Here is a 279738-nt window from a genome sequence, read left to right as displayed (position 1 = left end):
GTGAAATATTTTTATTGTTTTTTTTTATGTCCATCAGTCAGAGATATTTAAAAAGTATTAAAATTGGCATAAATAATTTAAAGCAATAAAAGTAGGGATAATGAAAGCACACAAAGCAGTTATAATTCCAAGCATTGAACAAATGCAAAATAATTTATACAACTTGCTTCCCTTCTCCTTGTAATCCACAGGCCTAGGGGCTGGTATCCTGCACTAGACCTGACCCGGCACAGGACGCAAGTGCTATTTTTCCAGGAAGTCAGGGCCCCCTGGCAGTGGCGGAGTGGGTACAAATGCATTATCATTGGTGACTCAGCAGGCCCCTGACATCTGTACTTTAATGACCATGTGTGAAGTCTGGCACCTACTGTGGTTCAAAGGGCTGACCTCTGGGAGTTCAAACCAGGCAAAACTCAGTGCGATCCAGAACAAAGTCTTTGCAGAGCAGCTGTGAGAATCAAGTGGTTAGATGAGAACCTGAAAAATTGCACTAAACTAACCTAAATTTTAGACTAATTCAGCTCAAAAATCACATTCCAGAATTAATGCTGCAGTTATCAATCTCCGTCTGGAACTTCATGGTGTTAAAGGACCTCTGATCGTTGTTCAGTGCAAACCTAGAGGGCTTGCAAGACCTTCTGAAATCCCTGCAGTAATGTCAAAGAGTGAGGAATGAAATGTTACTGACATGCAGAGAATTAATTTAGTGTGTCATTGGGCGGGACACATGGTACAGGGAGAAGCCACAGGCTGATGAGACGAAAGCATGTGTAATTATTCTGAAAAAGACCTAAGAGATGTGTAAAAGGGGATTGTGGAGCCTGCCAGGGGGTGCACTGCAATAAATGTGGCATTGAATTGCTATTCTTTCAAAAGATTGTTTCTTTTTTTGATTTGTTCAAAAGACTTCTGCATTTAAAATTCTCTTGGTCAAGATTCATGGGATATTATATGAGAATTTTAAGTGGTGATGGGGTTCCAGGCAGTGGTGGACAGGGAGATCCCCGAGTGCACTCCTGGAGATCCAAGCAAAGTCTGAAGTAATCCCAGGATCCCCAGACAATACTGACACACATCTGGGAAACTGTCAAAATACCATGACACTCCGGAAGCCCTTGAAAAATGTCATACTCCAAAAGTCCCTGGAAATACAATCACCTTCTAGGGGTCCCTAAGGATACAGCCATACTCTGGGTGTCTGTGAGAATACAGTCACACTCCAGGGGTCCCTGAGAATGTCACATTCCAAGAGTTGCTGCAGATACAGTCATAATCTGGGAGTTGCTAAGAATACAGTTGTGCTCCAGGGGTCCCTGAGAATAATTAAACTGTGCTAACAATTCTGGACATATCAGGAAACCCTAAAAATACCAAATGACATTTTTGTGAATTGCTAAAAATATTAACACACACATCAATATATCTGCAACAATCACTGCCCTTTCCTAACTCCCCATAAAAAGAAGAAAAGTTATTTTAAGGGCCCATTGCAAAAAATGACTATTTTCAGGTGTTCTGAACAATTTAAACTGCCAACAATTTAAACTCATGTTTTGATTGAGAATAACAAATATTATACTGAAAATCAATAATGCAGATAACTGTAGAAATGTGATGTGAGACTGGTGAACAATGGATTACAGAGAGCTCCCAGGGCTGGAAATTCTATTGGGTAGCACACAATTTATGTGCATTTTGTGATTCATTGTCAAGTAAAAATTATTATTAAGGAAGATAGGAGTCTTGGTGTGATTTTATTTCTGAATTATTTGTGCATATGAATGTTGGGCTTTTAGAGAGGGCTGGACATGTGTGGGCCTTGGATTGTGTGGGTCTTGTTTATAGCCACTGAAATCTCTTTACATGCTGCTCCCTATTCACAACCCCACTTAGTTTTGTATCATCAGCAAAGGAAATAAGGCATTTGCTTCCCTCAGCCAAATCACTGAGATAGATCATAAATAGCCAGGGCCTAGGCACTGATCCCTGCGATATCCAGCTAGTCACACAATCTATGGTGATTTTATAGTTTATTTGTAAGGGATTGCTGCACTGCTGAAAGTGCTGTCTTGTTATGGGAAGTGCTACATCAAAGGCACAACTGTTTGTAAGGTAGTTTTTAAAATCCATAGTGTCACTTGAAAAACCTCACCCAATGCCATAGTTATTAGCATTTTTGGTTGTGTATGGATTGGTTGTTGTATCTACACATAATGTAAGTGCACTTCAAAAAGTACGTCATTAAAAAGATGGAATCAACGGCATTACAAATGTTAGAACTATCTTTCTTTCTTAGTGGTGTCCAAAACACTAAATCTTCCTCAGTTTGCAAATTTCAGAGTTGCTTACCAGCACCTCTACATTCTCCTGAACCTGCGACGCAGGAGTTCTCATAGTTTGGTTGGAAAAAGATTAAACTGTCTATTTGCACATTTCATACCAATTTTAAAAACCCAACCTTCCCTTTTGGGAGCTCACAGGCTCAAGCTTAATGTAATGTTTGCTTTCAAAAACCTTTTCTCCTTTTTCATTATTTTCAGTACTGATAACAAGGTAACAAATATTGATAATCACAAGACACTACAGCTTAAAGATACGTGAAAAATGACAACTTGGGCAGGCATGGTAGTGTAGCAGTTAGCGTAATGCTATTACAGCACCAGCGACCCGGGTTCAATTGCAGCCACTGTCTGTAAGGAGTTTGTACGTTCTCCCCGTGTCTACGTGGGTTTCCTCTGGATGCTCCGGTTTCCTCCCACATTCCAAAGACGTACGGGTTAGGAAGTTGTGGGCATGCTACGTTGGCGCCAGAAGCGTGGCGACACTTGCAGGCTGCCCCCAGAACACTCTACGCAAAAAGATACATTTCACTGAGTATTTTGATGTACATGTGACTAATAAAGATATCTTATGTTATCTTATCTTCACTCTTTCGATAGTGTTTCATTAGCACGGTTGACAGTTCATGCACATCTCTACTGGAGCTGTGAGTAAACATGTAACAGAACAAAGTAATTAAGGGTTGAGTTAAAAGTTTATCCCAGTTTTGTCATTGGTGTACTATGTACAGGTGACCCCGTATTACAACAGTTCAGGTAATGGAAATTCACCCTTGTGGAATTCACAAATCTCTACCAAAATATCTGAAATATGAAGTAAAAATTCACTCTGACCGAATTTATATGAAGAAAAAACTAATAAATAAACACAAATTGTATTTCTTTTTCTTGATGCATGCACAGATGATGTGGCTTAGCATTACAGAAAATCGCAATATGGATGGTTTTCTAGGAACGGAACATCCCCCGTAACAAGTGGGTGCCTGTGTTTTCAATCTGCTGCATGATCCTTGCTGTGTGTTAATAACCAGTAGAATGGCATTGTTGTATGCACTCTAGTGTAATATGACAGAACTGCAGTCAGCCATTCAGCCCCTCTAGTCTGTTCTGCCATTCAATGAAATTGTGATGGTTTGCAACTAATTCCAATTGCTCACCTTAGTTCTGCATCATTGGGAACACTTGGCTGACTCTAATTTATTGATGTCAGATTTTAAATGCTTACTTAATTCAGTACTGATTACTTCTTGTGGGAGAGTGGATGTTGTATGAAGAAATGTTTCTAGCTTCTCGGCTGAATTTAAGACATTTTTTGTCATAGAATCCAGCACCGGATGAAAATATTTCTTTCTATTGATTCCTAAATACCCTCCTATATTTCTAGCCTGGTTTGTGTAATCTTTCCTCATAATCAAACACTTGGAGACTTGCTGGTCATTCTGCTAAATCTCCCACTACTCCTGGCAAGGTCAATATCGCCTTCTTAGGAGCTTACCCAGAATTTTACACCTAATGCCCAGATGCAGTCTAACTGTACAGCTGTGACAAGACTCCTTCTCTTTATAATTCTTTACTTCCTACTGTACATGAATCCTAAATATCTTTGGATCTCCACTATTCTTAGCTTTTTACAATCCTGGGAAATATATGGATCTATCTCTTTTTTGTTTCAAAATGGCCTTACAGTTACCACCTATTTGGGTCTCTCAGTTTATGTATCAGTCTCTCTCTCTCTCTCTCTCTCTCTCTCTCTCTCTCTCTCTCTCTCTCTCTCTCTCTCTCTCTCTCTCTCTATCTCTCTATCTCTCTGTCTCTATCTGTCTCTCTGTCTCCCCACTTACAGTGGCCACAATGTTTGTGGAGTTCAGGAACTTGGCTTTATGGCTCTGCCAGTGCTTGACCAAGGAGAAGGTTCCCCTTGTCCTCACCTTCCATCCCATCACCCTCCACATTCAACAGATTGTCCTCCATAATATCTTTCACTTATAGAATTGATACCACCATCAGACACTGCTCCTTCCCCTTTCCTTTCATCATTCTAAATGGACCACTTCCTTCACAGCACCCTGCTTCACTCATACATTTCCACCAACAACCAGTCCTTTTCTCGTGGCACCTTCCCATGCAACCACAGGAGATGCAACACCTGCTCCTTTACCTCTTCTCTTGTCACCATCCAGGGACCCAAATAGTCTTTCCAGGTGAATCAATAATTTATTTGCAGTTTAGTCTGCTGCATTTGGTGCTCACGATGTGGTCTTCTCTACCTTGGGGAAAACCAAATGCAGAGTGGGTGATTGCTTTCCAGAAGACATTTGTTCAATTTATAAGTGTGACCACAAGCTTTCAGTTGCCTTTCTAATTTCTACTCTTACCCTTGGCCATGACACCGTTCCAAACAAAACCTAGCATGGTTTGATGAGCAGCACCTCATCTCCGTAACCTAGCTCATTATAGCCCTCAGGATGCAACATTCAAATTATTGATTTCAGATAACCAGCCTTACCAGTTTGTGTCAGAACTGACCTGTTTGAATGTAAAATCATCTACCTGCAACATTGATTCTATTTTTCTCACACCACAGATGTTGCCTCATCTTTACTTTTAGTATTTGTTTTATTTCATATTTCAAACTTCAGATTCAAAAAAATGTAGCTTAGATTATCAGAAGTAACTTATTGGTTTTAGCTGCTTGTATTTCTCTCAAGCTGGAGTAAAGACACATTAGTCCTTCAGTATGTTACTTCTCATCACAAAATCGCACAGAATTTGCTACTACTTAAACTGCAAAGCTATGCACTTCAGATAATTATTCATGCACGTAATTATGCAGAGAACCCAGTCCTGTCTGTGTGGAGTTTACACGTTGTCCCTGTGTATGCGTGGATTTCTTCCCACATCCCAGAGATGTGCTGGTAGGATAATTGCCCCTCATGTATAAGTGAGGGGTTAGATTCCATGGGTAATTGATGAGAATAAAAAGAGATTAGTTTAAGATTAGTGTAAATGATGGCTTAATGGCTGCTGTGGATTCAGTGGGCCGACAGACTTGTTTCCATACTATGGCTATGAACTTATGACTCTATAATTGGCGTTCAGATCAGTTTCAGAATCCTGTTTTTTAAAAAATTACCAGTCAATTTAAAAGCTGGCTTTGGTAAAGTTAACACGAAACTGTGGGATTGTCATGAAAATTCAGCTGGTTTAGTAACTACCTGTAATAAATGACACCTGATAGTCTTACCTCGTCTGTCTCGTATGTTCTTTTCAATCTCAGAATATTTGACTCTTGTATCTCCTTCCGAAATGTCAAGAAACTCAATTGTGTCAAAGCTCTGACAAAGACAAGTGGCTCGAGAAGATGACCTTCTCAAGTAACGGAATATGCAATAAGTACCAGCCTTTCCATCAACCCCCAACATCCCTGGAGCAAACAATAAAACATTACACTTAATTGCAGTGCTCCAGGTGTCAACCCATATAGTCAGCAAATCACCCAATTTCAAACTCCAATGAAAACTTGAATGCTACCTATCGTTGCAAAAAATATAAGGAATTTTTGTTCTATTCAGTGGTAAATTTCCACAGTTTTGGTGTTATCGGTGCACTCCATAACATGAAATACGATGATACAGAGAGCTGAAATTCCCTTTTAGTAAAACGAACAAAACTTTCTGAAAAGAGGATTAAGAAATGCTAATGATGTTGGTGGAGTGTGAAATGTTGAAAGGTATTGTTCCTGAGACACAGGATTTTATTTCTTTTAACAGCCAAAGGCACAGCAAATCATGACATAGTTTAATAAGTAGCTTAAATTAAATCAGAACTGTGGTCAATGCACATTAGCAGTCAAGGTGGGTGTTGCTCAGATCTACTCGCTTGAATGGCACTGAGAGGGAAGTAACAGTAGGTAAAATGGATCATAAAATTTAATACTCAGCTTTGTGTCCGACTTACATTGCAATATAGCACAGCAGATGCCGTTAATCATTTTTACTTTCCAAAGAAGAACAATTAAACCAGGAAATGTAACTCATTTTTTGATTAAGCTATCTGCTTGGTAGTCTTGAAGTGCAGTGAATTATTTATTCAGCTGCCTTACTGAGTCAAACAAAATCAATTAAAAGGAGTTTTTGATTAATTTCTGGCCTCCTACAATTGATCTAGATATTGAGGCAGCTAAAGCAGACTCCAGGGTCCAGGAGCACATACCAGTTTGAGGTGCTTCACCAAGGCAGGGAGAGGTGTAGACAGAGTCCATGGAGGGGAGGCTGGTTTTCGTGACGCGCTGGGCTGTGTCCACAACTCTCTGCAGTTTCTTACAGTCCTAGGCAAAGCAGTTGCCGTACCAAGCCGTGATGCATCCAGATAGGATGCTTTCTATGGTGCATCAATAAAAATTGGTGAGTGTCAAAGGGGACATGCCAAATTTCTTTAGCCTCCTGAGGAAGTAGAGGCACTGGTGAGCTTTCTTGGCCGTGGCATCTACGCACTTGGACCAGGACAGGCTATTGGTGATGTTCACTCCTAGGAACTTGAAGCTCTCAACCCTCTCGACCTCAGCACTGTTGAAGTAGACAGGTGCATGTACACCACCCCCTTTCCTGAAGTCAATAACTAGCTCTTTTGTTTTGCTGACATTGAGGGAAAGGTTGTTGTCGTGACACCATGTCACTAAGCTCTCTATCTCCTTCCTGTACTCCGACTCATAATTTTTTGGGAGACGGCCTACTACGGTGGTATCATCTACAAACTTATAGATGGAGTTAGAGCAGAATCTGGCCATGCAGTCATGAGTATATAGGGAGTAGAGTAGAGGGCTGAGGATGCAGCCTTGTGGGGTATCAGTGTTGAAAATAATCATGCTGGAGGTATTGCTGCCTATCCTCACTGATTGTGGTCTATTAGTCAGAATCAAGGATCCAGTTACAGAGGGAGGTGTTGAGTCTCAGGTCTTGGAGTTTGGTGATGAGTTTGCTTGGAATTATAGCATTGAAGGCAGAGCTGTAGTCAATAAGCAATAGTCTAACGTAGGTGTCTTTACTGTTCAGATGCTCCAGAGTTGAGTGTAGGGCCAGGAAGATGGCATCCGCTCTAAACCTGTTACGGCAGTAAGTGAATTGCAGTGGGTCGAGGTTGTCTGGGAGGCAGGAGTTGATGCATGCCATGACCAGCCTCTCAAAGCACTTCATGAATGTGGATGTTAGAGCCACTGGTCGATAGTCATTAAGGCATGTTACCTTGCTTTTCTTTAGTACTGGGGTGATAGTGGTCTTCTTAAAACAGGTGGGAACCTGAGATTGAAGCAGGGAGAGATGATGTATGTCTGCAAATACTCCCGCCTGCTGATCAGCACAAGATCTGAGCACTCGGCCAGGGACACCATCTGGGCCAGATGCTTTCCTTGGGTTCACTCTCCGGAAGACAGATCTTACATCCTCGATGGTGACCACGGGTTCAGTTGCATTGGAGGCTGTCAGGGTGGGTGGTGACAATCCACTTCTCTTGTTCAAAACGCGCATAGAATGCATTAAGCTCATCAGGAAGGGATGCGCTGTTGGTAACTATGCAGCCCGACTTCATTTTGTAGCCCGTTATAGCACGTAAGCCCTGCCATAAATGACGGCTGGTCTGAGACTCTATTTTGAATCCGTATGGTCTCTTGGCATTCTTGATAGCTTTCCGGAGGTCATATCTCGATTTCTTGTACAGGTCAGGATCACCAGATTTGTGTGCAGCAGTCCTCAACTTCAGTAGGGAGTAGATCTCCCAGTTCATCCATGATTTCCGGTTTGGGAACACCCAGATTGTCCTCTTTGGTACACAGTCCTCCACACACTTGCTGATAAAATTCATGATGGTGGTGACATACTCATCTAGGCTGGAGCTGAGTCTTTGAACATGGACCAGTCCACTGACTCAAAGCAGTCACGTGGAAGCTCATGTATTTCCTCAGACCAGCACTGCACGACTGTCTGTACTGGATCCTCCTGTTTCAGTTTCTGCATGTATGCAAAGAGGAGGAGCACAGCCTGGTGGTCTGATTTCCCAAAGTGAGGGCAAGGGGTGGCTCGGAAGGCATCTTTGATGCTTCTACTCTTTTCTACTGTTTTCTGGTTCTTATTTCAGATTTCCAGAACTCTGTTTTCCACGCTCCCTTGACAGTAATGACACTGATTTAAACAGCATTTCTAACATCTGCCTGGAAGATCTAGCCTGTCCCTTCACCTCAGAGAGGCCAGCATTGTTGTATTGTCTTTCTCTCTCCCTCTAAACTGCAATTCATATTTGCATAAGAGCTTCAGTTCCCAGCAGACAATTTCATCAGCAATATCCTCTCAGAAAATAAGGTTCAAATTTACTGATTAACTGGAGTGACCAATATATTTTAAAATGTAGAGTAGCTGACACCAGTTATGAAAATTAATACACTGAAATCCATTTCCGTCAGCATGCCAATATACATCAGAGTGAGCCAGCGAGAGTCCCCGCTGATGGACGTGAATAACCCCGAGAAACTGGATGTTTGACCTTTGAGAAAACGCAGGGACATCGAAAGCCATCTTGCAGAGGCAGCAAAGTAAGAACAAAGGTGGGCATTCAGCTTCCTGAACCCATTTTGCCATTCACTTACATCATGGTTGATCTATCAATCTCTTTTTTCTTACTCTCCCATTACCTGCTAGCTGCAGTTCCTTCATGTGGGAGAGAGTATTGGAGATTTCCAGCATCCTTTATATCAAGAAGGATGTTCTGAGGTGACTTTTGAATAACTTAGCTCCAGCTTTAAGATTATGGCCTGTTTCTTCTGGGAACTCCCACCAGATGGAAAAACAAACACCAGGGCACTAACTGAGGCAGAGTAGGGGAGCTACTAGTCCTGATGCCAGTGCTGATGATTGCTACAGATAGCAGGTCTGGATGGAGGGAGGTGATGTATCCCTTGGTGTGGTACAGACTAATAACCTGTACAATGTGGGGACAGATAAAACAACAGTGGGATCCTTGCTTATCTGAGTGATTCATGGCTGACAGCCCTACTCACCAAGCTTTCCCAGTAGCAGTGACTCTGGGAAGATAGGAGGAATCAGAATCAGAATCAAATTTATTATCACTGACATATGAAGTGAAATTTGTTGTTTTGCAGCAGCAGTACAGTGCAAAGACATTATAAATCACAAAAATAAATAAATAATGCAGAAAAGAAAGGAATAATGAGATAGTGTTCATGGACCATTCAGAAATCTGATGGCAGAGAGGAAGAAGCTGCTCCTGAAACATTGAGTGTGGGTCTTCAGGCCCCTGTACCTCCTCCCCAATGAACCTTTAAGGAGAATGTATTCCATGAGCAATAATAATCGGATCCTGGAGATGAGGTGACTTATTCCCCCCCCCCCATTAAAATTATTTGGCAGGGAGGTAAGTGGGAGGTAAATGATGGATACAGTAAGTAGCCAAAACAAAATTATTGCTGCTTCCAATGAAGTGTTAGCAAATTTTAAGACTATGGAATCCTCAGGAAAGTGGCAGCATGAGACTGAAAATGGCCAAAAGATAGTAATGGTGAACAATTGGTTTCTATATAGCGGAGCCCCTAGGTTTGATATTAAGACCACAACTCTTTCAATATATATAAGTGACCTGGATATAGGTGATTACACATAACTTGAAAATGGAATTAATGCTGTGGAGGATAGCAGCAGAATTGATGAGGACCTGGTGAAACAGGCTAATGTTCCAGGATAGGCCTGCTTCAAAGTGCCATGCCAGGAACCAAAGGATATAGTTCCAACCTGTTGTTACCACTTTCTTCCTTTTCTAGAACACCATCCTTCCAACATCCTGTCTCTATTGGCAATAACATTCCCAATAAAATTTGAAAATTCCGAGTGATGTAATTAATTGTCTTTACAAATGGCTGTATATTAAAAGCTTGGAAGGTAAACCCATTTAAAAAAAAAGGGTATTCCCCAGCTGTGAAATAAGGGCCATATTATTTAACTATTAAAAATTGCTCATTAATCTCATTGCTGTTTGTGGGACTTTGCTCTGCAAAAATTGAACGGCTGTTTATAGTACAGAATATGTCGTTTTGGTCCATTATGCTCCCATAAACATTTGTTCTTTATTTTATTTTCTATTTAAATTTATGGGATAAAGTGCATTGTAATGCTGCCTGCTGTTAGAAACTGATGTATATAACAAACTCTTTTGCTCATTCCATTCTTTCTTGAGCCTTCTTTAATGTTCTTTTTTCTTCCAAGATGCTTTTCTCAGAATGATCTCCTGATAAAGAAGGACAGACTTATGAATTACTAATGATTTAAGTTTGCCAATCTAATGTGAGGAGTCAAGCTTGACTTTTGAACTCGCATTGATATAGATATCTCATCTACTTGAACAGTTCACACCCACAAAACATGTTAGACACCAATAGGTATGAGGACTTCCACAAGGGCCTTGTATCACTGGCACAAAGCCAACGTCCTGAGGTTTGGAGAGTTTTTGTATCAATTGCAAGGGAATGAAGTGATGCTCAGGAACTTTGGGAGCCTGTTTACTGAAGTGAAGAAGGTAAAAAGATGGAGACACATGCATCCATTTCAATTCCTTTTCCCATTCCCACAGTGACCTGTCCATCCTCAGCTCTCTCCACTGCCACGGTGAGGCCCAATGCAAACTGGAGGAACAACTCCTCATATTCTGCCTGGGTAGTCTGCAACCCTATGGCATGAAGATTGACTTTTCCAATTTTGGGTAACCCTCCCTCTGGTGAGTTCTTTCTCCCCTTCTCCCCCATCTCTCTCTCCTTCTGATCTTCCTCTAGTCCTCCCATTTTTGTCCCCTTTCCCATAACCCCCTTCAAGCCCTATCACCCATCTTTGTTCCCCTCCCCCTCCTGGTTCTATTCACCCACTCCACACGCAGTTCACCCACGGCTTCCCCCCCCCTCCCCTATTTGGTTCTGGTTCCATCTGCCACTCACTTCTCCCCTAATGGTTCCCATTATCACCTCCTTTACTTACCAGATTCCAACACTGGTATCCCCTTGTGTTCCTGCTTATCTCCCTCCAGCAGTTGTCTCCAGTTTCACTCTCCCGGCCTCCCACCTTGCTCCATCTGCCCATGTACCTCTCACTTTTTTTTCTCTCTCTGTCTGTCTCTGTCTGTCATCCACCTGCCACTGTCTCCCAACTCCACCCCCACCCTGGCACAACCTGCCTGTCATCTTACACACCTCCTCAGTCCACCAATCACCTCAGGCTCCTGTCTCGCCGCTGCCCCCCTCCCAACTTTTCACACTGGCCATCTCCCCTCTCCACTCTCAGTCCTGATGCAGGGTTTCGACCCGAAACGTCAACAATTCCTTTCCTCCCACAAATGTGCTCGACCCGCTGAGTTCCTCCAGCAGATTGTTTGTTGCTGAAGGTAACGAAGATATTCATGTTTGATTTGTTGAGTCAGTTGGTCTGTTCTGTACTTAGAAGTGTTGGTGGTGGGAGGGGGGAAGGGGTCAGTAAGTTTTACTCCAGAGCCCCATTCTTACAATAATGGACTTATAGTTAACTCACATCAAGAGTGGAGTTGAGAACTCACTGAGGAAGCAGTTCACGTGGGTACTCTTGTCTGGTTTTCCAGTGAAGTCGACGTTGGAAACTTCTTCATTATTTTAGGCAGTTCCTTGAGGAAGAGGATGACCTGTTTCCACTCCGGTCTGTGGGTTCTTGGATAACCGATGAGGCCATTGTAGGAGCGCAGATGAGCCAGGAGCAGAGGTGAGAGTAAACCAGAATGGCTAGGAAAGTGTCCAATACAAATAACACAAATTGATTGTTTGGCAATGTTAGGAATACAACTGTCCCAATAAGAAATCTCAGTTATGTTTACCCCTGTGCTGGGTGGTGAATAGTTTTGAGACAGAGAGAGAGAGAGAGAGAGAGAGAGGGAGAGGGAGAGAGAGAGAGAGAGAGAGGGAGAGGGAGAGGGAGAGGGAGAGGGAGACGGAGAGGTTCAGAGGGACAAGAAAGGGGATGAGGTATAGAGAGAGGGACAGAGACAGGGAGAGAAAGACAGAGGGTGGGTGGGGGAAGAGGAGGAGAGAGAAAGATGGTGATAAAGAGAGACAGAGAGAAAGAGAGAGAGAGCAGGAAGGGGTGAGGGAGAAAGGGAGATGCATAGGAAAAGGGAGAGATGCTGCAAGGACCTGACCTCTCCTGGGCACTGAGTCCAGAGTTGGCTCCTTTAACTGAAAGCTAGAACTTGGGCTGATTCACCATTTGGTCCATGGCTACTGTCAACAGGAGCAGCAGACATGGTTTAATTTTAAGGTAAACATATTCATCCTTCACAAGCTGTCCCTAATCTCAGAGTTCTGCACCAGTGATAAACTAACCACTATTCAATTACGTGATTTAACTGGCTGTATTGAAGGTTGGTAATAAGCAGTCTGCATGGTGTGATATGGCAGCCCTGAGATTCTACATGAAACAATCCTCTGCTTGCATCTACAAGAGCAGGGACAAATTGATTATTTTCATAGGTTCGAGCAGAAAATGGTACATGATCCTTTGTGACATACAGAGTTTTACTTTCCGGTGTAAGATATTGAAAAGTCTTTATAGTGGTAAAAAGAAATGAAAAGGGCATTGAACGGCATGTTAGTATTCTGCTCACTGGAGTCTTGAGCAGTGCTGTGGATTGACATGAAACATTCGATTTTTATAAGCATTACTTGAAATTCTGCTCTGTATTCATTGGGGAAGAAATGGATTCAAATGCTACTTGATGTATTAAGGTAACATTTCGGATCTAACAGGGTAAGATCATAGACCATGTGAAATGTCAACTGACTCACAGATTGTTGAGGGTAGCTTGAAAGAACTTGTGAGTGCTCAACAATACAGAAAGCTACATAAGGCAAATTTTGTGTCTTCATAATGTTTGATGTTTATTTCTGAGTTCAAACAATTCATTAAAATGTAGGTGTAAGCCTGTTTTAAAAAGTAAGCTTAGTAAGCTTAGCTGGCCTGATTCAATTCATTCTAGCCGTCAATCCATGAGTGCAGAACCCGTGAAACTGGTGAGTCACACATAAGATTACTGTGGGGAAATACAGATTTTGCAGAAATAAGGAAGGGTCAGACACCACTGAGGTTTGCCTGAGTCACTTGATGGGCACAGTAGTTTGAGCTTCATCATCAGCCTCATCCAAGTATTATTTCCAGGGTATCCAACCTACAGTCCTATGTCCAAATATCCACCTCTAACCTAACAACTGAAAGCTGAGCCAACTCACTATTCAATTTGCAGTTATATTTCCTGTTCTTAGCTCTGTCCTGATTGAATTTTATGTGCTTGGGGCTTTGAAAGGACTCTTTATTTGGGTTGTTGCCTTGAGATCCTAAATCAGAATCCGTAGATCTGTTAGGACCAGCAACTTAATGGAAATCAATGGGAAAATGGATTGAAATTTTAGTTGTAGATTTTAAGGCCACACTTCAACTAGCTCCTAAATTGAAAAGTTAGAAACCTCTTTGTTAGTGAATAACAAAAATAATGTGCATATACATGGCGTCTTCACTGGTTAAACATCCCAACCATTATTAGATAAGTTGGGACTGTTCTAGAAAACCATAAAACAAGCTGTTGGAGGAACTCAGTGGGTCAGGAAACATCCGTGGAGGGAAATGGACAGTTGATGTGTCGGGTTGAGATCCTTCATCTGGACTGTATCTGGACTCCATCAAGGACCTCGACCTGAAATATTGACTGTCTATTTCTTTCCACCTGACCTGCTGAGTTCCTCTAGCAGCTCGTTTTTTTGATCCAGGTTGTAGTATCTGCTGTCCCTTGTGCCTACAGAAGGACATATTATGTGGCTACAGGCTACGTCTTAAGGAGCATCTAAAAGGAGGTGTATGTGAGTTACTTGAAATCTTTAGGATCTAGATACCGAAGCCATCCAATGGATCAAAGAAATGTGGATGTATAAGAGGCCTGAACTGGACTGTAAGATCAAAGAATGTGGTGGAGGATCAAGGCAGTGGACGAATTTGAACCCAAAGTTCAGAAGTTGAAATCTAGGGGTGCTGCCAAATCAGGAAAGGTGTGCAGCAAGGACAGATGAGACAGGCAAATGGGATGGTAGGAGTTGGAATATGGGCAGTAGTTTTGGATGAGTTTGGAAGTCTTTTCTGCTAACACTGAGGTTGGGGGTGGGGGGGGGGTGGAGTTCGCGGGTGGAACTGTGAATGAATTCTAATCCTACCAGTAACATTGCTGAAACAGAAAGCCTTCTGCGACCCCTTTCATTTCCCATGGCTAAACAAAAACTATTACTGACTAAGTAACATTGCTCTGCCCCCAGAGTTGTCCCCTATTCCAATAATAATTTGAGGACTTCTTTTAACTGGTAGAAGATAACAAATGACATAAAAGGACAGAAAAATAGGGGTTAGAAAACGTCATCTGAAACTTTTCTCTACCACTCCAAGTCTTCCTTTGAATCATATGGTTACACTTTAATGGTGCTAGTTTTTTTTTGGCATTATCTCTTCCAGCAGACTGTTCTAAGCAATTGTCAACTTCAGAATATGGAAATTTCTCTAATTAGCTGTTGTAAGATTATTTACTCATATTTTAACAATAAGTTCCCTGATCCAATGTTCCCAGGTCAATTCTCAATTTGCATTAAGTAGGTAAATGGTTGGCAGCAATTGACAAGTACTGTGTTACTGTTCACTTGTCGTCACTTATGGAAAGCTTGCTCAATTTGTTTGCAGTATTACTTTGGGGGAAAAGAAGATCAGGCAGGGTGCCCACACAACTTACATAAATGAGCAAAGCTGGGAAAATATTATTAGTTTTAAAATATCAAAACATGCATTCTAAATGTACAATCTTCTGACATGAAACAATAACTATGCATCTCCAAAGATGCTGCAAACCTAATGAGTATTTGCAGCATTTTCAGTTTTTATTTCAGATTTTCTGTAAGCAATGAGAGGTTATGGTTTCTTCTTTCCTGGAAGAAAGAAAGAAAAACTTAAAACTTCCATGTCTTTCACATCCTCAGAAGATGTTTTGCATTAATGCATCATCATTCCTATTATGGAGCCATTCTACATTAAAACATTCATCAAAACCAACAAACTTTTAATGTCAACTACAGTTAATTTAATTGCAAATAATATTTCTCATGAAACCTAATATGTAATTTGCTGGCAATGAAAAGAATGGGCATAATCTCATTGCTTGTGATTCTGCTAAGGAGTTGCACTCACGCAATGGTTGGCACTGGGGTGTAACATTATTGTGGAGCCAGGGAGAATGTTCCTTCTTTACTTATCGGTTGCTGGTCAATCCACTCAACAGCAAACAAAGTATAAATGGTGGGTGTTCCATGCATCAGCCTTTGGGAATTGTAATCAGGGACCCTAACCAAAAGCTTTAGATTACAGTATCTGCAGTCTCTTGTGTCTCTTTCTTAACTGATATGGCTGGGCTGAAGCACTTGCCTTAACTGGAAAGTGCACAACACTGTTTTCAGCTGCTAGTGCCACATTTACACTGGGTGGAAAACTTTAAATTCAGTCTGATGACTCAGGTGAAGGGCTGACAGAATTTTGACTTGTTTGCTGTCATCATGATGTTTTATACCCACTTTAAAATTAGTTAATATTGGACATTGAGCATGTAGCACAGGTACTTGTTAGGTGGAACTCAGGTACATGTGATACGGGAAGCAGATGTTTTAAAATGAATAGACAGAAAACGGTGGAAGATACACACTTGAGTCCATGATATCTTGTCTCAGGTATTCTGTGCCTTGATCATAAATTCTTTAATATTAAGCATTGTGGCAGTTTCATCTTCATTTATTGCATATCATTTTAAGCTGCTCAGTCCATCAATCATTGAGTATTAATAAAATAAATTGTATCAGGGAACTAAATTATTTGAGTATTTACCCTCCTTCTTCTTCAAGCCACCTTGGGCCAGGTCCCTTTAATTATTCAAGGTCCCCATCAATTTCATTTGCACCCTGTCCCAGAATAGCCGATTGAGATTTGCACTTTAAATTTAGTTTCCTTTCCTTCCTGTCTTCCTTTCTGTGAGAAGGTGCTTTCTGTATCCCACACTTGGCAGATGCAAACTGTCTGGCTTCCTCCATTGATGCCAAGGCTAAGATTGATTTATAGACAATTCCACATTTTCTACCACATTGGACCAGCAATACATTGTGTCATTGCGTTATTGAGTGGTTTTCCATGACTAGAAAGAGGCTAAATCAAATTTTGAAAAGCACTCATTTTAAACGCCTTTTGCTTGAAATACATCCCTGATAGACAGGGCTAAATAACAATATCAGTGTGCTGCTCTCTGCCTTTGAATTTCATTCCACATAGCATATTATTATTGTAGTGTTATCAACCCATTATCAATTTCTAGACACTTTGCAAAGAAAACACCATCAGTTCACTGATTTACTTGATTCCGAACTTAGCATTTGCTAGTCTTAACTATCTTCTACCAACTAAAAAACTGTTGCAGCTGAGGTTACCCTTAGGAGATATATCATCATCCTAACTTCCAGTTCTATTAATTAGTGTGCAAGGACCATTGGTAATTTCATGAATTAAACCTCTTCTTGTGAAGGAATTCAGATCTATGGCCCATAAGCTAATTGTTAGAAACAGTAGCTAGCGGAACACTGTAGATCTGTTCCCCTACGAACTGTTGACAATGCTTTCTTGAGAAGTTACAGATTACAGAACCAATGAGGGTAAATAGAGTTAAGATGCATGTTGGCCGCATGAATGGCAGAAGAGGTAAGAGGGGCTGAATGGACTGCTACTTTCCTCAGAGTCAAGTGGTATTAATGGTATAGGAGGGAACAAGGAAAGGCCCAACAAAGCTTTGCAATGAGTTCAGAATGTGGCTCACCATCACATGGAATTGTTCGCTCAGATGGTATGAATGCATTTTATGGGAAGTTAGAGGAGTACCTGAGAGAGGAAGGAACAGAGTGATAGGGTGAGATGAAACAAGGTAGAAGAAGACTCCTGTGGAACATAAGCACTGGAGTGGACCCAATGATTCAAGGGGCCTCTGTGTTGTAAAATTCTGTGTAGGAGTGCTGGAGGCAAAAACATCCTACAAATGGACAAGTATTAATACAGATCGGGCATTGCCAGGGAACCTACAGTACAATGAAGCAACACAAAACATCTTGATTCTAAACATATGAAAATACTGCTAGTTCAGAATAGTTTGCACCCTTGCTACTGTTGTACTGTTGATAAAAGCCTTCTTGCCTAGGGTTCAAGGGCAAAAAGTGCTGCAGGATAGTTGCAACACCACAACACATCTTACAAAATATACATGGCCTAACATCACTGTCCATAAAGCAGAGCACGTTCTCAGCTATGCCATGGTGCTTAATATGCCTATATATCCATTCATTCTGCCACTAAACACTGAGATCAAAGTACTGTTCAAATACAGCTACCACGATAACACAAAAGGAACACCGTCTGATGCCAACTTTTGATTAGCTATGTTCTATGTTAAGTGGACAAAGTGCAGCAGGCTGGGGGCTTGCAGGTTGTGGCACACCAGTTCCCTTACAGTCTGTTTGTCCAATTCTACCTAGGAATGGCAGACCCCAAAGAAAGAAGACTTCGAACATTACAGTACAGGGGCTCCTCGGGTTATGAATGACCTGACTTACGGAAATCTGACTTTACCTATACTCTCCCATGCATTTCTAAAGCATTTTTCAAGCTAGTAGTAATAATATGTTTCATGGTATCCCTTAATAACTGGATGCAGTATATACTCCATTAGTGTAATTATGCGTAGTGTTAGTGTAATTATTGAACGAAAGGAAAGAATAATAGCAAGTGTATGTAGAGCAATACAATACAGGTTACGTTAGCAAAGAGATGTTTCTGACTTAACAGAGAAATTGGCTTACAAAGAGTTCCCAGAAACAGAACCCTTACATAACCTGGGGACTGTCTGTACTTTGTTGGGATAGTACACAGAACATAGAACAGTGTGTTCTATGGAACAGGCCCTTCAGTCACAACGTCTATGTCAACCATGATGCCAGTTTAAACTGCACATCTGCCTGCACGTGGTCCATATCCTTCCATTCCCTGCCTATTCGTGTCTTGGTCGAAGTGCCTCTTAAAGGTTAAGTGTTATTGTCGCAAATCGCTGAGTGCCTGTATGTTGAAATTGAAATGCAGACAGTTCAATACTTGGACCCAGCAACATGCCACTGTCCTAACCTTTGGGGAGCCCCACCTTCTGCACCAGTTGGTCTTTTCCACTGTATTCCCGAAGAGTAGAGGGCTGACTGTTCTGAGGTTGTGTAATAGAAAACAGTTTTTCCTTTTGGCCAACATAATCCACCAACGCTATCGAAGAAAATATTCCCCACTTCTCCTTTTGAGATACTACTTAGTTTCAGGTGCTTTGGGCTTCTTTTCACTGTCATTTGGTGGCATGACATTTTAATTAAAAAATACAGTACTCCTCTCATTATAATGAAAACAGCTAAAAATTCTAAGGTAAACTCTCTTGGGTTAGAGTTCGGGTTAGGGTTTTCCACTGAAATATTTTCAATGTCAAAGTTGCTCCGACGAAAGCTATATTTGAATGTACTGATAGAGTGCATTTCCTCTGGGTAGATATTCACTTTAGCAATTATAACTTGCATGCTTCAAGAGATACATTCAAATAGGAGGATATCATACTTTCATGGGAGAGGTTCTTAATTTCTTGGTGACAGATCCTTGGTTAACAAGGAATGCAGACTATGTGTACCTGACTAATTATTAAAATTTTACATTTTTGTTGGAGATCTGTGGAACATAATTGACTGGTTTGGTTAAAATTCAGAATTAATTCTTGCAGCTCACTCATTTTAATTGAAAAGATAAATACTGCAGGCAGAGTAATAAGGATGTCATAATCAATGATGCAAAATTAATTTTAAGCTTTATCTTTAACTAACCCTCCTGGATTATCATGTTTTCACAGGGTTTTAAGAGCAAATAATGAAGATAATGTATTTGGAGTGTGTTGCTAGTGAGTTGCAAAGGAATGTGTTGGGAAACCCATATACACCAAAAATTACCACAAAGGGTTGAGTCAGTTGAGGAGATGCTAGCTGGTTGGAAATGGTCAGTGTAACACCAAAAGGAAGGGACAATACTGTTAATTGTTAAAAATGTTTAACACCCTTCCATGAATGTTTTTTGAAAAGTAATGCAAACAGCATTCTTTCAATTTGGGTCTGTTGATATTACAGGCATGATATACTTTTCATGGGAATGTGAGTTCACTTTGCCCAGTCTCACTCCTTGACCCAGTCTGTTTCTGCCATACTTTGTTGTTCTGGTTTCACACCGTCCTCATTGTGACCCACTACACTTTTAAACTGAATGATCCCCTGATTCAGGTGGCCACGTCTTCATTGCCATCCACAAAGGGATATTTTCATCGAGTGATTGATTGGTAAACTTGCCTAGTAGATCCTCTATTTGTATATCGAAATGAATTCTGTTGAGCTTGGATAATCCACTCCGTCAGTTAATTGCTCTAATGATGAAGGTGACAACTGCCCTCCTGGTTGTCAATATTTAATTACATATAGATTACTACCATCACATATATAATAGATGGACCATACAATCATCTATTTATTTTATCCTCTTATTTACAGGTATCTATCTTGGACCTAATAGTTCATTCATTTTTTCTATTGTCACTTTGTTCTAAATTATCGAAATTTACATGTTGTTTGAAGAGATCCAAAATGAAACAAAGCATTTACAAAGGATGCACTTTAGTAGTGGAGCATTTTAACATGTTCAGTTACGGTGCCATGAGCAAGACTGCATGATTTCCTACTTTCATTGAGCACCTGGAGCTCTCCAAGAATTTGAAGGATTTGAACAACGTGCTGTTTTGTTGAGATGGGGAAACATTTCAGAGTGTGGATGATCACGTGGTTGCCTGACATGCAACCATATTGGTTGCATCGACAAACCATCTGTTGGAAAAGAATTGTTGCTGTTTTAGGTCGAAATCCTGCATCATGACCTTCCCCCCCCCCCCCCCCCCCCCCCCCACAAATGCTGCTTTACCTGCTGCAGGTTATTTGTAGGTCCAGATTCCGGCATCTGCAGTCTGTGTCTCCATGATGGGTTGCATGATTGCCTGATAGTTACACAATCAACTACTGGGTGTGATTCAAGACAATGGTATTGATAGAGTATAGGTTGAAAATTTCATGGGCAAACATTCAAACAAAATTAAGGAATATGGAAAGAGAATGAGGATGGTTGAAAAGATAAATATTTCATTTGAAATGTCAGTTACAACCACTACTTTGGCTCAGACCATGGGTCTGGAGGATTCCAGATTTGTGTCCATGCTTTTGGCCTGAGCTGGAGCTCTGTAATCCTAGCTGGGAAACAGCAGGATATTTCCACCACCTGGATTGGATGGGTAAATATCAAGGGCGATTGATATCCATCACCATGCAGTGACTTTTGCTGGAGATGACATTTTATGGATGTTGGAAGTGGATTTGATGCTGGTCGTGGGGGATGAATGGATAGCTTCAGTCAAGAATGAGAAAGAAGCATTTCTGCCATTCCCAAATGGATGGATGACAAGCATTTGGACACAGCAACGGTCATGGAAACAAGAGTGTTGTTGCAGACATTTCTTCATCCAGTGAGTTTTGAATCTCCTCCACCCAAGAGGGTTTGGAGGCTCAGTGGCAAGACGGAGGGAGGGGGGTGGGGGGTGGACAGATTTTTGTTTATTTAGGGAATCAAAGGAAATGGGGTTAGTGTAAGAAAGTGGCACCAAGGTAAAAGATCAGCTATGATCCTTCTGAATGATGGAGCAAGTGTGATGGGCTGAATGGTCTACTCTTGCTTTGATTTCTTATGTTTTACTCTTCTTAATCTGGGAGAATGAATAGCTTTCATAAATTATGGCATGATGTATTGTTAAGAGAGCTGCCTGAACAGATGCAGCAAGTGTCAGAGGTTAGAATCCTGCTATATACCTAAAACCTCATTACACTCCATTCAAAGGCTCTAGACAGCTGATATTTCAATTCTTTATGTGAGTACTACTGTGAAGCTTTCAACAGAGCGGTAAGGAGGATATATTTTCTTTGCACACCAAGTGGCTATGCTCTGGAATGTACTGCCTGCAATTAATTAAATCAGATTCATTAATGTCTTTGAAAAATAGATTAAAAACTTGCTTGAAAGCGATTCTAAGTGACAAAGGAATTGGCACTAGATATCAAGGCAAGTGTTCAGGTTGCATGAGCTGAGTTCCTTAGAGACCAGTATATCACTCCACAGTATGAGTCGAATAGAATTTGAAACCTGGAAAGGTGACTTTCATTGATCGTTTGAAGATAAGTTCATATCCAATGTAACTTTCTTAAAGGTATTTGGTTCCAAAAATTGCTGTAGATTTATCAGCTATAGGATCTACAAAACAAAAACAGTAATAGAGGGTAATTTTTATGTCTTTATGTCTTGCACTGTACTGCTGCCCCAAAACAACAAATTTCACAATATGTGTCAGTGATAATAAACCTGATTCTGATTCTGATGTTGAAGTCTAAAATTCAAATTGATCCGGTTGATAATTACATTGTTCTGTGGATTAGAATTTGAGGAGCAAGTCTGATGGTTAAAATTACACCTGTTCTAAAATGCTTTTGAAGAATTGGTAGTATTGGGCATGAGAAGCTAAGTAGGGTAAAAGCTACCACCCTAGAAGTACATGTGTCTGAGGAAGGAGAGGAAGTTACCACCAAAGCCAGTGTCATTGCCTGCTCACAGACACTGAAACATCACTTATGGCTGGTTGCAAATTATTTTCGGTGGCATACGCTGCCCGAAAGGAATTCTTGCTGCAGATTCAGGTAGGTTTGGAGGGAGTGGGTTCTATTTCTTCCCACCTTTTCAATAAGGAAACTTTCACCAAGGAGATCAGAAAGGGGATCTACGCACATGTTATGATGGAGATGGAACAGGAGCAGAACACAAAGAAAGGAATGATACTGGTCTCTGGGGTTGGGGAGAGTTTAAGTCGACTGCGCCTATAATCTCAAGTTTAGTAGACTAAGAATTGGTCTCATATAAATGTTTTACATGGTGGATGCAGAGTTGATGCTTCCCCTCAGTAGAGCATCTAGAACCAGGGGGTATAGTCTCAATTAAGGGATCAGCCATTCAGAACTGATTTGAGAAGTTACTTCACCCAGAGGTGAATTTGTGGAGGGCTGTGGAGGCTCAGTCACTGAGTATATTCAAGGCAGAGATCAACAGATTCAATAGAGTTTTAGATATTAAGGGAATAAAGGGGCAGTGTGTTAGTGTAGGAAAGTGCCCCGAGGTAAAGGATCAACCGTAATCTTATTGAACAATGGAACAGGTGCAAAGGGCTGAAAGATCCTATCCTGCTTCTATTTCATCTGTCATGTTATGCCTTGTTAAGATATCAGTCATCAGTCAGGGCATTACGTATAGGAGTTGGAACGTTACATTTCAGTTGCACAGGACATTGGTGAGTCCGCACCTGGAGCATTGTGTATAGTTTTGGTCACCGGATTGTAGAATAGACGTCATTAAGCTGGAAAGAGTGCAGAGAAGGTTTATGAGGATGCTGCCAGGACTCGAGAGCCTGAGCTATAGGAAGAGGTTGGGCAGGCTAGGACTTTATTCATGGAGCATCAGAGACTGAGAGGTGATCTTATAGAGGCGTATAAGAGCATGAGGGGCAGAGAAAGGATGAATGCATGGAGTCTTTTTCCCCTGGAAAGGGAATCAAAAACTAGGGGGCATAGGTTTAAGGTGAGGGGGGGGGGGAAAGATTTAAAAGGGAACTGAGGGGCAACTTCCTCATGCAGAGAGTGGTGGGTATATGGAACGAGCTGCCAGAGGAAGTGACTGAGGCAGATGCAATAACAATATTGCAGGTACATGGATAGGAAATGTTGAGAGGGATATGGACCAAATGCAGGCAAATGGGACTAGCTTACATGGGCATCTTGGTTGACATGGATGAGTTGGGCCGAAGGGCCTGTTTCCATGCTGTATAACTCTATGACTCTATGAATAGTCACACAGGATAAGGACACACTGAAGGGCAGGATGATCAACCAGAGAGTCAGCTTCCGCCAGAGTGTACAGACCAATTCAGCCCCTCAGTGATGTCTCAGAAGAGGTTTGTTTAATATGGTCAATGTTCAATACAGAATGACTTTAGTCACTGATTCCAAATTGATCTACAAGCATTATCTTTAACACAATAATAAACAAAAATCAGATTATTATCATAAAGTGGTTTTATTATGGTATTAACCCCATTCCCCATGATACTTTTTATCTTAGACTTATTTTATCTCTTCAGTATTCACCAAGGAGAGGGGCCTTGATGACGCTTAGGACATTGTTGGTAAGGTTAATGTTCTAGAGCATGTAGATACCAAGAGAGAGGATATGTTGGAGCTGTTAGAAAATATGAGGACAGATAAGTCCCCGGGACCTGACGGAATATTCCCCAGGCTGCTTTGCGAGGCGAGGGAGGAGATTGCTGAACCGTTGGCTAGGATCTTTGAGTTCTCGGTGTCCACGGGAATGGTACTGGAGGATTGGAGGGTGGCAAATGTTGTCCCCTTATTCAAAAAAGGTAGTAGGGATAGTCCATGGAATTACAGACCAGTGAGCCTTACGTCCGTAGTGGGCAAACTGTTGGAAAGGATTCTAAGAGACAGGATCTATGAGCATTTAGAGAATCATGGACTGATTAGGGACAGCCAGCATGGCTTGGTGAAGGGAAGATCTTGCCTCACAAGTCTGATGGGGTTCTTTGAGGAGGTGACCAGGAAGATCGATGAGGGTAGTGCAGTAGATGTGGTCTACATGGATCTTAGTAAGGCGTTTGACAAGGTTCCACATGGTAGGCTTCTTCAGAAGGTCAGAGGCCAAGGGATCCAGGGAGGCTTGGCCATGTGGATTCAGAATTGGTTTGCCTGTAGAAAGCAGAGGGTTGTAGTGGAGGGAGTGCATTCAGATTGGAGGGCTGTGACTACAAGGATTGGTTCTGGGCCCTCTGCTTTTCGTGATATTTATTAACGACTTGGATGAGGGGGTGGAAGGGTGGGTTAGAAAGTTTGAAGATGACACAAAGGTTGGTGCTGCTGTGGATAGTGTGGAGGGCTGTCGAAGCTTGCAGAGGGATATTGATAGGATGCAGAGCTGGGCTGTGAAGTGGCAGATGGAGTTCAACCTGGAGAAGTGTGAGGTGGTAAACCTTGGAAGGACAAACTCCAAGGTGGAGTACAAGGTTAATGGCAGGATTCTGGGTAGTGTGGAGGAGCAGAGGGATCTGGGTGTTCATATCCACAGATCACTGAATGTTGCCTCACAGGTGGATAGGGTAGTTAAGAAAGCTTATGGGATGTTAGGTTTCATAAGTCATGGGATTGAGTTTAAGAGCTGCGAGGTAGCTCTGCAAAACTCTGGTTAGGTCACACTTAGAGTACTGTGTCCAGTTCTGGTCACCTCATTATAGGAAGGATGTGGAAGCATTGGAAAGGGTGCAGAGGAGATTTACCAGGATGCTGCCTGGATTGGAGAGTATGGATTATGAGGAGAGACTAAGGGAGCTGGGGCTTTACTCATTGGAGAGAAGGAGGATGAGGGGAGACATGATAGAAGTATACAAAGTATTAAGAGGAACAGATAGAGTGAACAGCCAGCACCTCTTTCCCAGGACACCAATGCTCAATACAAGAGGACATGGCTTTAAGGTAATGGGTAGGAAGTTCAAGGGAGATATCAGAGGAAAGCTTTTCACCCAGAGAGTGATTGGTGCATGGAATGCGCTGCCTGGGGTGGTGGTGGAGGCTGATACGTTGGTCAAGTTCAAGAGATTGTTAGATAAGCATATGGAGGAATTTAAAATAGAGGGATATGTGGGAGGAAGGGGTTAGCTAGTCTTAGGCGTGGTTTAAAGGTCGGCACAACATGGTGGGCCGAAGGGCCTGTATTGTGCTTATTGTTCTATGGTTCTATGGTTCTTATATCTGTCTTAGTGTTGGGGTCAGCTTATACCCGAGGGTCAGGAATGCCAGTGATCGTGTGCCAGAGTGTTTTATTTATCATAACTTCCAAAGTGATTAATTAATGGCTTGACAGGATGTTTCTATGAAGATTAACAGCTTGGTGAATGTAGCTTGCCATCACACTGCCATAATCTGACTTAATTTTGTTGAATGCTCTGTTTGATATTGATCATTGGACACAGTGCCAAACACAGTCTTTGCTTATGTTAAAGTCCTCATATAACGAAAGAATTTAGAACACTTGGCCTGAGTCCAGGATACCCAAAGCACTCTTCAACCACTGCACTGCTCTTGCACAGTTTTTATTGTAAAGTAGGGAAATAATACTTGATTGGCTTTGTCTAAATATACATAGAACTGTTGTACTCAAATTATTACAGAGCTCGCCTATGTATTACCACTACCTCTACTGCTTGTAAGAAAAATTATGACTGAACTATTAAACTTCCTGGATTTTCTTTCACTTATTCTTAATAGAATATGGGATAACATGATTAGCCTCTGAAATTTATTCTATTTTTGTCAACATTTCAAACCGAAATGTCAAAGATTCCTTTCCCCTCATGGATGTTACTCGACCTGCTGAGTTCCTCCAGCAGGTTATTTGTTGCTCCAGATTCCAGCATCTGCAGTCTCTTGTGTCTCCTTTTATCATATTTTTACTGTGTCTGTCTTCTCAATCCTTTTGCACTTGTTTGATCTGGCTGCTGTTTCCTTTCTCTTGCTGGTTTGGGCTCCTTTGCTTATAGTGTAATACCGTTTTACTCCTTTTGCCAGCCTTGTTTCATTTGTTTTGTTTTGTTTTACTCTATTTCCCTCCACCATTTTGCCTGCATTATTTCTTAGCTGTTACCTTACATGCTACCATTTTTTCTTATCCTTCCTGAGTGCACGGGTTCAAATCTTGATTAGATCCAGAGCACACCACTGGTATAACAAAAGTCAAAGGCATCATTCTGCAGGGAAGAAAGAAAATAATAAAAGTGTTAAATAAAATTTTAAAAATTGTAATTAGTCATACCGAGAGGACTAAAACAGCACAATTAAAATATTCTCAATGATTCTTCTTCTGTTTTAAGTTCATATTTTCTTATTAGTTCACATCATACTGAGGACCCCAGAATGAGGGAGCAGAGCCACAGGATAAGGGGTCTGCAATTGAGCTCTGAAATGAGAAGCATCATTACTTTGAGAATGGAAATCCTTGGAATTCACTAACTTACAAGGCTGTGGATAATCACTCAGTATTCAGTGATGAGATTTGGATCTGGGAATCAGGAGAATTTTGGGATTGAGTGGGATAGTGGATGAGTTACAGGATCACCCATGGTCTTATTGATTGGAAGAACAGGCTCAAGGGGCTGTATGGCCAACTTCTGTACACTATGTTCTTATATTCATTAATCTAGAAAGACCAGAAGATTTATTAAAGGAATGGCAGATGAGCTTTATAAGATCATGAAAATAAAATTTATAGCAGCACATGTTGAAGTAACATAAACGGGAGATGGCAAGAGAAACCTACGGTTGTTTTCAATCCTGGCATAGGACGGGTGTCCTTAAGTTGGCTGTGTTGTTGCTCAAGAGCTCAACATTCAGTGGGCCTTGTACAGCTCAAAGGTTGCAGTGCATTAATGGAAAACACCCCACCCTACACTCCTGTACAACCAATACAACACAGTTAGTTTGAAAACAAGGTTCTTGCCAAATTTTACTGTGAAAGTTTGATGAAAAGAAGAAGTTTTATGAAAGAAAAAGCCTTTGGGGGATCCGTTGGGAAGTGTTGGGTGTAAATAATGTTTTCAGTCTCAAAATCTATGCTTCCCATGGTAACAACGCTTGTGCTTTGGACTTAGAGTGCTGGAAAAGCTCAATGCCTGCTTTGCTTATTGGCCCACAGATAAAAGACAATGGGGGTATAACACTCCATAGTACAGCAGCATGTTTCTTTTAATTATAGAATATAGAATATCGAACATAGAACTGTACATCATAGGAGCAGGCCCTTTGGCCCACAATGTCTGTGCTGACCATGATGCCAATTTAACTCCAATCTGCCTGCACATGATTCACATCCCTCTATCCCCTGTCTGGACATGTGCCTGTCTAAATGCCTCTTGTATGTTGCAATCATATTTGCTGCCACCACCTCCATTCCAGGCATCTGCCACTCTGTGTGAAAAACTTGCCTCGCAAATCTCCTTTAAGCTTCCCCCTCTCACCTTAAAGCTGTGCCCTTTAATATTTGACATTTCCACCCTGGGACTCTGACTATTTTCCTTATCTCTGCCACTCGTAACTTTATATACTTCTATCAGGTCTCCCCTCAGCCTCCAATGCTCCAGAGAAAACAATCCAAGTTGGTCCAACCTCTCCTTATAAGCTAATACTCTCTAATCCAGGCAACATCCTGGTGAACTTCTTTTCTACCTTCTCAAAGCCTCTACACCTTTCCTGCAATGCGGCAACCAGAACTGCACACAATACCCCAAATGTGGCCTAAACAAAGTTTTATACAGCTGCAACATTGCTTGCCAACTTCTATACAATACCCAAACCAATAAAGGCAAGTATGCTGTATGCCTTCCTTACCACCCTATCCAGTTTTGTTGCTATTTTCAGGGACCTGTGGACTTGCACCCCAAGATCCCTCTGTACATCAATGCTCCTGAAAGTACTGCCATTCTATTTACTTCATACTTTCCTCTTACCTTTGACTTCCTAAAGTGTAACACCTGACACTTGTCCGGATTAAGCTCTATCTGCCATTTCTCCACCCATATTTCCAAGTGATTTATATCTTGCTATCTCAATTGACAACCTTTCTCACTGTGCACAACTCTGCCAATTTTTGTGTCATCTGTAAAGTTACTAATCAGCCCACCTACATTTTTCTTCCAAATCATTGATATATATCACAAACAACAGAGGTCTCAGCACTGATCTTTGTGGAACACCACTGTCACAGACCTCCAGTCAGAATAACACACCTCCCTTTGTCTTCTATGGTCAAGCCAAACTTGAGCCCAATCTACCAAGTCTCCTTGGATTCCATGTGCCGGGTCAGCCTACCAGGAGGACATTCTCGAATGCTTTACTGAAGTCCACTGCCCTGATTGAACCCAGTTCCCTGGAGATGTCAGGCAGCACTACTAAGTGCTATACCTCTGTGTGACCCACAGGTCCATTTAGAGTCATAGAGAGATACAGAAAAAGCACAGGCCCTATGTTCCCAGTGAGTTTGAGCTGACAATCAACTACCCATTTAAACTCATACTACATTAACCCCATTTTACTTTTCACTCCACTTTCTCATCAACTCCCTCCAAATTTCTAACACATCTGCACACTAGGGGCAAGTTACAGTGGCCAATTAACCCACCAACCTGCACATCTCTGGGATGTAGGAGGAAACCAGAGCACCCGGAGGAAACCCACACGGTCACAGGGAGAACGTGCAAACTCCACACAGACAGCACCAGAGGTCAGGAATGAACCTGGGTCATTGGAGCTGTGAGGCTGAAGCCCTACCAGCTGCACCACTGTGCCGCCTTTAATTAGATAATTTGGAGAAGTCAGTCACTATATTTGTTTCTGGGGGAAGATCAGCTACTGTTTTAAAACATTTAAATCATGCCATTAAATAACATCTGTGCAATATTTTACCTTATGAACTGCTGTTTTTTTTCCCCTCTGCACTGCAGTTCATTGCTCCAAATCAGGGACCTGATTGGTTTGGTTTGCAGGATCTGCTGCAGTAACAGGTGAGTCTGGGGTCTGGGATTGGGCAGGCAGACAGCAACCCCTGGGGGCAGCTGAGAAGGAGGCCAGAGACTCCAGTAGTGGGAAAAGGTTGGGTGATCTGGACCGTTGAGGTAGAGGCCTGATACTGTACAATCTGCAACTTCAGCTATATCGCAATTGAAATCAAGTTTTACCTCTACCCAGCAGAGTTACGGCAGGGGAAGAGAACTTGTTCCTGGTGGAGAGGAGGTAATTTTTTTTTTGTACTGTCAACTTGTCTTATTTCTGATGATTAGCATTTGAAACAAAAGTTGTGCTTGTCACTTTAGGTTCTTTTGCCAATTAACTTCATTCAGAGTCCTCTAGTTAACAAAACTTTAAATTTAAATATACTTAGCATTTCAGCAATCAGCTCAGGATTTCATGAAATTGGGTGAAAACTAATTGGCATATTATTATTCATAAAAGAATGAGTGTGTAACAGAGCCACAAATGCTGACGGACATTTTTTTCTTTGGAATAATAAAATATAACTTTTAAGAAATACAGCTTTTTGACTTTGTAAAATATAATTTTCAAAAGCAGACTTACAGCACTATGGAGGTACAAGAGACTGCAGATGCTGTAATATAGAGCAAAAAACAAACTGCTGGAGGAACTCAGCAGATCAGGCAGCATCTGTGTGGAGACTAAGGGATAGTCGGGATTTCAGGTCGACTGCCTTCACAGATGCTGCCTGACGCACTGAGTTCCACCAGCAGTTTGTTTTTTTGCTGTTATGGCACTATGTATTCAGAATTATGCCTACCTCTCAGCTTGGCTCAGGGATGGGAATCTTGCTTGGGAGTTGGAAGATTATGTGTTGAAGTTACACCACAGGACATGACCGCATATATCTTCTCTTCTTTAATGCAGTGCTGAGCAAATGCTACACATGCCTTTGATGAAATGATTGACAATTGGTTTATTATTGTCATATGTACCGAGGTACAGTGAAAAACTTTGTTTTGCATGCCATCCATACAGATCATTTCATCACATCAGTGCATTGAGGTAGTACAAGGGCAAACAATAACAGAAGGCAGAATGAAGTGTTACAAATGAAACATTATAGCAAGACTCTGCTTGTTTATTCAGGTACAAAAAACACATTATAGCAGCCAAACCATTGCAAGGTACTGCTGTTACTCTGTCTAGTGCTTTTTGCTCAAGCAACTCCACCATAAACAGTTTAACCCTTATTTAAATCTCCTTACTGTTTGCAGGATCTTGCAATACGCACTGTGGTGGCTGCAAATGTCTACTTAACAGTGACTACAGTTCAGTATCCTTTGGAAGATCTGCAGTTGTACGAGGTGTATATAAATCTAAATGCTTCCTCTGCATTTTGGAAATTAAAATATATTACCTCTCCATTGGACGGTGGGTGTTATTTTCTTAGTTCGTGCTTTCTGCTTGTGAACATCTTTTAGTTGATGTGAAGGAAGAAATGAATTCCCCTTCAAAACATGAAGTCAGAAAAGACAACATTTCAGTAATTTTTTGAAACAATATTACTTCAGTGTTCTTACACTGTTTCCCCTCGTATGAATCTATTCTGCTTTTCTCTATTATGAAGGGGGCGAGTTCTCCCAGGGGAAATCTTCATGAGCAGTTCTAGTGCTTTTGACTGAACTACCAGGAGTTTGAAGCTGCAAAATGTTATCTTCCTGGGTCAGCTTTTCCCTATTCCCACAGCTCTGTGAAGATTGACACATCTGCCTCTCACTGGAAGCGCAAGGTCACTCTAAGAGCTGTAAATCAGAGCACTTCTGCTGGGTTAAGGAGCCTATTGCTTCACAGACCTGGATAGTAGTGTGTGGTAATCTTCTTACATTGAGTTTATGGGACAACACAGCAATAAATCTCAGGCTGGATTAGCCAAGTGTCAACAGTGCTATTAACGGAGGCCTGTGCCATGCACCATTGCAGGCTGATAAATAATCTGCCTAATGCCATCCTGGCCTTTGCCAAGTGTAGCTGGGTGATCTCTTCAAAATTAAATCATGTTCCAAACACGATAAAACAAATCGAAATGCAACTAATCCTTGTCAGCGTGTAATGGCATCCTGCAGTGTGACTGTCAGAAAGATCGGGTAATCTTCTTTTGACTGTGCATATTTCATAAGGCAGCAATGACAGTCTCATTGTCTTTATTGGCGTATCAACCCAGCTAGAGAGGGAACCGTTCAAACATTTAGGTACCTGAAGCTAATTCATTGCAAGTCAAACAAGAACATGTTGTGCAGCCACCAGAGATGTGATTGAAGCATGTGGCACACAGTTGGTGGAGCTGAATGGTGCCTACGTTAGCTTCTGTTTCTGCTTTTGACAACATATGGCAGGACCAGAGACCATCAATTCGGGGAGTAGCAGTCAAATTTGAACCCATGGTTTATCCCTCTCGTTCACTGCAGTTTTCTCTGAGGGTGCTGAGTTGGGAGCAAGGAGATGAGTTATCCTTTCATGCAGGCGGAGGCAAATGAGCTTTCATTACTTGAAGTGTGCGGTCATATGTGAGAAAGTGTAAGGCAGCCCTCAAAATAGACATAGCCCTTTTAACACCATTATGAAAAGAGCTGAAACATGAGTTCAGTACCAACAGGAACTCACTACGCTACATCATAAAGTTGTTGCATGTTGCTGTATTCCCAACAGGACATCTGACTCTTGGGCTAGGTCTCTCCAGGGTTGATAACCTTCCAGGCACATGATAAAACAGATGTGGGGGAAGAACAGGAGTTAAGGCCAGTGCTCACAAGTCCCGATGTTAATGCCGGGATTGCTGCTCCAAGTATGTGGATACAACACATCTCACAGTCCAATGGAGATAAAGGAGACTGCAAATGCTGGAATCTGGAGCAAGAAACAATCTGCTGGAGGAACTCAGTGAATCGAGCAGCATCTCTGGAGGGAAAGGGATGGTCGACGTTTTGCCTCAGGACTGCAAAGTCCAATGACCTCTTACATGTTGTCATGTAACCCTGCTGCAGAGGGCTACAATGTGGGCTTTAGTGGCTGGTGGGAGTGTGCAAGGAAATGTTAGCTGTGTTTACCAGATAGAATGGGTGTGGAATGTCAAAGAAGGTGGGGCAGTCCAACTCCATCCCCGTAAAGGGCTTCGTGCAGAGCTTGGAAACCACAGTTTCCGACTCGTAAGCCCCGGCCAACTCTTCTTCAATCCGTGTGGACCTTTTGTCAAGCAGAACCTGATAGCCAAGGTCTCAGCTTCCACTGCAGCACAAGCTGAAGCCACCCAACTTTTGGTAATTGGTTTATTATTGTCACATGTACCAAGATGCAGTGAAAGGCTTTTGTTTGTGTGCCATCCAGACAGATCATTCCACACACAAGTACATTGAGGTAGTACAAAAAGAAAAAAAAAGAATGTAGAATATAGTGTTACATTTATAGAGAAAGTGCAGTGCAGGTAGACCAATAACATGCAAGGGCTGTGATGTGTGGAAGCTCCAACTGCTTTCATGCAAGCTTGGCCTTCTGCAACTGTGGCTGCAGTCACCTGTGTTCAAAGGAGCTCTGAGGGTTTATCAGCATTTCCAAATTCAGTCCTCCCAACAGATAACTCAGGACACCGTGTTACCAACACAGGGAAGTGACAGAAGCCTCACTGAGTTCAGACAACCTGTCCTCGCTTGAGATGCATAGACCAGAATGTGCTATCGCCATTGCCAATGCATTAGTGCCCTTACTGTTGTTTGCTAGTCAGACAGCCCAGGTTATTAACTCTCAAGATGGGATGGTAATGGCCCAAGCCAGGCTTTCCAGCCCCAGAGATGCAACTACTGGAAGGAGGGTGTGAACATTGTGTCAGATCACTTTATCAGGCAAAGGCATGTGGAAGATGGACAGGAATGGTATGCACAAGGGTGATCAGTTTCCACCCGAAATGTTGACAACTCCTTTGCTGCCACATATGCTGCCTGACCTGCTGAGTTCTTCCAGCAGATTGTTTATTGTTCCAGATTCCAGCATCTGCAACCTCTTGTGTCTCCTGATTAGTTGAATATATGCCTGGATGCACAAATCTGGATTGGATAGTTGATTCGATGTCGACATTTCCCAGTGTGGTAACGTGGACGCCGTGATGATTGGCCACAGAGGGAACACAAGTTGGGAACAACAGTTGAAGGGATACTTGGTTCTCTGGTCATTGAAATTGAAGTGTGATCAATTGACTGCACTTAGCCTGGTCAAAATGGGTCTCCTGACATTTCTACCACCTTCCTTCTCTCCTTCTGCTTCCTATTCATTGCATTGCCGATCTTGACAAGGTTGAACCTGCATGTGCAACACACACAGATGGCTCTGAGTTTGGAGATCCTCCTTTGCTCTACACTGCACGACTTCACCCAAGAGCTCAAAGACCTGTTTAAGCTGACTCCCTGTTCTCTGAAGTTGTAGGTGGCAGCACATCTCCAGCTGTTAGTGTATTCTATCCTTCTGTGTTGGTTTTGTACTGGAACCAACAGCTAGATGGTGAGATGACAGCCCTTATCTCCAAATGGCATTGATTTAACGCAGTCTCTAAAAGAAGTCTGTTTTATTCTGCAGAGTGGTGCAAGATAAATAAACACATTGTGACTGCTACCCAGATATAGAACGTAGAACAGTACAGCACAGGAACAGGCCCTTTGGCCCACAATGTCTGTGCCAAATGCATTGCCAAATTCAGCTAAATCTCTTCTGCCTCTACATGATCCACATCCCTCCATTCCCTGCATATTCATGTGTCTATCTAAAAGGCTCTTAAACACCGCTATGGTATCTCCTTCCACCGCTACCCCTGGCAGCCCATTCCAGGCACCCACCACTCTCTGTGTAAAACAAAACTTGCCCGTACATCTCAAGAAAAGATAAGATAAGATAAGATATCTTTATTAGTCACATGTACATTGAAACACACAGTGAAATGCATATTTTGCGTAGAGTGTTCTCGGGGCAGCCCGCAAGTGTCGCCATGCTTCCGGCGCCAACATAGCATGCCCACAACTTCCTAACCCGTATGTCTTTGGGAATGCGGGAGGAAACCGGAGCACCCAGAGGAAACCCACACAGGCGTGGGTAGAACATACAAAGTCCTTACAGACAGCAGCCAGAATTGAACCCAGGTCGCTGGCGCTGTAAAGCATTACACTAACCGCTACACTCCCTCTCAATTTAAATGCAGGTCCTCTAGTATATCCAGCAATAGCCATCATAATGCTCTGGGTATGGTCACAGACCAGCTGCTCGCTCAGGGAGGGGAACCCCCTGTTGCTATGGATCATCTCAGCAACAAAATAATGCTTCCTCAAAACCATGGGATTACAGTCAATGTCGCTGTACAGCATTGGGAGGCCAGTGGTCTTTCTGACTGGATGATATCTTGTTGCCTGCTGTTGTCTGCTGAAGGAAGAGGAGATGAATTCTGGGCACCCAGAGAAAAAAGCATCAATGACCATATGGCAGTGGTATACTATCTACAGTGAAATCCTGTAGAAACCCCCTGCATCTATCAGGAAAGATCCAGATGCATTGATATTGATGGCCACTGCCACTGTTACCCACTGACAATGGAGTTATGACCCTGCTCTGCTATGCAGTTGTGGCCACAGAATAGGGTATATCTGCCAGCACCTCAGATCTTGAACTCTCAGGAGGAGCCTGGCAGCAAACAGTAGAACAAGTTTTCAGATTCATGACCATCTGTTGTATGTTGCACACTGGCCAGTCATATAGGTTCAACCCTTATCAATGGGACACAATGCCTTCGGAGAATCAGCCTCACTGAAGAGTTGTTCTCTGAACATACTCGCTGTTGAGGACCCTCCCTTCCCTTCCTCTTCTGCAGACTAACCTGACCTGTGTGCCATCTCTTCAATCTTCCTACCCTGCTACAGATCTGTGTGAATTATTTGGGAACAACAGCATTCTGCTGAAGCACAACAGACTCACATTATTCTGCCAGAACAGTCGTGTAGAATTGCAGAAACTGCCACAAGGTCTAACCTGTGACTTATTCCAACTGGCACTCTGTAAAACAGTCAGCAACAAACCTGTAAGTACTTGCTGATCCCTTTAAATAGCACAGCTGGATCCTCATAGATTTGGACACAACGTCAGTTGTGTTATTGAGGATTGGTTGGACAATGAGGAATCAGATAAGCAGCATGCAATTATAGATGCACCAATCATCCTCCTCATTGTATCTGCAGCAGGTGGGGACCTTGCAGGTGCCGTTGATATTTGCATTATGCTACAAATACACACATACATCACGCACCAAGCTGGAAGTAAATTAGCATCCAAACATTGGGTGCTACTGAACTAAATTTCTTAGCCATTATGAGCAACTGATGGTAGTTTTGTTGTACATTGCAGCTTTTAATTTAGTATTATTATCTCTTTAAGTAGTTATTGAATCGAATACCACTTTCTTCCCAAGTCTAAACTATAGTGTGTCCCCCAGCACGTTTCAGGAATAGTGCATAAGCTGGGCTAATAGTGTGCTGCCATACATGCAATGGAAAGATGGTTTGTGTAGGTTAATAGTTCTGAGAAGTTATATCACTTGTGCAAATAAAGATATGGGGAAAAGCATAGGCATATTCTGTCCTGTAACTCTATATCTGAATCTCCCCAATCACAATTTTACCCTCACTACAACATTGCAAGTACAGCCACAAATGATATCTGCTTTCCTTTGACCATGAGACAATATCCCTCCTTATAACCCCCCTGCAACTTTAATGCAATCAACCACACCTACAGCAACACTTCTCCATTGTCCAGATCAGTGAGACTGCCCTTGCTGTGTTCCACCCTTACAAACTGTGGCTGTGCTTGCAGCAATGGCTTTTCTTCATAACATTACACTGTTAATGACAAAGTCTCCCAAGGTTCTATCCTTGCCTCCTCCACTAGCTCAACCAGATTTCCAAAGGCAGAGCTTTAAGGTTGAGATCTACACTGATGCCACACTGCTTAGCTCCAGCTTCCTATCTTGTCTACGTGACAAGACAGGAAGATTGCTTTTCTAGCATTCACCCTTGGACAAGATACGATTTCTGCAGTTAAACACCAGAAAATGGGACATTATCTGGCCAGACCTTCCACCAAGATCATCTGACAGATAAGCCTGTAACCAGGCTGGGATGGATACCTGCTCAATGCAATATAATTGGTACAACAATCTCATTCAAATGAATGGGAGACTGGTAAGCAAAGATTTATATTTGATTTAATTAATTAATTTAAAAGTTTTAAAGCATGTGCTTTTTAATCCTTTAATTTATTTCTTAATAGTTTTAATTTTCTTTCACGTTAGTTTTATTTTTTTTAAATAGATCTCAAGTAATTTCGGATGTTTGGGAAGTCACTTACAGTGACAGCTTTGATGACCAGTGAGCCAGAGGTGAAGAGTAAAAAAGATACACGGGTAGATATAGGACCAATTGAAAATGGTGTGGGAGAGATTATAATGGGTAACAAAGAGATGGCAGAGGAACTAAATGAGTATTTTGCATCAGTCTTCACTGTGGAAGACATCAGCAATATACCTGATAGTCAGTGGTCTCAGGGGATAGAACTGAGTTCAGTCATGATTACTAGAGAGGAGGTGCTCGGGAAGCTAAATGGACTAAGGACAGACAAGTCTCCCGGACTGGATGAAGTGTACCCTCGGGTTCTGAAGGAGGTGGCTATAGAGATTGTGGAGGCATTGGAGATAATTTTCCAGGCATCAATAGACTCTGGCATGATTCCGGAGGACTGGAAGGTTGGAAATGTTGTTCCGCTGTATAAGAAAGGAGGGAGGCAGCATAAGGGAAATTACAGACCGATTAGTCTGACATCGGTGGTTGGAAAGCTATTGGAGTCGATCCTCAAGGATGAGGTTATGGAATACCTAGAGGTGCATGACAAGATAGGTCCAAGCCAGCATTGTTTCATGAAGGAAAGATCCTGCCTGACCAACCTATTGGAGTTTTTTGAGGAAATCTCAAGTAGGGTGGATAAGGGAGAGGCTGTGGATGTTTTGTATTTGGATTTTGAAAAGGCCTTTAACAAGGTGCTGCACAAAAGGCTTCTTAATAAGATGAGAGCCCATGGAATTACAGGAAGGATAATAGAACGGGTGGAGCATTGGCTGATAGGCAGAAAGCAAAGGGTGGGAATAAAGGGATCCTGTTCTGGTTGGCTGCCGGTTACCAGTGGTATGCTGCAGGGGTCGGTGTTGGGGCCGCTTCTTTTTACACTGTATATCGATGATTTAGATTATGGAGTAAATGCTTTTGTGGCTAAGTTTGCAGATGACACCAAGGTAAGTGGAGGAGTAGGAAGTATTGAAGAAACAGAAAGGTTGCAGAGAGACTTAGACAATTTAGGAGCATGGGCAAAGAAATGGCAGATGAGATTCAATGTTGAGAAATGTGCAGTTATATACTTTGGAAGAAGAAATAAACTGGCAGATTATTATCTAGATGGGGAGAAAATTCAAAATACAGAAGTGCAAAGGGACTTGGGGGTCCTCGAGCAGGATACCCTAAAGGTTAACCACCAGCTTGGATCGGCAGTAAGAAAAGCAAATGCTATGTTGGCATTCATTTCGAGAGGTATAACATATAAAAGTAAGGATGTGTTGATGAGGCTCTATGGGGCACTGGTGAGACCTCATTTGGAGTACTGTGTTCAGTTTTGGGCCCCTTATCTTAGGAAGGATGTACTGATATTGGAGAGGGCTCAGAGAAGATTTACGTGGATGATTCCTGGAATGAAAGGGCTTACATACGATGAGTGATTGTTGGCACTTGGACTGTATTCATTGGAGTACAGAAGAATGAGAGGAGACCTTATAGAAACATTTCGAATGTTGAAAAGACTGGACAGAGTGGATGCGGCTAAGTTGTTTCCCTTGGTGGGTGAGTCCAGGACAAGAGGGCACAGTCTTAGAATTAGAGGGTACCTATTTAGAACAGAAATGAGGAGAAATTTCTTTAACCAGAGGGTCATGGATTTATGGAATTCGTTGCCACATACAGCTGTGGAGGCCCAATCATTGGGGGTGTTTAAGGAGGAGATTGATAGGTATCTAATTAGTAAAGGTATCAAGGGATATGGGGAAAAGGCCGGGAGTTGGGCCTAGATGGGAGAATAGTTTAGCTCATGGTGAGGTAGTGGAGCAGACTCGATGGGCCGAATGGCTTACTTCTGCTCCTTTGTCTTGTGATCTTGTGAGATGGGGCCATACTGGCTGTCAAAGCCATTTCCCCACTGCAGCTGGATAGTTACACCAGAGGAGGCCCTGATTTTAGCCAGTCTTCTTAATATATCTTTCTCTGGTTCAGCGTCTACTTTAGGTAAATTGTTACTCTTCTACATTCTGGGTGCTGCATCAATGCAAGTTGGTACTTATATTTCCATTGACTGTTTTTCTCTCCACAGATGCTGCCTGATCTGCTGAGTTTTTTCTATCATTTTCTGTTTTTATTTTAGATTTTCAGCATATTGCAGTTTTTAATTTTTTTTTGTTTTTATTGTTGGTACTTTGAACAAAAGTGCATTAAACGATGGCAGGATACTGTCTTCTCCATTTTACCCTGTCTTCTCACCACAGACACCATCTTCTTGTGAAATGACAGAATTTTCACCAATCAGGTAATTTCCTTTGAACAGCAGCCACTTACTAATTTACGGCCTAAATATTAATAGATTCCATCGTCTCTAGAGAACTGGAACATGAATACAGCTTCTTACCATCAAGAGAGCAGGTTTTCTTATAATTAAGCCTTTGCATAGTACATTCCACAGAAGCATCCCATTACAGGACTGAAAGAAACCTATACGTTTGATAGGCTTTTAACTTACAGGGAGAAAAGAAAGTACATCAGATAATGAGCAGGAATTAGTGCAAGAAAAAAAGATGTGATCTTGAAACTCACAATTAAAAAAAAAGTCATAGAATAATAAGATTCATGGCAGGGGCAATGAAAGAGAGAAAGCCCTGAGGTTCACCCTTCCAAATGTATTGTCCTGAAGTAATTAAAATTTCTGCAGGAGAGTCCGGTTGGACTTCAGGAAAAGATACAGATGACAACAATAATATACAATTCATAACAAGTGCAACTGCACAGGGGTAAATCTATTCTAATCACTTATCATAGGTGTGTGATCCTCATTATCAGTATTAGGGCATTTCTAGGCAGAAGACCATCCATTAATAAGACTTTCTAGTCATTACGTTCCACTGACGCTATCCTAATCTGCAGTGAATTTAGAGTGAACCACAATTCTAATTATACCTTCAGTCAGTGAATCATATCTTGTAGATGACATGCCAGTTTTTGCCAACACAATCCCTGGACATATCTTCTCCCACTGGCTGCAGAGGCTCACCAGGGGTTGTTGTACAGTGGTATACAGGTGAAAGGGAGTAGCCCTGGGAGTCATTGACTCCAGACCCCATGAAGACTCACAGCATCAGGTCAAACATGGGCAAGGAAACCTCCTGATCACCACCTACTGTCCCCCCTCGACTGATGAATCAGTGCTCCTCCATGTTGAACAATACCTGGAGGAATCACTTAAAGCAGCAAGGGCACAGAATGTAGTCTGGATGGGGATCTTCAATATCCATCATGAAGAATAGCTTGGTAGCATTCTCACTAACTGAGCCAGCCAAGTCCTGAAGGACAGAACCGCCTGACTGGGTCTGCGGCAGGTAGTGAGTGAACCTACATGAAGGATAAACGTACTTGACATTGTCCTCACCGATCTATCTCTTATATAGAACATAGAACACTACAGCACAGTACAGGCCCTTCAGCCTACAATGTTGTGCCGACATTTTATCCTGCTCTAAGATCTATTTAACCCTTCCCTCCCCTCCCACATAGCCCCCTATTTTTCTATCATTCATGTGTCTATCTAAGAGTCTGTTAAATGTCCCTAATGTATCTGACGCCACAAATTCTGCTGGCAGTGCATTCCACGCACCCACCACTCTCTGTGTAAAAAAGCTTACCCCTGACATCCCCCTTATGCCTTCCTCCAATCACCTTAAAATTATGTCCCCTCGTGTTAGCCATTGTCGCCCTGGGAAAAAGTCTTTGACTGTCCACTCGATCTATGCCTCTTATCATCTTGTACACCTCTATCAAGTCACCTCTCATCCTCCTTCTCTTCAAAGAGAAAAGCCCCAGCTCGCTCAACCTATCCTCATAAGACATGCTTGTAGATAATCTCTTGTAGATTATCAGTCCATGATAGCATTGGTAGAAATGACTACTGAATAGTTCCTTTTAAGACAAGATCCTGTCTTCACACTGAGAATACCCTCCTTCTTGGGCAGTACAAGGGTGCCAGACCAGACCTGGTAGTGTAAAACTGGACCAGCTGCAGAGCACCAGCAGCATCAGAATGTAGACCATCACACTGTGTAACCTCAGGGCCTGGTATACAACTCAATTTACATTTACTCTCAAGTCAGGGACCAACCCTGGTTCAATGAGGAAGGCAACCCCGGAGCAGCACCAAATGTATCTGGAAATGAGATGCAAACCTAGTGAGGTTGCAATGCAAGACCACATGTGTACTAAGATAGGCACATGAATATCCAGGAAATGGAGGGATACGGATCATGTACAGGCAGAAGGGATTAGTTTAATTTGGCATCATGTTTAGCAGGGACAATGTGGGCCAAAGGGCCTGTTTCTGTGTTATGTTCTAAACAGCAGAAACAACAGGAAATAGGTGGTGGTAAGTGATCTCATAACCAAGAGATCAGATAAAAGCACAACAGCCCCGCTGCTGTTAATTGCGATTGGTGCTTGACAATTAAACCACTCATGGGAGGAGGAGGCTACGGGAACATCCTCATCCTGTGTGATAGCGGAGCTCGGCATGTGGATGATCCATCTTGCCCTCTTCCTGAGATCTCCGGCATTACAGAAGCCAATTCAATTCAGCCCATGTGGTACCAAGAAATGGCTGAGAACACTGGATACAGCAAAGGCAACGACATCCCAGCAGTGGTACTGATCACCTGACCTCCAGAATTAGCTCCACCTCTAGCCAAGCTGTTCTGGTACAATTACAACACTGGCATCTACCTGACAATTACAACATAGAACATTACAGCACAGTACAGGCTCTTCGGCCCACAATGTTGTGCCGACATTTTATCCTGCTCTAAGATCTATCTAACCCTTCCCTCCCACATAGCCCCCCATTTCTCTATCACTCATGTGTCTATCTAAGAGTCTCTTAAATGTCCCTAATGTATCTGCAAATTACTTCTCAGTCAACAAATGATAAAAGGTATGATCGACAGTGCTCCCGGGCAGCACTTGCTCTCCAACAACCTGCTCACTGATGCCCAGTTGTGTTTCATCAGAACCACACAGCATGAGATCCTTTCACAGTCTTAATCCGAATTTGCACCAAAGAGCTCAATTACAGAGATGAAGTGAGAGTGACTACCCTTGACAGGAAGGAGGACAAGGACAGCAGGCACATGAAAATACCCAACCTGCTGGTTCCTTTCAAGCTACGCACACCCTGGTTTGGAAATGTATTGCTGTTCCTACATCATCACCAGGTCTAAATACTAAAATGCCCTACTCTATAGTAGTGTGGAATGCTTTCGCAAGATGAAGGCGGTGGCTCACTATCACCATCTCAAAAGCAATTAGGGATGGTCAATAAATACTGGCCTTGCCACTGATGCCTGGATCCTGAAAAATGAATAAAAATAAAGCTCTGAATTTGCATCTGTGCATCCGTAAGGAAATTAAGATGATTTATTTTGGTGGGAAGCATATAAGAACAGTTTTCAGAGGTGATTTGGATGTCCCAGCACATGAAGTACTGAGAGTTAACAGGCAGCAGTGAAGAAGTTAAATAGTAGTTTTGTCTCTATTGCAAAAGGATTGGAGAAAAGAGTAAATCTTGGTGTGATTATGTAGAAGCTGTTGAGACCACATTTGTGCAGGTATGGCTTCCATACATAATGAAGAAATACCAGGCTTAGAGGTTCACCATATTAATTCCAGGGATGAGGAGATTGTGCCCAGTGGAAAGATTAAGTAGAATGGAATTATGGTCTTCTGTGTTTAAAAATTTTCATCATTCATGATGGTAATTAGGTGAAGTGAGGGTGGGGTGAAAAAAATTAGCTGTATCTCACCTTATGATATGAAGGAAAGGCTGTCTGGTTATATTGCATCTTTTACTAAAACAAGGCATCCCAAAGTATTTTTCAATATAGCCACGGTTGTAATAAGGGGACACAGCAAGAGTGGTTAAACAGGAAAGTGGGCAATGATCCGCTTTTTAGTGAGGGTGAAAATCAAAACATTCAGCTGGTCAGGCAACACCTGTGGAAAGAAAGTTAACAGCTCTTCTTCAGAACTAGTCTGACAAATGTTCTTTGACCTGAAACATTAACTCTGTTTCTGTTTCATTTGCTGTTTTCACTTCTTACTGAGGTTGCTCATGAGATACAAATTGGCCAGGGCTCAGAGAAAATGTTCCTGTTCTTCAAAATATCCCCAGCTGAGAGAACATACAACATTTCCTTCTATGGGAGCCCGTTGGATGAACAAGATTTCCATCACTGGGAGACACTTCTCAACATAAAGTGTATTATTTTGTTGTCTGCTTTCTCACAACCCATTTACACCATTACAGCAACTGATCTGTTTAGCTGTTGACTCCAGTTTTCCCACTGTAAGATACCTCATTGAACACGCTATCCACTTTTGCTAAGCAATCTCGATTTCCAACTATAGAGTCATAGAGCACAGAGATACGCCCTTTGGCCCAACTGGTCCATGCCGACCAAGATTCCCATCTAAGCTAGTCCCAGTTGCCCATGTTTGGCCCATATCCCTCTCAACCTTTCCTATCCATGTACCTGTCCAAATACCTTTTAAATGTTGTTAATGTACCTGCCTCAACCACGTCCTCTGGCATCTCATTCCATGTACTGACCATTGTCTGGGTGAAAAAAGTTGACCCCCAGGTTCCGATTAAATCTCTCCCCTCTCACCCTAAACCTATGCTCTCTAGTTTTTGATTCCCCAACCCTGGGAAAAAGACTGTGCATATTCACCTTATCTATGCCCCTCATGATTTTATACACCTCTATAAGATCACCCCTCATTCTCCTATGCTCCAATGGAAGAAGTCCCAACCTGCTCAATCTCTCTCCATAACTCAGTCCCTCGAGTCCGGGCAACACCCTCGTAAATCTCCTCTGCAGACTTTCCAGCTAAATGGCATCTTTCCTATAGCAGGGTGACCAAAACTGAACACAATATTTCAAAAGCAATCTTGTATAGCTGCAACACAACATCCCAACTTCTATACTCAATGCAACCAAATATACTCTATACCAGAATATGGATGCAGTAGATATATTTATTTTCAAAAATGCTTTGACAATCTGTCTGACAGGTAGAGCTGCATGAAGCACTTGATATTTGTGCAAAGCACTTTGGAGATTTACCACTTTAAAGATCAGTTGTGCAAAGGTTTAGTTCTGTGTTCAATATTGGTAATGAAATAGAGAGCCATAACAGTTGGCATGGATACACAAAAGGGAGAACTGTTGATTTAGAGTAAAGCCACTTCCATCATTTGAGGTACCTGTGACGAGCTCATTAGCTCCATTTGAACCCTTGGGCTTGTTTGAGGTGGCCCTTTGACCTTTTGATCTATGGACCTAATCAGGCTCTGCAAGCAGTCATTGGTCACTTGAACTGCACCATGCTCATTGAAATGGCAGAAGAGGTGGTCCCATTTTAAAGGATTAGGACTTGATACCAGGATTAGTAATTGAACTGCGAAGGAGGTGAGGATGTGAATGCCAGCTCTGGTTTCACTGAGGAAAGAAAGTAGTTGGGGAGGTAAAGTAGCAATGAGGAGCAAGAGAGTACTGGGTAAAAACAATGGCTCAGTGATGATGCCTGCTTATTTCTGATGATTAATTGTATGGATTAGTTAACTAATTTATACATTTCCACTCTTGATCTGTGGAAGCATTTTGAAATTTTCCAATAATTGCATTTAAAAAAAAAATCTGTGGTTGCTGGAAATCTGAAATGAAAATGGAAAACGCTGAAAATTTCCAGCATTTTGCTTTGTATTTGTGAGTTTCAAGATTATAAGTGGAGAGACATGAGTGTCATTCAAGTTCATGAGTTATATCACGATTTTTTTTTCCTGTCTCTGGAAATGTCAATCTTGTGTGTGTAAACTTGCTGACTGTGACATATTTTTCTTTAGAAAATCAGGACCTATAGCCTTCTTTCACTGGTGAATGTTACATCAATTCCTTTCTCCTAAATGAGCACATCCACAAAACTTTTGGCTTAGTGGTATCTTTTACTCTTGAAGCTATGGTGCTATCTATTTCACTCACATTGTCATACGAGTGTTCTTTTCTGGTTGCAGTTTGAAACTTTAATGAGACTATATATCACTTCTACATTTTCTTATTTCTTCAATGAGATTGTTCAGAAGATTGCCTCAATCTCCATCCACTGTAAAAAGTGAAGGACAGTGCTTCAATCATCATCCCTGCCATACACAGCAGCCAGACATAACCACCTGTTGGTTTTTAATAGTTTTGCATTGCCATGGCATGGCTGGCTTCTCTTGGGGAAGGACTCTGCATTTAAAACATTGAGTGCTAGAAATTTGAAATGGGGGGTGGGGGGGGGGGGGAAATTTGAGATGCATAAATAAGTCTTCATCCAAAAGTCAAAAGTAGATTGGTTGTGATGGGTCTTGGAGGCAATTTCCTATTTAGACAATGTTAAGAGAGGGTGCCTACGTCTGGGAGACTATATTCCAACAATAAGAAAAGGGAAACTTGTGAAATTGGTCAAAATGAAGTTTGAAAGCGTGACTGGATGGTTTATACTGTGGAAAGCACGATAAAGTGGGATTTGCGTGTCTCCTGAGGGGAACAGCAGAGAACAATCATACTTGCCACATCTTTGAGCACTAGGAAGGTTGGCAGTCTTTAAAGGGCCTGTCCCCAGGACTGCCACAAATGGGCTGCACTAAAGGCAGAATGGAGGTGAGGGAAAATGTGATCTGGTTGGTACAGTGATTGCCGGTGTATGTGACCATTGTCCATGTGATCCACCACTCTGATGGGGTCTTGCCAAAGGGGGTGTTACTAAGTACTGACCATGTAGGGTGCCCAAACTTTTACTTCGGGCCCTTTTCCTTTTTTGTTATTTTGAAACTGTATAAAATGGAAATAAAAAAGTAATCTTGCTTAAAATATTAAAGAAATGTGTCATCTTTAACTTTATGCCTTTTGGAAATCAGGTCATCTTTTACTCGCTTAGCTATTCAGTTACAGAAATTTTGACCAGGGGTGCCCAAACTTTGGCATGCCACTGTAGATCACAGAAATTCTATGGGCTCTAACAGAGGCAAAGGAATTTCAGAAGATGGGTGAAATAGAGAGAAGCCTTGTAATGATTGCTAATAATGGGCATGTAAATGTTTGTGTGACAGTGTTCCTTCCACTGTTTTAGTGCAACAATTAATCTATTTTCAGTACATTAACCCTTCATTCAAATCAACAGTGAGAAGGTTATTGCGCAAACACATTAAATGAACATCTGCTGTTTATTGCTGACGGTTGTTTTTAGACTAAGGAATGTAATGAATTTAACAAACATGGGGCACATCCCATTAGCAGGAATTTCATATTATAAGGTTTCTCCAAGGTTTTATGCAATGTATCCTGAAAAGCAAGCTCTCTTAGATATTACTGATTTGTCTTTGATCTCTACTCTCTGCTTAGATCCAAAGTCTAATGGCTTATTTGTGGAGTGCTGATATGTCATACAGTGGTGTAGATACATTGAATGGCCCTATTATAATGATCTAAGACCTCTGCATCCCCATTTCATGGCTCTGTGCTGAAAACCCTTGAGCTCTTATTTAGAGCCTGTTCCAATGATCCAATAGCTTTTACAATCCATATTGACTGGAGCACTTTGTCCAATTACAGAGGAAATCCTGACAACAGTGCTAGGTCCATTTAAACCCTTTAGCTTCTGTGACAGAATAAAGAAATAGCCAAAGACTTTTCTATTGACTGCTCCAGGCGAGTGATAGTGTGACAATGGCTTCCTATTAAACCTTCTGGATTTGACAGAACTGAGATTTAAATTAGCACAGATTGTTCTCTCAACACTTGTCTAAATCCATTTCAGAATGAAAGCTTTTAAATGCCATGTTGGGACTTCTGTTTTTCCAGAGAACAGCTCTGTGATTACTATAGGAGGGGAGAAGTGCCATACATTAAAATCATTGCTTGATTTGCTGTATGTCTTGGCCTCTCTTTTTGTTCCCTCTTCCACAACATAGTCTGTTCTGTGTTTCAAAAGAATGCCCTGTTTCTCAAGGGCAGAAGCTTTCTGTTGAGTTGATGAATCAGAACAAAGCCCCATAGATTCTATGTCACCAGAATGACACCATAAAGAATGAAATGGTGTTCAGAATCTTAATAGAGCTGATATTTAACAAATCGAACCAATGCAGTGAAGTAAAAACTGTGGGTAACACTGTGGCTTTTGTGGTTTAAAGAGAGGTGATTTTGTGCTCTGGCCAGAACCCACCTTCAATAGTGTGTCCAGTTTTTGATTGTTGAAACTCGAGCATGGGAGCTAATGCTAAAAAGAGAAGTCAAATTTGGTTTGGAGAATGGCATCTGATTGCTGTGCACATTGTGAGTGACATAGGCAACTATATTGGTAAGGGATTTCAATGAGATATCAAGCAGTGACTGCAAGTACTGGATACAGCAAAGGTCACAGGACCAGTCAACATCCCAGCTTTAGTACTGCTCTCCAGAACCAGCTGTATCACTAGCCAAGCTGTCCCAGTACACTTACAACTCTGGCATGTAATGAACAAAGAGGGAAATTGCCTAGGTATATTCTGTTCACAAAAAGCAGGAGAAATCTAATATGGTTAATTACTACCCAATCGGTCTACTTTTAATCACCAGCAAAGTGACGGGAGCTATTGTTGACAGTGCTATCATACAGCACTTACTCGCCAATGTCCATTCTGGGTTTTTGTCAGGGCCAGTCAGTCCAAACCTTATCACAGACTTGCTCCAAACGTTCGCACTACTGCTGCTGGATTCCAGAGGTGAAGTGACAGCAAGGCAGCATTTTAACTGTGGCAGCAATGAGCCGTGCTAAAACTGAAGTCAAAAATGGTCATCAAAGGGAAAACTCTGTATGGTGACTGGAGTCTTACCTCACACAAAGGATGATGGTCAACCTTCTGTACCCCAGAACATCACTGTAGGAGATCCTCCGCATGGTGTCCTAAGCCCAAACATCTTCAGCTGCTTTGTCAGTGATCTTCCTTCCCTCAATAACTCCAAAGTAGGGATGATTGCAAAATGTTCACAGCAAATGAAATAGCCCATGCCTGCATTCAGCAAGATCCAGGCAATGTGGGCAGTTGAGTGGCAAGTAACCTTTGTGCTTTAAAGGGCCAGGTAATGACTATCTCCAACAAGAGAGAGCCCAAATGCCCACCTTTGATACTTAGTGGCTTTACTATCACTGAGTCCCTCCCCATCAATGTCCTTGGGGTCACCATTGACAAACTCACCTGGACCAGCCATGGATATTAGGTATCCTGCTGTGAGTGACTCCCTGCTTGATACCCCAAGGCCTTTCCATTTGCCTGGATGAGAGCAACTCTAAATGTTCTCAAAATTGGGCACATTCAGGACAAAGCAGACCATTTGATTAGCATCCACTGCTACCCTAAACATTTATTCCCTCTACCAGCAGCCCAGAATGGCTGCAGTGTGTATCATCTACAAGATGTACTGCAGTAACTTGCCCATGTTTACTCTGACAACACCCACAACCTCTCCTGCAGATAAAGACTAGGGTAGCAAGTGCTTGGGAACACCTCTACCTCCAGGTTTTTCTCCAAGTTGTACACCATCTAAACTTGGCAGTATATCACTAGTCCTACATCATCACTGGGTCTAAATCCTGCAACGCACCACTCTGTGGGAGAACCTTCACAGGAAGGACTGTAACTGTTCTAAACCATCTTGAGCAGAGAGAGTGATGGGCAATAAATACTGGTCACTTGGATCTCAAAAATGATTTTAAAATTACACATACAGGTAACGTGCTCCAGATCAATGCAGAACAGGCAGAAGTATAACACCAGTGTTTGTTTGTTATTGGTGCTGCCATGTTGCAGCTCAATGCTCCCTCACAAGCTCCCTTAAACTTGCACAAGGCAATATGTGCCCAGCTTGAAAGTCCTTTCCTTGCTGCTACCAAGGCTGTTTAACTGCATCATTAAATACTTGCAGGTTTAGCTGCTGATTAATATTTATTGACTGTTGTTACCATTCTTCAAGTGTTTGGAGCTTTCCTTAGTTCCCTGCCAAAGTCTGCAGGGAGTGGTGTGATGGTTGCTAAAGGAGTTTATGCTGACTTCAGAACCTCTGCAGAAACCTGTTGCTCACAGCCACAGATGCTTTGGCAGACATTCCTCTTAGAATATTAGCATGATTGGGACAATGAGCAGAGGACATGCAGAGCAGGATGAGCTTAACAAAGAGAAGAGAGGAGGAGGAAGAGGAGACGGCAAGGTTCATATTTAGCCAGGGTGACCATATTTACTCAGAAGAGATCATATTTGCTCAGGGTGTTCAGGGATAACCTGAACCCCAGTGAGCATTATTATGTGAGATATCTGTGATTCAGGGAGGACTTCATCAGTCTATCCTGCTCCAACACATCTAAAACCACAGAGCAGGGCACGAACCACATTAGGCCAAGATCAACTTGTCGTTCACAGCGAGAACCCTCGTGATTTGTCCATTTCTGCATGAAAGAGATCACTGAAGTTCTCTAATCGTAAAAAAAAGGCTACATTTTATTGTACCTCGTCAGAGAGCACGTTCTCTGAGGATTGCAGGCTTCCCCAGTGGTGCTGGTGGTCATGGGCTGCATGCACATTATGACACCCACAAAATAGAGTGATAGAGTAATAAAGCATAGAATCAGGCCCTTCGGTCTAACTTGTCCATGCTGACCAAGATGCCCATCTAAGCTAGTCCCATTTGCCTGTGTTTGACCCATATCCCTTGCCAATACTGTTATCCTGCAACCAAGAAGGATTCCACTCTCCTGACATCTAGCTGGTGTATGACCAGGGGCAACGCCTCCTGCTGGCAGCAGTCATTCTGCTCTGTCATCACAACACAACGTCTTGACTATCTGTGTACCAATTTTTCAGGGTGTTGTCCAATGACAATGTAGCTCAGGACTCCTCAGACAGAGAGGCAACATGCATACACTGCCACACATGATGTACTAGAACTGCAATGAATGTAACAGACCACCTGGACACTGACCTCCCCCCCTGCCCCCCTTGCAGTAATCAGCAGAGCAGGTTCAGCCCTTGGTGGTTTGATGCACACAGTGCAGCCATGCAGTTGTGAGGCCTCAGCCCTTGCTATCGGCAATATGGTCAGCATTTGCAGAGATGGCACAGGAAGAGGAGGAAGCAACCCAGGTAGCTGGTACTGTCTGTGAACAATTCTTCCAACCATGACACCATAAAAATAACCCCAGTTCTTCATTCACCAACAGCACCGCTTGCTTTACCTTCCTTCTGTCACTGACCAAGCACAGTATCTGCTTGGTTGCAAGGCAACATTAAAGGCCGATGCAGAATCCAGATTCCAAACCAAACTTGCAATCAAAGCATGACAAAATACATGGAAAGATTAGCCAATCAACTCCGAGCATCGCCTGCCTTCCCTGTGGCTTCAGCTGATCTTGGCCTGCTGTGCAGTGCCACCTCCTTGGCTGCAACATGACAAGTGGAAGGCACAGTGGATGAAACTGCAGATGAACCACAAGGACAGCCTTGAGAAACTCTGGGCCTGGAAGACCTGGCTTTGGATTGCACCATCTTAGCAAGAGTGGCAGCGGTCTAGGCCAGCCGTCTGACAACAGCGAGCATGCTGGTGGAGTGGAATGGTTGGATCACAAACACCATCATCCCCTAAGATGATACCTCTGCAATTCAAGTATTTGTTGGAGTACAAGTTGACAGACTGTCATGACGCCCTACAACTCAGGCATCAATGACCAGAAGCTCCACATCAAGCTTGGATTCACAAGAGTGCAGGTAGAGTTGCTGAACAATTAAAAGTTGGAAAAGATGCCCTGCATGGTTTCCATCAAGTCATTGTGAAGCAGCTATCAAACAATCAGTTTAGTGTTGATGAGTTTGCCAAATCAGCACGGTGCAAGTCAGAGAATGTTATGTTGAAACCAAGAAAAGTCCTGTCAATGCTGGAAATATGAAATAAATAGAATAGGAAATGCTGGAAAAACTCAGCAGGTCAGGCAGCATCTGTAGAAAGAGAAGCAGGGTTAATGTTTCAGGACGAAGACCTTCTGTCAGTCTTCACTCTGAGGAAGCTCTTTTAAATACATAGTAATAAACAAGATGCTGGAGGAACTCAGCAGGTCAGGCAGCATCTGTGGAGGGAAATGGACAGTTGTCCAGTATCTGCAGTCTCTTGTGTCGTTAAATAATACTCTGCTTTTTGTTAGAACCTCAAATTTATGCTCTTAGATATTACTGTCTGTGTCTTATGAGGAATGATTGAACAGAATCAGCCTAAATTCTCAGGAGCTTAAAAGAAGGAAGCATGGTCTCGTCTGGTGGGAGAATTTAGAATTCAGGGATAGCGCAAGGTTTATAGGCTGAAGATTTAAGACTGAGCTGAGAGGGATTTCTTTTTAACAGAGGGTTGTGAATCTTTGGAATTATCTATCATGGAAAGCTGGGGCTCTAAGAGAAAAAAACATGCTCAAGGCTGAGCTAGAAAGGTTAATTTTTAAAAATTTGGGGCAAAAAGTGGGATTTATGGAGACAAGAAGTTGGCTGAAGATTAGCCACGATCTCATCAAATGTTGGAGTGCTTTCTGTAGCCAGCATGTGTCAAAGCATGCTAGGAATTATACAGAGAGTTAAGCCATCATTTAAACCATCGTTGATTCAATATCACACAAGCAACGTTATCTGTCTGTGATAATAGCAGCTCCAGCAAAAAGGTTTGGCTGAGGAGTTCTAAATCATTCCAACTATTCACACTGCTCAGATAGGGTGTGCACAAAGGTCTAAACGCATTTATACTGAAACCCAGTTGTGATTTCTACTGTTTTTCTCCTGCCATCTGTGGTTCCTTCTGGTTGAAAACCCCTTGACAAGGAATTCAGCCTTCCTATGCAGGAGAAATTGAAAGTAAGTGCAGGAGACAGCTTCAGACATTTATAAAAATTAGTCCCAAGGGCAAGGGAAAACTATTGAGGGGTCATCAATCAGAAGCACTTACTGTTTCTCTCACCAATGATGCTGCCCAACCTGGCGAGTGTTTTCAACAGCTTTGGTTTTTATGATACATTTCTGGCATCTGCAGTGTGTTGCTTCTGGTTTAAGGTAGCTTAAAGTAAAGCTTCAGTCATACAAAAATTTCTTCTGGACACTAAGTGAACATGTTTCATCTCATTAAGTGCAAATAAAGAGCAGTCTTGTTTCAACAGAATTATGCTACAAAGTTCATGCTGAATGTAGAAAGTCATGGCAAGTTTCCTTAAATATAGAGGATAGTAAGCAACTGTAAAGTCAGTTAAGCATCAATTTCCACCTCGGTAAACTTTTCCTCTCCCATTGCATTACGACTCTGACCAAGACTGAAATGTCTTGTCTATTAACTTTCAAGATTCATTTGTACCCATAGGGACCAAAGTGTTTTGATCACACAATGAGAGTTCCCACCATTAAATATATTTTTTGATTACTAATTTGGTGGCTAATATGGATGTAATCTTGAAAATAATTACAGCTCCATCAGATGTACTGGATCTGCTAATAGCTCCAAGGTCTTGATCCTAATAATTGTAGATTGGGAAATGCAGTAGAGAGCTAGGCCTGAAGGCTAATAATTTCACTTGGATTATTTCTTGATATAGCTGTAATGTAAGTCATTGTAATTCAACTTAAATGCTTCAAAACAAATAAATGGTCAGAGATAGATATGTTTAACCCTGAGTGCTGAATGAGACAATGGAGGAAGTCTGCAAAACTGACAACTTATATAAATGAGATTGGACAAAAATTATAAAGAAGGCAAAGGTATCCACAGATCCACTAGTCTCACTTCCTCTCTATGTTAAATGGTGTAATCAAGTATCAGGAGTAAAATACAGATCTTTTGAGTGGCATGCACCAGTCAGAGCTAACTTCGTTGCTGAAAGCTTTTTCAGTGCATTCTGCCTGAACAATGAGGCGCAAGGCTTAACAAAAGATAGTCAGACATTTTTCTTTGGGTAATGACACTACATTAGAGTGAGGAGGCTTCAAGGTTTTCTTTGCTTTGCACTGGAAATCTTAGCAGAGGAGGTGAACAGGAGGACACGTGATTTGCCTGCAAGGACTGAACCCATCAGACAGACTTTCCAAAGGCAGTGAGAGCAGATGGTGTGGTGGTCAAAGCCCCCAGGACCTGGATGCATTGCTGTAAAATATTCAATTACCTCACACATGACCAAAGTCGGTTACTGCAGCGTATAAAAGACTAGGTTGTCCTTCCAGAACTGGGTGTACCACAGTATGACTTTTGATAGATTGCTGTACCAGTACTACCTCCAGTTGAGAGTTTGTTGCCTTTAACAAAGGATAATTAGTTGATAGCTCTACCTGTTATTTGTTTTTGCATGCAGCAATATCAAATGGCTTACAGCCACCTCAATGGCTGTGTTTTCATTTGCCATTTTCCACTAGTCTCATGCTCACAGCTGCAGAGAACAGTATCCTTCCCCTACCTATACTATGCTCTATTATCACAGTGTTCTTCACTTCATCAACCTGAATTTTATATAAAGATGGACAGCGACTTAGTTCAATTTGAAACCAAAATCTTAAATCTAAATTAAGCAGGCGTTACATTAAAAGTACTACATTAAAAGGTATTACAGCAAACAAGCAATGGCTAACATTTAAATAATTAATAAGCTATTTACAAGTAATATATGTCTCTTCGTGGGAAAAAAAAAGTAGGAAAAGTGAACCATGGCTATCAAGAGAAGTAAAAGGCAGTACCATGTTAAGGGACTTTGCCAAAAGGAAATGATAAGACTAAGTTTTGGGAAAATTTCAGAATTCAGTACGAGGACTGTGCCATTGGTATGGAAATGAAAAGTAGAATGAGAGGGTCCCAGCAGGGAACATAGAAACTTTCACAGATTGTCTTTATAGAAACGTTACATAGAAGAAATGAGCAAAAGTTAATGTGGGTCCCTTACAGTCTGAGATGGGAGAAATAGTATTGGGGAATAAGAAAATCTCCCAGAAATAGTGGAGGAGTACATTTCATACTAAATGAGGAGTCCAGAGGAATTAGCATTAGTAAAAAAAAATCTAGTATTCGAGAAGGTAATGGGATTGGACAGCAATAAATCCCCAGGATCTAATGACCTGTTGCTGGGAGTGGGTATGGAGATAATGGATGCTCTAGTTATAATCATCCAAAATTGCATTGAGTCTGGAATGTATTTAAAAAAGGAGATGGAGAAAAAAATGGGGAACTTTAGACCATTTAGCCTGACGTCAGTAGTGAGGAAAGTGCTGTAACCAATTATTAAGGAAGTGGAAAATAATGATCGTATTGGACAAAGTCAACACATGGATTTATGAAAGGGAAATCATATGGACATGCTTGCTGGAATTTTTTAAAGTTGTAATTAGCATAATAGTATAGGGTATCTAGTTGATGTGACATATTAGATTTTCAGAAGGCCTTCACTATGATGCCACACAAGAGATTATTAAGGAGAATTAGAGCACATGGCATTGGGGGTAATATGCTGACATGGAATAATAGAATTGGGTTGGGAAGGTGTGACCAGTGGAATGCCACATGGATTATTATAGGGACCTAGCTATTCACAGTATTTCAGTGATTTGGATGAGAAGATCAGCTGTTATATATTGAAGGTTTCTGGTGATACAAAGTCAAGTGGCAGTGTGAAGTTGTGGGGAGTATTCAGAGTCTTCAGGGAGATATCGACTATGTAACTGAACGGGCAAGGACATGGCATATGGAATATAATATGGAAAAATGTGAGGTTTTCACTGAGAAACAATAGATGGGCGTTTTTTGTTTAAATGGTGAGAGATTAAATTGTGTTGGTATTCAGGGGACTGAGATGTCCTCGTGCATAAATCACTGAGGCTTGTATGTGGGTTCTACATCCAATTAGGAAGGCAAATGGCAAGTGGCCTTGAGAACAAGAGAAGAGGCAACTTGCTCCGATTGTACAGAGCATTGGTGAGACCACATCTTGGATATTATGTACAGGTCTGGATTCCCTACCCAAGGAAGGATATACTGGCCATGGTAGGAGTGCAAATGTTCACCAGATTGCTTCCTGGCATAGTGGTTTGATTGTATGAGGACCTGTACTGTCTTGAGCTTAGAATGAGAGGTAAACTCACTGAAGCATAGAAAATTCTTAAGGGGCTTGAAAAAGGTCATTGTGGAGTTGCTCTTTTCCCCAGCTTAGGTGTCTAAGAATGTGCAGTCACAATCTCAAAATAAATGTTTGGCCATTTAGGTCAGAGATGAGAGGAAGTTTCTATCTGACTTCTCTATCTGAGAGACTTCTCTATCTGAGGGGCTTGTGGAGGTTCAGGTTCTGAGTATATTCAAAACAGAGTTTGATTTTTGTTTTAGATTTGAAGGGAATTGAGGAATATGAGATTAGTAGAAGAAAGTGGTACTGAGATAAAATATTAACCATGATCTTATTGAACATTGGAGCAGGCATGAGGGCTGAATATCCTAATTTTGCTTAAATTTCTTATTTTCTTAAGGTCAATTTCCCAGGATGGTGCTTGTACTACTGCTGTAACATTGGAGTCTCTAGAAGTAATTTCTTGTTAACAGACCTGTATAAATCTGCTTGTTGGTGCTACCAGGTTTATGGTCCCATTAACTTTAATTAAACAGCATCTCCTCACTTATGTAGAATGCTCCCTGGGCCAATTTTTTAATGCAGAGAGGCAATTACAATGGAAGGTAATGGTATGTGTATTATATAAAACAGCAGATGGTCGGGGGTGGGGGGCGAGAACACATCACCACATTTTGTTCTCCACACTCCTCTCTGGCAGTGTGGGTGGGAAGAGATTTTATGAACCATCACTCCTGGGATGTAGCTTCATGTGACAGGAAAAAATTCCTGGGCATTCAGTCAGAGCTCCGCTGATATCCCACTGGTTTTCATTTGTTAAGTTTGAGATATCACTTTTCTTGAAGAAGCTCAACAATCAGGAGTGTGAATTTGTAAGATGAGTTCCAGCATTTCACAGATAACGACACACTGACACATGCACGCACGCGTGCACACACACACACACACACACACACACACACACACACACACACACACACACACACACACATGCACACGTGCCAAGACAATAATCTGTGTCAGCTATTGCAGTCTTTGTGAATTTGCTGATGATGCTAATCCTGGCTAAAGTTGACATCCACGTTCCAGCTTTCTTCTTTCTGAGTCATTGGATCATTAATACAGAATCCTGAATGAAGAGGTGAACAGGAAAAAGAGTGAGGATAAGTGAACGCTCCTGAGGTCGGAACAAAATTGGGAATGGTGCACTCCAGGGATCAGTGCTGCGTCTACTTTTGTTCCTGTTAGATGAGGCACTTGAGTGGGCAGGAAACTCCAGTCACAATAACCAACTCTTACTTTCAAAGAACAGCTTTATTTACAATTCCCTCCATGTGTTTGTTACTTTTATTTCTTGTAGATTTATGATAGAATTACTTGTAGATTTTTATAATGTTACTAGTGCTTACAATATACAATAGTAGTTACAAAGGATATTGAAAATCAATGTCATTTTGCAATGTACATCAAAGTCCTGAATAAGTGATCATAAGTATCATCAACTCACTGTTGGTTATAAGCTTTTACCTCCTTGCTGAATAGTTTATTACTTCACCATGATAGAGTATTCATTGGTCCCCTTTTGATGGACTATGTGTATAGTGCTGACGCACAATTGGATACCCCCACCAACAAGTCATGAATGAGCACAATTACATTCAATTTTGTGTGTGGTTTGTGCTCAGATTTTCATGCTAAAACAGGACTGGTGCTCTGCCTTTGCTGGGAAGAGCAACAGACTTTGAAGGATCTCTACCCATGGCAGCCACAGAACAGCTGTGGATGAGGGATAACATGGGGGGGGGGGGGGGAGATGCGTGGTGAGAGAGGGGACACAGCAATCTTCTGTGTGTTTGAGACCATGCCCCATATTCTGTGTGTTATCTGTGCCTGTGATGCTGCTGCAAGCAAGTTTATCATTGTACCTGTATCTCAATATACTTGTGCACATTACAGTAAACTCAACTTGGTTTGATCTGTTTCCCTGATCAAATTCCATGCCATGAGTGACAGCATGTCACAGCAATGTGCAGGAGAAGAGATTGTAGCATGTAGCTTTGATATGATTTGTATTAAAAGCTGTGAACAATGAAATGAAAACCGCAGCGTTTTCATCATCCTGAGCATAGAAAATTGGTAGATGGTGTGTGTAGGATATAAATGTGACAGAGCAGATTCTGTAGCTGATGTCTCATTGCTCATTTCAGTACAAGGGTATTCCCAATTTCTTGTGAACGTTACACAAAGAGCATAGGTTGCCCTGAAATGTCCCATCTTATGCTGGCAATGATGTAAACGTGCAATTCGCCACTTGCGGCATCATTAGGTGTGCAACTGACAGTGGGAAAACATCAGACACTCTCAAGTGGATTGTGCACAGAAATGTCAGGGATGATTTCCTAATGGGTGCAATGTTACCCTAATATTACTGGCGAATGAGATCTAAAGAAGGTAAAATTGATTTCGTGTGAGAATTTCAATCAACTTGCAATATGAAAACATGCACTGATGTTTTCAATTTCTAGGCTAAGGACTTATTGTCTACATTTGTTATTTTACAATTATTTTACAATAACTCAGCGCATATTCTAAGTGTTTCATATTTATACTTGCATTAGTTATATCAAAAATGCGATGTGTGCAATTTTTAGGTAATTTGCTCCAATCCAGTTGGAGCTATTTTGAAACGTGTTGTGGAATGTGTGGAAGTCATTCAAAATAAATTGTAGTGTATCGCTTGGAACTGTGGGCCAAGTACGTTTCATGCTGATCCAGGGGTAAGCTGAGAAGTGGGGGTAGGTCTATAGAGTCAGAGAGAGAACATCACATAGCCCTTTCCATCTCAGACCTTCTGACACAGATCCAAATTCCAAATCTTGATTATGAGGCAAGACCAGAAAAAAAAATAAGTCTTTTTGCAATTTGGGAAGTACAGATCTTCTAATGAGCAGAGCTGCAAAAGTGTAATGCGTGATTGATTATCTTTCATACACCCCACCTGACTTGTAGTTAATGAAATGGAAACTTGGGCAGGACATATAACCAGTGGCAAATTGCTACTGTCTATTTTAAACTCACAGCAAAATTGAATGTCTGAACAAAGATGGATCGAGATTGGTTGCAGGAGGTTACTCCATTGTGGATGGTGCTGGGCTCTTCAGAGTTGCTATTGCACCAGTTCAATCAGATGACGAATGTTCCACTCATCACACTACCAATTTGAGTCTTTTCAGTATTTTCTACTTTCTGTTCTTATGTCATGTTTGCTTAGCTTTTCTTTTCCTACTTGCGTAAGTCTGGCCTGCCGGGCAGGTCCCACAACCTTACCGTTAACACAAATATTCCAAAGTGTTTTTTTTACCCTGTTCAAGAAATTAGTTCACATCTTGTACCTTCCTGAAAGGTGAACAAGTACATAATAATGTGGCAGGGGTGTGGGGAGGAAGTTGAGAAGTGAAGAGTTGATTTATTTGTCAGTGTGATTTCATTGACAAAAGGTGCTGCAAAAAATATTAACTGGTTTTGACCCCATTTCTAAGTCTGGCCATAATATCCTTGTAATGTAGGGTGTTGTTGAAGGTGCAACAAAACTTGTGCCTCATTTGGAAATAGAGGCCTTTTGTGGAGAAATTAACAGGTGTCAGTACCAATGGCTAAGTATTTTTATATCTCGCTTCAGAAGATAATTAGCTGAGGAGCATGATTCAGCCCTGTCTAGCCTCTCTCTCTGGAAAACCCATGATTTTTGCCCCTCATCATAACTTCCTCTGGAATTGGTCTTCACCAAGTTAAACTGAAGCCTGTTCCATGTGCTATTAACTCTTTGGGGAAAGAGTTTCCAGACGTTTAATCTCATGGGTGTGCTCCATCGAGGACTGGGTGGGATTTGCTTCTTAGGTGGTGTTTTAGAAAGTTCATTCTTTGAGCTCTCGAGCCCACATCTCCCTGTGAAGGAAAAAAAAATGTGTCCACGACAGAGGCTGGGTTCAGTCGGAGGTGGTGGGAAGAGAGAGATGGCAGTCAGAGGGCTTTCAAGGGCTGAGAAGAGGTTGTGACATCAAAGGAACCGAGTCAGCGTCTGGGTGTAGAAGAGGGTGTATTTTGGCTGGAGGTCAGAGCCTTGTGAAGAGGCATTGAAGCACGATCAGGGGTTTGCTGGGTTGGTAATGGGGGTGGGGGGGAGGGACGTCAGGGATCAGAACTTGGGGTCATCAACAGTGAAATTGGTGAGTGTGCTGTCATTGTCAGTTTGGGGAGAAGAGCCTGAAGAATAGGAGATAAATACTGGGACTTGCATTTGTTGAACCCCACTGTGGATGCCAATAAAAGTCTGAGGAGCAACAAACCTATTGCATTTCTTGCAGGTTCTACTTCTTCCCTGGGGAAATAACTGGAAGTGAGGCAGAAATAGAGTGGGTATTGAATCAGTGCTATCATTTCTGTCAATTCTGGAGTGGTATCGGTAAAGATCGTCCCTCAGCCCTACATATAAATGTAATGTACTGGTATGACATACAGTCAGTCCCCAGATTGCGGAAGGGTTCCCTTCCTGAGGACTGTCCATAAGTTGATTTTCTCTGTAAGTTGGAAACGTCCATTTTCCATAGTAACGCATTATGTATCACACTATGTAAACTCTCATTTCATCAACTAATCACCCGAACATAACTCAATTCAACTCATGGAATTCATTAGTTAATGAATACCCTGAAACATGTATTATTATTATTATTATTATTATTATTTTTTTAGCTTGGAAAATGTTTTAAAAATGTACGGGAGAATTTAGGTAAAGTTGGATTTCTGTAAGTCAGGTCATTCGTAAACCAGGAGCCCCTGTATTTAGTGAGCATGATTTGGGGGTAGCAGCTGAATAACTGAGGAACTGGGGTCCAATAAAGATTTCAGGATAATAACTAAGCTTTGTATTAACTGACCCTTCTCCCCTTTTGCAGGGGGAGCCTAGGATTGGCTAAAGGGTTCTGGGAGGGGAGCTGAAAGCAATTCCCCAGACCCAGAGCATATGTTGGATCTTCTTAAGGATATTTTCCAGATGTGCCATATCCCAATGAAGACAGCTAAATTGTGGGAATTCTCCTGACCCCATGAACTTTGTTGTTGTGGAGGTTGGAGGTGGGAGTGTCTCAAACCTGGGGCTCCCTAGAGTTTCAGATCCATGGACCTTCTCAGCACAACCTTGGTGCTTATTTTGTATTGGTGATAATCTGGTGATTGAAAACAAGACATGGACTTAGAAGTGCATAATAGACTTTAAGCACAATATTTTCAGTTTATTTTATCAATAGAGTCCTGACTTCTGTTTACTTGGTTAATTGCTGGACTGCAATAATTAAACATGTCAAGCACAATATCTGCTAACAGCCCACTTCGTTCTCAAATACCTTGTACAAAGTAGGCTCAATGTTCCTTTTAACATTGAGTCTATTGAATTACTGTTGCCTTTGTTCTATTCACTCTCAGAACTTACCAGTCATTTTGTGGAGATCTTTAATTACCTCAGCAAAAAGTAATACCATCTCAAGTGCAATGCATAGTGCAAAATTGGCTAAGATATGTATTGAGCTGTTTCCTCCGGATCATTGATTAATAAATTCATTGTTTTTAATATACAATCCCAACAGGGATATAATTTCTTTAAACTTGGGTTTTTCTCAGTTTCTTATTGTCCAAATTATTGATTATTTACCTATGTAAAAAAATTGTTAATTAAAACATGAGAGCTGGAAAAAATGATTGCTTTGAGCTGTTTATTTCAGTGCCAGAGAATTGAAAGCAGAATTTTCCCAGATTGACATGATAGTGGCTGAATCTGGGTTGTTTTCAGATGCAGTTCTCAATGAGAACCGTGCATGTGCATCTGTTGTAACTTCCCTGTCAGATGCACATCTAAACATGTCATTTCCATGCAATGTTTATATTTGGAGCATTGAAGAACAGATTGGTCTATATTGCCACATTGTCATTGGCCACTCCCAGATTTTAACTTGGCTTCTCTGCACTGGGATTACTACAAATGTCCCAGTAATTTCCTCCTGATCTTCAGGCTCCTTCCCCTGTATTAACATCCCACACTCACCAATTACTCACTCACATCAGCCAAGTTTTGGTCCCGGTCCCTGTCCCTCCAAACTGATCAACAACCCTCCAACCATTCCGATCTCCTTGATCATGAGTCCAGTCTCCAACCCCTCTCCACAAGGCAGTGATCTCCAGTCAAAAGACACCCCCCTTGATCCCCACATCCTGACCTGGGCTCCTCCAACGTCACATCCTCTTCTCAGGCCTCGATAGGGTCCATGTCCACCATTCCTCTCTTCCCCCCACCTACCCCTCCAAACAGCCCCCACCAGGTCCCAGCCGCTGTCCTGGACGCTTTTCCCCCTCACATGCTTGGTGACTCAGGATGCACAAGGTCCCGAGGAGCTGTGTAACTACCATATGAAACACTGCTTATTGTGAATGACAATTTCCAGGTTGGGTATTTAGAAATTTGAGTTGTATTTGCTGCCATCTAATGGTGTAGCCTAGTGTAATTTTGTGATCCAGAGCTTGTTTAATCTATTGAGAGTAGCGGAGAATAATTAAATGGGCCATCTGTATTTTTAGAAAACTTATATTGCACTAGCTCTTACTTCTTTTCCATCTCCACTTATAAATTTTGTGTTTTTAATTGCTGAACTAATTTGGTCAGCACAGCAACTATTGAACTTCCAGAACCCCTAGCCTTTGCCCACTAGCTTCAGGAATTTTCATTGCAGGTTGCAATAAGATGAGGAATATAGTTGTTGCTGTATTCACATTGTTGCTTATTTTGTTTCTGTGTTCAACGTGGAGAGAATACATTGAAGCACAGGAGTGGTCTGACCAGTTTAGATCGTATTCTATTCACTACTCCTTGTATAAGTATCTATCTAAACATTGCTTGACAGTGGTTGAATTCACAGCTCACTTGAATGGTGAGGTGCCCAGCTCTATGAAGAAAATCCCCCTGAGCTCAGATCTAACTGTCTGCGCCCTTATCCCAAGACTGTGCCCCCTTAGGTCTCCAGCCAAGGAAAGCAACCTTTCGGCATCTACCCCTGTCAAGCACTGACTGAACGTTGGAGACACAAGAGACTGTAGATGCTAGAATCTGGAGCAACAAACAGTCCTGATGCAGGGTTTAGACCTGAGACGTCGACAATTCATTTCCCCCCCCAACACCTGCTGAGTTCCACCAGCAGATTGTTTGTTGCTACTGACTGAATATTACTTGTTTCATGAGATGTATTTAGGCATGGACCGTCTGTTTGTGTCCTGAGTTGGTGGAGTTCAGTCCTCAAGAGGATTACAGGGTTACAAGGCACAATGTAGCAGCATGTTCTGTGAGGGCTTCCTTTATTGCCTTCTGCTTCATTCCTCCCTGCTTCTCCCAATAGAAGACATAATGCTTGCGATCCATAGGACTTTGATTCATCTTTCATGGGGGATAAAATATGGTAGGCATGGTGGAATTCCTCAGGGACTGCGTGGAGCTCTGCCTTCAGTGACAGATCTGTAAATACTGCCTCAGAAAACCTTGCCTGTGGAAGTATTACTCCTCAGACAGCTCTGCAAGAATAAGCCTTGCTCAAGTCTTCCAACATAGTCTTCATCTTGATCGAATGCAATGACTTTGCTGCAACTCATTCCCCAACAAAACCTGCAGTTAACTGATGACCATAATAAATAATACAGGTACAGGACTTGCACGCGCAGTTACGAACTGCATAGTCCAAACAAAGGAGTAAGTGTGCATCCATAAATGGGTTTCGAAGGGGAGCCTTGGCTTTTTACATGGTTTGGTATCACCTGTGTGCGCTCTTTGTGCTCTGTGCAGGTGCACACAATGTATACAACATGTACGAAAGCCCTCAATTTTACTTCCCACTTTACTCCAAGCGTACCAAGAGGTGCTGATCAAATTTCCCCGTTGATTTTTACACCTCAATTCAATCACACAATGCATAAAGAAGTTGTGGATTGTGTAATTAAATTTCTAGGCCAAAATGTGAATTTTTTTGGGGACGGGTCTGTATATTTTCATAAAATATTGTTTTAAACATGCATGAGTATATTCTATTCCACTCTTCAAGAACACCAAACTAAATTATTAACTGTGAGCTTTAACAAGTGTGACAAATAACAGATCCATTACTGAAATGATGAAGTAGAATATTAAACTCTTTGCATTAATGAAGAAGAATCCTGACACTATGAAATGTGGCATTTCACTTTTTAGCAATGAACTAGAGTAGTGCCATGCTTTATTCTCCCTTTAGAGTATTTCATTTTGATTTTGTTTACAAGTTTTTAATAAAGAAATTAAACAAGTCAAGTGATTTACTGGACAGATCTTCCACTGGTGCATTTGCTTATGTGAATGTATTTAACCAGGGTAAATTATATTGCATTTACATGCTAATCATAAGTGTCTTTTTACATCGCTGCCCTGCAAATTGTTTGAATATTGATGAGAAAATTAGGTATGCTTGAAAAAATACAAAAGCACCTTGACAGATTGTAAAGAGAGAGTTGCAAAGTAGCAATGTTTTGGAGATGTAAATTATATTGTAAAATATGTATAACCTTTGACTTCAAATTGGAACCCATCCAAATGATACTTTCCTTTGTTATTTGATAAATATGTTGCAATTTGGTTTGATTTTGGTTTACCTTCTACTTCCTTTGTTTTATCTTGCTCATTACCCAAATGAATGATTATTATTTGTCTTGACAATGGATTTAAGATTAGTTTTGAGATCATAACTGCACGGAGGTCTCCACAGAAGATCTCCAGAAATGTGTCTAGGTACTGTGATGCATCATTAGCTCATTTGAAACACATGCCAAATTGGTGCTGTGTGCTAGTTCTAATGAATTCTGTGTGCAGTTGGCACTAACTGGACTGTTCTTTCCCTGCATTCAGAAGATTGGAGCTGAAAATCAGTTCTTGCTAGCACTACCTAAATCTAGTCTGCACCTCTTAAATGAGAGCTGTATTGTGGCTGGAGCAAGTGCATGGGAAACAATGCACAAATAACTTGGCTTGGGAGAGAGTGAACTCCCAAGGCTTTTGGATACAGCCATTGAGATCTTAGTGGAGGAGATGGAAAGGAGAAAAGATGTACAGTATCACAGGGATTTGAGAGGCCTTGAGGAACACAGGCAAAGGCAGTGAGAGTAGAACTTCATGGAGGTCAATGCCCAGAGTCATGCCTGGAACCGTGGATGTCTTTCCACAAGAAATTTACTGATGTTGTATGAATGGTCAATCTCATGCATTGCATTTTCAAATGCCATATGCCACCAATGAGCCGGTGACTTTAGGCACTTCAACCCATTGCTCTGTCTACTAACATCCTCCATTAATCAGGACTTGCTTCACCCTTCCACACTTGGCACTACTACAGCCTCAATCTCATCCCTCACAGCTTGCACAAACTGAATGTTTTCACCATGATCAGTCAGTGGGTGCAGCAAAACCTGGGGCAGTAGGAACTCCCCAGATAGGGACAGTTGCATGTTCTAGTTCAGGTGAAGCCATTGGCCATTATTGTTATGGATGTTGCTGGGATGTGGATAGAGACAGAGCTGAACCATCACCTGTGACTATACCTCAAAGGTAAACTACCTTTTCATGTCCCACCTCTCCATTTGTCCCACAATTTCTCCATTATGGAGCTAAGGGTGACTTTAACATGCACCTCTTAATTTCACGTTCTCCCTTTCAAAAAATGTAATCTGGCCTTTCAAAAAATATAATTAGAGAGGCAGGAAGAGGACAGTAATGATGAAGACAAACTGCAATCCTGTTTCGCTCTTTCAGGCACCAGCTCGGATACTGTGCGATTCTTGAACCATAGATTAGAGAAACCCCAGGCAGGGGAAAGGAAACTGGGATGCCAACTCAATACTGGGCAAAGTTACACATGAGTATGCAGCCTAAAATGGTCGACAGGTACACAGAATGAGATGCTTGCTGCATCAAAAGCAAGCATTTCATTCTTAATTAAATGAACTAATTAATTTCATTCTCCATGTTTAATGCCAATGAGTACAGAAAAGTCCAGCACCAACCTGGCATTGGGAGGTTTGCAGTCTATGCATGCAGTTTTGATCCAGTTGCCTGATGGCCAATGATGGGTTTCTTCCGGGTGCTCCGGTTTCCTCCCACACTGCAAAGGTGTACAAGTAGGTTAATTTGGGTTTAAAATGGGCGGCGTGGACTCTTTGGGCCGGAAGGGCCTGTTACCATGCTGTAAATAAAAAAAACCAAAACATTGCAGGCCGCAGACACCCAGCCTCTGAGTGCTGCAGTGGAAGCTCACATTGTTCTCACCAAATCTGTGTGTGTATAAGGTTTCAAGAAAACCATCAGGTGTCACTGCAATGTGACCTCTAATGAATGAGGGACATGTTGGGGTGGAGTTCATTTTCCCAGCCTTGCTGTATTCCAAGGGGGATACCTAATAATGCACTTGTGATTAGGAGTAACTGGCTTCTGCAGAAGCCCAAGGTCAGCAAAAAGTGCCTCAGCACTTGCTGTCACAATCCCTGTACAACAGAGGAATGCTCTAAACAGTGACAGATTCACTACCACAGCCAGAGGATATCTGAGGTAGTTAATGAGTCCTGGGTGTGTGAAGAATTTCCTTTCTGCTGCTTAATGTGTGCTCAGCCAAGTGAGGTGAAGAGTAGGAATTAGTTGGCGCCTTTACTCCAAAATGTAAGCACTGGTGTCAAATTGGCATTGCATGCTGATTGCTATCATGCTGCGTTTGCTTTATATAATACTGACAGGCATTAGCTCTGCACGCATGGGTGCCTTCATTGAGAATGGAATGTGGAGAGATTCATAACAGCAATGTTCCTGAAGGCACCTGTACTGCCCAAATAGTGTTGAGATAGTAGATTGGTGAGACAACGCACCAGGAAGCATCTGGGCATCTACATGGATCCAGTAACACTCAGACCTTTCCTGCAATTGAAACAATCATCCCAGATTGGATGCCGCTCATCCATGCGTAGAACTTGACTGTCTCAGTTACTACATTTCACTTCATCAGATGTGCAAAATCATGATGTTGCACTTTCTAAAACAAAGGAAGTCAATTATTTCCTGCTGGATTTTTTCTGAATTAGATTAGAATCCAGGTATTTCCAAGGAAGTTGTGTAAATACCCTCACAACAGATACTCCACAACGGCCTGAGGAGCTGCTTGACAGTCATTAACCACAAATTGGCTTTAGCATACGACTAGGTACTGCAGTGATACAATGCAGCAAATGGATTACAGTCATAACTCACCTTGGAGACATACTAATATATTGAGTGTTGCATGAAGTATTGATTATGTCCTTTATAAAGCAGCAATGTCTCTAACTCAGTAAAGGGACATCTAGAAGAGATCTGACAGTCAAGATCAAAATGATCAGGGATTGAACAGGCTTTTTTGTCTGCAGTGTTAGATGGCTTTAAAAATATTGGTTTTGTAAGATATGGTCATCACTCTATCACAAGCAGCATATCATTACAAAGCTGACAGCAAGAGCTCAGAAAATCATCTGATATCTTTTTGATGAGTCTGGAAGTCTGCTAGAAGTGACTAAAAATTTAAGATGTGAAGTGCCAGTCTATGTGCACATCACCTGCATGTCCTGAATTACACACTGGCCGCATTTAAAGAACTCTGTACAGTCTGATCCCCTTTCATATTCCACTCTAAAGTGAGAGCTCTTGGTTCCTTTTGAGGTGAGATTTCTTTATGTTCCCCCTATTATTCTAAATCACACTAACAGAGAGGTATGACTCCAAAGTCCTAATCCTGAGAGGTTTCCTTCCAATGATAAATTTGCAGCTTTTTGAAATTTGGATTGTTGCAACCTGCTGAGTTTAATTTTTTTAAATGCAGAATAATAAGAATGGTGCTGTGAAAGATATGCCTATTCTGCATGGCTACCAGTCCGAGCAGGTTAAAGAAACACATAAGATGCATCTTTATGATTCAGGATGGCAGTTGTTGAAAGAACATCAGTTGCAGACAGTTTAGTTGGTCTTGTGTAAATGCCCTTTAAAAGTTCTTTTCTAACAGGCAATCCTTCAGTAATTAATGCATTTGGAGGGACTTTACTCAGTAAAGTTCAAATGTAATAATGTCAAAATATCACATTCATTGACCCATTTTAAATATTTAGCATTTTTAAAGAACATCATTCAAAAAATGGATTTGGAATGCTTATATAATACAAACATAGCTATTGCTTATAAAATTGAGTTCAATTTCCTTTCTTTGTCAGATCATCAAATTCGAGTTAAAAGGCTTATTGACAGCAACCGTTTATTTTCTCACATGTCAATGTCCAATGATGCATTTAAAAATGGAAGTACTCTCTTCCTATCTCTAACACTGCTTGCCCAGTTAACTATGGTGACACTTCTTAAACCAGTCATTTGGAAGAGAGTGACTGAACACCTGAACAAGTAAAAAGCTGATTAGAAAAGGGTAATGTAACCTTATTAAGGGTTTCTCATGTCTGACTAATTTTAGTTGAAGACTTTTGGGAAGATTTTTTTTAAGGATGATTTTACATTTACGGACTTTCAGAAGGTGTTTGATAAGGATCCACACAGAGATAATCAAGAACAATGGAATCAGAGGTAGACTTTTGACGTAGGTTAAAAGTTGATTGGAATATGATCAATCTGAGTAAGCAGTAAATATGATCAATCCTCTGACTGACAGTATGCCATGAGTGAATTTATATTCTGCAACACTTCAGTGAATGTGCAGGATAACAAATATATAACAATTTGGGGGGGGGGGGTCTCATTGATCCAGCTAGTTAGATCTTCAATATGCCCTGATGATTATCCTCCTTTTTGAAATTATATTACATAAGACCCATAATCATTGTGCTATATTGGACATTTTCTAGGCTGTGGTGTTTGTAGGGATCTGTAAAAGGAATAGATGGTTTTAGAGACACAAGAGAGACTGCAGGTGCTGGAAATCTGGAGCAACACACAAAATGATGGAGGAACTCAGCGGGTCAGGCAGCATCTACGGAGGGAAATGAACAGTCAACGTTTTGCGCTGAAACCCTTCATCAGGACTGGAAAGAAAGAGCGCAGAAGCCAGAATAAAAGGATGAGGAGAGGGGGAAGAGCACGAGCTGGCAGGTGATAGGTGAGTCCAGGTGAGAGGGGGAAGTTAGGTAGGTGGCGGAGGGAGGAAAGTGTGAATGATGTGAGAAGCTGGGAGGTGATAGGATGGTTTTAGATTTGGAGGAGCAGTAGGTAGTGTAGATGAAGCAGAAGATGGTGAAAGGATGCAGACTGAGTAGACAAAACTATGGTACTTAAATTCAAATTGAAAAACTACGAGGTCGTCCAAGAAAGATGAATTTGACCATTTTCTAAGTGTTCAGAAAGTAGCAACTATAAATTTCATAGCTGGGATGTTTCTCGGTTCATTTGACATTTATATAATATTTAATTCATTTGCAAAACTTGTAATACAACTGTAATTGGTAGACTTTTGCCTGTAACTGGGCTTTTTTGTTTTGTTAGATGAAAGCAAATTCCTACATTACTGTATGTGTTAATAAGGAAAATTAGAATGTGAACCTTTGCTTATTTTGGACAATTGTTTTAATGTGTCCAGTGGTGGTCAAATTATCAAATCAATGCTCTTAAAATAAACATGTTCATATTGCAAGGACACAAATATTTCCAAGTGAAAGTTGTCAACTAACTATTCTTAACTATACTTTCCCGACCGAGTTTTGTGGGACTGGTGCTTCCCATGCATTTACCACAGGCCGGTGATTGGATTACTGCCGGGGTGCTGAAGTCCTGACTAGAGATCATTAGCAAATGACCAATATTCCTTATTCTTGATGGAATAAGGTTGAGAAATTGCAATAAATGTTCTGGAACAGCTGACACCAGGATACTCTTCCCCCTCTCTCTGCCTCTCTGCACAATGAGCTGAACCTTGCTTGTACTCACCATTATCCCTGAGCTCAATGCCCTTTCCCGCTGACACTTCCCCAATGCAACCCCTGTCTCAGTGGTCCATTTGTCCACATCTGCTGGTTACTGACCAGGTCATCTTCCCTGACTGCAGTACCTTTGTGGCTGAAAGGTGGCTAAGGGGAAGCCTTGCTTGCCAGCTGAAATTGCATTTTGATTTTAGATGTGGAGTTTGCATTCTTTCCCTGAGAGCACGAGGGTTTCCACCAGGTACTCTGGTTTCCTCCCACATGCAAAAGACAAGCAGGTTGGTAGGTTAATTGCCCACTGTAAAGTGGCCCTAGTGTGTAGGTAGAATCTAAGAGGAATTGATGGGAATGTGGGGAGAATAAAATGGGATTGGTGCAGAATCAGTTTAAGTGGGTGCTTGATGGTCGTCAAGAACTTGGTGAGCCAAGAACCTGTTTCCATGCTATCTGAATTTTTATATGTAAAGCTACTAAGCAAAGTTTAGGTTCAGTTTTCTTCATCATCAAACTAGTTACTTCATCAGCTATGGAGCTGATAGTATCATAAACTGTACGATAATTGGAAAGGAGAAGTACTATAGATGGTGGAAATAAATATTGGAAATACTCAGCAAATCTGTGGAGAGAAAATAGCATTACTACTTCAGATCAATTATCTTTCATCAAGTGAGAAATCAAACATGAATGAAGTTGGGAGACAGTGAAGAGAACAAAGGTAATGGCTGCGGTAGGGTCACATCGAAGCAAGACTGAATGGCAAAAAATATGCAGGTATCCATTCCTAATGATGCAATAGCAGCACAAAAATATCCATTGTTAACGTAGAAAACACTTTAATCTAATAAATCCTTTGCAAGCAAAAGGAAAGTACTGTGAAAACTAGAAATATGAAATAAAAAACAATAAATGTAAGGTTAACTTTTCCTTTTCTCTAGTATTTTGATTTTTATTTCAATAATGATGTCTTTTTAAAAAGTTGAATATCTCAAGCCAGATAGATTTTTTTATGGCTCTTTGTAAGATAATAAATGGATGCATTTTTCTGTGGATTTGTGCCTGTGAATTTGTAATCAGGTGGTAAATGAAATAATGCCATGGCTTGAAGAATTCAATTATCAGTGCAGGTTGCATTAATGTATCTTGTACTCCCTTGGGTTGAGCAGTGATCTGATCAAGATGTTTAAAACATTAAAAAGATTTGACAGAGAGTCTGTTTCCTCGGATGAAGCAATTCAAAAATGAATGGATATCATCTTAACATGAGAGCTGGCCAAGTAAGAATGAAATCAGCTTTTGTACAAAATGTGGAATTGCCTTTTCTAAAAGGAGTCACTGTAGATTTCCCAACTGAGACTGATAAACTTATGTTGGGAGAGTGCATTGTAGGACATAATGCCAGCGCAGGTAAATGAACACAAAGTCCTTATCAGCTCTGACCTAACTCAGTACCAGAACAGGCCGAGGGAGTGAATAGCTCATTCTCATTCCTATGTTACTCCTTTTCTTCTACCTAATGTAAGAGACCAAGGAGAGTCAGGTGATACTGTATTCTGCAGGCCAAATTTTCTTTTGTTATGTCAATCCCCTTGCCTGTGAATGAGATAACAACTAACAGCAGATGCACATATTTGGATGGCGATTAAAATATGTGTGCAAATTGGTTCGTTTTCTGAATTACATACAAGCGCAACCTCATGAAACCATTTTCCCTCCTTTGCATAATGTGCACTGCAGATGGTTAGATGGCTTGAACCTTTGCCCTATAGATTCTGTTATATAATGCAATATTGGAGTCGAATTTTGATCTGCTTGCTCAATACAATTGAAAACTTGTGCAGATACTACATTTCCAGGAACCTGTTTGTGGTCCTCCATGCACCTGACCTGGTTACACACTACACTGTCAGGTGTGAGCAGTGACACCAAACTGTTTACGACACTTGCTTTACGGTCACTTGCAGAGCATTCAAGGCCTGGAAATGGTGTTGCCACTGACAGTTAATCTGACTTTAACCTAACACGTGAGGCCTGTTTCGGCATTAGTTAAAGGGGGCTCTGACCTCCACTGGTTCTCTGCTGGTGGCTCTGAAGAATCCCTCACAGGTGCTCCTTCAGAGAGTTTCCTCAGTGCTCCCTCCCTCATCTTCCATCTCCATCCCCAATACTGCTGAGGCCAACAGAGTTTCCTCAGTGCTCCCTCCCTCATCTTCCATCTCCATCCCCAATACTGCTGAGGCCAACAGAGTTTCCTCAGTGCTCCCTCCCTCATCTTCCATCTCCATCCCCAATACTGCTGAGGCCAACAGAGTTTCCTCAGTGCTCCCTCCCTCATCTTCCATCTCCATCCCCAATACTGCTGAGGCCAACAGAGTTTCCTCAGTGCTCCCTCCCTCATCTTCCATCTCCCTACCCAATACTGCTGAGGCCAACAGAGTTTCCTCAGTGCTCCCTCCCTCATCTTCCATCTCCATCCCCAATACTGCTGAGGCCAACAGAGTTTCCTCAGTGCTCCCTCCCTCATCTTCCATCTCCATCCCCAATACTGCTGAGGCCAATAGGCACCCAGATCACCGTCCGCAACTCCCCCTCCTGCTGCACCACCGGGTCATTTGATATTTGATTTGCAACCCCCTCCTTCACCGCCTCTTAACCCAACATGATCCTATTTCAGTTTCCAGTGTCATGTTGAAACATAAATCCAGCCCCTGTTCCCTTATCCAAAGCTGACCACAGCCACTAACCCCCTATCCAACCTTGGCCTCCAGGGACCTGTTAAATTAATTATTTCTTTACAACAGACTGTTGTTATGAACCAGCAACAAAAGAAACACACCGAGTCATGTATAAGTGGTAAAAACTATTTTATTAATAACTACTTATGATAATAAGAAAAATAAAAGTAAAAATGTTAGAACGTTAGAAGTAAAAATGTTAGATCTTAAACATTAACCCCAAAAACTAAACTCGAAGTGTGTGCGTGGCAAATTCCCAAACTCCAAGTCCAGGAATGGTTAAGTTCAGTTCTGTAAGCCGTAAGGTGAAATGTGAACAAAGGCTTCTTCAACAACCACCGTTGACTGAGAACAAACGTAGAGAGAAAACAGAGAGTAATTACAAAATCCAAATGTTCCACTTTGGAACCCAAACGATACCTCAGTGTTTACTCAGCAGTGACCACTCCACCGCATCTTCCTCACCCCAAAAGGCTCTCGAATCATGGCCGTCCACACAAATACCTGTTTCCTTCTACAGGTCAACAACAAAGTGAACTCCACTGCTTTGTTCTGAAGTATCTGCCACCCCGAAAAGCGTCTGAGATGTGGCCATCCACACAAATACCTGTTTCCCTCTACAGGTTAACGACAAAGTGGACTCCACCGGATTACTCCAAAAATCCATTCGTGGATTGTAGTGACAGGCACAGTTACTGTTTTTCATCCATCGATAGAGACTAGCAGGTTGGTGTCTCTCTCACTCTCTCTCCTCTGACTGATTCCTACTGACTGCTTCAAAAACGTCATTACGTCCTTTATCTTCTGTTCTCGTAACCACGCCACGCACGCACGCACGCACACACACACACACACACACACTATGCTCTATCTTAAAGGGACATTCACCAATAGTAACCTAGTCCGTAACACTGTACCTATTTTCTAGTTGAATTATGCCTCCTGCAATAAACAAAGGATTTATTTTGTTTTATGTTCTATCTCTTGGTCAATACTTTGTATCCCTTTTAATTTTGCAATATGAAGGATTCCAGGACAGAACAGCAAGAATTCTGGATCTCCTTCCAATGCAACCACACTGTTTCATGGCATCATACTGGTTCCCTGTTAATCATTTTGTGCTTCTCCACGTAGGATTTAAACTGAATCCTTCTCAATTTTACTGCAATTTTTGCTCTGACAGCTTTGGTCTGATCTGTGAATTTTAAACTTTGCAAAGTACAGCCTTCTCCATGAATTGAAGAGATAAATAAACTCTATCCATTAAATGGACAGCTTGTCTTTCCTGTTCATAAAGCAAACTTCTAACTGGCACCATACCATGCTTTCTATTTCACGGCCCCTATCTTGCTGTTAAGTCTATGCTGGCACGTTTTCCCAGTCTCAGAAATGTGGCTTCTGTGTTTCAACCACCTTTCAAATAATCAAAAAATTAGTTAAGAACTTCTTTTTAAGGAATTCATGCTAACCAGTTTTATACTTGTTCCTGCCTCTTTCTGAGATTCCTGAGCAAAAGATGCCTGGACTATATATTTTGCCTATTTCAAGAATGTCTAAAATCTTTATAAGCGCATGTTCTCATTATTTCCACATTGACCAGCCCTGGTTACTATTCTTGAAAGTCAAATATCTGCCTTGGGAGGATTTTCTGTTAACCTTATGCATGTGTGTCCAGTAACTCTTTAATTTTTATTGGATTTCATTTCTCAGTATTGAGTTGAAATAACTAATATTTTCTTTTGCCTTGTTTACACTGTGCATATTTACATCTACCTGCATATATTTTGTAAGATAAGATTTCTTTATTAATCACATGTACATCGAAACACACAGTGAAATACATCTTTGGCGTAGAGTGTTCTGGGGGCAGCCTGCAAGTGTTGCCACACTTCTGGCACCAACATAGCATGCGCACAACTTCCTAACCTGTACGTCTTTGGAATGTGGGAGGAAACCGGAGCACCCGGAGGAAACCCATGCAGACACGGGGAGAAGGTACAAACTCCTTACAGACAGCAGCCGGAATTGAACCCGGGTCACTGGCACTGTAATAGCATTAATCATGTGTCCAAATTCTCTGTAAGACTGAAAATCAGAAAAAAACTGCAGGTGCTAGAAATTTTAAATAAAAACAGAATTATGTATTCTTTTATTTTCTTTCTCTATGCTCATAATTATTTATAATCTATTGAAACAAACACTGGGACAATTTCCTCTCATTTGTGCTTGGCCCTAATGGATCACTGTGATTCGAGCTGAACGGGCAATTGTAGGTGCAGATGGTGAATCATTAGAAGAAGCCTGTCAAACAGCATCTGTGGCGAGAGGAACAAAGTTGGCATTTCAGAACAATGACTCTGTTTCTGTTTCCACATGGGCTATCAGATCTGCTGCTTTTCTGCAGCATTTAGAAACATAAAAACATAGAAAACCTACAGCACACTACAGGCCCTTCGACCCACAAAGTTGAGCCGAACATGTCCCTACCTGAGAAATTACTAGGCTTACCCATAGCCCTCTATTTTTCTCAGCTCCATGTACCTATCTAAAAGTCTCTTAAACGACCCTATCGTGTCTGCCTCCACCACCATTGCCGGCAGCCCATCCCACGCACTCACCACTCTCTGAGTAAAAAACTTAACCCTGACATCTCCTCTGTACCTTCTCCCCAGCGCCTTAAACCTGTGTCCTCTGGTGGCAACCATTTCAGCCCAGAGAAAAAGCCTGACTATCCACACAATCAATGCCTTTTATCATCTTATACACCTATATCAGGTTACCCCTCATCCTCCATCGCTCCAAGGAGAAAAGACTGAGTTCACTCAAACTATTTTCATAAGGCATGCTCCCCAATCCAAGCAACATCCTTGTAACTCTCTTCTGCACCCTTTCTATGGCTTCCACATCCTTCCTGTAGTGAGGTGATTTTTATTTTTGATTTCCAGCATCCTCTGTGTGTGTGTGTGTGTGTGTGTGTGTGTGTGTGTGTGTGTGTGTGTGTGTGTGTGTATGTGTGTATGTGTCTGTGTGTGTGTGTGTGTGTGTGTGTGTGTGTGTGTGTGTGTCTACATACGTGTATGTACTCCTGTATTCCTTCTTATTTCCTTTGGCTTCTCCCAGATAAACAGGATGACAGTCTGCTTCATGTTCTCCTAAACAAAAAATATTCTTGGAAATGGATGCTGTCTTCCTTCATGCATTAATGAACATGTTTCAAGATGCCATGTGCGTATCTCTACTTTTGACAAAAGTGAATTTTCACGTCTAATAGAATCATTTTGAGTTGACTACAGATTTAGAAATCCAGTTACATATAATGGATGTAATGGAAACTGTACTGAATGTGTCCTGAATATTTGTCAGAGGATTACCTGCCTCACTGATACCTAAAGTGACTATCAGTACCTTTGCACATCAACTGTCATGATTTGTGCAGTTGTCATTTCCTTGCAGACTTTCAATTTCTACAGATGTCCTCCATTTGCCCCGTGAAATCAGCTGAGGTTTGCTGCAGGCTCCGGTAATGGAAGTTCTCCTTTCATTAAAAGTTATTTACAAGAGAATTTTTTTCTAAATAAATATTTTCCTTTTTTCAAGAGCTTGGAAACATTAATTGCCATTCCCTTTTTATTTAAAAAAATCAATCTAATTTTCCATCTTAAAAATGACATTAGTTCTTTTATCCAGTAGCCTGGAACAATACCATGTGCAAAAGCTCTTCCCAATCTTTCTTGAATGTACAATTAGCAGCTGTAAGGAGGTTGAGAATGTTTGAATATGCCAAAAATATGTGTTGAATTTATTGTTTTCCTTCCAAGCCATGTATCTCACAAAAATACATGGATGATCCATACAGTAGGTATTGATAGCATTTCCAAGGATCCTGTATTTAATTAAACCATTTGCTATAAGTTTCAAGCACTTGAGTTTATTACCATGCATTGCATTTGCACTTGAAACCTGGCCTTCAAACAATGCTGTGCATTACGAAGGGTAACATCAGAAATGTAGCACAGGGAAGGGGCATTCAGCCCAACCAGTCTTGTCTTTGCTCATCTAAGTCTATCAGTGTCATCCTCTATTTCCTCCACCCTCATAGACTTATTTAGCCTCCTTTTAAATGTATCTTTTCAATGCACTTCAACCAGTCCCTGAAGTAATGACTTCCATATTCTCACCATTCTAGTTCCAATGAATTCTCCATTGGATTTCTTAGTGACTGTCTTATAATGATGCCTCTGGTTATGTTGTTCCCCACATTGGATACAAAGAGAATGTTTCTGCTCTAGCAATGCTTAATTTTAAAGACCTCTGTTGGGTCACTCCTCAGCCACGTTTTTCTTCAGGTAAAAGTGACCCAGTCAGTTTACCCTTTCCTCATAGGTACACCCTTGCGTTCCAGGTATTGTTTTTGTAAATATTCTCTGCACCCTCTCCATTACATAATGCACAGCATATTTTATAAGATGATGACCAGAGCTGTTTGCAGTATTCTAAGGGTGATCTAACCATGCAGGGTTAATATAACTTTCCCACTTTTCAACTCTATCCTTGACAGATAAACCCAAGTATTTGGTTTGTTGTTTCTATGGCCTTGCTAACTGCACCATATCTATTGAGTGATCATTTAATCTAATAAAATAGCTGGCAATATTACCACTAGGTGAAGAAGAAAGTCTGAAAACATAATTTGAGCAGAGAGTATTGGGAATATTATACTGCTGTGGATTGAGGATTGGTTAGCAAACAGAAACTGGAATGTACTATTAAACAGGACATTCCTTGGTTGGGAATCTGTCACCAATGAGGTGCCCAGATGTTGTGGTCCCAGCAGTTCACAATCCATATCAGTGGAGGCATCAACTGTATTATATCCAATCTTGCTGATGAAGCAAAGCTAGGTGGCAGCTTCAGGGAGATATAGACAGGCTAAACAATGGCAAGGACATGGCAGATGGGAATAATGTGGAAAAATGTGAGAACACCTACCCTTTGGTTGGGAAGAATAGAAAGACGGAGTATTTTTTTTAAATGATGAGAGTTTGAAAAGTGTTGGTGTTCAGAGTGACATGGGTGTCCTTGCACACGAGAGGAAGTGGACCCACACCACTTTTTGTGAGAGTGACCACATTAATAGTGAAATCCCAAGAAATAATGTGTATTTTTCAACAGCTGCCAGAATACTATCAAAAAATCAGGCAGCGGACAGGAAAAACCTACCTCCAATGAGCCTGGAACAATATTTTAGAAATATCTTTGTCATTATCATGCATTGTTTTCATTCAGTAAACAAAGAGTCCTTTCATGACTGTTGTTCTTTATTACCTTCATATAAGCTAGGACCAGAAAGGCATGATTTTTCTAAGTTGCATGGATTCCCCATAGATATAGTATTATTACTTCACTGAGAGGAAAATTTTATTTTAAAGTTGACAGTAGATTCAGCTATTGACTTGAGCTGTAAGTATTATGAGTTTACATGTTCCAGATGGTTTGCAGACAGCGTTTTGAATGTTAAACTGAACATATTTGTTTATAGCTAGACACTTTGGTTTCAACCTTAGCAAAATTTAGTTGAATAACAGCAGGAAAACAGAACTGTGCAAGCACAGAACTTGTGTCATTTATAATAAAGATAAAATAGTTAGATCAATGGGGTCACTTTATAATTTTATGTTCCTATCTGAGACCCTTGTGTAATAGCACTACAAGTCAACAATTTGGGTTCAATGTAATTTTTAACTTGTTAAAATTTTTCATCAACAGGGTTTGGGGCTGTCAACACTGGCTACATTCTGGTTTTGCAATTTTTAATGGTAAGTGAACTACATTTCAAAAATATCACCCTGCACTGCAAACATTAGGGAGATGATCAGCATCTGTCACATGCAGCTTTGATGGGACAAGATTTTCTTCAGCGCTGCTTTAAAAATACTGCCACAGGTACTCTTCATTTCTTTTTCTTACATCCCTATTTTTCCAACAGTGTACCAAATTGTTGCCATTTCAGCTACTTTGAGCATAAAGTCTGTCCAGATTTACAGGGCATGGGTTCATTGTCAAAATGCTGCAACTGTGGAGTAAATTAGAAAGTATTTCTTTGATTATAAACTGAGTAGGGACTTCCTAATACCATGTGCACTGCTGCCTGGATCATGTCATTAGATACACTTACTGCACAGAATGAGCTGATTTGGCCCGTTGTGACTGTATTGGTGACCAGACTACGAGAAATTAGAGTTCATGTGGTGTTTGGAGTGCATGACTTTAGTATATACTAAAGTAGTATATACTAAAATATATATTTTTCAAAATATAACCTGTCCCACTATGGTTGAATGAATAATTTTGAGACTCGTAATTAGTTCTGTCACCCAGGTAAATATATGACCAATGGCAATTCAGTGGTTCGGATGCAAAACTTAATTTTCAATGTGAATCTTTTATGACTTAGTCATTTTAAATTACCAGGACATCAAATAATCACACAAAGTACAATTTTTTACATCCAAGAGCAAAAAAAAAACTGCAAGTCTTTTATTTTCTTTTTGTGAATGTTCTAACTAGGATGCTGGACTCACACTGAGAACACAGTTCCATTATTTCCAATGGGAGGACTATAGAAAAGAAACTCAGAAAAAGTCTCCTTTTGTTTGTATATCCCTGGAACAAAGCCGATGCTCCTGATTGTTGAAATTGAGCAACAGTTTATATTAATCTCATCTCATTGGGGCATTGCGATTGGCAGAAATTGATCAAGTGAAAAGGCCACTTCAATCATTGATGCCATTCTTACTCCATCAGGATGGGCGTTGAGGAACACAAGCCTATTTCTTTATAAGACAGCACAAACGTGATTTATTGTCTCAATTACCACAACCCCACCACACTGCCTTGCTTTCATTGTGCCAAGAAGTGGGTTAGTGTACATGAAGATTGATTGCTGTAGTTGATAGAGGAGAGATGTTGTCACTTGTGAGAAACAGCAATGATATGCAATTGTTGGTTAGGAATGAAAACATGGAAATGTAACAGTCAGATTTTAACGGAAACATCCTTCTACAGCTGACTGCTTCAGGCTAATGCATCAATTTACCAGAGTTTTAGTGCCCTATCTTTTCTCATTGAACTGAGTTTTGATTTATATATGGTAAATGCTATTTAATGCCTACAAGCTACAGTGATTTTCCATAATCCCTGGGCTCTTTGCTATAACTGATATTTGCTATTTATATGATGACAATCCACATTCTAATACCTTCCAAGAAAAAAATGCTGCCCGATTATTTGAGGTGGTGCTGCCCATGTTGATAACACATAGATGATGCTTTAGTCTGTTGTATTTTAACCATGGCCAATGAATTAACCAGAAGTACAGGGAAGTTTGCAAGAATGAAACTTGACTACTTTTAAAGAGGCACATTAAACAGATGTATTTTATACACTTGTGCACAAGCCCTTAAAATTCAAGGTTATTGGGATCTAAGGGAGGCATGTGTCTTGGCTGTACTGGGCCACCAAGGTACATACCCCTCCACAAGTGTCACTGTTACACTAATTCAATCTTACTTCATCTTCATTGGTTCTTTCTTCTCTTTCCAGTCTTCAGGTTTTCAAAACTTAAACTCAAGAAGTTTTTTTGTCTCTTTCTGATTCCTGGCTACTCTTTTCACCTGCATTCACTTTCACCTAGGTTTGTAAGTATTGGTTTTACACTGGTATCACTGTCGAATAGTTGGAAAAGGCATGTTATGCAACACATTCAGAAAGCTCAAGAGGGCATCCAACCAAAAAAAAGGATTAAAAAGCATAAAGAAAATATGGCAATATGTGAAATTAGCTGTCTAATCACAAACATCTTCTCTGCATTATAACTGTGGAACTTCATCCCCGTGGAATCCAGAGATGGTTTAAATAAAGCTGGAATCTTCAGCAATGAGGAGGTGGGGGCAGTAACTCTCAACTAAGGTGTAGTGACTTGGTCTAACAATGTATCAAGTGTCATTCCCTTGAGTCAATTTGGTTTTGTAGATATACTACAATGCTTCACTGTAAAAAAAAAGAAAATGAAACCATATTTATTGAGCAGGGCAAGAGAACGTTAATGTTGCAGTATTAGAATTAAGCAGCCTTGTTAATGGAGAAGATGTGTAGTGAAGTTCTCAAGTCCAAGATGAACCCCAGCCCTTATCTAATCAAGTGGCTGGTATTGGTAGTAAGGTAATGGATAGGTAATTCAAACATATGAAATTGGTCTTGTGGTCAAGGGAAGTGACGGAAAAGCACATCTGTATATCAGCAGCAAGCCTCTGAAGTCTATCCCAGATAATGTTATCAACCATAAGTATAAAGATAAGTGAAGGGAACCAGGTACAGATTGAAGGATTCTGCAGAGCAACAGTAGGTGTAGAAACTGTTACTGAAGATTTGCCAGCCATTTTGCTCTGGTCTCCATATTGCAAAAATTATCTTGAAACATTGAACATGTAATAAAGAAGATTTATTTGGATGATACCAGAACAAACAACAGAAAAAAATGATTGGAGTGGGCTCTGTTTCCTTGAAAAAGAAATCTGGGAGTTGATCTGATGGAGGTCTTTAACATTGTGGAAGCGTTTGATAGGATGGGCATAGAAAAAAATGTTTCCACTGACGGAGGAATGAAAAAGCAAAGCCTATAAAGATAAGGCAGGTGTTAAGGTATACAGTAAGATATCTTTTTATTAGTCACATGTACATCGAAACACACAGTGAGATACACCTTTTGCATAGAGTGTTCTGGGGGCAGCCCGCAAGTGTCGCCACACTTCCGGTGCCAACATAGCATGCCCACAACTTCCTAACCCGTACGTCTTTGGAACATGGGAGGAAACCAGGGAACCCGGAGGAAACCCACGCAGGCACGGGGAGAACGTACAAACTCCTTACAGACAGCGGCCGGAATTGAACCCGGGTGGCTGACACTGTAATAGCGTTATGCTAACTGCTAAACTACAGTGCCTACGTAAGAAATGCAGTAAGGAATTCAGGAGAAACTTAACTCAGAGAATATTATGATATTAGATCACAGCACTAGATAGAAAAGCTGAGGAATAAAAAGGCCTGCAGCAATAATCTGGTAAATCCGAACCACAAAGATTTGCTGTTTCTTTCGCCTACAATTTTTTTCAGATTTTACAATGCAAGTTGATTATAAATAATATTTAAACAAGATAAATGGAATGACTGAAAATGTTACCATATTGGATAAGTTTCCATTGGAATCTGCCTTGGCTTGTTTAGTATTGATTATTCTCATACAGGGAGTTAATTTTCTGAATAAACTTTACAGGACTCTTGGGGGTTTTCTCCACTTAAGCAGTTAGCATTAACATTGGCAATAATAGCATACAGCAGGCATACAATAATAACAATGTTCTTGCATGCAGATAGCATGTAACTGTTGTGCTGAAAGCATTCTGGAAGGGTCCTCCAATATTCAGCAGAATGGATATCAAGATCCATGGCAGTCTGTCGCATGTAGCGTAACTTCACCATCCTGAGTGAGCAGCCCTTATATGTGCAACTTGCAGCAGAAGGGTTGGAGGATAAGGAGAAGTGGAAGAGAGGTGGTGAGATGGACAGCCCATACTACCCAGGTTGTGTGCTTCGAGAGCTGATTTGAATGCAAACAGGTAGTGTAGCGGTTAGTGTAATGCTATTACAGCGCCAGAGACCCGGGTTCAATTCTGGCCGCTGCCTGTAAGGAGTTTGTACGTTCTCCCCGTGTCTGCATGGGTTTCCTCTGGGTGCTCTGGTTTCCTCCCACATTCCAAAGACGTACGGGTTAGGAAGTTGTGGGCATGCTATGGTGGTGCCGGAAGCATTGCGGCACTTGTGGCTGCCCCCAGAACACTCTACGCAAAAAATGTATTTCACTATGTGTTTCGATAATCATGCGACTAATAAAAATACTTATCTTATCTTAAACCACAAAATCAACACCAGGTCCATACCTTACCACCCTTTAACATTGATAATCACAGGTCTGATTGCCCATAATTCAAGAAAAAAAACACAGTAAAATAAACATCCCACTCGAAACCATGTTTATGAATGAAATCATTCTCTATAGCACTGAAATGTAATCACTCTTGTACAACCCTCAGAGTCTGCCTTCCATTTCTGAGCTTTTCTACCCATTCCCAGTAACTGAAGCAAGAGGGTTGACTTTCAATGTAGGAGACTGCAGACGGCCTTGATGGAGGACCTAAAGCAGGTCTGGAACCCAAAGGTCAGACTTTGGACTGCGCCCTTTCAACATAGACAGCAACATTCTAGCTTGGCTGGCTGACACATAACAGCAAGAGCACTGAGAGGAAACAGTGGAGTGACGATGAGAAACAAAGGACTGCAGATGAACTCAGCAGGCCAGCAAAGGAACTCAGCAGGCCAGCAGCATCCGTGGAGAAAAGCAGGCGGTCAACGTTTCGGGTCAGGACCCTTCTTCAGGACAGAAGATAGGAAAAAGGGAAGCCCAATATATAGGGGGGAAAAGTAGACCAGTGATAGGTGGACAAAAGAGGGGAGGCGGGGTGGGCACAATGTGGTGATGGGTAGATGCAGGTAAGAGATAGTGATGGGCAGATGCGGGGGAGGAGGGGAGAGCAGACCCACCGGGGGATGGGTCAAAGGTATGGAGGCAGGCGGCATGGGGGGAGGGGAGGAAAAGGAGAGGAAAAAAAAGGCGAGGAGAAAAAGAGAGAGATGCTAGGACTGCATCTCCCCATTGTAGTCACTTCAACTCCCCCTCCCACTGATATGTCGGTCCTCGGCATCCTCCAAACGCAAACTGGAGGAACAACACCTCATTTTCCATCTTGGGACCTTACAGCCTAATGGGATGAACATCGAATTCTCCCACTTAAAGTAAACCAAGCCACCCCCCACCTTGCCTCTTCTTTTCTTCCCTTTCCTAACGTCTCTTTTTTTCCTCCTCGCCTATTGCCTTTTTTCTTCCTCCCCTCCCCCCATTCCGCCTGCCTCCATACCTTTGACCCATCCCCCAGTGGAGCTGCTCTCTCCTCCTTCCCTGCACCTGCCCATCACTATCTCTTACCTGCATCTACCTATCACCTCCCTGTGCCCACCCCACCTCCCCTCTTTTGTCCACTTATCACTGCTCTATATATTGGGCTTCCCCTTTTCCTATCTTCAGTCCTAAAGAAGGGTCCTGACCGGAAATGTTGACTGCCTGCTTTTCTCCACAGATGATGCCTGGCCTGCTAAGTTCCTCCTGTTCAGTAGAGGGACGATGATCGCCATAATTCTCAGAGGGTGCAGCATTCATGCATCACTGCCATGCCATTCAGCTTTGCCTCAGTAAACCCAGAGGAGAGGTCGGTGGCAACCCGTAAACCCTTTAATGCATCATACTCCAGAACCGTAATCATAGCAGCCTGACCTACTATGACAGATGTCAGAGCTTCTACCGCACTGCTGACATGATTGATCGCCACTGGCTCGTGCTGCCATGAAAGCTGTATCCACAAGTATGTGAGTGGAGTGAGCCTGTACTTCCACACTGGAAAGCTCTTGCAGAGCCCTGTGCCAAGTTGGTTGCTGGACTTCTCCATGACCTTGACAATGAGCCCATGCTTCCCGAACCAGGTGTTTCACTGTACATTCCCATCAGTATTCTGTAAGCAGTTCCTCTGATCATCTCGGCTGGGTTACTTCTCTTGGAACTAGTGCGCTGGCACCTGCTATACCCTTGCTGGCTGCAGGCCACTCATGCTCAGTGTCAAGAGCACCTTGTGTGCAACTTGGCTGTTATGTTTCATGTACATTTACTGCATTGGCCATAAAGTGCTGCGCAGTATCCTGAAGTTGTGCAGGTCTTTCACTTTATATTGAAGGGGGCTGTATAAATGCATTTTATTACTGAAGTAAGAAAGGAAAATGTGAATCAAAACTAAACACCTCACTCGATATTTGTGAGAAGACAAGCTATGAAATGTAATATGTTTACCTTTCATCTTCCCACAGGTGTTGACTGACCCAGTTTAGTTTTTATCCAAACCAAGATAAGTTCATCATGAAAGGAGCATTCTCTCTAACTTTTGTTTGTGCTTCTTCTTAATTAGTCATGTTGTACCTGTTTTGGAAAAAGAGACTGCTGCTGCTATTTCCTGCTTTCTTAATCAAATATTTCACTGCCACACTGCATTCCTTCAAAGGGCCTCTCTTGAGAAATGACAGAATTTGAAATTCATTATTCAACTAATAGAAGTGGCTGAGATGGAAATTAAGGCTTTGATTGAAGCTTATATACAAAACAGTATTTCTCCTGTTACAGTTACTGGGTCACTGATTGCAACAATCCTTCACTTTACATAATTAATTTTGTTAGGTTAATCAACAGGATGGATTGAATTAACTAAACTTCTGATTGCCTGGATATTGTTTTCAGTTAGGATTTTGTTAGACTTGGTGGTGGAGTCTAATTTTAACACTGATTGTGGAGCTAATCAATATTCCAGAACCAGCCAGACTGGAAGGAACATTTGGTCCAAGTTTCTTGGAAATAGTTAAAGGATATTATGGTTTCAGTGAAGAGCTGGTGGGTAGATTTTGATTCTTGAATGTTTGAATCTGGAAACTGCTCCAAATCAAACTTCTTCGGTATGATTCTCTGATGTTCCTTTTAATTTGATGAGATAAAAAGTCAGCCAAGATGTTCATTTTTGGAATTTATCCAGTTATCCTTTGCAAACACCACATTCATATGGAATTGGGCTGTAAACAGGATTGGGCCCACATTGTTAAATATTTTGCCAAAATATATTTAAGGGAGAGCACAGAATTGTCATGTGGCAAAGAGATTGGACCCTGCGTGACCAGTGGAACCATTCCTTACATGGGTCACCTCCCTTAGAATAGGGTACTGAATAATACTGGTAGACCCATTCCCCCACTGGATATAACATCCTCAGCATAGGACACTGGTCATTCCCCATTGGAAGCAGTACACAGAGGGCAAGATATCAGGCACTGTAGAATTGGGGGAATCATTCCTCATTAAAGTCAATGCCTTCAATATGATAATGGAAATCAAAAGCATCATTGAATTAATTCCCCCACATGGTTCACCATTTGCAGGATAAGGCAATGGGAAATTTAGTGTGGCATAAAGTTGATTTAGTTCCTAGCCACAACTGTTAACACAATTAGGAATATGTCAATAATTATGTGTTTACTCATTCATATATAAATGGAAAAGGAACTTTGTAATAGGGATTGTCTCTGGTAATTGGTTTATTATTGTCACACGTACCAAGGTACAATGAAAAGCTTTTGTTTGCATGCTTTCCAGACAGATCATTCCATACATAAGTACATCAAGGTAGTACAAAAAGGAACACAATAACAGAATGCAGAATGTAGCGTTACAATTACAGAGAAAGTGCAGTGCAGGTAGACAAATAAGGTGCAAGGGCCATGGCAAGGTAGATTGAGAGAGCAAGAGTTCATCTTTAGCAAATAAGATGTCAATTCAAGAATCTGATAACAGTGGGATGGAGGCGGTCCATGAGGTTGGTGGTTCATGTTCTCAAGCTTTTGGATCTTCTGCCGGATGGGAAGGGGGAAGAAGAGAGAATGACTGGGGCGTGAGGGGTCTTTGATTATGTTGGCTGCTTTCCTGAGGCGGTGGGACATGTAAACAGAGTCCATGGAGGGGAGGCTGTTTAGCGTGATGGACGAGGCTTCATTCACAACTCTCTTCAATTTCTTGGGCAGAGCAGTTGCCATACCAAGCTGTGAATTTGGAAAGGATGCTTTTGGTGATGCATCTGTAAAAATTGGTGAGAGTCATCAGGGACATGCCGAATTTCCTTAGCCTTCTGAAGAAGTAGAGGCATTGCTGTGCGTTCTTGGCCATAATGTCCACATGGCTGGACCAGGGCAGGTTGTTGGTAATATTTACATGTAGGAACTTGTAACTTTCAACCAGCTCCACCTCAGCCCCATTGATACAGACAGAATTCTGGGGGAACTCAGCGGGTCAGACAGCATCTTTGGAGGGAAATGAACAGTCAATATTTCAGGCTGAGACCCTTCATCAGGACTGGAAAGGAGGAGGGGAGAAGCCAGAATTAAAGGATGGGGGGTGGGGAGGGGGAGAAGCACAAGCCGGTAGGTGATAGGTGAATCCAGTTAAGAGGGAGGTAGGTAGGTAGGTGGGGGAGAGGGGTGGGAAGTGGGAATGATGCGAGAAGCTAGGAGGTGATAGGTGGAAGAGGCAAAGGCCTGAAGAAAATGGGATCTGATAGGAGAGGGCAGTAAACAGTGGAATAAAGGAATGCAGTTGTAGAACCAGAAGGAAGAAAGTGTGGGTGATGGGCAGGTCGTGAGGACAGGGGAGGGGAAAGAGAAGGGGTAAAGGGGCCAGAGGGATAAGGGAAAACAAAGTGGGGGGGGGAATAAACAGAGGGGAGTGGTTACCAGAAGTTAGGGAAATCAATGTTGATGCTGTCAGGTTGGAGACTACCAAGACAGAATATAAGCTGTTGTTCTTCTAATCTGCGTCTAGCCTTAACTGGCAGTAGAGGTGGCCGTGGACAGACTTGTCAGTGTGGGAATGGGCAGTGGAATTAAAAATGGCTGGCCACCGGGAGATCCTGGCTGTTCCGGCGGACTGAGCGAAGGTGTTTGACGAAGCGATCCCCTAATCTGTGTCGAGGCTCACCAATGTAGAGGAGGCTTCACGGGGAGCATGGGATGCGATAAGTGACATCGATGGATTCACATGTGAAGTGTTGTCTCACCAGGAAGGACTGTTTAGGGCCCTGAATGGTGGTGAGGGAGGAAGTGTAGGGGCAGGTGTAACACTTAGCACGGTTGTAGAGATAAATGCCTGGAGCGGGATCAGTGGGGAGGGATGAGAGGAAAAGGGAGTCAGTGAGAGCAATCCCTGCGGAAAGTGGAGAGGGGAGGGGAGGGGAAGATGTGCCTGATGGTGGGATCCCATTGGAGATGGCGGAAGTTGCAGAGAATGACATGTTGGATGCGGAGGCTCATGGGGTGGTTGGTGAGAATAGGGATAGGGTTCCCCTTGTCATGTCGGGGTGGATGAGGTGAAGGCAGATGTGTGGGAAATGAAGGAGATGTGGGTGAGGGCTGCATTGATAGCAGTGGAGGGTAAACCCCCTTTACTGGAAAAGAAAGGACATCTCAGATGTCCTGGAATGGAAAGCTTCATCATGAGAACAGATTCAGCGGAGATGGAGGAACTGAGAGAAGGGAATAGCATCGTTGCAAGTGACAGGATGGGAAGCGGTGTCGTCAAGGTAGTTGTGGAAGTCAGCGGGTTTGTAAAAGATGTCAGTAGATAATCTGTCTCCAGAGGTGGAGTTCATTTCTCTCCATAGGTGCTGCCTGACCCGTTGAGTTCCTCTAGCATTTTGTGTCTATTGCTCCAGATTTCCATCATCTGCAGTCTCTCTTGTGTCTCCTGAAGTCAGTGACCAGCTCTTCTGTTTTACTGACATTGAGGAAAAGGTTATTGTCTTGACACCATGCCACCAGGTTCTCTACCTCCTTCCTGTTTAAGTACAGATGAGCTGTTAACTAAAGATTTATAGTTTGATTTATAAATTTATAGATTAGATTTAAATAGTGCCTTTACATTTAATAAACCAGCAATGTGTTTGTTGTTTTGTTGGTAAAATCATGCAGCTACTTTAATTGTTAGAGCTCAGCTCCATGTGCACATAATCTGTTCAATATAATCCATCCCATCAATAATTCGATACGATCATTTAGAAATGCTTCATTTTCAAAGATCTTAATCACGACCCTTGGTGTACCAGAATCTTGATACTAAACTCTCATAATTTTATTAGAGATAGAATTCCCCTCGTCCTCGCCTTTCACCCTGTGAGCCTCTCCATCCAGCACAACATCCTTCATTTCCGCCAGCTACAATGAGATCCCATCACTAGTCATGGTTTCACCTCCTCACCCCTTTCCACCTTCCACAGAGACCACACCCTCCATGGCTCTCTGGTCTGCTCATTCCTCCCCACCTACTACTCCCTGGCCCCTGGCACTTACCCTGCCGGCGCAGTAGGTGTAACGCTTGTCCTTACACCTCCTCCCTCACCACCATCCAGGGGCCTAAAGAGCCCTTCTAGGTGAGGCAAAGACTCACATGCACCTCCGCCAACCTTGTTTACTGCGTTCGGTGCTCCCACCGTGGCCTCATCTGATGCTGCTCAACCCGCTGAATTCATCCAGCAAGATCGGAGACACAGGAGACTGCAGATGCTGGAATCTGGAGCAACAAACAATCTGCTGGAGGAACTCAACAAGTCAAGCAGCATCTGTTGGGGGAGAGGACTGATGCACAGTTTTGAACTGAAACGTCGACAGCTTCTCTCCCACCACAGATGCAGCTCAACCCGTTGAATTCCTGCAGCAGATTGTTAGTTGCTCCAGATTCCAGCATCTTCAGTTCTTGTATTGTCATAATTTTATTGCTGCTGATTTCTCGAGGAGATAAAACTCTTTTTCTCCTATTGCTTAAATGTAATTTTGACAGTTAAATATCAAGTATTTTGCACTGCAGATCCGAGTGTTTGGCATTTTATTTCGAATGATTCAATGAGCTTTGAGAAACAAGTGCTGCATGAGCAGTGGAATCCATGGAAGAGGTGACACTGCCTGCAGCTGCCTTCCAAAAGACCCTGACTCCCTGAAGACAGTCAGTAATAGTGTGTAAGTCGTATCCTGTCAGAAGTGTGGTGGCATCTGCAGCCATTCAGACTACACTAGTTCACTTTGTTTATTAGATTATCATGGAAAGTTCAACATACAACAATCAGCCAACTTCAGAAGCATTATACGACATCATGGTCAGTCAGGTCTTTTGTCTCTTTATTTCTGGCTTATTATCACTGCCCAGGTTGGCAATGAGAAGCTCTGCAGACACAGACTGCCCAGGAGAGAAATAAAAATGCTGAATCTCTGTCAATGTAGGTTCTTGGGTTGTAACAGCACATCTCATAAAACACGTAGCATTGAGTATTCTGTAAATTGGTTTTATATCCTCAACATCAATTGGCTATTCAACTCCAAGTTATACAATTGCTATTCAATCTTGATGGTATGATTGTTATTTTCATATGATGTATGGCCCTACATAATTGATCCCACCAGTGACGGTACCAGACAACCTGCTTTCCAGGCGTGCTGCCTTCTACAGATAAAGCTCTGCACTGATTGACAAACAAGACCACTGACTTACATTTTCTTATAATGGCACACATTATTTTATTTTTAGCATGTTATTATAATTTGCCTGTGGCAGTATTAAGATATGGTTCTGATAATATTAATGGGTTCAGAGCAAGTACAATGCATGTGCTCTGGATTTTAGTAGCATATAGCAAAATGAATAATTCATAGACACAAGGAAAAAGAAGTTTGGCAATGGGGCCTGTCGACTTGTTGAATGGAACTGATACATAATAGTCTGTATTTTTCCAATTAGTCATAAGTTAGTGGAATACGTGTAAAAGTGGTACAAGTTCAGGTGGCGGACTGCTCCCAGTAACCCTGCATTGGTTGCACAGTTTTTATCATTGCTCCCTGTGCGTGAGCATGCATTTTATACTCCAAAACCATCCTTCCCCAGACAACAGCCATGAGATTTGATTCCAAGTAGCAATAGTAAAAGGACAATGTCCACTGATTCTTCAGTAAGAAACCAATAGGTCAGGGCCCTCACTTCTGCCTTCTATTCCCTTTATTGTAAATTCAACCTGAAGCCATCTGGGTGAACTGAAAACAGTCAAAGCTTAAGGCATATCAACTCAATGTTATTTTAATAGTTGTCAGTACTTATGAATTCAATGCAAACATGGCAAAACAAACTAAACATATTATATTAAAGATTCCAAAATACCATGCAAACTGCTATCCCTTTTAATATATTATTACTTTGAAACACACTTGCATGTAATCCTCTATCTCTAATTAATTCTAGGCTCAACTTGCCCTGACAATCATGTGGAGGAGTTCATTCCTATTTGTACAGCTGATCCCTCCTGTCCACAATTCTCTTGTGAGCTGCCAAAGTTTGCCACAAATGTCCTTTTTTTATAATACAAAAGTTGCATCTGTGACAATTTGATTGATGAAAACCCCTCCCTTTTGTTTGTACCATCTGTTTCCAGTCTGTTTCTTCTGAGTCTATTAATTGCTTGATTTAATTAGTCCTTGTCATTAATTCTCATGGAAAAGTTTGTTTTGACGGGGGAGAACTCTGAGCTTATTAGAACCTTGATAAATTCTTACTCTGGTGAATGCATCTGTTGATTGTAAATCCTGAGGACACAGGAGCTCCATGGAGAAATTAGAAAAGTAAATTTTCACAGAATCATATTCTTGGGTTCATCTTGTTTGTGTTTCTGTATGAATGGATCCTTCTGCAGATTATTTAGCTTAAAACCTATTTAAATGTTCATTTAAAACTCTCATGTTTCTCAAGGCATATTTGGAATAAGATATTTGGTCAGTTTTATGTGTGAAAGCCACAACTGTCTTTGCTGTGCAGCTGCTTTACCTCCTTAATTTTGGTTTACCTTGAGTTAAATAGCTTCTTGCTGAAGGTGCATTTACAAACCTCATTCTTCTCACATTGCACCTCCTGATCACTTATCTTTTGTTCTATCTAACACATGCCCCTTCTCCCTGCTTTTTATGGATTGGGGACTTGTGGGGTGAAGTTCAAGAAGATGATTTGAGTGACAATGTATATTCTGCACTGTCAAATGGACCAGATTGAGAGGAGACTAGTTCTTCTTTCACCTGGAGGAAATGCAAGGAATCTATTACTTATTGGATCATGCATGGTATTGAGGAACAAGAATGGGGATAAGCAGACAACCTTGATAACGTACGTTCCTCCTCCTTGGAATTGGAATTGGTTTATTATTGTCACTTGTACCAAGGTACAGTGAAAAACTTGTCTTGCATATCATTTATATGGATCAATTCATTACACTGTGCATTGAAGTAGTGCAAGGTAAAACAACACAGGAAGCAGAGCAAAGTGTCACAGCTACAGAGAAAGTGCAGTATTTGATGCCCTCTAAAGATTCCCTCCCCTGCAGCTCAATTGCTTCTAAAGAGGATGGGAGGTTAGACATCATGACGAGGAGGATTCCTTTAACTCAATCTCATTTGCCCTCCCTTCCTTCTGTAAACCAATAAATTAGAGGTAAGAATGAACTCCGGTTGCCCTGACTTTAACCAGAATGAGGAATTTCAAGATCCGTAGAGGTAACACAGTCTAGCTTGCACTCCTCATGACCCTGTGGGAGATCTGGGCCTAACTTCACACCAAAATAAGAAACTTGCTATTTACGCTGAGAGCATCAATCAGGCTTTTCCATTTTCAGATGCTGTGGGAAAGGCTATACAATTCTACCAATTACCACATTTGTTTCTCATGTTGAATTTTTTTTAAATGTAAGACTGCAAATGAAGAAGCTATCAGGGAAATTTTGAGATTCCACCTCCCTCATAACCTGTGCAATTTTTGTATTGACTTGTTCTCAATATCCATTGAGGGATTTTGCCTCGCAGTACTTGCGATGCCAAACGTTCAGTCAGCACGTTCAGGACAGTCGCAATCGAGAGTGAGTTTTGCATGGCTCAGACATCGTCCTGGTCTAGCGAGAGGTATAATGTGTTGCCTTTCTTGGTCAGCCTGTTTGCTTCTTTATTGACAGGCCAGGTGTATTTAGACCCAGTTTAGGGAAGCTGGTTCATAGCAAGCCAAGGCAATAAATACTGTTCAACATCATTTCCAAATTTGAAAGTAGAGTTACATCACTGGACAAAACTTCACAAAGGTTCAAAACACTTCCTCTCTTTGCAAACCTTTGGTTGGCAGCAGAGAAAGAGAATGAAATAAAATGGCACAGAAAGATAAGGGGAAAGGAAGCTTAGCTAGGCACGGTCTGAATTCTCAGTATCACGAGTCCCCTAAAATTCAGGAAACCCACATGGTGCATCTGCCTTCACAGTTAAACTTCAAAGACACCTCTTGGCCAATCTATGTGTCCTTGATCAATATCTCAACTTAAGCAAATTGAAAAGAATGGGACCTAATGCAAAAGGTGACAAAAAATATTTCTAAGGGTTAACGCCATCTGAGGTGATCATTTTGCATCCTTGGTTGTAATGTTCCTTCCTGTAGTTAAGTGTATGATCATCCATAGGCATCATCAGTGCTGGTTACTGATGTGTATTGTAACCAGCACTGATGATGCCAATGGATGATCATACACTTATAAATGATTTGATGGCTTAGCTTTCTACAGAAAATGGTTTGTTCAGACCTCAGATGAGCACCCACACTAGCATCATTTCTCATAAGAGCCAACCTTCTGATCTCTCTCAAGGGTGGGTGCTTTAACATTGCATTCGACCAACCTTTGTTCGGCAGTTGCTCTATGGAGTTTCAGATATTGACAGCGTGATCTGTGAAGTTTTTAATAGACAGTAAAGTTTGATGTTCAGTTAACTATCATCCGGCAGTTCTTGGAGAATTCCTGTCTCATGAGGCCAAATACTTTTGTTTTAGCCATGGTTGGTTGTTGGATCAAACATCAACATTATCACAATAAGCTACAACTAAAATCCACAGGAAACTATTCACTGCAGATCTGTTTCATCCCCTGAGGCAAATGGGTTCTCTGGTGCCACCAACTGTCATTTTAAATTAATTCTGTAGCTTGCTTAAGAATATTCAGTTGATTATCTTTTGATAACTTCATTATCTGTTATTTTTGCTGTGAGATTGAAAAGAAACTGGAGAAATTTAATTCTCTCAGAACATTATTTTCTAATCTGTCATCTAATTCCTCTACATTAAATTCTAGTTTGCGCAACTGCATCATAATTGTTACCACTTCCAAAATAATTGTTTTTCATCTAATTCAATGCCACACAAGCAAGAAGTTTATAGCAACCTGGTAACCAGTATGTTCAACAGATATAGCATAGAGGGCCTATAAAATGGCATTTGGCATTACAATTTTAGTTTTGCTAAAATGGATCTTCCTGAGCCCAGACCCCAGCATACATTTATAAATACCTCATTAGGGCTATTGACATCTGTTGGGCAACTGACGGCATAGGGTCTTGGTAGAACTTCCATTTCAGCAGTCATCAGACCTCATCAGCCTCTGTGTGCCCTGCTGCAGCTAACTAGTTAGAGGCCTCAAGATTAGGGCTTGGTAGCCAGTAGAGTCAGTTAAAAGGGAGGGTGGGTGAGGGAGTGATGAAGTTTGAGTATTATCGAGGAGGAGATGCAAACCATGGTGATATAGATTCTTGTGCCTTCTGGGTTTGAAGAAAGAATTTTTCAGTTACGTCACCTGCCCAAAGAATTGACCAGTTTCAGCATACAATAGCAATGGGGGTGGGTGGGGAGGAGAGCATTAATTTGCATCACAGGGCCATGTGTTCCATATGAGAATGGGCCTGCTTCCTGAAATACATTATAGTTATGGTTAGGTAGTTAAGTGTGAACTATCATTGGTAGACCACTTTCAAAGAGTCATGTTGCATGGCTGGTCATCTCAGCAAATTAAGTCTTCTGACCCCAACAATAAAACTATTACAAACCCATGGATACGAGGCCAAGACAATGCAACAACAATCCAAGAAACAACTGTTGCAATACTGAGTTTGTAAGGAAACAATATATCTCACAGGCTGAGCAATTACAGCCTTCCACCAACATGGATTTCATCAAATGATTAACTCATCAACTGTTCTTTATCTTACAAATAATTGACTAACATGAAAAAGGTTTCTGTATCTAATTTTGCTGAGCATGTTAATGTTTCAGTTAAACTACATGCATCTGTGCTTGGAACAATCAGGATCAAGTTATGTTACTTTGGGTACTCACAATATTGCTCGCCATGAGAATAGTGTTACACAGAAGCTGGTAGGACAATTTTGTCTCTGCTGAGATGGGCAATGCAAAATAGTGACCAGTTGCAAATTTCATTTTTAAAATTTTAAAAGAGGGAGTTGACCTTGATAAGAGTTATATTAAAGATGGTGGTCCATAAGGTAGTCACAAGAATGGATGAAATGAAATCGATACTTAGAACTGCTCATGGAATACGTTTGCACGGAATAGATGAAAGATCTAGTAACAATGTTTGAGGTATTAAAACGTTATTGCTTAGTTTCCTAATGGCATTTTAATAAAATCTTAAAAGATTGGAAAATTCATTTGCAATTGATTGAAAACCATGCTACTGGGCTTTCTCATGTAATGTTAGGCTGTTGCACAACCAACAGAGCTAACTGGTCCAGTTTGTTGCATTGCTGGTACATCTGTTCACAGCTTTGACCTTTAAAGGACCACAGTACGGGTAACACTCTTCCAACAACTGGGTAGTGTTGACACAAAAAAAATACATACTCCAGTGATGACATGGAACTGCAGCATCCTCCCAGGAGAGCAGAGGAGCCCATATAGTTGCTGAACATACAAGATTCTGAAAGGTCTTTACAGGGTGGATGTGGGGAGAATGTTGCCCACTTACAACAGATGAGACAAAATTTTGCAGGATTTCTTCTAGCACCAACTTTTGAGGGGGAATGACAAAAAAGTCACCTGGTAATGTGGTGACTGGGATCCCAGAGAGATAGGCCACACTCTGCTGATGAGTGCAGGGGATGTCTATTTTCATATTTCACATTTCCATCTGATATAACAGAGCCGCCTTTTTCTCAGAGCAATCCAATTCTCCTACTGATTTCCCTATAACCTATTCTCTCTCATGCCCATCAACTCACCCTCCACCCCTGATTTTCCACCACTTACCTACATGGGGTAATTTACGGTATCCAATTAACCTACCAGCACATCTTTGGAATGTGGGAGGAAGCCAGAGCATGTGAAGGAAACACATATCGTCCGGGGTGACTATGCAAACGGCACACAGCACCAAAGGTCAGGCTCGAACCTGAGTTGCCGGAGCTGTGAGGCAGCGGCACTGCCTGATGCCCAGCTGAGCCTTATTGGCCTTTTAAATGATACTCCTTATGACCCTTAGGCATTAATAAAAGTTGGTTCTTCTGTGAGTGAACAGTGCAAGTCATTACTTAGACCAGTGTGACTATTTCACTGGAGATAAATTTTGGCCTTTGTAGCACTGTTTATGTCAATGGCAGTCAGGGGTGGGGGCTGGTGTGGGGGAAGGAGGAGCAGAAAGGCAGAGGAATAATGCTAGAGTACAAGAAATTCTCACACCAAAAAAACACACAATATTAATAACCGGTGCTAGCCCCCCAGAAACATGCAAAAAATTTGCTGATTGATGCAATGGAGCAATTTTTCGTCTGCGCAATGCCCATTTTCCTACTGCTGCTCAGACAAGTTTCCAGGCTGGAGTCTTTAAATCTGATGCTTCTATAATAACACAACAAAATTTGTAGGATTATACTAGGGTTGCCAACAAGAGAATTGTAAACACAGTTTCAACAATTAATTTACTGTTGTGGCTCTAGTCAGAGTCCTGCCCATAAACCATCATTGTCATATGAACAATAGCAGAAAGGCTGAGAGGATCTAGACGTAATTCCAAGCTGGATAACAACAAAGGCTCTTCTCAACATCATCCACCTGACTCGCTCAGTCTCTGCGATAATAAGGGGTCCTCACCGCTTCAGACATTGCCACTTCCCCACAAGGAGGTTGGGATGGGATTTCAGCCTTCCAAAGGTCCAACTGGAAGTGAAAGTTTAGCTCTTGCCATTAATGAAGAAATGTAAGCTCCATTTAACTGGGGGACCTCATGAATAACTTAGTCAGCTTGATCTTGAAGGACATCAGAGGGTGGCAAACACTATGAAGTTGAAAATGTGTGATTTGAGTATAAATTTACTGTCTTGAGATATTTCTGGGGAGCATTTGAAAATGTGACAGACATTAGAAGGTCAGATGTTTCATTGCAACTGTCCAAATATCCTTAAAGTGTCTTTTGAATGTTTTCTTTAGCATAAAACCCCTGACAGATTTCAGGCTGATGACAATGCAAATATACACCTCCAACCTTTTCAACAGTCATTCAGTATTCACTGCCCTTTTGAAAATAAAAAGGAGACACGTACCAAAGCCTCACTACAGCTGAAACTTAGGAATCTATTTTCTAGAAAGAAAATATTGGAAGTCGAGATTTAAAAGGATTGACCGATTGAATTCTGAAGTCTCGTGCACTCAGGTCGATAGTTGAATTTGAGCTGGGGGATTGGTCTAATGATTCAATAAACACTGTCAATATTAAGAGACAATTGGACTTAGTGCTTAAAATTGGTTGATGTTCTCTTTACTGGGTGAAGAATTTATGTTATAACTAAACAACCTTAAATATAGGAAGGGATCCTGAGTAAGGTTACCACTGGGACCAAAAGATCTGAAATACAGGCCTGAATTTAACTCCTGGAGGGGTTTGGATGGGTGAGCAGCAATGCAAATTCAAAACCCACCTAGGACTCCAGAAATTACATCACATGTATTTTCATCCCAGGCTTGGCCTGAATCTCATTCCTTGCTGGTTTGGTGTAGGGTAGTTTGGTGTTGTAGGGAAATGAGGAGGGGGGGGGGGGGGGGGGGGGGGGGGGGGGAGGCAGGCTGATGGTTGCTAACATAACATTAGAGTATAAGAAATAGAATCAGGAACAGGTCATTTGTTCCCATGTGTTTGCCCTGCCATTCTGTAAAATCATGGCTGATCTTTTACCTCAGCGCCACCTTCCTCCCCTAACCCCATAATCTTGATTCCTTTTATTTCTAAAAATCTTATCAAATGCTGTCTTGAAAGTGCCCAATAATTGAGTCTCTACAGTCATCTTAGGTAGGGAATTCCAAAGACTAGCTACCCTTTGGGTGAAGAAGTTTCCACTTAACTCTATCCTAAATGATCAACCACTTATTTTGACGTTCTGACTGTGGTTCTAGACACCCCATCCAGGAGAAATATTATTCCCCCCCAAAACACATGAGAATTTTGTGCATTTCAAACAGCTATCTCTCATTCTTGTGAACTACTTCCTTTCAACCATTCGATTCTTAAACCAAACTGCACAACCCTAATCACTACCTCAGTATAGCAATACTACGACCACTTTGCACTTCAATGGACTTTTTTTTATTCTAATCATGCTCCTTCCTGTATAATTTTGTATAATTCAAAGTTAATTTCTGTTTTTCTTGGTAACGTTGTGTCTCTAATGCTATGTGTTTGTGATGCTGCTGCAAGTAAGTTTTTCATTATACCTGTGCACACATGTACTTGTGCACATGACAATAAACTCAACTTTGACTCTGGCTTTGACTCAAGCAAACCAAACTATGAGCCTCATCTGCTAAATCTCTCCTCACAGTGCAAATTCACCATCCCATACTTCAGTGTGGTTGCCAGCGAAGCTAGGGGGATGTTGCTTGGTAACCACTTGCCGACGGCAGTTGAGTGATGGCATCAATTACTGCATTGCCTTGTGGGTCACCACCGATTGGGAATTAAGGGTTTGAGGTAGAGCTAGATTCCAGCAGCAGAGCCCTATACTTTTCTTGTGTGTCCTGGAAAATCACCCCTACTTCTGGCTCATCAAGAAAAGTACAAACAAAGTTTTCTAACTTGCGCAGTTTGTGTCTTTGCTGGCTTGGAATTGTTCACCTCTCAGTTAACCTGGCAGGAAGTTCATGGCCAGTGATGCTCTAACTGTCTTGTTGTTAACTACAGTCTGGTCCCTGTGATGTCATCAAAACCCAGTGTGTGCTTTAGACATGGCAGTTCAAAAGGCCAGGTTAAGATACAAACATATTTGCTCCTGACAATATCAGGGCAATTTTAACTGGCCATCTGGATGGTTTTCACTGAACGGATAAGCATCAAATCCTTGTCCTGGGAAGAACACAGGAAGGATAACCAATGATTTTTATCATTAAATATGAGCGTTGATTGGTTGGAATAATACTTTAAATATTGACAAATTCTACCTATCAGCATTTGTGGTGTATTTGCAACATTTAAAAAAAAACACTATTTATCTCTTGACATTGCATTGCTGTCATCAGATCATTTCAGGAAAGGCAAGTCAATGTTACAAGACAGAAAGGTCACTTGATGGTATAAAATAAGTGATGTTGAATTGGCTACTGCAAATACCTCACTCCATTCCTTCTATTCCTTTCCATTGACTGGTTAAAATGCAAATATCATGCAAGCTGGGGTAGAAAGTGAGGATCATTGGACCCAGGTAATGTTTAATATTCTTTTGTGGTGTACAGGTTGAGGAACTGGAGGATCCCAAAGTGAACCACCATGACTGGCAGAGAAGGGAGGTTATGAACATGGTCCGGCTGGTTTATACAGTCCATTAACCATCATAAATTAGGAAATGGGAATTAACTGAGGCACCAACGTAAACAACAATATTGCTACAGGAAGTAATGGTTTGTACGCAAGAAGGGGGCATGGATATTTTGTTTAGTGCTTTTAATTTATGCTGATTAAGCAATGGTATGAAATGTCCTTGAACATTTAGTACACTAGTAGAACACCCGTGCTATTGCGTATGGTCATTGCTTGTTTTACTTTACTAACTGCCAATTGACTTATCGAGAGATATCAGAAACTCACTCAACCAAGCCCTCTGGATAACAAAGCCTGCATTGTGAAACATGACTGGAAGTTTATGCATGGCTTGTACTGGTGTATCATTTTCTAGTGGTAAATTGCATCAAAAGACTATAACCAAAATTCAGGATAACAAGAAGCAAGATTTCAGGGCAGGAAGTGTAGCCCCACATAATCAATGATTTTGAAATACAATTAACCACTGATGGGTCTATAATGCTCTTTGGAATGTTATGACCTTGACTCCTTTCTTTCTTTCTATTCTATTCTTTCTTTCAACCCACTGTTGGAGGCAGTTCCTGTATCTCTCTGGATCCCACACTGTAAAATGCCATTTATAAACCATTCCATCTCTTTTCCAAACTTTCTTAAAACCCACCTCTTCAGCCAGGCTTTTGACCGGCTCTCCTGGTATCCCCTCTACGACTGTTTTACCTTTATCTTAAGATAAGACTTGATGGGAAAGCAGAGGCATAGATGAGTGTTTAATGAATGTTTTTAAAAAATGCATTGCTAGAACTGTCAGCTTGACAACAATCACAATTATCACAAACAACAACTTTGTCTTAAAATCTGAAACCACTAGAAACACACTGTAGGTCAGTCAGCATTTGCACGAGAGAAAGAGAGTCAGTGCTTCAGGTCAAAGTCCTTACATCAGATCCAGGAGATGGAACAAGTTTCAAATAAATAGAAAGACCAGAAAAGGAAAGAAATAGAGTGATGAACAAAAGCATGGGAGTGTAACATGGTGGACTGGGGATGTAATTAAATCATTGACAGAATGATGGTGTGTGACAAGAACTGATGATAACAAGACAAGCAAAGAAACAAAAAGTGGATTGAGAAAACTAAGTAGCAACAACAAAAGGCATTATCAATAGCTGTTCTCTGAAAGAAAATGGGAGCCATGCTTCTAATCTTGGGTTTGGAAGGTTGCAGCATACGTTACCAAAAGATGAGATGTCCCAAATTTATTTTGACAATAAAGAAGGGGCCAACGAGGACTGGAACAAATATTTTGTTTTGCTTTTATCTGGAGAAAGTGAGAGGAATCAAAGGTGAATTTGAGAATGGGAGAATAAATTCAGCCTGGAGTTGGAGAGTGGTGAGTATGGACAGATTTGGCCTTCCAAGGATGAAGCAGAGGGCCCACAAACCATCCTGGTGGGAATGGGGGTGTAGAGGGTCTGAGGATCTCTGGTGAAAAGTAGATCACTAATTCCAATGGTAGGGGGCGTCAGAAGTGTTCAGCTTGTAGGTCAAGAGAGACTGGATTGGAGGCAATAAAAGGTTAAGGCAGGAAAAAATGAATTCCACGGGGCCAGAACATATTGAAACAATGAGTCCCCCCGGGCAGTTGGTGACTCTTGAGGAGGAGGTGATAGCAGGCCTTGTGAGGATGGGAGACCAGGAGACTGGAAACAGTGGAGGGAAGAGCACCAGAGGAGAGGACGTCAGTGGCAGTCTGGAAAACAAATGCTCCTGGTGAAGAAGTGGTCAAGAAAGAGGTGAAAAGGGGTGGGAGAGTTGGCATTCAGCCTGTGCAATTTCACCAGCCATTTGCCAAACAGAAAATCTGTCCCTTATAATGTAAGAATTGGTCTTAAGAAGTTACAGTGCAACAGGTACAGACAGCGTGAGAAATTGAGATGGCTGATATTACATGAGCAGCTTCCACTAAAAGCCGGGGGAACAGGTCAGAGGGAAAGCACCAGAGAGGCTGAGAACTCAGCAGTCCTTTCTCTTAGCAGTCCTTCTCTTCTCTAGGCTCCGGGCTACAGAAGCAGGCAAACTTGACCTTAGATGTGAAGGGCTAAAGCTAAGGCTTTGCTGAGGACAGATCGGATGAGGTCAGGGCGAAGAAGATCAGACTGGACTCCGAAAGCCCAACAAAGATTGGAAGGTGGATGAATGTGAACTGGATGGCTGCATTGGCTTACTGTCTGGACGCATTTGGCAAGCTAGTTAAGCTGGGTCAAGAGTTCTATAAAGGATCAGTACTATTTGGGATGGCACTAAGTAGAGACATCTTGCTCCAATTACATCGGGCCCTGGTGAGCCTCCATCTGGAATATTGTGTACAGGTCTGGTCTCCCTGCCTAAGGAAGGATATACTTATGTCAGTTGGAGTGCAGTAAGTTTCACCACATTGATTCTGGGGTGATTGGTTTCCTCCGTCAGGAGAAGTTAAGCAGACTGAGCCTGTACCCTCTATGTTTCGAAGAATGAGCAGCTTTCTCGATGAAATGTACAAAATCCTCTCACTGCTTGACCGGGTAGGTGCTAGCTTGAGACTTTCCATAGATGTGGTGTTTAGAATCAGTCTGAAATTAAGAGCTTGGCCATTCAGGACTGAGATAAGAAGAGATCTCCTCACCCACAGCATGGTGAATCTTTCAAATTATTTATCCAAGCGAACTGTGGAGGCTCGTTATATCCAAGATTGATTTCAATAGATGTTTATCTACTAAGAGAATAAAAGGGTTGTGGGCTTTGTGCTGGAAGGTGATGCTGAAACAAAAGAACAGCCATAATCTGAGCCAGAATGAGTGACCAATGGATCTCTTCTACTTCTATTTCTTAAATTCTCGAGTCCTTTTGTTCACACAGAGCATGATTCCAAATCTGGCAGTGCATAGATCATTGATTAATGCAGTACAGAGTAAAGGCACTTAGCCCATTGACTTGAAGTGAGCTCTTTGAAAGAGGTATCCAATTATTCCCCAGTCTTTTTCCATTGTTCTGAATTATTTTCCTCCTTCAAATATTAATCCCATTCTCTTTGAGAACTACCTCCATTACCCTATTCAGACATTAGTTTCCAGATCAGAGCGTTAACATTAACTTCCTCAAATCTCCTTTGTTCACACTAGTAGAATTTTCCATAATTTATTAAATTAAAATAGGCTATGGTTTTTGACTGTCTCTTTTCCTTGTGAGAGGATATCAATGTACATTCATAGATGTATCCTAATCTACCCAGGTTTAGGAGGTTTGATTATTGACCAATCCTCCTAAGTAGATGTTTTTTTTCTTTTTAAATGGCCTTGGCCTTGATTCTAAATGTATAACTTATTGTACATTGTTGCATATTGTGATGTCAGGTTTGAACATAGTGAAGCAGTCCTCCTCCCTTGCGTAACCCAAATAGACATAATATCACATAGACATTTAATATTCTCTGTGACTTAAAATCAAATAAATATTTTACAGTTCAGTTCTGAACAACAATGTAATCATTAAAATTCTCTATTTTCACATGGTTATCAATTTTAAAAATTTAAGATGGCAAGAAGAGTTGTGTGAACAAATTGCTCAGATGGCTGTTGTATGCTTGTACTTTATTATGATAACAGTAATCCATAACATAGTGCACTTTTAGACTATTTACACAAGTTGCAACATAACTTTCTATTGCATATATACAGAACACCTTTCAGCATTAATATGGAGCTGAGCAAATGAAGCAGAAGCTTTTGCAGTAATTAGCACAGTTTAGATGTGGACATATTTGCACCAGACCAAAATAACCAAAATACAAGCGTACTCCCTATTTTTAAAAATTTGGTCATGTCTTCTGTGTAATAGCAAACAGAGTAATCTTTTGACTGAAATTGATATGTCCAATGCAAATAATGTATTGATCCATCCATTTTATTTATTTCTGTCTGTGGAAGCAATCTTCATATTCTGACATGGTGCCACTTATGATTATTTTTATTTAATCTTTTCTCCAGTAATTGCATACATAAAACTGATGACAACTTGGTGATTAAATAAGTAATAGTTCATAGCATGTTAAGTGAGCCAATTAGAGTTACATTACCAGGTATCTGAGGAAAAAAAAGGACTAAAACACCCAAAGAGTTTTAAAGGACAGTTAAGGTCATTTGGCAAGACTGTTCAACAAAGTTCAACAAAGAGGGAGGGAGGGAGGGAGCACTGTAATGCCATGTATTACATCTCCCTCAAGAAGAGTTCAGTCCATAATTTTGTGTCAAAGTAACAGTGAAGCCAAAGATGTCACTCTTATTTCAGGAAGTGAAGTTAAACGAGCAAAACCTGCTCTCCAAAATGTACCATTCCAACATCTGTATCATGAAAATATCATCTCCTTGTCTTCCTCCAAGTGACAAGTTGCTATAGTTGTAGGATGGATGTAAAGTAAACTCGTCATATAAAGATGAATTTTCCTGTTTCAATCTAAGTATCCTTCTGGCAATCTAATAACAGTTCATTATTGGGCTTTGGCTCAACGGGCTTAGGCAGTAACGGGGCGAGGTGAGGTAGGTGCTAATAGAGGAAAGCAAGTAGTATGAGTGCGGTTTTCTGTTCTTGGTGTCAGATGTAGGAGGTCCTGGAGTCTCCCAGCCTCCCGGACGGCCACATCTGCACCCCGTGTGTCGAGCTGCAGCTCCTAAGGAACCACGTTAGGGAACTGGAGAGGCAGCTCAATAAGCTTCGTATGGTCAGAGAGAATGAGGAGGTGATAGAAAGGAGTTATAGGCAGGTGGTCACACCGGGGCCACGGAGGCAGGCAAGTGGATCACAGACAGGAAGGGGAAGGGGAAGAGGCAGGTACTAGAGAGTACCCCTGTGGCTGTACCCCTTGACAATAAGTGCTCCTGCTTGGGTACTGTTGGGGGAGACAGCCTACCTGGGGGAAGCAACAGTGGCAGTGCCTCTGGCACAGAGTCTGGCCCTGTGGCTCAGAAGGGTGGGGAAAGAGAGAGGAGGGCAGTAGTGATAGGGGACTCTATAGTTAGGGGGTCAGACAGGTGATTCTGTGGACATGAGCGAGAATCCTGGATGGTATGTTGCCTCCCAGGTGCCAGGGTCCAGGATGTCTCTGATCAGGTCCACAGCATTCTTGTGCGGGAGGGAAAGCAGCCAGAAGTCGTGGTACATGTTGGTACCAATGACGTAGGTAGGAAGAGGGATGAGGTCCTGAAAAGTGAGTTTAGGGAGCTAGGCAGAAGGCTGAAGAACAGGATCTCTAGGGTAGCAATCTTAGGATTGCTGCCAGTACCACGTGATAGTGAAGGTAAGAATAGGAGGAGGTGACAGTTGAATGCGTGGCTGAGGAGTTGGTGCAGGGGGCAAGGTTTTAGATTTTTGGATCACTGGGATCTCTTCTGGGGAAGGTGGGACCTGTACAGAGTGGATGGGTTACACCTGAACTCGAGGGGGACCGATATCCTTGCAGGCTGGTTTGCTAGTGTGGTTCGGGAGGGTTTAAGCTAGTTTGCAAGGTGGGTGGGAACCAGAGGGATAGGTCATTGGAAGAAGTGCATGGAGTAAAGTCAGATCTAACATATAGAGAGTCTTTGAGGAAGGAGAAGCAGAGCATAGGGTATAAAAGTAGTAAGGTGGATGGGCTAAAGTGCGTTTACTTAAATGCAAGAAGTATCAGGAATAAGGGTGATGAACTGAGAGCTTGGATAAATACATGGAACTATGATATTGTGGCTCTTACGGAGACTTGGCTGTCACCAGGGCAGGATTGGATACTGAATATTCTCGGATTTCAGTGTTTTAAAAGTGATGGTGGGGGGAGAAGAGGAGGAGGGGTGGCATTACTGGTCAGGGACACTATTACAGCTGCAGAAAGGGTGGATAATGTAGCAGGATCCTCTCTAGAGTCAGTATGGGTGGAAGTTAGGAAAAAGAAAGGAGCAGTTACTCTACTGGGAGTATTCTATAGGCCCCCTGGTAGCAGCAAGGATACTGAGGAGCAGATTGGGAGGCAGATTTTGGAAAGGTGCAAAAATAACAGGGTTGTTATCATGGGAGACTTCAACTTCCCAAATATTGATTGGCACCTGCTTAGTACCAAAGGCTTAGATGGGAAAGAGTTTGTAAAGTGTGTCCAGGATGGATTCCTGTCACAGTATGTTGACAGGCTGACTAGAGGAAATGCCATATTAGATCTAGTATTAGATAATGAACTGGGTCAGGTGGGTGAGCGTTTGGCGGATAGTGACGACCGCTCCCTAACCTTTAGCATTGTCATGGACAAGGATAGGAGCAAAGAGGACAGGAAGATATTTAATTGGGGAAGGGCAAATTATGAGGCTATAAGGCTAGAACTTGCAAGTGTGAATTGGGATGACATTTTTGAAGGGAAATGAACTATGGAGATGTGGTCGTTGTTCAGGGATCTCTTGCAGGATGTTAGGGATAAATTTGTCCTGGTGAGGCAGAGAAAGAATGGCAGGGTGAAGGAACCACGGGTGACAAGAGAGGTGGAACATCTGGTTAGGAGGAAGAAGGCAGCATACATAAGGTGCAGGCAGCAAGGATCAGATAGGGCTCTTGAGGAATATAGGGTAGCAAAGAAGGAACTTAAGAAGGGGCTGAGGAGAGCAAGAAGGGGACATGAAAAGGCCTTGGCGAGTAGGGTTAAGGAAAACCCCAAGGCATTTTTCACTTATGTGAAGAGCAGAAGGATGACGAGAGTGAGGGTAGGACTGATTAGAGACAAAGGTGGGAAGATGTGCCTGGAAGCTGTGGAAGTGGGTGAGGTCCTCAATGAATACTTCTCTTCAGTATTCACCAAGGAGAGGGGCCTTGATGATGCTGAGGACAGTGTTGGTAAGGTTAATATTCTAGAGCATGTGGATATCAAGAGAGAGGATGTGTTGGAGCTGTTAGAAAGTATGAGGACAGATAAGTCCCTGGGGCCTGACGGAATATTCCCCAGGCTGCTCCGCGATGCGAGGGAGGAGATTGCTGAACCGTTGGCTCGGATCTTGGAGTCCTCGTTGTCCACGGGAATGGTACCGGAGGATTGGAGAGTGGCAAATGTTGTCCCTTTATTCAAAAAAGGTAGTAGGGATAGTCCAGGGAATTATAGACCAATGAGCCTTACGTCTGTGGTGGGCAAGCTGTTGGAAAGGATTCTTAGAGATAGGATCTATGGGCATTTAGAGAATCATGGTCTGATGAGGGACAGCCAGCATGGGTTTGTGAAGGGCAGATCATGTCTCACAAACCTGATAGTGTTCTTTGAGGAAGTGACCAGGCAGATTGATGAGGGTAGTGCAGTAGATGTGGTCTAAATGGATTTTAGTAAGGCATTTGAAAAGGTTCCACATGGTAGGCTTCTTCAGAAGGTCAGAGGGCATGGGATCCAGGGAAGCTTGGCCTTGTGGATTCAGAATTGGTTTGCCTGTAGAAAGCAGAGGGTTGTGGTGGAGGGAGTGCATTCAGATTGGAGGGCTGTGACCAGTGGTGTCCCATAAGGATCGGTTCTGGGATCTCTGCTTTTTGTGATTTTTATTAATGACTTGGATGAGGGGGTAGAAGGGTGGGTTGGCAAGTTTGTAGACGACACAAAGGTTGGTGGTGTTTTGAATAGTGTGGAGGATTGTCAAAGATTGTAGAGGGACATTGATAGGATGCAGAGCTGGACTGAGAAGTGGCAGATGGAGTTCAATCCGGAGAAGTGTGAGGTGGTGCACTTTGGAAGGACAAACTCCAAGGCAGAATACAAAGTTAATGGCAGGATTCTGGGTAGTGTGGAGGAGCAGAAGGATCTGGGTGTTCATATCCACAGATCACTGAAAGTTGCCTCACAGGTGGATAGGGTAGTTAAGAAAGCTTATGGGATGTTAGCATTCATAAGTCGTGGGATCGAGTTTAAGAGCTGCGAGGTAATGATGCAGCTCTACAAAACTCTGGTTAGACCACACTTAGAGTACTGTGTCCAGTTCTGTTCGCCTCATTATAGGAAGGATGTGGAAGCATTGGAAAGGGTGCAGAGGAGATTTACCAGGATGCTGCCTGGATTACGGAGAATGGATTATGAGGAGAGACTAAGGGAGCTAGGGCTTTGCTCTTCGGAGAGGAGGAGGATGAGAGGAGACATGATAGAGGTGTACAAAATATTAAGTGGAATAGATAGAGTGGACAGCCAGTGCTTCTTTCCCAGGGCACCAATGCTCAATACAAGAGGGCATGGCTTTAAAATAATGGGTGGGAAGTTCAAGGGTGATATCAGAGGAAGATTTTTACCCAGAGAGTGGTTAGGGCATGGAATGCGCTGCCTGGGGTGCTGGTGGAGGCAGGTACATTGGTCAAATTCAAGAGATTACTAGATAAGTATATGGAGGAATTTAAAATAGAGGGATATGTGGGAGGAAGGGGTTAGATAGTCTCAGGTGAGGTTTAAAGGTCAGCACAACATTTTGGGCCAAAGGGCCTGTATTGTGCTGTACTGTTCTATGACTCTATGATTCTATTGTCAATCAACTATTCTGAAATTGTAAATTAGTCCTTGTCCTTCAGGTTTGGTGTCAGAGAATTAAAGAAAAAAATAAGAAAAGATAAACAGAATATTACCATCCTTTTTTGTCTCTTTTTATCCCACTCTTCAGACAATATTTCTTTCCCTCTGCTTTTTCTGTACCTGATTTGACATTGGATTCTCTTGCCTTATTCTACATTTTCTGGTCAGTTCACACACTTGGTTTTATATCTCAACAATGTGATTGATAAAGGAAATCCACAATTATTTCTCCTGTTCATTCAGGCCTGAAATACCCAACATCCTTCGCTGTGAATCTATCAACTCATATTTGCCAAACAGAAATTTTTAAATCTAAACTTGCATTTGTAATTCTATAAACTCTTACAGATGTTGTTAGGTTCCTCCTGGAGCAGATTATAGGTCACTGTATTTTAGCATTGTAAACTGATCCACTAAAATGGGGCAGGGTGGCCTGTTTCTTATGATAATTTTACTAGCGTTTCTCTCAATCATTGCTTTGTCATTAACTTTACTATTTAATAAAGATAGATAATAAATCATATAAAATCTTCCTAGACTTGGTGATAGTTTGATAACAGCACATAAAGCAATTTCAAGCTCATGATGATCCCTAGATGCTTCCTTGCCTTTGTAGAAAATACGTCGGTCATTTTAAAAGACAAAATCTTCTCTACTGCAGGTCAGCTGTCTTCTGCACATCATGTTCCAGCCTATAGGTACACAAGGATAGACAAAGACACGTGGGGGAGGGGTACGTACGAGAGTGATTAGTACTTGCTTTTAAGGTTGTTGTCGAGATTGGAATGAAATACTATTTGGACTGTACATGTGGTGTATTGTGGTTTTCTGTGACCTTGGTCAAAATGTTATTGAGACTATCAACAGCAAAGGGAGCATAAGGTAGAAACTGCAGTGGATTGGTGAATTAAGATATTGTTATTGAATTTACAGTCATATCGCAAACTCAGCTGTCTAACCAGAAAATGCTCCCAACATAGTTTACCTCCTCCCTCTCCTCCTCCTTCCCAATCCTTCTTCTCCCCTGCTCTTCCATCCCTCATGTTCCACATTCAAGATTTGCTAATTCATAGTCGGCTTTGCTTTCAAGAGTTAATCTAACCTAAATCAAGAGGTTTGCTCTTGACTGCAACAAACCATTACGAATACGGTTACACTGGTTATAAGCACAGCAGATTTATGAAGTAAGTTGCATCCATTACAAAGAAACAAAACTTATCAAAGATGATGGTCAATCTGTTCCTTTAAACCTTAGGGCACACCCTCTGAGTGGCTGCAGCTCTTTTCCTCCTTCTGTGTCCTGTTGATGGCAGCTTTTCTTCCATTCTCGTGACGTTTGCTCTCTCTCCTCCCCTCCCCTCGCCTGAACAAACTGGAATTTGAAAGTGGTTGCACAAGTTGATAGGGCAGTAAAGGTGGCATAAGGCATGCTTGCATTTATTAATCAAGGCACTGAGTTCAAGAGTCAGGAAGTTATGTTGCAGCTTTGTAAAATTCAGATTAGGCCACATCTGGAGTATTGCATTCAATTCTGGTCGCCCCATTATAGGAAGTATGTGGAGGCTTTGGAGAAGGTGCAGTAGGGTTTACCAGGATGCTGCCTGAATTAGAGGGCATGTGCTATGAGGAGAGGTTGGACAAACATGGGTTTTTTTCTCTGGAGTGGCGGAGGTTGAGGGAGAACTGACAGAAGTTTATAAGGTTATGAGAGGCATAGGTAGAGTGGACAGCCGGTATCTTTTTCCCGGGGTCAAAATGTCTAATACTAGAGGGCATGCATTTAAGGTGAGGGGGTAAATTCTAAAGAGATGTGAGGGGCAAGTTTTTTTTTACACAGACTGTGGTGGGTGCCTGGGATGCACTGTCAGAGGTAGTAGTGGAGGCAAACATGATAGAGGCATTTAAGAGGCTCTTAGATAGGCACATGAATGCAAAAGAAAGCTTTTCATTGTATCTCGGTGCATGTGACAATAATAAACTGATTGCCAATTACCAATAGCTTTTGGACCATCTGGCATTTCCAAAGGCTTTGTGGATGAATCTAGCGTTTTGAAGCACCACTGGTTATTGTTCTGTGAATTCAATACTTTTTGGATAGTCAAGAACCAGAGGAGGTCAAAAGAGACATGGTTAATCTTAGTGAATACTCATTTCACTCTCTCATCATAGCCTGTACATTTACAGAGCCCTTAGTTTTTTCATAGCATACTGGGAAATTAAATTTTGGTCAGTTTTGGAGGAGGAGGGTCACAAACAGCCTTTACTGTACAGCTGACTGACCTCATTAAATGTTTGCCACTTTTAGAACATAGAACATAGAACACTACAGCACAGTACAGGCCCTTCGGCCCACAATGTTGTGCTGACATTTTATCCTGCTCTAAGATCTATCTAAACCTTCTCTCCCACAAAGCTCCCTATTTTTCTATCATTCACGTGTCTATCTAAGAATCTCTTAAATGTCCCTAATGTATCTGCCCCCACAACCTCTGCAGGCAGTGCGTTCCACGCACCCACCACTCTGTGTAAAAAAACTTACCCCTGACATCCCACTTATACTCTCCTCCAATCACCTTAAAATTATGTCCCCTCATGTTAACCATTGTCGCACTGGGAAAAAGTCTCTGACTGTCCACTTGATCTATGCCTCTTATCATCTTGTACACCTCTATCAAGTCACCTCTCATCCTCCTTCTCTCCAAAGGGAAAAGCCCTAGCTCACTCAGCCTATCCTCATAAGACATTCTCTCCAATCCAGGCAACATCCTGGTAAATCTCCTCTGCACCCTCTCTAAAGCTTCCACATCCTTTCTATAATGAGGCGACCAGAACTGAACACAATACTCCAAATGTGGTCTGACCAGACTAAGTGTGGTCTGAAGTTACAATTTCTTGCTGAAGTTACATGACAGTTTCCCTGTGAGAGGCATTGGCTGGAATGTCACAGTTCCAATTTGGCAGCACTGGTATCATATCAGACCTGCACAAGAATTGATGCAGCTACTTGTCTACTTTGCAGACTTCCGTTGTACATTAGCAATGTGTGTGTTGCTGCCCTTGGAAAACTGCTTGATGGCACAAGTCCTGCTGAAAAGGTGAACTCAAGACTTGCACATGAAATTTTTGCACATGCAGCTTTATAAACTCTGGCTAGATCGCATCTGGAGTATTGCATTCAATTCTGGTTACCACATTATAGGAAGGACGTGGAGGCTATGGAAAGGGTGCAGGAGGATGCTGCCTGGATTAGAAGGCATGTGATATAAGAAAAGGTTGGACACACTTGGGTTGTTTTCTCTGCAGTGGTAAAGGCTGAGGGGAGACCTAATAAAATTTTATAAAATAGATAGAGTAGACAGCCGGTATCTTTTCCCCAGGGTCAAAATGTCTAATACTAGAGGGCATGCATGTAAGGTGAGAGGGGAGGAAGTTTAAAGGAGATGTGCGAGCAGGTTTTTTTACACAGAGAGTGGTAGGTGCCTGGAATGCGCTGCTTGGGGTGGCGGTGGAGGCAGATACAATAGAGGCATTTAAGAGGCTCTTTGATAGGCACATGAATATACAGGCAATGGAGAGATATGGGTCATTAGCAGGCAGAAGGGATTAGGTGTCATTAGCTTAATTAGTTTGGCACCAAACCTGTTCCTGTGCTATGCTGTTCTATGTTCTAAATTAGCATCTATAAAACAGCAAACAAGCTGCCACCCAGTTTTGTGATCTGATTTTCATTATTTATTTATCAACATCCCTCAGTTTTGAACATCTCCATCAAGTCTCCTTCAAGGAGATCAATTCCAGCTCTCCTGGCCAATCCACATTCCCTAATTCAGGAATCATCCCAGAAAATATCCTCTGAGCATTGCCCAAGACTTAGTCAGCGATTTATAAACAGTAGCTTAACATCTTTGCTTTTTAACTGCGTGCCCATATTTATAAAGCCAAGGATCCCATATACCTGCTTATTGGTGTAGGTATTGGTTTATTATTGTCACTTATACCGAGGTACAGTGAAAAGCTTGTCTTACAAACCGATCGTACAGGTCAATTCATTACACAGTGCAGTTACATTGAGTTAGTACAAAGTGCATTGATGTAGTACAGATAAAAACAGTAACAGTACAGAGTAAAGTGCCACAGCTACAGAGAAAGTGCAGTGCAATAAGGTGCAAGGTCACAACAAGGTAGATCGTGAGGTCATAGTCCATCTCATTGTATAAGGGAACCGTTCAATAGTCTTATCACAGTGGGGTAGAAGCTGTCCTTAAGTCTGGTGGTACGTGCCCTCAGGCACCTGTATCTCCTACCCGATGGAAGAGGAGAGAAGAGAGAATGTCCCAAGTGGGTGGGGTCTTTGATTATGCTGGCTGCTACACCAAGACAACGAGAGGTAAAGACAGAGTCCAAGGAGGGAAGGCTGGTGTCCATGATGCACTGGGCCGTGTCCACAACTCTCTGCAGCCTCTTGTGGTCCTGGGCAGAGCAGTTGCCATACCAAACCGTGATACATCCAGATAGGATGCTTTCAGTGGTGCACCGGTAAAAGTTGGTGAGTGCCAAAGGGAACAAATCAAATTTCTTTAGCCTCCTGAGGAAGTAGAGGCGCTGGTGAGCTTTTGTGGCTGTGGCATCTACGTGATTTGACCAGGACAGGCTGTTGGTGATGTTCACACCCAGGAACTTGAAGCTCTCAACCCTCTCGACCTCAGCACCATTGATGTAGACAGGTGCATGTACACCGCCCCCTTTCCTGAAGTCAATGACAAGCTCTTTTGTTTTGTTGAAATTGAGGGAAAGGTTGTTGTCATGACACCATTCCACTAAGCTCTCTATCTCCTTCCTGTACTCCGACTCATCACTGTTGGAGGTATGGCCTACAACGGTGGTATCATCTGCAAACTTGTAGATGGAGTTAGAGCAGAATCTGGCCACACAGTTGTGAGTGTATAGGGAGTAGAGTAGAGGGCTGAGGACGCAGCCTTGTGGGGCACCAGTGCTGAGAATAATTGTGCCGGAGGTATTGCTGCCTATCCTCACTGATTGCGGTCTGTTTGTTAGAAAGTCAAGGATCCAGTTACAAAGGGAGATGTTGAGTCCTAGGTCTCAGAGTCTGGTGACAAACTTGCTTGGAATTACTGTATTGAAGGCAGAGCTGTAGTCAATAAACAATAGTCTAACAGCATCTTGTCCCCTTTAGGTAGTTTATTCTAACCATCTCCTGCTTCTGGCTAGGTTCCATGCAAGTCAATTCCTCAGGTTAATCCCTCTACCACACCTACATCTTCATCTATCACCATCAACTTCACCATCTATTTGCTCCCAAAATTCTTCTCAGGTACTTGTTGCCTTTTGCCTGATACTTCCAGCTTATGTTATTAGATTGATCCCTGCAATGGGCAGGTTGTCCCTTAAGGAAAGGGTGGACAGGTGAGTGAGAGGAGACTTGATTGAAACATATAAGATCTTGAGGGGCATTCACAGGGTGAATGTGGAGAAGGTGTTTCCTTCAGTGGGAGAATCATGTAGGGTCACTGTTTAAAACTGTTTTGGAGAGCAAGTCTCGTTGCTGGTAAGTTTCATTTCACAGGAGCGAGAGCGGGAAGCAGTTTGAAGAGCAAGTCTCGTTACTTAGCTAATTGGTCTAATTAGGCAGCAGCAGCCAATAAAGAGAAGGTAAGCTCAAGCGGAGAGGCCATTGTGGAGTGGCCATTGTGTGTGTGGTTCAGTGTCAGAGAGGGACCTTGAGGCTTTGGCTCAAGAGGGTTCAGTGTGAAGAGGCGGAATAAGTGAGTGGATGTTAAGGTGAGGTTCAGGTAAGGTCTCTTTTTTTCTTATTGCACAGTTTAGAGCACTGGGAATGGCAGGCAGGGCAGTTGTTTGCTCCTCTGTCAGAAATCAGGGAGACCGCCAGTGTCCCTGACAACCACACCTGTGAGAAGTGGATCCGGCTGCAGCTCCTTACAGACCATGTTAGGGAACTGGAGCTGGAGCTGGATGAACTCCGGATCATTTGGGAAACTGAGAAGATGATAGACAGGAGTTACCGGGAGGCAGTTACACCAAGGTTGCAGGATGCAGGTAGCTGGGTGACTGTCAGGGGAGGGAAAGGGAACAGGCAGTCAGTGCAGGGTACCCCTGTGGCCGTTCCCCTCTATAACAAGTATATAGTTTTGGATACTGATGGGAGGGAACAACCTACCAGGGGAAAGCCACAGCAGCCAGGTTTCTGGCACTGAGTTTGACTCTCTGGCACAGAAGAGAATGGGGGAGAAGAGGAGTGTGGTAGTGACAGGGGATTCATTGGTTAGGGGAACAGATAGGTGATTCTGTGGACGAGAACGAGACTCTCGGATGGTATGTTGCCTCCCAGGTGCCAGGGTCAGAGATGTCTCAGATTGAGTCCACAGCATTCTTAAGGAGGAGGGAGAGCAGCCAGAAGTCGTGGTACACATTGATACCAATGACATAGGCAGGGAAAGGGATGCGGTCCTGAAGAGGGAAAATAGGGAGTTAGGAAGGAAGCTAAAAAGCAGGACCTCAAGGGTGGTAATCTCTGGATTGCTCCCTGTGCCACTTGTCAGTGAGGGTAAGAATAGAAAGATATTGCAGATGAATGCGTGGATGAAGATTTGGTGCAAAGGGCAGGGTTTCAGATTTGTGGATCATTGGGATCTCTTCTGGGGAAGGTGTGACCTGTACAAAAGGGATGGGTTACACCTGAAATCGAGAGGGACCAATGTCCTTGCAGGCAGGTTTGCTAGAGCAGTTGGGGAGGGTTTAAACTAGGTTGGCAGGGGGATGGGAACCAGAGTGTTAGGTCAGATGATGGAGCAGTTGGTGTAAAGGTAGATGCATTGTGCAGAGCGACTGTGAGGAAGGATAGACAGTGGATGGGTCATAAACACAGTTAGTTGGATGGGTTGAAATGTCTTTAATGCAAGAAGTATAAAGAATAAGGGTGATGAATTCAGAGCATGGATCAGTACATGAAATTATGATGTTGTGGCCATCACAGAGACTTGGCTATCGCAAGGGCAGGATTGGATGCTTGATGTTCCGGGGTTTAGGTATTTCAAAAGGGATAGGGAAGGAGGAAAAGGGGGCCAGGGAGTGGCATTGCTAATCAGGGATAATATCACAGCTGCAAAAAGGGAGGACATCGTGGAGGGATCATCTACTGAGTCAGTGTGGGTGGAAGTTAGAAACAGGAAGGGAGCGATCACGATATTGGAAGTATTCTATAGGCCCCCCCCAATACCAACCAAGACACTGAGGAATAGATCGGGAGGCAGATTTTGGAAAGGTGAAAAAATAACAGGGTTGCTGTCATGGAAGACTTCCACTTCCCTAATTTTGATTGGCACCTCCTTAGTGCAAAAGGTTTAGATGGGGTGGAACTTGTTAGGTGTGTCCAGGAGGGATTCCTGACACAGTATGGGGACAGGCCGACTAGTGGAGAGGCCATACTGGATCAAGTACTAGGCAATGAACCTGGTCAGGTGACAGAACTCTCGGTGGGCGAGCATTTTGGAGACAGTGACCACAACTCCTAAACATTTCGCATAGCCATAGGCAGGGATAGGAGCAGACATTATGGGTAAGTTTTTAAATGGGGGAGGGCTAATTACAATAGTATTAGGCAGGAGCTTGGGACCCTAAATTGGGAACAGATGTTCTCATGGAAATGCACAGAAGAAATGTAGAGGCTGTTTAAGGAACACTTGTATGGGGTTCTGGATAGGTTTGTCCCACTGAGACAGGGAAAGGATGGTGGGGTAAAGGAACCATGGTTGACAAAAGAGGTGAAACATTTAGTCAAGAGGAAGAAGGAAGCATACTTAAGCCTTAGGAAGCAAATATCAGGCAGGGCTCTTGAGAATTGAGGTAGCTAGGAAGGAGCTTAAGAAGGGACTTAGCTAGAAGGGGACATGAGAAGGCTTTGGCAAGTAGAATTAAGGAAAACCCCAAGGTATTCTACATGTATGTGAAGAACAGGAGGATGACTAGAGTGAGGGTAGGACTGCCCAGGGATAAAGGGGGAAACATGTGTCTGGAGGCAGAGGAGATAGGGGAGGTCCTTAATGAATACTTTGCTTCAGTGTTCACTAGGGAGAGGGACTTTGACAAATATGAGGTCGGCGTAGAACAGGCTAATGTGCTGGAGCATGTTGAGGCTAAGAAAGAAGTAGTGTTGGAGCTTCTGAAAAACATTAGGATAGATGAGTCCCAAGGACTGGACGGGATATACCCCAGGTTACTATGGCGAGGGAAGAGATTGCTGGGGCGCTGATGATGATATTTGCATCCTCCCTGGCCACAGGAGAGGTGCCAGAGGATTGGAGGATGGCTAATGTTGTTCCTTTGTTCAAGAAAGGTAATAGGGATAATCCTGGGAATTATAGACCAGTAAATCTTAAGTCAGTGGTGGGCAAGCTATTGGAGAGGATTCTTAGTGACAGGATTTATGAGCATTTGGAGAAGCATATTCTTATTAGGGATAGTCAGCATGGCTTTGTGACGGGCAGGTCATGCCTCACGACCCTAATTGAGTTTTTCAAGGAGATGACACAACAAATAGATGAAGGTAGATCGGTGGATGTGGTGAATATGGACTTTAGTAAAGCATTTGACATGGTAGGCTCATCCAGAAAGCCATGAGGCATGGGATCCAGGCAGACCTGGTTGTGTAGATTCAGAATTGGCTTGCCCACAGACGGCAGAGGATAGTAGTAGTTGGAGTGTATTCTGCCTGGTGGTCGGTGACAAGCGGTATTCCACAAGGATCTGTTCTGGGACCCCTGCTCTTTTTGATTTTTATAAATGACTTGGATGAGGAAGTTGAAGGGTGGATTAGTAAGTTTGTGGATGACACAAAGATTGGAGGGGTTATGTGTTAGTGTAGAAGGTTGTCGTAGGCTACAACAAGATGCAGAGTGGGGTGAAGTGGCAGATGGAGTTCAGTTCGGAAAAGTGTGAAGTGATACACATTGGAAGAATGAATATGAAGGCAGAATACAAGGTTAATGGCAGGATTCTGAGCAGTGTGCAGGAACAGAAGGATCTTGGGGTCCAAGTCCATAGATCCATCAAGGTTGCCGCGCAGGTTGATAGGGTGGTTAAGAAGGCATATGGTGTGCTGGCCTTCATTAGTCGGGGGATTGAATTCAAGAGCCGTGAGGTAATGTTGCAGCTCTATAAAACTCTGGTTAGACCACACTTAGAATATTGTGATCAGTTCTGCTCACCTTATTATAGGAAGAATGTGGAAGCTTTAGAGGAGGTGCAGAGGAGATTTACCAAGATGCTACCTGGATTAGAGAACATGTCTTATGAGGAAAGGTTGAGTGAGCTAGGGCTTTTCTTTTTGGAGCGACGCAGGATGCGAGGTGACTTGATAGAGGCGTATAAGATTATAAGGGGCATAGATAGTGAACAGCCAATAGCTTTTACCCAGGGTGGTAATAGCCAATACCAGAGGACATCCATTTAAGATCAGAAGAGGAATGTTTAGGGAAGATGTCAGAGGTAGGTTCCTTACACAGAGAGTGGTGGGTGCCTGGAACGCACTGCCGGAGGTGGTTGTAGAGGCTGATACAACAGGGACATTTAAAAGGGTCTTTGATAGGCACATGGAAGTAAGAAAAATGGTGGGTCATGGGCTGTGTAGGAGGGTAGGGTTAGATTGATCATGGAGGAGGTGTTCATATAGTTCAGTACAACATCATGGACCAAAGGGTGTGTACTGTGCTGTACTGTTCTATGTTCTGTGTTCTAAAAATAAGGAGCTACCCATTTAAAGCAAAGATGAGGCAATTTTTACCCCTCTCAGAGGCATGTGAGTCCTTACAACACCCTTCTTCAAAGGGCAATGGAAGCAGAGACCTTGAACATTTGTACGGCAGAGGTAGATCAATTTTTGATAAGCAAGGGCATGAAAGCTCTGGTGGTAGGTGGGAATGCGGAGTTGGCAGAAAGAGCCTTAAGATATTATTGGGAAAGAAAGACTTAAGTCTCTGTATTTGCTTGTAGCCATTCTTTTCATATGACTATCACCAGTTTAATTTTGTGTGCTAGCTTTTACCCAATCCAGCAGAAACGTAACATGGCAGCTCTCCGGGTGAATAATTTACACAGGAGCAGGTTGACAACACAGAATGAACTCTGCACAGAATCAACTGTCTGCTCATTCACAAGATGGGGAACCTTTGCTTAACCTTGTGTATAAAAAGCCAAAAAAAGGCATGGAAAATTAATGATCACCTCAGGCAATAGTAAGCTGCAACAATGCTATTATCTGTGCATATTGCACACTTGACCTTTGATTGAACTGTACACATCAATGAAATTAAGTGCAAATAAAACTGAGGCAAACTTTGAGGCATTTGTTCATTTAATGATGAGCTGCATGTGGGTGTTAGTCATGTGACTGGTAAATTTAGCAGCAGAGGATAAAAGAGTTGTAGAGCCTCCTAAATTATTCAGTAGATCTCTGTAATGACAGGATAGCAGGGATGGCCTCAGTTGTTTTGACAGCTGTGGCATTTCAAGACAGAAACATGTTGTCAATCACAGCTGCCCAGTTTTAGGACAAGAGAGATGCGTACGCTTCATGTGGCATAATCCAGCTGATGGAAATCAGAACTGACTGAGAGAAATGTCAAACTGAAAAAATTTGTCAAACTGCTGCAAGGTAAACGCAAAAACATTTTATCATTGTTCTACTTCAAGGGTGATGTGACTGCCCAATGCTGTGCTTTAACCACAGCCAATTTGTGATTGTATTAGGCAGCAACAACATATGGCAGCTTTAAGGAATATCACAAAGTTATTACTGGCAGGATTATCAAAGTGACACAGAGCCACATAAGGAGATACCAGACTATGTCATCAAAAGTTGGTCCAAGAGAGACATTTTAAAGGAGGAAAGAGAAGTAAGTGATTTAGGGGAAATAATCTTTGGACTTAAGCAGCAGAAGGTATGGTTGCCGATGGCAAGAAGATTTAAAACCTAGATGCACAGAAGGCCAAGACCTTGAAGGGTTGTAGAGCTGGAGGCTGGTACGGAGCCAGAGAAAGGTGAGGCCAGAGATGGACATGAGAACAAAGTTAACAATTTTATCACTGTGGAGATGCCAGTCGAAGAAGAGGACCAGAGATGTCCCAATAGGTCAGTGAAATGCCTATTGACTTGCCAACTCAACATACTGTAAGAACTAAGAGCCACGAGCTGATGTAAGTGGAGTACAATGCCAAAAGTAAACAAACTAAGAGAAACTTTGAAGCAGGGGCATATTCGAACAGAATCACTGCTGTGGATGATAGGCATGTGACTGATAAATTCGGCAGGAGAGGATAAAAGAATATTGGAGTCTTGTAAATCATTCAGTAAAATTCCCAATGGCAAATCTCCCATAGGCACTCCTTTAATGAATGTCTATCTGGCACTTCATTGTAAACTGTGATTGATCATTGTGGAGTACCTGGTGTGGTACTGCATAACTATCATATTAGTACAGGGGCAACCGGTAGGAAGTCAATCTCGTAGGATTTTTATCTCACAGATATTCTCTATTAAGCTGTGAGCAGACAACAGGTACTTGGACCTGAGGGTGAACATGAACAGTTTATGATCACTCAAGAGAAAATGTTGAGGGCATTGATAAGATGGGAAAACCCAAGTAGGTCTCTGAACTTTGATCTTTGCTGGTTAAGTCCAATATTATGCCAGGCTTATCATAATGGTACTGACAGCACTGCATCACTGCTGTAGAAGGATGAATCAGTGGGCTCTTCTCCTGTCTCAATGTGGTAACGGCATAGAGCACCGAGCGGCCAAACAGAATGTCGTAGATGCATTATCAAGATTGCCATATGAAGATGTGGAAACGAAATGTGAATGCATGGCGCACCCTACTGGCACTAGGTGATAATGTTCCTTTAACAGCAATGGAGCTAACAAAAAATGAATTTGAAAGATCCAGCATTAAAGCAAGTGTGTGAGTACACTTTGAGTGGTTGGACTGATTTAGATGTTCGTTTGGTTGAGAATATAAAGCCTTTTCATCCAGATGTTAGGAGCTGTTCACTAACCAGCGTTGCATCAAGTGGAGCCAAGGCTAGACGTACGCGGGGGACTATGGAGCAGGACAATGGAGAAACTTCACTTGGAGCACTCAGGCATTGTTCACTTGATGACCTGTTCACCTGGCATGGGGAAGAATTGGGAAAGGCAGCCAGTGGGTGTACCATCTGCCAGGAGTGCAGATCAGAGCCATGGAGAGCACCAAACCAAATGTAGATCCAGACGTTCCTCTGTCTCTGTTCAATTTGCTCTGATTGCGAGGTTTTTCACACAGGTGCCCTTGAAATGCCTTCTTCCTGAATTGTGACTTCCTCTCTACCATAGTTGACAGACCCCTTGACCACTTGCCATACATCTACCCTCATCTACTTCTCTTCCTGGAAGGTGAGGACCAGGGGAACTCCAGAACAAGGATGGAGTTCCCATGCTCCTTACCTTCCACCCCACCAGACTCTTCATTCAGTGGGTTATTCTTTGCAATTTTTGCCAGCTTCATTGAGATTCCACCGCTGGGCACATTGTCCCCTCCCCTATTAGCATTTCATTGGGACTCCTTTGCAACTCCCTGTTCCATCTTTCCATCTCCACCAACCAGTCCCCTTCTTACTGCACTTTCCTATGCAACCGTAGCAGATACTACACTTGTCCTTTCACTTATCCCCTCCCCACCATCCAGAGACCCAAACAGTCCTGCCAAGTGAAGCACTGACTCACTTGCATCTCATCCAATCTACTCCACTGTGCTTGATGTTCACAATGTGACCTCCTCTGCATTGCAGAAGCCAAATGCAAATTGGCTGATCACTTTGTGGAGCACCTGTGTCCATTCAGCTTGAGGAACAGCACCTCCTCTTGCATGTGGCCACATTGCAGCCTGTTAGATTCAAAATCCAATTCTACAACTTCAAGTAAGTCACTTTGTCTGTATTAGAACTGACCACCCCATCTGTGATATTGGCTCAGTTTTTCTCTCTCCATTAGAACAACCTGACCTGGGCAGCAATGGTAGAGGGGAAGCAAATGGCTCAGGATGAAGAAGGACATCTCAGAGGCACCTGTGTGGAAAGTTTCATCGTTGGAGCAAATACAGCCCTGTATTTTGTGACATTTACAATGCTATGCTGGTGTTCTCACTCTCTAACTGCCTCAGTTTATAGATTTTATGCTCCTTTGTTCATGTTCTCTATCTGTTCATGTGCAGTTTTGTGTGCATGAGAAGAATCTCAAACAATAATCTTGTATTTTATACGATAAGATGAAGTCTTGACCTCACAATCTACCTCATTAGGGCCTTGCACCTTATTGCCTGCCTGCACTGCACTTTCTCTGTAACTGTAACAGGTTATTTTGATTTCTGTTATTGCTTTCCCTGGCACTACCTCAATGCACAGATGTGATGAAATGATCTGTATGGATGGCATGCAAAGCAAAGTTTTTCACTGTACTTTGCTACATGTGACAATAATAAACCAACTTACCAAAATTTACCAATTTACCAAACAAACCAGGCTTTCTTCCAAGCTCTCTGTATTTCCCACATGTTACTCTGCACACTCTGCATGTTACTTCACTGAAGACTAGGAAACCATAGGGGCATACACATTACACTATACAACATGTTGGACAAGCAGTCTGACAAATGGCACAGTCTGATGCAATGCAAAGGTTGAGAGACGCAATGGTTAGGTGAAGCTGCATTGCATCAGCATACATTTGGAAACTCCAATATAACTGCAACATAGGGGAAATCAGCGGCAGCATTACAGTTCCTTCGGGACAATAGCCAACCTGAATGAACAAAGTTATCCTTTGAATCATTAGCTTTGTCAACGTTTCTCAATTTCTACCGCCCTCCTGTCTTTGTATGAAAGGGGAGTATTCAAATCCCACACAAACCATCATGGTGCAGTTATACAGGACGCTGGTGAGGCCGCACTTGGAGTATTGTGTTCAGTTTTGGTCACCCCGCTATAGGAAAGATGTTATTAAACTGGAAAGAGTGCAATAAATATTTACAAGGATGATGCCAGGACTTGAGCAACTGATTTATAGGGAGAGGTTGGACAGGCTCGGATTTTATTCCTTGGAGCAAGGAAACTGAGAGGTGATCTTACAGAGGTGTATAAAATCATGAGGGGCATAGAGAGGGTGAAGACACTCAGTCTTTTTCCCAGAATTGTGGTATCAAAAACTAGAGGGCATAGGTTTAAGGTGAGAGGGGAAAGATTTAAGACAAACATGAAGGGGGACTTTCTTACACAAAGAGTTGTATCCATGTGGAATGAGCTGTTGGAGGAAGTGGTTGAGGCAGATACAATAACAACTTTTAAAAGACAGTTGGACAGGAACATGGATTGAAAAAATTTAGAAGGTTATGGGCCAAATGCTGACAAATGGGACTGGCTTGGATGGGGTATCTTGGTTGGCATGGACCATTTGCGCCAGAGGGCCTGCTTCCAGGCTGTGTGACTCTATGACTTTATGACAAACTTGGCTTGAGTTCTGGTGTCATTAATGGATGTTGAAGAGGTCAACGTTATTCTATCTACTATTTCAGGTGGACAATAAAACACTGTAGCACAGAAACAGTAGGATTAACATTATGGAAGACTGAGCTAAAGAGGTAACTTTGCCTAAACCTGTACATTTGTCTTATATAATTCTCTGATGATAAATTAAGACGTATTGCCGCTGCACGTTTATTGCAAAATTATTTAAATTAAATTAAAAATGCCATTAAGATTTTGCGTGATTAACTTTTGTTTAATTACCATGAAGGGAATATTATTTACTCTCATTAATTATATTTATACTGGTAGTTAAAAAATAATTAAATTTAAGTACCAATAAATTATGTTGATAGTAGTTAATATAGAATTAAGGAGAGGACACACTTGTAACATTTCTGAATTCCTAAATCCTAAACATATTGATAATTACTTGTACATTTTAGCCACTATACTTGGATAGTTTGTAAGAAAGAAATGTCATGTATCATAAGTTATTATGTGTTCTTACTAAATAATTGTGTCAAAGAAGAAATTGTACCTGTTACTGCTCGGGGTAACTGAGTGTGATTCAATCACACTTCAGTCTACAGTTGGCTGAGTTCACATTCAAGGTGTTTATCCTTGTGGGATGCAGAAGTCCTATCGAACTGAACTACAAGAACTAGCTGTACATTTTGTTGATAGATGGATGCTGACATGTCTGTTGCTAACAGTTAATCAAAGCATATCAGTTTTGGTTTTGACTTTGAAAGCCATGAAGAGGCGTACTCAGTAGAGGTTTCTCTTCATAACTAATTCATGCTCATTAAATTAATTCTTATATTTCAATCATTATGCTGGAATTTCCAAATGGGCATAAACAGACAAGACAATTTTATTTCTTCCAAGCTGTTTTAATAACAAGTCTGGCTTTTACAAGGTTTTACTGAGCACAATACTCAGAGCATCTGAGAGTTATTTGTGAAGGAGTTCTTTGTAAATAAATTTACAATTTTATTCTAACTAGAGTGGACATGAAATCTATAGCCATCCAGTCTTAAATTGGCAGAAGACAAATCATATCTAAGGACTTTTCACAAAATACCAATATGACAATATTACACACTTTCCTTGGAGTGCTTTAAATATCCAATCCTGAAACATTACTATTGATAGATTTTATGTTTTGATTAATTTTCTACTTGAATTCCAGTAGGTTGTTTTCTTTTTAACTTATTACACCAGCAATTTACAAACTGCAATGTGCCCTCAGTTGAATTCTAACTTGAGACTTTTGAAATGGCACGATCACAGAGATCAGAGAATCAGCAGAGATGATGCTGAACTTAAATATATAGACAAGAGAAGTTAACATTTGATCTCGATTTGGATACATTTTGCAGTGACCAAAGAGTTGGAAGTGAGGGGAGGTGAATCCGCAATAAAAGATGGCAGATCAGAGACCCAAAATGAACTCACCAACTATTGTATATAAGGCAATACTGAGGAAATCCTCTTGGGAAAGTCAAGTTGCCAATTTAAAGATGTTAATCACTGACTAGGAGAGAGAGAGAGTTTAAGTCCACTTTTTGTATCTGACTTACAGAAGAGTGTCTTGTGTTCTGGAACTTACTAGTGAAACCATGATGAGAGCAGTGGAGTGCTGGATAGGGCTGAGGAGATGACAATCTAATCAGACAGTAAACCTTTTCACCTCACAGCTGGTGTTTTGAGTTTGTCTGAGGCTTTCTTCGCAAGAATAGTGTTGGTTTTTATTTCTTCAACAAACCCCAGGAGAAACCTCTGTGAGAAGTAGAGTGAGTTTTTCTCAAATTTTCTGTTCAGTTTCAATGCTGTTTTGAACGTGCCCCGTTGGCTTACTGTAGTTTGGAACTCTTCACCAAGATGGCTGCCACTTGTGCAACAATGATGCATGATCCAAAGAAGGAGCGAGATGATCAATCACAAGATCCTTAGAAACGGCCGTAACCTATTGCTGAGCTACCTGCATCAGTTACAGGAGCAGAGGGACCACGACAGAGGTGCACAAGAAAATAGGAGCAAGAGTCTTGTGGGATGGGTAATGGCAAGCAGAAGATCAAAGACAAATAGAACATTCAACATGAAATGTTCAAGGTATTCATTATTGACATGATCAATTTTCACATGCTGCAGACATCCAGTAGAGTTAGGTCAGTGTATTATGCATTGTGGTTGGGAGGAAATAGAATTCTGCAGCTAAGTAGCTGTGAGACCCTACTTCCCCCATCTCCAAGGGACATTGATTCAGATATCCCAGTTACCTCCAGTGAAGCCTCACACATTCATCTGCTGGTTCAAGGTTGAAGGGTCATCAAGGTGAAGGGCTGAAGGCTGAAAGGTGAGGGTCGGGACCCAGTTCTTTTCCAGGGAGCGAGAAGCGGGACTCTCAGTGCGAGAAGTGGGAGCCATATAAAGAGGTGAGTGTCAGGACCCCGTTGTTTTCCAGACATTATAAGAGGCACAGCTGCAATTTGTTAGGTGGTAATTGAATGGGTAATTAGCCAATTGGCAACAAACAACAAGAAGAAGGTAGAGTCAAACGGAGGGGCAATTTTGGAGAGGCCATTGTGATAGTGAACCAGTGTTAGAGTGGGAAGCTGAGGCTTTGGCGAGAAGAGGCTAAGGTAAGTTTCTGGTAAGTTTCTTTCTTTCTTTCTTTGTCTATTAGTGCCCAGCTAAAGTAGTGACAAAGGATCCAGGGTTAGTGGTGTGTTCTTCCCGCCAGATGTGGGAGATCTGGGAGACCTCAAGTCTCTCTGATAGCTACATCTGTGGGAGGTGCATCCAGCTGCAGCTCCTTACAGACCGTGTGAGGGAACTGGAGCTGCAGCAGGATGTTCTTCGGCTCATAGGGGAGAATGAGGAGGTGATAAGTAAAAGCTACATGGAGGTAGCCACACCTAAGTTGCAGGAGGCAGGTAGATGGGTGACTGTCAGGAGAGGGGAAGGGAATAGGGAGATAGTGCAGAGTACCCCTGTGATGTGGAATTACTTGTGAAAAGGAAGAAAGAAGCTGATTTAAGGTCTAGGAAGCAAGGATCAGACAGGGCTCTAGAGAGTTACAAGGTAGCCAGGAAGGAGCTTAAGAATTGACATAGGAGAGCTAGAAGGGGGCATGAGAAGGCCTTGGTGTGTAGGATTAAGGAAAACCCCAAGGCATTCTACTCGTATGTGAAGAACAGGAGGATGACTAGTGTGAAGGTAGGACTGATTAGGGATAGAGGATGAAATATGTGCCTGGAGTCGGAGGAGGTAGGGGACGTCCTTAATGAATAATTTGCTTCAGTATTCACCTGTGAGAGAGACCTTGACGTTTGTGAGGACAGCGTTAAACAGGCTGATAAGCTAGAACATGTTGATGTTAAGAAGGAGGATGTACTGGAACTTTTGAAAAACATTAGGATAGATAAGTCCCCGGGGCTGGACGGGATATATCCCAGGGTACTAAGGGAAATGACGGAAGAGATTTCTGAACCCTTGGCAATGATCTTTGCTTCCTTACTGGCCACAGGAGTAGTACCAGATGATTAGATGGTGGCAAATGTTATCCCTTTGTTCAAGAAAGGGAGTAGGGATAATGCTGGGAATTATAGACCAGTGAGTTTTACTTCAGTGGTGGGCAAATTATTGGAAAAGATTCTTAGAGACAGGATTTATGAGCATTTGGAGAAGCATAGTCTGATTAGGGATAGCCAGCATGCCTCCCGGGCCTGACTGAATTCTTTGAGGATGTGACAAAACACATTGGTGAGGGTAGAGCAGTGGATATGGTGTATATGGACTTTAGTAAGGCATTTGATAAGGTTCCCCATCATAGGCTCATTCAGAAGGTCGGGAGGCATGGGATCCAGGGAAACTTGGCTGAGTAGATTTGGAATTGGCTTGCCTATAGAAGGCAGAGGGAGGTTGTAAATGGAACATATTCTGTCTGGAGGTTGGTGACCAGTGGTGTTCCGCAGGGATCTGTTCTGGGACTCCTGCTGTTTGTGATTTTTATAAATGACTTTATAATGAGGAAGTGGAAGGGTGGATTAGTAAGTTTGAGGATGACACTAAGGTTGGTGGTGTTGTGGATAGTGTAGAAGGTTGTCGAGGGTTACAATGGGACATTGATAGGATGCAAAGCTGGGCTAAGAAGTGGCAGATGGTGTTCAACCCAGAAAAGTGTGAAGTGATTCACTTTGGAAAGTTGAATTTGAAGGCAGAATACAGGGTTGATGGCAGGATTCTTAGCAGTGTGGACGATCAGAGGAGTCTTGGGGTATAAGTCCATGGATCCCTCAAAGTTGCCAAGCAAGCTGATAGGGTTGTTAAGAAGGCGTATGGTGTGTTGGCCTTCATTAGTCAGAGGCTTGAATTCAAGAGCTGCGAGGTAATGTTGCAGCTCTATAAACCCTGGTTAGACCACACTTAGAATATTGTGTTCAGTTCTGGTTGCCTCACTATAGGAAGGATGTGGAAGCTTTAGAAAGGGTGCAGAGGAGATTTACCAGATGCTACCTGGATTGGAGAGCATGTCTTATGGGGATAGGTGGAGTGAGCTAGGACCTTTCTCTTTGGAGCGAAGGAGGATGAGCGGTGACCTGATAGAGGTGTACGAGATGATAAGAGGCATAGATTGAGTGGACAGTCAGAGACTTTTTCCTAGGGTGGAAATGGCTAACACGAGGGGCATAATTTTAAGCGGATTAGAGGAAAGTACATGGGGGATATCGGAGGTAAGTTTTTTACACAGAGAATGGCAGGTGCGTGGATTGTGCTGCCAGGGGTGCTGGTAGAGGCAGATACATTAGGGACTTTTTAAGAGGTTCTTAGCTAGGCACATGGATGATAGAAAAATGGAGGGATATGTGGGAGGGAATGTTTAGATTGATCTTAAATAGGTTAAACTGTTGGCAGAACATCATGGGCCAAAGAGTTTGTACTGTGCTGTAATGTTCTATGTTCTATGTTCTTTGCTTCTCTGTGGACTGTCCGCCTGTAAGGAGGCAAAGAGTAATTGTTGAACATAAATCTAGATGGTGACCTGAGCGAGAAGCACGACATTGCCGGAAGATAAGGTGGAACCTCAGCAATAGTTATTCACACGAAAATATGAGGGAGCACATGGACAATGAGACTGCAACTCCAAAGTGAGGCGGTGAGAGAAATGGTGTGTTGAAGTAGGTTTCGAAAGGTAGAGTCCAGCAGTTGGATTAATATTAACATCAGGATGTACTGTAAGTGAATGTGCCACTGTGTTCACCGTTTCTGATCTGTTGAGGCCACTGAAGCTCTTGCAGCACTGGGCCTGGTAGTGGGGACCACACACCTGCTGCTGGCCTCTGCTGCCATCTTCACCCAGGTGATCTTGGCATTGGCTGCACATGGAACTTTAACCTAAGTAGTGGTGACTGATTGTTTCCACCAGTGGTCTAATGAGGAACAAAGGGATCAAGATTAATCTTAAGATCTTTGTTAGTCACATGTACATTGAAGTACACAGTGAAATGCATCTTTTGCATAGTGTTCTGGGGGCAGCCCACAAGTGTCGCCACGCTTTCGGCACCAACACAGCATGCCCACAACCTCCTAACCCGTACGTCTTTGGAAAGTGGGAGGAAACCGGAGCACCCAGAGGAAACCCACGCAGACACAGGGAGAACGTACAAACTCCTCACAGACAGTGGCCGGAATTGAACCCGGCTCACTGGCGCTGTAAAGCTTTATGCTAACCACTACACTGCCGTGCCTGCTGAGGATTCTAAATGAAATATTGAAGGAGGATGGAAGAATAAAGGTTTCTGCCCTGACAATAGACCAGTGATAAGTTTTTTTAATGTTTGAACCAAATTTCCTCTTCTTTTAAAGCAATGGTTCTAAATGCAAGCCATCTACTGTATTAATAACTTAAACATCTTTATCATTTCACCTTTTAATTTCCTTTTTATGGCATGAATGGTTCTGACCTACTTCTGTAGCTTTCCTCTAAATTCTCTGCCAATTTAGTTAACAAATTACATGAAACAAAGTTAGAATTGGAGAGGGCAAAGTTGAAGGAGTTTAAGCATCAGGGCAGAGGGTAAGAGGTTAAAGCTGGACAAGCTAGTTATGGATGCAGTTTTCATTGTGTGGCGTGAACAGAGACCGACACAGTTTGAAAATGACTACCTTGAACTCCTACTTTGCTGATCGATGCTCCCCCCCCATCCACTGAATTGACCTGCTGAGCATTGGGTTGGCTGCAGCAGGAGAAAGATCTAATGACTGGATCAACACAAAGATAGTCAATGTTGTGATTAGCAGAGTGCATCTTCCTGCGCTGACATTGGAGCAGTGGGACAGGAGCAAGTAAACTTGTTTCTTGCTGATTGTGCACCAGGGTGACCTTGCGGATTTTACAAACTCAACATCAGATCATGGTGCATTCACAGAATGCTCCTGGTCTTGGTTGATCTGGCTACATTGAGCTGCCTGTTAGAAAGCAGTGCACAGCTTTGAGAACGGAAACACAAGAGACTGCAGACACTGGAATGTAGAGCAACAAATGATCTGCTGGAAGAACTCAACAGGTTGAGCAGCACTTGTGGGAGAAAAGGAACTGTCGACATTTTGGGTTAAAACCCTGCATCAGAACTGAGAGTTGGAGAGGTGAGATGGCCGGTATAAAGAGGAGAAGGGGAGTGGTGAGAAAGGATTCCGGAGCGATTGGTGGACTGAAACAGCTAACAGCTGTTAGCATCCTAACAATTTTGAGAGCCATTGATTGAAAGGACTGCTTTATCAATGATAGGATAAGATATTTAGTTATTAGTCACATGTACATTGAAACACACAGTGAAATGTGTCTTTTTGTGTTACTGAGAATGTGCTGGGGGCAGCCCGCAAGTGTCACCACTCTTCTGGCACCAACATAACATACCCATAGCTCCTAACCCATACGTCTTTGGAATGTGGGAGGAAACTGGTGCACCCAGAGGAAACACACGCAGACACGGGGAGAATGTACAAACTCCTTACAGGCAGTGGCAGGAATTGAACCCGGGTCGCTGGCACTGTAATAGCATTATGCTAACTACTACACTACCGTGCCGCTCCGATGAGCAGCAAGGTGGGATGGAAGTCAAACATCTTCAGGTGTGGCTTTGCATCTGCTTCTGCAAGATGTTCGAGCAAAGGATGCTGCTCCATCAGGGCACTGAACAAATTCTCAGGCGAGACACAGAGAGATGCAGAGAGACTGACATGGACAGAAAGAGATGGAGACACAGAGAGAAAGACTGACACAGAAGGCAAGGGAGACACCTGGGCCCTAAATGTTGATTAGGGTTCTCCTGCCTTTCAACCATAACTTAGGATAACGCTTTGGTATATGGAGCCATTGCCAACTGATTGCTTCAGATCTCCAGAGGTGCCCACCAACCTGCTTGCATGGACAGAGAAAGCACTTCATTAAATGGCCAAGAGAATGTAGAATGAGAGGGGAAAAAATGTTACTTTCTTGGAACATCTGCTTGGGAAAGGCTGGAAAGTATTTCAGCTGTACCAAATAGGTACACAAATTCTGTGGTGCAGAAAGGTTGAGTCTTGCAGCTAAACATATCAGCTCTTCGGGAGAGAGAAAGTGTCAAGAAGCTGATCGTGTTTAATCCGCAGGTGTCTGTAGCTGGTGGAGATCCTCTTTGACCATCACCTCCTGTTATCTCAAGTTTTAGAACTTGATGCTTTCCAGTCTTTATTCTCCATGTGGATGAACATTTGCCTATTACTGGGAGGAGGGTGATACTGGATTGGCCAACCTTTATACATACCTCTAGACTTTCATCTCAGTGGTTTTATTGCCAATCCAATTGTTATTAAATGTCATGGTCAGAATATTGTGCAACATGAAGGGAACCTCTGAGGCCTTTGCTGCCCTTGGTGATAGAGACCACAGCAAAGGAAGATAACATTGAAATAACCACAGTGAGGTGTTACAGAGCATATTTAGAATGAGATTTCAAAGAAAATGCTGGAAACACCCAGCAGGTCAGGGAGCATCTGTGGAAAGAGAAACAGAGTTGACATTCCAGGTCGTAGATCTTGCTACAGATGAGTCTTTCCACCATTTTATGTTTTTATTTCCAATTTCCAGCATCTATATTTTTTTGACTTTCAAGACTGATGAATGGTTTCGGGAGTCCAGTAGCAGAGGCAACAAGCAAGTTCACATGACAATAAACTCGACTTTGACTTTTTTCTGATAAAAGACTTGAAGGGTTAATTGTTTTTTCCTCCATTAGTGCAAAAGGATTGTTTGCTTGCTCCCAGTTTCAAGCCTTGAGTGAGTTGGATTGCTTCCAGGAACTGTAGAAGGTCTGGTTGAGAAGATGACATTTCTTTGCCATCATATTCAATCAGGTCATTACCTACCTCAGTGGCTTCCATCGCCTGAGAAGTTGTTTGCTTCTGAAGCCAATAGATCAGTAGCTTGGAGATTTGTGCCAACTTTCATAAGAGTCCCTGAAGGGTAAACATCAATTATTCCAAAAGGATGTCCAATTCAGTTTCTGCTTTCCTAAATTTTACCCTAAAAATCTGCAAGAATTACAAATAAAATTTTCAGTGCTCTTTTGTTAAAGAATTTGGGTATTTTAGTTTTTAATGTTGGATTAGTTGAAATTCATTACTGATGCATGAATAGACATATAATCTGATGTGTAATCTGAAATGTTAGAGGTGACTAACCAGTATCTTCCAGTTATGTATTTCTTCTGCTGGAGGCATATATCTTCTGAAGAACTCCTCCTGATATGACACCAAGAACTTTTATTAGTCTTGCACAGGGAATGGATGTATTGGACTGTGAAAAGCACATCCTATTCTTTATTCACTGACCCATGTCTTTCCTCAATCACATTGGAATGAATCAATACAAAATGCATGTTTGCAGAATATGCCACTAACTAGCAGTTGTAAACTGTACCACACAAGAGCATAGGGATCACAGTCCATCACTCAAAGGAAAATTGTGTTGGAGGGAAGAAATTAAACTCTTTATGAAACCAACTACTCACTGGTGGGGATAGTGGAGTGCTGGTGTGCGCATTCCTGGAGAAGGCACATTTTCCATTTTTAACTTCCCAGTGTCACCATCAAAGGAGCCAGGAGAGGTGGAATAAAAGTAAAAGCAGCAAACGCTGTAAATGTCCAACAGACAACACTTGTGGAGAGGGAAACAGAATTTCATCAGATTCAGGGAAGATTTGAAATGAGACAAGCTTTAAATTGCAGAGAGGTGGAGAGAACAAATCGAATATTTGTGGTGTGTTGGAGACTGAATGGCATGAAGATGGTAGTGCTCCTGGGAGAGGGGTGAAGGCTTGTTAATCATGGTGGATCCATCCAGAGGAGATGTAAATAGAAGCAGATAAATGAGAACACAGGAGAGAGGGAAAAGATGCTGGAACTGTGAGATGCAAGGCACAGTCTTTTCTTAAAATTCTGGGAAAAGCAATATTGAAGAGAAACTATATTCATTCCAGTTGATGTCATGGCCAAACTAACCATGAAATAATTGCAATTCAAGGGAATATCCTATTATTGCAAAGACACAATAAAATAATGTATTACCTAACAGTATGAAATACTGCTACTATTAATTGAGATTTTCCAACATTCAGAACTCAAATTTGAAATTAAGTAAATGCATCAAACTGTGGTTGTAAATGCAATTATTTCAGGAGGCTTTGCAAGGGATGTGAGCAGAATTACCATGAACTGATTAATAATCGACTCTTCCCTGTGACCAAGTAGGTGCAATCAAATTAGTATAAAGCTAGAATCCCAGGGAAGTCATAGGCACATTTAGTTTATCTGAATAAGAAAATCAATGTTTAGAACATTGATTGCAGTGAAAGAAAGCCTCACGGATATTCTTCATTTGAATTGTTTCATACAAATGTTTAATCAGAGGAGCAGGCTGATGGTTACGTAATTCAGTAATTTATTAAATTCTAACATTTCTATCTAAATTTTCACTATGTCCTCTGATGGAACAATCAGGCATTGTGGTATGAATCAAAAAGATGTAGATGATGGTACTGCAACGCCAGCTATAGTAGAGGGCATCTGCATTGGAGTACAGTCTACAGGCACTGACTATAATGGTGTGCAGTTACAGTTGCTGACTGTAATGGTGTGCAGTCCACAGGTGCTGACTGTAATGGTGTGCAGTCCACAGGTGCTGACTGTAATGGTGTGCAGTCTACAGGTGCTGACTGTAATGGATTGCAGTCTATAGCTGTGGATTGTAATGGAATTCAGTCTATAGCTGTTGACTGTAATGGAGTTCAGACTGTTGGAATGAAGCCTACAGGTGGTGATGATATTGGAGTACAGTTCACAGGTGGTGACTTATGGAAATGTAGTCTACAGGTGCTGAATGTAATGGAGTGCAGTCTGGAGGTGCTGACTAGTAAAATCCAATCTACAGGCATTGATCAAATTGAACTGTAGTCTACAGATGCTGACTTTATTGGAGTGAATCCTGTAGGGGCTGACTGTATTGGAATGCAGTCCACAGGTGCTGACCAAATCGAACTACAGTCTATTGTTGCTAACAGTATTAGAGTGCAGTCTACAGGTGCTGACTGTATTGGAGTACTATCTATAGGTGCTGACTGTATTGGAGTACTATCTACTTGTGTTGACTGTATTGGAGTACTATCTACATGTGCTGACTGTATTGGAGTACTATCTACTTGTGCTGACTGTATTGGAGTACTATCTACATGTGTTGACTGTATTGGAGTACTAGCTATAGGAGGTGACTGTATTGGCGTACAGATGCACATTCACTAACGGTCTACAGGTACCATATTTATTCAAGTCCCCTTCCAAAAAGCCCAGCTCCATTTTACTAAAGGAACACAGATATTGACTGTAATGGGGTGGATGCTCCCAGGTGTTAACTGTTTGGGGATACAGGTGTCAAGTATTTTTGATCTATCGGCTGAAAGATTTTGCTTGTATTGTGGCGTGTGGAAAATTAAGCACTAAACAGAATAATGTCATTGCATGATTTATATTTACCTAAAAGACAGATGTGGGCTCTGTGTAATGCCTTCTGGACAGAGGAAGTAACTCCAATAAAGTGGGGGGGGGGGGGGGAATCAATTGCCTATTTTAGGGAGATTCTGACCTTGCAGAATGAGCTCAATTGAACCAAAAATAAGACAATTTCTCTATTGATAGGATGAGCCATCCCAACAGTCTAATGAACAAGTGGGTCGGTGAATATCACCACCACTGAATTATATTAAAGTTCTCAGGTTCCGCTGCACATCTGTACAATAACATTGGTGATCATTTTTCATCTCAACACTGAGGCATTAAAGTGGTAGAATGGATCACCCACAGGCTATAGAAAAACTGCTATTGAAACAGCTTCATAGAAATTGCTGGATTTTTGTTCTCCTTGCAAATGAAAATGCACTTGAGCTGAAGCCCATATGTAGAAAGAGGGAAACTCAATCAATCCGTTTAACACCTGAGAGATGAAATGTTAACTCTTTCAACTTGTAGAGATTCCTTTAAATCCATCTGATGGGAGAAAGGCCATTCAGTGATAGTCTCTCAATATCTTTGGAAGTTTCATTGTTGGATTCTAGCACCCATGAGTCAATAACATGAAATATTGGACTGAGAGCATTCTCTGCAAGTGAGGAATGATGCCCATTTCATTGGTGTTGAAGGAGTATAGGATTTGGTTGGATTGGAGGGGCACTGTGGAGAATGATTGCAGGAACTGAATCTTAAATCTAAGCTGCTCCGTGCTTGCCCTTGAAGCACTTTGTGGTTTTACTGAATCCAAACTGGACAAAAGTCCCATTCAGCAGAATTTCTACACCTCACACAGGGCCGGGTGAGTAATGAACCTTAAAGCATATCAATTGCACTCATTGAGGGGACTCTCAAGTGTATAACTAAGAAGACCTGAAACACAATTTATATGTGGCTGAAGTACCTAAGTAATCTGAACTAACCTTGAAGCTATGGATATACTCTAACAATGCCATTGATGGTGAAAAGGAATAGCAATCTTCTGTGTGCAGAACATTGTGGAGAAATAGATCCTTTGAAAAGTCTCTTGTCATTGCAGGATTTTCTTTTCAATTTTCACTTCAGCTTGGCTCATACTAGTGTGCATTACCTTGTCCAAATGGTATGAAAGAAATGGAGGGATGTGAGATTAGAAAAGTGGCACTGATATAAAGGATCTTATTGAATACCAGACAGGGGACAAGAGGGAGAATAGTCTACTCCTGCTTCTGTTAGTTATGTTCTTAAACATTTTATGTGCTGCAGGAATCAGGGTCCTGAGCAAAAATTAAACCAACATCCTCACCCCTGCCATCTGTATTCCCCCTACAAATTGCTTTCTCTACTTCAGCAAAACACTTTGAAACACACTAACACTGAATCCCGACAGGAACCATGTAATTTTTGTGGGCACCTTCCTGTAAGGGTCTGCAGAGAACCATGAGGTTATAGATTCAAAGGGGAGTTTATACTTCCAAATCAATTCAATAAATTTTGGCACTGCATTGCAAACAATATCAAAAAGTTGCAGTTAGACTGAACAAAGCAAAGGCAAATTTACTTTGTGTGACATCTTTTATATAGTCTCGAATGAATGATTGTATCAATGGAGCAGGATCATTAAGTTTCCTGGGACTTGACTGCCTATCTCAGCAAAAGATGAAAGGATTTATTCTCTTTAGTTTTGCAGCCAGTTACATTAAAGGTTATACAGACAAAAGTTAATGTGGTGAATATATGTGTGGTGCATTTGCCTAACATAATGAAAGACAAACAAATGGGATTTATCTTCTCTGGTTTTGAGGCCAATAGCACTGTATATCCACTTAATTATATTTTTAGACTTTTATCAGCACATGTATTTGTTCTGGTTTAATAGTTTCTTTTTAAGTGTTTGACAATTCTTAAGTTATTTGCACTTGGCTGAACAGTTATAGCAGCCTGAAGTATTGAGGACCAGATGAGAGTTTTGCAATGAGTTTTGGAGAGTTTTTTTGTAAGCTTTAAACTTCAATTAAATTATCAGAAATGCTGAAAGGTTGTTTTGCATTTTCTCTTATACATATCTTACCTCCACAACTTACACATTAGAATCAATGTATCTCCAGGGAAAATATTAATGCAGGGCTAAGCACTGATGAAGCCAAAAGCTGCATTGGTGACACTAGAGTGGAACAGGCTAGGAATAAGGGGCACATTTGCTGTTGGGCTTATGCCAGTCTGAAGTGTCATAGGGTTGTACTGAACAGCAAAAGGCCCTTTGGCCCACCATGCTGATGCTGCCTGTTTATTGTGCTATCGAACAAAATTTTAAAATGCACAATTTATCCATTGTAATGTATTTGCTTTGGTTAATCAGTGCACAGCATAATTTCCTGTCGAATCCTGCTTGCTTGTGGTCAAAGGGAAGCTCTCTGTACCATCAAGCCCTTATGGGATACATGATTGTTTTGGAAAATTGGTGAGAAAAATCTAAACTAGTCAGAGGTTGCTTTCTCTTCCTAGTTTCTGATGTTAAAGTGCTCCATGCACACAACTTAATATGCCAGCTGAGGTTTGTCTGTAAAAATAAGTCTCCTGTTTAAATGTTCCATCAATGCTGACTTTCCTCCTCAGTTTAATTGACTGTCCACTGCATGGACCTCTGCTTCTCCTGAGCAGTGAATAGAACGGATGACCAAGTTTGTGTCGGCTTACTCAAATACAGCACAAGCATAAGTATTAACTGACAGAAAACCATTTTTAAACTAGCTATGTAGAAGAGTTGTAATATAGGTAGATAGATTTAAGGAACAGGAGTAGGCCAGAGAAACAAAGGACTGCAGATGCTGGAATCTAGATGAAAAACACTATGGTGCTGGAGGAACTCAGCAGGCCAAGCAGCATCCGTGGAGAAAAGCAGGCGGTCAACATTTTGGGTCAGGACCCTTCTTCAGGACTGGGTCAGGACTGGAAGAAGGGTTCTGACCCAAAACGTTGACCGCCTGCTTTTCTTCACGGATGCTGCCTGGCTTGCTGAATTCCTCCAGCATCATAGTGTTTTTCAACAGGAGTAGGCCACTTGGCTCTTCAAGCTGCTCTTCCATTCAATACGATCATGGCTGATCTTCTACCTCAATGCAATATTACCGCTCTCACTCCACCATTTCCCTCTTATGTCTAGAAATATATTCAGCGGCTTGGCCTTTATTGCTTTCTGTGGTAGAGAATTCCACAGTTTCACTACACTCTGAATGAATAAACTCCTCATCTCAGTCGCACAGGTCTTATCCTGTATCCAGAGACCCCTCATTCTAGAACCCCCGAACCAGCTAAGGCATTCTCCCCAAGTCCAATCCATCTGTCCTGTCAGAATTTTGCATATAGATTGAGAGCCGCAGACCCTTGACATATCCTGGGAATAACAATCTGTTCAACTCAATTTGCCGCTGATATAAAATGCGTCATTGCAGTTTCATAATATTCTAGCAGATTTTCTTTTAAATAACCATGATTAGTGGTAGATTGCTGTTTGATTTTGTTATCAATGTTCACCGAAGCTGCTTAATTTTGGAAGACTGAAGAAACATGTTTTCATTTTACATGAGGGTTTGACTTGCAGAGTAACGGTTTATAAGTATCTGCCAATCTAATTGGAATCTAATGCACTGATTTTAGCTCACTTGAGACAATTTTTCCTCACTGCTAATGTGAAAAGATTGGGAAAGAAAATTCTCACTCCCCATGAACTGAAATATGACCGTTTGCGCAAACTAATCCCGATCGAATGTCTCAAGTGAACGATGAACCCTGCTCTGACAATTAAAGCAGAAAATGCTGGAGAAACTCAGAAGCTGTGGAAAGAGGAACAGAATAAACATCTGTTTTTATTTCAGAATTTCAACCACTGTAGTTTTTTTTTGATTTTCTGTTCTCAGAATATCTTATGTCACTGAGAAAGTATTTTTCGACATGCTAAAATTATTGAACAGATATTGGTTGAGACAATCAACAGATCATTCAGCATCTGTGGAGGGAAGAGCAAGGTGATGCTACTGATATGGACATGAGTGACAACATTGGCATTATTGTGTGTAGGGATGCAAAATAACATATGAATCTGTTGCATAATGAGCTCGTCATGATGTAAGCATGCATGTTAATTGTTAGTCTGTAATAATATTTTCTAAAGCTCCTGGTGTTCCCTAGTAGACAGAGTGTGCAGATAGTAGAGCTACTATCTCACTGTTCCAGCAACCCAGCTTCGATCTTGACCTTGGGTGCTGTCTGTGTACAGTTTGCATGTTCTCTCCATGGTTGCATGTATTTCCACTGGATGCTCTGGTTTCCATCCACATCCCAAAGATTTGCTGACTGTTAGATGAAAAGGCTTCTGTAAATTATCCCTAGTGTAGGTGGAAGGCAGTAAAATCAGGGTGGAGATGATCAACATGTCAGAGAGAACAGGTTTCAGGGAAATAAGTGGGGGAACGGGATTGTTGGGATTGCTCTAAGGGCCAGCATCAACTTGATAGGTTGAATCACCTCCTCCTCTGTTGTAAATGTGAGGATTATAAGTCTGATGTCTTTACAGTTCGATCATAACAGCAGACTGCTTGTTGCTCCAGATTCCAGCATCTGCAGTCTCTTGTGTCAGTATCACAAGGCAGACTGACTGATCACCTCCAAATACAATTGGCGATGAGAATAGTTTTGACTACTGACGTGGATTGGCATCGAAAAAGTGAAGTGTGGTGGTGGAAAGTTTTTTTCCTAGCACCCTTGGAGTATTGTTCATTGACAGGCCTCATCACAAGATCCCAGAAATTACACAGTTGAGAAGAACATCAACGTTTCTGTATGAACAGCGAATTTGCATGGGCACCAGCAAGTCAGAAACAAAAGATCCATTTACCATCAATCACTTTGAAAATAAGCAAGATAGACAACATTAGTCCAAGTATCAAGGGAAATACTATGTATTGACAAGTTAAATACATAGACTTGGGTACAGCGATACTCTTTAGGTGGGAAACTGGACAAAGTAATGGATCAAGTATTGACAAGTTATATAGGCAGCTTGTGGGTGTACACTCTAGCATGTGAGTCATTCACTGTCTGCATGGAGAGGATAGAAATTATTTTTCTGCAAATAATATTCCTGAGGTAGACGATCACGTTGACAGTGCGCAGGTACTGAATGCTGCTCTGAGGAAGCATTTTACTGACAGGAAATGGAACTAAAACATATTGCAGGCTTACTAATCTGGTAACTCCACAGGAAGCCAAAGATATCCCTTTCACAGAGGTGGAACAGAAGTTTCAACAATACTTTAAACCATATCCATTTGAGATCATGGAGAGCTGTAACTTTAGCACATGGAATTGGAAATCAGTAATTATATTGTTGTGTTGAAGACACTGCAATTTTGGATCCCCTTTATAAGATATGATGACTGACAGATTCCTGTATGACTTGAATTTTGACTGGGTCCAGTGTAAGCTATTAGGCATGATGAGCTTCAGATTCAATGTGGCTTGAAGAGTTTAACCTCGATGGAAATAGCAGTGAAAAATGCCAAAGAGCTCTGTCCATGTCCAGCCATAAACTTGAGGGTAGCTACAGGTACAATGCAGCAGATGAAGCTCCATTCCAGTAACAGGGTCAACACCACAGGAGGGGAGATGGCACAAATTCGACGACCGCCTTTCCCCACAGGTTTGTTCCTCTAAAGAAATGAAGGAAGGCCACATAGGAATAATGAGTAGATCCAAGCACACAGCAAATGGCCAGAGGACTGTTAGAAATACAACACCCACACAGAGATACTTTGAAAACAATGCACAAGGAGACAGCCAGCATAACATTGGAGCCCACGCAGATGATGTAGAAATAAATGGTACAACATCTACACCATGAGTGGCAAAGCAGGAAGCAGCAGGACAATGAATAGTATATCACCACGGCTAGCGAATAGAATAGCTAAACATTGGACAGGAGTGTTTCCTGCTCAAGCTGTTGCTTTATCCACATTATCACATGAAGAGAGGTACAGAGTTCATGTTTCAGGTTATATTTTTCTGCTTGGTCATTGACATGAAACATTAATTCTGTTTTTCTCTCCACAGATGCAGACTGACCTGCTGAGGATTTCCACACTTTTTGTTTTTATTTAGTACTTCCAGCATCTGCAGTACTTTGCTTTTCAATTACCACTTGAATGTTCTGATGTTAATAGTGAAAGCATGATTTTCACGATACAGCTAGGAGATGATAACTTCCCAGTCACAGCTCAGGTGACGTAGCACATTCATTCCTGAAACAAGTCCACGAACGTACTCTCAGAGGTTGGACCTGTTTGGATTAGTGTCAAAATGTAGACTTGCACTGTTCTACAATAGGAAATTTGAATTGTCCATATTTCTAGGTTGTCTGAAATGGGGCCATGGAATAGTAATTTCCAATGTTCTAAGAAGATGGAATTTGACAATGCGACAACATACTGGCATTGTCAACGTGAAAGCTGCAGCTAGAATCTCCTTCTATTGGCCTGGTACTGGCGGTCTGCCGGATGTGCATAAAGGCTGCACATAGTGAACATTACGTTCATGGGGGAGGATGGCACGGCCACTTCTGTCCACACTGATCCTCGGCAGAAAGGGAATGATAACTCTCTATTTCTCATCAATGCATACTGAAAGTGGATTGAAGTTAGATACGTGGGAAACTGTATTGCAATGCAATTGAATGGCTGGGGTGGATCCTTGTGACACATGATATACCTGAGGAGAAGTGTCTGACAATGAACTTCAGTTCACGTTGTATTTATGTGAATGCTTCATGATGTATAACAGTATCAAGCACATAATTTCTCCATATAACCTTGTCTGTATCAGTGAAGCCAAAAGATCTGTACGTGTTATATGAACATACAAATTAGGAGCAGGAGTAGGTTACTCAACCCTGCTCTGCCATTTAATAAGATCAGGTAAAAGATCAGCCATGATCTTATTGAAGGGAGGAGCAGGCATTTGGGGACAAACAATTTACTCCCACTTCCATTTCCTACCTCCTTTCCTTATATTCTAACTGCTTGCTGTACCTGCATATTACCTTTCTATGAACCATGCTTAAGATCACCCAGGTTATTCAAAAGACTGATATTTCCCAGTCCCTCACCATTTAAAAGATATTCTATTTTTGTACCGTCTGCAAAGCATCTCCACTCTATAAATCATCTGCCATATTTTGTCCACTCACTTGACCTCTCTATATTCCTTTCCAAAAGTAAAATCCTGCAGATGTTGATATTCTGAACCAACAAGAAAAAACGTGTGAATTAGGCAGCAAATTGGGCGGCATCTGTGGAGACATAAGAACAGCTGATATTTCAATTCTTTTAACATTCTGACCTACTCAGTTTATTCCTTTGTAGTTGTTTCTGCCTTGCTTTCAGCTAGGGGCAAACACAGTAGTGTAGCAGTTAGTATAATGCTATCACAGCACCAGTGACCCGGGTTCCATTCTCGCCACTGTCTGTAAGGAATTTGTACATTCTCCCCATGTCTGTGTGGGTTTCCTACAGGTGCTTCGGTTTCCTCCCACATTCCAAAGATGTACGGGTTAGGAAGTTGTGGGCATGCCATGTTGGTGCCAGAAGCGTGGTGACACTTGCGGGCTGCCCCCAGAACACTCTACGCAAAAGATGTATTTCACTGTGTGTTTCGATGTACATGTGACTAATAAAGATACCTTACCTTATCTACCTCCTCACTTAGCCTTGTATTGTCAGCAAGCTCATTGAGATGGATTGTGAATTGTTAAGGTCTAAGTACTGACCCATGCTGTTCTCAATCAGTTATAGTGTGTCAATCTGAAAATCTCCCATCTATTCCCATTCTACATTCCATCCATTAACTACACCTTATTGCTGATATAATATCCTCAAACCCATGACCCCCAAACCTATAACCCCTACATTTGTAGGATGATTTTCTTTTTGTATGGCAAATATTGAATGCTTTTTGAAAATGCAAAAACACTATATCCACTGGTTTCTCTTATCTATCCCATGAATTACATCCTCAGGTCTCGACCCTGTGTCCACTGGTAGGTGAGACTAGAACTAGGGGACATAGCCTCAAGATTCAGGGGAGTAGATTTAGGACAGAGATGAGGAGGAACTGCTTTTCCCAGAGAGTAGTGAATCTGTGGAATTCTCTGCCCAGGGAAGCAGTGGAGGCTACCTCATTAAATATATTTAAGACACAATTAGATAGATTTCTGCATAGTAGGGGAATTAAGGGTTATGGGGAAAAAGGCAGGTAGGTGGAGCTGAGTCCATAGTCATATCACCCATGATCTTAATGAATGGAGGAGCAGGTTTGATGGGCCAGCTGGCCTACTCCTGCTCCTATTTCTTATGTTCTTATAACATTCCTCATAATGGGATTCTGGAATCTTTCTACTTTGTGTTTCTCATGAGCACCTAAGAGTGGATGGGAATGCAATACCAATCAGCAGGGAGATGTTTCACTGTACCAGGCTCTCTCCTTCATTGTATGCTCCAGCAAATTACAGAGGGGAAACTCTAGGGACATTAAATATTCCAGGTTTTGAATAAAATGAGTCATTAATGGTCCAAGAGGGTACTTTAGAGATTATGTTTACCATAGAATTTCCTACAGTGGTGACACATGAGCCATATTGGAAGCTGGTCATCGCCAGACAAGCTGCTGTTTGTTGCCTACCAATAGCTGTCCTTCAGCTGACCAGCCTGCAACTTGTGGTGTCTCCAACTCCACTCAGTTGTACACAATTCCATCCAAAAATGCATAATGAGTGTGCGTGTCTGTATATAGGTACATTAATGTCCGTGGAAAAAATTCAAGTTCTTCCTATAGGGGTAACATAAAGACAGCTTTCAGTAAAATTTAATTTTCTTATTAATGATATTCTATACTGTCAGCAAATGAAAATGAGGCCAAATGAACAGGGAGCAGTCTTATACAGTAAATGATAACTCTCTAATCTTAATGGCCTCAAAAGCCATCCAAATCCAAATTCCTTTGTCATAGATTCCAGTGACATTATCTCCTGAACTCCAGTTTTACCCTTTGTCATACATCATCAGATTTCACTGTTTGGCATATCAATATCCTCCTTCCCAGAATTACAATTCATGACTAGCGATACTGTAACAATTTCCCATTTCCACATTCTCTCCCACTTTGGATAAGTTGTGGGAGGACTGTTTGTGATCACCAGCACAGCCATCAGGGAGTGTACTTTTTTCACCTGGGTTATGTCCCTCTCTTACATTCACTCCAAATCTCAGACTTGTTCCCTGACCCCCAACAACAACACAGCCTTTCTGAAATTTTATCATTTCAAACACTGGAAGAAATAATATTTCCTTATGACATAGGAAGACACCATTTGCCCCCGTCGAATCAATGCTGGCTCACAGAACAATTGCATTCACCCATTAATCTTTTCTTTAACCTCTTCTTCCCATACTACCATCAATTCTACTACCCACACTACATTAGGGGCAATTTACAGTGGCCAATTAACTGACCAATCCATATATCTTTGGGATGTGGGAGGGAACCAGAGCACCTGGGGGTCAAAGGACAAACATGCAAACTCTGCACAGGCAGCAACCCAAGGTCAGGCACTGTGCTCCAGATTTTGATCTCAATTCTTCTTTCCCCTCTGGCTCTCCTTCTCAATCATTTTCTCTTCCTCCTGCTCTCTACCTGTACTGACCAGAACTGTGGGCTTCATCAAGACAACTTCTTTCCTTCTGCTGGGCTTCATTGGTCTTTAGTTGCACTACAGTTAGGGTTCAGCTGTTGCACCTCCCGGGACTTTGAGATTTATTCTCCTCAGTCCACTTCAGAGTTATGTGCAGGTGCAATGGACTAACTGTACAGGAAAGAAAACAAAAGTGTGGATTAAGATACAGGTATATGCCTGTAAAGATGTCCCTCTCCACTGTAGCCTTCCTTGTATTCCACCTCTTGCTCTCTTTCTATCCTCCTCTACTCCACACTCTCCTGCATTCTGTCCAGGGCAATTTCTTTTTCATACATTTCTACTTTTTTTTTCTTTCAGCCTTCTTGGATTCCAATAAAAGAAAGAGATTATGTCATTTCATGGAAACTGCTTTTCCACACATGACGTCAAAATGACTGCGCATTTGAACAAGCAAGGTTGACTATTCTGGAAATTTGTCGAAATGCAAGGTACAAATTGAATGCATTAACTGGTATCAAAATGAAAATCACAATTGCTTTCAGTGCAAAAAATCCTATTATATCTTCAGTGAATAAATGACTTATAACCTGACATAAATGGCACTAAAACTAATAGTACTAAAGAAATGAAGAAACTTCATAGACCATCAGTACCAATAATGTTCTCCTCTTTAAGGCACATATCAAAGTTTGACCTTGAAGGAACTAATCTCTTTGCCCTCCCTAATTCCTTTTCTCATCTATTCCAATATCCAGTCATCTACTCAGGGAAGTTATGTCTATTTTGATCCAAGCTTAACATATTCATTTTCAGTTTATGTATTTTTTTTTACTTTTGCTATCTTGTGCTAAATCAAAAGGGCTTGACATAACCTCTGCAATTATGAACTTTATCCATATCCCCTTACTTTTTCCAATACTGGGAAGAGTCCCAATTCTGTTACTATATATTTTCCTTCACATTCCTAACAATTTTAGAAGCTCTTCTCTACAACTGTGGCAGCTCTAATGTTTTCTTCCAAGAATAGTGCAATACAGTACGAATATCACTCCACTGAGGGGTAGATAACTTCCTTGAATCTACACTCCATTCTTTTCTGTTATGTACAGCTCAGACTGAAGAGTTTGTAGTCAAGAAGACTTAGAGACTGAGTGAAATTATTTTGTATAACTTTATAATTATGCATATGTGATCTGAAAATAATTATTAAATAATTTCTTATATGTAGGTGGTTAGCTGGTATAGATTCATAGAGTTATACAGCACAGAAACAGGCCCTTTGGCTCATCTGTTCCATGTAAGATAGGCTGGTCCAGAAGGTTAGACTACTTGGGATCCAGGATGAGACAACAAATTGGATGCAAAATTGACTTGGTGATTGGAAGCAGAGGGTGGTCGTGGAGGGCTGCTTTTCAGTTGAAGGGTGAATGTGTGCATTCAGTTCAGTTGAAGGCCATTAGTGTGCCACAAGGATCGGTGCCGGGTCCTTTATTGTTAATTTGGAAGAGAATGTAGGTGGCATGATTAGTGAAGTTGCAGAGGTCACCAAAATTGGTGGTGTAGTGGACAGTGGAGGTTGTCTAAGGTTACATCAGGATCCAGATCAACTGGACAAATGGGCAAAGAACGGCAGATGGAATTTAACTCTGACGTGTGCCAAGTTATGCGCTCTGGGAATTTAAACCAGGCCGGGACATACGCGGTGAATGACAGGGACCTTTTGTCAGTTGCTGATTCTCACCAACTCGCTTAATCGCTTTGCCAAGATCTTTGTAGACAATCGGAGGACCATTGGGCCAAAGGTAATGGGCCTCCAATTGTCCAAACTCTTCAGCTGGTCTTTATCGTCGGTGTTTGGGATTAATACCATACGACTTTTTTTGAGGCACTCCGGTATGGCACCCGACTTGAGCCACATCGTAAATAGTCTCGGTAGCAAATCACCTTCATTATCTAGCAGGCTTTTAAGATCTTTCTTTTTAATTCTATCAGGGACTGCAGCACTGTCTTCTTTAATACTATGCAGTGCCTCGCTGACCTCAGCCTCCTCAATCTTCTTGAGAAGGTTCTCATTGTCGAAGTCAGCGGTGTGCTGTTCAAGTTTACTCGAATCAGTGTTATTGAATAGCAAAACCTTGGGTACAAGTAAATAGTTCCCTGAAAGTAGCAACACAGGTAGACAGCATGGTGAAGAAGGCGTATGGTATGGTTGCCTCCATCAACTGAGGCACTGAGTACAGAAATTGGGACGTCATTGTTACAATTGTACAAATTGTTAGTTAGGCTGCACTTGGTATACTGTGTGCAGTTCTGGTTGCCATGCTAAAGGAAGGAGGTGAAGAAGCTAGAGAAGCTGCAGAAAAGATTCACAGGAATGTTGCAGTACTGGAGGGCTTGAGTAAAATGGAACAACTGTATAGGCTGAGATTGTTTTCCTTGGAGCAAGGGAGAACGAGGGGTAACCATAGGTAGTCACAGTTTTTTTTTCTCAGGGTAGGGAGTCTAAAACTAGAGGGTACAGGTTTAAGGTGAGAGGAGAAAGATTTAAAGGAGACTGAGGGGCAAGTTTTTCACAAAGAGGGTGGTGGGTCCATGGAATAAGCTGACAGAGGAGGTGGTAGAGACAGGTACAATTACAATGTTTAAAAGACATTTGGATGCCAGGGGAAGTTGGGAGAACACGCACCACTCTTCATTAAGGGGTCAGTGGTGGAAAGGGTGAGCTTTAAATTCCTGGGTATCAACATCTCCGAGGATCTGTCCTGGGCCCAACACAATGATGCAATCGTGAAGAAGGCATGTCAGCGGCTCTACTTCATTAGGAGTTTGAGGAGATTTGGTACGTCACCAAAGACTCTTGCAAATTTCTACAGGCGTACAGTGGAGAGCATTCTGACTGGTTGCATCACTGCCTGATATGGAGGCTCCAATGCACAAGATCACAAGAGGCTGCAGAGGGTTGTAGACTCATCATGGGAACAACCCTCTCCACCATCGAGGTCACCTTTAAGAGGCGATGCCTCAAGAAGGCAGCATCCATCGCTAAGGACCCTCACCATCCAGGACATGCCCTCTTTATGTTACTACCATCGGGGAGGAGGTACATGAGCCTGAAGACCCACATTCAATGATTCAGAAGCAGCTTCTTCCCCTCCGCCATCAGATTTCTGAAAGGTCCATGAACCCGTGAGCACTACCTCGTTGTTCCTTTTTATGCACTATTTATATATTATAATTTATAATATTTTTATGTCTTTGCAGTGTACTGCTGCCGCAAAATAACACATTTCACATCATATAAGACAGTGATAATAAACCTGATTCTGATTATGGTAGGTATATCAACAGGCACAGTTTCGAAGGATATGGGCCAAATGCAGGCAAGTGAGACTGGTTTAGGTAGGTGCCTCAGTCAGCATGGAGGAGTTGGGCCGAAGGGCCTCATTCCATGCTGTATAACCGTATGACTCTACTGCCATGAGTGAAGTTTGACTTGTTGGCAGCTCTGCCTCTGTTATTTGCTTTAGTGAGCAGCAACAAGAAAGAACTTGTGGATACTACAGTGGCCAGATTTCATTAGTTTAACATGCACAACATTAAGCAATGAACTGGGGGTGTGCTGGTGCTAATGGCTCACAGCAAATGGTCCAACGTACACCAATCAAAGTCAATTTATTCTGAAAACTGAGTCTTTTAAAGAATGGAGGAAACAGAAATTTCTCCCAATAAGGGAAGCATAATTTTCCAGAAAAATGCCATGAGTAGGGGACAGTTACAAACAACTTCGGTGCATTAAAACAGTCTTGATGCTTACTAAACCTGATTGACAAGGAGAAGTACCCACTCCACTACCCACCTTTGGTCACTGTTATCAAAAGCCATTTTCTTTCTGCACTGCAGTCTGACATCTGGTCATGAAACACTGGCTATCAGGACCATTCCATCTCGCCCTAATCCCTTGATGTGCACTTTTAAAACAACCATCTTCAGCAAGGCATTACCAGCAGCAAGATGTCAAAGAGACAGTGCAAAACTCAGAGATGCAATGCACTAAAATAGTTAATCCTAACTGCAAGATCCTTAGTAATTTTAGAAACTTTAGATGTGGTTAAGAAACAAAAAAATTAAAAGAACTGCAGAAATCTGATACAAGTGCAGAAAATGCTGGAAATACTCAGGAGGTTAGACAGCATCTGTGGAAAGAGAAGATTCTGCATTCAGATCGAAGGCCGGAAAATACTTGAAGAGTCTTCAAGTATTTGTCGACCACTGCTGTTAATTGTTTGCAATTAAAACTCTCCTCAGTTTACAATGCGTTACCCGAAATTTGAAGGGTTTTTGACCCAAAATGTTAACTTTTCTCCTCCCACAGATGCTACCTGGCCTGCTGAGAGTTTGCAGCAATTCTGTTTTTAGCGCACCTTGAGGAGAAGCTGGATAAACACATGAGGGAGTAGGGAATAGATGGGTATATCAAGTGCTTAGATGAGGGGAGCAGTTTCATTGCCACTAGCTGGATGTCAGCATGGTTCCACCCTGGTGACAGGGGGTGCTACACTCTGTATTTCCAAGCCTCACAGAGATCAGCTCATCTGTATTTAGACACTGCTCGTTCCACAACGGGCCGGCAGTAACCTAGCATGTGGGTGTGAGTTGACCCTGAAAGCCCCGATTTCCACCTTAGGCAGAGATGAACAGGAACTGCTCGTCCCGCAGCCTCAGGGCGGAGACGGGACAGGGGACGGTATGCGGGGAACAGGCGGGCGGCAGAGAGGGAGCCGGAGCTGGCCAGCGGCAGGCGGCAGTTGGCGGCTCCGGCTCCGAAGTGGCGGCGTTGCCCCGGTCGCGGTGTCTGCGGGTGGTCTGCGTGCTCAACGAGACGGCCAAGCCGCATAGCACGGAGTGGGGCGCGCTGCAGTGCCTGGAGCGGGCGTGCCGGAGCGTGGGCACCGAGCTCACCATCCTCCCCTTCGGGAAACTCGACTTCGGGGAGGCGCTGGTCCTCGACTCGTTTTACAACGCAGGTTAGTGGGGAAAGTTGCATTAAGCAATGGTCATTAATCCTTTCACAGCGTTTGTAACTTCTTTGCAATTGGAACATTGCATAGTTTTGCAATAAAGCATTTTTATTAATAAATTGAAAATATTGGAACAGAAATGCTTTTTAAAATTATTAACCTATTCACTGAAAAACTACCAAATCTGGTACATAACTTTTTTTCATTAGGTATTTATTATTAAGCCTTTCACTTAAAAAATATACTTGTAACTGCAGCAGACATTGACTGGGTATACCTTTAAGAGTAATATATAACGAGTGGTATCACATTGGGTGCATTGTTTTATCGACCACTGCTGTTAATTGTTTGCAATTAAAGCTCTTCCCAGTTTGCATGTGTTATTAAACTTCAATGTAGGGAAGAACCGGCACATGTTATATGGACGATGGGTTTGGACTAATGTCATGGAGATGGTAGTAATCAAGTGCGAGGGGAAAAGAGGGATTTTTCTGGACAGACAGGGTAATGATAACGGGTGGGGACGTGGTGAGCAGGATGAGCCAGAAAAGATGCTCAGGTGGGGATGTTTCAGACAGCAAATCATATCATTTAAGGGCCAGGAGAAGAAAGGGAACGGAGCAAAGCAACCAGATATGGAAAGGAGGCAGTGGCAGTACTGGTGGTAGGGTAGAGAAGTAGAAAATAGCAGTGAGTTTATCAGCACCGTCATCTATGGAGGAAGTCTCCATCGAGGAAAATGAGAGTATTGATAGGTGTTTTTATTCAGTGTCTTCAGAGATTCTGGTGAGTTGTGTGTTTGCAGTGTGTTACCAGGGGCCAGAAGAGATGGTGGGTGACCACGCCATCAGGTTAAGGGCACTGGCTAAAAGCTGCAACCTTCTGGTTTGGTGAGATTTGGGCACTACAAAACCATTTGGTGCACAGGCTGGCAAGTGGGGAAATTCAAGCAAAGCGTGTTGGCGTGCCGGATCTGGCGGTTGAGGGAGAGTGCAAAACAGCCAGCAGAATGGAAGAATGTGAAATGGTTCTCATCAGGGCTCTGAGGTGCTGACGGGGAGAAACCCCACAGAGGTGGCAATGGCGGCATGGTCTTCTTCGAGGTCCAGGCACATTGATGGTGGGGAAACCGTAGGTCGCATGAATGCCAGGGGTAGGAAGGCTGCTGTAGCTGTCATGGAACCTACCCCGCCTCAGCACAATCACTTCAGCAAGTCCGATGTTTTAATTGTCATTGAATCGGGCACATTACATGGGCATGCAGCTCTCTCAGGAAGGTGACATGTGAAGGCAGTAGTTCTGTTTGCCTCGAGTCCAGGAGGCAAAGTTGTGGAAGGTGCCCATGGTGGAATTGTTTGGGAAGATCACCAAAAGCTGGAAAACTGAAGTTAAGATGTTCCAGTTTGGATACCATCCATGCCTGGGAACGGGGAGTGAAGAGGTTAAACGGAGTTTATGTCTACCTGCACTGCACTTCCTCTGCAGCTGTGACACCTTGTACTGTTATTGTTTTTACCTGTACTATCTCAATGCTCTCTGTACTAACTCAGTGTAACTGCACTGTGTAATGAACTGACCTGGACGAACGGTATGCAAGACAAGTTTTTCACTGTACCTCAGGACAAGTGACAATAATAAACCAAATACACCTGGAGAGGGAGTTACCAGAAACACATTAGTGACCACGTTCTCAGCTGAAGACATCATGACCAGCATTGCTGAAAGCCCTTTTGGATCTCAATTACTTTTCAATGCTGTACAGTAATCTGGTATTAAGAACCTATGATGAGGGCAATAGGGGAGAAGGACTGTTGGGTTTCCAGTGCATACAGATGCGTACAAGTACTTGTCATGGACATGAGCCAGGACTGTGTCCCTGCGACCATGGGCGCCAATTGGATTGAGATGAGGAACTGTGCGCTTCAAAGTGTTTCAGCTTTGGGCAGTGATCCTGGAGCTACTTGTTCAGTGGGGGTGTTGGCTTTGCCCATGAAGATCACTGGTTTAATCTACTGGAGGAACTCAGCGGGCCAAGTGGGAGGAAAGGAATTGCCAATGTTTTGGGTCAAAACCCTGCACTGATCAGACGGGCTCCAGAAAGATCAGGAATTTTAAAGCTGAGTGATGTGGCCACACCAGGACCAACAATGACAACAATGTGAACAAGGTGAAGGGGAACATGGTAACAAAGGGTGATACCCCCGAGAGGAGAGTTTGTAGTGTGAGTGGGGAATATAAGATAAGATGATATATTTTTATTAGTCACATGTACATTGAAATACACAGTGAAATGCATCTTTTACGTAGAGTGTTCTGGGGGCAGCCCGCAAGTGTCGCCACGCTTCCGGTGCCAACATAGCATGCCTACAGCTCCTAACCTGTACGTCTTTGGAATGTGGGAGGAAACTGGAGCACCCGGAGGAAACCCACGCAGACATGGGGAGAACGTATAAGCTGCTTACAGACAGTGGTCTGGGAAGATAGAAGGTGAGATGCTTGACATGGGCTATAGCAGTGAAGTCCTTTCAATGGTTGAATGGTGCTGTTGTGGTGGATGAAAGTGGGCAGGACTTGGGAAAGGCTACTGTGGCTGCAGGACCTCTGCAGTTCATGAGCTGTTGAATGGCCTGAACCAAGCTTGGCTTGAACTGGATCCTTGAGGGTAGATTATGTGGAGGTGACTTGGGGTCTGAAGCCGTACATGATGTTAACTTGGGTTTGGAGGTACCGATAGCGGATCAGTGTATTGTGGCCAAGCAGCAGCAAGGGAGGCTGAGAATTGTGGTTGAGTTGTGTGTACTTGTAAACACCCAGAGAGGGAAGGTCAGAAACTTCAGAAGGGTCAGTGGGGAAATGGAATGGTGTAGCACCTGTGAGTGCCACAAGAGAGAGAGGATGTGAGAGTGTGAGACAGGCAAAAACATGGGTGTATTAGGAGAAAATTATAAATTTCCATAAAAGGTGACCCCTACATTACAACCATTCGGGTTATGGAATTCCATCCTTACAGAGTTCACAAATCACTATCCAAAAATTTGAGATACAGAATAAAATTTGCTCTGATGGAATTTATGTGGGGGGGGGGCAAGTAAATAAATAAACACAAAATTTGTTCTTTTTTTTAAACTTGCATTTCTTGATGCATCTGCCGATGACGTGGCCTAATGTTATGGAAAACTGCGATTATTGACCATTGTCTAGGAATGCAATTCGCCCCCCCCCCCATCATAACATGGGGGGTACCGGCATCGAGTTTGTGATACTTGGAATATTTGCGAAACTGAATAGTCGTGATTGTTCATACAAAGTTTTGGAAGTTACAATTGAGTTTGAGAAATGCATGTGATGTACTGTATTCATGGTTAGGTATACTTCACGTTCCTCGTTAGTACAAGATGTAAGGTTTGCTATTTGTGAAGGGCACTTTATGTGTCATTAATTGGGCATAGTGTCATTGGAGAACATACAGTTGTTAATTCTGGTTCATTTGTAGTGCTGTACTGGCGAGAATTGGAAAAGGAAATTTGTATTGAGCTAAATATAATGGTTATTATATATAATGAGTTACTTGTATAACTGTATAGATACTGTCATGGATTCGGTATTTGTTTTTCTCAGAGAAAGCAGTATAGTATATATTGTGTGCATTTAGCTTTTAAGGACGAAGTGTTACACATTATGACTTTGCATGTATTGTATCAGCCACTCCATTGGTTGAGAGTGTTCACCATAAAAAAAGGACAGTAGTTCTACACTTGTTACTTGTCTTGCTGAACAGCAATATTGAGAACAACCCATGGATGCTACAAAAACCAGTGAATAACTTTTTAAAAAGTATTTATTAATCTATAAATTAAGAAAACATTGGAACTAGTGGATGATATGTATATTTTTAAAAACCTCTTTACTAAAAAATAATTTAAACCAGTATATAGGTTTTTTAAAATATTTTTATTCATGTATAATTTTGAGAAAAGGGATTATAATCAGTAATTAAATGTATTTGTTGTTAATACTTCTACTGAAAAACATTTGGAACCAATGCGTACCTTTTTAAAAATACACAATTCCTGGTGCATTGCAGTCCGTTGGTCCAATCCAAGGACGTGTTTGGTTTGGTTCGGTTCATGGGGTCTGCTGCAGGAACAGGCAAGCCTGGGGTCTGGTATTGGGTGGGCTGATGGCAGCCCCATGAATGGTCGAGAGAGAGGGCAGAGGCAGGATCAAGTAAGACTATCCCAGCGGTCAAGGCCAATGTTACGGAATCTCCAATTTGGGAAGGGTCTTGCTTGATGTTCGTTTGTGATGGGACTGGGAGGGCGGAGAACTTTGCTGTGCCCAAAATGGCCAGCAGCTTTGTCTTTCCAACAATAGTTTTGAGAAACATTTTGGGAGATTTTTGTGAAGTAGGGTAGGTGATGAAATAGCCTCGTACTGGATTCTCCTGGATGTGCATACTGCATTATTTGAAGAAATTGCACCTTGCACAACTTCAGGACATCCGAAACAATGAAGTCCTTCTACTGTGCAAAGACTAAGGCAATGCAGTAAAAGGTGGCACCTGATTTGCATAGCAGCAGGCTCTACAACTATCACTGAGATTAATGTGGTGCTATTGGTTAAATGTTTGCCAGGACAGCAGCTCGCACTTGCATGTCATTAAAGCATTTGATGAATACTTGCCAGAGTGGGATGGGTAAGGCTTTTGCCAATGAGCAACCAGGGTGACCCCTGTAAATGTTTGCAATTGGGTTGCATTTAAGAAGTAGAGGAACAGCTGTATTATCCTCATTGATACATCTTGTTTGAGAATAAAAGAGAAATCTGTTGAGATTTGCTCGAGGGCTTTGTGTTGTGTTGTTCTCTTCTACCAGTGAGCAAATGGACAGTAGTGTAGCGGTTAGGATAATGCTTTACAGCGCCAGCTACCCGGGTTCAATTCCGGCCACTGTCTGTAAGAAGTTTGTATGTTCTCCCTGTGTTTGCGAGGGTTTCCTCCGGGTGCTGTGGTTTCCTCCCACATTCCAAAGACATACAGGTTAGGAAGTTGTAGGCATGCTATGTTGGCGCCGGAAGCATGGCAACACTTGCGGCTGCACCCAGAACACTATGCAAAAGTTACATTTCACTGTGTGTTTTGATGTACATGTGACCAATAAAGATATCTTATGTCCCAGAAATGTCAGGTGGATGACAAAGTTAGAGGGGCCCTACACTTGAGGGAGCAAAAAAGTAGAAATGAGGTTGTGTTTTGTATAGATTATGCAATATAAGAAGCAACCCCTTTGTTGGTTCAGTACTGAGAGAGATTATAATTCCTCCGTGTAAAGCTATCTGATTATTTTTAGGAAAATTAATAAAATTTGGACTTTCTTTCAAAATGTTATTTGTGCTTGTGAAAGGCAGAGACCTGTGTGGTGAATGGTTAACAATCCAACTTTCCTTTGTTAGGACACACAGTTTAAATAATTTTTCTGCATAACAGACATAATTTAAGCTAAAAGTACCTACTAATTTTACAAGGAGGCCAAACTTTATGTGAAAATAAAATAAATCAAATCTTGATTTGGGTATTCATTATCAGTCTTGGGTTATAAAGCTTTCCCATTGGAGAAAAGCCTGTTCCAAACTGTTACTCCTTCCAGTATTCCCTCCATCGGCTCCCATATTTTAATAATTGATTCCCGTTGCTGTTCCGTCCTCTGGGTGGACTCCTGGGGCACCCCAGGTTGGTTTCCAGCCTGGTCTCAAGTATCCACTGAAATAACATCAAAATTAGAGATGAAAAGGAGTGAGGTCATGAAGGGTTTGAAAACCAAGACAAGAATTCCGAAATCGAGGTACTGCCAGAGTAGAAGCCAGTGTAGTGTGGATGCCATGATGAATAGCTGGTGGTGTGTGCAAGCTTTGACCTGTGCTTTTGGGTCTTGCGATGGGACTAAGTGTGTGAGATGTGAACCTATAAGTACTGGGTCTGAGTCCCGATTGTTGGTAGACGAATAATAGGGGTGGGCTGCAGTGACCAGTATTTGAGATTAATGGGACAGTTGATAGGATGTAGGGTTTGAATGTGTTCACTGACTTTGAACGCATGTGTGAGATCTTTGAATTTCTTCCAGACTGTGTCTACACTGTTGGAGTTTGATATCTGGCTTTTTGAACCCAGTGCCTTCAGAGAGCATCTAGAGGACACTGGTGGTCCAGTGCATTACTTTTCCATCTGTCCATCTCTGCTATCCTTTGATGCAATTTTGGATAGTCTTGGAGTTCACTCTGTCCCATGTTGTGCCATTATTCTCTCAGTCTGAATAACATACTGATTTCCATTATGTGCTGCAACTGTAATGCACCTCTTCCCTTTAATATTTGTGTAGGATGGCTAGTTTTTAAGTAGTATGGGATGTTGAGTGTTTTTAAATTCACCCACAGGATGTGGTAATGCCAGCATTGATTATTCATTCCTAATTGCCTTGAAAATGAGGAAGCAGCTCAGAGTTGAGGGTGATAAGTCAGGAGACCAGACTGAGTAAGGACTTCATTTCCTGAAGTAGATTAGTGAACCAGACGGTTTATATGGCAATCAATGGTTCTGTTACTGACAACTAGATCATACTTACAGTATACGGGTTTAGTTATTTGCTTGAACTTAAATTCCCCAACTCCATGGTGGGATTCAAGTTTGTGCGTCTTGATAGATGGTTCAGAACTCGGACTGATAGTGCAGTAATGTGATGATCATTCTACTGTAGCCTACAGCTGTCGCTAAACAGTGCAGCCAGCTGCATGCATCCAGATAAATTAACAGTTGCTGCAAAGCTGGTTTGTCGTCTGTGACTTTGGATTGTTGTATAAAGTAAGGAATACACCATGCCTTCCACGTCAGTGGGTCATCTTAACCAAAAATTCCTGTATCTCTCCCTGCAGGCTTCCTCATGTTCTGTGCCTGCCTCAAACTAATTTGGAGAATTAAATCAGGCCAGGACATGCACAGTGAAAGGCAGGGTGCAGGGGTGCACTGCAGAACAAAGAACACTTAGGGGTTCACGTGCATAGTTTCCTGAGGTAGTGACACAGGTGGAAAGGGTGGTGAAGAAGGCGTATGGCATGCTTGCCTTCATCAGCCATGACACTGAGTGCAAGAGTTGGGATGTCATGTTACATTTGTACAAAATGTTGGTGGGGCCACAGTTGGGCTATTGTGTGCAGTTCTGCTGGCCGTGCTGTGGGAAGGATGTGATTAAGCTGGGGATGGTGCAGAAAAGGTTCACAGGAATGTTGTGTGGCTTGAGTTACAAGGAGTGATTGGATAGGCTGGGCCTGTTTTCCCTGGAGTGCAGGGGGCTGAGGGATGACCTTAAAGCGGTTTATAAAATTATGAAGGGCATAGATTGGGTAGTTAGTCACAATTGTTTTCTCAGGGCAGGGGATGTCCAAAACTAGAGGGCATAGGTTTAAGATGGGAGGGGAGAGATTAAAGGGGATCTGAGGGGCAAGTTTTTCAGAGGGCAGTGGGTATGTGGAATGAGCTGCCGGAGGAAGTAGTAAAGGCAGGTACAATTACAACATTTAAACATTTGGACACGGTAGTGTAGCGGTTAGCGTAACGCTTCACAGTGCCAGCAACCCAGGTTCAAATCCGGCCGCTGTCTGTAAGGAGTTTGTCCGTTCTCCCCGTGTCTGCGTGGGTTTCCTCAGGGTGCTCTGGTTTCCTCCCACATTCCAAAGACGTATGGGTTAGGAAGTTGTGGGCATGCTATGTTGGCGCCGGAAGCGTTGCGACACTTGCGGGCTGCCCCCAGAACACTCTACGCAAAAAGATGTAGATCGAAACACACAGTGAAATACATGTGACTAATAAAGATATCTTATCTTACATGGGTAGGAAAGTTTTAGAGGGATATGGGCTAAATGTAGGTAAATAGGATTAGCTTAGGGAGGCATTTTGGTTGACTGGGCAACTTGGGCTGAAGGCCTGTGTCCATGCTGTATAACTCTATGAATCAGATAGTTCTCCAAGTATGATGTTTCTGAAGAGTTGATGACTGCTTTGAATCCCTCATCATCAAAAATAATTAACAAAAAAAGTGTTCTCAAATGTCTCATTCATTATGCAAATAAGTACAGGGTATAGTCAGAGAACCACACTTTTGCAGGTTTACATGATTATAGCATACACGATCTTCACTCTGTAGTACATAAGTGCCAGAATATCTCAATAGTTTTAAGTGCCACAGCACTGAAAAGTTGCCAGACTTTGTTTCTGCTGTTTGATGAGGATAATCTTGTTGGGTTTTGTTTGAGTATTTTCCCAGGAATTGATACAGTATTTAACGACAGCTTCAGGATCTGTAACATCAAAATAAGAAAAGCTTTCACACTTGATCCCTTGACTTGGTGGCATTCCTGATTGTAAGGCATCAAGCCATCATTCGTGCAAAACTAATTTTTTTTTAATCATTAAGATAAAATTGACAAAGAAAGGCTGTGACCTTGGCTCCACAGGTTTCTTCAAGGTATCCGGTTGTCACATTGACCGTGATTGCATTCAGCACAGTGTAAGTGTTACTGTAAAAACAAGTATTAGTCAGAGGATGGCACAGACTATGGTGAGATCACCAAGGATGTTGGTAGAGTCTCTGGGAAAGAAGGTGTGGGATAACCTTGGACTATGGGATACCACCTTCTCAACGAAGTACTTTGGGCAGTGCAGCTGATAGAGCTGCTGTCTCAAAGCTCCAGCGACTCGGGTTCAATCCTGACCTCCAGTACTGTCTGTGCGGAGTTCTCTCCGTGACCATATAGATTTCTTCCAGGTGCTCCGGTTTCCGCGCCCCCCCATCCAAAAACTGTGTGGGTTGGTAGGTTAATTGGCCATGGTAAGCTCCCTTTAGTCTGTAGGTGAGCAGTAGAATTGGGGGGAGTTGATGGTAATGTGAGGAGGATAAAACGCGTTAAGGTAGGATTAGTGTGAATGGATGCTTGATGGTCAGCACAGAGCCAGTGGGCTGAATGGGCTGTTTTCATGATGTACCTCTTTGTTTCATTATAGTTATAGAATCAAACATGATGGTAATTTGGGAGGTGCAAACATAAATCAATTTATTTTAAAGCATGAATCTTGTTTTTCATTTACTTTGGCACAAGTCTATTATACAGTAAACTCATCTATTGAAATTGTATAAGTCTCTAGAGCATCAGTCAATATGTTTGCGACATCACTTATCTGTAATGATCAGTTAGTCTCTGGGAGCTGAGGATTAGTCCATTATTAATTAAAGAAGTTAAAGGAAAGGTCAGGGGTGAAGCTTGGTGTGTTGGGTTACCATTTGTGTCATTCCAATAACACATCGACTGTACATGGAAACATTAATAGAACTGTTAGGAAAAAATATGCTCGTCTCATTTTACACTCTAGCTAGTCCTTATGATAACAAGCATAATGTTAGATGTGCAAGATCCTATGAACGAGAAGCCATCTTTGTGAATAATTCTGAATTGAGAATGTGTTTTAGCTGTCACTTGATGCACTTCCATACATATGTGGGGGTGTGCTCCGGGGATGGGCAAGGGGATAGATGGCAGGTAGTCATGTGTCCTCCACCAGTAGTCATCTACAAATGTCTGAATTGAAGTTACAGACCTGCATGCAGTCTCTCACCCTGTAACATTAAGGATTTGATGGTGTGGGCCTCCAAAAACTGACTGTTAAATTCCTGCACGTTACTGTATAGAGATGCACTTGGCACCTTTGGGAGCCAGTATTATATATTGTAATGTTCAGAGGGACTGCAGAGGGAAGTTAACTTCAGAAGTAAGGAGCACGCATTAATTGTGATCCTTGTGCCTGTTCTGGAAGATATCCAATGTAAGCCCATTTCACTCCCTCCACTATATTATCCTACCAAAAGAAACAGTTTCTCTGTATCTAATTGATTGAACCCTTTGTGACTTTACACAGAGCATTTAGATCAAGTCTCAATCTTCTAAACTCATCATGCTTATTCAACTATCATTGTTATTTAATCCTTAAAACCCTGTATCATTCTGGTGAATCTGGCCGAAGCCAGTATAACTTTCCTGATGTTTGCCTCTCATCTATTTGCTGTGATAATTGGTAATAATATCTTGCACCAAACTTTATCAACTGGCTTCTGCAATCCATTGGGCCAGCAGAGCTGCATTTCTGCTTTGGGCAGGATCAAAAAGCTATGCCCAAAATACACTTGAAACTATACTGGTTAAGTTAGGCTGCATGCATTCACCAGAATTCAGGGAGGATGTGGAGCTTGCACGTAGCCTTGTACCATTTCTTGGTAATTATTTTGAGGAGAAGGAGACAGAGAAGGGTTTGAATCTCTAATTGCTGGGTAAAGCAAGACTCCTTTCACCATAATTTGGGTGAAGGGTGAGGGAGTTTAGTTCAAGGAGCCATGGAGCTAAATTGGGTAGCCCCCAAAAATAAGAATGAGCATGGAGATATTAATGTGTATGACTGTTGCTTTGGATGCAAGCAAAGTGCCAACTTTGCTCTGCCATTGCGATGAATATGGTAAATAGGGCAGCTCAGGAAGTCGCTATTACATCAGGCTAAGTTAATTTGCCTGCTTGCTGAAAATCTTCAAGGTGTCACAATCATTTCTCTTTTCCCATTCCAGTAAAATGTATTCCTTAATGTATTTAAAAGTTGAATCCTGTAGCAGTGTCATTAATTCAGCTGGAATTGGGTTTATTGGTAATGGTAAACATTTTAATCTGATTTTAAAATTGCTAAAAATGATTTTAAAACAATCTATGCTGAACTGAATTGAATGAGATTATTGAGACCTGATCAATGCTTTACATTTCCATCTTTTATCTGCTTAGACTTTTGTTTCTTGGTCTTTGATTCTAGGTTTCCGAATTTCTTAAAAGCTGATGTTAAGTTGATTGTCTGTAATTTCCTTCTTTCTTCTTTGCCTCCTTCATAATTAACCAACATTAGTAATTTTTCATATCTAGAAGTAGAATTTTTGAAAATATGACCAAGATATCTTTAATTTACTCATCTTTTTTCTTTCAACACCTTGGATGGAAATTATCAGGTGCTGGAGATCTGTTTATTGTAAGTCTTTGTATTTTCTCGATTACCATTTCTTAAAACATAAATCCACTATGTCCTAGCTGTGAGTTACTTGGTATTGCTGCTGTTTATTTCTTCCCTTCTCCTCTCTGCAAATGGAAACAACACATGGTTCTCATTTAACAAGACTCCAATTTATTTATAACCTATTATAATTTCATCAGCATCTGTGTTTAAATAATATATTTTTCCCTTTATCACTCTTTCCCTTTTGATATGTTTGTCTCTGCAAGTCATCTTTGTCATATTCCTCAAATTAACTCTTTGAATTTCTTATGGCTCTGTGACTACTCAGTTCCCTGGATTTCCCTTGAATGTGTTTAAGACTTTTATCTCAGCCTGAGGCCATCCACTCATTGAAGTAGGTTGCTTAACCACACGTGGACGCCTTGCCTTTTAGGGATAAGTACTGTTTTGTTTTTAATGAGGCTATAAACTTGTTTTGAATAGTTTTCACTCCAAGGCCAGAGCCCACTTCTTTATCACGTTCCCTAAAGGGTTTTCCACAATAGTGAAATGAACATGTTCTGAGAGCTAGCTACTGTTGGATCCCCAAGTGCCTTGTTCCTTCCTTTCCCAAATGCACTGACCTCCTCCCTTAAGGTCAGAACCATTTCCTTTCTCATAGCTGCAAGTCACTGTTGCTTCTCTTTGCAAGGTCAAGCCATTTCCATGGAATAGTAATCTTACTGACTAATTTTACTTGTTATTGTAAATTATTGGATAATATGAAAAACAGAAAAATGACGATTGCGTCTGAGTTTCTGAGAAATTGAGGCGTTCCTATGTGAAACCGTGATGTATGAAACCATTGTGCTCCTTTTCTGACATATTAAACCTGAAGTACACTACGAACTATGATTGGCTTCCTCTGTCCATCTTAACTTTAACTTGTGTCACTGTTGAGCCGCACCATGAGACAGCAGAAAATCATGAAGTGGAAAAGGATGATTTTATATATTGTCAACATTTAAACAAACCTTGGAGTGAAGTATTGTTGGAGAGCAGCTAGCCAGAGCCGCTGCCTCATAGCTCTAGCAACCAGGATTTGTTCCAGACCTCTGGTGCTGTATGTAGGGAGTTTGCACATTCTCCTTGTGACCACATGGGTTTCCTCCTACACCCCAAAGATTGGCTATTGTAAATTATCACTAGTGTGTTGGTGAGTAGCAGGAAGTCCAGGGAATTGATGGGAATGTGAAGACAATGGGGCCTGACTGAGTGCATCCTTGAATCTTGTGGGAAACTGGGGAAGAAACTGCAGAGGCCCTTCCAGGGATACTTGCTTCATCTTTAGCCATGGGTGAAGTTCCAGAAGACTGGAGGGAGGCTAATACTGTACTGTTATTTAAGAAGGGCAGCAAGGACAAGCCAGGGAATTACAGGTCGATGAGCCTGATATCAGTGGTGGGTAAGTTACTGGAGGGGATTCTGAGGATCAGAATCTACCAGCACTGGGATAGACAAGGTCTGATAAGGGATAGTGAGTATGGCTTTTTGCATGGAAAATCACATCTGACGAGTTTTTCGAGGAGGTAGTCAAAAGGATAGATGAGGGCAGGATGGTGGATGTTGTCTAGATAGACTAATAAGGCCTTTGACAAGGTCCTGCATCATAGGCTAGTCTGGAAGGTTAGAGTGCATGGTATTCAGGGAGAGCTAGCTAACTGGATTCATAATTGGCTCAATGGTAGGAAGTAGAGGGTGATGGTGGAAGATTGTTTCTCGGACTGGAGGCCTGTGACTAGTGGTGTGCTACAGGGATCGGTGTTGGGACCTTTGTTGTTTGTTATTTAAATAATGAGAATGTACAAGGCATGGTTAGTAAGTTTGTGGATGATACTAAAATAGGTGGTATTGCAGACTGGAGAAAGTTATCAAAATTTACAGGGGGACCTTGATCAACTAGGTAAGTGTGCTGAGGATTGGTAAATGGTTTTCAATTCAGATAAGTGTGAGGTGATGCATTTTGGGAAGTCAAACCAGGCTAAGACATATAGTGAACGGTAGGATCCTGGGGAGCGTTGTGGGGCAGAGAGACCTAGGAGTACAAGTATATAGTTCGCTGAAAGTGGCATCACAGGTAGACAGGGTGGCAAAGAAGGCACTTTGGCATACTGGCCTTCAGTCAGGCCATTGAGTATAGGAGTTGAGATGTTATGTTGCAGTTGTACAAGACGTTGGTGAGGCCACACTTGGAATATGGTGTACATTTTTGGTCACCCTGTCATAGGAAGGATGCCATTAAGCTAGAACAAGTGCAAAGAAGATTGATGCGAATGTTGCCAGGACTCGAGGGCCTGAGTTGTAGGAAGGGTTTAAGCAAGCTAGGACTTTATTCACTGGAATGTTGGGCACTGAGGGGTTACCTTAGAGGTGTATAAAATCATGAGGGGCATAGATAGGGTGAATGCACACATCTTTTTTTCCCCAAGAAAAGTGAACCAAGAACTAGAGGGCACAGGTTTAAGGCGAGAGGGGAAAGATTTAAAAGGGACTCAAGGGGCGGCTACTTCACAGAGAGGGTGGTGTATATGTGGAACGAGCTGCCAGAGATAGTAGTTGAGGCAGGTACAATAACAACATTTAAAAGATATTTGGATAAGTACATGGATAGGAAACGTTTAGAGGGATATGGACCAAATGTGGGCAAATGGGACTAGCTTAGGTGGGCACCTTGGTGGGCATGGACAAGTTGGGCTGAAGGGCCTGTTTCCACATTGTATTACTCTATGACTCCAAGAGGTTACTTGAAAAATTAGTGGGGAATGGGATTGATCTGTGGCCTGGCATAGACTTGATGGGTTGAATTGGCCTCATGTTTTGTTAGAAAATACAAAATAATAGAAATGTTGCCCTGAGGAAATTATATATTTACACAACTGTAGGTGTCAATCTCAAATCTTTGTTTCCTTCCTAAGTAGATAAGAGTAGGTCACTTAACCTTTCAAGCCTATTCCTTCATTCACTGAGATTCTGGTTAGTCCTTAATCTAACTCTATAGCCCTGTCTTTTATCAAAATTCCTGAAAATGCAAGAATGTAAGAAACAGAAGCAGGAGTAGGCCATTTGGCCTCTTGTTTCTGATCTCCCATTCAATAAGATCATAGCTGGTCTTTTACTTTAGGGTCTTCTTCTGCACCAAGCTCCTTTGGAGATCAATAGATTTTTAGATATTGTCTTGAATATGCTCAGTGATATTTAGATATTGTCTTGAATTAATTTAGATTTTTATTAATTATAAATTTAGATATTGTCTTGAATACATGTTTCTAAACCTCGGAGTGAAAATTCCAAAGATTTGCCTTCCCATGGGTGAAGAAATTTCTCCTTTCTGTCCTGAATGACTGATTCCTTATTCTGAGATTGTGATTCTTGGTTCTTGACACACCAGCCAGGAGAAACATCATTATTTGCATTTATCCTGTCAAGTCCCTGAGAGTATTAAATGCCACCCACTTTTGTATCATCAATGATCTTTGGTATATAGTACTTCATCCCCGCATCAAAATTATTGATATGGTAGTGAAAAGATGGGGTCCCAGCTCCAATCCCTGTGGCATCCTACCAGATACAGCCTTTCAATGTGAAAATTACCTGTTTCTTACTTTTCATTTTCTGTCCATTAATGAATCATCAGTGCACACCGTTAACTTACCTCCAATATCATGCCTTTTGGTTAATAATTTAGTGTTATCAAAGGCCTTCTGAAGGTCCAAATACAGCACATCAACTACATCATCTTTGTGTATTTTGAAAGTTACAACCTCAAAATATTCTTAACAGATTTACCAAATGTGATTTCCCTTTTATAAATCCATGTTGACTCTGCCTAATTATAACATTATTTTCTGTTACCACTTGTTTAATAATAGATTACAGCAATTTTCCTACTACTAATGTCAGGTTAACTGGTCTATGGTTTTTCTTTTAACTAGTGAGGCCACATGTGCTATCTTCTGGATTCTGGGAACCATTCCAAAATCTGTTGTATTTTGGAAGCCTACAGCAGGGCATTCGCTATCTCCATAGCCGCCTCCTTCAACTAACAAAATTCGTATCGATCTCGGATTTAACATAAGCAATTGATTCAGCATCAACAGCTGTTTGTGGAAGACAATTCAAAAATTCTTACTCTTTGGGGAAACTTCAACCAGTTTATAGTGTGGAATGGGAAATCCATTGGTGTTTCAGTAGAGGAGCATTCAAGTTACAAAACTTATTGTCTACTTGATTTGGTGAAATGCTAAAATTGTTCTTTAAAATTTGATTTAAAATGTCATTGCCAGTAAATGGGAGTTTTTGGGTCACAAGTCTGGGTCAATTATTCTGATGGTTTTCCAAGTGTTTTGTGTACCTCTGTGTTTGACTCCAAAGGGGTGTCTTGTGTTTTTGGCAGGGTTGGGAAATGGGCTGCTTTGGACCAATTCCCTGCTATGCACAGCACTCTCTGGCACTGGAAATCAGATGGCATGTCTAATCAACATCTCATACATCACTGACCACTCTCTAACCCCTTCATAAGTGAAAGTTGCAACTTGTATGAGCTGTTGGCATGGGTTAGACCCCAGAACTCTATTTCCTGGTAGCCGTCAAATACTCTAAAATTGCTGTTGAGTAGTCTCCTCCAAAGATATTAAGAACTCGTCATTTGAGAGTCTTCCTCTGTTTTTTGCATTTGTTCCCTAATATTATCTGGCATCCCATTAGCAGGGAAGTAGATCTTGCAATATTACCAATTCATGGACACCATTCAGCTCCTTGAGATTGTGGATGATGCATTTCTCTAGTCCACTTATCCCTCTGCTCTATATCCCTTACTGCCTTTAACCAATGAAAGTGCTCTACTTATTTAGAGGGGAGGGACGTAAAATGCAATATGTGCCTGATGGGCAGTCCGTTCTAAATGTCGATAACTCAAGTTGGCTTGAAGCTACAGTGAGTTGCTGTGTGAAATCCTGCAGTTTGAAGGTGTGCTGTGTTGGAGTGAAAGCATGGAGGTTCAATGTGAAAGAGTTACCTGGAGACATGTTGCCTGGAATGGAGGGCTGTAGTTATAAGGAGAGATTGGATAGGCTGGGTTTATTCTCACTGGAACATAAGAGACTGAGAGGTGCCCTCATTAACACAGTTGGCATTGTTGGGGTGGGCCTAGAGTGCCCATTTCTGTGCTGTATGATTCCATGAGATCCCGAGTTCAAATCCTAGATGAGCCCTTGGAATTCTCTACCTGGAGCTTTGTGGAGACTTGATCATTGGAGGAAGATAAATTTCTGGTAAGGGGGCTACTGACACAGAAACAGATAAGCGGCCTGAAGCAGATCAGCCATGATCATGTTGAACAGCAGGGCAGGCTTGAGGGGCCAGGTGGTCTACTCCTATTTTCTTGGGTTGTGTACAATTTTCAACCACGTGCCCTAACACTGGTTATAGCTGCATCACTGGACCAGTTTGCTGCTACAAAACTAAGGAATTAGAGTACCTCTATTAGGTCTCCCCCTAAACTGCCATAAGGAGAAGAGTCCTAGCTTTTCCCATCTTGCCTCATGACTGAAATCCCTCACTAAAAGAAACAGGTTTTGCATTCCTCTAACATCTTTCATGACCTTGGGGCACCCAAAGCATTTTAGAGGCAGAGAAGTGTAGTCACTGTCCTAATGTTTAATAACCAATGGCGGCCAAGTTGCTCACATCAACGTTCCACCAACATCAACGTTCTAATGACTAAAGGTCTGGTTAGTTCTGTCATTTGAGAGGGAAATATTGGCTCTGATACCAGCAATAACCTCTCTGCTGCTGCTTAGAGTAGTGTCTTAGAATGTTATAAAGCCACCTGGCAGAGCTAATGCCTTAGTTTCACATCTCATCCAAAAGTCAGGAAGGCACAAGAAAGTAGGAGTAGGTCAGAAAGGCCCTCAACCCTGAACTCCCATTCAATACGATCATGACTAATCTACTCCAGGCCTTGACTCCTCTTTTGTTCCAGTTACCTATAGCTCTCAATTCCCTGATCTTTCAAAAAAATTTATCTACCTTCTCCTGTGATGTAGCTTCCACGACCTTTCAGGGTAGAAAATTCCAGAGACCTTTGGCCAAAACCTTTTCTCTCGAACTATTATGTATTACCATTCCATGATTATGGAACAGGTTCAGTTGAGTTCCTGGTCAATAGTGGCCTCCAGGATGTCAACATTGGGAGATTCAGTGAAAGTAATGTCATTGATCGTCAAGGGCAGCTTCAGTCCTTGACAATCAATGATCTTATTTTAGGTATGACTGGCGCTGCTTCCAGTGTTCCCTTCTGAAGTCCTCTTTGAACCAGAGTTGATCCCTTGGATTAATTGTAAATGTAGAATGACAGATATGTTGATTCAAGATTATGGTTTATAACTGATGGTCCACAATGCCTCATGGATGCCCAGTTTTGTGCTGTAGGTTTGTTTTGAATCTATCTCATTTAACACGACTGTAGTGCCACACAACACAATGGAGAGTAAACTCCGTGTGAAGATAGGCCTTTGTTTCCAAAGGGATTTTGTGTGGTGGTTACTCTAGCACTGTCACCTCAGACAGATGCATCTGACACAGGTACATTAGTGAGGACAAGATTAAGTACAGTTTTCCCTTATACCATTCGTTCACTCGCAGTCTGCCAGCTTTGTCCTTCAGGGATCAGTCAGTGATGGTGCTGCCAAGCCACTCTAGCTGTTGGATATTGTAGTGCCCCACTCGGAGTACGTTTTGTGTCCTTGCTACGTTCAATGTTTGTGAACATAGGACAGGACAGCACAGGAACAGGTCCTTTAGCCCACGACGTCTATGCTGAGCATGATGCTAATCCCCCTGCCTGCACATGATCCATTTTCTTCCAAAAATTGTTCAATGTGGAGCAGCACTGATCATCAGCTGAGGGAGGAGAGTAGGTGGTGATCAACAGGAGGGTTGACTTGATGCCCTGAGACTTTTATTCCTTTTGTACTACCTCAATGTACTTGTATATGGAAAGATCCATCTGGATGGCTTGTAAACAAAAGCTTTTCACTGTATCTCGGTACATGTGACAATAATAAACCAATTACTTCATGGGATCAGGAGCCAATGTGGAATACTCTCAAGGCTACCCTCGCCCACCTGTATACCCCTGTGCCGCTCTCTCTGATGGGGCTAGCCTGCTGTGGACCAGTTCATGTGTAGGGGTTGTGATGGAGAAGCTTGTCACATGTCCTGTAAGGTCTGACTCTGCAAGGACAACCATCTCAGGCTGTCGTTTCACTAGTCTGTGGGAAGGCTCTCCCAATGTAGACACCAATTCCCAGATGTCTGTGAGGAGAACTTTGAAAGGTCAAATGGGCCTGGGGGTGACTATGCTGTGTATGTCAATGTAGTGGCTACAGTGTAACTGAGAGGTTTGCTTGGACACTTCAGAGTCAAACATATGGTTTCTGGCTCCTGACCACACGAATGGCTCCTGTCTGTTGGCTCAAAAGGCTACAATGAGGGCTACTTCACTCTTAAGCTGCCACCTACTAGAATTTTCATCTTAAAATTTCTCATAAGTTTACTTTGTTGAAAAGCGTTATGGAAATGGACTTCAGAATATTGTTTTAACAGGTAATGGAATCTCATCTTCCCAAAAAAACTGGTTCAGAATTATGCCAAGGTGCAAAATATGGAAATTTATAGCATAGGTATATGACTTTGCTTGGTCCTCAAAGTCCTATTGTAAAGCTGTGCTGCAGCATCATTGGGATAGCCCATGGTATCTAACAGACTTTGCACTGAATTTACATTGTGGTTGGGCTAGCAGCCCTTGTTTAAACCACTGGCCGGGTGTGATGGGAGGGTGCTGTGAGATTTCCACGTGATTGGTTGCCCTTGCACGTATAGTGGTTTATATCTCTGTGCAATAAACATCCAGTATTTCTTCAGCTTGTCTGCTGTGAGGCCTGCATATTAAGGAGACACGATGACATTCTGCTGGAAGTATTGTGCACTGCACTTGTGTTGGTGGCAGCGTTCAGTTGTAACATTAGCTTTATTGCAGTATTTCATACTCTGTAAATGCATTTTTCTTTCCCATTGGCTGAACTCATTGGAAGCTAATTTTCGTTTTAGTTCTGGCTCCATGTACCATCCCCAGCCATTTGGCCTCTATGTCTTGCTGTCTGCTTTGGTTGATTGAAGTATTCACGTGACCACTCTTCAGAGATCATCGCAACACAGTCCAAACGCAATGGATGCTGTAATGTAGTGCTAGTGTGCTGGGTTTATAAACCTAAAGCCTGCAATAAAAATCAGTGGAACACAAGCTCCAATCTCAGCGAGGCAGTTTGAGAAGTTGAATTTGGTATTTAAAAAGAAAAATGTGCAGAAGTCTAGTGAAGATGCCACTTGAATGTCTTAATATAAGGCATCTCACCATCGTCTTCTTAATTCTGAAAAGACTATAAATGTCATAATGTCACCCTGGAGTAAGTGAACAGCAATATGCTGTTTTGCCATTGTGCTATTTGACATGGAAACCTCCTCGCTCCAGTCCACTTGGTTTTCTTCCAACTACAATCTCAAGTGGACAGCAATCCTTTCAGTCATATCAAAATAAAAAGCCTTTCACCAGCTTTCTCATCCACTGGGCATGAGCAATACATAATTGCCTTACCAGCGACACCCGCTTCAGTTAGCCCTGCTTCCTCACAGCTTCAGGGAGCCATGTTCAAACCTGACCTGGTGTGCTGTGTGTGTGAAGTTTGTTTGTTATTCCTCTGACCACAAGGATTTCTGCAGGTGCTGTAGTTTTCTTCCAGAGACTTGCTGTTAAGTAACATGGCCACTGTAACTTGGTGTAGGCAAGTGGCGTAAAGAAAACCAAAGGGGGGTTGATGGGAGTCTGAGAGGGACTATGTGACAGAGGATTTCTTAGCTGGCCTTGATAGACTGAATAACTTCCATCTATGCTATACTAAGAAAGAAATGACTTGAACTAAATTTGTTCTGTTGCAGTCATAACTTTGCAGATATTATTATGGTCATTTCTTGGGAATGTTTGGTACTGAATGTGGGTCATTAAACTGTCAGCCTGATCTTCCTTTGCAGACATTGGAGTGGTGGACATGAGTGATGTTTTCAGGCAGCCAACACTCTTTTATCATCTGGGTGTACGAGAAAGCTTCAGCATGACAAACAACATTATTCTCTACCACAACACTGACCTGGAAGGTGCCCAGTCACTTAAGGTTAGTCAATTCATAGATTGCAACAGTGACTGAGATGTAGTAATAAGTGTCTGCTGCCAATCCCTTTAGATTGTGCTGTCATCAGATGTGTCATTTCAAATTAACTCCTCCTCATTGTAGTAGTTTCTCCCTTGGGAATTCAATTTCAAAATATGGGGTTATTTTGAGAGCAAGGATTCGGACTTTTGGGATAACGGAGATTTTTTTTATTTACAGCATGGTAACAGGCCCTTCCGGCCCAATGAGTCCGCGCCGCCCATTTTAAACCCAAATTAACCTCCCCGTACGTCTTTGCAATGTGGGAGGAAACCGGAGCACCCGGAGGAAACCCACGCAGACATGGGAGAACGTACAAACTCCTTACAGACAGCAGGAATCGAACCCTGATCGCTGGCGCTGTAATAGCATCGCACTAACCGCTACACTACCGTGCCACCACATTAGCCATTCTACAAACTGTTTGCATATAAGGATGCAATCTGTGAGCTGAATTTGTCACGGGTAACATGGAACCACACAATGACCACCATTACTTCAACCAACTTACTTGGGCTGAACCCTACATTCCAATTTCTCCTGCTGCTGCTTCTTTGGCATTGCCTTGGTATTGAGGATCACTAACTTCCACTTCAATATTGTGGGGTCACTGATAAGCCCAAAGTGGGGAAATACAGACTCTTCCATAGTTGGGGCGCTATGTGCCTCCAATCACACACCAGTATCTCTAAACCACCTTCTGAAACAGTCCCATTAACTCGTTTGTCCTGGTCTCACCCTATCACAGATGGTCCTTATTGTCCTATCCATTTTCCCGCCACCTTCCCTGCAACTGAAAATGACCTTTTTTTTATTAAATCTCTCCTCCTCGGTTCTGATGAAGAGTCTCTGACCTGAAACATGAACTCTGTCTCGCTTTCCACTGATCTGATGAGTATTTTCAGCATTTTCTGTTTTTATTTTGGTGCCTGTAAATTACCTTCTGAAAAGATTCCTCGAATATCCCATATGGACTATACCTATCCCTCTCACGGAATCCTCCAACCTAAAATCCCTTACGTTGGCCCTTAGGGTATTATGAATATTGTGAATCTTTTGTGTAAATTGACTGTGATGTCTATTTTCTTCTTGTTAGGCTGTTAGTGGCAATTACCATTTTATCCCCTACGTGACAACCACGAATGATGACTTCCTGTGTTGTGAGAATGATGTTCAACGGAGAGCCTCTGAGTACTTACAACCAAACTGGGACAACCTACTGGGACCCTTCTGCCAACCATTAGTGGAGAAATTGATCAATCTTCTGAAAGATATTGACGTTACGACAAGGTAACTACTTGCAGATGACTAGAGGTGGTTAACAGAAATGATTAATGTGGCAACTGAAGGTCATGGTGATGGCGGTTGTTGAAGGAAAGGGGAGCAGCACAACCTAGCAGGAAACTGGATCACCCTCTGCTATTCTCTTGCTTCTCCAGTTCAAGCTAAGTGAAACATGAAACACCAACAGAACATTCGGACTGAATTATGAGTTGGAAGTCAGTGGAACTGAATTACATGGGGTATAGAGCTCTGTAAGCCCACATCGACTTCAATGAGCTAAATGGCCTCCTATGTCATATGAAAGTACTGAGTAAAATGCTATAAATCTACAATGGAAAGGTTGGAAATACTCAGCAGGTTAGGGAACATCTGCAGGGAAGAAAAGTTAACTTTTCCAAGTCAATGGCATTTTATCAGAATGTGTTTCGAGCCACTGATCAGGAATGAATTTCATGCATTTACGGAGAGTTGAAGATGATCAGAATCCTGTTAAGATAAGATACCTTTATTAGTCACGTGTATGTCAAAACACACAGTGGAATACATCTTTTGCGTAGAGTGTTCTGGGGGCGGCCCGAAGTGTCACCGCACTTCCGGTGCCAGCTAGGTTGTGCTGCTTATGAGGAAGTGAAGAGGTAAAAGGTGCCATTAATAACTGAATAGCTGGTAGTGCTCATGGCATTAGGGGGAATATCAAACGTTCACCGGAAGTTATGAGAGTTCATTACAGACTGAATATTGAACCTCAGTTTACTCTCTCACCTGAAGGACTGCACTCCTACTATGCAGCTCTCCCTCAGAACTGTATTAAAGAATAGACCTAGACTTGGTCTCAAAATTCAAGTGAATTTTCAGATGGAGAAAGCATTTTGGACCACAATTTAAACTTCTGGAAAGTATCTGAAAGGCTAGAGAAAGAACTAAAAAGAATAAACCACAACCCTTTTGATATCTGGTGCGTCAAATAAAAATTGACTGGCATTTTAGATACAAAAACTCAGAGCATCTGCTTGTTCTAGCCATAACCACTGTTTTTATTATTATGACAATGTTGAGCTAAACTTTAAAAAAAACTTCAAGTTTGCCTGGTACAACAGATCTTATAAAGTCTGAAATGAAACATGACTTAATGATTGCTAGAGGGCATGCATTTAAGGTGAGGGGGGTAGGTTCAGAACAGATGTGAGGGGTATGTTTTTTACTCAGAGAGTGGTGGATGCCTGGAATGCGTTACCTGATAGGGTGGTGGAGGCAAATTCATGGGGGCTTTTAAGAGAGGCTGGGATGGACACATGAATGAGAGGAAAATGGAGGAATATGGGCATCCAGTAGGTAGGAGGGATTAGCTATGTCGGCACAACATTGTGGGCCGAAGGGTCTGTTCTGTGCTGTACTGTTCTATGATTGCTTTGCTGATAATGAATATTCATTTTATGATTTCATAAAGCACAAAAATAAATGCTTTTTAACAAGTGTGATATTGGATTTGCATTTTAGAATTTTCTGAAATGCTCTCTCAACATATTGCTCAAACTGTACATTGACAGCTCTCTGATTCACAAATACTTTATTACTACATAAATCATCCTTTCATTGCCCTCTCCTTAGTCATTTAAATTTGTGACCTGCTCCTCACTGCTATTAATGCACCAACAATAATGGGAAATATTGGCACGCTTGCAGTCAGGGGTTAGAGGTTCTTTCAGTCGGTGCATCACCTTTGTGCACCACATGCAGGAATTTATTCTAAAGTGTTGTGTCTGGTTTGCAGAATTTGTTCCAGGTTCTTTATACGTAAATCGTGCATGTGCACACAGTGGCTGTTGGACCCACTGGGTGAGGTCAAATGGCTGGCAATGTGCATTTTGACATTAGTTAAACACTCATTCGTTGATGGTTCTTAATGGAAGCCTGCTTTTGCTGTACTTAAATCACCCCAATGTACTTGACTCAAGGCATTCATCTTCTTTCTCGGGCCTGATTGGTTCTGCATTCCCTCCTCTGTCCCTCTCCCCAACCTACCATCTACCACTGGACCCTGACTTGATCATGTCTCTGACCCTCAATGAACCAACACTTGGTGCTAACCTTTTGGTGCCTTGACCTCTAATGCCCTGGCCCTTGACATTCCAACTCTTCTGTTATTTTGGTTCTGACTGTCCCTGCCCGTTGTGTGGGCCACTCTCACTTAACAACAAACCACCTTCCAAACCGCTGTCTCCATCTTCTCCGCACAGTATGTGCCCCACATTGTTCCTGAGAAAAGTTGAGCAAGTTGGGCCCATGCTCATTGGAGTTTAGAAGAATGAGAGTAGATCTTATCTGAAACATAAGATTCTGAGGGAACTTGACAAGGTAGATGATGTTTCCCCTTTTGGGGGAATCTAGAACCGGGGGCTTAGTTTCACAATAAGGAGTTGCTCATCAAAAGTGGATATGAGGAATATCTTTCAATGGGTTGGGAAATTTTTGAATTCTCTTCCCAGAGAACGGTGAAGGTGGAGTCAGTGACTGCATTCAGAGGTGAGGATAGGCAGATTGTTGATCTGTAAGGGAGTCGAGGCTTATGGGAAATGGGCAGGAAAGTGATGCTGGGGTCAAGATTATATCAGGTCATGTTCCTGCTGAATGGCAGAGCCACTTAAGGGACCATGTAACCAAGTCCTGTGCCTATTTCTTGTGTTCTTATCGTGCATTTGACGATGCTGGGTATTTCTGTCACACAACACCTCAGGGCACCAGTATTGCCCCACCAAACTGGCCCAGGCCCCGTCCATTGCACTAGTTTAACATGTGGTACAGAATAAATTCTGGGCCTTAGATTTTACGGATTCCAGTTGCTTAATTTTAGATGATGTACCAAATAGCTAAGGATGGTTAGTGATATTTATTGTTTTCACTTTCTGTCACACTTCCTGTTGTTGCTGTTTATCATCACCATTCACACCTATTGAGCGACCACTGTTCTTCTGTTCACAGCACGTACTTGAAGGATACTCTGCTGAGTGACATTAGGAAAGCAAGGGAGAAGTACCAAGGGGAAGAGCTGGCCAAATGGCTGTCTGCCATTAAGTTGCGTATAGAAAGCACGGAGGTCATCACGCCTGACATTATCACAAACCTTCTTTTCTCATACAGGGACATCCAGGTAAATTGAGGGGAGTGGGTCAGAAATGTTGCTTTTTATTTATTCATGTGATGTTGGTATCACAATTGGGCCAAACCAAATGCCCTTGAGACTTGTCGCCCATAGTCCTTGCGGCGAAGGTGCTGCCACAGTGCTCTTGGGGTGGGAGTACAGGATTTAGTCACAGCAACGTTGAAGATGCAGTGATATATTTCCAAGCCAGGAAGGCGTAAAGATTAAATTCAAAACACGCAGTTGGTGGCATTCCGATATGCCTGCTGTTGTAGTCCTTCTTGGCAGCAGAAGTCACATGTTTGACAAGTGCTGTCAAAGAAAGCTTGGCAGGTTGCTATGTGCCTCTTATACTCACTGCAAGCCACAAGGAATGAGTGAATGTTCAGAGGGGTGAATGTGGTACCAATCCAGGGCGAAATTTTGTCCTGGATGGTAGTGAGCAACTTGAGTGTCGTTGGAGCTGCACTTCTCTAAACCAGTGGCTTGATGGAGTTCTCAGAAAACAGCAAGGAAATTGCACTGAGGAAAATCAACACACGTAGGAACTGCAAAGGTTCAGCAACAAAGTGTGCTTGTACATTAAAAGAAATTCCCCAAATTGGTTGGCAGAAAGGTGAATGTTAAAGGTGCTTGAAGAGCGTGGGAGATTAGGAAGAGTGGGGTCTTTCCTGCCAAAAGTTGAGTAAAGGGAGATAAGGGTCAAGCTGGAGGAGATTGCAAAGATGGGCTAGAACAAGCCTTCAGCAGGATTTTGAATTCAATCTTTATAGAACATCGGTTTCAATCTCGCTGATAATGGAGTTTTGAACTTTGAACTGAGGGCAAGGAGTGCACAGCATCTTCAGGCCCATCCAAGCTCATTAAACCTTTGGAGATTCATCAGTTAAATCAGCTGCAGGATGAAGCCCTCGTAGTTGAGGTCTTTCTCAAGCATGCAGATTTTTAGTTTCCTTTAACTCTTCATGCTGGAGCACAGTTCCTGGAGTGGCAGCTGTCATCTGGGGTCAGGTCAATGTGATCATTCTTCAGCTTGAGTCATTGAGATCAGTGAGGCTTATTTGGTTGGTTGACAGTGGATGTTTAATTGGATCCATTGACTTATGATGGCCGGCAGGATTGCTGTGATTGGTCTGTATGGGTCCCATTGCCTCATTTGACCACGAGATATATATCACCTACTAAGTCATGAGGGTACATTTTGTACAATATTGAATTCAACACATTTTTAAAGATAAGAAAAACAGGCATATATGGCAAAGCAGATTATACACATCAAATAATATCAAGATCTTTCTATTGTTATCTACTTTCATTAAGCTACTTGATTTTTCTTTTAGAAGTTACCCAGCAGTGGAATTTTTAGTTTTATTCTGATGTTTTTTTGGCTGAGTGTTTTTACTCTTCCACTGACAGGATTATGATGGCATGGTGAAGCTGGTGGAAACGCTGGAGGAGCTGCCAACCTGTGACCTGACTGATCAGCACAGCATCCGCTTTCATTATGCATTTGCACTGAACAGGTACAGCCACTGTTGTGAGGCAGCTGGGGAAGATGGATGGCATGGACTCGGTGGGCCAAAGGGGCCTGCTTCCCCTGCTGTATCTCTGTGCGACCTACAACCTTACCCCTTGAACTCCGGGTTGCTTTCCAGTCAGATCTTGCATTTGTTAGGTTAGTAACTTAAAAACTTTCCTGATGGCCTGGTTGGAAAAACTGCCTTTTATTTTCAACTCCAATTAGTGGCAACAGTGGAAAAACTTGCACCTTTCAGTCATTTTGCTTTAAGAATGCCCCAGGGAGCTTTGCTTGCGGACTGTGCTGGACGGCAGTGGCTTGGTCAACAGTTGCTATCGTGACTGTATACGTGTGATGTTATTGTTACTGGTTTCAATGTAATTGCATTTACTGAGACCTAAAGTTGTTACGTGTCTTCACTCAAGTATTTTCAACCAATTGTACCATAAAATTAGATAAGATATCTTTATTAGTCACACATACATTGAAACACACAGTGAAGTACATCTTTTGCGTGGTGTTCTGGGGGAGCCCGCAAGTGTCGCCACACTTCTGCACCAATGTAACATGCCCACAACTTCCTAACCTGTACGTCTTTGGAATGTGGGAGGAAACCGGAGCGCCCGGAGGAAACCCATGCAGGAGAACGTACAATTAAAAGCAATACTCTTTCCCCTCACCCCTGGCCATCACACAAACTGAAACAACTAAAACTATTACAAGAAGACAAGGTCTAATTATGGGGAAAAAGGTAAAAACATAAGGAAGGAGGGAAATACGAATAAGGATTTAGGCGGAGAGAGCTGGGAGGAAGCTTGCAAGGGGCTTTGACCAGTTGAGTCAAATGCCCTGCTTCCATCCTGTGGCTTCCATTCAATCGAGTGGAAGTAATTGGATGCACTGAATCTTTGTGCCACTTTCTTATTTTCCTAAGCTGACCCTGAATGGCGATTCTGTTTAATTATGGTGGGGGAACTGCACAATGATGCTCCATTTGAGGGACCCATGACCAGTTAGGTTCAGTGAAACCTTTGATCTTAGTCACAGCCAGATGATGCTCAAACACTTTCAATGGTAAATGATGGGGACAGCCAGACCATGAATGATCTTTGACCAATCGTACCACTCTTCCAGGTGCTAATGTGGCTGGCCAGATCGCACTTTCCTTCTGCAAATGATAACTAGAAGCACCATCACCCTGGCATCCTTGAAGGAGAGGCAGTGTAAAGCCCTTCGGAGAGACGCCAGACATGCTGTGCATGCTTGCTTTCTCACACTCATGCAGAACTGGTAACTGGGAGTCACCCTATATACTCCTGACACTCCCAGTATTTCTGTGCAACACCTCTGCTTGTAGAACACGTTGACATCTTGCTGGAGGAAGCAGCAATGTGCATAAGCAGTGCTTCTCAAATGCCAAATCGTCGGATGGTGTGACAAGCCTACTGCCAGAGTTGTTGCTGAAAGCGTAATGGATTTATATCTGGTGGACCTGCCTAATGCCATCTCTTCTACCCAGCCACACTCCAAACTTTGTTCCCCAGATGTGTATTTAAGCACTTGAGAAGTAAAGTTTGAAGAGATTTTGTTCGGCCAGGATTCTAACATAGTTTCTGTCACCTGAGAATGAACCACAGTGGTGTGATATCCTGCAGAAGGGGAGAGGACAATGTACCTCAGGCATTATGACAGAGGAGGAGAGGACGGTGTACCTCGGGCACTGTGATAAAGGGGGAAAGGACAGTGTTGCACTGTGTTAACCTGTACCAGAGGGGGAAAGAAAGTCTCTCTGATGTATTTGACACCAGGCCCTAGAGGGAGGAAGGACAATGTATCTAATGCACAGTGACACCCAACCCAGAGGGGGAATGGATAGTGTCTCTAATGCACTGTGGCATCTGCTCTCTCAGTGGCATAGGACCGTGTATCTGACATAGTGTGACATCTAGTCCCAGAGGGAGAAAGGACAGTGTGTCTAATGCACTGCGACTCCCAGACATGGAAAGGTCAATGTGTCTCTCACACCATGGCAAACCTCCCCTCATTTTGCAGACCTGCAGAACCAGCCACAGCCATGGCTTTGGACATTGGAGAGACAGGCGGGGAAGCGGGAAGGAAGGCATCAGTATCAGGGAGAAGTTGAAAATATCTATTGTGATAGAAATGGGAGGTGCTATGTTTGTGAAGATTATACTTGTCGTGAAACTGAAAGAACCCATTAGGCCTATTGCATTGATTCTGGCTCCCAGGAAAGCAACTCCATTGGCCCCATTACCTCTGTACCCCTACAAACGTTCCCCTCTCACAGATGTCCATCTGTTCCCCTTCCGTTTTTCCATTAACTTATGCTAGGGGTGATTTACAGCAGCCATTTATCCTACTGGCATGTCTTTGGGATTTGGAAGGAAACTGGATCATCCAGAGGAAGTTCATATGTACAGGGAGAACATTCAAACTCCACACAGACAGCACCCAAGGTCAGGATTGAACCCGGGTCACTGGAGCTATGAGGCAGCAGCTCTACTAGCTGCACCACTGTGCTGCCCAGTGCCAGGTGGCTCCAATCACAAGAGCTCTATCCTTTGGAGGAGGTTTCAGTAGAAGTGGTGGGATTGTATACTGTTGTGATCCAGATCTTTGATTGCAGCTTGCAGGTATTTTTGGGAGTGTTTGCTGTAGTAGCAGGCTGCAGTACTGTAGGCTGCAATGTGCATTGTTGTAGGCTGCAGTGTTGCAGGCTCCAGGTTTGCAGTGTAGCAGGCTGCAGGCTCCAGGTTTGCAGTGTAGCAGGCTGCAGGCTCCAGGTTTGCAGTGTAGCAGGCTGCAGGCTCCAGTGTGCAGTCCCGTAGCCTCAATGTTGGCTGCAGGTTTTCAGTTCTGGTGCTGTTGCACCTTGCCCTTTTCTTGCTGTCAGTGACTCGGAGTTCAATCTGGAGCCCGGGTAATTTTCATAAATTATTGGAGATTCCTGGCTGAATCCAGAGGATCTTGCTTTTGTGGCTCTTGAACTCTAAAGTGGGTAGTGCTCCTTTGGGATTATCAAGGCTTGGCAGATCAGAAACTTGCCTGTCAGGATCTTACAAATCCTGGTGTGGCAGACAGGGAAGCTCAGGCCTTCAATTATTAATTTTCCAGTCAGTCTGCAGTGACATAATCTGTGTCAACACCAACTGCTTACCTGTGGGGTCCTACCCGTCACCTGAAAAGTTCCCATCAGACATGACTTTAGGATGGAAGAAGGTAAGCAGTTTGCTTCATGTTAAGTATCTCCACCATCTCCACACCTCTTATTCCAGGTGGAGGATTTATAGTTTGTGACATGTAACCTTTGAAATCCTTTTAGGTAGAACAGCATTCATGTGAAGCTGGAACTAAAAGCTGATTGCTAATTACATCCTGGTACTTTGTGGGCAAGTTGTGCCATTTGCTAAGTTTATTGTGAAAATAACTTGCAAATATGGAGAAGCCCATTTGGTGAGCCAACTACCAAAACAATGTGCTTTGGTGTTACTTAAACAAAGTTCACATGTACACATATGCTTACACATTACACACACCCACAGATGCACAAACAGAAGCGGATTCTCCCACTCTATCTACCCTGTCGTGCCTCTTGGGATCTTGTTTCAGTCAGCTCATTTGTCAACCTACAAACTCCAAAGAATATAGGTCAAATTTCTCATGATCGGAAAACTCTCTCATCCCAGGAATTAGCCTGGTGAATCTCTTTTGGTCCAGTCAGATTTATTCTAACATAGCTTTAAATAAAACTGTAGTTTGAATTGAAATTGCTTTTTTTTTGTCGACAGCAGTAAATGAGATTTTGAAACCTCTGTTCAAGTGCTAGGGTGCGTGGAAGGAATTTTATGAATGAATAGCCCGCAGCTTTTGTTTAAGTACTTATATCCGATGAGAGGAATTCTAAAGATTTAGAAGCAGGAGAACCAATGAATCTGTGTTAGAGAGTAAAGAAAAGAGGTAACTGAGCAGTATTAACTGCTTGAAGTCTGCAGCAGATATTATTCAACAGCATTGGCCACGTGCCATGAATAAATGAAAACGGCTTCAGCTTTCATTTTGGGCACTTGCAGGGCTGCACTCTTTGTAGCAGCACCTGTGGTAATTCCCTAATGTTTTGCAGTTAAAATAAGTGATTCGTCATTTTCGCCTGGAAGGCCACAGATCAGTGTAGCTCTGCAGGTGCAGCAACTTGCATCCTGTTACACTCTTCTGATGTTCCGCTCTTTTTCCTTCCTTAACAATCAGTAGGGTTTCCCCATCCCCTGAGTAAGGTACACCCGCCAAACATAGGGCAGAGTCGACTGGGGCACTGAGTAGAATTTGAATGAAGGATCAGGGATAGTGGCTCCATGACATAGCACTGAAATTACAACCACATTTGGTAGTTTGGATTTTCTCTCAACAGCCTCTAACACTGCTGATTCAAGTTCAAGTTTATTGTCATAAGCATACATACACAGGGTATAAATGCCATGAAAATTAGCTTTATGCAGCAGCAGTATGGTACATTACAAGACAAGGACAAACATAAGTTAATGTAAACTTAAATGAACATAAATTATACATAATAACAGCAGGCACGGTAGTGTAGCAGTTAGTGTAACGCTTTACAGCGCCAGTGACCCGGGTTCAATTCCCACTGCTGTCTGTAAGGAGTTTGTATGTTCTCCCCGTGTCTGCATGGGTTTCCTCCGGGCGCTCCGGTTTCCTCCCACATTCCAAAGACGTACAGGTTAGGAAGCTGTGGGCATGCTATGTTGGCGCCGGAAGCATGGCGACACTTGCGGGCTGCCCCCAGAACACTCTGCGCAAAACTTTTCACTGTATTTTGATGTACACGTGACTAATAAAGGTATCTTATTTCTTATAACAGAATGAGTATAATGACACCAGTGCAAGATTGAGAGAGAGAGAAAAAAAGATATAGTCCAAGGTAGTGTTACAGATCTTCAGGTTGGTTCAAAAACCTGATGGTGGTGGGGAAGAAGCTGTTGTTGAACCTCGATGTGGGTCTTCAGGCCTCTGTAGCTCCTACCTGATGGCAGTATCGGGAAGAGGGCATGGTCCCGGATGGTGGGGGCCCCTGATGATGGATGCCAAGTCGAACAGTTTCAATGCAAACATCAGAATCCTGAGTTAAGGAAATCTTGTGCTTGCCATTTCTTATTATATCCCCCATCGACTAACAAGTTAGTGTAGGCCAAACTTGAGCTCCGTATTTAGTATTATCATCACACAGAAGGAAGCCATTTGCCCATCATCAGAGGTATCCATCATTATTGCTGCTCCTCTTATTCCCCTGTAGCCCTTCTCCCCACATGCCCACCAACTCCCCCTAGTTTTATTCTTGTGCCACTTGCTTATACTAAAGGGCAATATTCAAAGACCAATTAACCTAACCCCACGTCTTTGGAACTTGGGAGGGAACTGGGGCTGGAAGCCCACATGGTTATGAGAAAGATGTGCAAACTCCGCACGGGGAGGTCCCTGTGGCTGTGAGGCACCAGTGCCAACTGGTGTACCACTGAGAGGAGGAAAGACATTTGACATTTGGGAATCTAATGCTCCTTAACGGGTGCACCAGTGGTCTCGTGTGCTGCTGAATGATGTGCCGCATGGGACCAAGGCCGGGTCTTGGGGCTCAGGCGAAGATGACTGGTGGTATGAAGCCCGATTTAGGAGAGTGGAGTTGGGATTAGGAGCTAGGGCTTGGTTGGTGAGCATGTAAAGGGCCTGCAGGAGGTGTGGAGAATGGGGGAGGAACATTGAGTTGTGGAGGATGTCAGTGCATAAGTTGATCAGAGAGTTGTGGGTGATTGGTGGGTTATGTGGTGTTTGAGCCTACATTGGAGGGTGGGGTCATTGTTACCAATGCCCAATGATGGTCACTCTTGGGTTCTGGTCTAATTTTCCCTGGAATGCCCCACATCCAGTCTTGTAATTTGTTGCATTTCTAACATGAAAAACACACTTGAACGCAAGTGCAACTCTCATCAGAAGTGCCCTGTCAAATATCTATTTTGGTGCAAATGACCTGGAAATGGTAGTAATTTTTTTACTCTCTTAATCACTGTGCAAAGCTGCACCACTCAGTCTAGTTTCCAGACAGCAGCTTATCACTGACTGAGCTGAAAAACTAGCCATTAGAAGATGCTGAATGATCAAAATGAGTGACTTCACCCTTACAAATTGTATTTCAGAACTATGTTTGTAAGAGGTCAGATGAAACGGATGATTTATGTAATACCTTGCAGGATCTTGCTTAACCCACTTGCTCTTCCTTCCTGGTCAACTATAAACTAGCTGAAAACAGACAATGGGGAAAGCAACATTGTGTTTCTCAACACTTAAAGAATACATATGCACAAGTACAAGATGATGCCTTTTACATTAGAATCTATTTTAGCCACAGATATGAATTTGGTTAATCCTAACTTTGCATGCTAGCAGTCTCTTAGGCAGTCACTGGGAATCCACCTTATGAAGCTCCAAACATTTGATTTGTTAAAAATTAATTTTTAAGAATGTTATCTGTGGGTTCTCTTAATTCAAAGTAAGACAGACTTCTGATTGGTTACAGAAATGTCACTAAATATTTTCAGGGGCTTCTCTCAGCTCTTGTTGCAATGTTAGGATCACACCTGAAGTACCTCGTGCACCTTGGCTCTCTTTACTTAAGGAGGGATCTATTTTCATTAGAGACAGTTCGGAGAAGTCTCACTATATTGATATCTGGGATGAAAGGGTTGACTGATAAGGAATGGTTGAGCAGGTTGGACCTAATGCTTATTGAGATGAGAAGAATGAGAGTTGATCTCATTGAAACTTGTAAGATTCTGAGAAGACTTCAGAAGATTGATGCAGAAGGGGGTATTTGGCTCAGGGTTGGGGGGGGGGGGTAGAATTGGCAGCATAGATTAAGAATAGAATTGTCCATTGAAATTGGAGATGAGGAATTTCTTCTCCAAGAATGTTTCATCCTTCAGTTTATAAATTTTGTCAGGATTTATTTATTACAAATAGAAATCGACCTATTTAAAGTAACTTTATTGGACAAGCATTTTTTGCTTTTTTTTGCTTTTGCAAAGACACACCCAAGAGCTCTAGAACAATGTAAATAAACATGTGACCTCTCTGTCCACTGGGAAAACTATTCACTTAGTGAGGTCATGGATCTTGTCTCTCAGAGGACTGTGAATCTTTGGAATCCGCTTCCCCATAGAGTTGTGGGGGTGGAATTGTTGAAAATTTTTGAGACCAGAATAAATAGATTTTTGGTCTTTAGAGGAGAGAAAGGTTATGGGGAACAGGTAGGAACGTAGAGATCAGGTGAAGATCAGATAAGCCATGATTTCAATGAATGGTAGAGTGAGATCGAGGGGCCATGCAACATACTCCTCTTTCTTGTGTTACATTTCCTATGGGCTGATGTGTTCCAGGTTTAACAGGGCTGGTTAAATGCCAGTGCCGTAAATTCTGTTAACAGTATCAGTTTACGTAATAGGTAAGCAGGTGTATTCCATTAATAACCTTGTGCGCAGAAATTCAGGTCTTTATAATGATTAGTATTTCTCTTTAGTTAACATGTTAACATATTTCTGGTTTCATATTCATAATACCTGGCAGTTTGATTATTTACCTTCCAAATTTTGGTTGATAACTCCTGGTAAAATGGCGCAGCTAGGAGAGCCGCTTCCTCGCAGCTCCAAAGACCTGGGTTCTGTCCCGACCTCGGGTGCCGTCTGTGTGAAGTTTGAAATTGCTTCCTGTGACTGCGTGGGGTTCTGGGTTGCTCTGGTTTCTTCCCACACCCCAAAGACATGCAGGTCGGTTGGTTAGTTGGCTTCTGTAAATTGCCCCTAGTGCATAGATGGTTGGTAGAATCTGGTGGGGAGTTGGAGAGAATAAAAAGGGTTAGGTAAGATTGGTGTAAAATTAGATGCTTGATGATCAGGGTGGACTCTGTGGACCCGTTTTCATGCTCAATCTCTCTATAACTATAACCCCCCCATGTGATTTGAGTTGTTGATGGATGCAGTTGTAAACATCAATCCATGAGAGAGAGAGGCAGGGTCTATCCGTGCTGCCAAGGGTGTTGCCCTCATAACTCGTGCACCCTGCCTATCCAAGACTTTTAAATTAATTACATCTCCTGGCACGTTTCACCCATTTCCTTGGGCCAGTGCACCTCTCCTCCATGTCACTGTCCCAAGCTATAGGACTCAGTCATTAATTTGGAGCTGAGGTAAGAGGACGAGGCACTTCGAACTTCACCTTTGGAGAATGTGGTTGCAATTGATTGATTACAGAGGAGTTTGTATCATTCATTACAGAACAATGGCCCACGGTAGCAATAGTAATTTGATTTCATGTAGTGTATTAATGTGGAAAACATTCCATGGAGCAGAAAACAATAAGGAAATAGAAACTGAATGCTTTGTAAAAGTGAGTGAGCAAGTTAACTGGAATGCAAGCATCAGTGAGTTTGACACCGTCTGCCTGTTAATGATGGTATTCATAATGAGGTGTTCACCTGCTCATTGATGTAGAGGGAACCTCCTGACTTCTCTCTCTCTCTTGGCTTTACCACAGTTTCCCAGAATGATATCCAGTCCTGTTCCCCATACCAGATGGTGTCAGAGGCCCGCCCACATATAGTCAAGGGTTTTCTGCAGGAAAAATGGGCACAGAATTTCTGCGGGCATGGTCCCGCACCACAACACAACACTGTTCACCACCGCCCCTTCTGCTGATGTGCTGTGAGATCTGAGAGATGGCAGCTTTGAAGTAACCTAGTTTTGAAAGGCTACCATTCATTTTTTATATGTAACATTAAACCCGAGTACTGCCCTGCCCTCTCAAATGGATATAAAAGGTCCCTTGGCATTATTCATGGAAGAGCAATGGAGTTCCCTGATGTCTTAGCCCAGTGGTTTCCAACCTTTTTCAAGCTGTGGCCCCCCAGAACATGTCCTTGTTAGATGGCGGACCCCCAAAGCCCACAAAATCAAACAATCGATAATTCATGCATACAACACTTAAATTACTGCACATAGACCATATTGAAATAGTGACTATGTCAATCACCGATAATTACCAGTGGTGTCTTTCAGAGTTCAGTTCAATGTGAAGGTTGTGCCTGTTTTGCACTGCAGAGTTTGTCCAAATGTGGTGGTATGTGTGACAAACATACGCGTATGTCATCCTCAATATTCAGTCTTGATCTGTATTTGGTTTTCATGGCAGTGACTGCAGAAAATGCTATTTCACACAAGTAAGTGGTTGCAAATGGTAACAGAGCATTGACGGCTTTGTCAGACAGCAGTGGATACTCCTGGGAACATGCTATCCAGAACGACAACAGTGATGTTCTGTTGAACTGCAAGCGCAGAGTCCTGTCAGATGACAGTTCAGCCAATTCTTATTGTTCGCATCCAGTTGAATCAGTAAGCATGCATTCAAACGGATTTTGAATCCAATCAAACATGCTCATGTCATCGTCGCCGAAATACTCATGGAAGTAATGTGACAGCTGTTGAATATGGTTCAAAACGGTGCTCGCAATGGCCTCTGTCTTAGTCTCGTTCACTGTCAGAAAGTCAGCCAGCAACAGGAACATATCATAGACGCCTTGCTCACATCTTCCCTTCCAGATACGGAGTTTTTTCTGGAAGGCATTGATTTTGTCATGCATTTTCAAAACACTTGAGCCCGGTCCTTGCAATGGTAGATTTAAGCTGTTCAAAATGTTGAAAATATCTGCAAGATAAGCTAATCTGGCAACCCACGTCTCATCTGTCAAGAACTGCGCCAATGATCCGTTATGCTTACTTAGAAAAATGAGCAGTTCATCTCGCAATTCATAGACACGCTGCACAACGCGGCCTCGTGACAGCCATCTGACTTCTGTACGTGGCAACAAATGCTTATGCTCGGCTTCTATTTCACGGCATATGTTTTCAAACGAACGATGATTGAGCAGCCTGGCTTTGATAAAGTTAATGATTTTGATGCACGTGGAAAACACATCTGCAAGATTTTCATCCATATCCTTTGCAGCCAAAGCCTCAAGGTGAATCATGCAGTGGGTTGCTGCTACATGTGGAGCTGCTATTTTCACTCATGCGACTAGACCCAACTTCCGTCCCGTCATTGCAGCAGCACCATCCGTGCATACTCCAATACACTGTGTCCACGCCAATGCCAATTGTACAAAAAAAGTGTGAAGCACACGGAAAAGTTCTTCACCGGTTCTTCATCAGAAGAAAAGTTCTTCATCAGAATCTTCCGGTTTCTGGTCAGCTTTTCTCTTCAGAAATTTCTCCATACTCAGCAATACACGCTGGACAGTTTAATTACTATTACTAAAATTATCAAAAATAATCTAAAATTTACACGCTTGCGTACTTTTCGTTTAACAGTGATGTCACTGTGGCGTAAATGCACAGTAAGTAAGCAATATTATTAAGGCACACCGACAAAGTCACTCAGTCTCGCTAACACTACAGTGCACAACAGAATAGTAGTGAGTAGTGAACACTACTGACTACTCTGACTACACAAATCAAATATTAAGTGGCAGCTTACCAGAAGGGAACACCATCTATGTCTCTAAGATTGTCGCCTATAACAGATAGAATAGATATGGCCGATTTTCTGAATAGTGGAAAACTGGAACAAGCAAGTAAGCTACGTCCTTGTAACAGGTTGCTTTTCCATTTTTGTTTTCTTGGCTTGCTCGCAGACCCCCTGGCAACCCGCTGCAGACCCCTGGGCATCCGCAGACCACAGATTGAAAACCTCTGTCTTAGCCAATATTTATCTCCCAATCAAGACCACTAAAGTAGATTGCTCATTATCACATTTCTGTTTATTTGAGCCTATTCTGGGTAGGTTGGCTGCCCCTTGACAACCACAACAGTGATTACACTGCAAAAGTACTTTATTGGCTGCAAAAAGTTTGCGCTGTCTTGAGCTTGTGAAAGGCGCTATAAAAATGCAGGTCTTTCTTTCTTGACGTTAGTTGCTTTTTCTTCCTCTGTAGGAGGAATCAACAGGGTGACAGAAGAAAAGCCTTAAGAGTAATGCTCGAGGTCCTGGAATCATGTGAGCAGCCTGCCCCTGACATGTACTGCCTGTGTGGAAGAATTTACAAAGACCTCTTTCTCGACTCGTACTGCAAGGATGTAACCAACCGAGACAATGCAATAGAATGGTAAAAAGTCCCCAAAAATGCAAGGAAAAAGCAATGGAAAACTTCACAGTAGGAAATTTTCTTTAATATAATGTGGAGAAATGTTAACATATCCATTTTGATAGGAAGTTGGTATTCAGAAGGACCTGGGTATACATACCACAGAAATTTACCATGAAGTTAAAGCATGAAATTTGGAAAGCTTATAAAATGTTGGCCTTTTATTATAAAATGATTTTAAAATACCCCATGAGAATGAGTAGACAAGACTTTAGTGATGATCTGAGCTAAACATAAAATTCTTAAGAGCCTTGACAAAATGGAGGTTGGGAGAATGTTTTCTCTGGTTAGTTAGTAGAAAACCAGAGATCACAGTCCCATAGACAGGAGGTCAGCCATTCAAGGCTGAGGCAAGCAGAAACCTCTCCATTTAAAGAGCTGTGAATCTTTGAAATTGACTACTTCGTAAGTCTTGACTGTATTCCAGGGATTGATAGGTTTTTGGATGTTAAGGGAATCATTAAGGAGGAAAGGGCAAGTAGTGAATTCGGATAAAAGGGCAGTTCTGATCTCTTGACCAATGGGGCAGTTTTGAAGGAATGAATATTGCTGCTCCAATTTGTTTTTATTTATACTGATTATTTTTGTGTTACACGCTTCAGGGTCAGAAAGTATGTAAAGCAGAAAGAGTAGAACATAATGTAGGGAGGAACAGACTTTCTGTAACAGCCTTATTGTAATAAATGAAAACTATGTTGTAATAAAAAAACGTATTTCAAAGATTAAAAAAAAAGTACAGATGCAGGAAATCTGAACTAAGAACAGAAAGTGTTGGAAAAGTTCAGTAGGTCAGGCAGCATCTGTAGACAGAGAGACAGAGAAACAGAGTTAACATTGCAGGTCAAAGATGCTTTATCAGAACTCAGAAAGAGAGAATACAAGCTGGTTTTTGATATTTCTTCCAGAGTTGTAAGGTCCACGAAGATCTATTGTCAATAATATTCTGCAGAATATTTTTAATGGATTGTAAGTGAGTACTCTCTCATTGTTGAATCCCTGCCAAATACTGATAGAACAGTGCCTGCAGCATGTCTGTCTTTCCTCACAGAAAAGAAGGACATTCAACCCATTGTGCTTGTGCTATCTGTAAGAGTAATGCTGCTAATGGTTACCTCCTGCACCATCCTCAATACCCTGCAATATCTTTTGTTTTGAGTCATATGTAATAGATTTTGAAAGCTACTATTGACTCTTGAAAGCTACTCTTTCAATCTGTCCATTTCAGATCATAAAAGTGTTGATCTAATAAAGCAGACCTAAAATTATGTTAAGAATGATAAAGGAGCAGCAGTGGAGTAATTGGACATGCATGCAGAGAGAGCAATTTTGAATGACTGTTGGTGAACATCTCTGGGAGAACCAGAGGACACAGTTTTAACATGGCAAAATAACCAATGATGACATGGGGAAAGGATTTTTTGCACAGGTAGTATCTGGAATGCAGTGTTTCACTGGATGGTGGAGGAATTTTCAATCATGGCTTCCAAAAAGGAACGAGATCAGAGTATGAAATTAAAATAAAATACAGGACTCTAGGAAAAGGGCAAAGACTAGTTGCATTGCTCCTGCAGAGAGCCAGCATGGATTTGAAAGACTGAATGACCTTCCTCTGTGTTCTTCCAGTTCTACAGAAGGGAAATCCTTGCGAGTTCAGTCCCTTAACTGGAAAGTGCCCATATTCTACACAGTTGTGGAGATAGCATCTGCCTGTCTTGAGTTTGCAGAGGAAAGACAACTTCACTTCCTTGTCATTAATTGGAGCATCGCCTTGAATGGGGGAGGGAATGAAGCATGCCAACATGACAGAAGTATAAACTTCAAGCCAGATTTATCATCAGATTTGGCAACAAATACTAGCAAAATATCATCCACAATAGCTGCAGTATACCCTGATGAGGGAGAACTACTACAACTTTCTTTATCGTTGGTTATACAAGTGTCAGAACATTGTATGTACCTGAAGATTAAGTTGTGACAAATCTGTGTTCCATGCTCTTTCAGTTTAGTTCCATTCTAAGGTCTTTTTCTTAGAGCCACCTGTAAAATGTTGGACACCCAGTGGCAGTTTTGGGGATCAGCATACACTGTTCCCTCTATTATTGAATAGGTCATGAATATTGCCCCTGTTTGTTTCTGTTAATAACCAGGTACCGCAAAGGCTTTGAGCTCCAACCAACCCTGTACTCTGGCATTAATTTGGCGGTCCTCCTAATCGCTGCTGGTCAGCAGTTTGAAAGCTCAATGGAGCTGAGAAAAATTGGTGAGTGCTTCACCGTGAAAGGTCACTGCTTGCGTTTATTCACAATAAAGTCCTCAAATTCTACTGTCATTAAACAGTTCTCAGTTACAAAACAGGGCAAAAAAAAAATCATCACAGAAACTCAAAACTGTTGAAGCAACTATTGAAGAGGTGTTTCCTGGTGAATTCAAGGGAAGGAAGGTCAGAGTCAGTTTTTATTTTGGTGCCCATACCTACAAGCAAGTCACAACACCTTATACCCCAATCATTTTTGCTACAATGTTGCATTTCACGTCCAACAAACTTCCTGCAGGAGTGGAGCCAATCTTCACAACTAATGGGAAGCTGTTCAACCTCTGATGACTACGTGCCACATCCAAATTGCCTGAACCTCGGTAGTCGCGGTACAGTATGCATTTGATGCCTGTGCATGCTCGGGCTGAGCTCCAATCCATTGACAGTGCTTTTCCTGAAGCACAGAAAAGCTTAGGCTTGTACACTCCACATCTGAATGGAAAAGGTCCTGTACTAACCCGATCTGGCTGTACCAGGCTGCCTCCAGCAGTAAAGGTTCACAACAATATCTCGGATCTACCTTTTGGTGAAGACAGACATGAATGATGAAATTTGCCATCACCATCAATGTGCTAGCACAGACGCTGTTCGATTTGAAGAAAAGGATATTTGAAGGTCAAGGCCTGGCACATGTTTTAATAGCCAGCAGCGATCGCTGCCCTCTTTATACACTTCTGAGACCTGGGCTACTTTTAGCAGCCATCTCAAGGCACTGAAAAAATACCCAACACTGTCTCTGCAAAATCCTCCAAATTGACTGAAAGGACAATGTCAGTATCCTCTCCCAGCATTGAGGCCCAAGTTGTACTCAGTCAGCTAACATTGGGATCACGTGCACATCTCCACACTCCTGAAACAGCTCTATTTCGAGCTCTGTCATGGAAAGAGAGGAAAAGATATGCTCAAGACTTCTTGAAGAAATGCAACATTCTTTCTAACTCCTGGGAGTCTCTGGCCCGTGACTGCTCGGAGTCTCTGGCCCGGGACGCTAGTGAGAGCCTTGAGGCTTTGCATAAGCAGCAGAACTACAGACTACCCACCCACCCACTCCCTCAGCCACCATCTGCCCAATCTGTTGAAGAGTCTGAGGTTCCCACACTGGTCTCATTAGCTGCCTCAGAATCCATTAAACTGAATCATCCTGGATCCCAAAGGAGTGGCTAAGAAGAGGAAGAAAACAGCAGGAATTATGAATGGATGCATGACCGTAACATAAGCAGGCGCCCCTCATGTCTCCTCTGCCAGTCAATCACATCCCAATATCCCTTGATTCCCTTAATGCTGAAAAAACCTATTGATTTTTTTTTGGTAACTTCACTGCCCTTATCAACTCCCTTCTTCTACCCATCCGGGTTTCAAAATAGAGCCATAGGGTCATACAGCACGGAAACAGGACCTTCAGCCCAATTGTCCCTGCCGGCCAAGTCACCATCCAAGCTAGTCTCATTTGCCAGTGTTTGTCACACCCCTCAAAACCTTTTCCTATTCATCTACTTGTCCAAGTGTCTTTTAAATGTTGTTATTGTACCTGCCCCAACCACTTCCTCTGGCAGCTCATTCCACATATGCACCACCCTCTGCATGAAGAAGTTGCCCCTCAGATTCCTTTTATATCTTTGCCCTCTAACCTTAAAACTGTGCCTTCTAGTTTTTGTTTTGCCTTCGCTGGGGAAAAGTCTGTGTACCTTCACCCTATCTATGCCCCTCATGATTTTATACACCCCCATAATGTTGCCCCTCAGTTTCCTACACTGCAAGGAATAAAGTCCTAACTTGACCAACCTCTCCCTATAACTCAGGCCCTCGAGTCCTGGCAACATTCTCGTAAATCTTCTTAGCAGTCTTTCCAGCTTAATGATGTCTTTCCTGTGACAGGGTGACCAAAACTGTATGCAATATTCCAGGTACAGCCTTGCCAACACCTTGTACAGTATCAATGCCATGGCTGCAATTTTTTATATCTGGGCAGACCAGGGATCAAACACGGAATGTTTTTAGTATTTATAATTCACTGCCAAATGGGTGGTGCATACGCCATTGGAAAGCTATTTCATTCATTGTTCAAATCCTATACAGACTCCCATCTTCATGTAGAAATAATGAGGATAAAGGTGCTGTTTGGTAGAGGCAGCCTCCCTCAAGGACGTAAGTGAGAACAAGAACACTAACTGGCATTCCAGTACCAGTTGCTTACGTTTATCAACTTATCTCATGGACAGGTGTGAGACTGAACAGTCTGCTGGGGAGAAAAGGGAGTCTGGACAAAATGAACAACTACTATGACGTGGGTCATTTCTTCACAGTCAGCATGTTGGCCAAAGATATCAACAAGGCTGTGCTGGCAGCAGAGAAACTCTTCAAACTCAAGTCTCCTTTTTGGTAAGAGTGAGGAACCGGTATTCACATTTCACTATGTACCTGAATAAACTGCTTCTGAGTGAGTTTGAGTGACCCACTTCACAATTCAGTGGAACTGTTAAATTTGAGCAAGAGTACAAAATGGCCAAAATTAAATGAACCATCATTTAGACACTCTGCTCCTCCTTCCTCAATGTTATAATTAATGGTATGTAAAATCAGGAGGGGTGAGGGTGTAAAATGACTGAAGGAGCAAGTCTAACATGCCTGTGTTGAATCGTGTAACAAGCTGGTGGGTAGATGGTGCAAAATGGGTAAGAGATTTGTTTCCATGGACTTCATTGAAAATCAGGAGAGCTTAAAAACAGACTACTAACTTATCCCTCACGTAAAGTCAAAACCATAGCAAAGAAATGTAGAAAGCAGAACTACAGGCTTGTTAATGTTTTGAAGGAAGTTTCTGCTCACTAAGATTGGGACCAATCATTTAAATTTGTTTGCAAGTTGAGTTCTGGTTATCATATCTCATAGTAAGTTACACCCAAACTAAGTGATTTTTAACCTAAGAATTGACTATTGTTCATCAATAGCCAATGGTGCTGAGACAAGGATGCTAGGATCTGAGTGTCTGACTTGCAGTGGCACTGACCATTACAATTTACAGCCTTCTATGTAATTGTTGCCATTGTTGCTGGGTGCTTACTATAATACATTAAAATAAAAAAGTACAGTGTAATGCACAATACCTGCCTTTCATTAATAGGCCTTAGAGCAGTGTAAGCGAATGAACTAAAAGCCATTCCTGTTGCTAGCAACAGCTAAAATTAGCAGAGGTACTTTATCATCAGAGACTGTGAAAGAATATTGAGCAGGCTGTACAGGAACTACGGGGAGTTTTTGGAAGTAATTCATTTTGGCCCATACTTGGATTTAATGTGGCTGGCTATTGAAAACCAAAGGACCTGGGAGAGCACTTGTAGATAATTTTGCCCCCTCCCCTGAACTGGCAGGTCCCAAATATAAGGTACAAGTGTCCCAAAGAGCATTTATTAGCTTGCTGTTTAATGGAGGAGGAAACATTGAGGATGGAGGGAAATTGATTGGAGCAGTGTTAGAGATATGGTCATAATCCTCTGTTTGATAGGTCGGCCTGTGAAAGCAGTGTCTGTACTCAATGTTTACCCCCAGGCTCATTTCAAAGCAGCCATGAGGGTCATGGTTCAGTGCCATTTGCTCTGTATCATTAGGTAACTAGACGAACAGGGCAATTCTGCATTTTGTGATGACACTGATATCAGAGTGATAGAAGCATCCAGTTTTACTGCATTCCTGAGCAGGATGTAATAAGTAGTCCATTCTTAACTTCTTCATCCTTTTTACCACCAAACAATGCACCCACTTCCTAATTGGGTGTGATCGTATGCAAACTAATCTTTGCCCTAATGCTATATTTGCTTTCAGTTGCCATGTTATTTATTCCATGTATTTGGTTATTGGACAATATCATCAACAAGCACGTAAATAAAATCAAACAATAAAATAAGATAAATAAGCCAGCTTTAACATTTACTAAAGCTAAAACAGGTGATGGAAATCGGAAAAGTCAGAAGATCCAGCAGCAGCTGTGGAGAGACCAGCAGAGTTGACATTTCCAGTTGATGATCTTTCATCAGGATCATTATTAAAATTATTCTCTTCACTGAGTGTTTCCAAAGTTTGTTGCAACCTTGATCTCCCAAGTTGATAAAACTCACTAAAGATGTGGTGTATATCTTAAGTGTATCAATATTTAACAAAAAGCACTAATCTTCATGGCACAACACGGAGTTGGAGTCTGATCACTGAGCTGTCTTTCCTCTTGTTTTTTTTCAGGTACTTGAGGTCAGTAGTTCAGAACCTAATGTTACTGCAGCAGTTCCAGAAGATCAGCAATGATCATTCTCCCAAACAGGAGTGCCTTAACTTCTGGATGGACATCATTGTGGAAGCAACTAAGGCCAACAGCAATGGATCACGTTTCCCCGTATGAAATTTTAATTAATCTTGCTTCAGGGTTTTCCTCTCTAGCCTGAGGGTGGAAATTCCATCTGGGATATAGTAATATTGATAATAGTATCCCTTCAATATCTCTCTATGCCCATTAATGGCAAACAAACACAGTTGGTCAGGAATTGGTATATTCTGACATGAAGACAATTTCCAGAAGTAAACATTGGATAGCAGTGGACACCTTCCCTTCCCTTCCCTTCCCGAATGCGAAGACACCAAAGTTAATTGGACTGGCCCACCACAATTCTGGAGTTTCCTCTCGTGACCTGATACAAGTAGGTACACAGCTGCAAGGCAAGGTGACTCATTCTTGCTTTCCTTACTCCAAGAGGAGGCACATGGACCCTTGTTCTATTGGAAGAGCAGCAGCTTTAATAGAACATCTAGCAATGATCTGAAAGGGCCACTGATTCTTCCGACATACCATTCATAAATCATCAGAAATGAGTAAAGCTAGTTGGCCATGTATATGTCTTACGCAAGCCATTCTCAACACTCCTTTTGGGATTAAGCTTGAATCAGAAATTGATCCATTTCTGTGTCTAGTTTTTCTTTTTCATTGGACTTATTGTGTCGGATTCCAGGTGATTCTAGATTTTCCCCAGCTTTTTCTGGTCTGATTTTTTGTATAATGACACAGTTGCTGGAGAAGAGAAACAAAGGACTGCAGATGCTGGAATCTAGATGAAAAACACTATGATGCTGGAGAAACTCAGCAGGCCAGGCAGCGTCCACGGAGAAAAAACAGGCGGTCAATGTTTCGGGTCAGGACCCTTCTTCAGAACTGAAGATAGGAAAAGGGGAAGCCCAATATATAGGAGGGAAAAGCAGAGCAGTGATAGGTGGTCAAAAGAGGGGAGGTGGGGTGGGCACAAGGTGGTGACAGGTAGATACAGGTGAGAGATAGTGATAGGCAGGTGCGGGGGAGGTGGGGAGAGCAGATCCACCAGGTGCTGGGTCAAAGGTAAGGAGAGAAAGGAAAACGAAAGGTAGAAAAAAAAGAGGGTAGGAAAGGGAAGAAGAGAAGCATGATGGGGGGGGGGGGGAGAAGTGCTGGAGAAGAAAGATCTGTTTAGATTTTGTCTGCTTCTAGCTTGATCTTTCAGAAGTACTGGAGGCTGCTGAATGAGCTGGCCCATGGTGTCTGGGTGGATTCAAGTTTCATGTTAAAGAAGGTCAGATGTCGACCAAATTATTACTTGTTTTTGGTTCACTGATATCTTTGCATCATTGGATACTCTGGGCCACAGCAACAGGGGAGCAATTTTAAAACACAAACTTTGAGTAGTTGAAGCAGCAAGTTATTTTTGTGAACAAAAACATAAGAACCAGAAACCAGAGTAGACCATTTGTCCCCTTGTGCCTTTTCTGTCATTCAATAAATCAAAGCCGATCTTTTAATTCAGCGCCACTTGCCTGCACTGACCCCGTATCCCTAAAGACCTGAATGTTTTTAAGTCTCAGCCAATGCTGCCTAACTCATCCTGCTGTACCAGGACACCTTCCTTCATTATCAAAGTTAGAAACTAGGTAATTAATCCTGTAGAACTTATTCCCTCCATGGGAAAACTGGCCTGATCTCAGAAAATGGGCCAAGGTCGGTCTCACACACTGACCCATTCCCATGGTGCAGAAAAGAAAATCTAGACCAAACAGTTTATTAATGCACTAGTTTGTCTTTTGTTTTTCTTAACTCAGAATCAGAACTGAACTACCATGCAGAAGCCTGTAAATCTCCGATAAAGAGAAAGGAGATTTTTCAAGAGAAGGCTTCGCTACACCACATTCATTTAAATCCATAGTATTCAATTTGATGGGAACCTCCATGAAATGATATCATGCATACATATTATAGTTCAAGGCATGGCAGGTGTGTGGCTGTAAAGAAGGGCTAAAGGTGCTCTCAGATACATGGCTCTAAACATCTCATTTTTAAAATTTTGGTGTTGTGCCTTTAGCTGTGATATCTCACCCTTGCAGATCAGAATGGAGGACCAGATTCTAAACTAAACAGAGAAAATGCCAAATACCCAGTGTGACCTTGAGTAAATAAAATGGTAAACAAATACTGATACAGCATTGAAATGTTATCCAGACTTTACTCCAATATCACACCTGCTGTATATTATGGAGACTAAAATATGCATTGCGGTAAATTTTAAAGCCATAGCAATTTCAGAATTCATTCATATGACATTAGACCATTCAACCACTTCCATTGACACCAAATGAATCACATTGTATAGTGCTGTTCCCTTGTTGTTCCAAAAACTCGGGTTTGGTCACGACCTTGGCTGCTGTCTGTGTGAAGTTTAAGTGTTCTCTCCTGTCCGTGTGGAAGTCCCCAGGTGCTCCGGTTTCCTCCCACATCCCAATGACGTGCTGGGAGGTTAATTGGCTACTGTAAATTACCACTAGAGTAGATAAATGATGAAAGAAAAGGAAACTAAGCATGTGGAAGGGAAAAGGTTACTGAAAAATAAGAGATGGGTGGGACTAACATGAGCTGTCATAGACCCCATGGGATGAATGGCCTCTTTCCCTGTCATAAGTACATTTAAGCCTAGGTGTGCACTACATGAATAAACCAAACATCTATGTAATTTTTTTCTTTTTCAATTCACTGGAGAATTTATTGTTCAACCTTTTTATTTAGTAGTTGCGTTAATTATAACTGTAGCCCCAGCATATTGTTCAGCTAGCAGTGGAAGAGGACAATAACAATCATAACTTTAGTTATAGTCTTCATTTGAAATTATGCCATTCATTACCAGTAATTGATCAAATCCATTAAAGGACGTGCTGGGATAGATTGTATGAAGTCTCTGGACTGTTATTTACTTTATTAAAATAACAAAGAATTTCACCCAAATGCTCTCAATACAAACATCACACTATGCAAATTTTGACCAGGCTTGAAGAACTGCTATTGATGCAGGTAAAGAGTGACAAATTCCTTTGCTTTGTTTTAGGTTCTTATTCTAGAGCCAACCAATGTCTATCAGCCATCCTACATATCAGTAAATAGTGAAGCAGATGAGAAGACCATCTCCATATGGCATGTCTCTTCTGAGGAAGTGGTAAGATTGGGCAATATTATTTCTGCCAGTACTCCCACAATACTTGTTGGATTCTTATTTGTCTATTGTTTTGCTAACGTCTCTTAAAATGAAGCAATGTATTCACTTGCTTTCTTTATGTGTTTTGTGTATAGTGTCTTTGGAGTTACTTTGATGATTCCATGTCTAATTGTACTCTGTGCTGCAGGAGGTTCAGCTAATCTGATCACAGCCATGGTCTTTCACCTGAGAAGCCCGAGGCTTCAAAACAAATTGCTGGCCTTCTACTCCTCCTCCGGATTATAGATTTGTCATGCTTGCATGGCAGCTGTCTGCTACACATCAGTGATATGTCAGTTTTACTGATATTCAGTGATGTGAGAGGTCATAGAGTCAGACACACAGAAATGGGTCTATGATCCACCAAGTCCACACTTACGTCAATTCTACGCTAATCCTATTTTATTCACTGCTCATTCCCATCAACTCACCCCAGATTTTACCACTCACCTACACACAAGAGGCAATTCACAGTGGCTAATTAACCTACCAACCTGCACGTCTTTGGGATGTAGGAGGAAACCCATGCAGTCAAAAGGAGAACATGCAAACTCCACACAGACAGTACCAGAGGTCAGGATTGAACTAGAGTCACTGGAGCTGAGGCAGCAGCTATTGCAAGACACCACTTTGCCACAATGTACACTTGTTATATAACAAGAAGATTGGTTTTGGCCAGTGTGATTTTCATTCCTACTCTCTAATCAAAAAAGCTTGTGAAAGGTCCAAGTTCAGATGTGAAGGTGACCATTTGGGTGGGATTGAAGGAGTTATTGCTACCCATTGATCTATAATCTATCCTAAATCACTGTGTTCCAGAGAAGAGGACAGGGGATTAAAGAGAAAATGAATACAGGTGAACTTCTCTCCTCACTATTTTGAACAGTACATGGACTGACAAACAACGTCTTATTACTGGAAACTGGGGAGGAGATTTTTTGCCAATTATCTACCACTGACTAGCTCACCCTCCCAAAATTCCCTTGTGCTTTTTGGATCTCCCACTATCTAACAAATCATGTAGCCTCATTTACACATGTGATAACTTCCTTTGACAGTGTAACTTTGATTTATTGTTACTCATCATGCACTTTGGAAAAACTTGGGCCAAACCATTGAGGAACCTGAAGAGCATGGTGGTTTTCATTAGAGGATTTCACATTTCTGCCACTTGCCAGTATAGATCTGGACTTGCTTCCCATTACTTTAGACAGGATCATTTGGAACCCACTCTTCTGAACATGTACAGCTAACCAGACCTTCCAAGGTGCTGGTGTGGCACTTGACATAATGCACAGATAGCACAGGTTGCACAAGGGCCCTTGTGAGGAGATGTGCATCAGAAGAGTGTTGTTCACCAGAAAAACAATAGAAAAACTCACAGGGTTATGGATCTGCAGCAACACTTAACTATCCATCTGAGCTAATACAGCAGGGCAGGAGTTTGGCTTTGTAATAATAGCCTTTCAGATGTGGGCATGTCATTAGATGTATTGCTGTCTAACTGGCTCTTGGTCAAAAAATTAACATGTTCTACAAGACAGCTGACAGTCTGTTATCCCATCAAGGTGGGAATAGGAGAGGATTGACCTAATTTGATGGAGTTTTGGAACTCCCAAGGTCCAAGATGCAATCAGTGGTTTCCTTTTGGCTTTAGAAGCTTTGACAGAAAGTCCCCATGCATTAAAAGCCAACTCACTGTCTTATCTACAACAGTCCCACTGAATGTATTGACAGCACTAGTGAACCACACTGACGTGGTACGTGCAAATTGATGTTGGGTCAATTAGTCATTTTAAGTCAGATTTGGTGAGTTCTTATTACATTAGAGTAGCAATTAGCACAACACTATTACCACGCCAGCAATCAGGGTTCGATTCCCATCGCTGTCTGTAAGGAGTTTGTAAGTTCTCCCCGTGTCTGTGTGCTCTGGTTTCCTCCCACATTCTAAAGGTGTACGGGTAGGTTAATATAGGTTTAAAATGGGAGGCACGGACTTGTTGGGCCGGAAGGGCCTGTTACCGTGCTGTATAAATAAAGTTTAAGACAAGGTGTGTAGGGGGGGAGGTTGCATGGGTGGTGTTAAATCTTGAGTCAGCCATAATCTCACTGAATGACAGCACTGGCTCGAAGGCTAATAACCTACTCCTGTGCTATGATTATATGCTGTGGGTGGGCAGTTGATAGTGAGTGTGCTGTTGCTTCATTGTTTGGTTCAATTAACATGCATCTTGTTATCCCCCTAACAGAAGGGGATTCATGAATGGAATTTTACATCCTCATCCATCAAAGGAATAAGGTGAGTGTATGTGAAATAGCACCAGTAACTGCATAAAGCAAACATCAACAGCTTACCTTGCTTTAGAAGGTGAATGCACATGAAGGTGTATGTGCACCTGTTTAAGTGTGCATTTAAGAGACAATGTCTGCAATAAAGACAAGTGCCCTTGTGGTCTGACAAACTCTCACACTTCAAGGGGATGAATGACAGAATGCACAGTAGGACGTAGAGTAGAACATTTTGAAAATTAAATTGTTGAGAATAATGGCTGTTGAAAAGTAATTCCAAGGCAAGAAAGACTACCAAGAGGTTTACCAGGATGCTGCCTGGATGAGGGGGCATGTGCCATAAGGAGAGGTTGGTCAAACCAGGCTTGCTTTCTCTGGATCGGCAGAGGCTGAGGGGAGACCTGATAGAAGTTTATAAAATTGTGAGAGGCATAGACAGAGCAGACAGCTGGTATTTTTTTCCCCAGAGTCGAAATGTCTTATACTAGAGGGAATGCATTTAAGGTGAGAGGGAGAAAGTTCAAAGGAGATGTTTGGAGCAAGTTTTTTTTACACAGTGGTGGATGCCTGGAATGCGCTGCCAGGGGTGGTGGTGGAGGCAGATACGGTAAGAGGATCTTAGATAGACATATGAATATGTAGAGAATGAAGGGATTATGGACCACGTGCAGGCAGAACAGATGAGTTTAATTAGGTGTCATTAGCTTAATTTGGCACAACATCATGGGCTGAAGGGCTATTCCTGTGCTGTACTGTTTTATCTGCCAACGACTTGTGGCCTTTTCAATACTTAAGAGGCTTTGCTGCCTTCCATCTGGGACAAAATTCTTTTCATCCAACAATGCCATTTGACATTTACCAAAGAATATTGAACCACCCACACATGGATGGAGATGGCTCCTACACGCACCTTATTTAGAGTCATAGATTTGTACAGCATCGAAACAGGCCTTTCAGCTCACTGCATCTGTGCCTATCTACACTAATCCTACTTGCCTGCATTAATTCCACATCCCTCTGTACCCTGCTCATTCAAGTACCTGTCCCGATTGCTCTTAAATGTTGCTACTGTTCCTGCCTTCATCATCTCCTCAGCAGCTCAATCCAGATACCACCTACACTTATGGTGAAAAATTTACCCCTTGCCATCCCCTTTAAACCTCCTTCCTCTCACCTTTGTCCTCTGGTTTTAGACAACCCTACCATGGTAAACAGACTCTAGCTATCTACTCTATCTATGCCTCTGATAATTTTATATACCTTTATCATGTCATTCCTCAGCTTCCAGACCCAGTCTATCCAATCTTGCCTTGTAACTCAAACCCTCCAATCCAGGCAACATCCTTGTGTATCACTTCTGCACCCTTTCAATGGCTTGGCCAATGAAGGCAACTGTGCCATACGTCTTCCTCACGATCCTGTCTACCTGTGTCCCATTTTCAGGAACTATGTATTTGTAACCCTAGTTCTCTCTGCTCAACAATACTCCCGAGCACCCTGTCATTTACTGTGTATGTCCTACTCTGGTTTAACTTCCCAAAATGCATCACTTCACACTTGTCTGAGTTAAATCCTATCTGCTATTCCTTCACCCATTTCTCCAGTTGATCAATATCCTGATGTAACCTTGGACAACTTTCTTCACTGTCCATCAACTTTGGGGGTCATCTGCAAACTTGCTAATCGTGCCACCTGCATTTTCATCCAAATCATTAATATACACGATGAACAAAAGAGGACCCAGGACTGGTCTCTGTGGCACACCACAGGTCACAGGCCTCCAATCTGGAGCAACCCTCCACCCCCACCCTCTCCCTCCTACCACCAAGCCAGTTTTGTATCCAATTGTCTAGCACACCTTCAATCCCAGAAGATGCCAGGGACAATATTTCTAGTGGGAAGTGTCAGCATTGACATCCAGTAAGTCACCTTGCAAAGCTTTTCCTATCCAGTCCATGTGAGTCATAACTGACAACAAACGTGGCTCGAGTGAATGATCTCGGCCGCCGCACTTCAGTTGCCGCATGGGCATTGTGACTCCACTGCCAACGTGATGAAGTTTGTTGAGCCCGATGCTGGCTTTGTTCCGGGAGACTTTCTCAAGTTACTCTGTAAACATTGAGATGGAACTTAGAGGAATGTTAACACATGTTTAAACATCCCTAAATCTATATCTTCCGCTGCTGCTGTGCTGAGCAGAAAGTCCCTCAATAGCACAACATCTGAGTGACAGGTTAGGTGTTGGTTCTGCATCTGTTCAACAGGATTTAAGAACATACTTGGATTTAGCAAAAGTCCTTTTAAATCAAATTTCTGTGCCCTCTAAACTTCAATTCTTTTTAATGCTGTGCCTCTCCAAGGGAGTCTCTCCCCTGTTTAAACAACATAGTGTAAATCCATGTTACTTTGCTTACTCGACATTTCATTGACACCATGTCAGTGACACAGTTGGCTTCTGTAGAAGTGCCAGGAACTATATTTCATGTGATGACAGCTTCCCTCACTCAATCTACATCACAGATGCTGCAGTGCAGTCTCCAGATGTCTTCCTCGTTTGGCTTACCTGGAAAGTTCGGGACATAGCTGGTCCTGAGGACCCAGCAGTCTGCAGGCACCGGCGAGGCCCATTATCAAATGCGTGAGCAGGGCAGGGATTCCTGCCTGCAATTCCCCTGAGTTCATCGCAACGTCTTCAAATCCCCAATAAATATATTTTCATAACTTGAAAGAGAAGCTGCCATAAATCTTTAGAGCTATGAATAGAGTCCAAGAGAGATAAAACACCAGACTCTTCAGCCCACCAAATCTGCGCTAATCAGCAGGCACCACTTCTACACTAAACCTGTGCTAACCCATCTTATTATCCCCACAGGACCATCGATGTTCCCCAGATCCTAATACTTGGTGACACACAAAGGGACAATCAACAGTAGGAGGAAACTGGAGGTTCTCAGTGGCACAGCTGGTAAAGCCGCTGCCTCACAGTGCCACAGACCCGGGTTCAATCCTGACCACTGGTGCTGTCTGTGTGGAGTTTGCATGCTCTCCCTGTGACTGTGTGGGTTTCCTCCGGGTGCTCTGGTTTCCTCCCACATCTCAGACGTGTGGGTTGGTAGGTTAATTGTCTGCTCTAAATTACCCCCTGATGCACAGGTGAGTGGTAGAATCTGGGGGACGTTGAAGGGAATGTGAGAAGAATATATTTTTTTAAAAAATGGATTAATGTAAGATTATTTGATGGTCGGTGCAGGCTCGATGGGCTGCAAGGCCTGTTTCCATGCTGACCCGCTCTACGACTATCTGAGTAAACCCGTGTAGTCACAGGAAGAACATGCAAACTCCACACAGACAGCACCAGAGGTTAGATGGAACCTGAGTTGCTGGAGCTGGGAGGCTGTGGCTCTACAGCTGTGCTTAGATGGTGGATATTCTGTGTCCTTTGCTCTCATAGCTGTTCTCCCTCATGGCCTCCAGTAGAATGCTACTGGCTGTGGTGGTATGTGGCAAGAATCCTGACGTGTAGTCCTCTCTGTGTTCATTCCAGCATTTCCAAACGTGACGAGCGCTGCTGCTTCCTCTACGTCCATCACAACTCTGACGATTTTCAGATCTACTTCTCCACAGAGGATCAGTGCAGCAGGTGAGTTGTCCACACTTGAGAGGAAGGCTCCTGCCCATGGAGGATAAGATAAGATGTCTTTATTAGTCACGTGTACATCAAAACACAGTCTTTTCGCATAGAGTGTGCTGGGGGCAGCCCGCAAGTGTCGCCACGCTTCCGGCGCCAATGTAGCATGCCCACAACTTCCTAACCTATACGTCTTTGGAATGTGGGAGGAAACCGGAGCACCCGGAGGAAACCCACACAGACACAGGAAGAATGTACAAACTCCCTACAGACAGCAGCCGGAATTGAACCTGGGTCACTGGCGCTGTAATAGCTTTACACTAACTGCTACACTACCGTGCCTACTGTTCCAATTTGTCGTAGATTTTCTTCAAGGGCATAGAGACCTCTGGGGTGTCCCCAAGCTCCCCTGTGGAATGTAGGAATGGAGTAGGCTCTCCAACTCCAGTATCTGCCTCTACCTTCCTCTTCCCCTCCTCTCACCTCCATCTGCCTATTTTTTTTTCCTACCTGTTTCCACCTATTATGCACCAGCCTCTGTCTCTCCCTTCCCCTCGCCCCACCTGGCTCCAGCTGCCCATCATCCCCCACCTCATCTGGTTCCATCTATCTCTTACCAGCCCCCTGTCTCATCCTTCTCTCTCGCTTTTTTTTTTACACTGGCTATCTTCCCTGATGTGGGGTCTCGACGTGAAATGTTGACCGTCCCTTTGTCTCCACAGATGCTGCTTGACCCACTGTCTTCTTCCAGCAGTTTTTTTTTCCCCCTCCATATTCCAGCATCTGCAGTCTCTTGTATGTTTTTTTTCAAACAGCTCCTTCACTCTGTTCCACTGTTGAATGAGATTAGGGCCAATTGCTGCCTCCTTGGTTTCAGATTCCTTTAATGCCTTTGCTTAACCAAGTTCTATCAGTCTCTCTCTTGAAATTTCTAATTGGCCCGCAGTCTCCATAACTTTTCGTTCGTGTGGAGTCTCAGACGTTCACTGCCCTTTACAGGAAGAACTGCTTCCCGTGCGTCACTGCCAAACACTCGGCTCTAATTTTATATACCCCTTGTGCTTGCTGTCCTTCAGGAAGAAGTAGACTCTTCCCTATTTCCTTTTCCCTTTTAATCTTCAGGGACTGTGAGGAACATATCACGTTCAGGAGGTGGGATTAGGGCTACTCATGTTGCCTGCTGCCCTCCCTGGTACAGGATGTTTGGGATCTTGGCCTCCAGTCTGATACTAAGTGGAATGCAGCTGGAAGGCCTGTTAACTTTTGAACCTCTCTGCTTCTGATTGATCTGATCACAGCTCTTGTGCACCCGAGTGCTTTCAAACTCTCTCCCACCTGCCCTAAGTAGTTGTGTAACTATATTGCAGGTTTTGCCACTTGGTAAAGGAAATCAACGATGAAGCAGCAAGCAATGCGGAACTGGAGGGTGATGCTGAGGGGGAGACACTGGAGGTATGATGGTTCTTCACTGTGGCTACACTCTGCACAGAGCTGTGTATGCATGAACCAACAGATGATACCCTTAACCAAGTTTTCCACTGAATTCACACAAGGTGCTTTCAGGGCACTTGAGTAACTTGGAGGGCACTTGAGTAACTTGGAGGGCACTTGAGTAACTTGGAGGGCACTTGAGTAACTTGGAGGGCTATATCTTCACTGGGTCTCTCCCCGAGGCTTCATTGGAGTTCAAGGGAAAATAGAAATAGAGGCAAAGTGATTAACATTAGGTGTGGCCACTGGGGTGAAATTGTTCTTCAGTAAAAGTGTGAAAAGAAGAAAAAGTCAGCTGGGATATACAGTTGTTTGTTTCTTGATAACTAATTTCTTCTTGACTGCAAAATGCAAAAAGGTTAAATAAACGTGATGGGTGTGCAGTTACTAATTGACTTCTGCTTTATGGATGATTCCTTTGTCCCAAAAATCTAATGTTCTGAGCAAATTTCCTGAGTACCTGATGGGTTTCAGGTTATACCAGGATCCTGGAAGTCCTATTTGTGCTATTATTTCTTTCCAATCTAAGCCTCTTCCTCCACCGCACCCCCCCCCCCCACCCCACCCCACAAGAAGAAGAACGATACTGTGGATGGGAAACTGTCACAATAAAGTTTCCTTAACTGTAGCCTGGGTTATCCTGGTTTGGTGGTATACCAAGACAAATAAGCTATTTACTTCACAGTCAGGTGATAGTTGTGCATTTCCATCTTAGCCCCAGATCTGACCTTGGACCTGACTGTATCCCGGAAGACCTCTAGATGACTTTAGCAAAAGGACTTACTGAGGCTGTCGCAGTCAAACTGAGTGGCTATTATCTGCAATGGTCCTAGTTCCTACCAGATGGGGGCCTCCTCTGATTCTATAGAGTTTTCCAGCTGCAATTTGATCAAAATCAAAGCCCTGTGGCTTTGCGTGCCTAGAATCAATGCAGAAAAAATTTTGTTTACTTGCATTTGTATGGTACCTCGTCAAAGTGATTTGAAATCAAATACAATTCATGATTACAAATCTCTTCTCGATATGATAGTTGAAGGGTAAATATTACTCGTAACTCAATTAATCTTTCAGATAAAAGTCTGTTTTCTCCTGGTATACCTGACTTAATGTCTAATGTAAAGGATGGTACCTACTGCAGTGCAGCACTCTTTCAGTGCAGCCTGGATTGATGGATTGGAACTTGCACCAATTAGTTTGGGTATTTGTATTGAGACTTGAATCTGTAATTCCAGTGTTTGGCTAAAGGCTAATTATCTTTTCCGTTTCCTCTTATTCCAGTATGAGTATGAGTACGGAGAGTCTGAAGAACGGGTGGTGTTGGGTAAAGGAACATATGGAGTGGTCTATGCTGGGCGGGATCTCAGCAATCAAGTGAGAATAGCTATCAAAGAAATACCAGAGAAAGATAGTAGGTGAGTGTTAGGTAGCTAATTTTGTATTCCTCCTGAGTCAGCACGCATATAAATCAGTGCTAAATAGTACGTACTCCTTTTTGTTGAATAGTATCAGAGTTACCTTTGCAAACACCAAAAGTTTGTCCATCTACATTAAATGTCCATATCATGGGAATGATGAAACCAGAAGCAATCGTTTGACCATTTGTGGCTTTGCCGGGACTTCTCACAACAGGTTCCGTCATCATAACTGATGAAAGGTGATATCGCTGGTTTAGTGAGTCAAATGCTACTCTGCATTACAGCAGTAATGTTTTTCTACAGTAATAATTTGGTGTTAATTGCTAAGTGTTAAGCTCTGGACCACTGCACTGGATTTTACATAAAGATACGGACTTTTCGTCATGTAATTGAGGAGAATTATTGTCACAAACCTTGAAGAAAATGTTTCTGTACATCTCACTTCCTTTAATAATGCTTTTTGGATAATTTTTGTTTCAACATTTTGTACCATAAATTGCTAGGTCACCATAACCACTTTAATATTGCTTTGCAAGACTTCACAGTGCAGTTGTAAGCTTTGTCTTCCAGGTTGCTTGATGGAATAAGTTCCTGTAGATTAGCCCAACTCTGCTAAGCTTAGGCAATTTAGTAAAAGAAGTAAAATGTTGCATATTACTGGATATATAACAGAGAAGCAGAAAATGTTATTAATGCTCAGCAGGTTCAGGCAGAGATATCTGATGAAAGGTCATCGACGTGAAACATTGTTTCTCTCAACCAACACTGACTGACCTGTTAATCAACCTACAGTTACTAATGATGAATGTAATTATTAATGATGAATAAATATAGTGATCTTGTTAATTGAATAACTCTAGCTGGGGCTAGGGGCAGGGAAGTGGGTGCAGGTGAGGGGGTTTTTCTTTTATTGAAAATATAATAAGGGAGATGGGTAAATGTGTTCTTTTCTCATCTGGATCTTGGTTTTGACTCCAAGTTGATGAGGTGAAAGTTTTATCTCTTTATTGGCTGCAAGTGCAGTTTCAGTTCTGCTTTCAATAAGCTTGGAGCATGGGTCAAGATTTACGAATTACTCTTTCCATACATGCTGCCTGACCTGCCAAGCATTTTCTTTTTTTTATTTCAGATTTCTTGCATCTTCGGTGTTTTTGTTATTGTTCACACTGGTACAAATGCCGAGGATGCTTTTGAGGTTGAGATTGTGGGTGGCTTTGCACAGAGCCTGATTCACCAACTCAAATCAGCAGGACCCAGCTATCAATATTGGGCTCAGATCAGGTCTGCAAAAGGTTATACGTCCAGGAGCTCAGGCTGAGCCAGGCCGGCTCAGTACTTTATGATGTGGCACCATGATCTCTGTCACTGTTTCAGGCAGTTTCTCTCAGGTTGAAGGATCACTGGGGAAAGACGTGATGAAGCGGAGAGATCTGACTGGGATTTAGGAGGTCCCTAGTACAGAGAGCTGGTGAGTTTGACTGGAAGAAGACTGGGGGGGGGGGGGGGGGGGGGGTAAAGAAACTCAATAAAGGATTTTTGAAGCAATAAACTTATAAAATCTGTGCACATAAAGGGCCCCAGCACTGTAAGGTTGAGTGTAAGAGGGCACATTTGTGTTTGTTATATTTGTGGTGATGGTCAGATTGACTGTGAGCAAAATTAAGTCATTGGGTTGCGGTCACATCAGGTTCCTACTGAGTTTTAATTTTGTATCCAAGCAGATCACCAGTGTCACATTACAATTGTAGTGTCAATTTAAAATAGTATTATCACTTTGCACTAAGGCTGCAGATGTGTATATAGAAGCAAGAGTCAGATTCCAATCTGGTCCCAGGGTGAAGTGAAAGGATATTTTTTGAAGGTGGGAGTTAGTTTGGGCATTATTGTTTGATGAGCATTATACAGCTCACAGTTTTCCTGGGCAGCATATTTGTTCCCAAGTGATGTAAGTTGGATGATTGTTCGCTTGGATCTTCCACTGGGAAATGTGCTGGAGAGCTGATTAAATCTCGACACATCGAGAGAGAGAGTGGCAATTTTAAAACCACACAGTTAATACATTAAGAAGTTTTCCATCAATTCTGATGAGAATAACAATGAATTATTTGTTTTTTCTCCTGCTTTATAAAAGCATCCTTTTTTTTAGGGAAGTTACCACAAAGTGACTTGTTAAGTTTTCTGTTATTATCTAAAGTTATGGAACTGTAATTCCTGCAACTAATAGGAGTAACAACTGAGAGTATCAAAGGCTCTTGATGTCAGCTTTTGATGACAGTGGGCTAACTTAGTTCAAAGCATACCCTTCTGACCTGGAGGGGAATTGCAAGGTTTAAAAAAAAATTTCATCGGTGGGAAGAAATGATAAATAATTCATACTCCTGCCTTTAGATTCCAAGCAAATGCAGCCACATGGTTCTGACAAAGGGTCCCAGATGTTTAATATTAACTGTTTCTCTTTCCACAGATGCTACCTGACCTGCTGAGTATTTCTTGACTTTTATTTCAGACTTCCAGCATCCGCAGTATTTTTTTTGTTGAATTTTCAGCTATGTGGTATCGTGAAGATGTCTCCGCTTGTTAAAATGAACTAATTTTGTCCAGATGTTGGGTTGAATGGTGGCCTCCAGTACTCTATTATACTATGGTATTTGACATTCACTGATCTTGCACCTCATTGATGTGAAATTGATTGTATTTTCCAGATAAATTCTGATTGCAAAGTTTACTTGGTTGATGCTATAAATCAAAACTGGTAATTGACACTGCCAAGATACCAGAGATTACTGAATGGATGCAAACATTAAATGCCTTTCAAAAATTTGATTCCGTCTAATGGAAAATGTTCTGGCTAGCTGATATATTGGAAGGCCAATTAACTGTTTATTAGTTAAATAAATCTGTAAAAGGGGCATATGTGGTGATTGGAAATCTATCTTGGAGCAATAAATCTCTCTGCTGCCAGCTCGAGTGCTGCTTTGCTTCAGTTTGCATATCAGTAGTAATCAAATCAGTCCTAATTAAGCAAGGAAGACATTGACATTGATTGTGGAGAGTGCTGGAGACATTGCAGCGGCACAGAAATAGTCATATAATGTCTTTCATAATCTTGGGGCATCTCGAGATATTTTGTAGCCAATCCAATATGTATGGGAAAGCAGAAAGCAGTCGTTGTTGTAACAATGAAATTGTAGCAGGCCATTTTGCACACAGCAAGATCCCACAATCAACACTGTGACTAGCAAATCTGGTTTTAGGTACTGTCTTGGTTCACGGATATACTTATGAGAGGGCTCTCCTCTTTGTAAAGGGCCATGGAATCTTCTGTGTTTGCCTGAGAGAGCAGACAGGGCAGCAGTGTAATGTTATATCTGAAAGATAGTACCTTTGACAGGGCAGCACTCCCTTGGTGTGGTATCCAAATGCAAGTATTTGTGTCAAAGTTTTTGATGTGGGACTTTAACCTTTTGACCAGAGTTTTATCATTGTTGTGACAAGAATTTGATAATAGTCATGTTCTTGCCAAAGGGGTGCAGAGAGGCCCAGACAATTCTGATGTGCCATAAGTAATGATCTGGGTCATTCATTCCTGAGAAATCCATCTCACCACAATGGTCCTAGCCATTGTAGGTTTCCAGGAATTGATGGGAACTTGTAGGGGCTGATTTCCTTGCACTTAAGATGAGGGTATCAGTACACACTGGTAGTAGTGGGATTTAAAGCAGAATGAGAAAGAGAGCAATGGTTCTCAATGTTAACTGTACCTCAGAAATTTCCTGATTGTCAGTGGATGGATTTATTGGCTAGGAGCATTGTGATTTGATGTCGATACAGGCAACTCCTGCATTACAAAGGGTTGTGTTCCTAATAAGCAGTCCGTATCGCCATTTCTGTACTGCAAAGCTCTGTGTGTGTATGTGTGTGTGTGTCGCAAAACACAAAATAAAAATGTTCTGTTTATTTATTTACTTAAATTCCGCCACCCTGTCTACCTGTGATGCCACTTTCAGGGAAGTCATCCATTTACTTGGAGTATTGTGTGCCATTCTGATCATCACACTATAGGGAGGATGTGATTAAGCTTGGAGAGGGTGCAGAAAAGATTCACCAGGACTGGAGGACTCGGGTTAAAAGGAGAGACTGGATAGGCTGGGACTGTTTTTCCCTGGAGCGAAGGAGGCTGAGAGGTGACACATTTTTGGGTAGTGATTTGTGAATTCTGTAAGGGTGAATTTCCATTACCCGAACAGCTGTAGTGTGGGGGTTGCCTGAAACGGGAAGATGCCATGTGACAGATTTCTACTGTTGTTGCTGGGTCTCTGGTAAACCCTGCACTCCTGGAACTGGTGTTGCTAAGAAAGCAGAAGACACTTTAAAAATCAGAAGTCGACTTGCAGCCATAGCATATGACCACAGAAAGGAGAGGGTCAGAAAAAATATAGACGTATTTTTACATCGGAGATTGTTGGCTAGGTCACAGGAGGTACTGCAGTCATTTCCATCCCCTGAAACACACCTTGCCATCTCCCCCAATGTCCTGATGTGGGAAATGCACCAACAATGAATTCCAGTGTGCTTACTGGTCTTTGGGAAAAGCAGCACAAAAACCAATGGGACTTCTGCTGAATTGTAAGAGCATCACATAATGTTTCAACAGATATTCACAAGTAAATAAGTTACTTTTGTATTTAATGCATCTGTACTTTAATCTGAAAGTGCTTGGCGCAGGTATTGGGTGGAGAAAATTCCCCTGTACTGAGGCCCTCATCTTGCTAATTAAATTGCCTTTAACAATTGTAAATTTTTTTTTACAAAATAAACTTTATTCATAATAAAAGACAAACTATATACAATTACAAAACAGTGCAAACCTTTACATTCTTGTACAGATCATTCATTACTGTTACCTTTTTATATAGAAAACAGCACCGATGCCACATGTGTGGCTCCCTGGAAGCTACCCAGTCCCGTATTTACAATATTTAGGGGCTTTCTCCCTGTTCCTGCCCCTCCCTCTCCAGTGGCAGAAGAACCCTAAACTGTAGTCCTTCCTCACCGAGCCTTTGCGCTGGCTGTGCCCAGCTTCAGTGCGTCCCTCAGCATGTACTCCTGCAGCCTGGAATGTACCAGCCGGCAGCATTCCCCTACGGACATCTCGCAGTGCTGGAAGACCAACAAGTTTCGAGCAGACCAAAGAGCGTCTTTCACCGAGTTGATGGCCTTCCAGCAGCAGTTGATGTCCGTCTCTGTGTGTGTCCCCGAGAACAGCCCATAGATCAGAGACCCTCTGTTAAACTGCTGCTGGGAATGAACCGTGACAAGGACCCTTGCATCTTTCGCCACACCCTCCTCGCAAACCTACAGCCCGCAAAGAGGTGGGCGACCGTCTCGTCCCCAGCGCAGTCCTCCCGGGGGCAGCGCGTGCTGGGAGTGAGGTTCCAACCATACAGGAAGGATCTGACTGGGAGGGCCCCTCTCACTGCCAGCCAAGTGAGGTCTTGGTGCTTGTTGGTGAGTTCTGGCGATGAGACATGTTAATGAACAAGTAACAATTACAGGAACTTTGCCTTCAGTGGCTCTCCTTGTTTTTATTCCTAGGTACTCCCAGCCTCTTCATGAAGAGATAGCTTTGCACAAATACCTTAAGCACCGGAATATTGTCCAGTACCTTGGTTCAATTTCGGAAAATGGCTACATCAAGATCTTTATGGAACAAGTACCAGGAGGTAAACGCATCTTGTATGTGAGCTTAGTGAGTGCTATTCCTGGTAGGTCTCCTGCAGCCAATAGAAATTAAACTTTACAAAGGCCAACTTGATCTACTTTAGATCCAAGAGGTACAAATGGTGATAGACTAGGAGTTGAGGGACTTGGATATCCAAGCACAAATTCCACCAAAATCTATTCCACAAGTGCCAAAGGTTGGCCTTAATCTCAAGGGGCTGGAATACAAATGTGAGGAGATTTGCCCGACCCTGGAGAGACTGCAGCATTCAATTATAGACACTGGGACAATTGTTAGCAATCATGTGGGTGAGAGTTGTGCTGCGGGACAGTAGTTAACTTTGCCAAAAATGGAAGTGGGCCCAGAAACTGGCTCAAACACAATGACTTCTGAGTTCAACGCGGGCACATTTGTATGTGTGCTCCTAACCCCTCTGAAGAGGTGCATTACTAATTATAATATTTAAATTGGACTTTATGGAGGAAATAATTATTGACTTTCACCTACTAAAGTGGAAGTGTTTCCTGGGATTTCTGAGAATGGCCATTGAGAGGATGTTTGGGAAGGTTGCATCAATTCATCAGGGTAATTATCAAGCATGAATACTCAGTGCCAGCAGCTGCTTTCTTACCTGCTACTCAAAGGTTTTGGGATGATAGTTTGTTGGGTGCTCCTATAGCCACCTTAGATCGCACCTTGGACAAGAAACAAAATAACTAGAAGGGTATGGAGGCAGGAGAATCAAAAGAAATCTGTAAATGCTGGAAATCGGAATCAAGATGCAAGAAACACTTAGCAGGTCAGAGAGCATCTGTGGAAGGAGAAGCAGAGTTAATGTTTCAGGTTGATGACCCTGAAATGAATACTACTGGACTTAGTATTTAGGGGCCTGGATGGTGATCTGGAAGCACGAGTTCAAATCTCAGATAAGGAACTTAAATTCAAGTAATGACATAAATCTGGAATAAAACCCACTGTTAGTGATCTCACAAGCCTCCTTTAAGGGAGGAAATTTTCTGGCCTTTGTGTGACTCCAGATCCATCCGTATTTTGAAGTGGCCCACCAAGCCATTAGGGATGTGCAATAACTGTTGACCTTAGTTCTTCAGGATCGAGGATGACTTGCTTTCACTCCAGTTCTATAGGTTCAGAGGTGGCTGCGGAGGTCAGTGTGGGATCTGCAGACTGTAGCGCAGGTGGAGCTGGGGCTGCAAGATGGGTTGGGCGGTGAATGATTAATTAGGGAGGTGGTGCATCCTTCTGCCATTTATGCTGGTGCTCTGTGTGGCCCTGGTGAATGGACTCCAGGGTCACAGTGCCTTCCCAAATGCTCCTCCTCTGTTTTGAGTGGTCATAGATTGTGGGTTCGGTGGAAATGTTGTGGTCTTTCGAGGAGGCTTTGAGAACATCCTTGACTTATCCTGTCCATCCACCTGGTAATCTCTTGCTGTGGCAGAGTTCAGAACAAAGTGTCCGTTTCAGGCCTCTGCTGTGGGACACGCAAATGGAATATCCTGCCCGTCGGAGTTGACTGACTAGGGCCTCAGTGCTGGGGATGTTGACCTGGGAGAAGGCAATGAAATTCGATCACCGAGGGGATGAGCCTCACATTTAACATCCCCAAGCCAAAAAGCTACCTGTTCCCGCTCTACAATTTTGCCCTCTGACAATGTGTCCACAGCATAACCCTAGACCACAAGGACCACCTCCCATACTCAGGAGCCTCCTCTTGGTGAAGGTAGTCACAGTGATTCATTTCATCATTGCTTTCAGTATGACAGCACCGCATTCCTTCAACAGAGGAAAGGAGTATTTGAGGGTCAAGATCTCAGATGCAGTACCAAGCAACAGTGTTGCCTGAGCTCCAGTACGAGACTCTCTACAGGAGGCAACTTGAAGCAGTTGAGAAATGCCACCGATGCTGCCTGTGCAAAATCCTCCAAATTGACTGGCTGTTGAATCAGCCTACAAAACTGTCCTTTCCCTCTCACACAGCACTAGAGCAGTGAAGAGGAGCGCACATCGTTGAACCTGGTGTGGGAGTTGTGGAGCGGGTGTTTGAGGCCTTGGATCAGAAGGGAACACAGCAGGGGATCAGACAATTAGGGGAGGGGTTGGTCATGAGTTTGGATTAGCAATCAGGTTGGGCATTTTGTGAGATGTTGGGGAAGTCAGGTCAGATGGTTATGGACTTCTGTTCACGTAATTGGGAACTGAGGATGGGGGAGGGATGGGGGGCTTTGGGAGGTCAGTGCCAAGGGCTCCAGTGATTAGGGCCAGTGGGTCAGGCATACAGTAGCCAGGAGTCAAGTAATTGACAGCCTGAGGGCTTAGGTTGGGTGAAGAGCACCTCGGGTCAAGTCAACTAATCAGGGCTTGAGGATTGATCGGATTTGGGGTCTGATGGTTGAGTCATCTTAATCAATGCCTGCAATCGATTGAGCTTGGGCTTTGAAAGTGTGGGGCCTGTTAATTCATAGGGTGGGGGGGTTGGTGGGTCAGGTGAGCTTGGTGGGGGTGAGTGGGGCCTTGATACCATGACAGGGGATTATAAGGTGGTTATGGGGACAATTATGTCCAAAGGGGTAGCATGTAAGTAAACAAGTGAAAGGGGTCTCGCCTGAAATAGATACCCAACACCAGGCCAGGACTTGCTCAGGGAGGCTTCTTTTAAGGCACACAGTTGCAAATAAATGGGGCTATTGAAACTTGGTGTTGAGGTTGGAGGCCTGTGATCAACTTTGGGTGGGAAGGGCTGGTGCCTCAGGGTCTGTAGTTGTCAGTTAGTGTGGAGGGATGTGGGCTGGTATGGGGAGCTCAGTCCTTGTTGCAAACTGCCCAATGAGAGGTCCTCTCCAAAACCACATGGACTAATTTCACCCAGCAACGTTGTAAGTATGACATCACTCCCCATGCAGTTAAAGGAGCATTGCATGGTAAATGGTATCAGTACACCAGCACCCATCAGGCCCGTGACAGGAAGTGTCCGGTGGAATTTTCAGAGGGGTGGGATTCGGCTCTGAAATGGTCCTCTTGAAGAGAAATGGATTTTTATACATCTACAGCTTGTAACAGCGGTTAAATTTCTGAACCATTGCCAGAAGTTAAGTTGCTTTTAACCTGTTAGCCTGTGCAAATCAACATTGCCACAGTGTAAATTAGCATCAACTTTAAGGAGAAAAGTTTTATATTATTTTATCCTTATAAACATTTATCCCATTTCAATTAACCCCAATTCTTTACTCCTCCATGCTGTGTGTGAATGATGTCATGAATTCATATCATTCCATTAGCGCCTGTTTGGGCAGGGTCTAATGGAGTCTTTGCAAACGTGTCATCCTTCTGCTATGTGCATTTCCATTGCTCAGCTCAATATAGCTCCCACCTGCTCCTTTCTCATCCTTTCCTGTCAATGTCCATCCCATCTACCCAGCATGCAAAATAATGGGAAAAGGAATCCCAAATAATTTCCCATCACTTCCAAATTGTGTAAGGATATTTCGATAAATTTTGTCACCAGTATTTTTCCCCAAGTATGAAAGTATCCCTGAGGAAATGGCCATTCTGCTTTTTGGACCTGTGTGTGTGATGTAGTCAGAATCTTCTTGCCATTGGATATTGCAGCTATTATTATTCAGTCTTTGTAACTTCTTCATAATTTTTCCACTGTGCTAATTCTTGTAGTGCTACTGCAAAAGTTTTATTGAGCATCAAATTGGGATTCTTTAGAAAGTTACCCAAAGGTGTTGCATTATGGTTTCTAAGTTACTGATAAAGTTAAGACCCAACCTAGGCCTGAGGACTAGTTTTTTTTTTCTCAACCTGACGCAGTCCAACCTCTGCTTTACCTGCCATAATCCAATCTAAGAGTCAAAATAGCACAGAAATAGGTCCTATGGCCCAGAAAATCCACACTTGCCACCAACACCCATTTTACCCTCATCCCATTTTATTCTTGCCTCATTCCCATAAACTCCTCCCAGATTCTACCACTCACTAGCACACTAAGGGCAATTTACAGTGGCCAAATAACTTACCTGCTCATCTCTGGGATGTGGGAGGAACCCAGTGCACCTGGGGAAAACCCAAGTGGTTACAGGGAGAATGTGCAAACTCCACACAAATAGTACCGGAGGTCAGGATCGAGTGCAGGTTGCTGGAGCTATGAGGCAGCAGCTCTACCAGCTGCACTATTGTGCTGCCCTATACAGTCCTGGACAGTGAGAAAGGGGGTGGTGTACGTGCACCTGTCTACGTCAATGGTGCTGAGGTCAAGAGGGTTGAGAGCTTCAAGTTCCTAGGAGTGAACATCACCAAGAGCCTGTCCTGGTCCAACCACGTAGACGCCACGGCCAAGAAAGCTCACCATCGCCTCTACTTCCTCTGGAGGCTAAAGAAATTTGGCATGTCCCCATTGACACTCACCAACTTTTATCGATGCACCATAGAAAGAATCCTATCTGGATGCATCACAGCTTGGTATGGCAACTGCTCTACCCAGGACTGCAAGAAACTGCAGAGAGTTGTGGACACAGCCCAGCGCATCACAGAAACCAGCCTCCCCTCCATGGACTCTGTTTATACCTCTCGCTGCTTTGGTGAAGCAGCCAGTATAATCAAAGACCCCACCCACCCAGGTCATTCTCTCTTCTCTCCCATCAGGCAGAATTTACAGGAGCCTGAGGGCACATACCACCAGGCTCAAGGACAGCTTGTAGCCCACTGTGATAAGACTATTGAACAGTTCCCTTATACAATGAGATGGACTCTTGACCTCACAATCTACCTTGTTTGACTTTGCACCTTATTGTCTACCTGCAATGCACTTCCCTGTAGCTGTGACATTTTACTCTGTATTCTGTTAGTTTTTACTCTGTACTACCTCAATGCACTGTGTAATGAATTGATCTGTACGAATGGCATGCAAGGCAAGTTTTTCACTGTACCTCGGTGCAAGTGACAATAATAAACCAATACCAATACCCACTTCACCCAGAACTGCAGGCAGGAGAAAACACGAACATGTGGTTAGCTCATTTCAGAGCATGTAAGTTCTGAGGCAGCCCAGCCCAAGCCCAACCACATCCAAGCCCAAGGTAATAATTTTCATGCCCAGTCTGCTACAAGCTTAGGTAGTCCGGTCCTCTTGGTCTCCCGTTAAATATAGGCTACTCTCTGCTCCCAATCGCCTATTTTCCACTTTAATTGGGGCTGAAGGGTTAGTTAAGTTCATTGCATCAGTGCTCAATTCAAGGGCCATCACGAAGCACATCAGACAGAGGAGAAATCCAAAGTCAGGCAGAGGCCTGGGTCAACAACATTGTTCAGAATTCACACCCTGAACATTGGCAGCAGAGAAGTAATCTATCATGGTTCTTGCTCTTGCTTCTTGTGTTGTGTCAGTCATACACTTATTGCCACAGGCACATGAGCAACATCAAGGGCTGAGCTGACCTGTTATCCTGAACGTGACAATGCTGATGACAGGTAGCTGGACTTCCACGCGCTGTCTTTTGATTCGGGAGCAGGAGCTCTGGTGACTGTCGTGGAAGGATACTCATTGTCTATTTGTGGTAACTGAAACCAGCAGGCTCAGTTACACTTGCTGCTCTGATTCTGCGTGATGGAGATTCCATGATGGTTCCACTGAGGAATTTGATGGAAGAATGCCAACAGCACAAGGCCCCATCTCCAAAACACTGAGCTTAGAGTTACATATCTATGTGTGTATGTAATTCTATCTCAATTTCTTGGCAGAGCACAATTATTGTCTGGAAGCAGCAGGCAAAACTTCGGCTCCAGCTCAATGATTTTCATACCTAGTGATAGTAACATATGATCATCATGCTAGGACGCTTCTGTATGATGGCAGATCCAATATCTGGGAGTTGTTACTGCAGGGTTTCTGCTGGTTTCAAATACAATGTGTGCTGTAGAACAAGCTGAATAAGAAAGTTGTAGGTCAGAATTGAGAGAGGTAATTAAACAAGCAAAGAGAATGTCTGAGAAAAGGTTAGTGGATAATGTAACAAGGAATCCATGGGCTTTCATAAACGTGTGTATCGTAAAATGGTGGTGAACCAAAATAGATCATCTTTTGTCTTCACCAAAGAAGACAATGCTGCAAATTTCTTAGTAAAGGAGAAGGTAGGAAAGCATCTTTGATCTGGAACATTGCTTCTCTTTCCACAGATGTTGCCTGACCTGACTGCTTCCACCATTTTCTGTTTTTTTTTTCATTTAAGGCAGGAAAGCAGTTAGATGAGATAGAAGTCGGTAAAGAGGAGGTACATTTAAGATTGCCAGCACCAAAACTGCCCCACTCTGGACCACTTGAGACAGCAAGGGCTGGAAAACTGCAGTGCAGACTCTCAGCACACTCCTCAAAACTTCCACAGACAGGAAAATAGTGCCAAAGGATGGAAGGGTTCAGAAAGTTTTGTCACTCAAAAGAGGGGAGAACTTAGCAACCACAAGCCAATTAGTTTGGAATTGGTGTCAAGCCAATAATCAGAGAGAACAATCTGGAAGAAAATTAATTGTAACTTGGCAAAAAAATATGCATCAATATATGAAACACAGTGCAGGTTTCTTTAAAAGAAATGTGTTGATCCAGTTCTTCGGTGGGAATAGGGATGAGTGTTGAGGAGTTAGAGTCAAAATGTCTGGTGAGTAGGTGAACGAGCATTCCGTGGTTGTGGGGGGAGGGGGAGAGGGAGAGGAAGTGGTGGAGTCATACAGCACAGAAACTATATTTGTGCTGACCCTAAAGTATCGATCTACGTGTACCCATCTATACTAATCCCACTTACCAACGATTTCTCCATAGCTTCTTTGCCTTGGTGATTCAAGTGCTCATCCAAATGCATCTTAAATGTTATGAGAGCACCTGTCTCCACCACCACCTCAGGCAGTGTGTTCCAGATTCCAAAGACCCTCTGAGTAAAAAAAAATTCTTCCTTGAGTCCCTTCTAAACCTCTTACTCCTTACCTGAAACCAATACAGCACAGAAACTATATTTGTGCTGACCCTAAAGTATCGATCTACGTGTACCCATCTATACTAATCCCACTTACCAACGATTTCTCCATAGCTTCTTTGCCTTGGTGATTCAAGTGCTCATCCAAATGCATCTTAAATGTTATGAGAGCACCTGTCTCCACCACCACCTCAGGCAGTGTGTTCCAGATTCCAAAGACCCTCTGAGTAAAAAAAATTCTTCCTTGAGTCCCTTCTAAACCTCTTACTCCTTACCTGAAACCAATGCCCTCTAGTTTTAGATACCTCTGCAATAGCAAAAGGTTTCCCATGATCTGCACTCTGTCCCTCGTAATTCTGCTTATATTAATCACATTCCCCCCTCAAAAATAAACCTAGTCTATCCAGTCTCTGCTGATAACTGAAACCCTCCATCCCAGGCAACATCCTGGTGAATTTCCTCTGCACCCTCTCCGAGGCAGTCACATCCTCCTTGGAGTGTGATGACTAGAATTGTGTGCAATCATGTGCAACGTTGTACCATAACCTCCCTGCTCTTATTTTCTGTACCCTGGCTGATGAAGGCAAGTATCTTGTATGCCGCCTTCACCACTTTATCTACTACCTTACAAGATTCTTGGACTTTTGCAGCAAGATCTCTCTGTTTCTCTGTACTCCCTGGGGTCCTACCATTCATGGTATATGTCCTACCCATTTTAGTCCCCTCAAAGTGCATCACCTTGTATGTATCTGGATTAAATTCCATATTCCATTCTCTCCCCATCTTGTCAACAGATCAATATCATCCTATACCCTCTGATAATCCTCCTCAATATCAAAGATACTGCAGATTTTTGTGCCATCTGCAAACTTGCTAATCAAAGCTCCTGCATTCACACCCAGATCTTTAATGTATATTAATCAGTAAGGGTCTCAGCACCAATCCATGTAATGCACCACTGGTCACAGGCTTTACACAGAAACAATCCTTCACTGTCATTGTCAGCCTCCTATTACTAAGCTAATTTTGGATCCAATTTGTCAATTTTCCCTGGATACCATGTGGTCTAACCTTTTGAACCAGTCTCTCATGTAGAACCTTATCAGAGGCCTTACTAAAATCCATGTAGACTAGACCAATGCAGTGCCCTCATCAATACATTTGATTACCTCTTTGAAACATTCAGTTAAATTGGTAACATAGGCTTTCCCCCAACAAAGCCGTACTGACTGCCTTTGATGAATCCCTGCCTTTCTAAGTGCATCTGTTGAGAGGGAAACTGCATTTCGAATCATTTGTCAGAACTGGATCATCGTTATGAAGGACTATCAATCCAAATGCAAACTCTGTTTTTCTCTCTACATATTCATATTTTATTTTCTTATGACGTAGAAAGAGGCCATTCGGTCCATTGAACCTATGCCGATTCTCATCGTTCCCAACAGTACCAGTCCCTCATTTATTTTCCTGTAATCTACTTTCTCTCGCATATCCGTCAACTCCTCCCAGTTCTCCTGTCTAATCCTACTCTCCTAAACCATCAATAAACCGTTAACCCACCAGGAGATCTTTGGGATGTGGGAGGAAACTGGAGCACCCATATGGTCATAGGGGAAATGTGTAAACCCCATACAGACAGCAACCAAGGTCAGGATTGAACCCAGGTTGCTGGAGCTGTGTGGCAGCAACTTTAACTCCGCCATAGCTGTGGTGCAGATGCTACCTGACCTGTTGATGCTCTGGCTAGAATGGCAGGGAGTGACAGTGGAAAGGCACTGAGGGAGGATATTAAAGGTTGCAGAAAGGCTGTTGGAACTGGGTGCAAAAGCTGGCCTTGTTCTAAAATACATCTGTAACAAATGCTCCCTTTGTAAACGTTATAGTACATCTAATTGTGTATAGTACTCTAAGGAAGGAACTGTGTATTTATTGCATTTGTGTAACAAATCATGTTAGAATTGGGACTTATGAGGAAAGTTCAACACAGTTGCATGTTGCTATGTTCTGTACAGTGGCTTCTGCCGTGCATGTGGAAATGCTTGAGAACAGTTTTTAACAAGCAGTCTATTCTGGCCGCAACAAGCTTGCTGCATTTTCCCATCTCGTCGTCACCTGCACCATTGGACCTGGCATCAGCTTCGGATCACGTGGGCGATTCATTGACAGGAAGTGTCTGGTTGAATTTCCCAGGAGGTGTAATTCCCGATTCACCCTGGAAGTGATCGCAAACGTGATTTACTCCAGATGAACTATATTCGCAAACACTTAGTGCTGAACAAGAAACAGTGCGATGTGATCTCATTTCTAAGCACTGCACCATTTTGGTCAGGACAAAATAGAGCCTTTCAACTTCTGATAGTGTTGTCCATTAAAAAGGCCAGGCTATCATAGTACTTAAGGGTTGTATTGGCATGTGTGTCAAATTAAGCAATGTCTCTTTTATGAGTCTTTCATTATAAAGGTATTAAAATACATGAAGTTGCTACAATTACCCAGTGCCACATACAGTAAATATCCAATTCATGTTTCAGAAAGTTTCACATGAAGTCTAACCATCATGTGCATTTTTGCTTAAAATTATTTTGAAATGGAAATACTATGTATTTTTTTGACCATTTCCCTTTCTGCAATATTTTGATCTGGATGTAATTATATCTGGTGCTGATAGAAATCACGTTCACGTAATGTTGAAAAAGGAGATCCAATCTTTTAATGAATGAGAACAGAATCATTACAGCAATGTGGGAGGCTTTTTGGACTTACCGTGTCTATGTCAACTCTCTTCTGGAGCAATCCAGTCAGTCTCATCTGCAGTTCTTTCCTCTTAGTCCCTGAACTTTTTGATCCTGCCTGTTCACGTGTATCTTTGAATGCTTTTTAAATGTGCTATCGTATCTGCTTCCACAACATTTATTCAATTCCCTATTAAGTTTGTGATTGGCTCCGCTTCCATCACATTTGGATAGTGAATTCCAGATCACAACTACAGGCCATCCCCGACTTATAGATACTCTAACACATGCACTAGTTCCCATAATGTTAAGTTCAAAAATTGGACATATGCACATACACTTGTTCTGATAAACAGCAAAACCAGTTTTCTCCACCTTTAGTAATTCTTCTTTCTTATCAGTCTCGCATGCTTTTGATGCCATTCGTTACAATACTGCAGAGGTGTGGTTACCATTGAGTGTTTTTTTTTATATTTTCCGTCTGTGAAGATGGAACCTGTTCGTTACCTTGGGACGGCCAGTATTCCCTGTGTGAGAAAGATTTTCTGTTGTGTCCATTCCCACTCTCTTTAGATCTGCGCCCTCTAGTGCCCAACCTTACCACTGTCGGAAACAGTTTGTTTTTTCACACTGTCCAGACCCTTCATGATCTTGGACACGTTTGTCAAACCATCGCTCAATCTTTTCTGTTGTGTGGAGAACAATCCCAGTTTCTGCAGGTAACGTCCCTCAGACCATTCTACCAAATTGATCTGCACCGTCCCCAGGCCTTTGCATCCTTCCTGAAGTGCAGTGTCCAGAAATGGAAGGAATAAAACAGAAAATGCTGGAAATATTCCGCAGCTCAGACAGCAACAATGGAGAGAGAAACAATGACTTTCATCAGAACCAGAATACTCTTTTTGTAACAAAACCAGTGCTTTACAGAGGCTCAACACTTTTATTGTCTGTGGTTGCATATATAAAACCTGAGATCTTGTATTTTTTTTTAATCTCTTTTTAAATCCGTCCTGCTGCCTTCAATATCTGTGCACAAGTACACTGTATTCCTGAACAATTTTCAGAATTGTAATCTGCATATTACGTTGTCTTATTCTTCCTACCAAAATGGATTACCCTGCACTTGTCTCTGTTAATTTGCATCTGCCTTGTGTTCCTCACCATTCCACCAATTTTCCTTTATCCACTTGAAGTCTATTACTGCTATCCTCTCTGCTTTCAGATTGTGTCATCTGCAAGTTTTGAAATAGTGCCCTGTACATACACGACTTTAAAATATATCCAGGAAACCTTTGCATAAAAGCTTTTGTGAATCGGTTCAAATGTATAAAGGCTTGTTATAACTGCACTAATGCTCATTGAATTTACTGCAGAGTAAGGTGCTAAATGGCATATTTCCACACTGGGGAAAAATACATGTGCTGGCGCACTTTTTGCTAGAAACTGAGGGATTGCCTGCTTAAACCCAAAGCCTGTGCATAATTTAATAGCAGAGACGCAAAGAGGATGTTTCTGTGTGTGTATAGGAGACCGGAACTAGGAGACATAAATGGAAGATGGGTGTTCATGAATCTAGTGGGAACATAGAACGGCACAGCACAGGGGCAGGCCCCTCAGCCCATGATGTCTGCATTGACCATTATGGCAATCTAAACAAATCCCATCTGCCTTCATAAGGTCCATTTCCCTCTATTCCCTGCCTGTTCAAATGTGTCTCTAAATGCTTTTTAAATGTTGCTATTGTATCTGCTTCTACAACTTCCCCTTGCAGTGTGTTCCAGGCACCTACCACCTTCTGTGGGGGGAAAAAAAAACTTGCTTTGTAAATCTCCTATAAGCTTTCCCCCTCTCACCTTAACTCTATGCCCTCTAGTATTTGACATTTCCTTCCTTTGACCATCTACCCTATCTATTGCCTCTCATAATTTTATATACTTCTGTCAGCTTACCCCTCAGCCTTCTACACTCCAGAGAAAACAAAATCCAAGTTTGTCAAACCTCTCCTTGTAGCTAACACTCTGTAATCCAGAGAAACTCTGGAAAAACTGTGTAACTAGTGATTAGTTAGAACCTGGGATCTGCCATCATGTGGAGTATCTGAGGTATTGAACTTGGAAACACTAAAGGGAAGACTTGATTAACAAGAATGAGGTAGAGGGATATGTTGAGAGGGTTAGATAAATGGAGGTTCACAAGGGGTTAAATTGCTTGTTTCTGTGCTGTAAGTGCTCTCCCCTGCTGGGGGAGAAAACAATTTATTGGCTGGGCTTTGCAATGATTGGAGGGCTGACTTTAAACTGACAGAACAATAGAATGAAGCAAAAGTTAAAGGCTGCAGCTGGTAAAATTAAGAATAGAAGAAACTGGGAACACTTTGCAGGTTGGGGAGCAGGTAGAGAGAGAGTTTAGGTGATGATCTTTCATTAAAGCAGGATAAGTCTGAGGTGGTTGAATAAACAGATGGAAAAATATAAAGAGAGACAACACTGCAGATGCTGGAACATGGAGCAAAAAGCAAGATGGTAGAGGAACTCAGCAGGCCAGGCAGCATCTGTGAAGGGAAATGGACAGTTGACATTTCAGGTCACGACCCTTTATCTGGATGAAGATGAAGGGTCTTGACTTGAAAGGTTGACTGTCCATTCCCCTCCACGGAGAGGATACTGCCTGACCACTAATTTCCTCCAGTATCATGTTTGTTGCTCTGGAAAAATATTATACTGTCCATTCTGCGGTATTCTGATCTGGACACAATCATAGCTGGTTCTGGTGGAATCTCGTAATTCACAACATGCTGAAAAAGGAGCACCATTTTGTTCAATGAATCAGAATAGTCATTGCAGTAAGGAAGGAGGCCATTCAGCCTATCGGAGCATTCCAGTCCGTCCCAGTTATCACATCTCTTTCCCTGTGGAAAGGTATCAGTGAATTTCAGAACAGGTCGACAGTGAGATTTAGCAGTGCCTCTTCTTTCTCTAGAGCACACAGCATATGACATTGCCTTGAGGATGAAGATACAATTGATGACTATGAGCATTAATTTGCTTGATCTTGATTACTGATCCCGAGGCGATTAGATACAGATTTTAGAGGCAGATGCTGATTTTCTGGATAAACGAATCATGCCTCTTCAATAAAACAAAATAGCTCAGGATACACTCTTGATAATGCATTAGAGTTAATGAGCTGCATTGAAGTGCCCAAGTTAACTTTGTTCATAGCATACATCTTTATTCTTTACAGGGAGCCTTTCTGCACTCCTCAAATCAAAGTGGGGTCCATTGAAAGATAATGTGTCTACCATTGTGTTTTACACCAGACAGATACTGGAGGGCCTACACTACCTTCATGAGAACCAGATTGTGCACCGAGACATCAAGGTGACTGGTTTGAATTGGCTTGAGTTCTGTCCGAATTCATATCAGATTGATAAGATGATGCTCAAGTAAAATATATTAAGTGGAGAAGAGATGGTTCATTGGGAATTTTATAATCTCCTGCACCAAAATTGTCCTTCAGAGATGCAGATGCTACGGTGAAACTATTTTAGAGGCACCTGATAACATACAGTATTCTGATAATGACATCACCGATGCACCATTCCAACTGTGTTAAATAGACCATGTTACCCCGTATAAAGTCTTTCTCTGCATATATTTAATTACATTTCTATAAAAGGTGCGACCTCAGTTTTCTGCAATTGATGTATATTGATTGGCATAAGAAGGTTAATTAGCAATTGATTTTAGGAGAGTTCTGGAATTCTCAACTTCAAGCAGCAGGACATATTGTGAGATAATTAAAGTTTCAAGGCTCAGATAGATGTTTAGTTAAGGGTACAAAGGAAATGGAGTAATGCAGATAAATGCCTGTGAGATGCAGTACAACCATCACTTGATTCAACAGTAGAGACTGAAGAGCTGAACCACACTCCTTCTCCCCCATAACTATAATCTTAGAATCTAATAGTAAATATTGTCGACCATTTGTTTTCCACAGAATTGTGCTAAGAGTCATTTCCTTTTGGCTAGTACACTGGCTACCTGGTCTAATTCTCTTCCTGTTATTTTTGAAGCTGTGAAGATCTTTATACTTACAGGGAGACAATGTTCTTGTAAACACATACAGTGGCGTGGTGAAGATTTCAGACTTTGGAACGTCAAAACGATTGGCAGGAGTATATCCTTGTACCGAAACATTTGCTGGTAAGGAGCAAAGGACTGAAACTGTCTGGCCTGGATATGCTGATTTCTTACATTGTTTAATGTTTTCCATATTTCCTTACGACATAGAAGGATGCCGTTCAGCTCATTAGAATTTATGCCTGCTCCCGGAGGAATCGCATCAGTTCCATGTTCTCACCCATTCTCTCTCTCGTGCTCATTGTGATTGTCCTACCACCCATCTACACTGGGGATGGTTTACAGTAGACACATCTTTGGAATGTGGGAGGAAACTGGAAGGTGGTCACAGAGAGAAGGTGTAAACCCCACAGCCAGAGGTCACGATTGAACCTGGGTCGCTGGAGTTATGAGGCAGCAGCATTACCTGCAGTGCCATCCCTGCATCCGAAACTCCAATCTTGAAGGGGTGGATGAGTAATTCTCCCCGTTTCCAGTACATGGGGAAAACCACTGGACCACTTCAGCCAAATACATTTGTCAGGCCTAAACATTTCCTGCACTGTGCAGACTTGAGTTCTATTCAGGCATTTAATAAAGACTCCAAGGAACAAGAAACATTATAAAAATCTTTGAGCTTAACCAATGCCATTGCTAAGATTATTTCCAAAGCAAGTATCAAAATGTCAGCTAATTGACCATCTTGCTGATTTTGGATGAGCCTGCCTGAACAGTGGTGATGTTAGTAATGATGATTTTCCCCTTGTCCTACATCATGGCCCTTTGTTCACCAGTTCATCCCTGAAGAAGTGCTGCAGAGATTTGTGGTCATAACCTGGAACAGTTAAAATAAAACCAAGGATGCTGGAAACATTTCATTCAACTATCCCTCGTAGAAAGGTTTATGCAGAAAAATGCCTTTGAGCACAGGCCAATCAGACTGTGGTCTGTACAGAATGTCCACAAGGTCCTGCAGGAGAAAGAGGTGGTAGATCTTGTCAGGTTGTTCCCCTGTCAGTCATTTGGTAGAATATCTCGTTACCAGAACTCTCAAACTGACATCAAGACCTTGCTTGGCTGGTGGTGAGTGGGGCCCTCCCTTCATGCACAGCCAGTGACTCAACTCAACTGCACACTGTCCTTGAGGTTGCTGCAGTGATGATGAGTTCATCATCCACCTCCTGCTGGACTGCGGGTTTTTCCAGAAAGTCTCGGTTGTGATCTTTGTTGGGGTTCATCCTGAACAACTGTGCAACGTTGGACTCTGTGCACTGAGGCTGTTTCCAAGAATGCACCGAGTTAAACATCAACGGCGGCTGCAAGATCATGAATTTGGTGAAAGGCGCAGTTTGCTTTGCCCAAAACCTGCTGCTAATCCGGTGTTAGGGGACATCGGCAACCAAAAGTTGGCGACTGGCACATTCCAGGGTGTGGGAGTGCATGCTGAGGGATGCGCTGGAATTTGGTGCAGCACCGCAGAGGCTTTGTGGGGAAGGGCCACAGTGTGGGGTCATCCTGCCTCTGAGGGGCTGAGCCCCATGTATTAATCTCTCGGACTAATTGCTGATAGAATGCTTGAGAACGAAAAATAAGTTCTAAGTACGGGGAGTGTAATGATATGCTTGATACAGTGAACGAAGACAATGCAATTTCCTGCACTGTATAACTACGTATTTTATCAGTAATGTATATCTTTGGAAAGAACTTATGCTGTGGCTCAAGAATGCCAAGGAAAGTAGCAGTTACAAGACTAGTAAAACCAGCCGCTGCCTCATCATCGCCTATTTTATGCTATCGTTCAAAATCAAAATCTATCCTTCCTCGCTACTTGGAACTAAGTTTGTTTCCATTGATGTTGTCTAATTGTACATGAACAGGCATTGTTTATTTTATTTATTTGTTTTTTTCTTCTCTTTCCTGCCTTTTTTTTAACCACAGAGGTTTAGAAAGATAATTTTCCCACAGACTCTTGGCCACCTTTGTCTCGTTATTGGTTTGGAAGGAATTTTTTCCCCTCTATAAGGAAGGAATCAGACTCTGCTTTCCGCTGTCACTGCACGTCATTGTAGAATGGCTAAAATGTGACAAAATAATTTCCATGTTGTTAACTGTGGAATTTTCCCTTTCTTCAATGGGTTTCTTTGTCTAATTCAAACCATCTAGGCACATTACAATACATGGCTCCTGAGATCCTGGACAAGGGTCCCCGAGGTTACGGTGCCCCAGCAGATATTTGGTCTCTGGGCTGTACTATCATTGAAATGGCAACTGGCAAGCCACCCTTCTACGAATTAGGGGAACCTCAAGTAGCTATGTTTAAGGTAAGGTTGCTCCTGTGTCACTTTTTGCCTTTACAGAGTATGCCCCTACTCCTAAAGGATTACAGTCAAACTCGGATAATCCGGCACCCTTGGGACTTTGGTGCTGGATGGGCCGATAGTCCAGATCATTGAATGTCATTCCTATTAATACCCTAACACACTGTTCTTTCACTTTCTTTGAAATGTTACACAGCAGGATAATACAAATGAACCCAATGAGTTTAAAGGGAGCAGGAAATAGAGCTCTGTGAGTTTCAGCCTGTAAATTTCGACTCCAGTCACAATCGTGTTCTGATGCCTGGTCCTGACCCTGACTTCACATCAGAGCCATTCTCTTGACCCCTCATTCACGCTCCTGAATAATGAGTGAGCCAAATGCCAAACCGTTGGGACTTCCGAACAATCGGATACTGGATTATCAGTTTTGCTGTCCGAGGTTTCCTGTCTTAAGTCTTAAAATGGGAAAAGGAATCTGGGTATAACTTAGTAATAAATGTGTGTCTATTAGAATAAGTTACAAAAAAATTGAAGTGAAAATGATTTTGGTTCCATTGACTATTCTATATTTTCTATATTCCCATTTCTCCATCCTGTATAAAACAGATGGTGGGAATAATTGTTCCTGAATAGGGCACTCACCTGTTTTGAAGTTTTCCTGTTTAGCTAAGATGGGCTTCTTCAACAGGTTGGGATGTTTAAAATCCATCCTGAAATCCCAGAATCTATGCCAACAGACGCAAAGTCCTTCATTCTACACTGCTTTGAGCCTGATCCTTCCAAGCGAGCCACAGCTGCGGAGCTGTTGAAGGACCCCTTCCTCAGGAAGACTGCTAGAGGCAAGAAGAATAAAATTGCCTTCAAACTGACTGGTGAGACTTGCAAATAGTCAAAGATCCAGAGCCATTTCCAGAAGAGATAACAGTTATTATATGATTTAGATAAGAGTATCTATATTGTGGAGAGGATGGACAGAAACAACTCAACAGAAAATTGAAAAGACAGAAAGTACACAGTTAATGGCAGGAGCCTTAACAGCATTGATGTACAGAAGGATCTTGGTGTCCAAGTCTATAGCTCCCTGAAAGTGGCCGCACAAGTTGATTGGGTAGTAGAGAAGGTGTGTGGCATGCTTGCCTTTATTAGTTGAGCCCTTAAGTTCAAGAGTCAGAAAGTTATGTTGCAGCCTTATAAAACTCTAGTTAGGCTGCATCTAGAGTACTACATTCATTTCTGGTTGCCCCATTTTAGGAAGGATGTGGAGGCTTTCAAGAGGGTGCAGAAGAGGTTTACCAGGATGCTGCCTGGATTAGAGGGCAGGCGCTATAAGGAGAGGTTGGACAAACTTGGGTTGTTTTCTCTGGAGCAACAGAGGCTGAGGGGAGACCTGAGAGGCATAGATAGAGTAGACAGCCAGTGTCTTATTCCCAGGGTTAAAATGTCTAATACGAGAGGGCATGCATTTAAGGTGAGAGGGGGAAGGTTCAAAGGAGATGTGTGAGGCAAGTTTTGTTTTACACAGAGAGTGGTGGGTGCCCGGAATGTGCTGCCAGCGGTGGTGGTAGAGGCAGATACACTAGTGGTGTTTAAGAGGATCTTAGATACGTACATGAATATGCAGAGAATGGAGGGATATGGACCATGTGTGGGCAGAAGGGATTAGTTTAATTGGGCATCATTAGCTTAATTAGTTCGTCACAACATGGTAGGCCGAAGGGCGTGTTCCTGTGCTGTACAATTTTTGTTCTAGAAGTAGTCCCCTGAAATTGTGAGGCAGGGAATCAGTTGAATGGGAGTAGACTCCAGTATTGGGTATGGAGCTTGTTGCTTGTAATTATTGCTCAGTTAATATTAATGGTTCCAGAGTTAAGTCTGGTCCAGTGTAGCAAGCTGAGTGCTCGGAATCAGACGTATTGCACCCACTGAAGTGAGCTACAAAGCAGACTGTCCTAAAGAGGTTTAAAGGAAATGGTCAGCAGGCAGGTCATTTTGTTTTCTTCTCCTTTGTTGTCTAGAGTCCAGTCGAAGCATCTCTCTCCCTATCCAGGGTCAGGGTGAAAACCGGGGCAGCAGCGGCAGTGATTATGGATCAGTGTCACCAGACCTCGACACAAAGCACGACCTGTTCTTCGAGAAAAACGAGACACCAAATTGGGACAATCAGATTGGAGTTCCAAAGTCTCCTTTTCTGAGGTAAAATGCAAAAACAAACTTTACCTGTTCTGTTTATGAAGCTTTGTTTGTGCTCAGATCTTCCAGTCATCAATGAGGAATGTCACTGTGACAGAGTGAAACATTCTGCCAGGTTTACAGTTAGAGGACAGGACTGTGATGCAAATGCCACATTGCCACATTACATGCCCACTGGCAGCACCTGTTAGGATCTTATTACCATCATCTAACTGTTCACATTGAAAGATGAATATTACAAAAATACCTCAGTGGCATGAAATAGCACAAGGCATCTTTGCTCACAGGATGAACTCCCAATCTTAGCTGAGCTCTAGTGAGGAGATAAACGGCAAGGGAAAAAAACATTGACATTTCTAGACTGCTATAATGCAACACATTATTCTTTCACTTCTTCCCTTCCCACCATTATTACCACAAACATTTCTTCTTGGTGAAGCGGCAATTCACTTGCACTTGTTCCAATCTAGTGTTCTGTATGTGATCCCCTCTTCATTGAAGAAAGCAAATGTAGACTGGTTGCCTGCTTTTGTGTTTTCTTCAGGAGGATAAGAGCCACAGTTCCTATTTTGTGTAGTTTTCACAAATAGTGCTCCTGCTTCAAGAAGCCCTGTGCCAGAGTGTAAATTCACATTAATTTTGGTTCCAAACAGAAAGCTAAGAAGCCAGACAAGAGATTTGAAGTTAGGTTGGATCAACATAAGCAAAAAAAAACAAACTGATGGAGAAGCTGGAGATACAGGGACAGCAAATGCTGGAATCTGGAGCAACAGAAAGTGCTGGAGGAACTCAGTGGGTCAGGCAGCATCTATGGAAGGAAATGGACAGTCGACGTTTCAGGTCGAGACCCTGTCCAGATGAAGAGTCTCAAGCTGAAACGTCGACTGTCCATTTCCCTTCATAGTTGCTGCCTGACTCGCTGAGTTCCTCCAGCAGTTTGTCTTTTGCTCAGCATCTGCAGTCTCTAGTGTCTATGGGTAAGCTTGAGTAAATTTTGAACAGAGAACTCCTTAAATAAATTATAGGGTTTAATTTCTTGAGGGAAAGAATACAGAGCTGACACAATAATGTTAAATGTATGAGAAACTCTGCATAGGTTCATAACTAGATGTAGAAAGTCATTACGTATCTGCTAGAATGGAAGCTATATCCTGTGGGTGAAGGTTTCCCCAGGAATGCACGTTTCTGGAGCACAACAGGAGGTCCTCTTTCCTGAGATCTTAAGTACTGCGTCAACGAATAATTGTTCCATTGTGTGTTAGATTTCCAATATTTAGCCTGCTCTCTCATTGCAGCAGTACTCTCCTCATTTTAGGGGATATTACCCTTCACTTTTTACAAAAGGCTTGTTGGAAATCGCATGCCCATTATCGACAGGTTTGCCTGTGATTGGGTAAAGAACCCTGATTGTCAAGTGTATTGCAGTTGCCCTTGGGCAAACTGCCACCTCGCCCATTCACCACCCAAGGCAAAAATAGATGACAATGTGGATCATGCTCCCACTGAGTATGTATGCTTCTTAGAGGTTTGATGCTTGTACGTGATATGGGAGACAAAGTGCAAAAAAGTTTTGATTGCAGTTTGCACGGTGGAATCAGAAGGCCTGCATGTCGATTCTGTGTAATTTTATGCTTTGTCATTCTGTTCATTCCTATTATAAATTAATTTGTACCTATTATGTTATGCATGAGATACACTTACCGAGCTAAGTTTTCCATTTGCTATTTGCATTTATTTTAAGAGCCCAACGAGAGTATTAAAAGTTGAGCTAAAAGTCGAAGACACTTTCATTCCCAAGAAGGTACAGAAATCCCTTTTGCATTAGAAGAGGCAGTTGTAAAGAACCTTCACTCCAAGTCAACAAGTTCATTAGCGACTTGGAGGAGCCTGATTACTTTCATCAGTCACTTGCATTTGCCTGATGCATAGACGTATCTGGTTTCAGCAGTGATTTCAATTGATATTTCAGTCATCCATCCCACTCTCCCCCGAGGAATTACAACTGCCAACTGCTTCTTCCATGTAGTAGTAGCAAAATAAATCAAATATCAATGCCCAAGTCAGATATCCAGGCTAAATCTTCTTGTGGACCGTATGCACCTCAACTGAATGCTTAGAAGTAGTGCAATGACCAAAATCACAAAACGGCTATAACCCGTTATCCTCTGTCACATAATGTTAAGTTTTGCTTGTTATTGTCATTGTTACACCTACCCCAACATTACAGCAGGTTTGAGAGGCCATATGCGTCCCCATGTTCCTGCTTCTTATATTCACTGTTGCTGACACTCAAGTTTGTTCATTGTACTCTCCTAGCCCTGATGAGAATGCTTGATTTTTTTTTTATTTTGATCACCCTTTATCAGACTATGCACTTGCAAACTCTGAGCTGCTGCTGTTCCCCACATATAGTTGTCCATCAACAGAGACTGTCTCTTTAGCCATTGCGTCTTGAGCTTTGGAATTCAATTCTACAACATCTCTCTTCACTTGTTAGCCCCCACTTAAGATTTGATGTTGATTGGTTGGCCTAATGGTTTCATCTTTGGCTTTTATTTTGTCACTTTTTTTTGATCTAATTGAATATATTACCATGATGAGCATTTTATATACATATATGTTGATGTTGGTCAACTTAATTGTTGGCATAAGCTACATTTGGACAGGTTTATCTGCAAATCCAGCATTGATGGTTGCCTCACAATCCGATAAATGGCACTGAATCTTAATGTTCCTAAAATGTACTCTTTTGTTGATGGTTCCTTAAAGTTGCTCACTATCCCCAATGACTGTTCAATGATATAGTCTCCCTGATGAATCTTCATCCACGGAAGATAGAAACAGTCCTGTTTCCTCTGATGAAATAGACACAAGCCTATTCCTGCTAAAGAAAGACAGTAAACGCAGATCCGTTCTCTACAAAATTCTGAATGCAGACCAGGATCAGGTTATTTCCAACTTGTTGGATAGCCTGCAACAGGTACGTGGATTTCTCACACTCCTTGCAGCTGAGTAATTCAGTTTGCTATTCTGTTATATATAACACACTGAAAACAGCTTCCCCTGTGATGTGGTGCAATGTCATCGGTGGTGCTGCTGCCTCATAGTTCTAGTGACCTGGCTTCCAACCTGCTGAAGAGTGCTGTCTGAGTAGAGTTTGCATGATCTCCCTGTATTCATGCCTGTTTCTCCTGGTTGCTCCTACTTGATCCCACATCCCAAAGATGTGCTGGTTGGTGAATTAATTGGTTATATTAATTTCCCCTCGTTAGGCAGGTGGTAGGAGAAATGAAGGGGAGCTAATGGATATGTGAGAGATAAATAGGTAAGGGAATGGAACTAATGGGGTTGCTCTGAGAGCTGGCTGTGTTGTAAGAAAATAGGAGAAATAATATTATTGAACGAAATAGTTTTATTTGTTTGAAGTATTTTTATTGTTTTTGCTTTGAAAGTTTTTGCTGTGAGCCCTGACATTCACCCCTGATGGTAGCCAGTTAATTCAAATAGTCAGAATTTATTTTCTTTCTGTGAATTAAGGTGGTCGGAATGACCAATGATAGCACTGAAGATTGAGGCACTTTTCTATCCTGGCTATTGGATGTCAGCATGAGTATTCTCATATCAAGAGGAGCTTGGTTGGACACATTGCAAAACTTCCTCTGCTTATTCCCAAGAAAGTGTCTGCCATCACTTTTAGGAGAACACCCAAAACTACATCAGCAGTACATATTTCCCGCTACATTCATCCTGAGTAAAATGCTGTTTAGCAATAGTTTCGTGCAGTGGATCATGTCCAGTGGTTTCTGAGTGAATGTAAAACATGCACATGGGCTTGGTGTGGGTTAAATTTGAGTCCAGTTCTATGAAGTGAAGAACCCGTGTCATCTCCAGGTGGGATTAGTGTGGATGGGCGAAACAGTCGGCATAAACTTGATGGGCCAATGGGCCTGTTTCTGGGTTATACAACTCTATGGTTCCATTACTTGATTTTTATTACCATAACTTCACTGAAGTGATACTGTACACCTCAGTAATTGCTGACATCATGACCAGCCAGATGCCCTGTTAGTGTTTTAGTATTTTCTTTACTCAATTTTAGATGCCCTTCACTCTACATTTCCAGTCGCTCCCCACCTGCTTACCACGTTATATTTAACACATTGCTTGTTTTATTTTCTAGAGTCATGAAGAGCTTAAGCTGTCAGTTGATCACATAAAGCAGATAATCAGTATCCTGCGGGATTTCATTCGCTTCCCAGAGCGGAGAGTGATGGCCAACACCATCTCCAAACTCAAACTGGACTTGGATTTTGATAGCATCTCCATAAATCAGTTTCAGCTGGTTTTGTTTGGTTTTCAGGATGCGGTAAGTTCTGTGACAACAGAATAATGCAAATGGCAAGATTCATATTGGTCTATTCACTGAAAACATGTGACATGCTGTGACCCTAGAAAAAGGTGTTTTAAGGTGAACTCATGCTCATTGAAAAGAATTGAGGGAGGACTTAGTTGGTTATATAGTTCTAAGACCAAGAGCTTCAGAGCACGCAGGGTGCTTGAAATTAGATGCAACTTTTGTGTTTGATGCATAAGCACAGTAAGGAAAGAAAATTAATGTAGAAACTAGTTCTGGATTTGATGATGGATTGACTGAAATATTCAACAAAAAAGTTTCAGTTCAAGGTAGTAATAGGTGGATGATGTTCACACTTGGTTACTGAACTGATCGAGGTAAGGTGACCAAAGCCGGTCAACCAACAAAGGGGTGAGGTCAAAGAAACAAATCTGACCATCAATTAAGGGAGACAATGCTACTGATGAATAGAACTAATTAAGAACTGAGGATGTGAGGAAAGCTGAGAAAACTGCAGCTAAAAATCAGAAATAAGAGTGAGACAAAGCAAGAATCCTTAATGAGTAATGTAACTGGCATTAAACAGATGAACAGAAGAGTTCAGTAGCAAAGATATTGGTTGCCAAAGGGTTCCAGATCACATCCCCTCCAAAGATTTGAGCATAGAAGATTTCAGGATATAATGGAAAAGGTTCTTCCCCTTTGCAATCAGATCTCTGAACGGTCCATGAACACCACCTCATTATTCCTTTATTTTTGCACTATTTATTTATTTTTGTAATTTGTAGTAATTTTATGTCTTTCCACTGTACCACCACCGCAAAAGAACAAATTTCACGTCATATAAGTCAGTGATAATAAATCTGATTCTGAAGGGTGTTTAGGCTGGATAGTTCCAGTTGTGGAGCTACAACAGGTGGGATGCAATAGAGTAACCAGGCCCCATTTGTGCAGAGGTATTCTTGAACATTTTACGCTTCAACATTGATAATTTCAAGTAGGGCTTCAGATTCTGTTTCGTAAGATTATTCCTTTGAGCATAAAAAGAGGCAAGGCTAATAAACAAAATTGACATAATTTTGAGCAAATGGAAATGGACAAGGTAATTTCTCTGTGAAGTGTGCTAAATGACGGTGGATGGAAGAAAGTGATGATAAGACATTACTTAAAGTGGAATTGGCAAGGAGGCTAACCAGGTAGCTCTTTTAAAGAGCCGGCATGTTTTTGTACTGTCAGATTATGTCCTAAATGGAAAAGTGTCAATAGACTGGAAGCTGGCAGAGGCAATAATGTTTTGGCAAAGTTTCCTGGCATGCCCAATCAATCATCATTAAATGAAACTCGCCTAATGTTTTAATGTTGTGATGGTTAAAGAACCAAGGTTGCATTAAAATATTACCAGTCTGCATTGTCAAATGATAGTGACAGCCTTTACCTTAATGACAACTTCCAGGACTCTTAATCAGGGTCAGGTGACCAGTTGAACTCTGAACATGAACTCTCCATATGCAACCATTCAGACATATCCTGCTAAATGATACATGTTAAGTCATCACCAGGAAAATGTTCCTTACTGTTGAGCTTTGTTTGAATAGAACCACGATGATTTGAGGAAAAGTGAATCAAATGGTAGATACTGATATCACAGGTAGATGCAGTTCTACAGAATGCAGCCATCAGGATTGATGTATTGTCCTGAACTATGTGACTTGAACAACATCAATAATCTTTGTGGAGCCTCATTAAGCTAAAACTTGGTATATATTAACCATTAATCTCAATATTTAATTGATACGTATGTGGTGATGTTGAATAGATAAATGAGGGAGAAAGGTACTGAACAAGGTAAACAGATTTAAGAAATTGGCAGATTCATGGTTGAATTTTGTCTTCTTTCTCTTTGCAATAAAATAAAAACTTTTTTTTTGCTGTTTTAGGTTAATAGGGTTCTGCGACACCATAATATCAAGCCCCACTGGATGTTTGCAATGGACAACATCATCTGCCGTGCAGTTCAAGCTGCTGTGACTATTCTCATTCCAGGTATAAAATGTCTCGCTCTTTGAAGACCAGCTCAGGAATATTCTCTCACTTCAATAATTTAGGTCTCTAACACTTACTGAGACTTTCAAACTTCGAACAGAAATAGAATTGGAGTAGATATAATTCAATCCTTTTAATTTCTGTATGTAAGATTGCAATCTTCACTGTGATTAGATCAGTCTTCAGGAGATGTACCACGTACAGGAACTAGGACAGTTTTAAAAATGTGTCGGGTGTTAATTAGATCCTGCATCATTTGGGTTTTGATGCAAGAGGAACTACATTTCTCAGACGGGACCAGGAGAACAGTGACAGGCCAGTGAGATAACACCTGCTATTCCAATTGTAAGTACCTGTTTTAAGTGCTTGGGTTGAATGTAGCTTCTTACCTGACATAAACCACTGATTTCAAAGTAAATATGTATATGGAGAAGATGATGATGTAGCCCAATATTCTATCACCAAGTTCCTATGACAATAAAAATAACAATATACTTTCAAATCAACTTGTTCAGGTAGGATGTAAAGCTGTGACCACTGGACTCCATACCAGCACACAAAGACGCTGGAGGAACTCAGTGGGTCAGGCAGCATCTATAAAGGGAAATAGTCAATATTTTGGGTCAACCTGAAACGCTGATTGTCCATTGCTCTCCATAGGACAGCTTAACCCGCTGAGTTCCTTCAGCGATTTGTGTGTTGCTCCAGATTTCCAGCATCTGCAGTGTCTTGTGTCTCCGCTTTGGGGCTCCATACCAAGCCTTGTAACTTACGTTGAAATTTCAACCAACAGAATTTCAGGACCCCATGCACACAGCTGTTACATCAAATTTGAACTGACTGATGTTCTCTGGCACTGACTCAGCCTGTCTGCATGCACACTTTGTGTATGGCAGTGTTTGCCAGTGATGGCTCATTGACCCCATGCTTCAGAAAACCTAGTGACTGCGGATAATCCCCATGGGGTGTCCAGGCCTCACATTAGTCCTTGTCCTGCTTCCCTTAAGTTCCTGTCTCTGCTTCCCTTAATGTAACTAAACAAAAGACAGCCTCTGCTTCCCTTGACAACTGGTGGTGCTGTCCAATCCTCTGGAAGTCAGCAAGCTCCAACTCCCTCTTGGTATGCAGATCTCGAGGAAGATGATGCATTCTTCCGGAGCTGGGATACCTCGTGTTGGAATCCGGATGGCCAGCACCACTCACTTGGTGTCCTAGGCCTTCTGAACATAGGTAATTAACGGGTTGGAAAATACCATCAAACCTCAAAGTTGAGTTTATTGTCATGTGCACAAGTACATTTGTGCACAGGTGCAATGAAAAACTTACTTGCAGCAGCATCACAGGCACATAGCATTATAAGCAGCATTCACAAGAAAAACATAAACATAAATTATACATAATTTTTACACAAAAGAACATAGAACAAAAAAAAACAAGTCCATTTTGTGCCAAGTGCCAGTCAGACAGTCATGTTAGATACTTCTTCTCTCTCCCAAGCCTCACAGTATGTAATCTTCCCCAAACATCAAATTGAAAATAACATTCAATGTATATTTGCAGGGAATGTTAAATAGTGCTATAATAATTCTTATTAAAATTATAATCCTGACCTTTTAACTTTATTGTTTAACGGTCAGATTCTAATATATCAAAGGTGATTTTGTTTAGAGCTGCATTTTCACTTTGGCCCTGCCTCAAAGGGCGAAGGTGCAGACAGAGATGGAGATGAGGTAGAGGATCCCGTGTACCAACCTAGGGCACTGCCTGAAAATAAGGAGCACCTCATTACCTCAGGAGCAAGCACCTTTAGTTCTGCCACATCTCAAGATTTGCAGCACCTACAGGAGCCTCTGAGTGTGCAGCTGGAGAAACTAAAACGGGAGACAAACAGGTATTGAACCTCCGTTGATATTAAGTAATTTATTAAGATAGAGAAGGTGCAGAAAAGGATGCTGCCAGGACTGGAGGGCTTGAGAGTCTGGATAGGCTGGGACTGTTTTCCCTGGAGCAAAGAAAGCAGAGGGGTGACCTTCCAGAGGTTTACAAAATTATGAGGGGGATGGATAGGGAGATAATCACTGTCTTTTTCCCAGGGTAGGGGAGCCTAAAACCAGAGCGCATAGGTTTAAGGTGAGAGGGGAAGTATTTAAAGGGGACCTGAGAGGCAAGTTTTTCAGGCATAGGGTGGCCAATATATGGAACGAGCTGCCAGAAGAAGTGGTAGACACAGGTACAATTGCAACATTTAAAAGAGACTTGGACAGATTCATAGATAGGAGAGATATAGAGGGATATGGGACAAATGCAGGAAAATGGGACTAGCTCAGATAGGCACCTTGGTCAGCACGGAAGAGTTGGGCTGAAGGGCCTGTTTCCATGTTGTATAACTCAATGACTATGATTATTCCTCTGTGTCACCTGCAGTTGCTTCATACATACATGTGAATCAAGAGCAGGAGTAGGCCACTCAGTCCTTGGCCTGCTTCCCATTCAATAATAAAGTAGCTGATCTGATTGTAAGTTCAACCGTACATTCATGTCCACCCTCAGTAATCTTTCACCCCCTTGCTTATCAAGAATCTATCCAACTCTGCCTAATAATATTCAAAGTCTCTGCTTCTGCTGCCATTTGAGGAAAAGAGTTCCAAAGAGGCACGATCCTCTGACAGAAAAAAATATTTCATCACGTCTTTGTCTTAGATGCACAGCACCTTATTTTTAAACAGTGAGCCCCCAGATCTGGATTCTCCCACACTTCCGCCCAATCAAGGCTCCTCGGGATCTCATGTAAGCAAATCTCTTATTCTTCTAAACTCTAGCGGTTACCAACCTAGTCCTTCCAATCTCTGCTTATGAGATGACCTGTCCTTTCCAGTTATTTGTCTAGTAAACCATCTGTGTACTGCTTCCAACGCATCAACATCCTTTTAAAAAAAACAGACCAATTCTGTACACAGCGCTAGAGATGAGGTCTCATCAATTTCCTACTTAGTTGATAGATAACCTCTCTTCTTTTGTATTAAATACCCCTAGTAATAAATGATAATATTTTGTAAGCTTTCCTAAAGACCTGGCTGTACCTGCACATTAGATTACAAACAAAATCTGTTGTGGTTTTGAATCCTGATTAACACTTTAGTCAAGTCAGGTTTATTGTCATGTGCACGAGTACAGTGATGTGCAGATACAATGAAAAACTTGTTTGCAGCAGTATCACAGGAACGTAGATTCAGACAGCAACACACAGAACATAAGTTGGACATAAGTTATACAATACAGTGAAGGAAAAAAAGACTGCAAAACAAGACAATGCGGAAAAACCCACAATTAGAGACAAGTCCATGGTAGTGCAGGAGGTGGTCTGTAGTGTCCTATTGCTGAGGTAGGGTTAGGTTTCTGTCAGTTGGATCAAGAAACTGATGGATGTAGGAAAATATCTGTTCCTGAACCTGGTGGTGTGGGGCTTCCGTACTTCCTGGCAGCGAGAAGAGGGCTTGACCCAGATGGTGGGGATCCTTGATGATAGGTGCTGCCTACTTGAGGTAGTACCTCATGTAGATGCTTTCAATGGAGGAGACAGCTGTGCCTCTTGATGGACCAGGCTGTGTGTACAACTCTCTGCAGCCTCTGGTGTTCCTGTGCATTGGAATTGCCGTACCAGGTCATGATACAACTAGTAAGGACACTTTCAAGTACTGAGGGTGTGTTGATAACATTTTTTGATGGTGGACCATAGCCCTGTCACCTGCGTAAATGGATGTAAATAGCATGACTTGGGGTGAAGGGGGTGGGTCAGTTCTCCCTGTCATAGTTAACAATTATTCAACACTTACCCTTCAACCAATAAATAGAATTAATGAACCTAGTGATTTAATTAATCGCAGTTTGTGGGATGGTGCAGTTAGCAAATGGGTCACTCTGCTTTCTACACTGCAGTATTGGCTATAAAGAACTCTGGGCCGTCCTAGGATTGTGGCCGACCCTTGGACGTCGTCTGGATAGGGACTAAGTACTCAGTCCCCAGTGTTCACCTTCCCTCCATCTCCTGCCACCCCACCCCACTCCCCCACCCCCTTCATTACATTTAATGCATGTGTTGTAAACAACAGAACAATGATTTCAAGTTGTTACTGGATTTCAAAATTCTACTGAACTTCTGTCTTATTACTCAATTCTATCCTTTTAACCATCCTTCTGTATTAAGAAAGCTATTTTGATCCTTTTATATCTATAAAAAAAGGAAGTTATGTCAACAATCTTTATAAAACAGTGGTTCAGCAGTAGCCGGTGGATTGTGTCCAATTCTGGGCACCATGTGAAGACATAGAGAGGGTGCCATACATGCTTATTAGAACGGTTCCTGGGATGAGGGACTTTGGTTACCTGGACAGACTGGGGAAGCTGGAGTTGGTCCCTCAATGTGTGGAGGTATTATCATGTTTGGTTTGAATAGAGAAAAACTGCAACTGTGGTGAAAGGACTGTGAGCCCAAGAACATTGATGTAAAATAATTGACAAAAGAACTAAAGGTGACGCAAGGAAAATCTTCTAGATGCAGCAAGCGTTTATGAAGTGGAATGTGTTGGTAGATAGGCTTAGTGGAAACAGATTTAGTCATGGTTTTCAAAAAGAGCTGGATAATACTTAGAGTTATAGAGAGATACGGCATGGAAAGAGGCCATTCTGCCCATCTCATCCACCCTGACCGGTGGGCACCATCAACAGTAATCCCATTTCCCAGCACTTGGCCCAAACCCTTCTAGGCCTATGTGCTCATCAAGACACTTCTAAAATGCTATCAGTGGCTTTGCTTCCACCAGTGCGTTCCAGGCACTCGCCACTGTCTGGGTGAAAAAGGTCCCCCTCATATCTCCTCTGAATCTCTTCTACCTTATCCTAAACTTATGTCCTCTTGTCTACCTCTGATAATGGGCTACAGTTCCTGCAGCCTATACCCCTCATTATTTTATATACCTCAAACATGACCCTCATAACCTCCTCCACTTCAGGGAGAACAGACTTAGCCTCTCCAGTCTCTCCTCATAACTGAAACATTCCATCCCAGGCAACACCCTGGTGAACCACCTCTGCACCCTCTATCCTTCCCACAAAGGGAAAATAAATGAAGGGCTTCAGGGAAAGAATGAGCAGAGTCATACAGCATGGAAGCAGGCCTCCAACTTTGCCCACCACACTCGCATCAATCCTACACCAATCCCATTTTATTCTCCCCATATTTCCATCAACTCCCTCCAGATTCTACCAGTCAGCTACACATGAAGGGTAATTTACAGTGGCCAATTAACCTACCAACCCTACACATCTTTGGATGTGGGAGGAAACCCATGCAATCACAGGGAGAACGTACAAATTCTGCACGAACCTGGGTCACTGGAGCTGTGGGGCAATGGCTCTACTAGCTGCAGCACTGTGTCGCCCAAGAGAAACGCCAGCAGAGGCATGATGAGTCAAATGGTCTCTTCCTTGTGCTGCAATCATTCTATGATTCTCTATAACTCAAGTGGTGAATAAGAAGGATAAAAGTCTAATGAAAGGGCTGAAAGTGAAGCAAACATACTGTCCAAGTTCCCAACATTAAGATATTTACCTTAAGATGTTAATTTATTAGTCACATGTACATCGAAACACAGTGAAATGCGTCTTTTTGCATTACTGAGAATGTGCTTGGGGCAGTCGGTAAGTGTCGCCACTCTTCCGGCGCCAACATAGCATGCCCACAGCTCCTAACCTGTACGTCTTTGGAATGTGGGAGGAAACCGGAGCACCCGGAGGAAACCCACGCAGACACGGGGAGAACATACAAACTCCTTACAGACAGTGGCGGGAATTGAACCCGGGTCGCTGACACTGTAATAGCGTTACGCTAACATTAGTGACTACCCTTCAGAAGCACGTAACTGCTGTGAAGCAATTCTGGGACACCTTGAGTTCATGAAATGCAAACCTATCTCTCTGTGCAGTTGATGTTTTCATTCTGACCCTAAAGGCTTTTGGAGGAGTTGGTCCACAAGGAAAAGGAGTATCAGAAGCATCTTCAGCAAACAATCCAGCGGAGAGACCAGGCCATATCCAAACTCCAGTCAAAATTCAAATCAACAGGTAAGTAATTAATGTGGAATACTAGCATCCTCGAGTGGCACTTCTCAGAAATCTGCCTGTGATACTTAGCTTCCACCTCCAGACCTGATGGGAATGTGGGCTGAAACACTGAACTCCCCAGACTGAGTTGTTCGGCCAGTTTAGTTCACAAAAATGCGTCTATTTAGTTTCCAGTGATTTTTGCATTTTCTACATTCTACATTTTTAGAAGGTTTCCCCATCTATTTTGACCTTCTCAGCACATTCCTGTGTTACTGCAGTCCTGACGTGCATGTGATTGGGATCAAGACCGACAAGGTGATGGTATTGTCTGTGCTCTCCCTTTCAGTGTTCCAGCCTCCTGCACACCACACCCTGGATCAGGAACTCGTCAGCTGGCTGCAGGAACAGGGAGCAGATGCAGAGACTATAACCAAGGTAAAGTGGTACTTGTCAGGTCAAGTAGATTTATAACTGCAAAAATGCATTATTTTTCTAAGATGCTTACTTGTACTGAACTGTCGATTGCTGTTATGAAAACAAGTGATGTTGGAAATACTCAGCACATCAGGCAGCATCTGCAGAGCGGGAAACAAAATTAACATTTCAGGTTGATGACCTTTCATTGGAGTTGTTCCTGGGATGAGGGACTTCAGGTGCTGGGGCAGACTGGAGAGACTGGGATTCTCCTCAGTGCAGAGAGGAGATCTGATGTGTGTTCAAAATCCCACTGTGTTTGGATTAAGAAGGCACTCTTTATTCCCGTGGTTTAGCTTTTTTTCATTTCTCCTTCTTCCTTTTTGTCTTTCCTCTTAGTTTCTCTCTGTTCCTTCACACTTATCCTCTTCTGTCCTTATTCCTTTCTCCATCCTCTGCAATGTCTTCCTCAATTTTCTTTATTAACCTTTTCCTTAATAACTTTATTTTCCTCCCTTTGCCTCCCCCCCCCATAATTCTTCTTACTTACTCAGCTGACTCTGCTTCACACTCCTTATTTCAACTCTTCTTGATCCTGATCTTCTTCCCTAACTTCTCCATTTTCTCTCATTTCTTCCTCTCTCTCCCTTTGCCTCCCTCTCTCCTCGGCCTAGAAATTCAGATTGCTTCCAAGTAGAGCCAGTGAGCCTGGGTTGTTGCTAGTTTACACTGTGCTGTTCACAGTAGTGCACAGGGGTGCAACATTCTCTCATAATCATTACATCAGGCAGCCTCGTATTGTGTCCAAGTACACTCAGAGGTGCATACTTGCACATTATGTGTGGTTTGAGTAGATGGCGGCTGATTCTAGAAATGCCTGTGTCCTGCTTAGTATCTGTCAATGGGTTATTAATTCTAGGAATTCTATTAATGTTACTTTAGTACTTAATTTATAATGCATAACCTGATGGCAAACTATCTTTATTTTTCCGCAATTTTTGTTTAAAATATTTTTAGTTATTTCCCGCAGTCAAGTGAGTCATAGAGTAATACAGCACAGAAACAGGCCCTTCTGCCCAACTGGTCCATGCCGACTACAGCATCCTCTCTGCTAGTTGGGCCCATAACCGTCCAAGTTCCTCCCTTCCCTGTACCTATCCAAAATAGAGTCATAGAGTAATACAGCATGGAAACAGAAAGTGGAACTTGATTGGTTTGGTATTTTAATCCCACTCCGAACTGACACTTGAGGTTGTCACTGAACAAGTTGCACTAACACATGGACTTCCACAGATGGGTTAAACTAGTAGTGCCTGACTGAGTTATGGCTACTTACTGGTGTCAGCTTTTGATTTCTAAGGTGGGTGCACAGTGGTTAAATTACTAGAATATTACTATAAGGTCATGGACTAACATCCAGAGCCCTGAATTCAAATCCCATCATTGCAGCTCTGGAATTTAAATTCAATTAATAATCTGATTTTTGTTTTACACACTCATCATAGTAATGAGCACTCAATCAAGACTGCTGTCATTGCAAACTCAGATTGCTCAAGATACTAATGTCATAAATCTCCACTGTACAAACTACAGTGAATGTTGAGCTATTACTGTGGTTAGTGGTGCATGAATCTGCTTTCCCCTCTCAGGGTGACAGCATTTATGATCTCCCCACTGCCAGTCCCCTCTGCTGTTAGCTGTCAGTTAACCAGCCCACTCTGCTTCCACCCCAGCACGTTGGTGCAGACAACAGCCATTCTTCCAGGTCCACAGCTGCTTGAGGTCATCCTCTGAGACCACCTGCAGTCTCCTCCTGGGGGTTGGAAGCCTTCCATCAACCGTGGTCTGGGAGCACCAGCTCAGGAAAGAGGCAGAGAATGTAATTGGTTCATTATTGTCACATGTACCGAGGTACAGTGAAAAACTTTGTTTTTGTGTGCCATTCAGACAGATCATTTCACAACTTCAGTCCATCAAAGTGGTACGAGGGGATTTAGACTTAAAAGAGTAGAATGATAAAAAGAGAAGGAATGCATAGATCTGCAGAGACCAGCTTGCGAAGAGTTGCCAGGTTCTGGCGCCATCTTGCTTTAATCGCCAACTGTCATTAGTTGCTTTCTGTGCCCTCTCTCATGTTTGGATGTATAAATATATCATGGAATATTGTTCTGATATTGGTTTTCATTTTAGCATTGTGGTCAAACAGGCTCCGACCTACAGCGGTACCAACTAAAGTAGAAAGAGTAGTGGGGAATGTGTTCATTGACAGTGCAGTCTGATTATTCATTCACAGACTGCCTGGCCTATGTCACCCCTCCTTTCCTCTCTCTCCTCTCTCCTTTCCTATGCCTCCTGCTCCTCCCCCTCCTCTGCAGTTAGTGCCAAGGGTCGCCCTGGTTTCCAGCAGACAGCTGACCACACTGCATCACGTTTCCCACAGATCTCCTCCCCTCTCTGGTCCTGGCAACAGCAGTGGTGCCAGAGGATGCTAGCAGGTGGCTTAATGAACTTATAAGAGGTAGCATGGCCTCTGTATATACACGCACGTTACCCTGTGCGGGTTGCAGGCTGGAGTGATCAGTGGATGACCCTTGTTTTCCTGTGGCCTGTCCCTGATCTGGCAGTGGCTCAAATACAGAAGGCACAGTGGACATAAAAAATCCTTTGTGACTGCTTCCTGGATACTGACAGTGAACGTCACGATGTGTGGGTATCTCATACTCCAGCCATATAGCCAGGAAATGAAAACCCTTTAATGGCACCTTGTGAGTGAATGAATGTGCCTTAAAGAGAGAGAACAACAGTCAGTGGCACCTCACCTTTTTGGGAAGCCTCTGATCCCTGCAAATCTGAGCACTCGCACTCTCTGTTGCTCCAGACCTGAGGAGGGCAAGATGAACGCTACTCTCCTGGAGATTTGAAGCATTGCTGATGGCCCCAAGGCAGAAGAGCTGGAAGCACAAGAATTGCCCATAGCTGTGAAAGCCATGGAGTTCTTGCTCTGCCCTGCAGCTGTACCTGCTTCACGTGGTGTCCCTTTGGTAGCACCTTCTGACTGAAGCAGGCTTGCTGAATAGATTGGCCCTCGCTGTGGTGGATAAGACCCTTCAATGGGGTTCCTCTCCCTCCACTCCACCACCACCACCACCCCCCCCCACCGACTCCTCCTCCATCCTCTTTTGGCAGGTTGCCCTACCTTTGTACCTTCTGCAAATTCTTCCTAGAATCTCCATGGCAGGAAGCAGAGCAGCGCTGAAGCCTTGAAGTGCAGATACAGGCTCCTTCCTTCCACCACTGTCTGAAGAGCCCACAACCTCAATGAGATCTCAAAACACGAAATGTCCACAAAGGTGCTCATCGGCACCTTAATCTTCAATGAACAGTTAGCCTCCAAGTCATTGATGACTCTGTTGATCAGTGGACTGGATGTACCTCACGTTGCTCAGTGCTGTGCTGTTTACACCATTGGTTTGGCAGCGCTAGCTTCAAACCAGTGGCATGCACTGACATTATGATCTGCCACTCTTCTAGCCCTCTACAAGAGCGACAAATGGCTAACACGAGGGGACATAATTTTAAGGTGACTGGAGGAAGGTATAAAGGGGATGTCAGGGGTAAGTTTTTTTTACACAGAGAGTGGTGCGTGCGTGGAACACACTGCCGGCAGAGGTTGTGGCAGCAGATACATTAGGGACATTTAAGAAACTCTTAGATAGACACATGAGTGATAGAGGAATGGGGAGCTATGTGGGAGGGAAGGGTTAGATGGATCTTAGAGCAGGATAAAATGTCGGCACAACATTGTGAGCCGAAGGGCCTGTACTGTGCTGTAGTGTTCTTTGTTCTTCCCAGTATGGGGCAACTCTTGTGATTCGTGCATCAGAGCAGGGCCTCACATGGAATGTCACACTGGAATCAAATCTTCACTCACAGTTTGCATCTGTCTCAAGCTTTCCTAGTTTAATAATAGAACCACACCAGTGTACACTGTAAATGATGATGCCTTTACCTCTGCACCACCTATTGGTATTATTGTGAATGACATGCAGTTAGCTAAAATGACCTGAGCACTTACTGTGTTCACAAATGCAGTCTTTCACTGATCCTCCTCCTCTACCATCAATAATGCAACATATTCCACATTTATTATGTGGTTACATGTCAGATCATTCTATGCAGGCTCAAGTTTTGAAATCAATAAAAACAAATGTAAGGTGTAGGAGGTGAAGGATTGAACTACTTGTTTGTTTTAGTCAACTTCTAAATAGCCTTTTCCTTCAATAGATCTGTGAAGAGGGCTATGTGTTATCTGATGTTCTGAAACATATCACAAAAGATGATTTGCGAGGTCTACAGCTCAGGTAAGTGCAGCTTTAGATTGGGAAAGAAAGAGATGGCAGATCCATTCCCTTTTGCAGTTAAAAATAACATTTAACAAATGCTTTGTACTTCACAGGATAAAGATAACTGGATCATTTCAATACATTTACCAATGCAAAGATTGAATAGTAAAAATAATTGTTTTGGTCGCTGGACTGGTCTGTGTAGGTTTGAGTGGAGCATCTCAGGAGGATGGCTTTATTACTGTAACTGTAGTTGTAGCAGCATTAAATCATTTACACCTAAAGATGTTCAAGCAGACCAGGTAGCCATGTGAGCTTCCAGTAAGTTTACAATGCTTGGATTACCTGCCTTGCCTATTTCACTAGGCTTTGGCAGTACTAACAGAGCTCTGTGCAGATTTTAAAATAAGCGTGCAATCTTTCCTTAATTTTACTTTTCATTTCTCTGCATTGGGGCAATGCTGCCCACGAGAAGGTGATGGTGAGCTGCCGCTTTGAATTGCTGCAGTACTTCTGGTGAAGGTATTCCCATGGGTTATTGGATAGGGAGTTTCAGGATTCAGAGACTGTAATGAATGGTGATATACTTCCAAGTCAGAATGGAGGTGAAACTGCAAGTGGTGTTCCCCTTGGCCTGCTGCCCTTCATGGTGATAAGAAGTTGTGGGAAGTGATGTGAGAGCTTTGCGAAGGCTCAGAAACTGAGTGATTCCCTTTTGAACTCTGACTCGGTGTTTGACTGCACATCTGTAAAGGCAGTGGTAGTGATGATGTGCGTCTAAGAAAATAAACATGGGTGCTGAAAATATTATCCACAGTGCTTACTGGACTGCGCTGGCTGACTCGTTCCAATTTGATAACTGTCTTAGCAGGCTACTGCAGATAAAAGACTGGATACGAGAATGATCAGCACACTATGACAACAAGGAAAGAAATCCCTCCCTAAATTTCTCTGCCTCTCCAACTCTCCCTGTTGATGCTTGATAAGACCTTTTTTTGTCTCCTGGTCTAATATCCTTGTTGTGGCTTGTTGTCAAGTTTTGTTTGGCAGTGCCTTGTACGGTTTTGTTAAAAGTACTACATGAATACAAGTTATTGCTCCTGCATTCTAATGTCAGAAGAGAATTTTTATTGATCAACAACAACCCTCTGAATCTTAAATTTCTCCAACAATAACCATCAGTTCTTTACAATTTTTAGATTGCCTGGGAAAGGGAAGACTTTTTGTCATTGTTGGTGATAGCTGTCACTATTGATGTGATTATTCCATATGTTCTGTGTTGTCTGGAAATGCCCATAAAATGGCTGGAAAATCACACTTGGTTTGTTTTGTTTGAAATCCTAAGATAAAAGGGAAGTTTACAACTGATATGAGCAGCTTCTTGTCCATCACAGTGTGATCAACAGGCAAATACTTGGAATCTTTGAAAGTTGAATTTGAATTTGGAACATGGCTATCTGCTGGTTGATTAAAGATCGGGTGTTTATGAAGGAATGCAGGATGCTTGCAGTCAAATAGATTATATTGGGCAGGGAGAGGGACAGAAGCTTCTGGTGGGGAAATTCCTGACTTCACAGCAGTAAAGAATTTTTCTTCCCACTAACGTGGTTAGGAACGCTGCAATATAGTGAAGGAGATTGATTCCTGTCCAGTTGTTTGATTTTCAAAGTCTGGAGGTAGTTAAGGTATCAGTGAGGGTTTTAGCAGCAGACATTATGAGGAGGATGCAGAACTGGGCAATGTCACACAAATGGGAGCAGTGGAGTGGATACATGACCCAGCTATGATGCCAATGTTTTGTCTGGTCTCTGATAGTAGTTATTGGAAAGCCATGAGGTTTGTGGTGGGGCCAAATGATTTCAGTCTTCCCAGTGATTATTTTGGGAATTTATTTTTGTCTGGTGGTTGATGTCAGTCAGACAGTGGGGATAAATTAGTCATTGTCTGTTTTCCACAAACCCCTGTCCAACGAGAAAATAAGCAGTAATTTGTGCCAACTTGCCTGAATGATGTCTGCTCACGTGGGTGAATTGTGCGCCTCTGATTTTTTTATTGATTACTGGAGTTGATTACTGGAAAATGGAAAGTTCTGCACAATTGTCATGCTGATCTCCAACCCCACACTATCCATGCTGACTGAGCCTCCATGCTGCACCCAAGAATTGTGAGTTGTTATAATTAAATTGAGGCAGGGTAACACACTCTCTCCTTCTTAGGCAGTGCCTCTAGCTTAAGGATGACTTATGGTATTTAGTTGCCACGCCATGGCAGTATTTCAGATTGTCAACTGTGACCAGAGAAGAAGGATGAAAATCTTTCACAGACCTTTTGGCCACGAGGAAAGTTGAAACTTGGTAGTTATATCTGCAGGAGAATCTGGCACAGTTGGGACATTGATCTGTTTCATTCAAGCCATCTTGCTTTATGGACCCCGGATCTGATGGATGTGGCAATATCTTACTGGGTATTCTCTTTTCTGTGCTTCATTCTTTGCACAGAAGGGAGAAAATGCATGGATTTGGGGACAAGTTATTGTACTTCAAGATTAGCAAGGAGGAGGGGCAGTGGATGTGTGAAAGGTCCTGCATTGACATATGATAGAGTCAGCTTTGTATGTTTAATGAATGTTCTATTAAATTAGCAGATATTCCTATTGGGAAGAGTTCCTAATACTGCTATTTTTCATATTTTAGAGGAGGAACTGTTTGCAGACTCTGGAATGCCATATTGAAGTTCAGGAACATAGCCAAAGACTAAATGTGAAAATGGAAAATATTCAATCCAGCCTTCTCAAAGTGATATTTTATAAGAATGACCAAAGATGCAACTTTCCTGAGGGTAAAAATATATATGTTTGTGAGTGTATTAAGCTTCAATTATTGCACTGATTTGGATTGCTATTTGAGTGGTTGTGAAACCTTTACCATTCTTGGGGTACAGTCTGTGAATTGTGTACACGCAACTGCACTGATTTTCATCAGGAACGTAGATCACCTTAGATTCACCTACTATGAGCAGCTTAAATTGTCTCAAAGCTGACTTGTATCTGCAAGTACCATTGTCTCTTTAAATACATCTCCCTGCTCCCATTCCAAAGACACCCTAAGACATCATGGCTTTGGAAGTGCTCATTTTGTATTAAGAACAGATTGTGTGTATTTAGACCAATAATAATGTTGGTTTTCTGGATGCAATAAACAGCAAAGGGACCTATCATCTGATGGAAATATTTTTAAGATGCTTATTTATTTTGGTGTGCAAATGGTCAGTTCTTTACATTGAATCATTGTATATAATAGAACCTGTATGCAGTTTAATTTTTTTATATATATAAGAAACATGGATATTTTGCTTAAACATTTGCCACCAGCACAGGATCCATTATTTCATCTGGCCTAATAGGTGAGGGTTTGAGTTTCCCCAGTAGATAGATTCAGTATTGAAAGGATTGCCAATTGTTTTTTAAAAAAAATGTTAATTAGACAAATGCTACTTCATGCCATTGTTTGCCTTAGTAATGGTTTCAGTATCTTGCTGAATGATCCTGTCAGAAGGACATCTTTATTTCAAAAGTGACCTGAATGTGTTATATTATTCTGAAAGTTGCCTCTGAGTAATTATATTTAAAAATATTTTATGTATAATACTTTTCGTATTGTAATTGTAAATATTGCTTGCAGAAGTGAAAATATTTGCTATTGGCTCTGTTGAAACAGAATGCTATTCTGCTTTTCAATTAGATCATTTATATTTTGAGTCATGGGTACTCTAATTCATAAACTAAATTAAGTGATTTGATTGATGCAGTTAAGGATTTCCTGGGTAAAGATCATTTTCTCCTTTGTAGTGGAGTGGTTTGAATTGTTTGGTCATACTTCAATTAAGGAATGAGCTTGGGGGCCCTCCAAACCAGTGGCTATGAGAATATATGGTTGTTGCTATGGTTCACAAGTTAAATTTGTTGGGACAGAGAACTGTAAACATGTACAACAAAAATTGAGCGTGTATCAATCTTATAAATCACTACAAGTTACAGAATCTGGAAAAAGGAATTCACAAGAGCCCCATTTTGTAAAGCAATCCAGCTACTTTTATTATATTTGATGTCAGATACTGCAACTAAAACAGTAATCTGAATTATTTAAGAGTACCCTTGATTAAAAGCAACCAAAGTAACAAACCATAAATAAATTGTGGGAATTAAATGATTCACTCTTGTTTATAAACTGCATATGTACAGTAGGGAAAATTAAACAAGACCACATTAGAAAATTAGGATTCTAAACCCAACTTTCAGATCCTCTATAACAATGTACATATTGGCTGCAGTTGGCTTGTTTAACCAATTCCAAGGGCTTTATATCTTTTATACGACAGATCTATACTTAATCCATGGATTGGTGCCACGGACTTCAAATGCTGATTCGTTGCAGTAAATGTAGTTAGCCAGTTCTTCTAATGCTGGTTCAGGGTCAGTGGTGGCAAACTGTGCTGCTTCCTCCACCTCTTTCCTGACACCAGCATCGATTTCCTACAAAACAACACAGCTGTTAGTGTAACTGCATGAGAGACCTGAGCAGCTATACTGTTGTAGAAAGGCAGCATCATCACTGCAGATAGATTTTAATTCAACATATGCAAAAATACTGGGGTAATGGCAGCAGTAACAAAATTCACAGACTGGGTAATCCGTGGAAAAGAAAATCATTGTGTAAAACTGGTAAGAGATCAGCTGTGACCCTGCATTGTGTTACTGATTCAGACTAATTTTAGTCCCCACTGGTGGTTACTGTCTGCAATGCAAAATTCTATCTTTTCCAAGCAGCTACTTAAGTTTTGCCAATAATATGGAACTGGAAATCCACGAAAATTAAAACAGCATTTAAAAAAAAGACAGGCAACTTTTTCAGGCCCCACAAAAAAGATTATTCCCTACCCCTCTATCAGTATATTATCAGTTGTATCTGGCTAATTTTTTTTTAGTTTTTGTTTCATGCAGCATCATTTTTAACTAACGTTTTTCAAGCATTTAAAGTCTGCTTTCAAATGAATCTGGTAAGTTTTTGCAGATCTTTGAATCAAACAACTTTGCCCTTCACAATTTGATGATTTTCCCTTTGGCTTCTTTCAAAGCACAGGCTTTCTTGCTCCCAGTTATCTTTCTGCTGCTTTTCCAGTGTTCTAGCATACTCACTCATTTTTTTTGTAATCTAATCAGAGAGGCTGCATGCTACCAAATTTTTCCACATGTTAAATTCCCCTTTATCCTCTCGTAATGTGCAAGTGCATTCCTGTAGCCACAGTGACAGGATAGGAATCTTCATTTGAAATTGGAACTAATTTTAACATTACAGTACTTGAATTGCACAGGATTAAATGAGGAGGATGTAAAATTTCCATACCACCCAAAAAGACCACTCAACAGGCTGTTTTCAAATAGAGAGTGGAGTGCTAATTGTAGATCTTTTGTTAAGTATGAAAAGATGAGAATGAACTAATAATTACTGAATTTAATTGTTAATACCTTCACATAAAAATCTCAAGTCAATTTTGAAGTACAACTTCGAAGGATCAAATGTGACAACTGTTCTACATCAGGAACATCCCACAAAATGCTACTAATTAATTCTTAATTCATTTTGTGTTATTTTGAGATCAAAGTCTTGATGCTCACCATTTTGGTGCATTCAAGACGACAAAATATTAAGAAACATACCTTAAGTTCTTCTATGCTGGACAGGTTATTCTTCAGCATCCTATCTTTCAACATGGTAATAGGGTCACTTTTACTTCTCACTTCTTGGATTTCTTCTCTGGTACGGTAACTGAACATCAACATACAAACAAGTAATAGTTTAAATGTCCTGACACCACCACCCTTTCTGTTTAAATGTAAAGTTGTTCATTTCTTAACCATTGAGTCTTTGAATTTAGTTAACTATTTCCTTATCAAAATAAAAGTTAGTTACGGCAGCACAGATATGGATCTTTGGCAAAAATGAAGGGGAAGTACATTCACTAGTTGTCCTATTTTAATGGCATTATGAGGGCCTCTCTGATGTCCTTTATATATACACTTAAGTTCAATACCTTCTCTAGTCAGTAGTTCTTAATGCATCACTTAAATACATCACACAAGGATGAATGTAAACTAGGGTTCAATGTACAACTTTTAATGTCTTTTTATGGGACACTATAATAAACACTACATAAAATGATTGCTTACAGGGTAATTACACCCAAGCAGAAACTACAGTAATAACCAATTCTGAGACCCAAGAGGCTGCTGGAGGAACTCAGCAGGTCAGGTACAGTAGTATCTATAGAGGGAAATTGACAGACACTGTTTTGGGTTGAGACCCTTTATCTGGACCCTTTTAATACGGTTGGACTCAAAATTGTTATTGGGATTTGGAATATATTAATAGGGTGGCAGAAACTGATTCAATTGTAGCATTTAAAAAAAATGCTACTGGTGGGTGGGGAAAAACAGGTTATTGAGACCTATTGAATAGCTTTTTGGAAAGAGACAGCAGAGTCTTGATGAGTTGAACTGTCCTCCTATGTTACACCATTCTATGATTTAGCACAGTACCCTTTAAATAATATAAAAGCACCAAATACAAGGTTCAGTAAACAAGTCAGTTGTACAGAACAAACGTGTCCTTTGGCCCAAATCATCCATGCCGACCGTGATACTTACCTATGCTATTCCCATTTGCCTCTATTCCTTATGTCCACAACACCTTTTAAATGTTGTAATTGTATCTGCTTCTACCACTTCATGTGAGAGCTCATTCTATATAGCCACCACCCTTTGTGTGGAAAAACTTGCCCCTCAGGTCCCCTTTAAATTTCTCCCATCTCACCTTAAACCTATGCCTTCTAGTTTTAGACTCCCCCACCAATGCCCCTCATTAATTTTATGAACCTATAAAGATCACCCCCAAACCTACATTCCAGTGAGAATAAACCCAGCCTATCCAATTGCTCCTTACAATTACAGCCCTCCATCCCAGGCAACATTCTGTTGAATCTCCCCTGTGCTTCTTCTAATGCTACCACATCCTTCCTGTAGTGTGGCTACCAGAACTGTGCACAATACCTCTAATGCAGCCTGACCAATGTTTTGTGCAGTTGCAACATGACAGCCCGCTCTTTTACTCAATACCTCAGCCTATGGAAGGCAAACCTTCTTCACTACCCCATCCACCTGCGTAGCCATTTTCAGGGAACTATGAACTTGTATCTCAAGGTCCCTCTGTACATCAACACTCCTGAGGTAGTTGCCATTTACTGTACATGTCCTGTTAGTATTTGACATCCCAAAGCACATTACCTCACACTTATTTGGATTAAATTCCATTTGCCATTTCCGTCCAACTTTCCAGCTGATCAGTGTCCCTCTGTATTCTTTTAAACCTTTCCTCTCTACAATTTTACCAATGTTTGTGTCAGCAAACTTAATCAGTCCACCTACATTCTCACCCAAGTCTTTTTATATATGATAAACAAAGGTCCCAGCACCAATCCCTGCGATATACCACTGGTTACTGATTTCCAATGAGAAAAACACCCCTTGACCATTAGAATTCAATCAGATTTGAGGTAGGATTTCTCCTGCACAAAACCATGTTGACTCCTCCTGATGAATCCCTGCCTTTCCAATGTGAACATAAATCCTGTCCCTTAGAATATCCCTCCCCCACAAGTCTATTTACATTGTACAAAATAGCAAAGAAAGAACCAACAGAGCAAAATATCCATTGAACAATCAACACAAATATCTTCTCAAGCTGAAACTTGCTCTATATTCGATGTGTTTTAATATTTTACTCAGTTCGAACAGTTGTTACCTGATCCCTGGATCACTCATGCTATGTCCATGATAGCGATAAGTTTGCAGTTCCATCAAGATAGGGCCCTGAAGTATTAGAAATCAATGATATAACAAAGTTTTCCAGTGCACCCTCTGTATTTCTCCCCCCCTTGCAATTCTCATTACATACATAGCTTGTAATTTAACTTCAAATTGTAAAATAACTTCCTTATAGAACAGCCTTGCTCATTTCTCAAGGGGAACTAAGAGTTACGTCCAAGTAAACACTTGAATATCAAGGAAGTATGGATGAATGTCATTAATGACAAATTGCACAGATTATTGGCATTCACCAAGAACACCAACCAGCTGCAAAAGTGCACAAATAAAGTAATACTTGCATAATTCAGCACAGTCAGGACTTCGGTGATGACGAATTAGCAGATTTTTTGGATAAATGGATGTTATTTCTATTAATATGCCAATATTTTTTAAAGATGTTACACAATATTATAATAGTCCTTAGAAAATCTGGTAGGTTTAAAGGGAGCACGGGAACTGGGGCCTCAGTGAATCTGAAGGAAATGCAGGAAATGTCACCTGTTGAGCGAGATGCTGAATGCAGATTAAAAGCAGTTTTACTGTACTTCCACAAAATTTGTAGCATTGGTTGATTGAACTGCTTCAATGAATCAAATACTCTACTGTTATCCTTAAGACTCATTATGTGCTATACTTCGTGAGGTCATTCTACCATTACATTAGTAGGGTCCCAGTTTCCAATTAATGTACTGCAGATCCATTTTGACATTTAATAGGGATGTGTTTCTTTTGACTAAGTTCAGCAAGGTAATTAATCTCAATACTCAAATCAGCTCCACATTTCACAGCCAAACCTCGGGCAGAATTCTCAATTATTTAACTCATATGTATGGCACAATGACATAGTGATTTAAGTTACTGGACCAATTGTCATGGTTCCAGACCATTGACATATTCAAATGCCACTTTGGCACTGGGGAATTAAGAATTAAATAAATCTAGTCTCATGAAACTACCAAACTGTTGTAAAAACCCATATAGTTTACTATTGCCCTACAGAGATGGAAATCTGCCATCTGGAGCAATTAAGAATGGACAAGAAATGTTGCTGCCGCCAGTGACATCCACTTATTTAAGTCCAGAAAATTAGCAACATCCTCTGAACTAGGCACATTAGAGGAAAATTAATGTTCCTTACTGCTAACAAATGAACTACTACTAAGTACAAAGGAAATCTCACATTTCAGTGAATGGTAGACATGTATTACCTTTCCAGACCTGCAGTGATCTGCTGCAAACTTTGTCGCTTCTCTGACACACAACACATCCATGCCATCGACCTGTAAGCAGATTAGTGCACAGTGGATTTCATGCAAGAAATGGATGCAAAGATTAAACTAACCTTAAGATTCAAACAATAAATATTGTTTTTATTCTATTTTTCTTCCATAGCCTGTGTTTTAAACTTTTCCCAGAAGACGACAATGTTCTGTTTCAGCATCGGTGCTATTCCTAACCATCAATAATTTGTAGGAACAGCAAAAAAATGCTGTACAAGATCTACGTGCAAGAGCTGGCGTCTGTCTGCTTTGTAATAATGTGCTACATCACTAAGAAACTGAATTGGTGCAATAATGCACATAGCTTCAAGGAACCAATTCATTTGTCTGAATGCAAGCACGCATTAAAGATTGTATAAAAGGGAATGAGAATGTGCTCGACACATATGTAATTTGGAAGCTATGACTGATTACAGTGGTAACAAGTATCCCTACGAATAACATTAAGTGCCCTCAATCAGCAGACACTCCAAGTTTAGAATTCAATTCTTTATCTCTAAACAAAATACTTGAAGGACTACTGGTCCTCTCTTTGCATGTGGGTTACGACACATTTGCATTGCATACACGTACACGGTGGCTAAAGAAATAACAGAGCCTAGCGAAGCAGCAACAGGCTTCATTCTATATTGCTCTCTAGTCCCGGCGGGCACAACTCTAATGTTTGGGCTATGCTCCCCACTGCCAGTCTTCTTGTGAGGCAGAAAGAGTTTCTCTCCATCTACATTGTCCACTCCCCTCCAACATATTGAAAACTCTAACCCTGCAGTTGCTTCACACAACTTAATCCTCAGAAGTAAATTCTGGTAAATCTATGCTGCACTCCCTCCAAGCTAATATACCGCTTTTATAATTATGGTACCTTGAACTCCTCTCTGACTTTGGTCTAAGCAGGATTTTGTATAATTGTAGGATCATTTTTAATCACCAAGCATTTCCAGGCATCTAGATACATAGATCTCAAAGTCTCCTATATATACACACATCATTGCTTCCAGCTTTTCTCCATCCTTTATTACATTTTTGTTCATGGTACATATCCCAGTTAACATAATCAGTGTTCTTTTTTGTGTGTACACTTCTTCCTCCCCCCCCCCCCCCCCCCAGTTTAGTGATTTCTTTGATCATTTTCGCACTTTTTCTTAGCGAATGGAGCCACTGCTCTTTAGGGGAATAAACCAGTTCTATATTACAATGTTTTTTTCTTGTACACCTCCCAAGTTCTACTGCAATTTTAACATTAGAATTTGCTCAGTTTATTACTGTGGACAGTCCAGAGGACTGTTCCTTGAGCTTTCTTTGGGTTTCATTAGAATGGCGTAGGAGACCAAAGACAAAGGTCGGAATTAACCTTGCAGACCACTAGAAACTCAAGTTCCCCAATCTAATGTTTTGCATGCAGTGCTAACGATGTGATCTTCTCTACACTGGAAAAAGCTTCACAAAATACATCCATTCAGTCACAAGGTGACTCTGAGCTCCACTTTTGGCCTCTTAGACTGGGGTTTGTTAAACAGTACAAGCCTCAGAAACAGCACCTCATCTTCTATTGAGGCAATGTTGTGACTCTCAGGACTCAACTTGGAATTCAGCAATTTCAGATAACCAGACTTCCCTGTTTGTTCCTTTTCTTTAATTGTTTAGAACCAAGTTTAGTACTCTCTTTTCCTCCTGACCCCTCCCCACCATTTTACTGGTTTACATTCCTGTGATTACTCAGTTTATCCTTTCAGGTGAAGTTTGTCCCAAAACTAAAATTCCTTTCTGTCCCAGAACCATTATGAATGCCTCATAAAATGGAACCCAATCTTTCCAACAATACTATTTCAACCTAATCATTTTATACCCCATTTTGCTCAAGGATGTTTTAAATTTGGTTCTTAGCACTCATTAATCTCCAACCAGACTTATCAATTCTTCTTTTAGTTAGAATATTTTGTCCACCTGAATACCCATATATAGAGTCATGGAAAGATATGGCACAAAAACCAGCCCACTGAGTCCACATCGACCATCAACCACCCATGTACACTTATCCTACATTAATCTGATTTGTTTTTAATTCTCCCTACATTCTTGTCAACTATCCCCAGATTCTATCACTCACCTACACGCTAGGGAGAACTTACAGAAACCAATTAACCTACCAGCCAGCACGTCTTTGGGACGTGGGAAGAAACCGGAGTACCTAGAAGAAACCAACATAGTCACAGGGAGAATGTGTAAACTCCACATAGACTGCACCCAAGGTCAGAAGTGAACCTGGGTCAGCAGCTCTACCAGCTGCACCACTGTGAGGTATCATAGTCATCATAATAGGCATTTTTGATACAGCTACAAATGAAATAACTGGTGATATCTGCACTCTGGATAGGAAAGAAACAACAGATAGACTGCAATGCAGATTGATTGGTTCCTTATTTACAATGTTTGCAGTTTTCTCAAATTGGTCGACACCTTACCCTCAGACCAGGGATGTAGTCACCTCTCTTATAATAGTCAGTGCTGGCTGCTGCTCTCTCCACAGATGTACCCATGCCATATCGGTTGTTCTCACAGATAAATATGCAGGGCAGTTTCCAAAGCATAGCCATGTTGTAGGTTTCAAAAATTTGACCCTTAAAAAAAAATAAAGACTGATATAAATAATGTGGTAGAAAGAGATTAGACAAAGTAAGTGCTTAAATAAATCTTTCCCTCGCACTTCACTGTGCTTTATATCATGTAACACTTCAGAAAATCTTACCCAATGGAAAAAACTTTTCAGATATAGAATACAACCCATCAACCCATTCCCTAAAGTTGGCAAAAGATCATGGAACATTACACACTGCATTTCACATTTATTTAATCAATGATCCAGTGCTTGTTTATATTGTGCTGTGGTGTGCATTAAGCCACAACAGGCCTCTTATACCCAATGTGTTCCTAGCCGCAGCGTACTTACAGAACCACATAACCAGTTTAAAGATCCCAATTATTTACATTTAGCTCAAATTACTAATAGATCTTGCTCTGTGATTTAGGATTTACAATGTGGCAATAGCATGCAGGCTCGGGAAATCTACAAAACTCAAAAAATTAGCTAAGTACAAATAGTGTTGAGCTGCCTGGATTGCCAGGGCTGTGACTCAGGCTCAGGCCCAGGCCCAGAGGTCGAGTTTCCTATCCTGCACTCTGCATATACCCATTTGGAAACTGGAGAATTTTATATTTTTAATGAACATTCTGATTGGCAATTGACTCCTCATAAAATGATTAAACATATTGCTTTTACACATCCCCTTTCATGACCCCTGCAGCGTGCCCCCAAAGCACTTTGCAAGCAATGAGGTACTTTTTAAAGTGTAATCACCGTTGTAATATAGAATATGTATCAGCTAATGGGTACACACAAAGCTCAACCAAAATGCAATAATACCAAATAACCTATTTCAGTAAATGTGCAAGGGATAAATATTGGCCAGGGTACATGGGATAACTCCCCCACTTTCTTCGAAATAGTAGCACAAGATATGAAAGAGGGACCTCTGACAGTACAGCCCCCTCTCTGCAAAGCACATGAATTTAAAAATCTAATACAATGCTCAAGTCCCTGGAGTAGGAATTGAACCCACAACCTTCCAGCTTGAGATGTGTGCTACCAAATGAGACACACCTTTCAGTGCAAAGGATCTTGCACCAGGTTAACACCAAGTATTGAAAACTACTATTTGCCAACTTGAGATCAGCTTGCATATTGTACACTCAACATTAAATACAGAAATTGAGATTCTACTCTGTCAATCCTAGCAAAATCTCCACATTGTCATATCCAGAATAATGGGTTGTGGCAGACAAGTGTGGAATAACTGCCAGCATTCATCTGTTCAAGCTGAAGTCCCAGACCTACACTCACACTGAGTCCGGGACACACTGGCACCGGATTAAAACAAAACAATGATTTTGATGGTGATTTTAGCACTGCAGGTTCAGGAGCAGATTGGAACTACTTTGTTGCAGTAGTGTTTCTATTTCTAAATGTTTTAACTCTTTTTTTTAAACTTGTATATAAATTTAAAAATCAAAATATAAGAGACATAAGAACCAAAATCAGTGACAGCTTTCACAACCAGCAAAACTCTACCACCAATTTTGCCTTCTGCCAAAGGCAGAACCTCCACCTCACACAACTTACTCACCAACCAGACCTCTTTAAACCACCACCATGCCCAACGGCTTGTGGGAGCCGAGAGGGAGACGTCTAGGTGAGCCTGTTCAAGGATGAAGGGGGTTTAGAGAGTGTAATGGGCCAGCGAGATCGGCTCTCTCTTCGTAACTCAAAGCCATGTGGGTATGTGAAAGCGTTGGGCAACAGACCCTGACCATACAACCCAGCACGTCATCACTGTACCACATACAACATATTAGCACACTGATGTGCTGTGGATTAGTTAAGTCTATTGTTTCATGGTATCGTATTACTGAATAGAAAGCACACTTTACCTGATTGGCTGCACCATCACCATACAATGTCACACAAATGTCATTCTTCTCCAAGTATTTGCAAGCTAATGCAATCCCTGCTCCAAGCGGAACCTGATGCGGAGAAAAAAATTATAAATAAGAAATACAGCAACCACCATCGTACAACTGTTCAGCTAATGGAAATTCACCCTTATGGAATTCACAAATTGCTACCAAAAAATTTGAGATACAGAATAAAGTTCACTCTTAATGTGGAAGGAAATAAACGCAAAATGTGAAAAAAAACAAATGTTGTCAATTTTTATTCTTAGTCACTCAATACTGCAGGGCAATAAGGTTTGGACATGACGTCACTGTGTCAATTGGGTTGACAGTCACAGCCAAGATCCTCCTTTGCCATGCCCTCTCCAAGGACATGTGAACAGACGACTCTTATGTAGTCCTGTAGTGCTCTTCATTTGCAAGGCATTTTCTCTGACAAAATGCATAGTGGGGAGCTGCAGTAGCCATGGCCAGCTCTTACACCGCTTCCTTTAAGTAATCTCTAGGCCCATTCTCTACTTCCACTGTCACCGTGCTTTAACCCATTCCCCTGGAACCCCTTCTACACCACCTTTCTCCCATGAAACCCAATTCTCAACTCTCATCCCTTTCCCTGATATCCCCATTTCCCAAACCCCTTCCTAATTTACGAGCCTTGTCCATCCCCAAAAGCCAAATGTTGGCCCAGCTGTAAAATAACGACAGTGGTTCACTTTGTCATCACTGATAAAATGACTTCATACAAGAGAAAAACATCCTGTAGGAATGCATCTCCACTTATAACATGGGGTTCAATGGGAAAAGGGGGCTTGCGTTACAGAAAATCATGATGCAGGCCGTACTCCAGGAATGTAACCCTTCTGTAACACAGGGGTCGCCTGTACTACTTTTCCATCCATTACTTATGAGATGCTCTTATTTCACTGTATAGTCATGAATTAATCTGCATAGAATTTTAGATCTTCCAAATCGGTGAGATCCTATGGACCCATATTTACCTGTGCACCAACAATGCCATTGCCACCGTAGAAGTTGTCAGCATACATATGCATGGATCCACCTCTGCCTTTTGCACAACCACCACGTCTACCTGTTCAGATCATACACACTCTTGTGAGAAACAGAGGCAGCCAACAGCTTAAAAGCGGCACGGTAGTGTAGCAGTTAGCTCGACGCTATTACAGCGCCAGCGATCGGGGTTTGATTCCCGTCGCTGTCTGTAAGGAGTTTGTACATTCTCCCGTGTCTGCGTGGGTTTCCTCCGGGAGCTCCGGTTTCCTCCCACATTCCAAAGACGTATGGGTAGGTTAATTTGGGTTTAAAAAATGGGCGGTGTGGATTCGTTGGGCCGGAAGAGCCTGTTACCATGCTGTAAATAAAATTTAAAAAATTTAAATTTAATTTAAGTAACAAGAAAAATTTCAAGAGCTGAGGAAATAGAGAAGAATATCATTGTTAGTCAAAAGTGAGGTACTGGAAGACTGGAGGGCGGCTGACGTCGTATCTTTATTTAAGAAGGGCTGCAAGGACAAGCCAGGGAACTACAGGCTGGCGAGCCTAACATCAACTGTGGAAAGTTACTGGAGGGGATTCTGAGAGACAGGATCTAACTCCACATGGAGAGGCAAGGACAAATTAGGGATAGTTGGCATGGCTTTGTATGTGAGAAATAGTGTCTCACAACTTTGAGTTTTTTTTTGAAGAGGACTTCTACATGGACTTTAGCAAGGCCTTTGACAAGGTCCACATGGTGGGCTTGTTCAGAAAGTTAGATCACATGAGATCGTGGGTGAGTTGGCAAACTGCATACAAAGTTGGATTGGAGGAAGGACTCGGAGGTAGTGCAAGGTCATTTTTCAGATTGGGGGCCTGTGACCAGCTGTGTGCCACAGAGATCAGTGCTGGATCCACTGTTGTTCATCATCTATATTAATGATTTGGATGAGAATGTCATTGGCATGGCTAGTAAGTTTGCAGATGACACCAAAATTGGTGGTATAGTGGATAGTGAAGATTATCTAAGATAACAACAGGTTCTAGATCAACTGGAAAAGTGGAGCAGGGAATGGCAGATGGAATTGAACTCTGATAAGTGCGAAGTGTTGCATTTTGGCAAGTTAAACCAGGGCAGGACTTGTGCAGTAAATGGCAGGACCCGGGAGAGTATTTTAGAACACAGAGATCTAGGGGGTACAGGTACATAGCTCCCCGAAAATGGCAACACAAGTAGACAGGGTGCTGAAAGTGTTTGGCATGCTTCCCTTCATCAGTCAGGGCATTGAACACTGGAGCTGGGATGTCATGTTACAATTGTACAAGACATTGGTGAGATTACACTTGGAGTATTGTGTGCAATTCTGATCATCCAGCTATAGGAAGGATATCATTCAGCTGGAAAGGGTGCAGAAAACATTCACAAGAATGTTACCGGGACTGAAGGGTTTGAGTTATAAGGAGAGACTAGAGAGACTAGATAGACTGGGACTCCCCCCCCCCCCCCTCCCCCCAGAGTATAGGAGGCTAAGAGGAGACCTTATAGGAGGTTCATGAGGGGCACAGACAAGGTGAATGGTCAGTCTTTTTCCCAGGGTAGGGGAATCTGAAACTACAGGGCGTAGATTTAAGGTGAGAGGGGAAAGATTTAAAGGGGACGCAAGTGACAACTTTTTCCACAGAGAGGGTGGTGGGAAAATGAATGAGCTGCTAGAGGAAATGGTAGAGGCAGGTACAATTACAATATTAGAAAGACATTTGGACAGGACATAGATAGGAAAGGTCTAGAGGGATATGGGCCAAATGGAGGCAAATGGGATTAGCTCAGGTAGGCAGCTTGGTTGGCATAGACCAGTTGGCCTGAAGGGCCTGTTTCTATGCTTTTTAACTCCAAGACTAATTTCATGCAAACACAGAAAAACTTGAAGATGCAAAATGAAAATTGCAGTCCATAACAAATCTCTTATAATTTATAATTAACTCTATGTCAGGCTCTGTTTACAAATTTAGATCCTGTATATTCTAAGCGCAAATGTGATACAGGGTGCTCCTCAAAAGCACAGGCTCAAGTCTCTGACCTTTTAAAAAAGATTCATTTATCAGTGTGTGGGCATCACTGACAAAGCCAGTAATTATTGCTCATCCCTTACTACCCAAGGAAGTGGTGGTCTCTTGAACTGCTGCTGATGTACATCCATAATGCTGTTGGGTATGGCTTCTAGGGTGACAATGAAGGAACAGTGATGTACAGCATATTCCCTCATTATGGCAGATCAGGTAATGGAAACTTGCCCTTAAAGAATTCACCAATGACCAAGAAAAATTCACTCTTATGGAATTTATGTGGAATAAAATAAAACAAACACAATTGTACACAGAGAACTGAACGAGTTTACCAGGGACAACGATCACAGGCTGCCTTCACAGCAGGAGGCCATTAATGAAATTTGTTTTGGAAACTGATAAGCTAACATCTTCCATTGATACTTGTACAATGTAACATTTCCAGTTAATTATAACAACAACCGTTGCTCTTGTGCCCATAATACAATCAGAATTCCTTTGTCTACAGACTGCTGACCCAGAGGGACATTACTGCTAAAAGAAAATCTTCCTGTAGGACTGCACCTCCACTTACAACATGGGATTCAATGGGGGAAAAAAGGTTTGCATCACAGAAAATCATGATTATGCATGGTTTTCTACAAATGCAATCCCTCTATAACGCGGTGGTAGACTATTTATAAGTAAGGATAGTGTGCTTGCTGCCCTTGTACTTCTTGATGGTAAAAATGGGTTTGGGAGATGTTGCTGGAGTAGCCTACGTGAGTAACCACAACGCATTTTGTAAATGAAGCATACTGAAGCCAAGATGTGCCTGTTTAGGGTAGTGCCAATCAAGCGGGATGCTTTGTTCTGAATGTGCCCAGCTTCTCGAGTGTTATTAGAACTGTACTCAATCAGGCAATCAAAGTATATTCTATCACACTCCTGATTTATCCCTAGTAGACAGTGGAAAGGTTTTGGAGAACCAGGAAGAGAGTTACTTGCTGCAAGATACCCAGTCTCTGATCTGGTCTTGTAAGCACAGTGCGACCTGTTCAGTTGAGTTGATAGTGGTTGGGGGGGATTTAGTGATATGGCAGTAATGCCATTGAGCATCAAGTATACAGTGGCATGCAAAAGTATGGGCACCTGGTCAAAACTTCTGTTACTGTGAATAGCTGAGTAAAGGATTAACTTTATGCCTTTTGGAAATCAGGTAAAGATGACACATTTCTTTAATATTTTAAGCAAGATTACTTTTTTATTTCCATCTTTTACAGTTTCAAAATAACAAAAAAGGAAAAGGGCCCGAAGCAAAAGTTTGGGCACCCTGCATGGTCAGTACTTAGTTACACCCCCTTTGGCAAGTATCACAGCTTGTAAACGCTTTCTGTAGCCAGCTAAGAGTCTTTCAATTCTTGTTTGGGGGATTTTCTCCCATTCTTCCTCACTTCTAGTGCTGTAAGTTTCTTGGGCCGTCTTGCATGCACTGCTCTTTTGAGGTCAAGCCACAGATTTTCGATGATGTTTAGGTCGGGGGGCTGTGAGGGCCATGGCAAAACCTTCAGCTTGTGCCTCTTCAGGTAGTCCATTATGGATTTTGAGGTGTGTTTAGTATCATTATCCTGTTGTAGAAGCCATCCTCTTTTCATCTTCAGCTTTTTTTTTTACAGACGGTGTGATGTTTGCTTCCAGAATTTGCTGGTATTTAATTGAATTCATTCTTCCCTCTACCAGTGAAATGTTCCCCGTGCCACTGGCTGCAACACAAGGCCAAAGCATGATCGATCCACCCCCCCGTGCTTAACAGTTGGAGAGGTGTTCTTTCCATGAAATTCTGCACCCTTTTTTCTCCAAACTTTCCTGCGTCCTCACCACAAAATTCAGCGTCAGAAGTTTTCAAAGGAACATCTAAACCAGCCTGATGCATTTTGGAAACAAGTCCTGTGGACTGATGAAGTTAAAATAGAACTTTTTGGCTGCAATGAGCAAAGGTATGTTTGGAGAAAAAAGGGTGCAGAATTTCATGAAAAGAACACCTCTCCAACTGTTAAGCATGGGAGTGGATCGATTATGTTTTGGGCTTGTGTTGCAGCCAGTGGCACGGGGAACATTTCACTGGTAGAGGGAAGAATGAATTCAATTAAATACCAGCAAATTCTGGAAGCAAACATCACACAGTCTGTCAAAAAAAAAGCTGAAGATGAAAAGAGGATGGCTTCTACAACAGGATAACGATGCTAAACACACCTCAAAATCCACAATGGGCTACCTCAAGAGGCACAAGCTGAAGGTTTTGCCATGGCCCTCACAGTCCCCCGACCTAAACATCACTGAAAATCTGTGGATAGGCCTCGAAAGAGCAGTGCATGCAAGACGGCCCAAGAAACTCACAGCACTAGAAGCCTTTTGCAAGGAAGAATGGGTGAAAATCCCCCAAACAAGAATTGAAAGACTCTTAGCTGGCTACAGAAAGCGTTTACAAGCTGTGATACTTGCCAAAGGGGGTGTTACTAAGTACTGACCATGCAGGGTGCCCAAAGTTTTGCTTTGGGCCCTTTTCCTTTTTTGTTATTTTGAAACTGTAAAAGATGGAAATAAAAAAAGTAATCTTGCTTAAAATATTAAAGAAATGTGTCATCTTTAACTTTATGCCTTTTGGAAATCAGGTCATCTTTTACTTGCTTAGCTATTCACAGTAACAGAAGTTTTGACCAGGGGTGCCCAAACTTTTGCATGCCACTGGTGGTTAGACATTCTCTTGTTTAAGATATCTAGCACTTCCGTGGCACAAATTTATTTACCACTTATCAGCCCACACCTGAATGTTGTCTAGGTCTTGCTGATTGCAGACGTGGATTGCTTCATATTCTTAGGAGTTGCAAATGGAACTGAACATTACACAGTTATCAATGAAAATTCTTTCTTCTGCCTTCATGATATGGCCCAACCATCTTCCCCGAGGGATACTTGCAGTGGTATCCTGGGGCCGTAATGACCAACATCCAGCAATCACATACATCTTCATTTACTTGAGGCATACCCAATAAAAAGTGCGTTTTCCCTTGATGCATGGTGACTTCAGTTTAACCACAGTTACTTGACGTCATAGACCATCACCGTAACTTATCCCTGAAATTAAGCTCAATGTTCTATGTTGGGACCAACAACTGTAGTGAGGTCTGAAGCCAAAATGTCTTGGCTCCAGAGCAGACACTAAATGGTCAACATACACACCAAAGAATTGGAGGAAGGAACAGGCAGTTCCATTTTCATATTGGCGGCTGACAGTAATTCAGGAGGCACAAATAAGAAGAGTGGACAAATTACAAGGGCCAGTCACAGACCAGGTCAGAAGACAACACTTAGCCAATGAGGCATAATGGAAGGTCACGAAGAACCGTGACATTGCACACTTTGTTCTAAATGATGCTTCATGTTCAAGAGAAATGTATTCTGTAGCAAAATTCATACTTCCATTTTCACATGGGAAAGCAGATGCTAACATGTACAACTTCAAGCCTAAAGCACATTCCTACCCGGTCAGAAGTTGGTCCAATCCTTACTTATAGTTCTTCATTGTCACTGAAACCGCTCATTGGACAGTAATTTGTCATGGTACAATTTTCACAGCTCAAATCATTACTTTTCTGACAAACAATATGTGGTAAAACTGAATTGGTATTTGGTAACCTGTAATTTATCCAAGAATCAATGTAATTTCAGGTTGCTATCTCAAGATGAGGTAGAAGAAGATACATTTAAAACAAAATACTTCACATTTCTTACCAGTGAGCTCAGCCATGATTTCTTTGACAGAAACCCCACGTGTGTAGGTGAAACCATGAGCCCGATAAGCTGTTATAAGGTGGTCTGTTGGCTTAATTGCAACTTCAATTCCAACACAACAAGCCTCCTATAGTAAAAAAAAATTCAGTAGTCGTACTGTTAGTGTCTGGATAAAGTAGCCCAAATAGCAATTCCAACTCTGCAGTAGGTTATTTAAAAACCAGACCACAATGGACCAGCCAAACCACATCTGGCCCAGCATAATTAAGTTAATGTTTACTACTGTGACTGACTTCACTTGCACCAACAAAGTACAGTGCTCTCAAAGCAAGTCAGACTAGCAATACCAATAAACATACAATAAAAATTGCCAATTTAAACAGAAAAATGTAACACTCTAAAAGAAAATTATATGGAAAGGAAAAGTAAATGAGAGTCAAAAGTTAAAGGAAGATAATAAACAGAATAAAATGGTACAAACATTTAGAACATAGCATATGAATAGGATATGCACAATATAGCACAGGGACAGCTAGCAGATAGCAGAAAATGCCGCCATCAGCTTAAGGCCACTCTTGCGCTGGACTTCAGGATTCTACCAAGAAACACAGGTACACTGGTGTCTGGGCAGAAAATCTGCCCCATGGCTTTCCATACTTCTCCTTATCAAACAACAAGGCAAGGATCAATTCTGTAAGCCTGTTCTCCCATCAGGCATCGCACACTAGGCTCCTAACCAACCATTTTAGGAGAACCTCAAACATAATGACTATCATAAACTGAGATTTAACTTGGAATCTCTGATAGGAATTGAACATTCTGTTCCAGAAAGATTACTTCCACCCTACACTAACTTTAGCACATATACTTTATCAATAAATACACAGTAATGGAAAATTTCCCTACTACTTTTCACAAATTACCAAAGTAAATGTCTATATAATTATTTGATCAGAAAACACACCTAATTAGAACTCAACATTTATCTTATAGGAGAGAAAATACCAGATGTCCAAAATTACTTTCAGATCTCTATCTTCTGCAGCATATTGCTTTTGGACTTTGTTTTATATATTGATTAACAGAGAAATTTCCTCTGAAGCAGCCATACTCATCCATTTTCTATTACATACTTGGCCATCATACAAATGGCAGAACCCGCGAATGATCTTCTGTTTGTATAACTGATCTGCCTTGAGTTCCATGCGACGAATCAATTGCATTGTTTGGTAGTACTTAAGGCCATCTTCTCTAGTCAGGATGGTTGTGCTGGGAGGACCTTCTTCAAGACGATGCAAGTCACATTTCTGGATTTAAAATGATGAAAATTTCCTCAAACACCAACAGCAGAAAGCATAACATAAAGTCTTCCTGAAAATGCATATAAACCAACATCCGATGCTAATGTTGCACCAGAAAATTTCTATGCTGATGTTGCACGAAATAATTCTGGAGAACATGGATATTTAAAGTATACGAGCATGTGATCATTTTACTAAAGTGATATCTGCCCTGGATGGAATTAGTCAATGTTGACTAGTTTTAACATTCAGATTTTTATCGTTGATCAAAACTTTGTCAGAATTATTGGTGATGGCCTGTTCCTCAAGGTGATGGCCTGTGCCTCAAGGAGGCAGCATCCATCACTAAGGACCCTCACCGTTTGGGACATGCCCTCTTCTCGTTACTACCATCGGGGAGGAGGTACAGGAGCCTGAAAACCCACACTCAACAATGTAGGAACAGCTTCTTCCCCTCTGCCATCAGATTTCTGAACGGTCCATGGACATTTCTTCATTATTATGTCTCCAACACTACTTCATTATTCCTTTTTTATTTCTCAGAATTTATTTATTTTGTAATTTATAGTAATTTTATGTCTTTGCACTGTACTGCTGCCGCAAAACAACAAATTTCACAATATACAAGTCAGTGATAATAAATCTGATTCACTTAGTAACCAAATAATTTTTGGATTTTTTAAAAAAACATCAGAAATACTTAAACCATTTTTGATGAATGTTTTCAACGGCTTTATCTTCATGAAACATGGAAGGGGAGGGGAGGGGAGTGGTGGTATTTAGCTGCCCAAGATGATCTTATAGGAAGGTGCTAAATTGATCAAAGATGGTAACAAATAACTTCCACTTCCCTTGATAAATTATTTTCCACTTTTCAGTTTCCAGCATTTTCCCCCTTATCTCTAGTGGTAAAATTCCAGAGGTATTGGGATCCACTTGCATTTTATCCATTTTCCACACTTGCATCAGGACAGTGAACGTAAGCAGACTATTCTAACAAAGATACTTGGGCACAGGAAAATGACGTCTCACTAAGCATTTGATCGCTTCAGTCTGAGCTTTAACCAACTCTATTTTAAATCATAAATTATCCTGAACATTTAGGCAAATAACATTAGAGTCAGTTACAAACATTAATTTAAATAAATTCTGAATGAGCGATGTTTACTCACAGCACCATCTCTACACAAAAGCAAAATGAAATATTATTAAATAATTTCCTCCAGTTTATAAATACTTAATTAATTTTGTAATTAACACATGCTCCTTCTAGGGCACAATCAATAATGAGATAATAATGCTCAAACAAAATGTAGTATCAAAATGGTCACTATTGTGGAGGAGGGAAGGGAGTGAAGATTGAGGAAAGGGGGTGCAGGTAACTTATTTCTGTGATATTACAAAGTTGTTGAAGATATGAACACCAGAGAGAATGTAACACACCTTTGTAGAAGATAATATATTAAGAATATTGAAGAATTTTTTTGAAAATGAGAATAAATGAAATAGCAATGTGCTCCAGAGAGTACTACCTCTGAGTCACTGACATGCTATTTACATACCCATTTTGCAGTTCAGTCATATTTCTTTAATCTTTCATCTATTCAAATGAGGAGTCTCAAGGGTTATACTTGATATGGAACTAAGATAAAATACACAAATTTGTATTACCTTAATGTCAAACGATGCTTCGGATGCGAAGTCTGCATAATTGCGAGATCCCACTAGAACTTTAGCAGGCTGGAAGAAATTGAATACAAAATTTTAAAGGCCCAACAAAAAGCAAAAGTAACGAGATCCTTAATGGAGTGCACAGATAGTGCACCTAAAAATGGAGAAAAAATATAGTGAAATCCTGCATTTGCAGCAGGACCACTAATAAATGGACAAGCAGTTTTCAATATATGTTAGCCTCACATTGGGATCATTGAATTTGCATAACAGTGCTTTACAAAATCATCCCAATTTTTTTTTATTATGGATGAAGTATAACTGAAGTGTAGTCACCATTATTGGGTGTGTTATAAACCAGAATACTTCAAAAATAGCAGCAAGAAAGTGATCAGTTAATTTGCCTCTGATGGTTTTGAATGAAGGAAGAATATTGGCCAGGGAGTCAAAATGCCATATCTTGCTTTGAAATGCATCATCTAATCCACCAGCACAATCAATGTACTCACACTAGGTCATCCGCTTTAAGTTTGTAATAAGACTGGGACCTACAATTAAATCACCTTAATGTTCCAAAATTCAATATATAAACCAAACAAACTTTAAACAGAAGGCAAATGGTACTGTCAACTGCTCCCCTCTCCAAACTTCGTCTCATGAAAGAAATGTGTAGCTTTTGCTCACCACTCTTCCCTGGTAACAGAGCTAAGAATCAGAATACAACATAGGCTTTTGATACAAATGCACTTAGCAGAATGTGGTATGTACATATTGCAATGTGAAAGACCACAACACCAGACTTAGCAGGGCAATACCATCAACTGTTGGCAATTCACCACTTTAACTGACAACAGATTTGGGAACTTTATGCTAACAGGGATGTCCAACACCAGAGCCCAAAGCTGGAGAGTGATGCTGTAGCAATTCTCCAGCACTTGAAATGGGGAAGCAGTCCAAAAACCTGCACCAAGCCCGACTTGGTGCAGAAAGAGCTTCTCCATTCATCTGAAAGGAGAGGAACAACTAGAGAGGTAAAGGCAACTTTCTGTAAATGTACATTGTTCTATTGTTTTGGTTTATGCAGTTTGGAGAAAAGGATCAAACAGGCACATCATTGCTTGGGTGACAGTGAGTGAGAAGGAAGAGGCACAAGAGGAAAGCGTAGGTTTAGTCAGAGCCATTGTAAATTGGAAAGTTGCTGATGTACTTGGGATTTATCACTGTTGTTCTCTACCTGTGCCAGACTATAGTCAGAAAGCAGTGATGGTAATTGAGAGGAAGCTGATTTAATTTTCCTCAACTTTGCTCAATTCATTAGAAACAATGAGAATGAGGAAGAGACATTTTATATTTTGTTTCATTAGCTCAACTGATCAAAGAATTGGAATTGATTCTTAGGCTGAATCAGTCACAAAGGAAATTGACCGTACTAATAAATATGACATAAATAAATCTATAATAAAAATGGCTGATCATACACAATGCCGTATAATCTAATTTAATCTACAATATGTTGATCCCCATTAAGATGTATTTGGTTTTCTGCAGTAACTAAAGCCATCATAACCCACTGGTGCCTGCAGAGTTCGGACATCATGTAGGCACTCCAGCCAATGACTTAGATTAATCCAAGAACCTTAGTAGGAATCCTACATGTAAATTCCAAATTCATTATTTGAATAGTTTGTTTTCCCTCCAAGATATAACATTATTACATTTTCTCAAACACTCCTTTATGAAAATCTGACAATTCTTCTTGGAACGTAGGCAGTTTCTCCAAAAAAGGAAGCTTTCAAACTCATCAAAGTTTGAGACACACAAAGGGAAGAGAAGGTTTTAAAAATGGGATTTACAGTCTGAGCTGATGTTGGGTACATTTCGCTATTTGGTTCAAAATGTATTCGAAGAGTCCAGCTCAGCTTGCCAAGGGTTGAACATCTGGAAAATCCAATCCAGATATGTGGAGTAAATGTGCCACAAATGATTACAAATCAAATCACATTTTACAAAGACAGTGTTATCCATATTTTTAAAATGAAACAGGCTTGTTCTTTCATTATTAATAATTTTTGTTTAACCAATAAAAGTGTTAAAATACCTAAAGCTTCAGGGTACAAAATAAGAGGTATACAATAAAATTCCCATAATCCAGCACCCCTGGGAGTTTGATAGGATTGGACAAGTAGACTTTCCAGACTACTGGATGCAACTCCAATATTCACAGACATATTAACTTCTTTTAAATGTTATACAGTGGTATAGTAAATTTTCCAGTGAATCAGGCAAATTTAAAGGGAGTGGGACATATACAAGCACTCTGGACCCTAATCCGAACTCAAACCACCATTGCCGACACATGGGATTTTGGATCCCAACCCTGGCCACAGCTGCAAATCTAACTCACAGTCCGGACTCCCTGGCTAACCACACACCCCTCTTGCACTCAGGATCCCCAGTTCACATTCCAGACTAATGAGTGAGCCAGATGCTGGACCACAGTATCTCTTGCTTTTATTAAGATGCTGCATGCACCTCCTGCATTCCTTTCACTAGAATGTGGAGAAAGTACTGAATGCTGGCAAATGATTCAAGAAGCCAAGTAACCAGAGGTTTGGAGAAGCAAAAGGAGAAATGGGAGGGATACTGAATTTCTTTGCACATGTGCATGGTTTCTATATAATAAGATACTACATGTAATGTGATTGATCTTGCAAAGTAAAATCTGCAAGAGGAACTTTATAGAAAGTGGAATTTACTTTCTTTAAACAATAATAATGAGGCTTCCCATAAAAGGAACAAATCGTAATGTACGGAGCAGGCCGAGAATCCACTATTCACTGATTTATTACATTAAGACAGTGATCAGGTCGCAAACTGTTAATGTACTTAAGGCTGAGCTTTAGAACTCAAGAATGTTATTTGTTAATTACCAGCAAAATTGCAAAACTACTTTATTTCCAATGTGATGACTTTATGCAATTGAGTGTTAGATGAGTGCTAAAAGGGAAGTTAAGGTGATGTTAGGCTTAGCAGGTAAGCAACTCATAGAGTCACTCTTTCACACTATTCTCCAAACATATTTCTCTATGATTCACCTTTGTGTTCAATTTATCATTTAATTTTGGGACAGAATCAAACCATTAGCACAAATGTTTTATCACTAATATAAAATGATAGCCTTTAGAATTGAAAGTGTAAGTAAAAACAAAATCTACATGTTTGCAAATTATGTACAAAGAGCTTGATCTCTGGGGCTGACTGGAAGCACAGTGAGGAAGATAAGATGGTGGTTCAAAGGAGTCAGGCCCCAATCCTCTGCATTATTAAGGAGCCCTGTGGGAAGTATTACTGCATTATTAATTTATGCTATTTAAACGGGCACAATTAATTTTGTGATACATAATGAATTAGAGTAGTCGGCTCTTTTATTATCAATTCAACCTTGAAAGTCATATAGATCTTAGATCCAAAGTCATTCTCAAACACAGCACTATAAATAATTGGCCATGACATTCCTGACATTCTACAAACACAATGCAGCAGAGCCTCAACTTGTCTACACAACAGACCTCACTCCTAAATATCCATGCTCAAGGTAAAGGAGGTCAATACTGCAAAAGGCAACATATTAACCAGTTCTTCATTTTTTCCACCAGTGTCATGCTCTCCAAGTTCAATTGCAACATCTTTCAGAACAAGATTAAAATTCCACCTTCCCCTGTAATTGCACAGACTAAATGCAACACTTTGTCCTTTTTGACCTCTGTGCATGCCTCAAACATGATGGCTAATTAAAGAATAAAATTCTTTAATTCTTGCAAATAAAAAAAGTGCCAGAATTCCCATATTCCTTATTTAGAACTTATTTACCTGTTGTGTTTACTTGTATCTGTGTGATTTTGAAGTCCCTATTTACAAATTCTTTGCAACACAGAAAACCAATACTTTTGATTCAAGGCTCACTCATCCTAAAGGCATAGAAAGAGACACATTAACCCACACTAGAAGAAAACCCATCACAGAGCACCAGGCTGTTCCAGGATCTGGTCCTTTTTAGTTATGGAAGACTCTAATGAGTCTTGAGCCAACTTTTTTTTTCGCCTCTATAGAAGCTCTCACATTTCTTTCAATGAGTAATGAGTAAGATTACTATGATCTAAAATTTTTAAAATCCAATGGCACTGAACTATTTTAAGCATAACTCAGAGCCCAATACAGAAATACAAACAGACAATTATTTAGCAGGGATCAGGACTGAATTACAAGGGCGAATCAAACAAAGGAATTCCATAGCATGAGGTACTGCAAAGGGAGCAGTTTAGTACCATCCGGTGAAGTCAAATTTGATTCAGCCAAACTCCTTGTCTTCATCAGAAATATAAACAAGAGCAGGCCATTTGGCTCTCCATGCCTGTTCCACCATTAAATGAGATTGAGGCTGACCTTTTACAGCGCCACATTCTCGCACCAATCCCATATCCCTCAATTCCCTAAATAAATATAAAATTCATCCATCTCAGTCATGAATATCCACAGCAGTTGAGCCTTTACAACTTTCTCGAGCAGCAAATTCCAAAGATTAATAACCCTCTGAGTGAAGAAATTTCTTTTCTCTGTCGTGAATGGCTGACCCCTTATTCTGAGAGTCCAACCCCTGATCCAAGATACCCTAGCTAGGGAAACTATTAATTCTGCATCCACTCCATTGAGTCCTGTATGAATTTTGCACATTTCAATGAGATCACCTCTCATTCTTCTAAACTCATCAGAGTATCAACCCACTCTGCTTAACCTCTCCTCATATAAGGAAGCCCCGATCCTGGAAATCAATTTGCTCCACTCCATCTATTGCAAGTGTATTTCCTTCCTTGGATAGGGAAACCAGACCGGTACCCAATAATCAAAATGCAGTCTCATCGGGGCCCTATATAACTGGAGAAACAAGTCTCTACCCTTGAAGTCTCAAATCATTTTGCAAAGACAAAAGTGCTCTTTGCCTTTCTAATTGCCTGCCGACATGCACTTAACTTAAATGATTTATGTTCAAGGACACCCAAGTGCCTCTGGAAACTACATTTTTCCATCTCTCACCATCTAGAAAAATACTCTGCATTTCTATATTTATTTTAATATAAAACTTGCATTTCTCCCCCCACATTGTCTTTGCCCATTGACATATTCTCACTATATCTCCTGTGCATCCTCTTCCTGCTCACATTGCCATCCAGCTTTGTATCACCAGCAAACTTGGATATATTACACTTGATCTCCTTATCCAAATTATTGATATAGATTGTGAGCAGGTAGGACCCAGCATCGATCCCTGTGACACTGCACCAGCCACAACCTCAAACCCAAAAATAAACCACTTATTCCTACTATTCCGTCCATCAACAAAACATCAATACATGCCAAGATATTACCTCCAATACCATGTGCTCTAATAGTGTTCAATAATCTGTGGGGAGTCTTCTTAAATTCCAAATACACCAAGTCAACTGCGTCGCCCTGATCTGTTCTATGAGTTCCCACCTCAAAAAGTTCCAACAGGTACGACACACATTATTTCTCTTTCTTACGTCCACCTTTACTCTGGCCAATGCTTTTATTATTTTCCAAGTGCTTTATGTCATGTCTTACATAATAATAGATTGCAGCATTTTCCCTGTTATCAGGCTAACTGGTCTACAGCTCCCCATTTGGTCTTTCTCTCCCTCCTTTTTCAAAAGTGCAGTTACATTTACCACCTTCCAATCTGCAGGTACCATTCCAGAATCTTTGGAATTTAGGAAGATGACAACCAGTGCATCCATTAACTTTGTCGCCAAGTCTTAGGATGCAGGTTGTTAGATCCTGTTGATTCATCGGCTTTCAATCCCATTATTTTCCCCAATACTAGTTCTTTTACTAATGCCTCATTTATTTCAGAAATATAGTCCTCTACTATATCGGGAGATTTTCTGTTCTCCTTCCATTAAGGCACACACAAAATACTTGTTTAATTTCTTTGCCACTTCCTTATTCCCCAATATCATTTCTCCTGTCTCAGTCCATAAGGGGTCAGCATTAACTTTCACCAACCTCTATCTTTTCACATATCTAATAGAAGCTCTCGCAATTCTTGCTAGCCTTCTCTTGTATTCTATTTTCCTTGGGCTGGTTAATGCCTTGGTCGCTCTTTGCTAATTTCTGAAATTTTCCCAATCCCAGGCTTTCTGATTTTTGGGCAACATTATAAGCCTGTCCTTTGATCTAGTACTATCTCTAATTTCCACTGCCATCCAGCTTTGGGAGAGAAGGTGAGATTTATGCACTGATGGTTGTCAGCACTGTCAATGTCTTCCAAGAATTTGTAAATGGAAATGCACTGCCGAGTCACTCATCACCCTTCAGATGTCCTCGCTACAAGACAACTCCACAACAAAATATACAATTGGTTACACGAAATACACAGAACTAATTTTGGTCCTTTTCTACAGCATTTAATTCTATCATTACTACATCATGGTACAAGAAAATAAACGACAGATAAATTTAATATTGAAAAGGATCACTTATCTACACTTACAACTATAAGAAGCAATTTAAAGATATACCTCAAATTATACTAAGAAACATCTGTGTTTTACTTGTTCCTATCTCTTAATGCAAAGAGTTTTGCCCATTGTAAACTAACTGGATTGACTTTCTCATAACCTTGAAACATTCTGTTCAACAGACTGCGAGAAGGTAGAATCCATGGTCAGATATTACATGTATTGCAGAGGTGGGACTTGGTGACTCAAATCCCACTAAATTAACACAATGCCTACAGTTGTAATCCAGCAGCACTGTACAGCAATTTAGACCCTAGATTTAAACATATGGAGCACAATCTTAAAATTCACCAATAACCACATAAAACAGTGGAGGTGGTGGTAGCATATAACTAGACAAAAAATCCACAGGAAGATAGGCACATTAGCCAGATAGACATTGGAGGCAACTTAAACATTGAAGAACGAACAAGGAATATAGCCTCAATGAAAATTCAGAACTAATCAGAAAGTGTTTAACCTATGGTTAACGATAGTCCAGAATGAAGGTCACCCAAACCACAGCTGTAAACCTGCAGCATAGAGACAACACTTGCACAGTCCAAACCACAGAACAGTACAGCACAGGAACAGGCCCTTCGGCCCACGATGCCAGTGCTGACCATGATGCCAATTTAAACTGCACATCTACCTGCACATGGTCTATATCCCTCCATTTCCTGCCTGTTCATTTGTCGATCTAAATGTCTCTTAAATTGTTGCTGTTGTATCTGCCTCCACCACTGGCAGTGCGTTCCACTCACCTATCGCTCTGTGTAAAAAAAAACTTGCCTCATAAATCTCCTTTAAACTTTCCCCTCTTACCTTAAGCTATGTCCACTAATATTTGATCAACTTGTTCACTGAAACATACTAGTGGATGGCCTTGCACTCATCATCAAAGAGACAAAGGTTCTCTACCAACCTGCCCCTACTGCATCGCACTGTCTTTTGACAGTGAAGGTTCACAAGACCCTGGAAAACATGGACCAATTCCCATAACTCCAAAGACACCTCTCTGCAAAGCCAGACATTGACAGTAAAAATCAGCGTCATTCTCAATGCATCAGCGCCACTTTTGGCTGATTGAGGAAAATGGTAGCTGAAGAATTGACATAAAACTCAGCAGTGATCCATGCCTGTTTATATGCCTCCAAGACCTGGACCAACTATAGCCGGCACCTCAAGGCACAGAAAAGATGCCACCAATGCTGTCTCCACAAAATCCCCCAAACTCATTGGAAGGACAAGTGAACATCAGTGTCCTTTCCCAGGCCAACAACCCCAGTATTGAGGCTGTAGTTACACTCAGCTATGCTACAAAGGCCACATCATAGGGCGGTGTCGTAGAAGAGGGACCTAGGAGTACAAGTACAGAGTTCTCAAGTAAGACAGGGTGGTGAAGATGACGTTTGGCACACTGGCCTTCATCAGTCAGGTCAACGAGTATAGGAGTTGGGATGTTACGTTGCTGTTGTACAAGAGGTTGGTGAGGCTGCACCTGGAGTATTGTGTACAGTTCTAGTCACCCTGTTATGGGAAGGACAACATAAAGCTGTGAAGAATGCAAAGAAGATATATGAGAATATTGCCAGGATTTGAAGGCCTGAGTTGTAGGGGGAGGTTGGACAGGCTAGGACTTTATTCATTGCAGCATAGGAGACTGAGGGATGACCTTATAGAGGTGTATAAAATCATGAGGAGCATAGATCAGGTGCATGTCTTTTTCCCAGGGAAAGAGTATCAAAAACTGGAGGGCACAGGTTTAAGATGAGAGGGGAAAGACTTAAAAGGGACCCAATGGCAACCTCTTCACACAGAGAGTGGTGCATATATGGAACAAGCTGCCAGAGGAAGTAGTTGAGGAAGGTACAATAACAACTTTTAAAAGACACTTGGATAGGTACGTGAATAGTAAGGGTTCAGTAGGATATGGGCCAACTGGCACTAGCTTAGGTGAGCATCTTGGTCTGCATGGATGAGTTGGGCCAAAGGGCCTGTTTCTGTGCTGTATGACTCCATGGCTCTAATTGAGAGACAGTGACAGGTGTCCAGGGAGAGCTGATGGCGAGAAAGGGAGAGGCAAGGTAACAGCTCGGGGCAGTCAGGCTCCAGTCACCTTGAAGGACATGAGGACCAAGTAGCCTTGAAGGACCAGAGGTGAGAGACTGTCCTCGGGGGGGGGGGCTGTGCTTGCATAGAAAGAACACGGACCTTGCAGAGGTTCTGGCGGCTCCTGACTGGGTGGGTGGGAAGGAGGGTCCAGGTGCAACTTTGAACTCCGTAGAGCCGAAGAATCCAAGTATCCCACTCCCCAATACCACCACCAGAGAGCGGCCCAGCCCCGTCCCCCAACATCCCTGCCGCCTCCCCCCGCACCTCCCACCCACGCAGGGCGCGGGGAAAGGCTGCGCAATGGGATTGTTTGCACTGCTCCGGGGGCCGTCATTGACTCGATGGACCGAGTAGCCTCCTAGCGCGACATAGGGACCCCACCTCCCCCCTTCGCCCCGGCCCCCCAGAGCCCCCCTTCGCCCCGGACAACCCCCCACTCCCCAGCGCCGGAGCCCCCCTTCGCCCCGAAGCCCACCCCCCTCGCCCCACTCCCCCAGCGCCGAGCCCCCCCCTTCGCCCCACTCCCCAGCGCCGGAGCCCCCCCCCTTCGCCCCACTCCCCAGCGCCGGAGCCCCCCCCCCTTCGCCCCACTCCCCCGGCGCCGGAGCCCCCCCCCCCCTTCACCCCACTCCCGCGGCGCCGGAGCCCCCCCCCTTCGCCCCACTCCCCCGGCGCCGGAGCCCCCCCCCTTCGCCCCACTCCCCCGGCGCCGGAGCCCCCCTTCGCCCCACTCCCGCGGCGCCGGAGCCCCCCCCCCTTCGCCCCACTCCCCCGGCGCCGGAGCCCCCCCCCTTCGCCCCACTCCCCCGGCGCCGGAGCCCCCCTTCGCCCCACTCCCGCGGCGCCGGAGCCCCCCCCCTTCGCCCCACTCCCCTGGCGCCGGAGCCCCCCCCCCTTCGCCCCACTCCCCTTCGCCCCACTCCCCCGGTGCCGGAGCCCCCCCCCTTCACCCCACTCCCCCGGTGCCGGAGCCCCCCCCCTTCACCCCACTCCCCCGGTGCCGGAGCCCCCCCCCCTTCACCCCACTCCCCCGGTGCCGGAGCCCCCCCCCTTCACCCCACTCCCCCTTCACCCCACTCCCCCGGTGCCGGAGCCCCCCCCCCCCTTCACCCCACTCCCCCGGCGCCGGAGCTCCCTTCGTCCCACTCCCCCGGCCTCGGTCACCTTCAGGCCCGGGCGCTGTCAGAAGAACCGGCATCCAGCCGGGACCAGTGCGGGGATCCGCACGGCACGCCTAGCCCGTGGGCCTTCCTCCCCCTCTCCCTCCCTCCCCCTCTCCCTCCCTCCCTCCCTCCCTCCCCCTCTCCCCCCCTCCCTCCCCCTCTCCCCCCCTCCCTCCCCCTCTCCCCCCCTCCCTCCCCCCCTCCCCCCCTCCCTCCCTCCCTCCCCCTCTCCCCCCCTCCCTCCCTCCCTCCCCCTCTCCCCCCCTCCCTCCCTCCCTCCCCCTCTCCCCCTCCCTCCCTCCCCCCCCTCCCCCCCCCCCCTCCTCCCCCCCCCCCCCCTCCTCCCCCCCCCCCCTCCCCCCGGCCCCGGTACTCACGCTGTTGCTCCCCCGGATCAGGCTGCCCAGGAGCCGCAACATCTTGGTCATCACCGAGAACTCGAGGCCCAGGCGGAGCGGCCGAGCAGCGGATTTCCGGAGTGAAATGATGGGCGGGCAGGTAGGTGTTGGCTGGGTAGCCGAGCAGCGCAGTCCCGGAGTGAAGGACCGCTCGGCGCAAAGTACCGTCCCTGTGCAGATTTTGGGAAGGTAAAATGTTAGGATTCTTAAATCTGCACAAAACCTAATCCTTACTCTGCATAAAGAAGATGTCACCGTCAGTTGGATCCAACCTCCATCCTTCTTGTGGAATCCACTACTGAAATAATCAGTGGACAAAGAAATCTGATTTTAACAGAACATGCTGACTAATTTTAAATAAAATTGGAAATAACTGTCTGTCCTCTTTAAATCTGTAAACACCCTCCAGTATTTTATATTTACTCCAGTTCCATAAAATTCACAGAAGCAAGCCATTGTCCCAACAAGTCTACAACATCTCCTGTGGTCCTCAGCAGGCGCCTACCATCTCCCACTATTAACATACTGTACCTTTCTTCTCCTTTTCCCTCATGTCCTTGATGAGCTTTCTTTTAAAAAAAAATCTATCTATTTACCTCAACAAGTTCAAGTGGCAGCAAGTTCTGCATCTGACTGATTTCATCCCCTGATTTAATACCTGCCACCAGTTGGTTACCCCATTCCCACACGTCACTTTTTGCCAATATGTGTTACACGTATTGTAACACATTAGCTTAAGAAGCTGCCAGCTAACAGTATATTCTGATTACCTCTGCCTGCATGTCCAAGGTACAAACATTGCAGAGTTCCCTTGGGCAAAGCCTTCATGCTTGCCTTCTCTTTCTGCTCATGTATCTTCTCCCACCTGATGGATCCCCAAGCAAGAGGGGTGGAAGGTGCCGGAGCGATGCTGACTGCCAACAATAGCAAGCTTGCTGTTATCCTGAGTTAGCAGATAGTGGCAAGAGTAAGCAAGGGCAAAGAAGTGGCAGCTAAAACCATCCTATTTCCCAATGGATCTGAAATTTCCTCGGATTTGAAACCACTGCACCTGTGTAATTTTTGCTGAAAATCTGAAAAAATCCAGGACCAAGGTTGTTTGAGTGTTTCAGTCGTTTCTATTACATCATCACATTTCTGCCTGTGTTTGGCAGCTGATATTGATACCTGATGAGTTATCAGAGGGTAGATAATAGCAAGAAGCCAGCAAAACAGCTCCCTGCATGATTTCCTTTCCTATGGAATTATACCAGTCAATTGGTACATGTTGGAGAGAATGGAATGTACTGATAATTC

General features: G+C 42.2%; 2 protein-coding genes across 3 annotated transcripts; one reads left to right on the top strand and one right to left on the bottom strand.

The window, feature by feature from the left end:
* The first annotated feature begins 146717 nt into the window (after nucleotides 1–146717).
* map3k15 (mitogen-activated protein kinase kinase kinase 15) lies at nucleotides 146718–248610 on the top strand. Of its 2 annotated transcripts, XM_052014109.1 has the most exons (28): nucleotides 146718–147100; nucleotides 167307–167446; nucleotides 168579–168772; nucleotides 171746–171914; nucleotides 173322–173428; nucleotides 184490–184660; nucleotides 186847–186959; nucleotides 189233–189392; nucleotides 191244–191394; nucleotides 194393–194500; nucleotides 196789–196838; nucleotides 200373–200468; nucleotides 201824–201908; nucleotides 203226–203359; nucleotides 208958–209085; nucleotides 222040–222176; nucleotides 222896–223001; nucleotides 225081–225238; nucleotides 225924–226107; nucleotides 227251–227428; nucleotides 230231–230405; nucleotides 231606–231791; nucleotides 233717–233822; nucleotides 235491–235713; nucleotides 239830–239942; nucleotides 240271–240359; nucleotides 244623–244699; nucleotides 247375–248610. In XM_052014109.1, exons 1-28 carry the CDS (start codon nucleotides 146767–146769, stop codon nucleotides 247436–247438), a joined length of 3936 nt encoding a protein of 1311 aa, XP_051870069.1. In that variant the 5' UTR covers nucleotides 146718–146766; the 3' UTR covers nucleotides 247439–248610. The 2 variants fall into 2 exon arrangements, with proteins under 2 accessions (XP_051870069.1, XP_051870070.1); XM_052014110.1 differs by lacking the exons at nucleotides 244623–244699; nucleotides 247375–248610 and adding an exon at nucleotides 243870–243952.
* Nucleotides 248611–248748: 138 nt separating this feature from the next.
* Nucleotides 248749–278580, bottom strand: LOC127569453 (pyruvate dehydrogenase E1 component subunit alpha, mitochondrial-like). Its single transcript, XM_052014111.1, has 11 exons — nucleotides 278422–278580; nucleotides 268192–268260; nucleotides 266353–266526; nucleotides 265220–265346; nucleotides 259390–259481; nucleotides 258368–258460; nucleotides 256345–256500; nucleotides 253811–253882; nucleotides 252538–252605; nucleotides 250398–250506; nucleotides 248749–249212 (listed from the first exon to the last, which is right to left on the bottom strand). The coding sequence occupies exons 1-11, from the start codon at nucleotides 278470–278472 to the stop codon at nucleotides 249048–249050; spliced, it is 1176 nt and encodes a 391-aa protein (XP_051870071.1). The 5' UTR covers nucleotides 278473–278580; the 3' UTR covers nucleotides 248749–249047.
* Nucleotides 278581–279738: the final 1158 nt, after the last annotated feature.

The sequence above is a fragment of the Pristis pectinata genome, chromosome 4, assembly GCF_009764475.1.
Source record: "Pristis pectinata isolate sPriPec2 chromosome 4, sPriPec2.1.pri, whole genome shotgun sequence".
NCBI classification, from domain to species: Eukaryota; Metazoa; Chordata; class Chondrichthyes; order Rhinopristiformes; family Pristidae; genus Pristis; species Pristis pectinata.
The sequence above is the reverse complement of the archived record's forward strand: the minus strand, read 5'-3'. Positions and strand labels throughout refer to the sequence as shown.

Bases quoted from the DNA above. Each gene is read 5' to 3' on its own strand.
- map3k15 (XM_052014109.1), top strand. From the start codon at position 146,767: ATGAACAGGAACTGCTCGTCCCGCAGCCTCAGGGCGGAGACGGGACAG. The intron at 171,915-173,321 runs GTAAATTGAGGG...TTCCACTGACAG, and splicing joins TCTCATACAGGGACATCCAG to GATTATGATGGCATGGTGAA. The intron at 223,002-225,080 runs GTAAGGAGCAAA...CAAACCATCTAG, and splicing joins TTGTACCGAAACATTTGCTG to GCACATTACAATACATGGCT.
- LOC127569453 (XM_052014111.1), bottom strand. From the start codon at position 278,472: ATGACCAAGATGTTGCGGCTCCTGGGCAGCCTGATCCGGGGGAGCAAC. The intron at 268,261-278,421 runs GTGAGTACCGGG...AATTTCTTCCAG, and splicing joins TGATCCGGGGGAGCAACAGC to CCTGCTAAAGTTCTAGTGGG. The intron at 259,482-265,219 runs GTAAGAAATGTG...TGATCTGAACAG, and splicing joins AATCATGGCTGAGCTCACTG to GTAGACGTGGTGGTTGTGCA.